We start from the raw sequence: 278,380 nt of genomic DNA, 5'->3' as shown, positions 1-278,380 counted from the left end.
ATGCCAGGGTGCTGCTGACTACCCTAGTGAATCAGACAGGCCCCACCACAAGAATTATCCTGATTAAAATGTCCCTTTTGTCAAGATTGAGAACCCTCTGTAGAACATATCATCAAGGAAAGGAGCTCTCTGGCCAGATGTTATACATCTTTTTTTTTTTTTTTTAAGATTTTATTTATTCATGAGAGACACAGAGAGAGAGGCAGAGACATAGGCAGAGGAAGAAGCAGGCTCCCTGTGGGTAACCTGATGTGGGACTCAATCCTAGGACCCCAGGATCACGACCTGAGCCAAAGACAGACGCTCAACTGCTGAGCCACCCAGGCATCCCCAGCATGACATTATCTTGATGGTTTAACCTCAGTCTGTTTCTCAGGCTGTAGAAGCTAGAAACAAGAGTAGTGAATTCTCTGAGATGATGAAATCCCGAACAAATGATTCACATCAGCACCACCTCCCCAGGGCTGCTGAGGTGGCACCCAGGGACAGGACAGACACCAGAAGCAGTCCTTCTAGAAAGATCCAGACCTGGAGATAGTCCAAGAGCCACATGGACAAAGCCAAAGGGAAAGAGCCCAGGAAGGAGGCCAAATACCATCATTTGAGACCACTGAATTCTCCAAAGCTGTGCTCATTAATTTACCACAGGGAAACCCAGGAGTCATAGACTAGAATTTTCTCATCGGCATAGAAATGAATTCTCTCCCCAGAAGCAAACCCTTGGAAAACCAACTGCTTATTCAATTTGGTAGGATCCCCACAGAGGAATAGACACATAATAGGTTCTTCAGTCTTTAAAAGTATATATCCCTCAGTCCCAGGACTGATCAAGCCAGGTCCTTCCAGAAAGATTCTAGTACTGAATATATGCTACCATCAAGCTCCACTTTGCAGTCCCACAGAGACCTGGATTCCACACTGCCGACCCTCCCTCCTCCTGTTGGCACATTGACCTTCCTGCAGCCTGAGGCCAATAGGTCTCTTGATTTGACCTGGGACGTGTTGATTTTCTGGCTTAGCCTCAGAAGACCCTCTGGTTTACTGTGTTGACCAGTGCCAGTTCATGGGGGCACCTCCCTCCTGGGCTCTGGCCCTGTGCCAGCTCACCTGTCACTTTCTACACTGTAGCAGTTCCCTGAGTGTGTATCTCCATACACACTCCACCACTAAGTCTAGAGTTGGCACCAAGGCACATCTCACAGCACAAACTCTCAATTTGGGCAAAGTCAAGGTGATGTCCCAACTGTACCATACACTGGCTGTGTGACCCTGGGCAGATTTAACCTCACCCAGCCTCAGTCCTCTCACCAGTAATCAGGGCTCCTCACCACCATCTTATTGTGGGTGTGAGGATTAAATGAGTTAATGCATATCGGGTGCCTAGCACAGTACCTGGCTAATGGTGAGTGCTCAGTACATGTTAGCTTCCACCACTGCCGTCACCTCGAACGGGCCTAGCAAGGGTAGTTGGTACCTACACGGCACTTCCCACAGCGTATATGCCCAGCACCCAGGGAATCAGCATGGAGCCCCTTGTCCAAAACTTGCTTCATGCACGCGTGCTTGTCTGGCCAGTGTAGACCCGAGATAGGAGGGCAGAGAGCAAAGTGGTGAGGCACAGTCTGAGGCCTGGGCATCCATCCTGCCCCTGCCGCCTCCCAGAGGTGTGACCCCGCCAGGCCACTTAACACCCACCTTTCAGATTCTTCCTCTGAAAAGTCAGGAGGTGAGACAGAAAAGTGATTAGGTGATCCTAATATCTTTTATTTAACCCAAGATATCCCAAAGCTTATCACTGCAATAGGTAATCAATTCAAAAAAAATTAAGGGGATATCTTATATTCTTTTCTTGTAATACTAAATCTTGGAAATCCCGCTCAGATTTTATATGTACAGCACATCTCAATTCAGACGAGCCAGATTTCAGGTGCTCAGTAGGTACGTGTGGGGAGTAGCTGCCACTCTGGACCGTGTAGTTGTAAAAATTAAGTGAGTTAATGGAGATAAATTTGTTGGTTCCAAGTAAGTGAATGGTAAATGTTGGTGTTAGCACTTTACTTTAAATGGACAGCACATGGGTGGTGTTCGAGTAATTGTGTCTAAGTATTTTCTTAATCTTCCTTTTTTGACATTATGGGCCTAATATGCAGTGTAGTACAGAGGCTAACACACAGCCCATAGGTCAAACTGCCCGGGCTGGATCTTACGTGAGCCACTTACTAGTTGTGTAGCTGTGGGCAAATTACTTAATTTGACTGTGCCTCAGTTTACTTCTCTGTAAAGGGGGTTAGAATAGTACTTTCAACATAGGGCAGTTGCTGGGATGAGATGAGGTCACTGAAGAGCTTAGAACCCTGTCTGCCAGCAAATGCCACACATCTGTTGAAGAAAATCTGAGGATACAGAAGCTGGAGGAAAAATTAATCAGTTAACACCAGAGAGCCTTTTCCATCCAAAAAACCACAGTTAACATTTTTCTTCAGTGGTTTCTTGATAAAACAGGGGGCCCCACTAGTTCCTCTCTTGGTGAGCTATAAAGTGACCCTCCCAACCTACCCTTACTCCCCACTTCACACTCCTTTTCTGCCCTTGAAATCGCTGACCCCGGGAGCCAAGTGAAGATCAAAGAACATTCCCATGAACATGAGGAAAAAAGCAAAGAAAGAGACTAATGCTTCAGGGCAACACTTCTCCGATCTGTTGTCCAGTGAGTCTTGTGGGTGAGTGGCATGACAGCTTGCTTCCACCAAACGCCAATCGAGATGGGACTGTTGATGTGGTCACAGCACCATATGGTGGCTCTGTGTGTCAGAGATGTGACACCACCACATGTGGTAGGCCCAGGGCCCTCTCTCACCATGCTGGATGGTCCGAGTGCACCTTGGTGATCCGAATATGAACAGAATGTGTGTCCCTGAATTCCAGCCCCTCCTGCTGGGCCCAGGGCTCCCACATGGGCTGGCTCTCCCTTGTAAGGCAGTGGTTCTCACACTTGAGAGTGTATTTATGAGAACCACCAGGTAAAATTACTAAAATGTGGGTTTAACTGTGTTGACTCTGTAAGTCCAATTTAATAGCTCTGGGGAGACCCAGGAATCTGCATTTTTTTACATGTTGTGAGGGATCCCGATGCTGGGGGTCTGCAACACATTCTGAGAAATCCTGTAACATAGGGTGATAATTCTCTTTGCAGCTCACTGGCATCTACAGACACAAAGACCGAGCTAGACAAGTGATAGTGACAGCTACAGTGAGAGAGTGGAAGAGAAAGGGGCGGGGGGGGAAGCCCTGTCCTTCTTCCTGAGTGTGTCACCCACAGTCCCTTCCTTTGAGGCATAATATCTGCCTTCAAGCCCAGCACAGATGGCACCATTCACTGTTTTTAAAATGGTGTGACTTGGGGGCGCCTGAGTGGCTCAGTCGGTTAAACCAACTCTTGGTTTCAGCTCAGGTCATGATCTCAGGATTGCGAGATGGAGCCCCACGTTGAGCTCCGTGCTAGGCATGGAGCCCGCTTAAGATTCTCTTTCTCCATTTCCCACTGCTCTTCCCACCTCTCTCTCTCTCTCCCCTCTCAAAACATAAGATGAAAAAAAATAAAATAAAATGGTATGACTAGCACATTACATTCCAATGATAATGGAAACAAAATATTATATCTGGTGTCAAATCTTGACTTTGCAACTTATTAGCCATGTGACTTCAGGCAAGTGTCTTCCCTCTTTGAGTCTCCATTTACTCATCTATAAAGTAGAGATAACAAAGCCATTATCTCTCAGGATTGCTATGGTATTAAATTTGATAATGTATGTGAGCAAACTTAAAGTAGCACCTCCTACATCGCCGATGCTCCTTTTGTGTGTTCAACAAGTACTTATTGGGTATCAATATGTACCAGACTCTGTGCCAGCTCTGGGGGTATAAAGATGGACCACAGGAGACACCTTTCTGCAAGGTGTCCTCCAAGTGCTGAAGGAGGCAGGCCATGGCTTGACTATGAGATAGAAGAAAAACCAAAGGTAATTTGCTGTGCATCCTGGGGAGTGGCCCATTGAGACCCAATTGCCCCCTCTCTGGGGTTGGCCACAGAAGAGACATGGTCATAACCTTCAGCCCCTGTGGCAACTAAAGCTAGTCTTCAGCAAAATTCAAATCTGCTGAGTGAGCCAGGGGAAGAGAGGCTGTCCAGGGCACAAAACTCTTGCCTTAAGGCACATCAAAGATCTTTAATATCTATATGTGCTAATCATTCCAGTTCTTGAAATTTCATTAAAGGAAATTATCTTAAAAGGAGGAAAACTTTACAAATGAAAATGATACATCAAAATATATTTAAAAAAAAAAATCCATGACCCTTAACCCAGGAATTTCACTTCTGGAAATCTATCCTCAAAAAACAGAGAGCCCCACAAAGGCTTGGTGTATAAGAATGCTCATTACAGTGTTTCAAGCAAGAGTTTCTACTCTAATGTCAAATAAGAGAGGAACTGGCAAGGTAGACTATGGTATTTGCAGAAGTAATATTCAAACACTGGACAACCAGTGCAAATGAGGGCTCTGAAGGGTGTGCTGTGCTGGGGCTTCACCTTGCAGTTGCCAGACTCTGAAAAGGCTGGGGAGGGGTGTCCCGGGTGGCCTGGAGAGGAGCAGAGACTGAGCAGATAGTTCACTTATCTACGGATCTCAAAATTCACATAGGACTCAGAGGAGAAACATGCAGTCATGAAGAGTGATCATGACACATGTATATACGTTTGTCAACATTCACCCAATTATACACAGAAGACCTGTGGATTTTACTATATGCGGTTTTATCATTATTTTTTAAAGTATCATGGTATGGTGTCATGGTTAAAAGCCTGCATTCCAACCTCAAATGGAGCTGGGTTAAGAATGCAGCACCGATTCCCAGATAAGTTATTTAACCTTTCTAAGCCTCAGCTTCCTGCCTGTAAAGCGAGGATAATGATAGTTTTCACATGATAGTATTGCTGTGAAATTAAGCAGGATAATTAACGAGAAAAACACAAAATGCTCAACATTTAGTATTAGCTATTAATGTTAGCTATCATTTGATAATATGGAAAAATACATATTATATCATATCACATACGATATGCATATGTATCATACATGTGTATAATCATGTATAATGTATTATATGCTTCTCATATGTGCATCATGTATAATCATATACAAACACGTATCATTTGTGCGTGTATATACAGATATATACACACATAGGATGTAATATAAACTATAAAAGCCAAATACAAATTATATCTATGGTACAATTAAAATCTAGTGTATTTTTTAAATGTTTAATCTATTCATAAAAGAGGTAGGGATAGGGGCTCCTGGATGGCTCAGTGGTTGAGCATCTGCTTTCGGCTCAGGGCGTGATCCCGGGGTCCTGGGATTCAGTCCTGCAACAGGCTCCCTGCAGGGAGCCTGCCTCTCCCTCTGCCTCTCTCATGAATAAATAAATAAAATCTTTAAAAAAAGAAAAAAGAGTTAGGGATGGAATAACCCCACAAAGATGACAATATAAGTTGTTTCGACTTGGCTCCCCCTTACAAGTGGAACAACTGGTAACTATCTATAGACTAGACACCACGGTCTAGAGAATCCTAGAACATGGTCTTGAGGCTGAAGCACCCCCCAGCAGAGACAAGACAGACTGGATTGGAAGGGTAAGACAAGCTGCTATGCTCCGACCTCACCGCCCCTCCCGCAAGCCAGTGAGAGCCCCCAACCCCACCAAGGCTACAGTTCCTCCAGAAGGATAAGAGACCCTGGAGTGGACACCCAACTAGCCCCCAGCATTGGGGGTCCCTTGGTGGGAGTGCCACTCTGCTCTTACCTTAGGGAGATCACAAGGGAATCGGTGGAGCTGGACCACTGGGAATGGGATTGTAATGCAGAAGATGGGGAGGGGCTTGCAGCAACCAGGGCTCGGATTTGGGCAGACCGAACTCCTACAGCAGGGCCCAAGGAGTACTCCCCACCAGCAGCCTCCCTCACCTGCAGAGCCGAGACAGGGGTGCAGTCTGACCAGGACACTGGGCAGAGCACAGGTCTGCCTGATTTGGAACCTCGAAGAGCCTGGTTGGCCCTGGAAGCTGCTCTGCCCCTACACCTGGGCAGGGGAGCCGCCTCACGGTTCTGCCCACTACTGAATACAGCCTGAGACCCTGCTAGGCAGGAAGCCCAACCAGAGCTCCTGGGAATCTCTGTAGTCTGCCCTGCAGCCCCCATGACAGCCGCTCTGGAGTGGAGAGCAGGCCAGTGGCTGTCTCTGTCTGCAGAGCAAAACCAGTGGCCCCATCTGGCCAGGGAACTCAGTGCACGATCTTACTTATTTGGATTTTTTTTTTTTAAGATTTTATTTAGGTATTAGAGACACACGGAGAGATGCAGAGACATAGGTAGAGGGAGAAGCAGGTGCCCTGCAGGGAGACTGATACAGGACTCAATCCCAAGGCCCCGGGGTCACAACCTGAGTCAAAGGCAGATGCTCAACCACTGAGCCACTCAGGTGTCCTGGCTTGGATTCTTAAGCAACAAGCCGTACATTCTGCTGTGAGGCCAGGACAGAGCAGCTCATTCACAGCCCCACCTGCTGCTGAGGAGAGAGCCCAGTACCACCTGGCTAGGAAGCCTGACCAGAGGACCCACACAACCATGGAACCCATCCTACAGCCTCGCATGGGCAGTAGCCCTACCTGTCTGTTCTCAGCCAGGAACACCCCCCTCCATTGGAATTTGTTTGATGTTTTCCTCATGGCTATGCTAGGATTATAGGGTTTTGGGGGGAAGACCACAGAGTTTAAGTGCTATTCCCCTCACATTGTGTCAAGGGTAGGTGTTACCAATACGACTTAACCACGGTTGATATTAACCTTGATCACCTGGCTGAGATAGTGTTCATCAGGTTTCTCCTCTGCAAAGGTACTCCCTCTCCCCTTTTCCATACTGTCTCTTCTGGAAGGAAGTCATTATGTGCAGCCCACACTTAAGTGGGGAGTGATGCTCGCCCTTCAGCGAGGGTGAAGTGTTTCATAAGTGATTTGGAGTTCTTCTCCATGGGAAACTCATTTCTTCTTCTGGTTGGGATTTCTCACAGTTTATCCAGTGTCTAATCATTGTTAGACATTTGCTATCCCACCATGACCTGAAATGGATCTTTCCACATCTAACATTTGTTGGACACTTACTATGTACCCTGCACTATGCTGGACATCTTTTGTGTATCCTGTGTCACTTAATCCCTGCCATAACCTTATGCAATCAATACTATTAGACCCACTTCACAGATAAATAAACTGAGACTCAGAGACTTTCTCTACTTGGGAACCCTGTTGTATTCGTATGTATGCTTTGCACACCATACTGTAAAAATTGGAGCAAACTTCCATACATTCTTTGCCTACCCAAGTTCTGGGCTGCTAGGTGAGCCCTGGTCTGAATCCTCCACTTCACAAATCGCCTAGCCTCTCTCTGAGGTTACCTATCCTCTCTTCCCTGCTGGTAGTAACTGGACGCTCATGTCAGCTTGCCCCACAGCCCACCCCAGAATCCAGTCCCATGGTTTCCCCATGGTTGCCTGAGCTCTGGAGCACAGCTGGCAAGACCTTGACCATTATAGCTCAGCTCCAGAGCATGAACGGTCACAATCCAACACTGCTGCTCACATGGAAAGTTCTCTCCCTGCCGGAGGACAAAAACAACACCTCACGCCCATGAAGACCTGAGAGATCTAGAAGCCTGTTTCACACTCTGAACAAAATCCCCCACCCAGATGCTAAAAGGCGAGAGAACACGGAGGGAGTTGAACATATAAAAGCCACTACGGTTGGAAAAGAAACCAAAGATAACTTCTAGGCGGTTAACCCACCTGCCCCCGTGACAGCCCCTGGAGGAGGTATCACTCAATGGCAGGCTCCGTCAGCTTGGGAGAGTTCAACCACTCAGTGTCCTCCTTACCTCCACCCTTAGGTCTCAAATTGGACACCATGATGGAGTCAAAAGAGGACTTGGGGGCAGAATGTCTCTCTTTTTTAAAAAAAAATTATTTATTTGAGAAAGAGAGAACACGCTACGGGGGCAGAGGGAGAAGCAGACTCCCCGCAGAGCAGGGAGCCCCACACGGGGCTCGATCCCAGGACCCTGGGATCATGATCTGAGCCAAAGGCAGATGCTTAACCAACTGAGCCACTAAGGTGCCCTGGGACTGAGGGGCAGAATCTAATCCAATTTTTCCAGAAGCCCTAGAAGGATGGCAAGACAGGCATTTATAGCCTCACTTTACTGTAGGAATTGAGATTTAGGGATGTAAAGTGATTTGCCAAACACAGTACAGTGAGTTAGCAAGTTGACCCTGCCTCGGGCTCTTCCCACAATTGGTTTGATGGAAGAGACCAGGCCCACTGCCATTACCAAAACTCCAATAGAGGCAGCTGGTAATCGTGGCTGGTAAAGATGTGGGTGAAAATTGTTGGTTAAAACAGTATGCAAAGTTGGGGATCATTCAGGAAGACTAGAATGCCTAGTGTTCATCAGGGAAGGTTCTCCATCGACAGTGTTGGTTATTCTGCAGGCGGGAAGGGGAGGCAGATGGGAGGCCAAATGGGTCCACACTCCTAGGACATGCATCTCCTCTAACTGCCATCGCCTGGAGCTCTGTGCCTGGTGTGGGGTCCCGTGTAAGAAGCCCTTGGTGGCATGTGCCTTGAGAACCCACCTGAATCAAGCACTACAGACAGCACAACTCAAGCTGGAGTCCCAGGAGAAGAAACCAGAGGCCTCAGTGTTCTGTTGCTAGGCAGACAGGTGTTTGAGGGTTGCCAGCACTTGGCCTACTGCCTAGCACAAAGTGGAACCACATTAAGTATTTCTTGACTTGAGTGAAGTGCTCCTGAAAGGGACAGAGGCACAGAGAGGTGTCATTCTCCCATGATCACACAGCCTATAAGTGGGAGAAGTGAAATTCAACCCAGGTCAACACAATATTCAGCACTTACGCCCTACAATGCTTGCCTCTCTACCCTATAGTCTCTTGCCTCCAGGACCAGGATAGTGTCATTTTCTCATCCTGTAACCCATAACTTCTGGCACAATGTCTGCCACACAGTGGGCTTGACCAAAGCTTAGAGGTCTGCCGCAATACGGAGCTGGGGGGGTGGGTTCCTTGCTAAAGCACATGCCACACTGGGCAGGAAATGGAAGGATGGGGCCTGAGAAGGGAGCAGTGACGAAGGGCCCCTGGATCCTGAGCATTGGCCACAGGCTAGGATTAGGGTCAAGGGTGGAAGATGACACATGATATCGGCCCCCACGAATCTCCTAAAATCCAGACCTCTCTCCTCTGGGCTCCACACCAAGCCCGGCACATCCCACCAGTGCTGGTCACACCCAGTTCTGCATCTGTCCCCTTTCCCAGAACACTCTTCCCTCCTCTCTTTACCCCCAACTTGTCGCTCGGATTCCAACTCAAGCAGCACATCTTCATGGAAGTTTTCTTGGGTCTTTCTTACCAGGTCAGGTGCCAGTTACAGACTCTCCTAGCACTTACCACAGTGGCAATTTTGCATCTTATTCAGGTGGTTACTGTACCAACATCCATCTCCCCTTCTAATCCGGAAAATCTAGGAGGGCTCTGCTCGGCTCATAGTACATTCCCTGCATCCTGCAGTGGTATTGAGTAAATACTCAATAATCCTATGTCGAGTAAGGAAATGACTGGATGAGTATAGGAACTGATCACCCTCTGGGGTAGGATGAACAATGGCTCCCCAGAAGATATCCAGTTCCTAATCCCTGGAACCTGTGAATGCTACCTTCAGTGGGAACTGGGTCTTTGCAGATGTGATTGAATAAAGGATCTTGAGACAAGGAGAGTATCCTGGGTTACCGGGGAGAGTCCTAAATGCCACCACATTCAGGTTCATAGGAAATTTTTGTTGTAAAATATAGGCAGAGAGAGATGTGGCCACAAGCCAAGGAATCCAGCCGCCACCGAGAGCTGGAAGAGACAAGGAAGGATTCTCTTCTAGAGCCTCAAGAGGGAATAAAGCCCTGCTGGCACCTTGATTTCAACCTCTGGAAACTGACTTCTGGCCTCTGGAACTGTGAGAGAATAAATTTCTGGTGTCATAAGCCACCAAATTTGATACGGCAGCCCCCAGAAAGTGGTATATGTCCCCAAGCTCTACCTGCCTCCTCATTCTGACCCCCAACCCTCCTCCTTCACCAGTTTTCTCCATGGCCAGCCCCTTGAGGTTTGGGAGAGGGAGAGGTAATAGGAAAGAGGGGAATCAAGAAGATGGAGAGGAGAGGGCAGGACAAAAGGCTGGAGTGTGAGCTGGCAGGGGGAGTGTATTTTACTTAGATGCCAGAGTCAGGGCCACAGCTGCAGAAAGAGGAGCCCCATGTTCATGCTTCCCCTCCCCCACCCCAATAACTATTCTTGAGAGGAAGTGGGAGAGATTGAAATTTCTCAAGTCCTTTCTCTGCCTATTGGCCACTGGCCATGATCCCCAAAGAAGAGCCAGGTGAGCCTTACTCATTGGCCTCCAACCCCCCCACACACACTGGTCTTACCAATCCCAAATGTGCCAGGTACACTCTGACCCCAGGACCTTTGCACTTGCCGTTTCTCTGCCCACAGTGCTCTTTATCCGCACATCTATATGACTCATCTCCCACCTCCTTCGGGTCCTTGTTCAAATGTCACCCACTGGGTGAGGCCTTCCTTGACCACCCCACTTAAAGTGAAACACATCACCCCATTCCCTCTACCCCTCCCTTACTTGTTTCCTGTAGCACTTACCACCATCTGACAGACTATGTATGTATCTAACTTATTAATTATTCACATGTCTCCTCCCAGCAGCATGGACACTCTATGTGGCAGGAGTTTGGGCTACCTTGCCTAAAATGAAGCCTGGTACATGGTAGGCAGTCAATAACTATTTGCTGAATGAAGAAACATTCTCAGAGGGCTTTCCTCTGCATGAAATGGAGAGGCATCAGGTAGGAACAGCTGGGAGCCAGATGAGAAAGCCTTTGCTTTGGAAGCCTTCAGCCCAGCCCCCTCCTCCATAGGTCTCAGGGCCAAACACAAACCCCATCGAGGCCTTTCTTACTATTCCTACTCATTTTCATACCCAGGGGACCAAGAGGCACCACAGAATCACCACGGATCCTGCCCTGGCTGCTTCTGGTTCTGAGTCTCCCACAGGGGCCACAGCAGCACCCGGACTCCAGCCAGCAGGCCCTACCCTAACTCTTTGCTTGGCAGCCCTCCAACTAGTTTATGTAGCTGGAATTGTCACGCTGCTTCTTTTTTGTCTGTGGCTGGCAGGGGGAGGTCAGGAGGGGAGGAGAAACATGGTGTAGTAGAGTGAGACAGACCCAGGCCACATCGTTTGCTGATAACCTTGGGAAAATCATATAACCTCTCTGAGACTCGGTTTCCTACTCCATCAAATGAGAAAGACCACCCCATCTAGGATCAGATGAAGTAATAGCAGCGTATTACCCAACACAATAATGAATGCCAGATTTCCTTTCCTTCCCCCTTTCCAGCTAAACATCTTTCAAGCCAAACACGGTGTCTTTCCCCATCTTTGTACTCTAGTGCATAGCACAGTGGCTGACACATGGCAAGTACTCGATGAATGTTAGCAGATTTGAGCTACTGACCCAAGGGAGAGAAGGGCTGTGAGGAAGATGTGGCAATTATGGACTCTGTTTTATTCAAGTGGGACATCAGCAGAGCTGAGTTACTGACTTAAGCAGTGACCAGAGTTGGCACAGGAAGGAGAAGGGGAAAGAATGAAGTCCTAAGCTCAAGGACATGGTGTAATAGAAAGAGGCTATTGGATTGAGAGCCAGAAGAAGTATCTCTTTTTTTTTTTTTTTAAGATTTTGTTTACTTATTCATGAGAGACACAGAGAGAGAGACAGAGACACAGGCAGAGGGAGAAGCAGGATCCATGCAGGGAGCCCAACATGGGATGGACCACGGGATCACGCCCTCAGCCAAAGGCAGACGCTCAACCGCTGAGCCACCCAGGTGTCCCCAGAAGAAGTATCTCATTATGTGGTTAGACAGGGAGCATCTCCCAGGACTAGTGGGTAGGCAAGCGTCCAGTACTCATATGGAAACCCTTCTGTTCATTTAGAAATCTAGACACAAGTAGTGACCACTGATAAGACCTTCATGAACCTCAGAGCATTTGTTTGTTCCAGTTTCCTAAAATTAGGCTTAAAATTTCTACAAATTTGCAGTGTTAAACATGAGTCACCTATTTGGAACTTCATACTGTGTATCAAAGCGTCTATTAAAATGGTATGTATTCCTGAACATCTGTTATTTAATCAAAATATTTTTATGTGTTAAAAATTGATTTACCGGACACCTGGTAGCTCAGTTGGTGAAGCGTCTGTCTTCGGCTCAGGTCATGATCCTGAGATCCTGGGATGGAGCTCCGCATGGCATCGGGCTCCCTGTTCAGCTTGGGGGTCTACTTCTCCCTCTGGCCCTCCCCCACCTCACTCTTGCTCCTTCCTTTTTCTCTCTCTCTCTCACGAAAAATGAATAAATAAAATCTTTAAAAATAAAAAAGAATGGATTTACCAAACCAAAGTTATACGAAGTATAAAAAAATAATGGCACCATACGCAAGACCTCTTTAAAAAAAAAAAGCTGCAGAAGAAATGCCAATTTTGCCCCTCCTGGGTCCTGAGAATTTTCCAGGTAGGTTCCTTTGGCATCCTGAGAGGGGGTCGGAGAGGAAAGGGTCTGCTAGGGAAGGCATGGAGGACATTGGCTGCTGGCCACCAGAGAAACCAGCAGGATCTCCTTGCATCAGTCCCCCACTGTTGGCTAATGAAAAATAGTATGGAAGAAGGTGTAAAGAGCATGAGCTCGTTTGTTCTTATGTCCTCAAAGGTCAGATGGCCACAGAATGAATCTGAGGGTGAGGTGTGAATCTGCCACTCTCAAAAAGAGCTCTTCTTCTCTGACTTTCATTTTCTTATAAATTATAAGAACGTCAGCTCCAGCCTAGGAATGTAGCTTCCCTCTTCTGTGACCCCTTCCCACACACTCCACTGGGCATACATGCACACTCAGCACTTAACATCCCCAGCTGACCTCCAGTTACTGTTTCTTGTACTTGCTGTTAATTCTGTGAAAGATGAGAGGCCTTATTTCCAACATGACCTGGGACAGAAGCAGGGGGACAGATGAACTGACCTCCACACAAGAAGTCCAGGATTCCATGGGGGCGTCAGAATCTCAAGCTGTGGAGGACAGATGGCAACAGGTTTGGGGTTGGGAGCTGGTCAAGGTATGCTTGGCTTGGCAGTGAACAAAAAGAAGACCCCATCCAAAAAATAAATAACAAGGGTACCAATACCCTGCATGTGTTTCACACCTTGAAGTTGACAAACCACTTTCTATCCGAGCTGATCCTTCTGATAGTATATCAGGGTTATTTATTACAGGTTTAAATTCCCTGAAAGTCCATGTACCCAATAAGGATAGTGACTAATTTTTGTACCCCACAGTGCCTAGTTAAGAGTACCTAAAAAAACGACTGCCTACATCATTCCTGTCGGCAACTCGATGAAAAAGCATCGTCCTCATTTCACAGGTAGGCAATCTGAGCCCTGAGACCCAGTCACAGGTGACAACTGACAGCTGGTACTTTGAACCCCTACCGCAGGTCTTCCTAGCCAGCACTTGCTGCCAGTAGAGCTACAGTGGAACATAAACCTTTAAATACTTGAAACTACAAACTGAGGTTTGCTGGGTGGCTGGCAGGGGGCTGGGTTACGGAGGACATTTGTTGTGAGGAGCACAGGGGTGTAAGGAAATGATGAATCCCTAAATTCTATCCCTGAAACCAATACTACATACACCGTATGGTAACCAACTGGGACTTGAATAAAAATTTGGCAAAGAAAAGTAAAATAAATACCTAAAACTACCTGTAATGCAAGGGATGACAAGCAATTTCTTTCTTTCTTTCTTTCTTTCTTTCTTTCTTTCTTTCTTTCTTTCTTTCTTTCTTTTATTGACAAGCAGTTTCTATGACACAAAGTAGTAATTAAGATTTGTCATTAGATGGGAGCCTCCCTCTTCCTGGGTGAACCTCGTTAGTCACGTCAAGTTCATGTCCCTCAACTTGGGCAAAGCCCTGGATGTCCGTGCTAGGTCCAAAGCGGATGTCTTACATGAAACATTCGAGGTTTTGTTCGGCAACGTCCACTGAATGGAACCATAGACCCGAGAAGGTAGGGAAATGGTTCTCCCCAAGTCTGACTTTAGGCTGTGCCATCCAATACCTGGAAAATCATCCTCCTTTGTCCTGGGGTTGCTCAAAGAAGACCAGGAGCCCAGACATGGGCTGGAGGAGCAGAGAGACCTGGTCTTGCACCCCCGCCACCATGCCCCCCCCCCGCCGCCATGGAGGAATGACCATGGCAAGGCCCTGGATTGGGCCTGACATGCCACCACCTGGGCCATGCAGCTGCTGTCCCAGCTGTACTGTTATTTAAGACCAACACAAATGTGAGAGAACATGCCAGCAACCAGCGCTCTGTGGGTCATGGGAGCTCTGACTATATATTGGGGGGGGGGGGCTAGGAATTTCTCCTGAATATACTGATGTTTGATGCTCCTGCTGTGACTCCCCTTACAGCAAAACAAAACTAAACTAAAAAAGTGGATCCTGAGCAGGGGAAGGAAGGCGCCCTCCTCTCTGGGGGCAACCAAGGTGTTCAGAGAAGCCTGGAGACTTCCAAAGGTGGCAGTTAGTTGGTCTCTCCCTACTGCAATAATGCTAGAAGCTCAAGGAAGTTTTCAGTAGGGGCTGAACCTGTGGGGGCTCTAAGTGGCTACTGCTCAAAGTAACGGCTAACTAGTTCTCTGGTATTTTTGTTATTCGTAAGCACTCAAATTGCATTTAAATTTAAATTTAAAAATGCTATGGTCACCGTGTCCACACCTGAAGGCCACCACCATGAGCTGGGAGGCCACTGGATGGCTCTGGGCACAGGAGGCTTCCCTGGAGAACTCCATGAATGAGAACCCAAGAGCAGACAGACTTCCTGCAATCGTGGGATGGGGGCTCAGACTGCTATTAATTTTAGAACTAAGTGGAAATGACATCCCTATAAATGCGGACCACACAGGTGCCTCCCGAAATGACATGGGATATTTTCAGCAATGTTCTGTTCTCAACCTGCTGTACCCCAAGTTGACAGAGCAATGACAATGGATTAGGTCTTCACCATTCCTGACCAGGGGATCTCCTTAAAAATCACTTTCCTGGGAGAGGTCCCAGTCACCGGGGTGGAGTGGAGCTCCCCACCAGCTGGAGGGTGGAGAGACGTCAAGTGCACACAGACACAGGAAAAGGGCTGGCTCCCTCTGACCAGCATGAGGCCTTTCTGCTGACTTTTTCTATTAACCACATACCTCCTGTCATCTGGCAAGCCTTTGACAGTTGTCAGAGCACTTTGTATCTGGCCTTACAATAGCCCAGGAAAGTTCCAAGGAATCCAATCCTGTCAGTGGCTAATAGAGGTAAAAGCACTGGTCCAAGGGCACACAGCTGGCAGTGGCCATCCTGGGGCTAGAACTAGGTCTCCCACCTCTGAGGTCCACAGGCTTCTCCCAGTAGCCTTGTGAACCTCAGGTGCTGAACCCAGAACACTCACCCGGGCAGATGATGGGTGTGACAAAGCTCTTTGCTCCAACTCGGCCGATTCAAGGGAATTAGCAGGGAAGTTCCTCACCTGGGAGCTTAATATTTCTTCCTCTTTCCTCTAGGCTGATGGGCAAGACACCCTCCCATCGTCTTCATGGTTCTATAAGCTTAGCTGCTGTGAAATGTCAGTCAAAGAGAGTTGAACTTCAATCTAGAGACTGGGGTTTGGATTCTGCAATTAACTAGCAAATCCCTCCTCAGCTAGTCACCTCCATGCCTCAGAGTTTCCCCTTCTATTTGAAATGCAAACCTGCCATGTCCCTCTCTTGTCCCAAAACCTCCAGGGATGCCTATCACCCTTCCAGCTAAAATTCAAACTCCCTATTCCAATCTGAGTCACTATCTAATCCTATGAGAGAGGGGCATTCAGAGAAGAGGCTTCTGTCCCTTCTGAGCTCTTCTATGTTCAGCCATGAAGGAGTCAGGCAGACAATGAAGGGAGGTGGACATTAGTTATGTTCCATAGACAACAGCCAGAAGCTCCTTCTGGAGCCAGGGCTGCCCTTTGGTGGCTCCCTCAGCTTACATCTACAGTTCTCCTTGGCCCATTGACTTGACTACAAAGTGTCCCCAGGCGGTTTCCTCCCCCCCAACCCCCCCTCCCGTCCCCCTCGGGTCGGTTCCATCTAGGGCTCTCTCCCTGTTATGTATAGCTCTGACACAGTGATCACAAGGCCTGGAACTTCCCCAATCACCAGTTCAGGCACAGAAACTGCGAGTATGCCTGTTACCACAACTGAGCATGGACTTCCTACACTCCCAGATGTCCACTGTACCCCCCAGCAATGCCTATTTAGAAACATCATCCGGAAGACCATGATGAAGTAAAGTGAAAATGAGACCATGGAACCATCCAGAGCTCAAAATTTGCCCTAAAAATTTCCCAGTGTAGCCATGTGGACAAAGATGTCTGCCCAGAGCCACCCACAGTTTCCCTGGGGTTCACAACATTCCCCCCCACCCACAACACTCAGCCTGAGCTGTTGCTGCTGCCCCCCCCTCTGAATTCACTATACTTTGTCTTTTCCAAGAGATCTTCTAAGATGAGAAAGGGCATTATTTATACAGTAGTGAAAGCACGAGTTTCTCTGAAGTCAGAGACCCAGGTTGTAATCTTAGCTCTGCCACTCACTGGCTGAGTGATGCAGACAAGTGACTTAGCTCTGACCTCACTACTCCATCTGTAAGACACTGGTAATGAAGCCAATCTCATGGGGTGGTCATAAGGATTAAATGAGACAATGCACCTCAGTCAGGATACTAACACTAAGCTGGTATAACAAAACTTCCCAAATCTCAGTAACTAGATACAACAAGAATTCACTCCTTACTCAAGTCACAGATTGGGTGTCTTTCCTGAATAGCTCCCCTCTCTAATAGGTGACTCCGGGACCCAGGCTCCTTCCATCCCCTTGCAGTCCTCCACTGGACCCCCTCCACCTAGCTCACAGAATAACAAGGACACATTTCCAGGCCAGGCCAGGAAGTAGCACCCACCAACTCAACTTTACATTGGTTAAACCCAGTCACATATTCCACCCACCTGCAAGGGAAGCAGGATACACAGTTGTTGTGAATACCGGAAATTACAGACGCTTACAGTGGACTTTTTAGAACGCCTAGAATACATTACTGAATGCAAACATATCAATTTCTTTTTTACAAAAGGTATGGTAATCACATGCTGGACATAATTCCTGTTTTGAGTGCTTTCTATGAAGCAGCAGGATACATTAGGACAGCCTACAATCAAATCTGGGCTCTGTCTGAAAAAAACATTAACCTATGTCAGCCATCGTGATTTTCTCATCTTAAAACAGGAAAGCTAATTTGTACAATTTATAAGGTTCTTCAAAAGCGCCATGTTCCCCCATCTCTAAGTTTATACTTCTGTCTGGAACACTCTCCCTATCTGCTCTTCACTCAGCTACCTCCTACTCATCCCTCATGAATCAGCTTAGATGTTACCTCCTCCAGGAAGACTTCTCTATCCTCTACCCCATTGGGGTTGAGTGCCTGTTTCCTGTCCCCCCATTAGCTTGTACCTCCCTTCCCAGCACATTTCTCACAGTATATTAAAGTCTCTGTTTAGGGACGCCTGAGTGGCTCAGCAGTTGAGTGTCTGCTTTTTGTTCAGAGCCTGATCCTAGGATCTGGGATCGAGTCCCACATTGGGCTCCCTGTGAGGAGCCTGTTTCTTCCTCTGCTGTGTCTGTGTGTGTGTGTGTGTGTGTGTGTGTGTCTTATGATTAAATAAATACATCTTTTTAAAAAATAAAGTCTCGGGGATCTCTGGGTGGCTCAGTGGTTTAGCGCCTGCCTTTGGCCCAGGGCGCGATCCTGGAGTCCCGGGATCGAGTCCCCACGTCGGGCTCCCGGCATGGAGCCTGCTTCTCCCTCTGCCTGTGTCTCTGCCTCTCTCTCTCTCTCTCTATGTCTATCATGAATAAATAAATAAAATCTTTAAAAAAAATAAAGTCTCTACCTTCTGTCTCTAGATAAATTGTAAATGTCTTGGGAGAAGGGACCTTGTTCTGGTCACCATTTTATCCTCAGCTTTAATACTGTATGTGGCCCAAACTGAGTATACAGATAATGTTTGTCATAGGAGTGAATTAAGAAATCTGATGCTGCGTCAAAATGGCAATGGGGTAAGACTTTTAGACTCTTATTAACTCAACAACAAAAAGAAAGTAAAGAGTAAAGGCAAGTTCAACAAGTAACTGCACAATGTCCTCCTCCTTTGAAAGGTCAGTGGGAACTGAAAAGTCATTTCAAAAGGCAGCCACACCCCTGGGGTCATGCCTGGATACTTCTGAGCAACTGGCCACACTCTTCATCTTTCACTTGAGCAACAGAGAGTGCAGAAAACATTCAAACACTAAAAACCCTGGAACTCTTTCCCATAGCCAATCTGAGAGTGTGGCAACAAGAGCTGTCACCTTAGGGTGGCTCCAGAGACTGGGTCCTGTGTCTTGTTGGCCTGCATATACCACTCTCCACTATCCACAGAGCTGGAGCATCCCTGACCTTCACTAATCATTTCAAGAAGTGAGGTCTTCCTAGTTCTTAAGTAGACCCTCGGACCCCGATGGGGCCCCCTCCTCAATACTTGCACATATTTTGAAGCAGGTGTCACAACGCAACGAAAGTGCGGCGGACAAAGTTTGTCTCCTCTCACACCTTCTCCCCTCACACCTTCCGCGCACCTGGAGTGAAATCTCAGATGAGTCAAGTAATAGCGAAGCATGAGTAACCCACGGTGTGCAACCCAGGTCTCTAAGAATGCTAGCACCCCGCAGGGGACCGGGGGGGGGGGGGGGAGCTCTAAACGTGAGAGTTCAGGCAGGCGAGGGGAAAGCAAAAGGAGCTAAGGGAGGTTCTGGGCACCCCTCCAAAACCACGAAGTCGGGCAGGGGGCTGCCTGTTTTACCGCTGGTTCGGCTCAGAGCTCCGCATCAAGGCACCACCGGTCAGGCAGGCAGGTGCCCCCGCCACGCTCCCTGAGCGCCTGGGACCATCGCCTTCCCCATCCCCGGGGCAAGAGGCGGGCCCCGGCCACCGCTCCCAGCCCGACCCTATTCGGCCGGCGCGATCAGCTCTGACACCCTCACCCCCCCTTCCGCACCACCGCCCCCACCCGCCCCATCCAGGCTGCGCGATCCAGGGGGGGCCCCTGGAGGCCTGGAGGGGAAGTTGGCCCGAGCCCCGCCCCCGCCCCGGGACAGCCCGGCGCCCGCGCAACCCCCGCCGCCTCCTCCCCTCCCGCGGGGGCGGACCCCACACCCGCAACCTGACGCGCGGCCTCGGGGGCGGGGCTTCCCGGGGCCCCGCCCCTTCCCTCTGACGTCAGCCCTCGGGGCGCGGGCGGCACCGCCGGCGGGTCCCGGCTCGCAGAGGCAGAGCCGCGGGGCGGCGTCTGGAGGCGCGCGGACCGGCTCTCGCTCCGGCTCCGGCTCCGGCCCCCGAAGGATGCGGCGCGCCCAGGATGCTGCCGCGCCTGCTCGTGTCGCTGGCGGCGCTCCTCTGCCTGTGCCCGGGCCCGGGGGCGCACGGTAAGGATCGCGGACCCCCCCGCGGACCCCCCCGCGGACCCCGCTCCCTCCGCGCCCCCCCGCGCCCCCCGCGGACCCCCCCGCTCCCTCCGCGCCCCCCGCGCCCCCCGCGCCCCCCGCGCCCCCCGCGCCCGCCCGGCGGGGCTGCGTCCGCACCCGCCGGCCACCCCCCAGCCCCTCCGTTCAAGTTCTGCGTTCCTGGAGGCCCGTCCGGGTGTCCCCCCGGGGGGACGGGGCGGGGCGGGGCGGGGGGTTCGTCGTCTCCGCTCTCTCGGGAGCTCCGAGGTTCCCGCAAGCCCGGCTCTCAGCTCCCCACTGCGGGTGTGGGAGAGCACGAAGTTGACGGGGCGGGGTGGTGGTGGACGGAGAAGTTAAAGGACACCCACTCCCCAGTCTGTCTTCCATACACTTTCGGGCGATTCAGAAACTAGGAGTCCTGGCCTTTTTTGCTGTTGCTCTAGTTCAACTGGTACGAATGCTTTCCCCTCCGGGGAATAAGGCCTTGCTTGATCCCTCACCTGGCTCCACCTTCCCTTAGCCCTCCACTTAATGCTTCCCCCTGCCATCCTCCCCCTCCCGCTCCCCCCCACCCCTCATCCCAGGTCTTGCCCCCTACTATCACCTGTCGCTCCATCTGATCATCCCTGCTCCTTCTTTAGCTCCTAATGTACTCCCACTGCCACCTGTCTCGCTCTCCCTCCTACCCCACAGCTCAGCCTTCTAACCCAGCCAGCCACCCTGGGAAGCTGCTGCAAGGTAGAGGAGTAAAGCCTGGAGAGAGAATGAAAGGGCAGGGAGGTGGAGGCCGGAGTGTGGAGCCAGGGAGAGCACGGACTGAAACGGCAGTCTCCGCCAAAATACAAAGTCTGCCGTTCACATGATCGAGAGCCAAGTCGGGGACATGCAGCCCCAATACCACAAAGACCCGCTGCATTTCTCACTTTCCATCTAACATTTTGAAATCGAAACACAGCCCTGGGGATCAAAGATATCGTAAGAAAGAAAGCAAGGGACAGCGGAGATATACTTTCTAAGTGCAAACGACAATTCTAGAGGAAGCATTACTAGAGAGATGGTGAGAAGTTACAGAACAAAGGAAGCCCCTTCGAGTGCCTGGCAGATGGAGAGACATTAAGGGATGGAGGAGGAGAAAAGAGGAACCAACTGGCTATTGACCTTGACCTACCTCATTGCACTTGATTGGCAAGACTCTTAGAGTGGGCATACTTATTACATTCTAACGAATGAGAGGTTCAGTGAGGTTCAGTCGTTTGCCCGTCACACTGGCAAAGTGTTAGTTTGAGGCTCTAGAAGTTGGAGTGTCCCATGGTGAATGGCGTGGGGGGGCCAGAGATGGAGTTGGGCAGTGGTATTTAATATCTCACCGTGGAGCTAAGTGGGCTGGCTCTGTGTGGAGATGCTGTCAGTACAGTCTAGAACCAGACCTGCTTCATTCTGTCTGTCCTCACCCAGCCTAAAGTCATTCTAGACTTGGGGGAAATGGACAAGCACTGGGCTTGGGGTTGCCCAGGAGACCTGTGAAGGGAAACAGGCAGCTGCCAGCAAGCAGGCTCCCTGTATACCCCCCAAGAATTCCAGGCCTTGGACTGGAACCAGGGCTGGGGCTGGGGGCAGGCCTTGGGCTAAGGCTGGAACAGGGACAGGGATTGGGGAGAGCCAGGGACTCGATCACCTGAGATGAGAGCTCATTGCAGACAGATATACCGTAGCCCTCAGCCTGTGCCTTCTCTCTGGAGATACATCAGACTCAGCTTGGCTCTTCTCGGCCACCACTTCTGCTTCTGATCACAGACAGCACAGGATAGCGCTAAGGGTACCACACTAGTTCTGGAATCAGACGTGTGAATTCACCTGCCCCTTCCTAGCTCCATTGGCCTTGGGCAAGTCACTCAACCTTTTGGAGCCTCCGTTTCTTCTCTAGTAAAATTGGGGTGGCAAATGCCTACCCTGTAGAGCTGGTTGAGAGAATTAAGTGAAACAACATATGTAAAGTACTTGGCAGAGGGCCCAGAGTAAATTTCTTAATAAATGGAAGCTGCTAGGATGATTGCCACCCTTGCCATGGTCATTGTCATCCCTGGGGATGGGCTCTGCGAGCTTTGATATTGACACTCTTCTCCCCAGGGACAGAACTGCCCAGCCCTTCATCTGTGTGGTTCGAAGCAGAATTTTTCTCCCACATCCTCCACTGGACTCCCATCCCGAAACCATCCAACAGCACCTACTATGAAGTAGAGCTTCTGAGGTATGGAAAAGGGAGGATGGAGAAAGGGGGATGGTAGGTGTGGGAGGGGCAGACCCATCCCCTTCCTTGGCACGGGAGGACATATCTGTCTTGTTATTGGAGTACCCCGGGAAGACCGTGGCATATATCCATCGGTTGACAAGTACAGATTGAGTCCCTTATGTGTTGAGCAGTGTGCAGGGAGTTCTGTGATGAGAAAGCCAAGGTATTGCCTTTACCCTCAAGGCTTTTCCATCTTACTGGAAAAACAGGAAATGTGTCCATAATATAATTGGAAAACAAGGAAGCCGTAACGGAGTGCAAATGTGATTGGAGAAAAAAGTCAGGCTGTATTGCAGTAGGTAGCAAGTCTTCTTGGAGGAGTTGGAGATCTGTTAGATATTGCAATTTAAGAGAAATTGGTACATGGTCCCAGAACCAAAAGAGATCCTCTTGCAGTTAGATGCCCAGGACCAGAGAAGATACCTACAGGCTGTGGTGTCATGGGTGCCCTCTCCATCAGCCCCTTGCTTTCCTCTTAATGGAGGTAAGTTTGAACACAAGTTCCTCTACCGATGCCTATCCTGATATCTCCCCAGGTATGGGTTAGAACCCTGGAAGCGCATCCCCAGCTGTAACCAGACTCAGGTGCTGTTCTGTGATCTCACTATGGTGACCCTGGACCTGTACCACAATAATGGCTACCGAGCCAAAGTCCGCGCAGTAGATGGAAACCAGTCCTCCAACTGGACATTCACCAACACCCGCTTCTCCATGGATGAAGGTGCTTTCTTGCCCTGGGCCTACAAGATGGTTTTGGGGGGTCCCTTCCTGCCAGGAACTCTAGTCTAGAATGTGACTCTGTGTCCGTAGCTCGCCATCCAGCTGGGCTTCCTGGCCGAGGAGCTAGTTGTCCAAACAACTACTAAGGACTTTTGAGAAGAGTTAGATGAAAATAGCCAAATTATTCAAGATTTAAAAGGGAACTGGAGTTGTTTATCCTATAGAAGAGGAGTCTTGGGGTGAGTCAGAGCAGCTGGATGAGAAGGGCCAGACCTGTGTACTTGTAGGCTTCTAGAAGAGGAAGTGAATCCATAAGCACTCAGCATAGGGCTGCAAACAGTAGGCAGAACTGGATCCAGTCCTCGGCCCCCAAGGGCCAAACTCCCAGTGATGAGGGTGTGAGGCTTTGAAGTGAGGCAATGCTGCTGAAGAAAGGTTGGGGGTCTGTCTTGGCAGAGGGAAGTGAAAGGGGTAAACTCCAAACCTGATGGGATTTTTCTATTCCACAAATTGGAATTGACCATGCTCGACATGTAATGAGCCTGCTCTGCAAAGTTCAGAGTCAGAACCAATGGTCTTTGAAGTCATTGGTTCCCAAATGCCTGTCCACAGGCCAGGGCTCAGCTGGTTACAGAAACATTACCTGGGGACTGTGTTTAAAATAAGTGTATCCAGGCACCAGCTTTAAAAATTCAGATTCACTGCGTCTTGAGTGGACCTGGGGTATGTGTATTTGTCAGGTACTCCCCGGGAAGTCCTTATGTGTGGCTAGGTTGGAAACAGGTGGCCCAGGTTTTAGGGTGGGTAAGCTTGACTCTACAGAGGCTGGACATGGGTGGGGCACCCAGGCTTTCCCCAGCCTGCAGGCCTCATGATTTTGCCTCCCTACTCAGTGAATCTGACGGTTGGCAGCGTGAAGCTGGAGGTGGAGAACGGCATCATCCTCGGGAAGATCCAGCCCCCCAGGCCCAGGATAGCCCCTACAGGAGACACTTACGAAAGCATCTTCCAGCACTTCCGCGAGTATAAGATTGAGATTCGCAAGGTGCCAGGGAACTACACGGTATGTGCTTCCCCAGGGCCACAGGACAAGTGTATTAGTAAGGAATGCAGCGGGCTCCGTGGGCCTCCCTGTCGCTTGGGCACCTTTTGTGCATCCCCTGGAGAACTTGGCTGGCTGAATGGGGGGGAAGGCATGGGGCAGGGGAGGAAATTGAGATGACCTCCACCTTCAAAGCAATGCTCCTGCCAGGTGACAGGAAGACACTGCCTACTAGTGTCAGGCACCATACAAGATACTTCATAGCTATTATTCTGGATCCCCTTGCAGGTAGATATTTTATTCCATTTTATCAATGGGGAAATGAGGCTCCAAGAGGCCACGTAGTTGCCCACGGACATTCCCATAAGTGGGAGATCTAGAATCTGCCAGACCCATCCTCTTCCCACCATTTGATTCCAGCCCCTTCTAGAAAGGTCCTCACATCTATAGAAATGTTCCTTTCCTCTTTTAGTATGAAATAAGTCATGTTAATCACAGAGAGATCTTGATCTGTATTGATAATACCGGGTTTGTTATGTTAGAGAAACATCTCCGATGGCTCCCCCGCTCTCAGCTTCCATGGTCCGTGAATCAAGGGCATTTTGTTTATTGCTCTGTTGTTTTTGTTGTTTCAGTTTACAAAAACAGTAAAACATGAAAACTTTAGCCTCTCACCCCCTGGAAAACTGGGAAATTTCTGTGTCAAGGTGAAGCCATCTGTGAGCTCTCGAATGAACAATGGGATATGGTCGAAGGAGGAGTGCATCATGCTCACTTATCAGTGTGAGTCTGCGGTCAGGGCTGCTGCCTGGGGGGTGAGGGTCTCACACAATCTGCAAAGCATTGGTTGAGGGCTGCCAATGCCCTGGGCACTCCCCCGCACAGCCATATGAGAAAGCTCCCATTGTCTCCATTTTAGAGACACGGGAACTGAGGCTCTGTGGGTATAAACAGCTTTCTAGGGCATGGTGGCAGAGCCAGGTCCCTTGATCCTACCGGTGTTCCACTTGAACACAGCTGTGAGAACAAGAACCCACCCCCCATCCCAGCCCCACGCTGTCAGCTGTGGTAGTTCCTGTTTGTTAAATTCCTCCTTGTTCTTTCTTAAAGCTGGACATGGAGGGTCTTCTCCTTATCCTGCCTCCCTATCAGAACCCAGCTGACCCTGTCACAGCTGCTAAGGCCAGGCTCTCCACAGGTGCCAGGGAGGGGAGGGAAGAGAGAGGACCTGGGATGTGAAGGCCATGGTCCTGTCCACGAGGATCTCCCAGTCTGGCTGGGGAGATAGGGGGTGCTCAGAGGAAGCTGTAAACAGCAGTTCCAGGCATGACTTGTCCAGCGCCCAACTGGTCATGCCAGTCCAGTGTGGGCAAGGTCCAGCAAAGACCACAGTGACTCCCTACATTTCTACGGTCCATCTCAGTTCATGAAGGGCACTCTGAAGCTCATGGTCATTTAGCCTCACTCTCATTTAAGCACAGGTAAAGCACCCCCCCCCCCCCCCCGTGTCAGGCGGCCTTAAGGGCTTTTTCAGCATTCACTCACTGGTAGAAGAAATAGTTTTGTGTGCAGGTCTGGCATCAGATCTCAGCTTTACCACTTACTCTCTGGGCCCCAGGATCCTAATCCGTAGAAGGATGATAATAGCATCCACCTCCTGAGGTTATAAGGAGCAGATAACATAAGGACCTGCTACATGATCAGTGCTGTGTACTTCGCAATCACGTGGGAGGCACTATTATTTTTCCCATTTTATAGCTGGGGAAACTGAGGCTCAGAGAGGTTGAGTAATTCATCCACACCCTCACATCTAGTACTCGGTGGAGCTGGGATTTAAGCCCAGGTCTGGCTGCCCCCACAGCCTCCAGTCTTACCTGCTGTATCATCCTGCCCTACTGTTCCTCAGGCTGTGGTGCGAATTGTGTGCAGAGCTGGAAGCAGAGTCCCTGTGTCTAGTGAGGGGATCCCTGCAGGACAGGGGTTGGAAGGTCAGGCCGGGATTTCTAAGGACCACTGGGCCTTATGGCCCAGAGGAAGCCTGGCGGGTCCCATGGGCCACTGACTCTGGCTGCCAGGAGCCGCCCCTCCACCTCCCCCAGGTGCCACGCCACAAACACATCTCTCTTGGCCTACAGATTTCACCGTGACCAACCTCAGCATCTTCTTCACCTTCGTCCTGCTGCTGTGTGGAGCCCTGGCCTACTGCCTGGCCCTCCATCTGTACGTGTGGCACCGGAGGAAGCTGCCCCCTGTCCTGGTAAGTCTCATGGGGAGGCTACCGCCCCACCCTTCCCAGCCGTACCAGGATGCCAGGACACAGGGGGCTCCCTCCCAGGCAGTCCCTTCCCTCAGCCCTGACATTATGAGGTACTTTCACCAAGGACCATGAGGACAGAGGGGGAGCTTAGATGCAAAGCCAAGTGCTGAGAACATTCCCTTCCTGGGGCCCTGATAAGACACATACTGAGTAGTCTTAATTCTCCATGTGTCATTTTGTCCCTATTTACTAATAAAAGACCCTGGGCCAGCCCCTCTGCATTAGTACCTCTGGGTGGGGGGCTGCTTATTATCCTCAGTTTACAAGGTGCTTATTATCCTCCATGAGGCATGGGGCGATTGTTACATGCACCAGCCCGAGAGCCAGGAAGTCAGGACAAGCCCAGCCCTTCCCACCCCTACCAGCTGGTGATGACCAGTGCTCCGTGCTCCGGAAGAGGAAGAATAGAAAGCTGGAAGCCCCAGCCTAGGGCTGCTGCCAAGCTGGCATTACTGCGGGGAGGATGGAGGACGGGTGGTGGAGGTGGCCAGGGTCTCTGCCCCCCTCCCAGAGTATTTCCTCTTGCTGCAGGGAGCCTTGTGCTAGCTAAGCCAGCCCCCAGCATTCCCAAACTTCCGCCTGTCCCGCCAGGGCTTCAGGCCGCTCCACAGGTTGCAGCCACATCCCCACAGCTGCCATCACTGCGATGGGAAGCACAGGCTCCATCAGGGAAGCAGGGGCCCCAGGAAAGGCCCCAGTATTTCTAGGAAAAATAAGGAGACAGACAAAGACCTCCTGGATGTATTTTGAGTTAGCACTCTAGGAAGAGGGGAGGTGGGGAGAGAAGGGACTGCCTGGCCTAATTAAGGTCTTGGTCCAGGCACCAAAGGACTGTGTTCCTAGCTCCGGGGCCCTGGGTAGAGCGGTATGACGAGGAGACTGGGGACTGCCAGCCCCTACAGCCTTATGGGATTAAAAAGTTCTTCCTTATGTCTAACTGAAGTACGTAACTCATCATCCCTTCTCTGCACTCTGGGGAGAGTCAGTTCCACAAATATGTATATGTCAGCCCGTTTAACAAGTGCTTTGAGCCGATTCTACATGCAGGGCGTGGAGCCGGGATGGGGTGGCTGAGAGATGAGTGCGCATGGGCGCTGCCCTCAGGGATGGATAACTAGAGAGCAGAGAGGTCTGGGAGGGGTGGTCCTGGTAACTGGAGCAGGGATTCCTAGTTGGGCATCAGGAAGAGCGTCTAGGAAGAGATCAATGAAGTGGCAGTCGGGCTACAGTTATTAAGCATATGCCAAATGTCGTCTGGGAAGAAGCGGATCCTTGTGACCCCTGGTCCGGAGGGGCTTGATACAGCCTGGTGGGGTGGCCAGCGTGTAGAATCTGTTCATTCTAATGCAAACCAGGGAAATGGGTCCAGGTACAAAATGCCAAAGGAGAGGAGCAGCCTCTGGGGTTTTGTTCCTTTGTGCCATTTGGATCCCCAAAGAGAGCTCTCCTTGAGAACATTTTCCTCAAGACAAATGCAGCCCAGTCGCCTTCCTCTAATGACAGTGCCTGTTACTAACTTTACGGGTAACTTAGAGCACATGGAGCACTTTCACATTCATTTGCCTACTCCCTCTCGTGAGTTGTTTTGATCTGATCTTTGGACAAATGGGGATATCAAGTCAGGACAGTGGAGTACAAATCCCAGGTTTGTTCTTCGCTGCTGTGACTTGGTGCAAGCCATTTTACTTCTCCGAGGTTCAGTTTTCTCCTTAGAGATTGGAAAGTAAAATTCAATGTGCCAAATATTTACCAAGTGCTTTCTGTGTACCAGGTGCTGTTCTAAGCACTTGCTGTGCATTAACTATAACATGAGAAGCAGATACTGTCATTATTTCTATTTTATCGGTGAGGAACTAAAGCACCGAGAGGGCAAATAATTCAGCTAAGGGGACATAGCTGATAAAAGGCAGAGGTGGGATTTGAACCATTGGAGTCTGGCTCTTAGAAGCAGGTATCCTTAATCACCTACCTGTGTGATGTTAGTAGGAACTCAGCCCATAAAAATTGCATTAGAGTCAAAACTTACAAAGGAAATGAAGGCAGAAGTGCAACAGTGAGTCAGTAAGTCAGTCAACAAACCTTATGAGTGTCTCACATGTGCCAGCTCAGTTTAAGCTCCAGGAACTGAGTGGCAAACAAAACTAGACAGTTACTGTCCTCAAGGAGCTTATATTCTGCTGGGTGTGGGGAGTAAGTGAGGCTATATAGCAGGTCGTGGTGGGAGGCAGAAAATAAATTTAAAGAGAATTTCAGGAACCAAGTGCTAGGAGGAAGTAAACAGGGTAATGCAGTGAGTGTCAGAGCAGTGCTTTAACCAGGATGATCGGGAAGTCCTCTCTGGGGAGTAACATCTGAGCTGAGGCCTGAATGATAAGGACGACACAGCCATATAAAGCACTGAGCCAAGAGTGTTTCCACCACAGGGCATAGCATGTGCAAAGGCCCTGAGAGCACTGAGCTGATGCATTCCAGAGCACAAAGAACCCCAGGGTGGCTGAGACAGAACAGCAAGGAGGAAAGGGATTAGGTCACCGTCCCTGGGACTCCCGGCAGCTCATGGGGAGCAGGTCCTCCCTGGCTGCTAGGTCTGTGCTTGTACCCCTGCCCCCCATGGCAGCTGCTCAGGGAGTAGAGAACTTAATTTGGTGTCTCCCATCCAGCATTTTCAAAAAATGAAATGGACAAGCCAGGATAATGGCTGGGCTGGGATGGGACAGGGTGGGATAGACTAGAACAGGAGTAGAACAGAATAGAGTCGTGGTATAGATCACGGTACACGAGTAGTAATGATTAGTATTTTGTAAAACTGCTTTCGGTTTACTGGCTATTTATATAGATTGCCATGTAACACAGTTCTTATTCTGGATCACAGTCCAAAAAAGTTTGAAACACACTTGTAGCTCTATCTAGGTAAGTCTGGCTGACTCTCAGGTGTGGAAAGCCCTGCTGATGGAGCTGAGAACATTCTCCGTTCCCCGCAGGCTCCCGTTCTGTCTGCCATTCCATCTGGGCTGTGAGCATGCAGGCCTGAGCCAAACTGAGAATTGCCTTAAGAGGAAAGGTTGATTCTGAAATGAAACAAAAAGCCCCTCAGTTAGAGCAGAGCTTCCTTGAGCTCGCCTCTACCATCAGAGGGGGTTCCTGCATGTATCCCTCACTCTGCTCTCTCCTCTCCAGATCTTCAAGAAGCCCCAGCCCTTCAGCTTCATCAGCCAGCTTCCCTGCCCTGAGCCCCAGGACACTATCCACCCCCTGGACGAAGAGGCCTTCCCCAAAGTGTCCTCAGAGCTGAAGAACTTGGAGCTGCATGGCAGCACGGACAGTGGCTTCGGCAGTGCCAAGCCATCACTGCAGAATGAAGAGCCCCAGTTCCTCCTCCCTGCCTCCCACCCCCAGGCTGAGGGGACCATGGGAAAGGAGCCATCCCTGGAGCCAGGGAGCAGCTGCAGTAGTGGCAGCAGCAACAGCACGGACAGCGGGATCTGCTTGCAGGAGCCCAGCCTGAGTCCCAGCACTGGACCAAGCTGGGAGCAGGGTGGGGAACAGCCAGGGGACCAGGATGACAGTGGTATTGGCCTAGTCCCAAACTCCGAGGGGCAGCCTGGGCATGAGCGGAGTGGCTCTGCCTTGGGCCACATTGATCCCCCCGGGCCTGAGGCACCTGGGGAAGAAGACCTCACCTTCCGGGGCTACCTGAAGCAGACCAGAGGCACAGAGGAGAAAGCAGCCAAGACAGACTGCCTGGAGGAAGAGTCCTTCTCTCCAGATAGCCTTAGCCCCAAGTTCAGGACCTGCCTGGAGGCAGGCTGGCCTCCACCGGCCCTGGCCAAGGGCTATTTGAAACAGGACCCAGGAATGACTGTCACTCCCTCAGGGACCTCAACTGGACAGTGGAACCAGCCAACGGAGGAATGGTCACTCCTGGGCTTGACCAGCTGTGGTGACCTCAGAGCATCTGACTGGAGCTTGGCGCATGATCTTGCCCCTCTGGACTGGGTGGCAGGCCCCAGGGGTCTCCTGGGCAAATTTGACTCAAACCTGGCCACCCTGCCACTGATCTCCAGCCTCCACTCAAGCGAGTGACTCAAGCTGAGGGGCTGATTTGATTTCAGCCACGAGGGGCCCCAGGGGTCAGAAGTGATGCATGAGGCCAGTGTGGGCACTCTTCTGCAAGCCCAGTGGAGCCTGCCCAAGCCAGGCCCAGCAGGGCCAGCCAAGGTACCCAGGGCAGAAAGAGACAATCTTTCTAAACTGTCACAGGGTGTATGAGTGGCATTGGCTGGTTGTGCCAAGAGGGCTCCAAGGTCTCTGGCAGAGCCAGGAAGGGCAGGGTGGGGCTCTTCCTGTACTCTGATGGATTATCTGCTCAGGGGAATCACAAGGTTTTCTGGAATTGTGCTGAGGCCCCAGCTGAAGTCAGTTCAGACCCAGGCCTCCCCCTTCGACCAGGCAAGTGCCAGGGCCTCCAGCAGGATAGAGGGCTGGGAGGGTTGGGGCTTGAGGGTTTCCCTGCAGGGGTCACTCCTAGGAGGACAAAGGAGAAAACAGAGACCACATTTGATCTCTGGGATGGTGTGAACTGGTCAGCCTGGGATGGTCACCTGGAGAAGCTTCCCAGCTGGCAGTCCTCCCAGGCAGGGAGCTTGTCATGGAAGATCTTAAGATGCATCTCCCCTGGTCGGCCAGTCTGCCAACCACTGTTATAGAGCCAGAGGGGGATGTAGCCCCTGTGGCTGAGCCACTCACTACCTCCACCCTGTTGCCCCCACCATCTTGCTGACAGCACCAGAGAAAACATGGTTCTCTGTATTGGTCAAAAGTCTACCCTTCAGGTGGTCTCTGAGCTTGGGCACCAGCTCACCCGCCCCAGTGTAGGTTTTGGGACCTATACTTGTGTTTACTGCTAAAAATCCCACTGAAGACCACCAGGACATGGCACTGGGCTCAGATCCCTGCTATCTAGGAGTCAGCTATGTGAGCGTGGGCCAGCCACTTCTCAGGGGGCTTGTTATCCTCTGATAACACGGGTGGAATAATGACTTAATCTTCAGTGGCCTCCATGCCGGATGTTAACCCAGCTGGCATCAGGGGTGACGTCTGCAGCCCAGTTTGACCCTGGCTGTGGGGGAAGTGGACTGCGGAGCTCCTATCTGCACAAAGCCAGCTTCGTTCTCATGCTGAGGATGAGCAGATTTAACAGAACTCCGTGGTGTCAAGCTAAGACAACTCCCAGACTCTGGACCCGGAAAGGGGACAGGTGTGGGTCCTGCCTCCCCACTTAGTTTGGATTCTATCTTGAAAGCCAGTTTACAGTCCATAGCAAGGAAGCTGGGAATGACAGGCCTGGGGTCTGCCCCCCCAACACACACCTAAGGGTCACCTATCGGCCCTGCATTTTTCTGGGCATTCTGAGAAGAGACACTCTAGCTCAGGGAAACCGCCCCCTACTCTCTCACCACACTCTCCCAAGAGGCTCCTACGTGTTAGTCTAATAATTGAACTCCCTCTGGAAACAGGCTCATGGGAAGATTTCTCAAGGTTCCCCAGGAAGGTTTATTTATTTATTTTGTTCACTTATTTATTGAAGCAGTGGCATAGTACAGTGCAAGAATTCTGGGTATTTCAAGAACCTGGAGGTTCTAGTTCTGACCCCTCTGTTTCTGGCGTTTCCTCATCTGTAAACTGAAGCGGCTCGGCTTCTTGATCTGTAGAAAAGCATACCTGACATGTGCAGTTCCCAGGGATGCGAGGCCCTGCCGAGGCAGTGGATCCCCGTGTGCCTTGAATACAAAGCTCTTTGTAAGTCAGTGACGTATGTCTTTTTATCTTCAATAAATTGTCAGGACTTCAGGAGTCATGTGAAACCAGATTTCTGACAATGCGGTGGCTGGTGGAGGACTCAAGTTGTTGATCGTTGAGGTTGATAATAAGCTGTGTGATGTCACTTTAGCAGTAACGAAGACCAGGGCTGGCATCGCCGACAGGCTCGCGTATGGGTGCTCGCGCTAACGTGGAATATGTGATGGGGCTGGACTGCAGCGAGAGGCGCTCTCCAAAGGCTGGGAAGGAGAGGTGTGACACAGGGTTTTGAGTGCAGAGTCTGACCAGCTGGAAAAGAGACCAGACCTGCCTGAGCCCCGCCACCTGCTCCCCTTGACGTGGAGCTGCGTCCCAGGGGCGCTTCTCATAAGTGCGGAAGCCATCTGCATGCGATTCTGAGAGCAGCCTGCTCTTTCCACGAAAAGCCACACTGTGGGTTTGAGTCTCTCCCCGAAGCTCAGCCCTGCAGATGGAGACTCAAGGCCCCTGGGGCCAGAGTCTCCAGCGCTTGGCCCTCTGTCCCATCCTGGATCCTCGAGGAGGTGAGTGGGACACCTCATCCCCTTTCCTCTGTGTCATCTCCAATGATGCTTTCCCCATTTCACTGAAGAAATAACCAGTTCTGGGGAACCGCCGATCCTATCGTCTTCAGAGAATTTGACTAATACCCCACCATTTGGAACTGCTCAGACTTTTGCCCTGGAGGCGTCCCCGCCCTGGTGGCAAGAGATGTGGGGTCGGTCACTTTCTCCTGGAAGTGGGTGTTGGAGATGGCCTCTGCCCCCAGGAAGAGGCCCTTGAGGGGGAGAAAGAGTAAGAAGAGGCATCCACAACCCGCCAGTTGGGCTGGAAGAGACAAAAGCAGAGCAGCTGGAAGAAGGTGGTCCAAGGGCGTGGGCCCCGCTGCAGGCCTGGCTGGTGTCCCTTGGGAAGCACCAACGGGCGTTTGCACAGGTCTCTTCATTTCTGAGCACAGCAGGGCTTGTGGGGGAAACTGAGTCCTTCATACACCTGCTGCTCAGACACTCCCAGGCTTCTCGGAAATTGGATTCAGGTCCCTCGCTGAAGGCCCCATTGGTTCTTAAACGGAGTAATCTCCCTCGGGGGCTTTTCCAGGCTGAGGAATGTGTGATTCTGGGTTTCTATGAGCTAATGGAACTTCCTCTTGGTAAGGAGAGGGGAAGTGGACCAACACTGACCCAAGAGGAAATTTCTGTTGAACTGTGTTTTCCCAGCTTTCTGAATAGCTGTATCAAAGTCTTCCTTGTCATCCCCGAGAAAGATCTCGACCCGCCTCCCCACCCCACCTGCGAGGCACACGCAATCCCAGAGGACACACGGTGGCAGAGGGCGGTCACGGCCCCAGAGCGCACAGTGCCCTGCTGGGGGGAAGCTCTCGGGGCCCTGCGTGGGGACGGCGGCGGGGGGGGTCTCCAGGCCACGCTCCCACAGGACAGCGCACTGGTGACCATGAGAGGCAGGTTCAGAAGCGAGGGCTTGACTTTCTGGAGCCCAGCCTAGAGGACACCAGGTAGTGGGAGGCGTGACTCATCCATTTCCTGTAGTGCTCGTGGGTTTCAAGGTTACTTTTGAAGCACATCCACAATTTGAAATTAAATGCATTTTTATTAATGATTCATAGCACCTTTCCTCACTATCAGCTGGATCTTCAGTTCACTTAGCTCCCGTAAACATTCGAGAGGCGGGGCTGGGGGGCAGGGGTGGGCCCAATAAACACTCCAACAAGGAAGGCTTGGGTGGGGTGAAATTAGTGTTAAAAAGATAACCCTGACCAAACATAAGGCATGAGTCAGAAGGGACAGGGCAGGATATAGGGAGACCCATTTCATTTCTTCAAGAGACATTTTTAAGCGCCTGCTGTATGCCGGACGCGGTGCTCAGCCCAGGGTCCAGAGCAAAAAAAAGAGGTGCCGCTTCCTGGAGGGAGCCATCTGGCTATGAAGATAAGCATCAAGCTAACAGACTAGCAGATCTATCTCTACAATCAGTGATACGTGCCGTGAAAGGAACTAAGACGGGAAAGCAAGGCATGGAGACGAGAGGCAGGCTGAAGTGGAGGCTTAGTTTGCTCGGGCTGCAAACATACTACCATAGACAAGAAACATCCCTCACAGTTCTGGAGACTGGAAGTCCAAGATCAAGGTGCTGGCCAGTTTGGTTCTTGGTGAGGGCTCTCTTCCTGGCTTGGAGAAGGTCCCCTTCTCCTTTGTCCTCATGGGAGGAAGAGGGGAGGGAGGGGAGAGGGAGAAAAGAGGAGAAAGAATAAAGAGAGAGCAAGCTCTGGCTAGGCTGGCACCCTGGTCTCTTTGCCTTTTTTTTTTTTTTTTAAGATTTTTTTTATTTGAGGGATGCCTGGATGGCTCAGCAGTTAAACTCTGCTTTCGGCTCAGGGCATGATCCTGGAGTTCAGGGATTGAGTCCCACATCGGGCTCCCTAAGGGGAGCCTGCTTCTCCCTCTGCCTATGTCTCTCTCTCTCTCTCTCTCTCTCTCTGTCTCTGTCTCTCATGAATAAATAAATAAAATCTTTTTTTTAAAGATTTTATTTATTTGAGAGAGCGAGCAAGCAAGCATCACACATCCTTGAGCAGGGGGAAGGGGCAGATGGAGAGGGAGAGAGAATCCCCAAGCAGACTCCTCACCAAGCAAGGAACCGCAATGCAAGGCTCAATTCCAGGACCCCAAGATCATGACCTGAGCTGAAACCAAGAGCTGGCCACCCAACCAACTGAGCCACTCAGGCACCCCTGTCTTCTTCTTCCTATAGGGACCCCACCCTCATGACCTCATCTAACGCATAATAGCCTCCCAAAGGCCTGATAAATGATCACATTAGGAGTTTGGGCTTCGACATATGAATTTGGAAGGGACACAAACATTCAGTCCACAACAGGCTTAAATGGAAATCCGAACCAATGACAATACTGAGCAGGACAGCGGGAATGGAGAGCAGGTGACATTCAAAAGGCATTCTGCAGAGAGCGCTGGCAAGACTCAATGGCAGGCTGAGTGATGAGGAAAGTGAAATATGTACAAGGAAGGGAGACATGGCACCAGGGAGAGGGGAGGTGGCGAGTCCTGGCTCCCTGTGATAAGTCACCCCAGGAAAAAACCCTCTGGCAATTGGCGACACAGGCCTGGCAAGAAGGGAGGGCTCAGAGCTGGGGGTTCAGATGTGCTCACGGCTGACCCACCAGATGGGGGCACACACCTGGGCGTGGAGATGAGGACACTGATCTAGAGAAGGCCACATCCCCCACAACCCACCTGCAGGAAGAATACTCACCTGTTGACCTCCTGCCTCAAGGATAAGCAGGCTACCACCCCTGTGCTTGATTTCACACACACACACACAGACACACACACACACACGCATGCACAATTTTCCCTGTCTTCCCCTTCTAATGATGATGCCATCATTCACCTAGTTGTACAGGACAAAACCAGGAGTCATCCCTTCACATTCTACATCTAATCCATCAGGAAGGTCCAATCAATTCTACCTTCCAAATATATGGTGAATGCAATCACTGGTCACCACTCCCATACTATCATCCAGGTCAAATCCGTTACTAGGTCTCACCTGGACCACTATTCAACCCTTTATTGTCCCTCTGCCTCCACGCCTGCTGCCTTAGTCTACTAAGGTGTGATTCATACAGCATTGCTTAGTCTAGTACAGCAGCCAGCGTGATCTTTATAAAATATAATTCAGGTCATGTGATTCCCTGGCTGAAAGCCCTCTCCTTTGCTTCTGGTCCAAATGAGAGACTAAACTCCAATGAGTGAGTATCTGCCGATTCCCCCCACAGCACCTCCTGCACTCTCGCCCTTGCCCACCCCACTTCAAGCTCATTTCCACCTCAGATCATTTGTTCAAGTATCTTCTTAAACACAGCCTCCCTGGGGAGGTCTTTGCTGACCACCCTATCCAAATATCCTCCCTGTCTCCATGACATCCCTCCCTAGCCCCAGCTTTTTTCCTTCAGCACACTTATTTTTTAAGTGATATGAACTATTTGTTTATTAGCGCATAGTCTCTCTCTCCCAGTAAAGTAGATCTATGAAGGCAGAGACTTACTCTCTTTTGCTCACTCCTGCAGGCCCACAGCCAAGAGCACATAGGTTTGTATGTGCTGAATGAATGAGAAAGTAAATAAATAAAGATAAACTTATAATGCAAGGCGTAGCCTAGATCTTCCCTGCCAAGAAGAACCTGATTCAAGGAGTTGTGGGTAGGTGGTTTATTTGGAAGATGATCACTGGGAACAAGGGTGTGAGATACCAGGAGAAGAAAAAGCCCAAATAAGGATGCATTATCAAGCGGGTAATGCTGGGAGCAACTGGGTCTTGATCCCACTGGAATGTTCCCTGGAACATGTAGAGACCTCTTCCAGTTGTCCCCTGAGCATTGACAGGAGAGGCCCTGATCCATCTGCTTCTGGACTGGCTGAGGCTTCCCCCAGATGTGTTACTCTCTCAAACTGCTGGTGCACGGGGCTGCATGGGCTCCCCCGGAACAGGAGGAGCCAGGGCAGACAGCAAGTGATGTACAGTGGGCACTGGAGTCCAGATTTGTGAACACAAAGCTGGAGCCCCTTCAGAAATGTCTGGAATGAGGGGTGGAGCCGAGGATGTGAGGCGGAACATTGAAGCACCTGCTATTCGTGCTGTGAGGGAGATGTCCACAGGGGTCATGGAGTGTGTGACCCACCTAGGGTGTTCAGTGCACATATTTTGGACTGAACTCACAAGAGTGAAGTGAAATTTATTAAATTATGCTAAGATTGGGAGACTCTCCCAAAACTTGAGAGATTATAAAATCTGAGCCCACAATTCAAATTCAGGGCGAAGAGATGACACATGTAGTCCAGCAGGCACTGCGTGGCATGATGTGTTTTGGAAGGAAATAGGACCCTCATGTGACAGGAGTGTCCAGGAGTCACTCAGGCTAATGAGCAAGTCCATAGACAGGCTTTCACGGCCAGGCTGCTTGTCCGGAGATGCCCCATGGGCAAAGACGCAGCCCCACGGAGTGGAAAGAGGGCTGGGCTGGCCTGGAACTCAAGAGAAGTGGGTTCTGGGCTCATCCAGCTCTCAATCATGTCATGTCAGCTCTGGGCCTCAGTCTTCCTGGCCAAATGCAGAGTACGCTTCAATCCGATTTCTCCCCGCACTGCCCAGGCCATCCCTCTGCCACTGAAAATACCATGGAATGTACACTTATTCCACTGTGAGCTCTAGAGAACAGAAACTTCCCTGACTCATTTCTGTATCCTTCACGTCCAACCCATGCCTAACCTAGAGGTGCTCAGTGAGCTTGATGAATAACGCAGGCACAGCAAATGGATTCTCTCACAAGGAAAAGCATATGGAAGGAGTGGAAGAAGTAGGATAGCCAAACATGACATGGCAATGCAGGCAACGGTAGCTTGAGGCTGGCTGGGTCCCTGGGAGACATTAGACTGAGCCCAAAAGAAAGCAGGCTGTACATAAAACTGACTTAAATTTTATTTTCAGGCCTGTCGTCGTCTCAGCTTAGTCATATTATACCATAATTATTCCTTTCCCTGCAATTTTTGCCCTACAGCTCTTAGGTATTGTAGGGACTCGGGGCTACAGACCAAACAGGAAGCCTAGAGCAAGGGGATGTGGTCAGGAGGCCAGGCAAAGGACCGTGAAAATATTCAGCACGCAGTCATTCACTCCTTTAGCAAACATTCATTGAGCATCGGCCTAGGCAGGCCCTCTGGGAATACAGATCCTTCTCCTCCTTGGGTTAGCTCTGCAGCACGTCCACACACATGCACACGCACACACATGCACACAGGTGTCTCTGCTACCTCCTCCCCTGCCCCCTCCCCCAGCCCTGTGGAACTGAAGTCACCCACGTTCTGCAACAGCCTCACAGCTGGAAGGGACCTCAATGTCCTTGAGTCAGATGGCAGCCTTACACAAACAAGGCACCGGGGCCCACCGGCTACTGGGGCGACACCGGAAACATGAGGCTTCTTCCATTTTCCACCCATCTCCTTCCCAATGGCTCCCTGCTTTTATATATGGAAAACCTTAACTTAAGGCTTTGGGGAGGGCAAGACAACCCCCACACCCCTACAGGTAAAAATCCAGGAGACAGGGACCCCAGCAAAGCCTTAGCCTCCAGCACCGCCCCACCTGTTGTTTTGTTGGCCTGTTGCTACTCTGGGCACACAGAACATTTTCACTTCTGGTCCCCAAATGTGAGAATTCACCAGGCCACTGGCTTCCTGTTTTGTACCAGATCTGCTTGAATCTCACTGCTTCTAGACAGTTTTTGATCACTAAGCAGTTTTTTAAATTTAGTAATGATACACCTATGTGCTCCCACTCGGAGGTTCTCAGAGCCCTGGGGCACAGAGAGGGCACAGGAGATGCTGGCCCCTGCATGGCCACCCCAGGGGAGCACAGCCCCCTCCTCGCCTGCCCAGTCTCTTCCTGGGTTTGATCATTCCTTAAGGTAGTCCTTACACAGAAAACATCACTCTCTGGGTCTGCTGTGTCTAGATCTGTATCTGGTGATGACCACAGGGTCGCACATGACTGAGCATGGGCAGAGAAAATCAAAAGCCTTGGTTTTCAGAGCACTCAAGATTGGACCAACAATAAAGCAAAGCCCAAGATTCCCTGACAAGACTGAGAAACTGTCAACATACATTCCTGAGACATTCCTGGCTACGGCCAGAGCCATAGAAGCTACTGGAGAGAATTCAGGGAGGGTAGAAGCTGAATTTTGCCTGCAGAAAGCACCCATCCAGAGAGGGAGCACAGTCAATCTCAAGAGAGACTGGATACCCCCACAGGGTCTAGCAGTTCCAGGCATATTCTAGAAGCTGCTTGAATGAATGAATACAAGGGAAAAGTCAGGAATTCAGTTATGGGAGCCAGAGAGTATTTGTAATTAAAAGTGAGAAGACAGGGCACCTGGGTGGCTCAGTCAGTTAAGCCTCTGCCTCTGGCTCAGGTCATGATCCCAGGATCCTGGGATCGAGCCCCACACCTGGCTCCCTGCTCAGTGGGGAGTCTGCTTCTCCCTCTCCCTCTGCTGCTCCCCCTGCTTGTGCGTGCTCTCTCTCTCTCTCTCTCTCTCTCTCTCAAATAAATAAATAAAATCTTAAAAAAAAAAAAGTGAGAAGACAACAAGATCTACCAATCTTAAGGAAGTCTCCTTGGGGAAGTGAAAATTGAGTTGGCGTAAATAAGGGGCAAAATTTGATGATCCGGAGGTGAAGGGGTGTAAAAAAAAAATTAAGGGAAGACTGAAAAATGGGTCAGTAGAAGCTCAGAGCTGAGGACAGGGGCTACTCTCACCGCCCCAGGGGAACCAGAAGAGAGATCAGAGGCCAGTGGGAGGGGCCTGTGCCTCGGGGCCCAAGGAGCTCAGGGAAGCTAGGAGCTTGGGCAGAGCCTTTAAGTGGCTGACCAACCATTATTAAAAAAAACACATTCTGGCCTGGCCTTCAGCAAATCATTTCTCCGGGCCCTGATCCCCCTGTTCCCTCACCCTTGAGGGTGAAGGGAGACTGCATACGGAGCCCCTGCCCTGAGCTCGAATGCATGCTTAGCAAACGTCAGTTCACTGGTAAAGAAGGATTTGGTTGTGAATGACCCAGTCTTAGGTGCTGCTCAGATTTATCCAAAGTCAAAGAAAGGCTGAGGAGTATTTCGGATCCTTAACTATTAGGACCTAAAGGAACCGCAGTGGTCACCTGTCACCTCCTAGGTCAGAAAGCACTATACTTTGTACTTGTATCTTTTGTTTAGTGAACACCTACTATGTGCTGGGCCCTATGCTAGACACCAAGAAAAGAGATATTTTTAAAAAGAGGAGCCTGGATGGTTCAGGCGGTTAAGCATCTGTCTTTGGCTCAGGTCATGATCCCAGGGTCCTGGGATGGAGCCCTGCATTGGGCTCCCTGCTCAGTGGGGTGTCTGCTTCTCGTTCTCCCTCTGCCCCTCCCCTTCAATTGTGCACATGTGCGCATGCACTCTCTCTCTCTCTCTCCCAGGTAAAGAAATAAGACCCTTAAAAAAAAAAACCCACATGAACAGATAAAATCCCTTTCTCCTTCAGGTAAAAGAGAGGAGCCTTGGAGAAGTGGTCTGATCCCTTAATGTCTAGATGCTAAAATATATGCCCATGGTGGTGAGTGACTGGCCCATGGCCACACAGCATGGCAGGGTGGGTCAAGACCAGACCTTCTTCTCCAGTGTTCAATCCTCATCCCTCTAAGCCTGGGGCCAAGCTGCATCTACGAGGTCTCCACCTCTACGCAGACTCCTGTACAGCTCGTGGCTGTGCAGCCTTAGGCAAAGCATGCTACCTGCCTGAGCGTCAGTCTTGCCATATGCAATACGCAACCAGGAATGATGCCCCACGTCACACGGTTGCCACAAGGCTAAAGCCACAGTAACATGCACAAAAATAATTTGTTCTCTGGAGACTGTGTGTTGTGCAAGCAGTTCCTGCTCCTTCTCAGGTCACCAGTTCTTTCTCTAGGACAAGGCAGCTTTCCGTAACCACATTGGGTGTTTCTTCTTCACTCAGCAGGCATTTATTGGGTACCTCCTACATGCTCCACTTTTAGTGGCTACTGAAGATCTCTGGGACGTAACCCTGACAGCCAAGGGCTCACCCTGGTGAGGGAACAGGACAAATGGAGGAAAGGTGAACATTTGCCACCAGGATCAAGTGGGTGGCAGCCAGTCTGCAGTCCTGAGGGAAGCCACAGGGAAGATGACACTTGAGTCAACCATGGAGACTAGTTGTGCCGAGGAGGGGTTGGCAGGGAGGGCGAAGGCATCCCCAGAAGGCTTCCTGGCAAAGACACCAAAGAGGAACAGGGTGGCAGAGGGACTGGGGGGTGGCCAGCCCATAGAAGTGCTGGCTCTCCTGCCTGCCTCCTGGCTCTTGGGGCCAGTGGAAAGAACAGTTAGGAGGAGAGGAAGGTTCTAGGGGAGGTGCCCCCCAGCCCCACTGGACCTGGAGCCAGACTTCTAGGTACTGGTTCCCTAATCATTTCTGAACAAGCTGGAAGCTGCCATTTTAGGGCTCTCCACCAAAACATGTTGCATCCTCGGGTGAGGCCTGGGGTGAAGGGCAGTGCTGCGTTACGTTAGCCAGCGGGACTGCGGAAGTCAGGAAAACAAGAAGGAGGCAGAGGGGACCAGGAACACGTCAGAGGACCCCAAAAGAGGAAGTAGCCCAGTCTCGGTTCCGCTCCCGAGGATGGGAAATACCCTCTGTTCTCCCAGCCCTCGGCAGCTGTCCCCATGCCCTTACCTGAAGCCACCAAACCTGGGGCAGGACCACATGGGCCCTGGGTCTCGTCCTTCCACGGTTCCCCAAAGTCACTGAGTCCTGAGTGTATTCAGGGACCTGGGGCAGCCCCGGACGGGGCATCATGACGCCTGTGGGTTAAGGAATGGGGCCCAGCGAAATCCGAAATCTGAGGAAGGATGTCAATCCCCCTCCTCCCTGCTCTCCCAATAAAGACTTCAGGAAAAGGAGGGACCAAAAGCCAGGAGGGGCTCAGCCCCACCGCCATCAACTCATGGATAGAAATTCTGGAGCCCAGATGAAGACCTCCAAATTCAGAAATCCGGTTTATTAAGTCATTGCTGGGCTAGGCTAGGAGAGTGGCCCCCCAGTCCTGGTAGGAAGTGAGGGGTAGGGACTGGTAAGGCTCCTCTCCCCTCCCCTCCTCTCTCCCCCCCTCCTCCCCTCACCTCTCCTCTTTCCCTCTCCTCTTTCCCCTCCTCTCCCCTCCTCTCCCCTCCCCTCTCCTCCTCTCCTCCCCCCCTTTCTCTCCCCTCCCCTCCTCTCCTGTCTCCTCTCCTCCCCTCCTCCCTCCTCCACAATCGGCTAGGGACGCCTGGGTGGCTCAGCAGTTGAGCCCCTGCCTTTGGCTCAGGGCGTGATCCTGGAGTCCCAGGATTGAGTCCCACATTGGGCTCCCTGCATGGAGCCTGCTTCTCCCTCTGCCTGTGTCTCTGCCTCTCTCTCTCTCTCTCTCTCTCTCTCTCTCTCTCTGTGTGTGTGTGTGTGTGTGTGTGTGTGTGTCTCATGAATAAATAAATAAAATCTTTAAAAAAAAAATAGAATCCAAAGCAAGAAAGAAACCAGGCCCCCAGGAAGTGAGGATAGAAAGACAAATAATATGACTTCTCTCCTCCTTGTTTCTCACTGTCCTGGGCTCCCCAGGACATGTCTTGTTGGCCTGGGTGTAGTTCTGCCTGCAGTTTCAGCAGCAGCTGGGCTCCTGTCTGGCCTTGCTCCATCCACAGCTGCCCCCGGGAGCACAGCCTCTCTGGATAGAAGGACTCTGCATTAAGGGCCTCCTGAGACAACATCCAGGTGTGGACGCCACCTTGGGTCCAGTAGGGCAAACCAGAGGAAAAAATGGTGATTCACAAGGCAAACAGTGTTGGTGTCCACCAATCTACACTTGGTTTGTGATTTCCCTTGTGCATTAGCTGGGTTGGTTGTTGTTTTTTTTTTTTTTAAGATTTTATTTATTCATTCATGAAAAATACACACACACAGAGAGAGTGAGATTGAGAGAGAGAGAGAAGCAGAGACACAGGTAGAGGGAGAAGCAGGCTCCATGCAGGGAGCCTGACGTGGGACTCGATCCAGGGTCTCCAGGATCACGCCCTGGGCTGAAGGCAGACGCTCAACTGCTGAGCCACCAGGGCTGCCCTTGGTTGGGGTTTTTTGTTGTTGTTGTTTTTAGCCTGGCCTGGGTTCCTCCCCGACTCCCACTGTTTCTGGTCCACCCTTCCTGTCACAGGGCAAGCCTGGCACAGGAAACACACGACACAGGGAGATCGAGATCTCCACCCCCAACCCATGCCCACCCATTGCGGGAGCCCAGAAAATAAGATCATGCTTCTAGACTGTTTTAAGAACTGCTCTCCAAATGGTTTGGGCAGCACTGAGCCTCAGCAGCAGAACCAGGTGGTAGACAGGAATGTGGGAAGGTTGAAAGTACCAGAATGAAGCACGGAGTGCAACAGGGAAGAGCAAACACCAAGAGCAGCCTTCAGCTCTTGGGGAAAGTTGGCTTCTGGTAGGAAGGTTAAAAACAGCATCTGGAATCACTCCCACTCCCACATGACTTTGCCTATTGAAGATATGACTGGTTTTCCAGCCTCTGGAGTCTGTCCTTTGAGGGGAAGTGTCTAGGGGATGCCTCGTGGAGAGCTCCCCTCTGGGTCTGCAGGCCTTGCCCACACCGGGCTGAGCCAGGATGGCTTGGCTCTCCAGGACACCTGGAACCCTTCCCCAGGCCCAGGGGTCCCCTGGGAACCAGTCTCTACTCCTGAGCAATGGCTACTTTCTTTGTTTGGAGGAGAAAGCCATTTCCACTCTACCGGACTCTGTCCAGAGTCCAGACCCTTCCTGGGGGTCCTCCCACTGCAGGCCTGCAGTGCACCCAGAGTGACTCCTCACTGTCCACAACAAGGGACCAGGCCAGGCCTTGAAGGCCCTGGGGGATAAAGGCAGCCCGGGAGCCTGGGAGGGGCAGGTGCCTGTACCAGGAGCTGCCTCCTGCAGAAAAAGCAAAGGGAGGGCAACAAAGAGATGAGGCCTGGAAAGGATTCCTCTAAACCACTGCCTCCGGTAAGGCTTCTTCCAGGCCAGAGGATCAGCTCAGAGAGAAACTGGGGGTACATGAGGGATGGCTGGAGGGAGAAAATGGATGGAGGGGAGATGAGCTTGAAGGCAAGTGGAGGGAAGGTGTGAGCCAAGGGTCAGGTGGCCATGAAGCAGGGATCACTCCTGGGCTTTCAGTTCAGAAGTGACACCCTGGAGTGATCCTTCTTGGGCAGAGTAGCCATCTAGAACCTTCAACTCAGAGCAAAAGGTTGAGACAGAAAGCTCAACTCTAGAAGCTGCCATCTGATTAGAAATAGAACATCCCCAGGAAAGAAAGGCAGGATGTGGATTGGGTACACAGGCGAAAAGGAACAGTCTGCTACCAGCAGGTGGTGGGGACAGCATGACCCTGAGCCTTGGTACCTGAGATTACCTCCCACAGATCCACCCCCTAGAAGTGGTGGAGGATGAACTGAATGATCTCTTGGGTTCCACACAGTCCTCAATGCTAGACTTGGGTGTCTGCACTATCTGAGGACCTTATTAGAACATTAGATTTACTCAGGAGCTCACCAACCTTCCACTCACCTCTCTGGGGCTCCAGACGCTGACACTCCCCCATCAGACTAGCCTGTCAGAGAACTTCATGTAGCCACCATCTGAACTGCCGATGTGGCCACTGATGGTGAAGGGTGGACCCACCTCCAGCTCCTTCAGATTCCTGAAAAAAATGATCCAATCAGGTTTGGAGGCTGAGAACCTGACCTCTCCTTGGGACCCCATCTCCCTAGACCAGAGCATGGGAAGAACTTCCTGGCTGTGACTCCTTGACTGACTCATCTTCCAAGAACAGGAACTGGCCCATGTCTCAGGGCCAGACCAAGAGCAGGCCTGCTCTGTGGCAGAGATTTGACAAGATGGCTTACCACAGGGGGACTTTTTCACCCCCCTACTCCCTAAATCCCTGGTGGTCTCCATTTGCTCCTCTCTTTTGACACCACATTGTGTCTGAGATTATATTATTTGTAGTCAGGCCTGTGTCCACCACAGGCAGCGAAATGCCTAAAGATAGAGACTATGCTCATTGTACCCCCTAGAAACTAATATCACTACATCTGCAACAATTGATCCTTCCTGAATAAATGATGAGTAGATGATGAAGGAATGAATGAGTGGATGAATGAATGGATTTACCCCCCCTACCTGGGGGTAAATGTTAAGAGGTTCACCATCAGTAGGGTCTTACATAATCCTGTCCACATTCAAGTTTTTATTCATGGTTCTTTCTACGTAGACCCTGGCTCCTTCCTTTTCTCTTGTTTGCTCAAGGGGATGGGGAGGAACCAGAGCCAAGGAAGAGAAAGAGTGTATCTTGGCTCCAAACCTAACCCCACTCAGATCTGCCCTGAATCCACTCACCGGATCTGGTACAAGTTGAAGACAAAATTAGGCCCTAGAAAGACAATCAGAAAAGAGAGGATTAGTACCTCCAGGGAGGGAGACCTGCTCCTCACCCTTCTGGGAACATCTGGTGCTCCCTTACCCCATCTGGGAGGAGTTGGGTGGCTGGGCTGGACCTCAGGATGCTGTGGGAGGGTCCCATGTCCCTTCACTATCTGCCACCTGCCCGTACCCGGGTGTACCTCATCTTCCCAGACAGAACCACCAGCTTTTGAGAGGCAGATCCTATGCCTAGGCATCCTCCCATTAAGGGTACCAATGACCCTGGGAAAGAGGCAGTCCTAGCTTAGAGCCCAAAAGAAGCAGACCTGGGCTTGAACCCAGATTGTGCCACTCTCTAACCCTGCGTCTTCAGCCTTCCAGCTTCATCTATAACAAACAGAGACTAAGAATTCCAACCTTAAGTGGAATTTTAAAGAAAATAGTGTTAGGCTAAAGTACATTGGCACACAGTAGGTGCTCAAGAAACATTCATGGAGGAGGTTAACTGCAGGTCTGAGAAATGATCTCTACCTCCGGGGACCCCAGCATGTGCCGTCATCTCTCCGAGGGCCTATGGGAAGCACAGATATGGCTCAGAACTGGGAGCACCCCAGCAAATTCTGGGAGATTCCCAGGGAAGCTGAAGCTAGCTTGAGAGAGGACCCCAAGATCACAGTCAGGGGAAGAGATGCCCAAGGAGCCAGAGTGGGGGACACCTGCCTAGCCCACCACCCCTGGCTTCGAAGCCCACACACACCTTGGGGATGGACTCTTGTGGGCTCTGAGGGAAGAGAAAGAAACTTCAGGCCAGGAGGAGGAGCCCCCACTCCCTTGGTGAAGGCCTAGTACCCCAGCCCCACCCACTCAAGTGCTCCGTCACCCTCACTCAAGTCTTCAACAATGTCAGCCGCCACAGGAAATATTTTTGCATGATGCCATGCTGCAGAGTTTGCAGCCCCACCCGGCCTTGCCAACTGCTACAGGAGGGGGCAGGTGCACACTCACCCTCCCAGCAGTACCCACGCTGGTACCACTTGGCCAGGCTGTAGCCCAGGACCGACACGAGCAGCAGCGACAGCCCCACGCCGAGGATCAGGCCCAGGGTGCTGATGGAGTCCTCACCTGCAGAGACACACGGCCCCCTCAGTGGGTCGGTCACCCATGGTCCTCCCCCTGGCTCCGAGTCTCCCCCCATCCACTGCCATCAGAATGATGGCTCCCCTAGGAATCGCCATCTGAGTAGCTGCTTGAGCTAAGTCACACCAGGATAGCAAAACCCTGCATTTTTAAAGTCAGCTTGTTTCTCCAAAGTAACATTTTTTTTTTTACTTTCCTCATTTTTTTTATTGGAGTTCAATTTGCCAACACTTAGCATAACACTCAGTGCTCATCCTGTCATGTGCCCCCCCAGTGCCTGTCACCCAGTCACCCCCACCCCCAGCCCACCTCCCTTTTTACCACCCCTTGTTCGTTTCCCAGAGTTAGGAGTCTCTCGTGTTCTGTCTCCCTCACTGATATTTCCCACTCATTTTCTCTCCTTTCCCCTTTATTCCCTTTCACTATTTTTTATATTCCCCAAATGAATGAGACCATATAATGTTTGTCCTTCTCCGACTGACTTGCTTCACTCAGCATAATACCCTCCAGTTCCAGGCACATAGAAGCAAATGGTGGGTATTTGTCCTTTCTAATGGCTGAGGAATATTCCATTGTATACACAGACCACAGCTTCTTTATCCAGTCATCTGTCGATGGACACGGAGGCTCCTTCCACAGTTTGGCTATTGTGGACTTTGCTGCTATAACACTGGGGTGCAGGTGTCCTGCCGTTTCATTGCATCTGTATCTTTGGGGTAAATCTCCAGTAGTGCAATTGCTACAGGCCTTCTGCTTATTGGAAAAGGCACTTCTGTTTTTGGGAGGGAGCCCAGAAGGTCTGTCCTCAGCCTCACCTGTGGCCCCCAGAGCGGAGACCAGAAGATCCTCAGTACCCTTCCCGCAAAGCCCATGGATGGCGTGGCAGGGTGTTTACTTTTAAACTCCATTTGCTGCTTATACTTATCGCTTCTTCCTTTTTTGTGGTATGAGCTCTTAGCTAAATTTATATTTTATTTGTAAAGCCAAACTGAGGGAGAAAGGGAAGAAGGAGGGACGGGGTGGGCCAGAGATAGGAAGGAAAGGAGGGAAGTGGGAGAGAGGGGAGAGGGGAGGGGGAAGGAGGAAGGAGAGATGGGGGAGGGAAGGAGGGAGAGGAGGGGTTGGAGATTGGACTCCTCCAAGAAGATGAGATGGGCCTCAAGCACAAGCAGAGAGGGAAGCCAGCTTTGCAGAACGAGGCTACCAATGGGAGCAGCGTGGAGAGACCCACCTGGCAGGCCAGGGAAAGAAGAGGAGGGCCAGCCCCGCTCCTGCTGAATGAGCACCAGGAGTGTGAAAGAATCACCTGATCCTGGTCTTGGTGGCCTAGGGTCCTGAAGAGGCGGGGCTGTCTCAGGGGGCCAGGAGGCACAGTGGTTAAGCACAGCCTTTGGCACAGCAGGCTTGCTTCCAAAGCCCAGGCCCATCATTTGCAAAATGTGGGACCTGAGCAAATCCCTTCCCCTCGCTGGACTTCAGTTTGCTTTTATGGAAAATGAGCATGATAATAAAATACACGTAGAGTTGCCGGGATGACTGATGGAGGTGCGGCATAGACAGCACCCAGCAGACCGGGCATACACTAAGTTCACAAACATTAATTACAACATTGTTGTTGTCATTCTTATCATTACATGGCCTGGCTGCATTTTAAAAATATTTCACAATCTCCCCTGCCCAAGCCTTTCCTTCCCCCATGCCCCTTGGCCCTTCTTCCCATGGAAGCCTCCCAGCAAAGAAAAGGGGAAGGCTTTATCTTAGACCTCAAAAACCCAGGCCATCAGAAAAATTGAAAGGATTCACAACTTAGACAAAGAGATGAGCCAAAGCAAGATTGCCCTCCTCATCGTGCTAGAGGAGAATCCTCCAGCCTGGGGGACAGGAAGGGAAAAGGCGAAATTAAGAGAAGTGGGGGAGGGTGGTGGTGGAAAGCACTGGAAAACACTGAAAAGATATCAGTGGGTCCCAGAGAGAAAGTCCTTGTTCCATGATCCAAAACTGAGCCCTGGGGAGACAACAGAACCTGAAGGTAGAGTTGTGGGATCCGAGGATGAGCCCCAGGAAGACAAGAGCCACCCTGGCAGATGGACCCTTGGACAGTCTGGGAGAGTTGCTGTGCCCTCTCACGACACGGGAGCAGCCAAATGATTTCCATGTCCCCAGGAGAAGCAGGGAAGTCACCGAGAAAACTTCTAGACCAGAAGGTGCCATGCGGCTGGGATCTCAGGGACACCTCTGCAGCCCCCTGCAAGCTGATGCTTCAGAGTCCAGTCCACATGACAGCCACTGCCATGGGTGCCCATGTGAGCACATGGCATCAGGGACTATGCACGCTTCCCCCACTCCTTACATCTCCAAGAAATGGTGGTAATCCACTAATTACCCAGAGCCACTAATGGCATCTTCTCTGGGCCAGGCACTTGTTCTAGACACTTGTATCTCAGCAATAAATAAAACCTACATGTCCCTGTTCTCATGGAAATTATATTCCAGTGGAGGGAGACAGACAATAAAGTAAAGAAATAAATTACACAGTATCCTGGAAGGTGATGCATGGTGAGGGGAAAGAAAGAAAGCAGAGGAAGAGATGGAAAGCTCTGTGGGGATGAGGGTACAGTTTTAAATAAAGGAGGTGGGAATGGGCTCATGAAGAAGGTGACAGTTGAGGAGAAAGCCCCGCAGGAGCTGAAGGAAAGAACACGGCACGCAGACAGCTCCAGCAGAAACGTGCGGGGCAGAGGGGGCAGTGGGTCCAACGGAGGCAGGAGCGTGTGGGGCAGGTTCCAGGAATGTCAAGGAGGAGCCCCGAGTGATGGGCAGGGGATGAGCGGCAGGAGGTGGGTAACAGGAGCCGGACAGTATAGTGCCTCAGAGGCAATAAGGGGAGTTTGGGTTTTCCTGTGAGCAAGGTGGGGAATCACGAGAGGATTTTGAGCAGAGAAGTGATGTGATGCCTTGTATTAAAAGGGCACCCCACTGGCTACTGTGTTAAGAAGAGACATGGCAGGGGGGTGATGATGATGAAGGGCAGCCAGTCAGAAGGCTGTGGTGAAGCTCCAAGCAAGAGATGGTCACTGTGGAGAGCGGTGCAAGAAACTGGGAGGCCAAAGTCCAGGAGACCATCTGTGTGGGCCACAGAGTGCATGACAAGAACCCAAGAGCTTGAGACTTCACAAACAAGGGGGAGGGTCCCAGGAGTGGTGGATGACTCAGCAAGGCATGGTAGGAGTGTTTGTGGAAGCTGAGGTCTTAAAGGGTTTCATCAAAGAAAAGAACCACAAGGAAAGCACCAGCAGGGAAATCACACGCCTTCCGGAGACCCAGCTGGTGAGGGAAGGAGATGCACAGGCTCCATTGGCTACTATTTTGTCCCCGCCCCTGACGGTGCCTTCTGGCTGAGACAGCTCCCAGATACACGAATTACTCTATTTCACCTCTTTATCTTCATAGGACACTCTTTAATATTTTTTTAAAGATTTTATTTACTTTTTTAAAGATTTTATTTATTCACTTGAGAAAGAAGAGTGTGTAGGAGCAGAGGGAGAGGAAGGGAGGAAAGGGAGAGGGAGAGGAACAAGCAGACTCTCCTCTGAGCAGGGAGCCTGACAGGGGGCTCAATCCAGGACCCAAAGATGATGACTGTAGCTGAAAGCAGATGCTTGACCGTCTCAGCCACCCAGGTGCCCCAAGATTTTATTTATTTGAGAGGGAGAGAGCAGGGGAAGTAGCAGAGGGAGAGGGAGAGAATCTCAAGCAGACTCAGCACTGAGCACGGAGCCCAACACAGGGCTCAATCCCATGACCCCAAGATCACAACCTGAGCCAAAACCAAGAGTTGATGCTCGACCACTCAACTGACTGAGCCACCCAGTGCCCCATCTTTAACTAATATTCTTTACTTATTCTCCCTTTTGCATACCATTCCATTTTCCTTATAAAATATTTTATGCACACAGAAAGTACACAGAATAACATGATAAACATCCATGTGCCTACCACTAAGCTTCAAAGAGTTCAAAAATTCCACCATTACTGCTCGTTAACTTCAGCGTAGCCTTCTCCTACCTCTCCAAGTAACTGTTCTCTCAAAGTTGACGTTTAGCTTCCTTAGGCAGGTTTCTTTATACTATCTCATTTTTTCCCCATTATGTGTGTGTTTATATAATTGTCTTGCTTGTTTCCAAACTTCATGAAAATGAAGGTAGGATTACTTCTGCTACTGGCCAAGACAGAATAATGGGAGAACAGAATTACTCTCCCACCTTAAATAACTAGAAAACCAGACAAAAATAGGTAAAATAATGGAGAAAGGTCATGCAAGACGAGGATTCCCGAAAGGCGAGAATGAAACAAGGGGCGTTCTGCGACTGCCCAGCTTACTGCCTGGGGTGGGTTCCCAACTCCAAGTACAGGGACGTGAGACCCAAAGAGAGTCCCACAGTCCAGGTTGAGGAGAAAGATTCGGGCTCTGGGGGGCCAGGATAAGAACACCAGGAAGGAAGGCTGCACAAAGAGATTTCTAGAGATTTACAAAGGGATCCCCTGATGTCTCTGGCTGTGGTTTATCCTTTAAATTTGCTTACTTACAGCATCTTTTTGGGGCAGGATTTAAGTGTGTATTTTAAATTCATCCATAGTTGTCATCTTAAAACTCTTATTTAAGAAATCCATCCTGGGGCATCTGGGTGGCTCAGTCAGGTAAGTGTCCAACTCTTGTTTTCAGTTCAGGTTCATGAGATTGAGCCTATGTTGGGCTCTGTGCTGGGCATGGAGCCTGAGTGGGATTCTCCTTCTCCCTCTGCCCCCTTCCCCTCTCTCTGCCTAAAAAATGAGATAAAATAAAAATTAAATCATATATATATATGATTCATATATATAAATCATATATATACATAAAAATTAAATCATATATAATTAAATCATATATATATATATATATCCATACCTACTCCAAGATATACCCCTTAGTTTTCTTCTAAAAGATTTAAAGTTCTGGTTTTTGCACTTAGAACACTAATCTACCTAGTCTTCATTTTTTGGATGTGTTCTAAGGTAAGGATCTAATTTTTTTAAGATTTTATTTATTTTTTAAGATTTTATTTATTTATTTATTCATTCATTCATTCATTCATTCATTCATGAGAGACATAGAAAGGCATAGGCAGAGGGAGAAGCAGTCTCCCTGCGGGAGCCCAATGGGACCACAGGATCATGACCTGAGCCAAATGCAGACACTCAACCACTGAGCCACCCAGGTATCCTAAGGATCTAATTTTTATATGGAAAATTACTTCTCCATACTTTGCCCTAATGATCTTCATTGTTTTCACTTTCACATAACATTTTTTCCATGTATGTTTGTTTCTTTTCCTGGACTCTCTTGTCTTCTATTAGTCTGAATATCTATCACTATAACCCTCCTACATCATCTTAATTACTATGGCTTCATAATAAAAATGGAATCTTGATGACTGGTAAAATAAATAGTCTTCCTAATTCTCCCTCAAAAAAAGATATGTTATGATGGATACTTTGTCTTTCTCTGTGAATCTTAGAATCAGCTTTTCAAGATTGCTGAAAACATCTATTAGAACTTTGATTGGGACTGCCATGGATTTATAGTTTCATTTGGATGAAACTGATATGGAGTCTTCAAATTCATAAATATGGTGTATGTTTTCATGTATCTGTATCATCTTTTATAAGTTATCATATGTTTTACAATTTCACCTTTAAAGGGTTTCCATACCTCTTGCTAGATTTATTCTTAGGACCCAAATCTTACCTCCAGAAATGAAAACCACAGTGTCTGGGAGAAAAGTACATTGGATGGGGTTAATGGCCAATTAGATATTATGGAAGAATCAAAGCTGTCTGCTTGAAGACTTAGCAATAGAAACTTACCCAAAATGAGATACAGAGGAATAAAGAACACATGAATGGAAAGAGCACCAGTGAAATATGGGATGACTCCAAGCAAACTAGTACATGTATAATTGGGGCCCTCAAAGGAAAAAAGGATAGGAGAACTAGTTGAAGGGATTTGGTCAAACATTTTCTAAACTTAAAGAATCCATCAACTATCTACTCAAACTTTTCCTTCCCTATGAGGAATTCTGGCATCCATGGTTAGGATAGAAAAACCTATTTTCCATTTCATTACATCAAAAAAACTCTGAACTACCTAGGGAAGTCAAGGGTTACATTTCCTTTTTACCAAACCTCTGTAAGAATCACTATTTTCAACTAGAGCGTATCTGTAAGGTGGAAAGTGTACATGGTCTCTGATAAGACCTTGATTGGAGGGTGAATTTTCTGTATTATTTATATAGGGCAAAACCAAATATTTAGAATGAAGCAAAGCAGATGAATACATTGGAGTGTATTTTCTCAGTAGAAATAAAGAAGCTTGACCCGTCTTCTCTCCTGTGTAATGCCTGTGCTGAGAAGGAATGATCTTTAAGCACAGACAGAGATTTCCTCAGAAATTATTTAGGATAGCTCTATTACTGGAATAATTCAAGATGAACAGAGAAAACCCTAGGATCTTGTATAACAAAATAATATTTCTTTGAACTCTGATACATTGCACTGAAATGCAGGTTTCATGTAAGCCTCAGTAACTGTGACATTATGTTAAACTAATACACCGAATAAAAACTATTTCTTCTCCACAAACTCCAAGTTTCATGAAGGGTCAATAAAACAATGTTGGTCCCAAAGATGGTACTATACATGATAATTCTCTCTGATTTTTCAAATAGGCTATCAGCTATGCAAATCCAAAAAAAAATCTACCATCACTTTTTTGTTTTTGCTTTTTTAGGCTGCAATATCATTGCCATTTTATATTTTAAGGAAACTGTAAATAAGGGCTTATAGAAGCTTACTAGTTACCCAAATCTGAGGAGCTCTATACAGCAGAGCCACAGCAAGAACCCAGTTATTTCTGGCTCCAAATTCCATATCCCTTTTATTATCCTTTATTGCTTAAAATGACTTGCTCTGTAAGGCTATTAGAAATTTTAAAAAATTTCAGATGACATCTCTACAACTATGATAACACTTTTTTTGAATAGTTTATATGAAGCTTCCTTAGGTCAGTAGTTAGGTAACAGTATTAACTCATTACTGAGGCTATCCCTAATTTAATATACCCACCACCATCAGCTTAGAAAAGGACTGATCCTTTCATTATCTACAGCAGGGAGGCATATATCCACAGGACCCAGAAATAGCTTCAAATCCCTAAGATGTTTGTTTAAAATGATGTTACTTAAAATGGGAGTCTTGGGCACCTGGGTGGCTCAGTAAGTCAAACATCTGACTCTTGATTTTGGCTCAGGTCATGATCTCAAGGTCCTGGGACTGAGCCCCCTATCGGGACCCATGCTCAGCGGGGAGTCTGCTTGAGGCTTCTCTCCTTCCCTCTGCCCCTGTTCTCACTCTCTCTTTCTCTCTCAAATAAATAAATAATCCTTAAAATAATTGGGAATTGGGTGGCCCAGGTGGCTTAGTGGTTTAGCATCGCCTTCAGCCCAGGGCCTGATCCTGGAGACCTGGGATCGAGTCCCACATCAGGCTCCCTGCATGGAGCCTGCTTCTCCCTCTGCCTGTGTCTCTGCCTCTCTCTCTCTTTCTCTGTCTCTCGTGAATGAATGAATGAATGAATGAATAAAATCTAAAAAAAAAAAAAGAATTGGGAATCTTATTTTGTACCACTAATGGCTTTATTTGATGGTGGGAGGGGGGGTTGCGGCATTTCTCTCCACCCTCCACTATTATCTTTAAGATGAAGATTTGTGTGTGGCTCAGTAACCATGTGATTAATAAGGAGTAATATTACTGTGATCTTTTATTAGTCCTGATCCCATAAAGGACCATGGGGCTCTCAGGGAAGAGATATTTTCAAGACTTCCCTCTACATCTCCTTTCCCAATCTGCTCTACTACTCCCCTGCATCATGCTGATTGGCCCAAATTTACTAGTGGGCTGGGTCAGTGAGTGTCAAAAGGTCATGGTCATGGCTATTCTATTTCACTTCCCCCTTCCATGTGCCTGGAACAGTAAGCAATCAGTCTAGCCATCATAACCCCTCATTTATGCTCAGGCACTCTCCCTATGACAGTTCCCTGTCCTTGCAGACCAGAGCATAGTAAGAGTCAGGATTTGGATTTGGGTGAGGAAGATGGAAAAAATGCTCCAAGCATCTTCATCTATGGTCACTGTTCCAGCCAAGTTTACAAGACAGATCAGTGGGGACTTGAGGCACAAAACCTCTGGTACAGTGTTACTTTATCTCGAATATTTGTCTCCTGTTTCTTTATATACATATATCCCAGAGATTTTTCTGTAGTCTATGGCACATAGACTTTATTTGGTACTTAAACTTTAAGTTTAGAAAATGTTTTATATTCCTGGATATGGCCCAAAAATCAACTCCATTAAAATCCCTTTTAAAAAGACTATGCTTGTCCTTATATAAAATATTGATCTAGGAAACCCAGGTTTTTAGGAAATAAGAAAATTAGCATAAAGTATACTTGGAAAGATGAAGAAGAAAGAGGAAAAAGTGGAATAGGAAAAGAAGAATCTGAGAACAAAGGAGGGTGAGAAGTATTTAGGAGGCGAAGAAGGAGAGGAAAGAATTGAGAGAAGAAGAAATGAGTGAATATGTGGTTTGAGGTGAAATCGTAATCTCCCTTTTTGAAAATAGAATCAAGATGCAGGAGAATATAGTTGGTTGTCATTATGTCAGACAAACAGCAGGTCTGGCCTTAGCCACCCAAATAAATGGCATAGCAACTACACATGCAAAGTGTAGCATAAGTATATAAATAAAGCCAAATGCGAAGAAGGACCAAGACCCCAACAAAGAACAGACCATTACTCAAAAAAAAGGAGTAAACTCCTCAAAATCACTTCACTCATTAGAAGCACTTACTAAAAACATACATTAAAATAAAGGAAGGTTACAGGGGACGAAAGATTAAAGAAACAAATTAAGGACCACATAATATCATTATGGAGACATCACATTCAATAAAAACAGTAAAGAATAGAATAGGTATCATTAAAAACTAAATTACTAACATAGAGACAAAGCTGAAGAAAAGCATGGATGGTGGGGAAGAAAAACTCAGAAATTAAAGCAATTAGAGAAAAAGCTAATAGTTATGGATGACAAAGATAATCCAACTGAAGGAAAATTGATAACTCTGAGGTTGAGAACACAATAAATTAAATAGAAAATATTTTCAAAAAATATTTTCCCAAATAATAGGCACAAAAAATCCTAAAAATAGGACACAAGTGGGGCACCTGGGTGGCACAATCAGTTAAGCATCCAACTCTTGGTTTTGGCTCAGATCATTATCTCAGGGTCATGAGATCAATCCCTGCATCAGGCTCTGCACTCAGTGCAAAATCTGCTTGAGATTCTCTCTCCCTCTCCTTTTACCCCTCCCACTCATGCTCTAATAAATAAAATCTTTAAAAAAAATAGGACAAGGATGCCTGGGTGGTTCAATGGTTGAGCATCTACCTTCAGCTCAGGTCGTGATCCCAGGGTCCTGGGATCGAGTCCTGCATCAGCTCCCCACTGGGAGCCTGCTTCTCCCTCTGCCTATGTCTCTGTCTCTGTCTCTCTCTCTCTCTCGTGAATAAATAAATAAAATCTTTTTTAAAAATAGGACACAAGAGAATCTCCTTGAAAAGCCTGGGCAGCATCTGCAGATTAAGAGTATACTAGGTTCTGGGAAAAAAAAATTTGATTTGGAACACTTAAGATCAATGTATATTCTAATTAATTAAAGTGTTGTTCCAGTTAGTAAGATATTGTTTCTCAAGTTCAAGGCCAGCCTCTATTTTCAGCCTTGTGATTCTGCAGCTGGGACTCTGCAAACCACATTTCTCCTTTGCCAGCCAAGGGAGATTCTGCCAATAGGGAATGCTGGAGGAAGACTGAAAGACTAGGGGGCAAAGGAGGACTTGCATCTGCTTCCCACTGTCTTCCCATAGAGCTCTTACTACTGTCAGCACCACCCATTGCTGCCTTCTCCCAGAAGTTTCTTCTACAAACCATTGAGTCTCGTGCTCACTTTGGCAGCGCATATACTAAAATTGTAATGATACAAACCATTGGGTCTGGTTTGCAGTTTTTTTTCAAATTCATAAGACTAATCTCATTTCCTCCTACCCCCTACTCCAGAGACATGAGCACCAGACTGCCAAAGCCCACCACCCCAAAGGGGTAGCTTTGTCCTCTTGATCTCAGGGTTGTGAGTTCAAGCTCCATCTTGGGTATAGAACTTACATTAAAAAAAAAAAACCCAGAGGGTAGAGGTTCTCCAAGCTCTTTCCTTTGCTTTCCCTGCCCTAAGGGTAGTGGCTGCCTCTTGCAATTGCTACCTTCATGACACCTTAGTGTTCTCCACCTTCATTTTCAGTTACTATTTAACAATTTTCTATGATAAATTCTGTCTCTTAAAATACTTGGTATGGGATGTCTGGGTGACTCAGCGGTTAAGCATCTGCTTTCAGCTCAGGTCCTGGGATCAAGTCCCACATTGGGCTCCCTGCATGGAGCCTGCTTCTCCCTCTGCCTGTGTCTCTGCCTCTCTCCTGAATAAATAAAATCTTTTAAAAATAAAATAAAATAAAAATAATAAAATACTTGGTATGGGGGGGTGCCTGGGTGGCTTAATGTTTGAGCGTCTGCCTCAGGTCGTGATCCCAGGATCCTGGAATCGAGTTCCACAGTGGGCTCCCCGCAGGGATCCTGCTTCTCCCTCTGCCCATGTCTCTGCCTCTCTCTGTGTCTCTCATTAAAAAATAAAATAAAATCTTAAAAAATACTTATTATGGTTTCTGTGTCCTTATTGAACCCCAACTGTCCAGGCAGAAATATAAAATCTCTTGGGGGAATGGCAGGAGGATGCAACATTATTTAATCTGACCTCAGACTTCTCACAGAAACTTAATGCCAGGAGACAATGGAGCAATGTCTACAAAGTTTTAAGGGGGAAAAAATGAAATCCCCAAAAATATTTTATGCAGCCAAGATGTTGTCCAAATATAAAGACAAGAAGCAGACACTCTCAAATATGAAAGAACTTAAGAAATGAAATAACCACATGCTTTTTTTTTTTTTTTTTTTGGTCCCAACTGAGTTGGTGGGAGGAGTGGCACCATGGTGGCCCTGAGCAAGGTGAAGAGGGTGTCTATAGAGGAGAACTACTCAATGCAAGGTGTCTGATTCCAGGTAGAGTAAGGATGGTATCCATGAAGAGGGGGTGCCTGGTGTGAGGAGTCAGGGATAAGTGGAGAGAGGAGGGAAACCATATGGAAGATTAGGGCAGTCGGACATTGGCCATAAGAGCCCAAGCAGGGTAAGGAGGGTATTCCTGAAGGAAGAATGGCACGTAGAATCAGAGCCTGAGTGAGATGAGAAAGGCATCCATGATGGGGTTGAAGGCGATGGGACAGCAAAGGGAGTCAAGCCCAAGCAGGGTGCAGAGGACATCCCCTGGAAGAGTGGTGGCACAGCGTCAGGGCCTATGCAGGGTGAGTTGAAAAGCCATGTCGGGGTAGGGTAGCCCAAGATGAAGTGTCAGATCCCAAGTAGGGTGATAAAAGCAAGGGTGGCAGGGGGTGGGCAGCAGGGAAAGGAAGTGAAAACATACAGGGGATTAATCAAATAAATAAATATATAAATAATAATAACCAAGTTTCTCACTCTCGGCTGAAGGAATTACAAACACAAAAAGGGGAAAATGTGGAATAGACCCTCTGGTGTTACACTGCAGCTGTTGATGTGAATTCAGATTTTCTACATATGACAAGATACAGAAATAAAAGGAGATGTGTATGTATGTAGCTTTGTCCTCTTGATCTCAGGGTTGTGAGTTCAAGCTCCATCTTGGGTATAGAGCTTACATTAAAAAAAAAAAAAAAGACATATATGTCAGCTTCTGTTGGCCAAACCATGATAGTCTGAATATCAAAATAAATAATAGCAGTAACAATCCACTGAATAACATAGAAACCTAAATCCCTACAGACATTAACTAATGAAAAGTTCAGTGCATAATGGGGTATTTATGTGGTTTCAAATTCCTCCTCACAAAGTACTTATTAATTAAAAAGAAAGTAAGGAGTGACTTTGCAGAGGGGAAGCCTGGTAAACACCCCTCTAATCAAGTAATAAAGTGAACATCCACAGAAATGACACACACACAAAGGGTGTGTGTGCCTCCTGACAGGATGCCAGGGAGAAGAACACAGAATCATTCTCTGCTAAAGATGCAGAACCTGAGGGAGACATACACAAACCCAAATGGAAGACATTTTACCAAATAGCTGGCCTGCAGTCTTCAAAGGGTAAAGGTTACGAAAAGCAAGAGAATATTGAAGACATGTTCCAGACCAAAGCATATTAAAAAGAGATGACAACTAACTAGGACCTGTGATTCTGAACTGGGTCCTTCTGCTTTAAAAGCCATAGTTGAACAATTGACAGAACCTGAATAATCTGACGGAGTAACATATTGATATTAATTTTCTGATTTTGATCATTGTATCCTGGTTATGCAGGGAAGTATCTTTGTAAGGAAACACTCTAGAGTATTTGGTTGTGAGGGGCCATCAGGTCAGTAACTTACTCTGAAATCATTCAGGGAAAATTTATTTACTTTTTTTATATATAGCTTCAACTTTTCTATAAGCTCGTAATCTTTTAAGATTTATTTATTCGTGAGAGACACAGAGAGAGAGGCAAAGACATAGGCAGAGGGAGAGGGAGAAGCAGGTTCCCTGCGGGGAGCCAGATGCAGGACTCGATCCCAGGACCCTGGGATCATGAACTGAGGCAAAGGCAGACACTCAACCACTGAGCCATCCAGGCACCCCAAGCTTGTAATCATTTCAAAATAAAATTTAATAATTTCTAAAAAGTAGTTGGTCTCTATTTAATGGTCTCCAAGGCATTTTATAAATGAAAAATCAAAGTTTAAAAGAATATGTTATGTACGGTGTATATATTTATATATTTTATACATATATTTGTACAAATATACTTATATATTTTATGTATATTTTTCAAAAGAATATTTTGTTACATGCATATACTTTGTATATGGATTTGTACAAATACATTTACATATTTTATGTCTATTTTTCAAAAGAACATATATTTGTTACATGTGCATACATAATTTACCGGACAGATACAGAAGAAAAATACTGTGGTGAACTGTCAGAGGCAGAGCTTGGTGGTGGCAGAAAGGTACTTTTATTTTTTATATCTTCCCTCATGGTTTAAATTTTATTACCAGGTACATATATTAGTCTAACTAAAAATAAATAAATAAAAGTTTTCTGGAAAGTGAGATTCTGTACCATTTTTGTTTTTCTTATTTTTTTAAATATTATTTATTTATTCATGAGAGACACACAGAGAGAGAGAGAGAGAGAGGCAGAGACACAGGCAGAGACAGAAGCAGGCTCCTCCCTGCAGGGAGCCCAATGTGTGACTTGATCCTGAGACTCCAGGATCACACCCTGGGACGAAGGCGGTGCTAAACCACTGAGCCATCCAGGATCCCCTGTTTTTCTTATTTTTATGCATTCAAATAAACTAATATGTTAAGCATTTGCATGTATACATATCTAAAAATGTCTATAATTACAGTAAAATTTTACAAGGGTCAGGCATCTTCAATTAAGTCAAGGTTCGTATAGTTTTGGAAGCAGGAAGTCTTTATCTGATGTTTTATTTAATTTTGGATTTTTAATTTAAAGACCTCAGGGATTCTCTTGGTGACCAATTAGCAAGTATTCTAGAACATGTAGTCTTCAAGGCAGTTATCTCAGGATCATATTGCTGAGAAAAGAAGCCTCTCGTTTATTAACATAGATCTGTGCTTTCACTGCTTCTCTCAACAAAACCTCATCCTGTAGATATGTTTTCAAATCTACCCTCCTGTTTGGTTCTAAGACCTTTAACAAGCATTTTCCAGACTTAAGAGATTTTAGAGATAATAAGGTTAAATAGGGTTTAGATTATTAAGCCCCTGTGTATTCTCTTCCATATTTGTTTACGTGCTGCCTTATTAGTACAGTCAAGGGACTTTTCCTGTTGTTATTGTTGCATTTGGCTTCCTGATAATGTCCTTGTAAAATCAAGAAAGTCTACAGCAAGAAAGTCTACTCAAACATAGAATGCTTAGAACAGATTTTAGTTTTCAGTGATCTCTTGATAAGAGATGAAAGAGAAGCCTGCCTCTCTCGAGGCAATTACAGGCATAAGTTTCAAAAACCACTTCAGATGAAAGTTTACATGAAGTTTCAGAAGACCATCAGACAGCAAGAAATCACTTAACAGAATTCTAGAATCCCTTGGCAATACAGAACAGTTTTAAGAATCTGAGTGCTGGTGCCAAACAGACATGAATTTGAATTTCAACTTTACTTATAATGTGTCTTCGAGCAAGATACTTAATCTCTCCCAAACTCAGCTTATTTATCTATCTAACAAAAATAAAAGTACCTACCACTTGAAATTAACTGCTACCTTTACTATTTATTAAGTGCTTTTTGTGGTAGAAATATATTATTTCAAATAGTAATTGTTGTTGTTATTGATTGCTTTTTTAAAAAATCATCACTGTCTTTATGCCAACCTCGCAATTCCAAATATGGGTTAAAACAGGCTCAGGGACCACAGAGTTAAGAGCAGGAGTAAGAAGGAAATGACTATTTCCTATATGCACCAAGATATTTTTCACAAATTGGAATATGTGTCCATTAGGCTGCCATGCTAGTTGGTAAGACCAGGTTGTAGCTATGAATATAAGTGGTGAGGATTTTTCTTCTGAACTTTTCATCTGGCTCCCTACCAGCTCTAAGCAGAGCCCCAGGACCAGCCTCCTGTTCTCGGCATTCTATGCTCCATGTAGCATTCATTTCTACACTCAACAGTGTTTATGGAGTCCCTACTCTGCTAGGTCTGCACTAGACACTCGGCATAGAGTGGTCAAGGCAGACAGGATCCCTGCTCTCATGAGCTCATGCTCTACGGGGAAGAGGTATGTTAAATAATCATCCTAGTAATCAGTTGGTCAAAAAAACACATTCTAGGAAGAATGGTGTGTCAGCATGCCTTTAGAACAGGAGAACCTGAGTTATTCTGGGAGGTTAAGAAGCCTCCTCAGAGGAGGTAATATTTAAGCAAGACCTGAATCAGTAGAGCAGCATTTAAGGCAAACAGAACCATGTATGCAAAGGGCCTGAAATAGGACAGAGCATGGGACATGCACAGTAAAACACTGCAAAGACTAGTGTGAGACCAGAGTATGTGCTGCTGTGGGATGAGGAGAGAGAAGGAGCAGGAAGTGGGGTACAGGAGGAGGTGGAAGAGATAAATGGGGCCTCACAGTACATGTTAAGGATTTTGAACTTTATTGTAAGAACAATGGGAAATCAATCAAGCATTTAAGTAGTATAGTGTTGTGACCAAATGTGTTCTTTCTAAAGACCACTCTGATGTGTGTAGAATAAATTAGGCAAGAGCCTATAGAGAGACAGGGAGACCACTTGGGAAGCAAGAGAGAGTGACTTGAACTTGGGTAATTATCATCTCAGCTATGGAGTATGTGGAGTCAGCAATCCAAAAATCCAGCAGCTGAACAGGTAGCTTTGGTGAAAGAGATAGAGTATTAAGGCTTATATTTAGTTAATTAGGAAACTAGCTCAGGCCAAAACAGGATTTTACTGCATTGGTCGACGAGGTCTGTAACAGCCTAAGGTTGTTCAAGAATAAAGGAGTCAGAGAGATAAAATGTCAGCATTAGAAGATCCACTGTCCCTTCTCCAGTGAAACTGGTAAAAAATTAAAACAACAACAAACATTTAAAGCTCTGGAAATGGTTCTAAGGGCTCCCTCTTCCTCCCAGCCCCCTTTCATTTAATTGAGGCACTACCTTGGGCATGGCATGCTGAGAATATTGGGTCCCTAATTACCTTTGCCATGGCTTACGAAAGTGAGTTTTCACACCAGGAAAGGCAAACCAAGAGGACCTTGGGCTTCTGTCTCCTACCCACTGAGTGCTCACGTCCTAGAGGAGAGGTAGCTCTCAGAGAGGGATCTGCCACTGCCCCCAGCTCCATGGCCCTGGCTCAGATAGTTCCTGGGGTGAAACCAGGCTGTAAAACATCTCATAATATTTTCCCATAGGAACTGACTACCTTTGCAACAGAACATCGTGAAGTTTAAACCTAAGATTTGCTCTCAATACAGTGGAGGTTGTAAAGAAGAGCAAATTAAGGGCGATTCAGGGATTTAATGAAGACATAGCTCAATTGTAAGGCTAGCGAGTTTGTAGGAGAAAACCAGGAAATAAGACAGCTGGGAGAAATCTTTGTGGTGCCAAGACACATATCAGAGACCTCAGAAACTATTCCTTCAGAGAAGCCACAATTTGTTTGGATTCATTTGTAGAGCAAATTATACCCCAGAGCTTATTGAAAACAATAGAGCAATAACCAGCAATTATAGTGGAGTTTAGCAGCAGGATGTGGTCAAGAAAAGCAAGGAAGAGAGGACTACAAATACCACTGTCATCCCAGGGTAACTGTTGGCATATTCAAAGCTCCATCTCCCTCAGGAACAAACAGCATCAGAGGCTGGACACTAGTGGGGAAAAACAGACTTCACTAAAATAATCCAGCCAACCACTAAAAAATAAACAAGAAATAATAAGAAGCTGGGGCGGAGGGAACCAGGACCCAGAATTGCTACGATATATCACTTAAAATGTCCAGTTTCCAACAAAAATAAATACATGACATATACAAAGAAATTTAAGCTATAAAACATACTCCAGAAAGAAAAGCAAGTAACATAAATTGCCTGGGAGAGGAATAAGAGGTTGGATTTAGCAGAGAAAAACTTCAAAATACCTGTTAAAAGGCCCATTCAGAGACCTAAAGGAAAGTGTGGTTCAATAAGCAAAGGAAGGTATGATAACAATGTCACCTAATAAAGAGAATATCAGTAAGGCAAAAGAAATTATTAAAAATAGTCAAATTGAGATTCTGGACTTAAGAAGTACAATAATTGAAATAAAAAATTCATTAGAAGGGTTCAACAGTAGATTTAAACCAGCAGAAGAAAGAATAAAAGAACCTGAATCCTAGATTGGTAGAGATTGTACAAGCTGAAAAACAGAAAAAAAAAAAAAAAAAAAAAGAATGAAGTCAACTAAACCCAGAGAAATGTAAGACACCAAAAAGTGTGCCAACATATATGTAATGGGAGTACCAGAATGCAAGGAGAGAAAAAAGCAGAGAAAATATTTTTTTTAAATAATGGCAGAAAACTTCCCAAATTTATTGAAAAATAACCTATCCATCCAGGAAACTCAATAAATCCCAATATGACAAACACAGAGAGTCACAAACAAACATGCCACGGTAAAAAAGGCCACAGGTCAAAGACAAAGAGAAAATCTTGAAAGCATCAAGAGAAAAAGGACTTGTCACTTAACAAAGATTAACAGCTAGGTTCCCAGCAGACACAATGAAATCCAGAAGCAGTGGAATAACAAAATTCAAACCGTTCAAAGCTTAAAAAAAAAAAAATCAACCAAGAATCCTCTATTCAGCAGATCTATCTTTCAAAAATGAAGGTGAAATAAAGATTTTCCCAGATAAAAACTAGGACAATTTGTTGCTAGCAAACCCACTTTACAAGAACTACTAAAGGTTGTTCTTCAGCCTGCAAGAAAATGATCCTAGATGATTATTTGAATCCATACAAAGAAAACAAAGGTAATATGTACCAATACAGGTAATTATATAATTATTTTTAAAGTATAAGCGCATATTTATCTACTTCTTATAACTAAAAAGCAATTGTATAAATAATATGTATATAATCTAATGTTGGACCTTAACATATAAAAATGTAATACTGGTTAAAAACAATACAAAGGAGGTGGATGGGAGCAAAGCTATATTGGGCTAAGGAAATGACTGCCGTTAGTAGAATAACATAATGGATAGTTGGATTTGTAACATTAATAGATGTGATATGTATAACAATAATATACAAAAGTGAGGAAAATGAAATAGAGCTATCTAGAAATAATGTTTCTAATATCACTAAAATTAAGCTAGTATAAATCTGAAGCTGATTCTGGTAAGCTAAAATGTATATGGTAAACCATAGAGCAACCACTTTAAAAATAGTGAAAAAATATTAAAGAAACTAAAATGCTGTGTTAGAAAAATATCCACTTGATACAAAAGAAACAGTAAAGAAGAACTAGATAAACAAAACAAAAAGACACAAGCCATACAGAAAACAGAAAGTAAAATGGCAGATGTAAATCCAACTATGTCAATAATAGAATTAAATATGAATGGATTAAACAGGCAAATAAAAAAGCAGAAATTTTCAGACTGGCTTTAAAAAAAAACCAACATGGTTCTTCAACTATATATTGTCTGCAGGACATATGATTTAAATTCAAAGAAACAAATAGTTAAATATAAAAAGGATAGAAGTACACATATCAGGCAAACAGCCACTAAAACAAAGCTGGAGTAACTTCACTTAAATCAGATAAAATAGATTTTTTTAAAATGTTACTAGGGGGACATCTGGGTGGCTCAGTTGGTTAAGTGTCCAAGTCTTGATTTTGGTTCAGGTCATGATCTCATACTGAGTGTGGAGCCTACTTAAGATTCTCTCTCTCTCTCCCCTGCCTCTTCTCCCCTTTCTCTCTTAAAAAAAATGTTACTAGAGATAAAAAGGGACATTTCATAATGATAAAAGGGTCAATCCATCAGAGAGATATAATAATTATAATACAGCACCAGGATACATAAAGTAAAAACTGGCAGAAATGAAGAGAGAAACAGACAATTCAGTAATAGTTGAAAATTTCAATGTCCTACTTCCAAGATTGGATATAACAATTAAAAGATTAAGAAGGAAACAGAAGACTTGAACAACACTATAAAGCAACTCAACCTAAAAGACATCTATAGTCAACAACAATAAAATATATATTCTTCTCAAGTCTGCATCTAACATTCTCTAGTCTAGACCCTAGGTGCTAGGCATAAAATGAATTTCAATAAAATTTAAAAGGATAGAAATAACCCACAGTATTTTCTCTGACCACAATGGAATGAAATTAGAAACCAACAGCAGGAAAAAATTTAAGAAACTCACAAATACATGAAAATTAAACAACAAACTCCTAAATAACCACTCATAACCAATGAGTCAAATAAGAAGTCAAAAGAGAAATCAGAAAACACTTTCAGATGCATGAAAATAAAGATACAACATACCAAAACTTATGGGGTACAATTGAACCAGTGATTAGAGGGAATTTTGTGGTTGTAAATGCATACTTGAAGAAAGAAGAAAGATCTCAATAGCTTAACCTTCCACTTTAAGACACTGGAAAATGAAGGACAGCCAAAACTAGGGCAAGCAGAAGTAAGGAAATTAATTAAACAGAAAATAGAAAAATGATAGAGATTATAAAGGAAACCAGAAGTTGATTTTCTGAAAAGTTCAACAAGTGACAAACCTTTAGCTAGATTAACCAAGAAACAAAAAGAGAGAAAACTCAAATTACTAAAATCAGAAATGAACAAAGGGGCATTACTACTGACCTTACAGAAACAAAAAGGATTATAAAGGAATACTATGAACAACTGTACAACAAATTAGATAACATAGATGGAATGGACAAATTCCTAGAAAGATGTAAACTTCTAAAACTGGCTCAAAAAGAAATAGATTTTGTAACTCTGTGGGAGAAAGGGCTGAAGTCAATCGGAGAAGGACAAACAGTGTATGTTCTCATTCATTTGGGGAATATAAATAATAGTGAAAGGTAATATAAAGGAAGGGAAAAGAAATGTTGGGAAATATCAGGAAGGGAGACAGAACATAAAGACTCCTAACTCTGGGAAATGAACTAGGGGTGGTGGAAGGGGAGGAGGGCGGGTGTTGGAGGGGAATGAGTGACGGGCACTGAGGCGGACACTTGACGGGATGAGCACTGGGTGTTTTTCTGTATGTTGGTAAATTGAACACCAATAAAAATTAATTAAAAAAAAAAAGAAATAGACTACCAGAGTAGACACAAGTAAAGAGATTAAATAAGTAATTAAAAACCTACCCACAAAGAAAAGCCCAAGCCCAAATATCTTCACTACTGAGTTAATATCTGAAAAACAGAAGAGGGAATACTCCCAAATCATTTTTTAAAGACCTTATTGCCTTAATACCAAAACCAGACAAAGATAATCATAAAAATTACAGACAAATGGACACAAAAATCCTCAACAAAATACTAAAAAACTGGATCCAGCAATATTATAGGATTTTATTATATAAAAAGGATTATATACAATATCCAAGTGAGATTTATCCCAAGAATGCAAAGTTGGTTCAATATCTGAAAATCAATTAATACATCATACCAATAGAATTTTTAAATTACACAATTAACTAACAGGTTTGACAAAATCCAACACTCGTTCATGATAACACTTGTTTCATGACCCAACAAACTAAGAATCGAAGGGAACTTCACCTTGAGAAAAAGCCTTTATGAGAAATGCATAGCAAGGTTCCGAGATCCAAGATTAATATATAAAACTCTTGTATTTTTGCAATGAATAATCCAAAATGAAATTACAAAATAGTCACTCACAATAGCATCAAAAATAATAACATACTTAGGGATCAACTTAATGAAAGTAATGTAAAACATATACTCTGAATACCACAAATCATTGTTGAAAAAAATAAAGAAGATCTAAACATATGGGAAAACATCTCATGTTCAAGAATCAGAAGACTTAATTAACATTGTTAAGATGGCAATACTCCCCAAACTAATCTATAGATTCAACACAACCCTATCAGAATTCCAGATAGGGACCTCTTTGTAGAGACTGACAAGTAGATTTTAATATTCACATAGGATTGCAAAAGATTCAGAATTGCTAAAACAGTCCTGAAAAAAGAAGAAAAAAATAGGTTTCATACTTTCCAATTTCAAAACTTAACTACAAAGCAATGGTAATTGAGATTGTGGTCTTACACAAGGATAAACATATAGATCAATGGAAGAAAACAGAGGATCCAGAAATAAATCCATTCAACTATAATCAACTGATTTTTTTTTTTAACAGAGATGTCAAGACTCTTTAATGGGAAAAGAACTGTCTTCAAGAAATTGTTTTGGGACATAATCAAAAGAATGCAGTTGGACCCTTACCTCACACCATATACAAAAATTAACTCAAAATGAGTCAAAGGCCTAACTGTAAGAACTAAAACTATAAAGCCTTTAGAACAAAATGAAGGGGTAACCTAGATTTGGTTAAAGATTCTTAGATAAGACACCCAAATCATGAGCAATGAAAGAAAAATATTGGACTTCATCAAAATGTAAAACTTTTATGCTTCAAAGGACATCATCAATAAAGTGAGACTCCCCCACAGAATGGGAGAAGTTATTTACAAGTCCTATATCTGATAAGGAACTTGTATGCAAAATATATTTTAAAACTCTTACAATTCAAAACGACCTAAACTTATGGGGTACAATTGAATCAGTGATTAGAGGGAATTTTGTGGTTGTAAATGCATACTTAAAGAAAGAAGAAAGAAGCAAATCTTTTTAATAAAATAAGCAAATGACCTGAATAAATATTTCTATGATGAAGATATATGCATAGCCAATAAGCACATGAAAAGATGCTCTTGACATCATTAGTCATTAGGGAAATGCAAATCAAAACCACAGTGAGATACCACTTCACATCTACTCAGAGAGCTAGAATTAAAAAGTCAGATAATAAGTGTTGGTGAGTGTGCCGAGAAATTAAAAATCTTATACAATGCTGGTGGGAATAAAATGGTGCAGCCACTTTGAAAATAATCTGGCAGTTCCTCAGAGTTACCATATGACCCAGCAATTCCCCTCCTACGTATGCACCCAAAAGAAATGAAAACATGCCCACAGAAAAATATGCATGTGAATGTTTATAGCAGCATTGTTTATAAGAGCTGAAAGACTGAAACAACCCAAATGTCCATCAATAAACAAATGGATTAAAAAAAATATATATGGCAAAAAAAAAAGTGGCATATCCATACAATGGAATACCATTTGGTCATAAAAAGAAATGAAGTACTGATATATACAATTACTTAGATGAAAACATTATGCTAAGGGACGGAAGTTAGTCACAAAAGTCTGCATATTGTATGATTCTATTCAACCAAAAGTCTTGGATAGGGAAATCTTTAGATAGAAAGCAGTTATTGGTTGCTTTGGAGTAGGAGGCGGAAGGGTTGCAAGGTAAGGGGGTTTGTAGATAAAGGGCACAGGATTTGGTGAGTTTTTTTTTTTTTTTGAGGTGATGAATATTCTAAAACTGACTGTGATGATGGTTGCAGATATGTGTGAATACACTAAAAATCATTGAATTATATACTTCAAATGGGTAAATTATGCATTGTGAATTATACCTAAATAAAGCTGTTTAAAAAAGAAATAAAATTCCAGCCTATTTTTATCTCTAATTATACCCACTTGCAGCTGGAAAGAAGAGGTCCCTAAATCCTTAAAGTCAAAGAAATGCACTGAAACATATTTTGTATGATCCAAGTATCATGCAGATATAATGTTTAAAACCCAGGCAAAAAGCTGAGGTACCAAAATCCTTACAATTAGGGTTTCATCTGCTCATATTCCAGAAAAGAAGTCTTAGTCACTGGGAAATCTGCCAGGATTGGGAAACACGTGGATGAGTTGACCTAAAACCAGGAAAGTTTCCAAATGGTGAGCCCACCTACCTGCACCATGCCTTTCCCAAAGATGCCCCTCCGACTCCCATTTACCAGTTTATTTTGACAAAACAAACACCAGTTTGACCCCCTCACTTTGAGGGAACCTCTAACAAGTGGTCGGCTTCAAACTGCCAGGGGGCTTAAAAACAAACAATAAAATTAGCAAATATGTCAAACAAAATCAGAAGAAAGTGTTGAAATTCAAAGTTTCAGTATAATAAACCCTAATGGGAAGCCCTAGGCTCAAATGTTAGGATTAATGGGGAAGGCAGACACGGTGACAATAGGGCGGGGGGGGGGGGGGGGGGGGGGGCGGGGGAATCCCTGGGTGGCTCAGCCTCAGCAGTTTAGCACCGCCTTTGGCCCAGGGCGTGATCCTGGAGCCCCGGAATCGAGTCCCGCGTGGGGCTCCCGGCATGGAGCCTGCTTCTCCCTCCTCCTGTGTCTCTGACTCCCTCTCTCTTTCTATGTCTATCATAAATGGGTAAATAAATCTTAAAAAAAAAAAAAATAGGGCGAGGGTTCAGCTTTGGCAATAGAAAATCAGACGCTTTGACCTCGGTGAACTTCTGGTAGATTTGGTTTCCTTTGCTCCCCAACACTTCAAGTTTTATGGAGCCTACACTTCTCGGCAGCAGGAACCCAGGGTCGTCCCCCCCCCCCACCTTTTTTTTTATTGTTCATCAAATGATGTAATAAAATGACGCAAAATTCACTTCTTTCTCAAACCGTTTAAACTCATTCTGAATTGGGAACCCTAAAATTTACACTTGACTCCTGAACAACCACAGGGTTAGGGGCACCAAATATAATTTTTTACTCCCCCAAACCTTAATAGCCTGTTTACGGGGAAGCCTTACAGATAACATAAACAGTCTATTTACACATATATTGTATGTTGTATGTATTCTATACTGTATTCTGACAATAAAGTCAGCTAGGGAAAAGAAAATGTTATTAAGAAACCCATAGAAAGAGAAAATATATTTGCAGTACTGCGCTGCAAAAAAAAAAAAAAAACCCATACAGAGGGTGCGCCCCTCAAGCCCATCTCTTGCTGCAACAGTGTTGGGAGGAAAGAGACGGAGGGGCGCCCCTTCTTCCAGCCTCTGACCAGCCCCAACCCCCCTGCCCCGGGGACCAGGCCGCAGCAGCTCCCGAGCGTAGCCCCTACTGCCCACCCGCTACCAGCTCCTGGATTGCCGGGATCCTTCCGCCTACGTGGAGGCCGTGGCCCGCCGCCCGGACGCCTGCACCTGCCGGCCTCCTGCCCTCCTCCGCCTGGGCCTCTACTTCCACCGCGACGCTGTGGCTCTGCACGCCGAGGCCACTTCCTCCGCGAGCGGGTCGGGGACCAGCGCCGGGTCGCCGGGAGCCCTCGGGTGCAAAACTGGCCCCGCGGCCGCGCCCTCCCGCAGGACGAGCAGAGGCCTCCTAGAACCAACCCTGCAAACCCCTGAACCCCGGGGAGAACCAGAAGCAGGCCCTCGTGGCTCTGCAAGCCCTGGGCGGTGCCCGCGTAGACTCGGGACCTGCTGGAGAACCTAGAGGAGCAGGTGAGGCTCCTCGGGAAGATGGGGCGCACCTGCCTGAGCTCGGCGGGCTGGGCTTTCCCCTTCCAGGGGCTCCCCCTGCAGCGGACCGGCAGCCTCCGGAGCCTTGGAGGGGCCCCTCTGCCCCCCCTCCCTGTTCTGGGGGCTTCTGCGTGAGCCTCTCCCTGCAGCCCCTAGGCAGCCTTTTAGCCCTCGCCCAAGCTGTGAACCAAGTGAAACAGTACAGCTCTTTGCAGGGAAAAAAAATCTGGGTGTAAGTGGACCCAGACAGTTCAAACCTTTATTGTTCAAGGGCCAACTGTAGTTTTTTTCTTTTTTCTTTTTTTACTACGATTAACTCTTGGGTTATAAGCCAAATTAAAATATAGTCAACTCCATTTTTCAAAGATCAATTCAAGTTGCAAAAGATGCCATATATACACACACACTGGCACGCCCACACACCTACAGAAACCAACTGTTGGTTGGATGTGGGGTAGGAGTAAAGAAAGAATTTCAAGTGTTGCCTTTGAATTAATTGAACCCTATAAAATTGCCATTTTGGGAAGTCAGATCAATATCAGCAATTTCATACCATTTTATTATTTTTTTTGAAACAGTAGTGTTTGTGTAATATAAACGATGGACTTCGTGTGATAATGATGTGTCAGTACAGTTTCATCAGTTGTAAAAAATGTTAGCACTCTGGTGGGGATGTTGATGAGAGAGACTGTGCAGGTGTGATGGCAGGGGTTTATGAGCAATCTGTATCTTCCTCTCAATTTTGCAGTAAACCTAAAACTGCTCTTAATTAAAAAAAAAACAAACTAGACACATTGATTTGCTTACTGCCCCTCAAATTTTAACCTTTATCCATTCTTTCCACCCGGTGTCAAGAACCAGCGGAGAGCAGACGTCAGGCAGGTCTTCCTAACTCTTGGCCGCCGGAATACTTGCTTTTGTGGCAGGACATCATGGAATGAGAGTTAGAGGCAGGTGAAATATTGTTACTTTGAACAAGATCAAATGTCAATCCTTGCCTATATCAAAGTGGAGATAAAATTATGAATTTCACATGGTTATTGTGGAGATTGAGAGGTTTGTGGGGAAAAGGAAAGTAGTATGATACATGCCATGTACTGATACACAGTCGGTATTCACTCAAGCTACTTTCCTTCACCAAAGGTGAAACCTTCTAGAACAGCCTTAGAGTGCTGGCAGCTTTGCATTGATATATAAGCAAACTTTGACCCCCAGTGCAGAAATCCACTAGGCACCAAGCATCATGGGTTCATACAGTGATCACCATCTACCCACATTGTTCACAAGTCTGCCTTTGATCCTAATGTAAGAATGAGGGTGGGCAGAAATGGTGTCCAGATAGAGCACGATCTCCCACGACATAAAACAAGGCTGGGGGATGCCTGGGTAGCTCAGTGGTCTCAGGTTGTGGTCCTGGAGTCCTGGGATTGAGTCCCACATCAGGCTTTTTGCAGGGAGCTGCTTCTCCCTCTCCCTATCTCTCTGTGTGTCTCTCATGAATAAGTGAATAATATCTGAAAAAAAAATAAAACAAGGCAGGGTGTTGGGCCCCTTGCTCTTTAAGTGATGCCACATGATCTGATGCACTTTTAGATTAGATGGATATAGTCTCTTTGCACAGGAAGTTAAGCATTACCCTTCATGCTCATGGTAGGGTTTATGGAGTAGGAGACCTCAAGTCCTGGCAACCAATTGCTCAAGCAGAAATGCAATCTTAACATCAGCTGGTTCCCTGTCTACTCATCCCTGTGCCTCAACACACCTCTATGTATCACAGGCCCCAGCTTGTATCTTGAGTCAAGCTTTCCCTGCAATTTAGGCAAGTTGGGACAGTTGTAGAGCAGGGGGTCCCAAAGACTTCAGAGTCCCCTAAGGATCTTTCCAAGAAGGGAGCTATCTGGAACCCATTCCAGAACTGTCTCCTCCAACTCTGCAGAGTGGGAGCTCAGGAATCTGTAATTTTCAATAAGCCCCTAAGGAGACTCTCTTACAGACTGCCACCATTTGGGTGGCACGTCCACCAAAGCCTATTCTATGAGAGTCAGTATGGGGAGTTTCCCAAAGAAATAGTTCCAGTTATCTTGCACTGAAGAGGAAGATGGTAAGAGTCATAGTGAATATACCTAAGGTTAGACACAATGATGCTTAGGTTTGGAAATGTATTGTTTTGAGTAAGACTTGAAGATAAATAAACATTTTAGATTTCTTGGTAGATGCTAGTCCCAAGAATACATGGTTTTAATACCCCTCTGAGCAAGATAAGGTCAATGAGAAAATTTGAAGCAAACCTCATTTCTAATAAGTGAGGATTAGGAGTAAATTGACCGCTGAGTGTTAGCAACCCCTCCTCACCGCCCCACCTGGTGATCTTGAGAGAAGTGATCCAATCAACAGGTGTCTGACAACAGAGACAGAGAAAACATACAAAGACTGGCCCTGAATCAGGGCTAGCATTCTAGGGCCTTCCTGACAGATAATACCCAGAAGCTCTAATTCCCTGAATAGAGTCTTGGTGATGTTCCAGTCTACTGAGCCAACACATCATCCAGGGGGAGGCACACATGGTGGGACATCCACAGCCAGTCCCAGCCATCTCAGAAATCCCCCTGCCACCCTGCACCTTAGACTGTCCTACCCAAAGACCAGGGTTTGGGAGAGACGGGGAAGATGCCACCTCTGCCCATCCCCCATGAACAGAGGAAGCAAATAAAAACACTTCAGCTGCCACCAGTTTGGAGCATGAGCTGTGGTCACTCACCTTGGGGTAGTTAAGCCAAGTTTCCTTTACATCGGCTTAAGCAAATGGCTGCTGTGAGCTGGGGACCACTGTAACCCACCGCCCCCACCCCAGGGCACCAGTCTTAGTGCCCAAGCCTTGCTGGACAGGCTCTGCGTCTTGGGAAATGTGGAACGGAGAAGGCATCCCTGAGGGTTTTGAGTCCTGTCCACGGTCTTTTAGGTGGTGGCCTTTGGGCTCAGATGGAACCTGGCCAAGGACTCTGTTCTCCAGAGTGTGGGTGTACCTGCTGGTAATCTGGAGGTCATTATAGTGCTTACCTGAAGCCAGGTTTCTGTTCAATAGTCATGCGTTCATTTTAATGCATTTAAGAAGAATGATGAACACATCGCGTCTGGGTTCTGTGGACTTTGTTACTTAGGACAAGTTTAAAGAAACGAGATTTAATTTCAAGAAGTGACTCAGGTTTGAGAAAAATATTAAATAGTAGTACAAGTAGTTTGGGAGTGGGGCACAGGTCATAAAGCGGTCAGGAAAACACAGCGTATGAGTAACAGCTAAACACAAGGCCACCCCAGAGGAGATAGAGATGCCTTCTGGAAAGGAAAATGTCCTCAAGAAACAAAATGCCACAGGCTCTGGGCAAGGGGGAGCAGGAGGGGTTAGGAGAAGTCACCCCTCATATTTCCTTCCGCCCACAACCTCATGCCTACCGCCAAGCCGAAGAGCTACAAAAAAGAAAAACCACAGTAGCTTTGTCAATAATCCTAACACACTACTTTTGTAAGAAATGTAAAAAAAAAAAAAAAAAAAAAAAAAAAAGTGTTATTTCACTAAACTTTCCATGGGACACGGTAAGCACGAGCTGTTGCAGCTACAGCAACAGGAAACAATGGCCCCTTGGCACTGACATGAGAGGTCTGCAGGCATGAGGGAGGCCCTCCCCCTAAGTGTGGCAGCCCTGACACTAGTGGCAACAGGTGACAATGCCTTGGTGAGCCAGAGAAGGGAGACGGCCCTGCCAAGGGGTGACCAAGAGGGCAGGTCCAAAGACGCCATCTGGGAGTGTTTCAAAAGAAGCTGTGTTCCTATATTCTTGTATGTTGAATTCCATCCTTCTCACCTTTAATTGATGTGTGTTTCCCTGATGGTCCTATATACTAGAGCACAATCCATATATAACTTATAAATACACAGATATCAGAGTGTACACTCAAAATCACTTACAGATAGGAGGCAGGGTCAAAGAGTTTGGCAGCTACAGGTCTGTGTTAGTCACTAACTACACCTGCCCGGATGGCTGTCAACACTTCCTCTGGTAAACTGTACCGCCCCCGCTAGTGCTGAGGGAGGAGGGTTCAAGGAGTTGTGCCACTGAGTTCATACCACCCTGAACTGCAGCAGGGTCTCTAGGGGCTGGAGGGCCCAGGCTTCTTGGGAGGAGAAGGTATAGGGAGGCTTTGTAGAGTCTATTCAGAGTCCTGGAAGGAGCACGGGGCTTGCCTTCGGAAGGACATGCGCTAGAGCCCAGCCCTCGCATACACCAGCTGTGCAATCTTGGGTGAGCCATTCTGAACTTCAAGCTCATCTTCTGTCAAGCGAAGAGAGCTAATGAATGCTGCATACCACATGGCACTGTTGCAAAACTCAGTCCAGGTTAAGACAAAAGGACTATGGGGAATCACAGAACATCTTCCTTCTCCCAGGTAATGTCCCAAGTGTGAGGTGGCCCCAGAAGCTCCAAAGCCTGCAAGGAACAGGTGCCACAGGGCCAGCCAGGGGTATATGTGCTAAGGCCCCTGCCCAGACAAAACCAGGCCTCTGCTCAAGTGGACCAGAAGTCATCACAGCCCAGGCGAGCTGGAACAGCCACTCACACCAACCATCCACCACTCCCCCCACACACCCCACCCTGCTGTCTCCAGGCTCCTGCAGCTGCTGGGGAAGTTCAGGAGCAAGGAGATGCTCACTCTTCGACTTTAGGGGGAGGAAGGGAGGCGGGGAGACAGTGTGCACATTCACATGCACACAGTGGCAGGTACTTGTTCTGAGCACCACCCCGGGTCCCTCCCACCTCACGGCATCCTTTTCACCCAAGTCTCTGTTTCCTGGCCACAGCCCAGGCTGATTCGTGCATGTTGTAGAAAACATGATAAACTGGGGCCACTTTGTACAGTTGCATTTTGAGAGGCTTTGGGGTTTTCTGGATCTGGCCTTGATGCACCTAGAAACACCTGAATCCTTGGGTGATTCCCTCCCTTTTCTCTCCCTTGTCACACTAGTCACCCTGATGTATACTGAGCCCCAGACCAGAGGCTCCCAAACCTTTGTGTACCCTTTGGAGGAAATGTCTCCTCTGACCTCCCCGGATCCATTTCCATCCCGTGTATTTCCTCTAAGTCCCTGCAAAAGAACTTTCCAGGAGCAGAAATATGCTTTGACTCAGCGTTCTCCCTCATGTCCGATTTCTTGCCACTAGGGGAAGCAGGAGAGAAAGAGAGAGAGAGGGAGGAAGTTCAACTATACACTTCTGTGACGATGGTAGGAGGCTCATCTTTGCCTGTGTCCAGGGCCAAGAAACAATCAAGGGAGGTCACTAAAGCTGGTGGCACGAGAAGCAGAGAAACTGTCCTTCCCAATGTTGTACAGACTATCTTATGCCTTTTCCTGTTCTCCACTGACCTCCTGAAACAGACTCTAAGCTTCTCGGGCACAGGCACACAGGTGCTCATCCATCTCCACTGCTCCCTGCCCAGCTCCGTGCCTGACACAGGTAGATGCTGTCCACGAGGACAGGGGCCTGGCTGATTCGGCTCTATCCTCACGGGGACTGGGCTGGCACAGTGTCTAGCACAGCGGATGCTCGGCACTGCTTAGTTGATTAAAGCTGCAGGAATTAGCAGCCACCCCTTCCCATCCCCCTGTCCTGGCTGAGATGTCCAAGTTAAAGACAGGCTTTGGACAACCTAGAGGACCTTGCAAATCAGTGCCGATCCTCAGAGATCCCTTGCACAGGTGATAGCCTGAGATGGAGATTTTATCCAAGTGTGAGCTCTCTCGTCAGCCCAGGAAGAGGGTAGAGGTGAGAACTCTCACCACCGTGCAGACACAGACAAGGTCAGAAAGTCCATGAGCTCCATCCTACCTATATGCGCCTTTGCCATCAAAACACACAGCAGGACGGGGGGGATACCAAAGCCAGCCACATCATCCATGGTTTCACTTCTAAGGTGAATCATGGTCCCGTACAGGTGCCCATGTAAACCCATCTCGGGTTTACATCTTGTCGAGCCGATGGTGAACAAGAGGCAGCAGGGAAGCTGGGGGAGCACGAGCTGTGAAGTCCGGCTGCCTGGGTCAGGCGCCAGGTGCCTGGAGGCCCATCACGAACCTTCTGGGGAGAGGGAACAGTTTACCTGCCTCACTGGGATGTGGTGAGGTGTGAAAAGTGCTTGACAAACAGAAAAACCTCTGCACCTGTGAATTATCTCAAGCACTAACAGCAGTGGCTGGACAGACTCACAGGCACCCGGTGGAAAACCTGCAGGCCACTATTTGCATAGATTCAGTGTGAAAAGTCCTCCCCACCCACCTCCCAGCCCCCACCCCCAGCAGAGCAGTGCTGCCTCCTGGCCTCTAGAAGAGACTCGGGGTCCCTGAATCCTGCCTCATACCACTGCCTGAGGCTCCAGGGCACCCTGGGAAGGGAGGGGGAAAGCAGAAGCTCTTTGCTGCCTGTGGCAAGCTAGCTGCTGAGGGCCTGCGGGAAATCTAAAAGGAGGAAAGATGTGAAAGATGCACCTCCCACGCACCAGGGTGGTGTGGAGGGGGTGGTTTCCAGGCAGCTAATAAGCTGAAGCTTCGGGTCTCCCACTTACATGGGTCCTTCGAAGCCCCTCTACCTAGTTTTCTATTCTTGTTCTAAGAAGCCTCCAAAACCTTAGAAGCTTCTGGCCTCATAAAACCTGGACTTGCCCTGACTCCTCTCTCCTCATCTTTCCTCCCAGTCCGATAGCCAACACCCTCTGCCAGCCGGTCTCCTCCCACCGGACATTCACCTGTCTAGCCAGCCTGTCCAGGCCAGTGGGCTCCTGCTTCCAGACCTGGGCTCCTGACATTCCCCTACTGGGACTGCATCTTCTCTAACTTTTTGACCTGTTGGACTCCTACTCACTCTGCAAGGCCCACAGCAAATACTCCCGACAGTAGGAAGTCTTCACCTAAGGCCCAAGCAGAATCATCACTCCCTCAGGGGTGCCTCTCATAGCACAAATATGTCACCTGGAAACTTCCGTTTTGAGGCTCAGCCTCCCTGCCAGGCTGTGTCTTCCCCTCAACATCCAGGTGGGCCTGATTCCCTATCCCCAGAGCCTGCGAGCTCAGGGCCGGCCCCTCCCAGGTGCTGGGCAAATTCTAAAATTTTGTAAATTAAAAAATTGACCAGGGGCGCCTGGGTGGCTCAGTGGGTTAAGTGTCCGACTCTTGATCTCAGCTCAGGTGTTGATCTCAGGATCATGAGTTCAAGCCCCGTGTCGGGGTCCACACTGGGGGTGGAGCCTATGTAAAAATAAATAAATGAATGGCCTTGGTGTTGGGGACAATGACAGAGTGATTTTGATAGGTCAGGGCGCAGTCCTGGTGTCCTGCCTGCAGCCAGGGCTGTCGTGCTCCTCAGAGCCACCCCTCCTGGACACAGCTTCCGCTGAGAAGCCCAGGGGAACCATTCCTGGAGTCCGTGCGCCCTCATGTGGCTGCAGTGGCCACCAGCACCTTCCCCCAGAACCAGAGGCGACAGTCCCAGGACGTCCTGGACGGATGTTTAATGCCCAGCACCCCCACCCCAGAGCAATGTGTTTAACCAGGGTCTTATTCACGTGGAGGCCAAAGTCTGTAATTCCTTGGAAAGGACTATGAGGACTCCTCTCCCCTGTGGTTTCAAACACCCCACTCCAGACCCGGTTCCCCAGACAGGGAGGGTAGTCTCCACATCTGTTAAGGAGATCTCAGAGAAAAGGGAAGGTTGTTCCCGGCTTCCTTTGTCTCTGGTCTGACATTCCCAGCTGTGGCCTCCAACGCTGGCCTGGCACCCTGTGAGTGAGTCCCTGAAATCCTAGGGCCTCCGAGACACCCAGGATTGGTGCCAGGGCCAGGATGAGCTACGGGGACTCTCAGCATAGCAAAGTCACACCCTACCTCTGGGTTTCTAAAGGAACCTCCCAGCTACTCTACTCCAACTGCCTCCCTCACCCTGGACCCTTCCAGTTCATAATGCCACTGCCACCCCCCGTCCTGCCACCTGGAATCAGGGACAGCAAACCATAGTGCTCTGTTCAGTGATGCTGAACAGCACAGTGCTCTGTCACTGAGGCATGCCTTCTGCTGGTATCCCCTGCCCTCCACTAAATACAAGTCATTTCTTTCCCCCCTCCCCCTGAATAAATCTGACTCAAAGACCACCCCCACTCGAACCATTCATTCATATCCTCCTTTTCACACTATTTCATGGCTGCCTACAAAATATCACTTAATAATTGCCTCTCCTAGGAAGTCCTCCTAATTGTTTATTCAATAATCACGTGGCATGGTTCTGATGAACAGGCCATGCATACAAGCCCAAGACCTCTGGTGGGAGAGACAGAGGAGCTGAGATATTCTTACAGTGGTTTTATAGGGCGACACATGCTTTAAGAGATGAGCATCGGGGCTCTGAGAGCGCTGGGGGATGTACAGACCCGAGATCTGCCAGTGGTGTCACAGAAGTGATCCTGGATGAGGGTGATGTGTGCACTGAGTTGCAAGAAATGACTACGTAGTCAGCTGCCACGCAGAGGAGGTGCCCAAGGAAGAAGGTGCCCTGGGCTGAAGGCAAGGAGAGGCCAGAGAGGCACCGAAGGTTCTGTGTGGTCAGAGGCTTTGAGTGTCAAGTGGTGGCCAAGGGTAGGTCACTGGAGACCTTGCTGCTTATCAGGGAGACCATGGTCACAGGGGCTGCTTAGAAGGGTCACTGCAGCCATAGTGTGGGGACACACTGGTAAAGAGCAAGGCCAGCTACGAAGACCCTTGGGAGCCCTAAGTGTCATCCTAAAGACAGATGCTGAGCCCGGCGAGGGGCAGGGGCGCTAGGAACACAGCACCATCTGGTGATCGGCTACATGCACCGAGTCTAGAAGGGGGTGGGGACCCTGGATGACTCCTGGGATGCTGACACGGGCCACAGGGTGGACAGCAGTGCCACTGAGCTAGAGGTCACAGGAGAAGGCAATTTTGTTTTGCCCCGTTGGATCTGAGGTACCTTTGGACCCTCAAAAGGAGATATCTCCCGGGCAATGGAAATATGGCTTTATTGCTTAGGAGAGGTCTCTGGACTGGACAACTTCATATAGGAGAGTGCAGCACCCAGGCGACAGGGCAACGATGGAAGTGGCACAAGTGGATGAAGTCCCCGGGGAAAGAGTTTATGCAAGAAAAAGAGAGGGTCACAGGGGGAGCCCCGAGGAGAGCCGGCCATGAGGTGGAGGGAACAGAGAAGATCCAGACAGGAGGCGCCACCATCACGGTGGCAGGAAGGCTCCAGGGACACAGGCCAACTCTGCAGAGATGTCCCTGGAGGCCCTCGTGCCCTGGGCGGTGGGTCCCAGCACCAAGGACACCCGGCCTCAGGAGGGAGGAGCGGGGCCAGACCACGTGGGTGGCGGGGGATGCAGGGGGCAGGGGTGCTGAGAGTGGGGCACAATAGGTCACGGGGGTCCCCCTCTGACTCCTGGGCTGAGCAGCAAGGGGAAGGGAAACCATTTGGCAGAAGTTAGAGCCAGATGTAGAGTCAAGGGCGTGAGAGGAGGCGGCAGCGGCTTGGACACAGCTACAAGTGTAGAGGAGGTGAAGTCCCAGAAGGCTGCTAACTGGGGCTCAGAGACTGGGGTTCAGGAGGCTTGGAGGGGGTGGACCTCTCGTTGCAACGGAAGGGAAGTGATGGAGGGGTTTGGATTCAGACCTGTCTGTGGCCGTGGGGGGTGGAGGAGGGTAAGGGGAGGCCAGGACCCGTATTTCCATATCTGAGGGTTTCTACCTTCCTCCATGTCATTGAGGTGCACATGTTTGTGAGAGGATTGGGGGCTGGGGGCAGCATGACAGGGAGCTTGAGAGCCCTGAAAATTTGGTAGAACCGCCATGGGGAGAGCACCAAGGGTGGATACGTAGAGGGAGCATGGGGCAGGGTGGGGACAGGTCAGCGGGGGGTCGGAGACAATGCTGCTGCTGTGCTCAGAGCCACAACACCGGAGGCATCCTCCAGCATCCCAGGTGCAGGCGTGAGTAGGCGGAGGGTTGGCATTCGGCTGGCAGGTGCAGCAGAAGAACAAAGACGAGGGTGTTGGCAGCTGAGAGGTGTGCTGAGGACAGCGGGCCTTGGGGCTGGGTGGGAGGGGATGGAGGCCAAAGCCGAGGAGGGGATTGAGAGAAACCAGACAGTCCAGGAGCTGGATCTTTAGGACACTAAGGAGGCAGGTGTGGTGAAGGCAAGGGAAGGGGAAGGGGGGGACAGGAGAGCATGGCTGCAGGAAAAACAGCTAGAGCCTGAGTTTTATAAGGCCAAGAGGACACCAAGCCATGGGCAATGGGGTGGGTGGGTGGGCTGGGGCCTAGGAGAAGGTTGTTCAAGAAATAGGAAGGTAGAGCACGTGGGTGGCTCAGTGGTTGAGCATCTGCCTTTGGTTCAGGGTGTGATCCTGGGGTCCTGGGATCGAGTCCCACATTGGGCTCCCCACAGGGAGCCAGCTTCTTCCTCTACCTATGTCTCTGCCTCTCTCTGTGTGTCACTCATGAATAAAAAATATCTTGAAAGAAAGAAAAGGGAAGGGAAAGGAAGGGAAGGAAGGGAGGAAGGGAGGAAGGAGGAGAGAGAGAGAGAGGTGGGAAGGTAAGATGTTGGTCAAGGAAGCACCTGGTACCATCACCCGGAGAGTGGGCTGGACTTACAGGGGATGCCAGGCTCTGCCTTGAAAGCATGATGCGGTCAGCAGTGAGAAATCCAACAGGAGGGGTCCCAGATGGTAGCACCCAAAGGCTTGAGTCCCAGAGGTAGGAGGGTTTTATTTCACGTGCATTTGGAGGTGGGGCAGTGACGATGGGGAGCTGCAATAATACTTCCCCCTTGCTCTTCCCTCCTACCTCCCCACACACGGGGCGTGGAAGACTAACCAGCTTCTGGCTGAGGATGGAAAGAAGCCAGGGTCCTCGGGTTGGGGTTTAGGAAAGGAAAGAGGCCCTTCAGAGAAATGTTGAGATCATGGAGGTGTCTTTCTCCCAGAATGGGAGCCCTGGGGAAGAGGGATGAGCAGCTCGGTGCAGAACGGAGAGCAGGCTGCTGGAGTCTGCCTGCATCTGGCCCTTCAACATGGGTGGGGCCGGTGGAGGGGACAGGAGGCCGGGGGGCGAACTACCCACAACTCTAACTTCAGAACAGTCTGAGGGCCCTGGGGATAGAGGCCTGGGAATGCCGGCCATACAGCACACCCTTCCCCCTGGGTTTCTAAACTGAACGTGGGCGAGATATTACAGCACTCACTTCCCCCAAGAAATCCCAGTCCTGGGTCACGGGACCAGCCAGGTTGCAGGCCCCCCATGCCTAGAGCCACAAAAGAGCAGCAGACCAAGAGCCTGGGGCGGCCCGGGCCTCTCCAGGAGGAGCAGCTGTTGCCCAGCTGGTTTGTCCATCCAAGGGAACAGACTCCCACTTACTCCCCAGCAGCCTCCACATTGCCTGGAATTTTGACTCTCTCCCCACCCAACCTTATGCACACACACACACACACACACACACACTCTACAATCTGCTTGGCACCAGCCTCTACCCACCTCCTTCCCTCCCAGCAGTCTGAGGGGATGCTATCACTAGAATGATTAACGATAACGAGAGGAAAGTGTGATGACCACGGCCACGCCTGGGGCTAGGCCTCCTGCCTGACTTAAATTGCCCCAAGCATAGAGACCCTGCATGGTTAGGTCTTAAAGCCAAGACCTACACATGCAGAAATCCGTCGGTGTGGAAGCCACATGCATCAGTACCAATGCACCACTGGCAGGGGCCCACCTGGTGGATGGGAGTGAAATGTGAATGAGGCCCATAGTCACTCCAATTTCCCTTTTCCCAGCCCCCACCCCCACCCATAAGGTCTGCTTCAGGGCGCAAGGTTTGGGAATTAAACAAGAACGGCTTACAAATAAATAATGACGATTGCATCTTCAGTTGACCCAAGCCTGTAACAACACGATAGCTGGCTGCAAGAGTGGAGTCATCACAGGCGGGGGATTCAGCGCTAGTGACCCTAAGACCAGGCTGGGAGCTGATCCTCCCTAATCAGAGCTTTAGTAATTGTTTTTAACAATGTGTCAGGCACCCATACCCTGGGGCTGGCATCTCCGCTGGGGACTTCCATGCAGCCTTCAGGGTGGTCCCTTGTCCCCCTTTCCTGGGTCTGTCCGTGTCCTTTCACTCAGCTCTCTCTCCTCCTCTCCCAGTCTGGGTCTTAGTGCTCACCCCGGGGCTAGAGCTGGAAAGAGCCCCAGGGAGCAGCTGTGGACAGAGGGCCGGCAGGCAGCCACGGTGCGGGCACAAGGACAAATGTGGGCCTCAGGATGGGGTGCCCAACAGATGCGTGAGAGGCGAGTGTCAGGGATTGGGGTGGCATGAGTGCATGATCCCAGAAGCAGGGCTTGGAGTGGGGATCAAACCAGAGACTCACCTGCAAGAACATGAGAAAACTCAAACCTTGAGGAAACTCAGGTGTAGGTGTGTCTACTTAAAGCCATTTGGGTGGGCAGCCCCAGTGGCTCAGGGGTTAAGTGCCACCTTCAGCCCAGGGCCTGTTCCTGGAGACCTGGGATCGAGACCCATGTCAGGCTCCCTGCATGGAGCCTGCTTGTCCCTCCGCCTCTCTCTCTAATAAATAAAATCTTTAAAAAATAATAATAAATGAAGCCATTTGGGGGAGCCGAGCACCAACAGGGCTGGATCCGCCTCAGACTCAAGGGCATGGGTCCACCTCCAGGTGAGATGGCCCTGGGGATCTGACCAAGGGCCCTGCCTTGGGGACTTGGGGCAGAAATGAGGTGGGAGGCGCCCTTTTGAAGAGGGGGTGGGCAGTGGCTGCAGAGTATCTCCCCCACTTCCCTGTCCTTAGAGCAGAGCACTGTGCTTCGGAGGGTTTGCTGCTAACTCTGGGGACGTAGGAGAGGTCCAAATAGGGCAAGTTACAAATTGAACAGACATGTCACCAGAGCCCCTGGCACAGCTGGGCTGAGGCTGCTCTCAGGCCCCGGGCTGCCACCAGGTTCCTCTCACCAGGCCCAGCTCTTATCAGCACAGGCAGGGCCCTCCCAGCGTGGGGCCCTCAGGCCTGCCTGGGTCCTGGCTCTGGCACTGAGGGGTCACCTCCCCCATTTGGGGCAATGAGCAGCCTGATATGACCTACCTCATGGATTACTTTAAAGATTAAAGTAGAAAACCCGTGGGAGAATTTCACCCACTGCAAAGCACTGCATCAATGTTTGCCACCATGATAAAAATACAAAAAATAAGTCACAGGAGCTCCATTGCCAAGACAAGCAAGATGACAGGCCTTTGGATGCACCCAGGCCTATCAGGATCCCCCTTCTCAACGGGCCTTCTAGATGTAGCTCTATCTCCATGCCTTTGCTGCTTTGCCTAGAAAAACAGTCTGGATTCCTTCACCTGGGCCCAGATGAAACCTTGAAGTGCCCCCCAGATTTGGGAGCACAGGGTGAGATGCTCCACCCCTGCTAGATAAGAGGATCAATGACACCCCCCATCCCCTCCCTGTATGGCAGGGAATCATGGAAGGAGAATACTTGGCTGTGTGAAGCAAGCTAAAAACCTGCAGGCCTAGAAGGTTGAGAATTTAATTAGCATTTTATCTCGGTGCCCAGAGCCTGGGAGCCGTTTGGGAGGGGTGGAGGCTGCCCCGCCCTGACAGACACACCTGTACACCCACCTGTGTGGGACAAGGCGGAGGGGCAGCTGGGGCCCTCGCAGGCAGCCAGGACCGCCTCCATTCGAGGGCCTCTCCCCGGGGAGCCCACCTGGAATCCCCACTGGGAGCCCAGACAGCACTCATCCCACAGCCGCCCTGGTGAGCAGGGGTGTGGAGCACAGCCGAGGGGTTCCTCCAGCAGCAGGAGTTCCAGCCCCTGTCCATGCTCGGAGTGTGAACACCCTTTCCCACCTCACCCACAGCCCTCTTGCAACGAGCTCTGGGTGCCTATGGCAGCCCTGGGAATTACTAAAGTAAGATCTGTTGGCTCTGGAAGGCATGAGTCAGGGTTCTGCTGCAGCCAATGCCATCTCCAATGTCCTTTCCCTGGTGGCCAGTGGAGGCTGACCAGGGGAGAAGGCAGCCCCGGGGAAGGATTCGTGGTAGAAACCCAGGGGTGGTGCCTCACTTTTCATCCAAGCTTAGGATTCTGTGTGCCCCTGTGTCCCAGTGTCTTGTCATCACAGTGGTCCTGGCTGCAGGTTTGGGGGGACTCCCATGGGGAGGCCTCCAGGCCAACAGAGCCTCACGCAGATGTCACTCCTGCTGAGTCACTGGTTCTAGCATCTGGCCCCAGCCCTGAGTGTCCAGAGATGAGACTCTTCACACCACCTTCTCAGTGGCAGACACACGCTGCCCACACTCGGTGGGGATGACTCAGGCTGTACTGGGCCTGGGCTCTGAGCCTAGCATCACCCCCACCCCCTGCAATTCCAAGAAGAGAAAGGTGAAGCGACCAGGCTTTTGGCCTGCAAGAGCTTGCTGCAAACCTCAGATCTGGGCCTATCTTCCCATCTACAAAGCAGAGGAAAGAATGCCCACTGCACAAGATCGGTAGCAGCATCGGATGACACATTCACGTAAAGCATTTAGCAGAGTCTGGTAAGTGCTTGCTCTGTAAGTGGCATTTCTTGCTACTATTTTGCCAACATATTGATTTTTTTAATAGTAAATTATTACAGGGACCAGTGTGGTGAGTGCCCACCTCAAGTTGTCTCCTTCCTGACATCAATGTCCCACGGAAGCCAAATCAGTGACCAGGTACCAAATGAACACGCAATCTGATCAAGGAAAGTGGGAAGGTGTGAGAGAAAATTTCACCTACACTCTGAAAAAGCTCCAGAAACTCCACGAGGGTGCCTCTCCACAAGGAACCTGCTAGTATCCCTCTGTCCTCTGACCTGGGCTTGTTTGGACCTATGCAGCTTGTTTCCTCTACACCCGAGATCCCCCTTTTGATGACGTTTTCTTTGCCTAGATGTGTGAGTGTTACTAAGCCAGACTCAGGCCTCTGTTCCCTGGGCCCTCGAGATAGCATTTCCCTTCCTATTATGAGTTAACTTTAGAAAACCAACCCTCACTACTCAGAGGTTTCCCGCTTTTGCAGCCCACAACCTAGCTGTTGGTGTGCAAGCATGCCACTCGCCATGTGCAGGGTGTGACCGTTACAAAGCACTTCCACCCAACGCACTGCCTCGGTCCTGGCTTATGATGACCTGGTCTCTCCCCCTGAACTGTGAGGTCAGTGACAGTCTGTGACCTGGTCTGTGACCACCCATCACCTGGGCTTACAATTCTGTTCCATTGCAATGAAAAGCAAGTCAAGAGAAGCAGCCAGAGTTACTACATCACGGCAGGGACCCCTTCCCTTCAGAGGGGCCAGGACCTCAGGTCACCCTGGCTCCTCTCCAGACCCTGCTGGAGGACTCTTTGCCCCCAACAGAAGCAAAGGGGACTCCACCTCTGACCTCTTCCTGCCTGCAAGTGCATGTCAGGACCCGAGGCAGGCAGTTCTGGGCAGCTCTGTCCCCTTTGACTTTGCAATTGAGAAAACAGGCAGGTGGGTGGGGCAAGAAGGAAGGTGGGGCAGGTGTTCCATCCAAGCAGGTCTCACACCCCTGAACCCCCTGAGCCCTGTTTCTTTCACGTCTCTGGGTTCCTGCCTCCTCATACCTTCTGTCTTATTTTCTTGTTGCCTGTCTCAAATTCCACTCTTCTGTTTCTTCCAGCAGGTAATTCTCTAGACACCTTTCTCCTCTCCTGTTTTCCGTCTCTCTGCTCTCTCATCATCATTTTCCTGTCTTTATTTCTAAATCGACTCCATCCTCTCAGGTACTTTTTTCCCCTGTGGTCCATGTCTTCTTTTCCCTTCCAAAGAAAAATACTAAGACGGGAGAAGACAGCCCTCAGCCTCCCATCAATGTCACACACCCTGCCCCACGCACTCGCACACACAGAGCCCAGGATCCTGCCAGAGGGCCATGCTGGTGGTGCTGGGGGCCATCTTCCAAGGCATCACTGATAAAACTGCTTCTTCTCCCTGTCAAGCCCCAGGTGGACTCTCAGACAAGCATATCTTGAACTGGGGCATATCCTGAACTAGGGCAGCATGGAAATTTCAACTCAGAAATGGCCAGACTGGGACAGAATGAAACATTTCTGTGCCAGAGCATAGCCCCCAGTGGAGCTTTAGTGAGCCAACACCTGTCCCCGCCTTGGCATCCGTGCAGCACCTGTACCCCATCCTGCCCCACCCCAGCTCCTCCCCACTTTGCTTATCTGAACACCAGAAGATGAAGCAAGGACACACCCGCCTCATCAGGCTTTCCCAATTACTCTGGCCTGAAGTACCATGAGTAAGAAGCCTGATCACAACCCAAGATGGCTCAGAGGAGGAAAAAAAAACAATGAATCCCCACACTCTGGGGGCTTCCCAGAAGTGCAATATGGGGAGTCGTCAGAGTCTGATCCCTGGGAAGGCCACAAGACTGAACCGAAGATGCCACTGCTGCCTTGTTAACTCGTTTCATTTCCTTCAAGCTCTCACTCACTCTGGCCCTGCCTGGGGAAGGGGTACCTGCAGCCCAAGACCCCCAGAAGCCTGACCAAGCAGGACAGCTCCACCCAAGGCTCTCCCTGGCATCTCTGACTCAACCTGCTCAAATGCAGACTCACACCTCCCTCCCCAAGCCCACCCCTCACTTCCACCCGCCGCCACCACCGTGGTAAGTGGTACCACTGCCTGCCCAGTCACTCGGAGACTTACCCTGGGTCCTCCCCCACCGCCCACCTTGTTTTCCAAACTTATTAATCGCCAAGTCTGATCCATGTGTAAAATTTCTCTCTCCTCTCCTGTCCCCCTAACCTGGGGTCAGGACCTCATCCTCAGCCGCCTGGACTTCTGCAAAAGCCTGTATTCATCTCAATAGCCTAGTGTCTCATTCCATGACTGCCAGGGAGGGGCTTCGGAAATTATCAAGTCATCCTCCTGCTTAAACAGCTTCTACATATTGCCTAGAGCTAGGATGTCCAAGCCTCTTTGATCCCTGTCCATAACCGAACAAATGTTGGTACCCATCCCTACTAACACACGTATTTTTATTTATGTGTATATTGCGTTTCCATGTACCACCATCATTAGCCAATACCTAAAAGACAATGAGCCTTTAGAGAAGGAATATCATTGACATCAAGAGATTTGAATCTATGTTGCAAAATTACTTTGAATATTTCTCATCAGCTTCCACTGATTACAATTAGATTGTTACCATCTTTTCCTCAAGATGGAAAGATAACAAGGAGCCCTTTAAGAGTGGGGGAGCGACCACCTTGCCATGTTCTTGCTGTATGCTTGTGCCTGCATTATCCACCTTCTCTCCTGCCGCCAGGCATCTTTCCACTTGCTGAGCCCTTGTCCATTGTGTGAGGGTCAATCTAGTTGAAGCCAGATCAGATCATCCATAAATCCACTGCAGGAGCAGGTATAAATATATCGCAATATGCTAAAACTGAATGAGGATACAAGGAGCCCCTGCCAGTTTCATGGAACCCCTCACCCCGCTTCCCTCAGACCTTCTCTGATGTAGGCAACATGTGGCACATCAGAGCTAAGTGCAGGCCCCAGGGTCAACCCATACAGTAAATATTAAAGAAGCTCAAATATTTTGCTTTTAGTTAAAAAACATACACAGAAATAGAGGTTTCGCTATTTTCTTCTCCTACCCCAAAGGGTCATCTTGCATAATCCCAGGCTCAAGAACCCTAGGCTTGGGAACTTCTGGTGTGTACATAAGGTCTCTGTCCTAAGTCCTTATTTTGTGTGCAGGTCCCACAAAAGAAGACATCTTGTGAAGCTCTCCTATTTGAGGCCATGTATTATTTATGTTCCCAAGCCCAGCACAAGGCTGGCATGGAGCAGGTGCTCAGTAAATATTTGTGGAATTAACAGCTGGCTCCCCAAACACACTCAGCCTCACACACTCTGTGCTGTGAAATGTTCTTTTCCCCTTAGGGCCCCTACTTCTCCATCTGAGCAAGTCCTGTTCGTCCTCATAAGCTCAGTTCAAATGTTACTTCCTCTGGAGAGGCTGCCCTGACCTCTGGCTGTTTGCTCTTTCAGTGCAACGTCTACCAGGAGATCAGAGTGTAATGTCTGGACCAGGTCACTCCCACCCACCCCACCACCCCCCACCAAAGAGCTGTGGAGACAAGGAAGACACTTCATTCATCTGTGTGTCCCCAGCATGCTGTAAGTGCTCAGCAAATGTCTGATGAATCAGAGATTCAGATCCAGGAATGAGGTCAAGAGATGGTCTGGGCCAGAGACTTTCAGGCTCGAGAACTTTGGTTCAGGGTAACCGGCAGGGAGAGGCCAAGGGAGATGGTGTGAGGGGCATCCAGGACCATGTCTACATGCTGAAATCCACAAAGTGCTGCTCACTGATGGCCCTTCAGGCCAGACATGAAGTCTGCTTGGAGGAGAAGCAAGGCCCCAGGGGAGGGGGTGAGCTCCCAGCACACAACAGTGCTGTGTCGGCATCCTGGCAACCCCACGGAGGCCGAGTAGCCTCAAGGTGCCAAGCAGCCTCTCCCCGAGCATCACTCCGTGGCCAAAAGCACTCAATCAAGAGAGAGGCACCAGCATTATCAATAAATGATCATCCATGGGATTTGGCAAGGCCTGGACACAGACAATCTAAAAGCATTCCCTCTTCCAACGGGGTCAATCCAATGAACTCATTCGTTAATTGTGCACCACCAACACCACCACCCACAGAGAAGCCTCAGCCACCCCCAATCCCTCCCTCAGTGGATCCTTCTGGTTCTCAAACTCCAGCTGCCCAGCGTCCTGCACAAGCCTGTGTTCCAGATCAGCCTGCCCAGTACAGGCTGCAGGCTCTTGGGCCAGTTACCTCTGTCCCCACAGCCATCATGGGAACAATAAGACTGAGTCTATAAGGCTATCAGGACACAAGTAGTTATGGTACACACGGCAGGCAGCACCTGGCAAAACAGTGGAAAGTCAGAGAGAATGTCTCTTCCCTTTCTTCATCCTTCCCAGCCTGGTGGACCCCACATTAAGGCTTTCTCCATCTTTCACCTGAACTACTGCAAATGCCTCTTCCCTATCTCTATCTTCTCCCCTGCACGGCTGCCAGAAGCTCTTCCTTTGTGGCAGGAGTTGTGTTTTAAGCTACCTTTACCCAAGCAAAGTTTAAGCATCTTTTGTGCGGCAGGTACTGCACTGGGGCTGCAGATCTAAAGAAAAATGTGGTTCCTCTTAGGAAGCCCAGCACAGGGTCGGTAAGTACCTCAGACTGTTTTAGCTAAAAAGTCACTTAGCTAGAAGGGACTCAACTGAACTGTTGATCTTTCCAGTTCAACACCCCATCTCTATCACCCCCTCCCTCCCTCCCAGCCCACCTTCTGCACAAAGACTCATAGCTGGAAGTCCCGGCATAAAGACCATCCAGGGGCAGTGATAGAAACCGTGAGCAGGCCAATGTTAGGATTCAAACATCTTCAAGCATCTGGCTCATGGCTATGGTGGAGGAAGTGCCTTTGGGATGTGGGTGGGGAATGGGTCACTTCCCTGCTCAATATTTCTTTGTAGGTGGCAGCCTGAGCAAGATCAGATCCTCTGCACACAAAAGCAGAAAACCCAGCATGTCCGCCCCGCAAGACACAAGCCCAAGGCCCCAGGCTTACATCCAACCTCCCTGGGCAGTGCTGGTCCAGCCCGAACTTGAAGGCCAAGAGCAAGAGCCAGCATGACCCCAGCCATCCCAGGCTGCAAGAAAAAAGCCCCCTCCCAACACACAATGACCACCACTGCCTCCCACCTCCTCTTCCAGACACCATTGCACCACGATGCAGAGCAGGGCACACCTGGTGTCGCTGAGGTAGTAGAAATTACACAGAAAAAGAGCCAGAGCCAAACACGAGTAGACAAAGGAATTGCCACAATAAATGGAATCTAGGTCAAGGATCAAAACTCCCATCTCCATAGGGCACGAGCCGCCAGGATTTAGCTACTGTGTGTGTGTAACAGTCAGGGAGGAAGAAGGACAGGGCACCCCCAGAGGAAAGAGCAAAACCAGAAAGAATAGTAAGACAGGACCTGGGTAACGGCCACTACATTGGCTTCCTGGAGTGACAGTGACAAAGGCCCACAAACTAGTGGCTTAGACAGCAGAGACCTATTGTCCCACAGTGCCAGAGGCCAGATGTCTGAAATCAAGATGCTGGCAGGGCCAAGCTCACTCCAAAGCCTCCAGGGGAGGATCCTGCCTTGCCCCATCCAGCTTCTGGTCACCCCAGGGGTTCCTTGGCTTGTGGCTGCACCACGCCATCTCTGCCCCTGTCTTCCCGTGCTCCCTCTGGGTCTCCACAGCCTTTCTCCTCTGTGCGTCTGTGCCTCTGTCTCCTCCCCAGTCCTGTTGGATGAAGGGCCCATCCTGCTCAAACGTGACCTAATCTTAACTACTTCTACGCTGACCCTGCTTCCAAGTAAGGTCACGCTCTGAGGATTCAGGTGAACAGGAATTCTTGGAGGATTCTCTCCAACCCAGTATAGACATCTACCACCCAGCAGAAAGCTATCCTGCCCAGGGGTCAACAGAAGGTAGAAGAAAGTACCATGTGAATGGGTTTGGGACTGGTACTGGGTCAGTTCTAGTTCAGTGTTATCCCAGACAAGTCACTCAGCTTCTCTGAGCCTTGGTGCTTGGGTCAACTGCATTTTGAAGGTCATTTTGAAGGTCAAAGAAAGAGTGCTTTGTTACTATAAAGCTTTGCATGTAAACATACGTGATGTTTCCTCACTCATCCATGCATGTTCTCTCCCAACGATGCCAGATAAGACACTGATGCTCTCACTGCCTCCTTCCTGGATCCATGGTTCCTGCTATCATGCCCTCTGCACCTGTGAGGCCTATCACACCAGTCACCTGTCAGCTCCCTGGGTGCACCCAGAGCTGCCCTGATCACATCAGCAAGCATTCACCAACATACCTCTGCAGAAAGTCAAAGCTGGATCATATTTGTGATTTAGCACCTCTAGACGGCACCCTTAGGTAGCTGGGCCAGAGGGCACCAGGGGTGTTGTCCTGTCAAGCCTCTGACTGGCTCACCTTCTCTGGTTCGGGCCCCTGCTTACCTCTGGCACTTTGGTTTTTTGTCTCTCTTCAGGGATCAGCCTGTAATTCCATCCCTGGAGAGGGACAAGAGTAGAATGCCAGAAATGAGATGTGGGGGCTGGACCTCTTCTGCAACCGTAGTGAGACGCAGAACGAGCCAACAGAATGAGCCAAGCACATGACGGGCAAAACTCAGTGCAGCTCTAAGAACCTGGAAGGAGCAGATGCAGGACAATCCAGCCCTTCCCAGAGCAGGTGGAGGGATGACATATGAGCCCTCGAAATTCTCACAAGTCCCGATACAAGTAGCTGGCCCCTTACCTTGACAGCACTCTGGAGGTGCGCGGGACCTCCCCTGTGGGCCTCCCCATGCTCCCAGCTGCCTCATGGGGCAGACTGTGCAGGTCTTTTTACCCTGCTGGTAACTGAGACCCTAAAGGGTAAAGATCCTGCCCTCACCCACCCTACTGGCAAAAGAGAGGGCTGGAACCAGAATGACAAACATGCAGTGCTGACGAAGCATTAAAGAATGAGTGATATGCGCAGTATATGTGGCACACAGTAATCCAAAAACACATTCTGAAGGTAATGATTCATTTTACCTGTGACTAAAATAATCCTCATTTTCACCTTACTGGCAGTATTTCCGTGGCACTTACTGTGTGCCACATACCAGTAAACTAATGCTAAGCCACTTGATCCTCACAACAACCCTAGAAGGTGGGTCTTTTTATTGTCACCCATTTTACAGATGAAAGAAGTGAGGCAGAGAGAGGTTAATTAACGTGCCCAAGGTGACACAGCCAGTAAGCCACAGAGCCTTTCTGGTCCAAATTTAAGGCCATGCATGGTGATTATGCCTTGTACAAGCTATTGATCCTGAGAATCTAAATGTAATTAAATGTTCATCTATACAATTTAATTTCTAGCCAGGTTCTTTAAAAAAAAAAAAATCATCAAAATCCTAGATACTCACGGTCTCAGATCTACAGCACAGTTAGGATGAAAGGCAATGTCTCCCAGCCCCAGTGCCCTCCCTATTTCTTTCCACCACCAGCTGCTCCAGGGTGGAATGAGAGCATCTTCTAGAGACAGATGGAAGGAAAGGCGGGACTCAGCAATAATCTAAAATTCATTCTTTGCCTAATTTGTGGGGAGAAGGCTGAATGACAAGGTATTTTTCTGAGACCAATGTCAAATGACATGGGCAATGTGGAAATTGCCCCCGGGGGTCAGGCAGGCCCACATGGAGCTCTGAATGGCTCTGTGAGGTCTCCAGAGGACTGCAGAGGCCACTGCAGACCCTCTCCACGCATGATGTGCCCACATCCCATGAAGTGGAAAAGCCTCAGATGTCCTAGGTTTCATGAACCTGGGGCCTGGCACTCTCTGAGCTTCAGCTTCCCCCTTTGTAAACGGAGGTAACAGAAGCAGCCACATGCTTGGGTGGCCTCAAGATGGGAGGTCATGCCATTTCTCTGCACAGATGTAACAGCCTGCCACACAGGAACCCAGGCGATGTGTTAGCAAGGTTTTACTTCTGTGGCTTATTGACGCAAACGTGACCCATCCTTCTGTCAGATACACCTGTCTCTCCTCACCCCCCTATCCTCTCCCAGCCTCAGCGGAATTCACCCCAGCAAGGGGTGCAAAAGGAAGGTCAGCTCCCACCCAACAGAGATCCACCAGGATTAGGGATTCTCAACGTCCCCAGTTCCCCTTTGGTGCAGATGGGTGAGGCTTCACTCCATGACTTTGAGACCTAAACCATGTCTTGGGAGAAGGGCTGGTTAGCAGTGAAAATCCTCCAGAAGGTTAGCAAATCAGCAGAGGGCTACACTTGCACACCTCACAGTGAGCCAAGGCACCCCTTCTGTCCCCACAGACACACACTGCATTCCCCGAGCACACCAGCTTGCAGCTCAGAGCCACTTGGCTTGGGCCGTAGGGGCTGTTGCCAGTAAGTGCCCACCGTCTGCGTCTCGGAACTTCCCAGAAGAGGCCCCAACGGAAGGGTCTGTCGCTGAAACTGAGCTCAAATTACTTGGGCTCCAAGGAAAGAACCATAGACTCTGCTGGCTGGATGGAACCCCAAAGGTTCATCTGTGGCAAGCTCCAGTCTCTCTAAATTCAGCTCACTCCAGAAATAACAGCCTCTACCCACTCCTGAGCGTGGGAAGAGATGTAGAACAGCATTTCTGAAACTTTAAGGTACATACGAATCACCCAGGGATCTTGTAACACAGAGTCTGATTCAGTAGGTCTGTCGGGGCAAAGGTGGCTGAGATTTTGCATTTCTAACAAGCTCCCAGGTGAGGCATGGATGTTGGTGGCTCTACAGACACACCTTGAGCAGGAAGGATCTAGAAGGTTTCCTGCCCTCAGAAGCTCCTGCGTTTAGAGAAGAAATACAGTACGTGGGTAGATTGGGCTAAGACACAAGCTATTTATTTTTTCCAACCACAAACCACAGTGTCTTTATTTATTTATTTATTTATTTATTTATTTATTTATTTATTTATTTATTGTAAAGAGTTTATTTATTTAAGAGAGAGAACAAGAGGAAAAGAGCATGAACGGGCAGAGGTGGACAGGACTGAGAGAGAAGCAGACACGGGACTCGATCATAGGACTCGATCTCAGGACCTGGAGATCATGACCCGAGCTGAAGGCAGACTGAGCCTGAGCCCCCAGGCACCACACCACAGTGCCTTTAACACCATAGAAAATTAACTGTTGGGTGGAGGAGCAGATGGTTCTGATATGAAGATCAAGTGTACAATCAGAACAACTGGCAATTACTACACTGTCCTAAAAATGACATAGCTAAGTAAAAATGTCCTGGGGGGCGGGGAATGAAGGAAGGAGGAAGGAAAGAAGGAAATTAAGGGGAGGGCAGTACATGATGAAAAATGATCTCTGAACCTCCAAAGAGTCTTCTTCCAAAAAAAAAAAAAAACAAAAAAAAAACAAAGAGTCTTCTTCCCGCCACCCCTGCCCCGGCTAGGACACCCCACTGTGGAACTCAGTATGACTGACGGATGCATTGTATCCCCTCCCAGAGTGTGTTCCTGGCCCGTGTCTCTCATCTCTGAATCCCTGGCTCCTAGCACGAGACCTGGCTCTCACAGGAGCTCCATAAATACATGTTTTGTGAAACAAATAGGGATAATTGCTAATCATGAAGGTTTTTGATTTTAGGGGTCAGGTGGAGATTATCTCATTTAAATCTCATAACAACCTTGTGAGGTCTGTAATATTATCATCTGCTTTTCACAGAAGAGGAACACAGAACTCAGGAGGATTGAATAAAATGGCCAGTTGTGTGCGATCAGGGGTTGGGATGAGGACGCAGGACGCTAGGCTCCCAGAGCCCATGCCCTTGACTGAGAGAGGGCCAGGTTTTGTGAGGCCTGAAGCTTTCTGAGGGGCCCTTTTTTCAGAAAAAAAAACAGATCAAAAAACTGCTGCACAATTTCCAATAACATGTCCATGTGGACAAATCTCTGGGACCTTTCCTGGCCTTGGAGCGGCCAACACAAGGGAAGCAGTGGGGGGGTGGGGAGGTGACATCTACAGCTCAGGCTGCGTTAGCTTCACGGCAAAACTGCCTCTGATCTTGACCCACATGCTGGAAATGAGAGGGGAAGGAATAGGAAGAGAGAGGGAGAGATCAGAGGAGAGCAGAAGGAAGGGAAGAGAGGGGGAAGAAATCCAGGAAGGGACTCTAAAGAGATAAGTGGAAGAGAGAGTGGTCAGAGGGGGGACAGGAGGCAGTTAGTGGGGAACTAAGGCTGCCCCTGGATGAATTGGTGGGGAGGGTCCCGCAGAAGTTCCCATCTGGCTCCTGGGAGGTACGGGGCCCTCTGCACCTCCACCTGCAGATTCTGCAGCCTTTTCCCAGACACCACAGCAGCCCCACCTTTCCTTAGGCCCCCAGACCCACCTGGGAGCTGGGCCCAGAGCTAAGCCAGAAGGGTCGAGGAAGCACCCCTCCAACATGCCACCCCAGCAGTGCTCTAGTGTAGGCAGCTACCTCTCTTTCCTGGTTCATCACCTGAGCACCCAGAGAGGAGATTCAAATGTGGGCCACACAAGGAACCAGGGCTGGGGAGAGCTGGGTGCAGGCTGGCCCACTGTCCTTGCACTGTCAGACTGCGGGAGTCCTCCTTAAAAGGGAGGCACCCACATAGGTCTTTGCAGCCTGTCCCCCCAAAGCACCTGTTCTGACATGAGAGGCACTTCACTCTGCTCCAGACTTCCAGTTCCAAAGCCCCCTGCCCTAGAGGGGGGAAGGGCTGGTGCCATGTTGGCTCAAGAGACCCTCAAATCAGCCCCGGGTTTGTGCTGCTCAGAGATAAGTCCAAAGTCACCCCACACTGAGTAGCTGAGAGGGGGCCAACCAGCAGTTAGATCTACCCCCCTCCTGCTCAGACATCACTACCATGTTCCATGAACCGTGTTTCCCAGACCTTAGGCCTAGAGCTTCAGACACTCGCACTGCTTTCAGCCTGTTCACGTGGAGAACACCAGATTCACGTCCCGGCTCTGCCAAAAACTTGGTGCAATTTGGGGGCCAGCCACTTCCTGTCCATGAGCTCTGATCACTTCAATGATCCAATGGGAACAAAACGTTTCCTCACATGGTTGCATGGGCCCCAGGCATGGAGGGGCCAGGGCACATGTCTACCCTGGGCTGGTCTCCAGGAGGGTCAAAGCCAAGGAACCGAAGACCTGGATTTGTTCGGAATCGGATGCTAATTTACTGTGTGGTCTTGGGTATGTGGCCTTGCCTCTCTGATTCATGGTTTCACCTCGTCTAACCCCTGCCCAGGGAGGTATGTGTGAGGCGGGGGTGGGGGGGGGTGGGGGGGTTTGGCAACTCAGCCCAAGATATTCAAATATGTAATTACCAGTAAGGACGGGCAAGGGACACGTGGAAGGGGTGCCGGCAGGTGCACTGGGTAGGAGCCCCGCAGGGACCAGCTCCGCACCTGGGGGCCAGGGCAGGGGGCATAGCACATCTTCTCCAGGGCAGAAGGCGCTCTGTGAGCCTTCCCATCCTGTTGCTCCACACATGGCAACAATCCAGTCCTCCTGAGCACCCCAAAGTCCTCCGCCTTTCCACAACCCCCATCAAAAGCACCCACACATGGAGAAATGGTGGGGCTAGGAGAGAGGGAGCGCCCTCCGACATCCCCACCAGCAACACCCCGTGGGGGGGGGGGGAGTCATTCAGGCAGGAAGGCTTTTGCAACATCCTAGGCGTGTCCCCTATACGGAGGCCAAAGGGCCGTGAATGACTCCAGGTGTGTTCCAGCCCCTAGGATGGTGTCAGGTTACAAGATGCATTAATCATTCCAGTTTAGCAACTTCGCCTGTGAGGTTGTTTTAATCAACTGGCCCCACGGTCCCCAATCACTCCTGGAACAGGGCAGTGGAGGCGGCCAGGGTGCTACGGGGAGAGGGATGCGGCACATGCGGCCCCGAGGCGTGCCCTGCACTTAGGCCTCTTCCAGCCGCCGCTGCCCAGGCCTCCGAGCTGGTGCCAGCCAGGGCCCATCCAGGAGGACCTCCTGACGGCCACCCCTCAGCTCCAGCCGCAGAGAAACCTGGCAGATCGCAGAGCCGGCATGGTGAGTGCGGGCGCCCTCTGCTCTGAATTCTGGGGGAGGGCAGGTCTCCCCATAAAGGGCCCTTCTGACAGCCTGTGGATTTTGTAACAGCTTCCCAGTGAGAAAAGAGGTCACACCGAGTCACCCCCACATTCAGGCCCTTAGAAGCCTCAGTACCCCCCTGCCCTCCTCTCCCCTTCTTTACCAAAGGGCGCTGCACAGCACCCATGAAGCTGGACACATGGGCCACTATTCCCTCCTAAATCCTGCCCGCTCTTCGTGCAAGGTCTCCGGGCCTGTTGGCTAAGGTTGGCACTGTTGTTCCAAGGGCAAGGGGCTGTTGTGACGGCCCCGTCACCTCCCTGGGGAAATGGACTCCTTTTCTTCTTCAATCAAACAATGGACAGCTGCCCCAAAACAACCCAACGTGTGTGGGGATCTACTTGGTCTCTTTCTGGGCCCTGTCCCCTCTCTTCCTCCCCCTCTGAGCACCTAGAGAGCTTCTTCACTGTCTTGGGACAAAGAGAATCAATCCCATCTTTCCAGGACAACTGAGGACAGGGAGGGAAGACATAATATCTGGATCTGAGTGGGGGATCTCAGGGAATCTTCCTTCTCTGCTTCCTGGAGAACAGCTTTTGCAGTTGCCAGAAAATCAACACAAAAATGAAAGGGGAGGGAAAAAGAAGGAAGGGGAAGCTTTCTGTCCAAGGGGAACAGAGGTGACTGGCTGGGGCCTCGCCAGTGGCGGTCCCCTGACCCCCAGCCTGAGCACTTCCCATGACATTCCTCTGGAAAGTCTGGCAAAACTCTAGCCCCAGTGCTGGGGTAGCAGAGGGTCAGGAAGGGGAAGGGCTTGCCTGCTTTGTCTGCAATTCAGCCGGCTTACCCTGTCCCCATCCAAGGAAGCACTTAGAAGCCGATCCCCCATGGTCCTGCTGGGCTCTCTGGAGAGAAGAGGAAGTAGCTCCTGCCTGCCTGGCTGCGAGCTGCTTATTGGGGGCACTGGGGAGGCCTGGGTGTCTCCCGAGAGAGTAGAGACATAGGAAGGAGGTAGATTCTAAGACAGTTAACTGGAACACAAACTATAGGACCAGAGAGTCAAATGGCAGCTCCCTTATTAGCGTATTATTCCGGACACTTTGATCTTCTGAGACTCATCATCTTCCTCTGTAAAATGGAAACATTTTCCATGCCACCCCCTATGCACACACACAGTGGGTGGAAAGATTGAATGGGCCAGTGATGTGAATAGCTACGTAAACCTCAAAGCCCTGTACAAATGTAAGGACCCAGAGGAATCCACAACAGCAAATGACAGGTGGGCAGCATGGCCAACACTGAGCTTCACCAGCCGGAGAGGGAGCTGGACATTGCCATATGAGGGAGGCAGGGCAGGTGGGCACACAGCAGCGCAGGCCAGGTCTGAGGCCCCAACGGCAAGGTAGCAGCGGGGCCAGGATCCTGGGCAGGGCCAGGGAGCTTCTGGCCCAAGCTAACCACTAAACCACCTGTGCCTAATAACCCAGTGATTCCCTCTAATGAGGCCCGGACAACCATAGCTCCCAGCCCTGGGGAGCAATGGAACAGCTCACACCCAGGCCCAGCCCTCCCTTTCCCCTGCTCCTCCCTGCCTCCCTCTCACCCCTGCTGGCCCGCCCTGGACAGAGTCCTGTCTGGTTGCTACCTCACCACAATGGTTCTCCCTTGAGAGCTGGGTATGACTGGGAGGGCCCAGGGAGAGCAGGAGCTGTGGAAGGCCCCAGGCAGAGGCCTGAGCCCAATCTCTGACCCCAAGGGAAATGTGGCCCTGTGATCTCAGCTGCAGTTGAGCCCCAGAGGGAAACCTAGGACCCTGGCAAGAGCCATCCTGGTCTCGGCTCCTTACTGCCCACAAGGCCCCAAATATACCATGAGCTACCAGAGCAGAGTGTTAGACACCTGAGGTCAGTCCTGGCCTGGCTGCTCCAGAGGAAGCAGGTTCTCCTCAAGGGTTTGCTGGGCTTGGCTGGACCGAGGAGGTCAGCAGGCCTGCCGTGGCAGTGGGGGTCTGGGAGCATGGGCGGGCCCACCGCAGACGGGCTGAGTCGGCTGCCCTCTCAGCCCTGGTGGTGCCATTCTGGGCTCTGCAAAGACCCTGGAGGGCAAGGTCGGCAAGGAAAGGCTGGGTCCCTGCCTGCCCCCCGGGTCCCCTCACTACCTGGGCAAGGGGCTTGATGCTGCTGTGACCCCAAAAATAGTTCCATCCACCTAACCATTTAACCAGCCCCTGTAAGTGGCCAGCCTCCAGACGGCAGGAAGGGAGGCAAAAGGGTACAGTGACCACATTCTGCCCCATAGCCTCCCAAAGTCGATAGCTCCTTACGCAAAGGATCATAAGAGAATGTGCCAAGTCCAATACCAGGGGGGACTACAAGGCACCCCTAGGGCAGAGAAGGCAGGGAATTAATTCTCTCTAGGGTGGTCAGGAAGCTGTTCCAGAAGAAACAGTATTTGCGCCAGGCTCTCTCCAGGCAGAGACGGTGGAAAGCGTGTTCCAGGCAGAAGGAACTACATGGGAACAGTGAGAGTGACAGATGGGGGCACTGGGGAGGCTGGAGCGGCGGGCACAGGCTGCAGAGAGGGACACAGCTGGGGGCCGAAACCCCACGGTGGCCCCGCAGGTCCCTACTTGGCGCTTGGGTTCAGAGTCCCCACGGAGCCCTGGAGCCCAGTGGGGCCAGACCAGCTGCCGGAGGCTCACACTCTGGGCCGAGCCACGTCCAGAATGGGGTCGAGGCCACCCTTGCCCACCAGGCAGTGCAGCGGGCACCCAGCTCCATTCCTGTATTCTACACGACGTGAGATTCCTCTGTGCTGGCACTAGCCTTGCTGGCAAGAGAAAGCAGACACGGGTCCTGCCCTCAGGGAGCCCCGAGTCCAGAGGAGGTGGAGGGCGGGAAGGGACAGATGGTTCTCAATCACATCAATCAAGGTTAACTAACAAGTGACAATGGTGAGGCGCAGAAATGCACAGGGGCTGTGAGAGCTCAGGCCGGGATGTGGCCTCATCTGGGGGTCAGGGGAGCCTGGGCTGCACAGGAGCCAGGAGGGTGGGGAGGAGGTGCGGTTCCAGGCAGAGGGAACAGAGGATGCGAATGTGGAAGCACATCCCCCAGATCCCCTTCCACCTCCCAGGGCTCTTCCCATGCAGCCTTTGGGTAGAACTCTGGCCTGGCTCCTGACAGGGACAAGTGTCTAGGCCTCAGGTCTCCTCATGCCCCTGGCCTCTCTCCCCCCATCCTTCCTTGTGCCCGGCTGCAGAGGCCAGCAGTCACAGGCAGCAACCACCCTGTACTCCTCTAGGCGGCTTCTTTGACAAAGCCTAAGAGGATCAGAGGAGCTGATTTGGGGAGGGGGGATGTAACAAGAGAGAAGATGGGGAACAACAGGCCTCAGGAACTCTGAACAGACTTTCCACCTTGGGAAGTCAGGAGACAGAGGCTCTCAGGCCTGAGAATCTGCATTTCAGATTTCCCAGCAGCTCCCCGCAGCCTTCCCTCTTGTTCAGATGAAAACATCTCCTCAGTAAAACCCTTCAAATTCCCAAGCAACGATTCCCCCAAGGCAACAAATCCCTCACAACCTAAAATGCGCTCATTTGCCACAGTTTTATTTAAACCTGTTGTCACCAGGCTGTGAGCTTCTTGAGGACCGGGTCTTTGCCACCTGTTGCCCCTAAACCTAGCACAGGGCCCAGCACACAACAGGCACATGATAAATGTGTGTGAGTGAATGACAAGTAAATGACAAAAGACTGAATTCCCATAACCAGCTGATTTATCTGACACTGATAACAAAGTGAGCCAAGTCCAACTGGAAAAGATGCCAGATTCTATCAGAGGTGTTGCCAAGGTGTTTTAAGTCAGGGCTGGGGTGAGGGAGGGACAGGCCCGAGCCTTCCTGGAAACCCCAGGGACTGGAGAGAGAGAGAGTCTGAGCAGAGCCCAAGTGGCAATCCCCCTGCGACGCGCTTAGCTCCACCCCAGAGCCTGCTGCTCTATCACAACTGCAGCACAGAAATTCGTAAACAAGGCTCAAAACCACAACACCCCCATCCCCCTCCCTCCCAAAGCAGCTCCCAGTTCCCTGGCATAATCTACATGCAACCAGAAACTCTCATAGGGTAGTGGGTGAACGGGATGCTTGAGGGAGAGGGCGAGATACTCAGGTGGTACCTGTCCACGGTGGTAACAGTCTCCTGTCACGACCTGTCCTGCACGTTGGGCTGGCTGGGCTCAGCCACATTCACAGGCCGAGCCCACCATGGCTTTAGGCATTTCCTGTGATCGCAGTTTCTTCCTTTATAATATGCATTCACTCCTTCATGCAGCATGTGTTCCTTAAGCATAAACTATGTGCTAGGCATTGACAAGGACCTGAAGATTCAGAGAATATGTAGAATCAGAGCTCTCAGTTTTATATCCTCCACAGATGGAACAGAGGTAGGGTGAAGAGCTCCCCCCACCCCGGGCAGAGCAGGCCACCTATTCACCCACAGATGTTGACACCAAGAGGGTAACACGGCTGAGGTCACTCCTCCTCGCCTCCATCCCATTCCCACCCTGACACGGGGCCTTCATTCATGATCACATCTCTGATCCCCAGAGAGGACGGTACTGCAGGGCCATTGGGAGCATCTCTCCCGAGTCACGGGTGGTCTAAAGAGAATGCCAACAGCAACATCTCGTCCCTACCTGAATGCAGCAAGCACAGCATCTTGCAGCCTGAGAAGCACCTTCACATCCAGAATCTCCCTGAATCTGACACCAGCTCTCTGAGACATCATGATCCTCGTTCTACAAATAAAGGAATCCCAAGGCTCAAGAGGTTGATGACCTGAAAGGGTCACTCGGCCAAGAAGAGTCAGGGCAAGATCCCTAAGCTCTAGGACTTCAATATCAAGTGCCCAGATTTTTCCTTATGCCCTCCTTCTCCTCCAAGATGTGAACCCATAGACATGAACCTGAGACTAGACCTTGAACTTGCACTACAAAGTGCAGAACCAGGGAGCCCCACCTCGCTACCTAGAAGCTGATCAACTCTATAATCTAAAGCACGCATTGAGTGAAAACTGTGTTGACTAGCATGAGCAAGTGGAGCTTATCCTTTCTGCCAGAAGACTTCAGCCCTCACTACCCGAGCAAAGGCCACAAGGAGGATGTGAGCACACAGACAAAGGAAACCAGTGGGCAGAATTAACTTAGATTTTTCTCAAGACAACTGAGAAATTTCCCAATGCAGCCTGGGAAAACCATCAAGTTGCCATGAGATCGTGAAGGATAGAAATCTGACTTAGAGGAAATTTTAACCAAATCAGGGCTAAGACTGGTCTCCATGGAAGAGGGCAACAGAAGCACCAGGCTAACAACAAGCAAGCTCTTCCAAGTCACAGGCCCTCAGGAAAGGTCCTTAGACGTCTTCTCAGATCAGAGGCCAGTGTTTTCCCAAAATTGTTTTAGCCTCGGAGCCCACTGCCCACTGAGATCTAACATAGAACCCCCAAGTGGAAAACAGCCTGGGACCCCCATGCACTCCTGCCCTGCCTCCCTTGTCTTGCAGCAATCCCAGGAGTCCCCCCCAGGTCCTCTAGGGTGCCAGAGAGCCCTTCTCTGGCCTTGCCCTGGTCTACTGTGGACATCTACACCATCTAGCTTCTACTCACACACATTGTTACTTAGATGATCTCCCCTGCAGTGAGAGAGAAAGAGACTTTCTGTAATGTCCCCCATTCATCCTGAGCATCCCCTTTGCTGCTTCCTTGAGATGTCCCTACCCACTTTAAAAGACCAGGTCTGTGCTACCCAATATCTTTGTTTCTCTGGCCTGTAGCCTCCTCCCTTTGTTCCTAAAGAGGTCACATGACATCATCCTAGGACCCCTAAGTGCCGCTGTCCCTACCCCAATGCGTGCTCCAGGGTGCAGATTCCCTCCTGAGGGAGGGCGCCCGGGCCCCATAAAATCACAAAAATGACCATTTGTGCAGGGCCTGGTCCACACATGCAAGGCCCTCTGCCAGGCTCCTTCCACAGATGACAGTTTTTGAGTGTGTGCAAGGCCAAGTACTTACTAGGTTCCATAGTAGTAGTCATTAATTACTAATAAGAAATAGTAGGATATATGCCTCGTGGGCACAAGGACTTTGTCTTTTGTATTCGCTGCTATATGACCAGCCCCCAGAACAGTGCTTCACTAAACGGATAAAATAGGCTTATTCTTGTTGTGTTTATTATTAGGGGCATTTAGTGCATTCTTACTCTATACCAGGCAATGGGCTAGAGGCTGTGTATATTCTGGTCTCATTAAGAAGACTTAGAACCTCTCTCTCTCTCTCTCACTCACACACACACACACACACACACACACACACACACAGGAAATTGAGGCTCTGGGGGTTGAAGACCTCGCCCGAGGCCTGTGCCCTGTCCACAGCCCATGGCCTTCCCCAGCCGACGGCAGCCCAGGGAGGACAGCCTCACGTAGGCGCAGAGTTCCTGAGTGGGCAGGGAAGTGGTAAAAGGGAGCTTCAGTTATGTAACTGCCAAGCTCTAGCTGCAGAGAAGCCACAGGGCACGGCTGCAGCAGTACTTACAGGATCACGAGTGCGGAGTTCATGGGAGACACCGAGAGTCACTGCGGACATTTGCCAGGAGATGGAGGCTCTTGGCCCCAGCAGCCAAACCAGCTCCCCAGAGGCTGCTTCCCCGGGAGCATCCGGACCAAGCGAGAACACTCAGTCCTGCCCTTGAACATGCACTGCCATGCACACCCTCCTTGAACGCTGAGTGCAGCCCTGCTCCTTGAGCCTCCGGGATAACTGGAGCTGAGGGCACGGATGTCCAAGTCCCACACTCCTCTAGCACCGAGCCAGGGGCGCCTCCTGCATCATGTAGTTCATCCGCACCCCCAAACCCAGGAGGCAGATCACACACTTCCCATTTTACACATGAGGAAACTCAATCACTTGCCCAGGAGCACAGGGCTCATAAGGGGGCGGAACTGGATCCAGGCCAGAGCTCCTGACACAGAACTCAGAAGGAACAGGGACAGGGGCAACTGTCATCTGGCCAGAGCAACTGAGACCCCTCGAACCACAAAGACCCACCAAGGGGGATCATGAACAAACCCGTAAAAGCAGGAGAGGACCAGACAGGGTTCCTGGGGCCTTGGAAAGGTGCATCGTCACTGGCAGGCGGAGCCCCGCCCGGAGCCTTTCTCACTGGCTCTATCACCGATTTGCCACCCCTGCTTCCAAAGGCACAAACTGGGGCCCAGAGATGTTAAGTGATTTGCCCAAGGTTGCTCAGCAGGTAAACTGTAGAGCTCGACTTTAGAACACCAGGGCCCCTCTTCCCTCACACCACCTCGCTCCTCAAAGTTTAAAGGACAATTCCGAACAAGAAAGAGAGGGCGTGATGTTTCGAAGGCAGTACAAACTCTGCGGGATGCTCTTATAAACATCAGACCACACCTGGGGTGGCAGCTCTTTAGCTCAGATAAATTGCAGTGTTTAGAGCACGCTCCCCTACTCCCCAAGCTTTAAGACCCATCAGCCCCTCCTAAAGGCACACCCCAACATTCCCTTAGGCAAACCCCTAAGGGTCACCAGCAGTCCAGGTGGTCTGACTCCTGAGGCCTCTCTCGTGGCCCCTTCAGCCACTGCCCACACATCACCTGCAGGTGCGCGGAGGTGGAGCTGCTTCCTTTCCAACAGACCCTGGAGGGGGGGGGGGCTGCATCGACCCCCCCCCCCGAGGGGGGGGCAGAAAGAAAGTTGAGCCAAGTAGAATTGTGGAGAACTAAGACTACAGAGAATGGGCCGCTTCCCCCAGACACCAAGAATAGGCCACCGGAGGGGTTTGTAGGAATCACCGAGCTACTGTTAACGGTAGCGTCACCAGGGGCAAGTTCAACCCAACCCAACAGGCATGTACTAATACCTCACTTCTGCTCTTCACGTTGTCTTGCCATGTGACCTGGGAGAGACCGCATGGTGACTGTGCCTCGGTTTCCCTACTTGTGAAACAGAAATAGTTACCCCTGCACCCTCTGCCCTGGCCCTCCCTGGAGTCAAGAGCTGTGCCTGGACAAAAGGTTCCTGGTGGCAGGACCGTGGCAGGCCACCTGACACCTCCCAGCCCCCCTAGGCCCTGCCCTGGAGCCACTGTGCCCTGCAATGGGGGTTGGGGTGCTCAACTCAAATTGCTGACAGGTCAGCACCTACATGGCTCAGAACAAGACCCAGTGGCTTCTAATGTAGCAGGCGAGGCTGAGGTCAGCCCTGAAGGAAAATGCGATGCTGTACGGATGCCTCGCACGAGGCAGAGCAAGTGCAAACATTCGCTGGGACCCCAGCATGTGAGAGCTAGGGCACCCAGCCGTGCATGGCCCCGGCAGGGGGTCCTGTCTGGAGAGGATCCTTGAGAGCCAGCTTGATTTGCCATCTCCGAGAACATTCCATGTGTCAGGGCTGCTGCATCACAGCCAGGCCCATCTCGGGAAACCCGTACCCTCCCTCTGCTGACCCACAACCTCCCGGCCCCCATGGCCCCTCTCCTCATCTTACCTGTCATGGCTGAAGCACCCAAGAGAGGAAGTACTTGCCCGGTCTGGTAAAGGCATCAAACTGCCCTATGCCTGCTGCAGGTGGAGAGCACACAGCCGCCTGCTTTTGGGTCAGGGGGTGGGGGGAGTGCAGGTTCAGGGTCAGAGAGCAGAGGAAGGCACCTGCAGAGCAGCTCCTGAGCCAGCCAAGGGCCAAGCCCTGCTCTGTGAGCTGTGAGCAGCCTCTGGGACTCCTGGCTCGCTAGAGAACCTCCCCACCCACTCCCCTGGGCTCTCCCCTGCCATGTCCCTGGCCTGGGCAACCTAGCTCCCACCTGCCAGAGCCACAAAGGACCTATTTATCCCCTCACCTAGCAACAGCAGCATCTCTGCCTCTAGGTGTTCCCGGAGAGACCATGGGAAGCCAGGGCTGGAGCCCCCACAGGAGCCTGAAACTGCCACACCACGGAGCAGAGCCAGAAAGCCCCTTACTGGGAGCCCCTGCCTTTCCCCCTTCCCCTGTACCCCAATCATCCGAGCTCTGCCCCTATTGACTTCTTTCCAGAGCAAGAAAGCTCAGAGTCAGCACTGCAGAGAGGAAGAGAAAAATAAGGCCCAGAGGCAGGCTGCTTGGCAAGGAAAGCAGACAAAAGAGCTGGCCAGGCTTTCTGCTGCTCCTTTGGCCTCTGAGCTGCCACCTCTCAGTATTGGCTGGCGGGGCACCTGCCTGTTTCAATGTGTAGTAATAACCCTCTTATCTGCTTTCCATCTTTGAGAGTCTCCATGTACCCAAGGGACTTTTAAATTCAGAGAGATTAAGGTGTGGGCCCAGAGCTACACAGCAAGTCAAAAGACAAGGCAATATGAGACCTTCTAATCCCCGGGCTGGCGGGCTCTTGGTGTCTTCTCTGCAGCACACTTAAGCCTCATCCTCAGTTAAAAATAAGAACTGCCAAGTGCCTGGGTTCATCAGCTCTGAGCTAGAAAGTTAAAGCTGCACTATGCCCAACCAGGTCCTAAGGGTAAATAAAGGAAGGAGGAGGAAGAGATGAGAAACATGCACACCACAAGGGAGAGAGATGAAGAAGGGATGCTAATAACCGCAAAGCCCCTGCTAGGTGGGAAGCAGTAGGCCCTTCTGCAGACAGACCTCTCACTCTTGCTGATGGAAGACTTGGAGAGCCAGGAACCAAGCAGACATGGGTTTGCCTGGGGAGCTGGGGAGCTGCTGGGGGTAATCTCTGCCCACCAATGCATGCTAACTACGCAACTAGACTTCACGCCAGGGAGTAGACAATCAAAAGGACACAGTCCCAGCTAATGGTACTTCCCAAAGTAGGTTCCTACAAGGGGGCGTGGCAAGGGGATGAAAACAACAGTCCACTGAGTCCAAAACCCTGGCCCCCAAGGGCTGGATCTGTTCCTGATTTGTTCTGAGGCCACAGGAGCCACTTAATCTACAGGAGGCTTAGTCTTCTCTCCTGGAAAACTGGGATAATTTCTCAGGGTGGTTCTGAAGATTAAATGGGACAGCAGGGATCCCTGGGTAGCTCAGTGGTTTAGTGCCTGCCTTTGGCTCAGAGCGTGATCCTGGGGTCCTGGGATTGAGTCCTGCATTGGGCTCCCTGCATGGAGCCTGCTTCTCTCTCTGCCTGTGTCTCTCATGAATAAATAAATAAATTTTTAAAATCCATTTGTTAAAAAAATAAAAAGTAAAATAAACGGGACAGCAATTATGCAAGACATTGTAAGCTCTGTACTGATCCCCCAATGTTAATTGCTCTGCCTCTATATTTGGGTCGCAAAATAATGTCTTTCTGTGACCAGCAATGGACCAAAAAGCAGGGAAAGATAATTCTCTGAATTAGGCAATCAATAGGTGATTTTCATCAGCCTTCTAACACCCACCTTCTCCTTCTTCCCCACCCCTAGCCCCTCCTGGCTCCAGGGGCCCAGGCATTGTAACCCAGACAGCAGGAGCTTCCTTCCGAGATAAACCCCTAAGTCAGACACCAGTTGGGCTGGGCCTGTGAGTCAGGGCCCCACAGTGGACTGAATCAACACAGCAGACAGGCCTGACCCAGCCAGCAACCCAACAACACAGGAAAGGCTGGTGCCTTTGCTAAGCCTGGGCTGGGCCTGGGCTGTGGCAGTTGTGACCAGGGGATGAGTTCAAGTTGAGGATAAACTGTGACATCTCCAGCAAAGCAGAAGGCAGCACAGTTGATGTATCACGGCCTCTCAAGCTCCTTCCCTTTACCAACTCCTGGGCTAGACATTTCCCCAGTTTAGGAAACCAGAAGCCTGGGGTGGTCCCCAGAGGACCCTTTCAGCTTTGCATCCTATGATCATGGCCCAGACTCACCCAGTGATAGGGGATGGCCAGGTTCCTAAGTCTTACCTGGTAAGTTTTTTTTTTTTTTTTAGATTTTATTTATTTATTCATAAGAGACACAGAGAGAGAAGCAGAGACACAGGCAGAGGGAGAAGCAGGCTCCATGCAGGGAGCCCGATATGGGGCTCGATCCTGGGTTTCCAGGATTATGCCCTGGGCTGAATGCGGCACTAAACTGCTGAGCCACCCAGTCTGCCCTTGATTCTTACCTCATCTCTCGGCCCCATTTCTCTTTTCCCCCCCCAACTTGGGATGGATTCTGGGCTGAAAGGCAACAAGGCTCCTGCGCACTCCCATCCTCATCCTGCTCAGGAAGGCAATTCACATTGATATTGCCAGTGGCCGCTCATAAACCTTAATGTGCCCACCTCCCTGTCCATTACCCTAGATGTTTATGACCTTCAGCAGCTCCTCTTCCGGGAAGTCTGGCAATCCATCCTCCCTGATCTCACCATGTTGGAGAAGAGGCTTCAAGAAAGCCAAAGAGCAGGCCACTCAATGGAAGAACTCAGGTGGTATGAGAGTCAGAGTACAGCCCGGGAGGATGGGAGGATGGGAGTTGGACTCCTTGAACCCCCTCAGCATAGCCGACTGCTTCTTTATTTTCTCTTTGAATCTGAGGTGCACACCACTGAATGAATCAATTCTTGATTAATGACATTTCCCACTGTTGGCTTCCGCAGCATCCCCTTTGTAACTCCCCAACTAGTTGAATGGCTTTAATAATGATGTAAACCTCCATAAACCCACCACCCCTAACAAACACTGCATCTAACCATCTGCCCTCACACACACATCCCCTCCCCCTGCCCAGGTGGGTGGGCAAGTCTCTTATGTTTAAGTAATCCAGTGAATATTGATTCTACATCTTTGCCAGGCCAGCAAAGGTGCTAGAAGCCCTCTGGAACATAAGTATCATTTTATCATTTCCTTGATTCCTTATGAAAAAGAGTCTGGGTTATGTGTAATCTTTTGAGGATTTACTTTCTCCTCTAATGTTAAATTACTGATACCATCCATTTATTTTGCAGTGCCATAGTTCATTTGTTTTGACTGTAGCATAATATTCCAATGTGTGTGTGTGTGCCAGAGTCAGCTCATTCAAGGTGGGCCTGGTACTGAGCCCTGAAACCAAGATATTTTCCTTAATTCTTTCACTTAAGTATTAAATACCCACCCTAGGGGCACCTGGGTAGCTCAGTCAAGCATCTGCCTTTAGCTCAGGTCATGATCTCAGGGTCCTGGGATCAAATCCCATGACAGCCTCCCTGCTCAGTGGGGAGCCTGCTTCTCCCTCTCCCTCTGCCCCCCGCCCCCCACTGATGCTCATGCTCTCTCCCTCTCTCAAATAAATAAATAAAATCTTAAAAAAAAATAAATACCCACTCTATGCCAGGCATTGTAGGAGACACCAGGGATGCCCTAATTACCAGTTAGTCATAGTCTCTGTCATTCTAGCTTGTAGTTTTGACTTAGTTTATTTTGTTTTCAAAAAAGGTGTGGAATGTTTTCTGTAGCACTATTCAGTAGATTGCAATCGAAAACATATTAGCTAAAGGGGTACTGAGGTCACTTCTGTTCACAGATGAGGAATCAAGAAAGTGCAGACTGTGAACCTCTTTTGTTCCGTGTCTCGGCTTCAGCACAATTCCGGTCCCATCAAAGGCATACAGTCAATATTTGTTGAATTAATAATAAACACAAGACTTGCCCTACCTACCTCAACTAATGTAGGCATGTGAGCACAGGCAGACTCAGGGAGAAAGAATGAATTGACTGAGAAAGGCCAGTAAGTGGATGTTCCTGATGTCCCTCTAACCTGCCCCTCCCACAGCCTTTGCATCTCGGTAAATACCCTCCTACGTGCTCCCTGAAGACCCCAGAGCATCCAACCCACTGGCAAGGCCTGCTGCTTTGACCTCCCAAGCACGCAGTGACTTTCCCCACCACCAGCGTCTTTCTCCTTCCTCTTGTTCTTGCAGATCTTTGTTCTGACCTTCTGCCTCCTCTCTGGCATTCAGATCTCATCCCAGGGGCTCTCTCCAACCACCCTGGCCCCTTCCCTAGGTCTCTGGCTCTAAGTATCCACCAGGCACTGTCTCCCATCACCTGTTTTACTCTGCATGGCACTACTGGTTCCAGCTTCCTCTGGTCATACCTGTCCTCCCCCTGCTTTCCCCTATTCCCCACCCACCAGAGGTGAGGGCAGGGCCTGGCCTGGCCTGTCTGGGCACCTCTCCCATCCTGCTGCACTTATTTCTTATTTGTCTTTGAATCCACAGCTCCTAGAGCAGAGCTTTGTGAAATATTTCATTGAATACTCAGTGACTTAATGCTACCCGTACTGGTTATCAGACAATTGAGATCCTTTTCAGCCTTGAGCTTGACTGAGTCAGACAAAAGAATTTTGTAAACTCTTATACACAGACTGTATGTAGATTAAGTACTGTTGATACCACTATTACCCAACTCTACAGCCATGGCAACGCAGCGTTGCAGGACTTTTCTCATCTTTACCCTAGAAATAGTACTCCCTCCAGGTGTTGGAGGTAGTGGAGGACAGGTAGCTGGGAATGATCTATAGGGCAGAGCCTAGAGTCCAGTTCCATCTAACAGCATCTGTCCCATCTTTCCAGTGCAAAATTCTGAGGGTGCAATGGCCTTAAGAAGCAGGGACTGATTGCCCAATGGGAAAGCTTTGCAGCAAATGCTGGGGGGCCCAGGAGGGAAGAGACCCTGCCAGTGTGAGCCAGGCCCTCCAACTACGTAGTTCACTTAAACCTCACAGTGGCGCTTTGAAGTAGGTGCCATTTTCTCCACTTTACGAAGGGGGAATGGAGAACCGGGGAACCTGAAGCTCAGAGAGGTTAACTATCTCACACCCAAGACTCACAATTAATAAGATGCAGAACCTGTATTCCAACTCAGCCCTGCAGACTCCAGAGCCTGCTGTCTCTGCTACATCCCCCAATTGCCTAAGCCCTCATGCCACCCAAGGGCAAAGCCAGGCATGCCCCTCCAGCAGATTACAGAGTTTGGGAGGAAAGGAAGAAGCTCCTTCTCCCAATGACTATGTCTGCCATGCTCAGTCATGGGAGCAAACACCACCTAGGGATTCCCCGCTCCCCACTGCCATTGCCAACCAGACCTAATCTGGGACACCCACCCAAGGCTTAGAAGAAGCCCTGTCACCCCCAAATGGGACTAGAAAAATTCTCAGATGAAAACATTCAAAGTCCTGCAGCTCCTCCACCTACCAGTGGAACCATTGTGACCTCAGCACCATGAGCAGACAAGTCCCAGGACGGAGACCCAGACCCCAGACAGGCCTGCCGCTCACCCAGCCCAGGGACTCCAGCCCCTATAGCAACTGGAAAGGGAGCAAAGAGAAGAGAGCTTTCTAGGAGGCACAAGAGTGAGGCATGCGCCTTGGCAGTCCTGTCTCCCTTACCCTTTGCTTTGCGGGAAAGGGGGTATATGGACTTCGTATGTGAGCCTTATGTGCATGGTTCCTGTGTGTGACCTTGTGTGGCTGTGTGTGTGCTGAGTGCACACATGAAGTGATGTATCTGGAAGAACAGAGGCTTGTATTTGTGTATGTGTGTCCATGGTGACCTAAGAGTATACTTGCAGAAGTACCATAGTGCTCTGATATTGTTTTATCTTTGTCTATTTGCTCTATTCAGTATAAAATACATTCAGTAAAGTACTCAAATTTAAAGTGTACCCCCTAGTGAATAATAAACATATATACACCCATGTAACCAACACTTAGATCAAGATCTGTAAGTTTTCCAACATTTCAGAAGTTTCCATCGTGCTATTTTCAAAAACTGCCCCGCTTCCCCAGTCAGTAATGTTCACTATTCTGACTTGTATCACCATAGATTAACTTTACCTTTTAAATTTTGTATGTATGAAATCATACAGAGTTTGCTCTTTTGTATCTAGTTTCTTTCCTTCATTATTATATCCATGAGATTCATCCATAGGTCATTGCACTTAGCACTAGGTAATGTTTGTCTACTGTTGAAATATATTCCATCATATGAATATACCACAATTTATTTATTTACTCCACCAGTGATTGACCTTTGGGTTGTTTCAATTTTTAGCTATTACGAATGCAGTTACTACGAACATTCGGGTACAGGTATTTTGCTAGACACACGAACTTATTTCTCCTGGCTTATTCTTGGGTCATAGAATCCTAAAATATTCACATAGTTAGCTGATTCAGCCAGATTATTTCCCAAATTACCTGTACTAACTTATATTCCTGACAACAGAGTGTAAGAGTTCCAATATTCCCCATCCTCAGCAATACTTATCATTGTCCATCTTTTTCATTTTAGCTATTCTGGTGTCTATGTAGAGATATTGTGGTATGAATTTGCACTTGCCTGATGAGCATATTTTGGCACTGATTGGCCATTGAAGTATCCCTTTCTGTGAAGGGTCTGAGTTTTGTTTTGTTTTTTTTTTTAAATTTTATTCATTCATGAGAGATGTTCAGTGAGAGACAGAGACACAGGCAGAGGAGACACAGGCTCCTTGCAGGGAGCCTGATGTGAGACTCGATCCCAGGACTCCAGGATCACGCTCTGAGCCTGAGCCACCCAGGCATCCCAGCGTCTGAGTTTTTACAGAATTATAGCACCTATTGAAGTAGACATAAATGGTTGCAAAACAGACAGCAGAGCAGAATCATCCTGAGAAACTTAGCAATATAACAACCAAGCAGCCTGGCATTCCCACAATTGCTAACTAGTACACCTAGTTAGCTAGTTGTACCAGTTAATATAAATGTAAAACTGAACTTTCCATGTTGAACCAGTTAGACATCGCTGAGCCACCCAACTTAGAATCAGCAGGAAGAAGGAGACAGAGATGAGAACCAAGAGCCTCCCCTGGGCTCTCAGCCTCAGGCTGAGGGCTTCCCTCACTCATCTTACTATTTTTCCTTTAATTACAGGATCCGGACAGTGATCAACCCCTGAACAGCCTTGGTAAGTTAAAATCCGGCTTCCCCTCATCCACCTCAGCCTCCAAGTTTCCACCAGTCACCAAATAGATACTAAACCCCCCTTGCTTGGCCCTCACCACTGCCACCAAGGGCTAAATGCTGTGGAAGATCTCCATCCACCCACCCATTCATCATTCAGCAAAAATGTATTAAGCAACTGTAAGGTCCAGGATAATTCTAGAAGCAGGATGCCTGGTCTCCAGGGAAATAGGACCAACAAACCTAAAGCCACAGGAGCAGTGATTCTCCAACTCATTCATTCAGTCACTCACTTTCTTATTCATTCAACCACTCTGTGGATGCCTGCCACATGCCAGGCTCTGGGCTAGACACTAGACTAAAGCAGGAAATAAGACAGCCAAAGTCCCTGCCCTCATGAAGTTGTTTTGACCATGCTGCCACAGAATAAGCTAGACACAGGCATTTTCCCTGGTAGACTAGAAAATGATAGTGTTTGCCTGATTTACAGGAGAAGAATAGTTTAAGAGGTAAAGTATTCCCAAATTTAATGGAACACTCTTTTTTTTTCCCCTCCCATTCCATTCTGCTAAACCACTGATAACAATTCCTGGTAGCCTGCTGGATTAACAAAATGAGTGAGCAAAGCACAAATTAATAGGACAAATCAACAAGGAAATAACCGATCCCCCTTACTTCAACAATTTTAGGACCTCAATAACGATCATAAGCAATGTCATCTTCCCAAGTAAGATGGCACCTAGTTTATCCTTTGGAATTCGATAGACCATCATGTCCCCAGAGAACACCAGACATCCAAGGGCTTTACCACCTGAGTAAGCCTGAGAACTACCCAACCAGAAAACAAGTTAGATTTGCCACCAATGCCCGTGTGAAGGGAGCTCAAGAAGGAGAGAGCGGTGCCAAGCCATCAGAGATAATAGTATCATGGGTGAGGCAAGCATTGACAAAGCCCCCACGGGAATAGACTATCACAAAACAGAAGGATGTGATGAGGGTTTCAGTGGTGAAAGGGAAGAGCAGGAGTAAAGATTCAGAGGTAGGAATGAAGGCAGGTGTGCAAGGACCAGGGGGGAGTTGCCCATGTGGCCCTGGGAGCTGGCGAGGATTAGCAGCGGGAAGTCCATGTGGCAAGGAGACAGGGGCCAAATCACACTGGCTTTGACAGTCTGAAGAAGAGCATGGTCTAGATAGGGAAGTCGCGGAGGGTTCTCGAGCAGGGATATGACAGCAACATGCTGGGAGGCTCTGTCCCACAGCGGTGGGCAGGATAGCCTGGAGGGAGGAACGGTGGCAGGCAGGGAGGCTCCTCATAGCTCATGGTGGCTTTGTTAACTTTAAGTATGAAACATAAGCCAAGAAAACTCTGCAGTTCCTGATCATGTTCTTCCTGAGAGCATCAGGGAGGCAGAGACATCAGGACCTGGACAGGGGAACTCATGAAGGGACTCCCTTATAGACGGTCCACCTCTGAGAAAATAGCCCACCTTGCATCCCCAGTGGGAGGTGCTCAACAAAAAAAAAAATCACTCATGGAGGAAGAATGAACGAAATGTCACCATGCCCACGGCCTCGGGAAAGAGGACAGTTCTGCACACTGCTAGAACTTTAAAATGATACCTGCTTAGATTGATCAGCTCCTTGGTGCCAGCCCACATCCCCAGGGCCTCAGCTCTGCATCCAAGGCTTCAACTCCCCTGAGGAAACGCTTTCAACAGATTCAATGATACCAGCATTTACTGAGCACCAGGCTCTGGCTGGATGCCATTCTCTGCTTTTAAAGTGCTGGGGAAAGAGATCGAGACAGACATATAACTAGCCACCATTCCAGCCAGAAAACAAGACCTAGAAGATGGAAAGGATGTGTGCTTAAGAGATCAAGCAAAGAACGATTCACGTATTCATTTGGCAAATATCTGCTGAGACACCAGCAACTCAGCAATGAACAAAAAAGAAAGAAGAAAAAAACTCCTTATCTTCATAGAGTCTTCATTTCAGGCAGGGATGGGAGGGGACAGAGAGTATATATAATCTGTAAAATACAGGGTATGTTAAGAGCTGATAAGTGGTATTTTTTTTTAAATGGGGAAGGATGACAGGAAATGATTACCTTTTTATTTAATTTTATTTAAATTCAATTAATTAACATAGTTTTTATTAGTTTCAGAGGTAGAGTTCAGTGATTCATTAGTTGGTATAACATCCAGGGTTCATTCCATCTTGTGACCTCCTTAATGTCCATCACCCTGTCACCCCATCCCTCCACCTCCCTCCCCTCCAGCGACCCTCAGTTTGTTTCCTAGAGTTAAGTCTCTTATGCTTTGCCTCCCTCTCTGATTTCGTCTTATTTTTCCCTTATTTCCCCTATGATCCTCTCTTTTGTTTCTTTAATTCCACATATGAGTGAAATCATTCCTCTGTTTTAAGGCATCTCCAGGCTCCTACCTGGTCTCCCTAACCCCAAACCCTTGTTCCCATCCACCTCCTTCCCTATGAAAGATTCATCTTTCTAAATATGAAAAGATATGAATGTGATCATGTCCCTCTGCTCCTCAAAGCTCTCCATGGCTCCCCACTGCCTTCATGGTCAAATCCAAATTCCTAGCATGGTATTCAAGACTCTCCACAGACTGACATTGCCAGTCCTGCCTCCACAACATGCACTGGCCCATGTTACACCTCAGGAGCTCACAGTCACCCACCCCTAGGCCTTTGCCCAGCTGGTCCACCCTAACCTCCCCGCCCCCACCTCACCTACAGAGGCCCATTTAAGTGAGTGCTTTGATGGCGTCTGGCGGTACTGGAGACTGTGTCCTTGTTCACATCTTCCCCCAAACTGCTATCTCCTTAAAAACAAGGACCATTCTAGGGACTCCCTCTCTGTTGAGTTGGAGATGGAGGCCATTAGGATGCATTTATTAGGACTCTATAAGCATGTAATATGTTGGAGGTCCCTGCCCTCCTCAAGCTTACAATTTAATCAAAAGATAAGTCAGAAAAGAGGATAAATGATAGTAAAGCAAATGAGTACTTGCCTCTCCAGGGGCAGTTCCAAGGCAGACTGGCCAGGGTGAAACATCCCAGAATAGGCTAAGACAAGGAGAAGACGCCATGGTCTGGAGGCTCATTAGAGGGGCACAGGTGAGAGATGGATAAGCCTGGGTAAGCAAAGGAGATGGGATGACCGGGTGCTGCTGAAGCTAAGCCCAGTCTGCAGGAATAAAACCCCAGTGCTAAGCAAAACTGTCCCCAAGAGACATTCTGCAGCTCAGCACTGGGGTCAGAGGGCAGGGAGGCTGTGGGCCTCGGCAGGGATGGTCTCCAAGTGCTGACCTCAGGCTCTCTCCCTCTGCCTCACAGATGTCACCCCACTGCGCAAACCCCGCACTCCCCTGGAGACATTCAAAAAGGTGGGGATCCCCATCATCGCAGCCTTGCTGAGTGTAGCGATCATCATCATCGTGGCTGTCCTCAGTAAGTGGCGGCCCTCACCCCCTCATGACTGCCCCCACCTCTGTCCTCACCCCCACAGTAAACAGCAGCTCCTGCCCGTGCCTCTGAGCACAACCCTACCCTCCACACTTCCACCCAGCAGTCCTGGGCAGGTGATCTGCAGAAAGCTTTGTGTGACATGTTTCTACTCCCGGCTTTGAAGGGAGCCTTCCAAAAAAAAAAAAAAAATGAAGGGAGCCTTCCCCAGGAGTGAAAGAGGGTGGTGAATGCAGCCCCCACCTACCCCGATAATCTCTGCCACAGGGAAAGCACAGCTGTACATGGTACAAATCCATGCAGGCAGGCAACTGGCCCCCAGGAGGCCAGGAGGCCCCTGCCTCCTTCATCAGGAGTCTGTAGACACCTGAGCACGCCTACTGGCTAGAAGAGAGGCAGGGACACCGACAGGAGGCACCAGGGAAGCCCACCCAGGCAGACAGCACCCCCGCATCCCAATTTCAGCTCTGTCTTCTCAGCCAGTGCCTGAGACCCAGTGTGATGTAAAGCAGGCCACTCGAGGACAAAGAGTGAACTGAATGACCCGCAATGTCCACATCCACAGTCTCAGTTGTGACTGTCCTTGCTTCTCCTCCCCCATAGTCACAGCAGGCTACTGACTGTGCTTTCAGGGTGGGAAGTCATCTTTTGACCTCTACCAACTGCACTCTCCTCTCATCGGTAGAACATCCCATCTCTCCCAGAAGGATATTGGAGATAATGTGGGTCAACTACCTGGATGAAAATCAGGTTGTTCAAAAGTATGGGTCATCATATAGGGTGCAGAGATGTGACCAAGGCCATAAACATGTGTTTGCTAACCCAGCTGGGACAGGCCCCTCAGGAGCCCGCACCTGGAACCATGGTGGCATTTCCACCAGCAGCAGCCACTGCCACTCAGAGATCACCAAGCCCAAACCCTCCTCCTCCATTTGAACACCTAGGCTGAGAGAGGGGGTGCGGCAGTGAGAGACAGCTGGGACAGGGCCCTGGGGACCCAGCCTGAACAAGTGCCTTTCTGTCTGAGGCAATGGAAGTGCGGATCCACAACACTACCACCACCAGATCCCTTAGAGCCCTGCTGAGCCGTGAGATGCGAATTTCTTCTTGACCTTGGCTGGCCCTTGGCCGTGGTTTGCAGCAGCATAAGCAGAGCTGCCATCCTAAGCCTGTTCTATTTAGACCAACGTGAAGGAGAAGGTGCTTTCTCTGAGCACATGCCCTGCCACACTGGAGAGGGAAGGGGCCCGATTCATCCAGGGTGTGCCGGGCAGGCAGTGGTGCATGAGTTAGAATTGGGGTCTCTCCATCCCACAAGGCTCCCCTGTGGAATCTGAACCTCCATCCCAGGCAAAGCTCCCTCAACTTTTTGGCTTCTGGGGTCTCAACTGGTCACACTGTCCTGGCTTTGTCCCAGGAGGCTAGAGTGACCCTGCCTTACCCTGGCTCCTGACCATGAACTAAACTCTGAAGGTCTAGGAAAGACGCAGCCTGCTCCTTCTCCAGTGCTCCCTCACACCAGGGGCACCAGGGCCAGCAGAACCCCCTCAGGGAAAGCATGGAGAAGCAGCAAAGAGCTTAAGAGTTAGACCCTGATTAGAATCCTGCGGCCTTGGGAAATAAACACCAACTCTAAGCCTTGGTGTCCCCCCTTATGATGTGAGTTAATCATGACACCTGCCTCCTCAAGCTGTTGTCAGGACTGTACAAAGCAGCTAGGCAGGAGGGCCTCAGCCTATCAGGAGACTTTACAAACACTAGACTCATTCCCATCAGCCTGAGACAGCAAAGGAGCAACAGAATTTGAAAGCAGCAGGCAGAAGACAAAATACAACAAAACACCGACCCCTCCATGGATCTTTCAGTCCCAGATAAAAACACCTAGTTCTAGAACTGCCCTTGGTGGTTGCAAGACACTCAAGGCCACCAGCTCACCAAATGTTCCCAACAACCTCACCCCACTGTACAGATGAGAAAATGGAGGCCTTAGGAGGGAAAGGACCAGCACTCTCATCTTTGGGCTCCAGGCCCAGTGTCGTCTATCCATTACCAGAGGCACATGCCAGCCCCGGAGAGTAGGAGGCCAGTGGTGGCTGTTCCTAAATTTCTCCCACACATTCTCTCACTTGGCTCCTCAGCCATCTGGTAGGTATGGGACTTTACAGATAAGAAAACTGAGGCTCAGGACCAAGTAAACAGGCTACCAAGGGGCATCACAGGGTCTGGAACCCTCATCTGCCTGCCTTGAAGCCAGCGTACTCACAGGCAAACACAGCCTAGCCCACCCCCCGGGGCTGCCTGCTTGACTGTCAGCCCTCTCTGCCCTCTCCCTGCCTCTGCCTTCCAGTCAAGGTGATTCTGGACAAATACTACTTCCTCTGCGGGCAGCCTCTCCACTTCATCCCGAGGAGGCAGGTGTGTGATGGCCAGCAGGACTGTGCCTCAGGGGAGGACGAGCAGCACTGTGTCAAGAACTTCCCCGATGAGTCCCCAGTGGCAGGTGAGTCCAGGGGCTGGAGGGACGAGGGGGGCAGGCACAGCAGGAAAGCAGCCCAGGTCCCTCTTGGTCCACTACTTAGCATCTGCCTACTGGCTTGTCAGTTTCCATCCCCACTGGAAGGTTTTTAAGAACAAGAATAGGACCAGGTCCTGCCGACTAGATCTCCAATATCCGATGAACAAATGCAGACCAGAGAGACAGGAAATTGTGACATAGCCTGCCCCGTTCTGCTACACCTGGGTAGAACTGAGGTAGGTGGCTAGATTGGATAACCCTGGGACAGTTGCCTCCTTTCTATGAAATCTGTTACTTCCAAGGGACAAGAAAAGTGAGTGTAAGGCCATTAACTAGCTATTGATCCTCCTACTCTTTAGGTGTTTATTGTAACATGCTATGTAACAAAACTGAGCTAGGTCCTTCAAAGCAATAGGAGATGTTTCCACCAAAAACTCATGCTCAGGAGATGAGTGTTGGGGGCTTTTAAGGGTCAGGACTAAGTCCCTTCTTGGGTATATCCTCTTTTTTTAATCATAAGGCAAATGCCTATGAGCTCCTGTCCTCCTACTGCCAACAGTACTTCCTTCTCAACCTCCTCCTCCTCACCGCATGTGGAGAAGGAGCTAGGTTCCTCAGTGAGAAGTACCCCAGGCTAGGCAAGCTATTGGGACCATGAGTAGAGTCACCATATATCACCAAAACTGATATCTAAAAGAATGAGAGGGAGAGCTATTGGTAATTGTGCCAGGACAACAGGTCAACCTGGAGGTTGTTCCCCGAACATCTGGTCACCCTAGCTACCATCAAAATGAGGCTCAATCCAGCAAAGCCAAATGGAAGAACTTTGCTTGAGATTGAAAGGGTTGGTGTTCTATGATGCTCTAGGGTCTGGGTGTAGGCAGGTTGTGCTGGTCCCATGATGAATTCTGAGGGAGATGGGCCAGACAGGCCCCTGTCTTGCAACTGACTTGGGTTCTTCCTCTTCAGTCCGCCTCTCCAGGGACCGATCCACCCTGCAGGTGCTGGATCCAGCTACAGGGAGCTGGGCCTCTGCCTGCTTTGACAACTTCACAGAAGCTCTGGCCAAGACAGCCTGTGGGCAGATGGGCTATGACAGGTACCCAGCTCAAGCCTCCAGAGGCTGGTTCCTAACCCCCATTACCTCTTCCGTCCCTCCCCCGTTCCTTCCTCCCTTCCTCTTTCTTTCCTAAAAATATAGATACTGGAGTCAGAATTGCTCTTGAACCTGAACACTTTCACATATAAGCAACATGAAGTTCAATCTCCTAAGCCCCAGTTTCCTCAATGGTTAATTGGAGAAAGTATTGGCAACATCATAGGATAATGATCAGGTGCAGCGAGAAAATGTAAGCCTCACCACTCACCCTAACACACACTTCTGGCTCCTCAAGACCCTCACTCCTTGGCTCTGCAAGAAGCCACCCTGTCCCAGAATATATTTACTTATTCAATGTCCCATTGGTTAAAATTCAGTGTAAACAAACCTGATTACATTGGAGCCCCATCAGCAAATTTGTAGAGTAGTTCCTAATCTTCAGCAGATGAAGAGTTATATAATCATAAGGGTGATTTGCATGTTGGGTTTATATTCATTTGATCTTGGCAAAAACCAGAAAAGGTATTAATTACTGTATCTATTTTAGAAATAGGTTCTGGGAAGATAAGTAACTTGCCTGGGTAGGAGCTGGGAGAGAGAGGCCTGGCATTTGTGCCCAAGACCCCTTAATTCCTGGGCTTGGGTAATTCTCTCTCCTCCCAGGGCTTTCCCTGCAAAGGGAGAAATGAGGCCACCGATCACTCAGAGAACCTAACTAGAGAGGAGGAAAAAGGACCCATGTATTCAGCTGCAGAGTGGGGGAACCTCTCCCTGGCAGGCCCCCAAGGACTCTAAGAAACTAGACCCAGAGTCTAGGCAGAAATGAGAAATGCTAGGCAGACACCGTCAATCACAGAACTCTCTCCCATCCACTCCCCCGCCCCTAAGGCAGCCTCAAGGTCCTTTTTCCATACGTGCTCCTCCGGGTGGCGTGACTGATCCATCACACCTTTCGGCTCCCTCTGCTCTCTGGCTAGCAGGTCTTTGCTGCTCACTGTGGGGCACAACCCCGGACAGGACAACTCTGCCTGCTTTATTTTTGAAGAGAGCTGGGGAGGCACCCCTGGCCCTGCCCTACCCCTCCCCCCAGCGGGCCCAGCCCAGCCTCCCCTGCAGCCAGCCCCTCCTCCCCACTGCAGTCCAGCGTCTGACTGCATCGTCAGCAGTGCCCGCACAGGCTGCGGCTGCCTTATGCAACCAAGGTGTCTCTGGGGCTTCTTAAGGTAACAGGTTCCTGGAATCTCTGCCCTTCCAGAGAGACTGACGTGCCAAACCAGCTGGCTCCTTGAGTTCTACAAAATCAAAGCTGGTTAGAATTATTCATTAGGGTGTGCTTGGTGAACAGAGGTTAACTTTCTGGGGACTGTCCATTTCCAGCGCTGTCCCTCCTGCCGGGTCTTGGATTTCTCTCTCCTTCCTCTACCTAGGTCAGCAGTCCTTCTTGTCCCAGGACCATAATACCCGAGATGATTCAAGGTGGGAAGGGCTCTGGAGATCACTGTGTCCACCTCTATCATTTTATAGAAGGAGAAATTGAGGCTTACGGAAACCCGGGGAAGGGTGTGACCTGTCAAGGTTACACATCGAGCTAGTGTCAGAGGCAGGATGAGAACCTCCATCTCCAGGGCTCTAAAACCCAGCACTGCCACACTCACGTCCCTCCAGGCATACCTGGGCCCGTGAGGTGTACAGGATTCCTGGCCCCGAATGTGAGAGCATCAGTGGCTGGCCGGCCGGCGTCTCAGTCAATGTGACCCCTACACACAGAGCCAGTACTAGCATGGCTGGATGGGGAAGGATGGGACAATCAGAACAACGGGATGAATCAGGGGAGCCTTCCTGGAGGAACAAAGACTTAAACCCAAGGGTTGAAAGAAGAAAAACATGGATTAGGGGTGAGAAAGGGTGAGGGTGGTCTGACTGAAAGACTCTTCTGGACTCATGTGAAGACTGATCTCATCCTGTCCTATCTCCAAGGGAGCCATAAATGTACCGCCACTACCAAATTCAGCCCAGACGCCTTGTTCAGAAAACCAAATATCACATTCCAGTTCTCTGGCTGTGAGTGAGAGAAAAAAAAAATGCTAGGACATTTGAAATAGGGCTATAACTGGGAGTTAGGAAAGCATGTCCCTAACATTTGTCCAGAGCTCTGGGGAAGCAAGAACACATCAGCATCGTGCCTAAAGCCAAGTCCTGGGAGAGGAGGCTACTTTTCCCATCTTCTTCTAATCTCCTGCCCTAGCTCACATCTCTCTCCCTCCCAACATGAGCAGCAAACCCACCTTCAGAGCTGTGGAGATCAGCCCAGACCAAGATCTGGATGTTGTTGGAATCACAGAGAACGGCCAGGAGCTTCAGGTGCAAAACCTAAGTGGGTAAGTGGGAGGATGCCTTCCGGCCCATAAGAGGCTCACATATGGAGGCTGCCATCAGGGGTGCAGGCAGGCTACACTGAGCAGGTGCAGCAAGGGGAATGTAAGCCAGACAACAGGAAGAACTCCAGGCCATGCAGACTGTTAGATACCACGAGCTAGAGAACCAGATTTCTGAGAGGTTTTCTAGGTTGACTCCCTTTTTTATATATGATAGACAGCTGGACAAAGTGTGCTGTCCACATGTTAGTGGTCTTTTCATCCGAGTAAAATCAAAAATTTTCCTACTGCTCTGTGTTCCTGATTAAACCCAATAGGCAAGATTCCAAAGGCCACCGTGTCCTTCCCAGCCACTCACCCGGGCCAGAGTAAGACCTCTCCACGTTCCCAGACCTCCAGAGAAAAGGCCACATGGCTTTTGGCAGTGGCCTATTCCTCTGCCTCACCACCCTGTATGAGAGGTCAGCATCTAGATAAAAATGGCCACGTTGCTGCAGAGAACCCCAGAGAGGATGCTGCTGACGGCTGCTTATTCATCAAAGAGTAAATCTGAAAAAGGACCAAGATGGTAGCAGAATGATGTTTGCCTGTAATTCCATTGAAATCCCACTTCTTGTCCATTTGAAAGCCCACAGTGTAACAGACAGTGTTCCAGGCTCTGGTCTCCTCCACTCCAGGAATGCCAAGGGCTCGGGTTGGGCTCTGACACAGGCAAGGCCCAGCACACAGTGGGTGCTTAGCAGCAGGGGTTTTTGAATCCAAACGAATCAAATTGAACTGAACTGAGCGGCCATGTACTTTCCATTTAGTCCCCTAGCACGTGGGTTCCAGACTTCCAGGTATTGGGACAGGGGCTGGGGCCAACACTACCAGAGGACGGGAGTCCTCGCCTCCCACAGAAATCACAAGGCTCTGTGTCTCCCTTCCAGACCCTGTCTCTCAGGCTCCCTGGTCTCCCTGCACTGCCTCGGTGAGTACAACCCCTCCCTGAGCGTTTGGGCCCTGGGCCAGCAATGAGCAGAGAGAAAGCCCTTCATCCTCATTCTTAAATTTCTCAGATCCTAAGTTTCTGTTTTGTCCCAAACTTACTTCTTTGAGTTTTGGGTTTGTAGGTCAGTGCTCCTTCAAGTGGGTGATGCTGAGAATTCTTTGGGACCATGCACTCACAAGCCCGCAAGCTAAGCAGAAAGCTAGCAGGGAACAAAAAGCTGGAAAGGACACATTGGGACTCCATCCCCTCCTCCCTGGTCAGGTCCATAAGGCCTCCTCAGGCACGGTGTGCTCAGCCATCCAAGATCAGATCATTCAGTTTAGCAAAAATACACTGAACAGTTAGACCACGTCTAGCACTGTCAGGTGCACTAGTTCAAAGTAGAAAATACCAGACAAGTAACAGAATTAGCCACTCTCCTTAGGAGCTTACGGCAGAGAGAGAGAGAGAGAGAGAGAGAGAGATGCAAGGCCACGGGTGGGAGGTGCCAAGACCAAGCAGTACTCACAGCCAACTTGCCACAGGGAGACCCAGGCACCAACGAGTCCCACTGGCTTCCAGTGTGACCTTGAGTCATTTGCCTGACCTTTCTGAGGTTCCTCTTCCCAAGAAGACCTTGCATCCAACTGCCCAAGGGAATCCTGGGAGAACCCCAGCTCTTACGGAGTAGATCAGAAGAGGAAACAAGCTGTGACCCAGCTTGTCCTCCAGGCTTGTGGAGGAACCGACCAGAGGCTGCCCCGTTGGCCAGAAACTGGACAGGCTGAGTGGAACCAGGTCATCATCCCCACCTCTGCCGTTGGGCGGTAGATGTGCTCTCCTGTTGGATGTTAAGAATTGTTGTCACTATAACGTGACACCCACAATCCCTGGTGCATGGGGACTGATACACAGTGGGTAGCCAGTGAATGACTGAATGGCTGGCGCTGAATGGCACAGGTGTCACAGAGAGGTTTAAGTCACAGACCCTCCTTTGAGGAGCCATCGATCTCACTGGGAAGAGCTAAGCACAACAGAAACAAAAGGCAGGCCAACGGCAGGGGCAGGCTATGGAAATTCCAGGACAAGAAAGTCCCCAGGGGTTGGGCAGCCCCAGGGAGGTGGTGCCCAGGCTAAACACTGAGAGGTAGGCTCCCAGAAGGGAGGGGCCACGTCTGTCTGTCCATCTTTCCGTCTGTCCTCCACTCTCTTCCCAGCCTCCCTGAACACAGCGGGCACATGATACAAATTTGCTGAGCGAATCAATGGTTCAGATAAACAGCAAAGAGGAGAGCTAGCATCTCAGGGATGGGGGTTTCCTTGAGCAAAAACAGAAGGACTTTTAGGGAGCTACAGGCAGATCGATTCGGCTAGACAGAAACCTTATATAAGGACAACAGGCTGCTGCCAGGAGGAGGACTTTAAACTCTACCCTAGAGAGAGATGCCTTGGGACTGTGAGGGGACACAGAGAAAGCAGAGTTTGGACGATGAGGTGTCTGAAAAGCCCCTGGCCAGCATCGGCCCGGAAAGGATGGCAGCCTTTTCCTCTGAGCACCACGGCTGTGGCAGTGACGGCCAGGACTGGAGAGGCTGAGGGCAGGGCGGGGAGGTGGGAACGGAGGCTTTTACATGAGCTTGAGGGTCATGATGGAAAAGCCTAGGACGGTGACATATGAAAGACAGCACAGGGTGTCGACCTGGGACACTCACTCATGGGGGTGGGAGGACTTGGAGAAAGGGGAGTTTAGGATGGGAAGATTCTGTTTCTGGAACTTTCTTCCTACTTCCGGGACCCAGAGCAGTCTGTGGGTGTCTGTTTGCCGATACCTCAGCAGGAGTGGCTGGGGACACTCCACCTGGGCAGGACTTTCGTAATTCCGCATCACTTGTTTGGTTTGAAGGCCATGAATTCCCGGCACCACGGACACACCCGCGTCCACAATATAAACACATCTAAAGCCACACAAAGGAGGGGAAGGCTGAGGGGGAGGCTGAGGAGAAGGCCTATGGTCTGGGGTACTCTCTCCCTATGAATAACTCAAAATGGGCCTGGTTCTCCCCACCCTTCCAGGTCCCGGTCATAAGGGCCCGGCTCTAAGGCAACAGAGCCAGGCCTCCAAGGGGGAGGCAGGCCCATCCCTCAAGAGCCTGACCCTTGATTTCTCCCTCTTTCCTACTGACGCCAGCCTGTGGGGAGAGCCTGAAGGCCCCTCGGGTGGTGGGCGGGGAGAAGGCCTCTGTGGATTCTTGGCCCTGGCAGGTCAGCATCCAGTACAACAAACAACATATCTGTGGAGGGAGCATCCTGGACCCCCACTGGATCCTCACAGCAGCCCACTGCTTCAGGTAAGGTCCACCACACCAGGAAGCCTCGAGGGATCAAAGCCTTGGAGGGCCAGTGTCTGGGTCCCCCATCTCCCAACTTGTGCTCCAATGTCCTCACCCCTCTTTGCCCTCCTTCTGCAGACCATGTCCGTGGGTGTGGCCACCCCAATGAGTCACCAGGTATGATGTCCTTTGTTAGGCATCCGGGGTGAGCAGAGGGCGCTGGTTACCAGGCTCGATCACCAAGTTTAACCTCTTCCAATTGGGAAGCAATCTGATACCCAGCATCCTCAGTCCGGCCTCTTATCTTTTCTTAAAGATTTTTTATTTTAGTTTATTTTTTATTCATGAGAGACACAGAGAGAAAGGCAGAGACATAGGCAGAGGGAGAAGCAGGCTCCCTGCAGGGACCCCAATGTGGGACTCAATCCCCAGACCCTGAGATCATGCCCTGAGCCAAAGTCAGACACTCAACCACTGAACCACCCAGGCATCCCTGGTCCCTTATCTCTCACTCCACAGCAGCTCTTCCCATCGAGCTCTCTGGAGTCCTGAGAATGCTCTCCCTCTGCCAGTCTTCCATGGAGAGGTTCCAGGGTCTAGAGTCACTGCCACTTCCCCCATTATAGCCAAAAACTTAAAAAAATAAAATAAAAAAACATAGATTCCCTTATAGGCCAAGCCCATACCTCTGGGGAAGGACTGTTCCCAGGCCACCTTCACTTTCCTTCTTTTATTTATTCATTCAACATCTAAGAAGTGCTATATTATGTGCCCATCCGTCAGTGCCTTGGAGGAACTCACAGTGTAGGCAAGGGATTCTTAACCTTTTTTGAGATCTGACAAAGCTCTAAGTCCTTTCCTGGAAAACCACCCCTGCACACTAAGTAGGCAAGAGTATCTGGAGTCACCAGGAAGTCAGACAAGTACACAACATAACTGACAATGTGAGTACCACATGAGTAACACAGAGTAAAAAGCACTGGGGACAACGTAGAGAGTGCCAGGACCCCAGAGCTCAGGCACTGGGAACAGCCCCCTTCTGCAACCCTCCAGTTAGAAGGTTCCTTGGGCAGGTTTCACCGGGTGAAAAGATCAAACCCCCTTTTAGAATTTAGCATTTTGTAGGTGATTCCTCACACCTGCTCCTTTTCTCCACCGCCCCTGGCCTCACTATCATTATCTCCTAAAGTAGGGACACCTGGTACCCCAATCCCCAGGGCCCTGGGGACCAAGCTTTTCACAAACCACGCACGTGCTTGGCTCAGGCCTGAACCCTGCTCTCTGCCCCCTAGGAAGCATCACGATGTGTCCAACTGGAAGGTGAGGGCTGGCTCTGACAAATTGGGCTCCTTCCCATCCTTGCCTGTGGCCAACATCTTCGTCTTTGAGCTCAACACCACGTACCCTAAAGAGAAGGACATTGCGCTTGTGAAGCTGCAGTTCCCACTCACATTCTCCGGTGAGAGGTGACATCTAGGCCCAGACCCCATTAGGTCAGGTTATACTCCCACCCTGCCTCTAGCTCACTAAGTGACCTTGGACACATCACTTCTCCTCTCAAGCCCTCAGCTGTGCATTTGTTTCCAGTGAATATACAAGCCTAACATCAGGGAGGGGCATGAGGCCCCTTTGAGCGTTTAGCTGACAGCCCACCCCACTCCCTGCCGGATTCTTTTAGGTCTGTTTTCTCCCTGTGGAGCACCTCAAGTGAGAATTATAGATTCATCTGATCTTGGGGTTGTAAGGGACCTAAAAGGTCATCTAGTCCCTCCTCCACCCTCAACCAATGCCAAGAGCCTGTACAATATCTCTGCCGAGGGGTTATTGTGCCCATCTGGTCTCCTCCAGGGGCAGGGAGCTCACTACCTTTAAGGCAGCCCCTGGAACCTTTGAACAGCTCTGTTAGATGACTCATGCTTGGATAGTATTTGTGTCAGCATTTCCAACTGTCAGTTCCACAGGACACACTGATCCCTTAGGAGAAAAATAAAATGCTTCTATTCTCAAATAAGTTGGGGAAATATTTTTATAGTAGAGCTCTCTTCTTGGGGCACATTTGTATATTAAAGATACGAGGTTTTTTTAATTTGTTATATTTAAACCATATCTCCTCAACTTATTTGAGCACAAAACTTTCTCATGCCACTTTTGTTAACATCCCATGGAACACTAGTCATGGAAACCCTGATGTCAACCTTTTCAGAGGGCTTAGCCACCAGTCTCTCCCCCTACTCTCTGCTCGTGGCAGGCACAGTCAGGCCCATCTGCCTGCCTTTTTTTGATGAGGAGCTCATTCCAGCCACCCCTCTCTGGGTCATCGGATGGGGCTTTACGGAGCCGGATGGAGGTAAGTCCTGGGTTTAGGACCACAGGGCTGAAGGAACAGCTCTTGGAGGTGATGGGAAGGAGGACCATCCTTGAGAAAAACCCATCCTGGAAGCCCAAGCACCAAGGTGCCAGGCAACCCAGAGAATTTTCCTGGGCTGGGGGTAGGAAACAAGAAGGGGAATATGAGCATGTTTTCAACCTCCCAGGAAAGATGTCCGACACCCTGCTACAGGCATCTGTCCAGGTCATTAACCACACTCGGTGCAATGCAGAGGACGCATACCAGGGGGAAGTCACCGAAATGATGCTGTGCGCAGGCATCCTGGAGGGCGGCGTGGACACCTGCCAGGTGGGATCATAAGGGAATTCCTTGGAAAGGGATGTGAGTCCTAGAGAGACAAGTCCAGAAGCCGACTGCCTCACATGAAGTCTTGCATATGGTGGGCACTCAATGTTGCGATGAAGGGAAGAGGGAGGGGAAGAAAGACTATAAGATAAGGATGGAATGATGGAAGGAAGGATGGACAGAGACCAGTGGAAAGATTTCAAATGTGTATTTCACATACAAAGATGATGTTACCCACCCCACCTGCTCTTACTTCCCATCACTCACAGGAGTAGGGGTCACTTGAGGGCAGGAATGCCAGGTCTATTCTTTCTAGAACTGCAAAGATGCTGAACTACCCTAGGGAAAATCCATCTGCTGCTGGATGAGCCCTGGTGCAGTGCCTCCCTGCCAACGCTACTGACCAGTCTCCGCATACATTCTCACTCCCTCTACCCCCAAACAATCTTCCAAGCTATAGTCCCTATCTCTACTCCTGCCCCCATTCTCAGCCATTAAATTCCTTCACTCAAGAGGTAGCTCTTAGCCATCTCTTGAATGTCAGGTAAATAAATACTGGGTTTTAGGGACAGTGTCTTCTTCCCTTGGAAAGCTCACAGTGGCGGGGGGGGGGGCAGGGAGGAGGAAGTTAGGCTACCTTGTTGGGTTCTGAGGAAGGAAGTCTCAGGGACTACAAGGAGCTAAGTGCACTTCTCACTACCTGACAAGTTCTGGTCTGTTCTGTTGTTTGCTTGTTTACGATCTTTCTCTTCTCCATTTAACTCTAAGCTCCCCGGGGGCAGGGATCTTTGTTCTTTTCATTGATCAAATCCTAATTGTCTAAAACAGTACCTAAAACAGCAATAGGCATCTCCTGAGCAGCTAAATAATCTGGGAAATACTCAGTTATAAAAAAGAAATGTTTGGGCTTCTCACTGCAGAACCTTCTAGAGCCTTTGGTTTGCTCTAGTGTGTATTGTGAATCTCTGCAAGAAGGCACACCAACTACTTTCTTGACCACAAACAGAACCCTCTCACCCCAAATGGAAAGGCTTTCCAGGCTGCAGGAAGAGCTTCAGCAGAAGCAGTGAGGGCAGAACAGCACACAGCACTGGGGAGCAGTGGGGAGCACAGGGGAAGGATGGGCCAATGCAGGAAAGGGACGAAAGAGAAGCCCACTCTTCCATGCCAGCCCTGCCTGCCCTCCCCAGCAGCCCCTGTTCTGGTGTCTCACAGGGTGACAGCGGTGGGCCCTTGATGTATCACTCTGACCAGTGGCAGGTGGTGGGCATCGTGAGCTGGGGCCATGGCTGTGGGGGTCCCAGTACCCCGGGAGTGTACACCAAGGTCACAGCCTATCTCAACTGGATCTACAATGTCCGAAAGGTGAGCCCCATCTATTGTACCTTCCCTACCTTCCTCTCTACCCTAAAGGTACCAAACTGTCCTTAGTTTTGATTTAAATGGTCTGAGATGACCCCTTACATCCTAAATAATTTGCCCCATCTGTGACAACCTGAGATTCCACCATGAAGAGCTGGAATTCCTTAGACCTGAGATTCCAAATAAATACAAATGCTTTAGCATATAGAACATACCCAGCTTTATCATTCTCTATTCTCTGGCAAAGAATTTCCAGAGAACAGACCCCATTGGGGTGAAAAGGGTGGAAAGGTTCAAGAGAGAGGAGCAAAGAGCTTCAGAAAAAGCAGTCTAACTTTGCACATATCACCACCTTGTCCAGTTTCAAGTCATCTGACTCTTGGTCTCTTGTCATAGTCTACACCATGAGGCTGCGGCCCCTTCATATTGCTGGAAGCTGCCTCCCCCTGTCCTGCCCACTGGGGATCCCCCTAGAAGTCAGACAGAGCAAGAGCCCCTGTGGGCACACCTCTCTGCCAATCGCCTCAACATTTCTTGGTGCAGCAAAGGGCTTCCATTCCTGTAAAAGACATCACAGCCCACAGGCACCCAGAGGAAATCAACACCACCAGCTCCGCCACCCCCAGGGCTCCCGGCATCCCAAGGAGAAAGATACAGCCTACTGAAGAGGCCAGCCTTTTGGCCAAGATCTCTGAAGGCATTGCTAAGCCAGGAAGGAACTTTCCTATTCTACTAAATGGAAGTAGACTCTTCAGTGAGAGCTCAGATCACCAAGTAGACTCTCCAGTAAGAGCTCAGATCACCCAATGAAGGGAGGAAAGGCTCTGAGCCAGCCCTCTCCCACCACCCATCCTCAAGCCCATCCAGGAAGAAACCAGTTGTAATGTAAAATGCACAGTCCTGCTATTGGCTCAATACTATTACTTAATGTTATGACAGTTCTATGGATGCTGCTACTAAACAGGTGTGTGAAGTCTGACACTGGTGGACTGGGCTGCATGCTAAGAACTGAGCTGAGACTATTGCATCATTCCTGCACCTGAGTAGGAAAAGGTCCTAGGGAGACCACTGATACCCAAAGAAGGAAAAAGGAGACCCAAAGATGGGAGATAACACCTATGACTTGGGAGAGAGAGGATCTGCATGCTTAAGGCTGATGGTAAACCATGGCTCCCCCAGTGCCTGGAAAGAGATACTGCACCTGAGTCCTCACTTCTACCTAGAGAGCCCTGGGCATGGTTGCTTTCATTCTTTAAAAAAAAAAAAAATGTACACATACACACATATACATATATATGCAAAGTCTGAAGTGGGACCTAAGTAGGGTTCTGGGTACATAAGTATGAATAAGTCTTGCACTCAAATTGTCAGAGAATTAAGCCCCATGGACTTCTCTGGTCACTGTATGGGGGCCCAGGTATTCTGAGGGCCCTCCTGGTCAGATCTTAGGTGAATATGCTTTACTAGGTTCTCAAGAAATAGAAATCTTCAAAGACCAAATAAAACATGAATAAACACATATAAATAAAACAAAATTATCAGAATCGTGAGCTGAAATGAAGGTAGAGATCTGAGAGCAACAGCTAACTAAAATCTTGGGTTGTCCAAGGGACCAAGACCTATATGAAAGTTGAGATCAGAACTAAACCTAGACCCAGCGCTCACCATCAAAAATCAGCCAAGGTTTTTTAAAAAGAAAATCCCAGGAGTGGGAATCATCAAAAATAGTCAAGGACCTTATGTTAGAATTACCAGGTTATAAGAAAAACTGATACTATAGAATATGTCTATGTACCAGACATTATTCTAAGTGTTTCACTGTGTATTAAGTCATTTAAGACTCATACAAACCTATGAGATAGGTGCCGTTCGTATCCCATCCCCATTTCCATCCCCATTTTATGGGTAAGAAAACTGAGGCTCAATGAAGCTAAGTACCTTGCCTGAGGTTACATATAGGTAAGCTGAATATGAGTATTCTGATTCCAGTGTTCATGTTATAAACTATCACATTACGCCAATATCATAATTTATGAATCTTTAAATAAATTTTAAATGAGGGACACCTGGGTGGCTCAGTCAGTTAAGCATCTACCTTCAACTCAGGTCATGATCCTGGGGTCCTGTGTTCAAGCCCTGCATCAGGCTCCCTGCTCAGCAGGGAGTCTGCTCCTCCCTCTGCCCCTCCCTCCACTCATGCAGACTCTCCCGTGCTCTCTCTCAAATAAATAAAATCTTAAAAATAAATGCTTAAAATGGGTACTTTTTCCTCGTAAAGATATTTTTAAATATTTGTAATTTAAAATCCACAAAAATTTACTATCTTAACCATTTGTAAGTATACAGTTCAATGGTATTAGGTATATTCACACTGTTGTGCAACTACCACCACCGCCCATCTCCAAAACTCTTTTTCCCTTCCAGAATTCTGTACCATTAAACAATAGCTCCCCGATTTCTTCCTCCCCCATGATACTGGAAGCCACCTGTCTACCTTCTGTCTCTATGAAAATGACTACTTTAGGTGCCTCATGTAAGTGGAATCACATAGCATTTGCCTTTCTGTGCCCGGCTTACTTCACCTAGCAGAGTGTCTTCAAGGTTTATCCATGGTTGTAGCCTGTGTCAGATTTTTCTTCCTTTTTAAGGTTGAATAATATTCCATTATTTATACTACATTTATTCATTCATCCATCAATGGACATCTTGTTTCTACCTCCTGGCTATAATGAATAATGCTGCTGTGAGCAGGGTGTACAAATCTCTCTTCAAGATTCAGTTTTCAATTCTTTGGGGTATATACCCAGAAATAGAATTGCTGGATCATATGGTATCTGTTTTCAACTTTTTATTGTTTTCCTTTTTTAATTGTTATACTTGAGAGACAGAAAGAAAGCACAAGCGGGAAGAGAGAGAGAGAGAGAGAAGCAGATGCCCCACTGAGCAGGGAAGCCAACACAAGCTCAATCCCAGGACCCTGGAATCACAACCCAAGCCAAAGGCAGACACTGAACTGACCGAGCCATCAAGTGTCCCAATTTTTTATTGTTTTGCATGAGGATTGCACCATTTTACATACAGTGACAAGGGTTCCAATTTCTCCACAACCTTGCCAATATCTATTTTCTCTTTAAAAAAAAAATAGGTATTTTGGGGGCACCTTGATGGCTCAGTTAAGCATCTGATTCTGAATTTTGGCTCAAGTCACAATCTCAGGGTCATCAGATCGAGCCTGTTGGGCTCTACACTAGGCAGGTAGCCTGCTTCAGATTTTCTCTCTCCCTCTGCCCCTCCCCACATCCACTCATGCATGCACACAATTCTGTCTCTCTAAAAACAGCCAAAAAATAGGTATTTTAATAAAGCAACTGTGACAAGTAGATTTGAAGAAGAAGCAAATAGAGCTCTTAGAATAAGAGCTATAGGGCACCTGGGTAGGACTCAGTCGGTTAACTGTCTGCTTTCAGCTCAGGTCATAGTCCCAGGGTCCTGGGATCAAGTTCCACATCAGGGTCCCCACTCCATGAGGAGCCTGTGTCTCCCTCTGACTCTGTCCTTCTCTCTCTCATGAATAAATAAATAAAACCTCAAAAAACCTACCTTTTTATTAAAATTAAAAGCTGAATGTTTGGGGTAAATAGCACTTAAGACAGATTGAGAAGATAAATGAACCAGAAGTTAGATTGAAGAGGTTACTAAGTTTGCTATAGAAAGAAATAAGGAGATAAATATATATATACACACAAAACAAGGCTGTGGACAATGGAGACTAGAATAAGAAAGTCTAACAAATCCAGCTGAAGAATCAGAGGGAGAGAACAGAAATATGAAGGGGAAACAACATCTAAAGAGATAACAGCTGAGAATGTTCAGAATTCATTAAAGGCATGAATCCACACATACAGTATTTGCCCCAATAGTGCATACACACATATGACCAAGGCAGAAATATTCAAATAAATCCTCACCTAGACACATGATAGTGAAGTTTCAGAACACCAAAAATGAACAAACTCTTTAAAGCAACCAGAGAGACAACCCAGGCTTCCTACAACACCATAAAGATACCACAGTGAGGGACGCCTGGGTGGCTTAGTTGGTTGAGCATCCGACTCTTGGTTTTGGCTCCAGTCATGGTCTCGGGGTCCTAGGATCAAGCCCTATATCAGGTTCCTCACCGAACATGGACCCTGCTTGGGATTCTCTCTCTCTTCTCCCTCTGTCCCTCCACTTGTGCTCTTTCTCACTTGCTTGTTCTCTCTCAATTAAATTAAATTAAATTAAATTAAATACCAGAATTAGACTTCCAGCAGACTTCCCCATAGCAGTAAAGGAACCAGTAAACTCTATCTTCAGTGTGCTGAGACAATAGAGAATTGTGAATCCTACAAAACTACCTTTTAAGAATTAAGGCATTTTCAAGGAAACGACTGAGAGTTTACTACCAACAGGTCTCCTCTAAAGAAATATCTCAAGTATGTATTTTTTAAGTTTTTATTTCAATTCTAGTTAACATACAATGTGATATTAGTTTCAGTTGTACAATATAGTGATTCAACAATTCCATACATCACCCTGTGCTCATCACAAATGCACACCTTAACCCCCATCACCAATTTCACCCATCCTCCCACTTAGCTCCCCTCTGGTAACCATCAATCTGTTCCCCATAGTTAAGAGTCTGGTGCTTGGTTTGCCCTCTTTTTTTCCCTGTTTGTTCATTTGTTTTGTTTCTTAAACTCCATGTGTGAGTGAAATCAAATGGTATTTGTTTTTTCTGACTGACTTATTCCACTTAGCATTATACTCTCTAGCTCCATCCATCTTACAAATGACAGGATTTCATGCTTTTTCATGGCTGAGTAATATTCCATTGTGTATACATACCACATCTTCTTTATCAAGGGACACTTGGGCTATTTCCATAAGTTGGCCATTGTCGATAATGCTGCTGTAACAGTCAGAGTGCATGTATCCCTTCGAATTAGTATGTTTGTATCCTTTGGGTAAATTCAAGTATGTACTTTAGAAAAAAGAAAAATGATCCTCGTAGGAAGAGCAGAGATGCTAGAAGACATAGTGAAGCAACTGGCAAAAATGTACATAAATCTAATGTACTTTGTCTACATAAAATATCATCTATCTTGTGGGTTAATTTTTTTTAAACCTAAGTAAGATACAGGATAACAATGCCATGTAAGTCAGGAGGGGACAGTTGGAGTTAAAATATTCCAAAGTTCTGAAATCATTCAAGAAGGAAGTTTAGGGACACCTGGGTGGCTCAGCGGTTGAGCATCTGCCTTTGGCTCACAGCATGATCCCGGGGTTCTGGGATCAAGTCCCGCATCAGGCTTCCTTTTTTTTTTTTTTTTTTTTTTTGTAGAATAAACATTTAAGTATCTTATGGAGACATATCAAGACACAGAAGACATAGAATCTAGGATGCTTTCCTTCTCTACATTACAACTCTCCTCACAATCCGGCCAAGGGAAGGCTGAGGGGTGGAGAGGCCTTGTTTTGCAGAACCTTCACTGGCCTTGTTGCAGCTCTTCCTCATCACCTTCTTAGGAAGAAGTGTCCATGGTGGAAGCATTCTCAACAATTTCATGATCTGTATGTTCTGATTAGATGGTTACTTATGGATTTAGCAGCACTGAGCCATTTGGATGGTATAGTAAGCACTGGCATAAAGTCCAGAAGATGTCAGCTCCTGGAGTTTGCAGTAAGGGCCTCTATAATTTCCCTGGAGGCCTGCCAAAGGCAACTCCAAGTCTTGAAGATGTAGCTTCCATGTGGTGGTCCTTTCGCAGCTTTCAGTGGCATGGCCATCTGTGACTTTGCCTTGTGGCCTCTTCCTCCTCCTTCAAAGCACATCACTCCAAACTCTGCTTCCCTCACCATCTCACCTTCCACTCCAACAGCAGGCATGGAGCCTGCTTCTCCCTCTGCCTGTGTCTCTGTCTCTCTCTCTCTCTCTCTCTCTCTCTCTCTGTGACTATCATTTAAAAAAAAAAAAAAGAAAGCAGGAAAAATGAAACAAAAAGTACAAAGTAAGGGGATCCCTGGATGGCTCAGCGGTTTGGCACCTGCCTTTGGCCCAGGGCGTGGTCCTGGAGCCCCGGAATCGAGTCCCACGTCGGGCTCCTGGCATAGAGCCTGCTTTTCCCTCTGCCTGTGTTTCTGCCTCTCTCTGTCTATCATGAATAAATAAAAAATTTTTTTAAAAAAGTACAAAGAGGGATCCCTGGGTGGCGCAGCGGCTTAGCACCTGCCTTTGGCTCAGGGCGCGATCCTGGAGACCCGGGATCGAATCCCACGTCAGACTCCCGGTGCATGGAGCCTGCTTCTCCCTCTGCCTGTGTCTCTGCCTCTCTCTCTCTCTCTCTCTCTCTCTCTCTCTCTCTCTGACTATCATAAATAAATAAAAAATTTTTAAAAAAGTACAAAGAGGGTAAAAATAAGAGTTATCAATAATCACACTAAATGTTAAACTTACCAACTAATAGAGTTAATTAAGTTGAATAAAAATGTAAAATCGAGCTATGTGTTATTTATAAGAGATACATCCAAAACATTAGGTTATGGAACTATTAAAAATAAAAAGATTGAAAAATATCTAGAACACAAGCACTTTACCAAATTTAAGCTGGAAAAGCTATATAACATTTTTTTAAAGTAGGGATTTAGGACAAAAAACAAAACTGACTTTGGGATAAAGAGGGTCACTGCATAGTCATAAAAGGATCAATTCACCAGGAAGACAGAGCAAGTTAAAACCTATAAACAAAAAGAAAAAACCACAATCCCTTTGTCACCACTGGAGTTGACTGTCATACCAAGTCCTTACTCTGAAATAGTAACGGGGGGTGGGGAGGCGAGGAAGCAAGCATCTTTCTGCTTCACCATAGAAATCTACCTCCAGGTAACAAGGTGCTCGAGGTAGTGAAGGGAGGCTCTTCTTTACACACACCAAAAAATGTAGCTAATCAAATCAGTGAGTGATAAAAAAATCTACAACCTCTAATGAAATAATGGATTCAGGCAAGAATTGTCAGTGGAGGTGAAAAGCATTAAGGGAAAGGTTTATGGAGAACTGGATAGTTGTTAAATGCCCAAGTATCATCCCACAGGTTCCTTGCTAATCTCAACAGGAAAATCTAACTCTAAAATCAAAGAATTAGGGGCACCTGCGTGGCTTAGTTGGTTAAGCATCTGGCCTTCGGTTTAGGTCATGATCCCAGGGTCCTGGGATTGAGCCCCACAATGAGTGCTCCCTCTACCTGCCATTCTGCCTACTTGTGAGCACGCTTCGTTTTCTCTCTCTCTCTCTCTCTCTCTCTCTCTCTCTGTCAAATAAATACAATCTTTAAAAAAAAATACCTTATAAAAATAAAAAATAAAAATAAAATCAAGGAATCAGGCTGATATTACCCTGCCCACTAACAGTGGAATAGAGATATTATGTGTCTCCTCTTGTGAATATGAAGTATGCCTCATGTTGCGTCACCTCAAGGCACCTTATCAAAAATGCTTAATCTACACCTTTACATCTAATTTCCAGCTAAACATATAAGTTAGAAAAAGGAGTTAAATGACACTACTTGGAAGCTAACAGATAAATCCAGACGGTGGGACATTCTACACACAGGTGACCCAACCTCTTCCATAAGTCAATGTCGTGAAAGGATCTTAAGAGGCATAACAACCAAATAGGAGCTCCCTGACTGGGTCTTGAACAAATTAGCAGCAAAAGACATTTGGGTAAAGAGGTAACTGGGGAGTTGTGAATATGATCTGGAGATTAAATGGTCATAAGGAACAGTTCCTTACGTGTGACCATGATATTATACTTTACAAAAATATCCTTAGACATGCATGCAGAAAAATTGGGGATAAAATGACTTGAAGTTGTAATTGACTTCAGGAAAAACACAACAGTTGAAGCAGATACAGCAAAATGTCATCAAGTGTGAAATCAAAATGATGTTTACTATTCTTTCTACTTGTCTGTATATTTAAAATATATTTCAAAAACATTTCTCAGTAAATATGTTTTTCTTATTTGTATAAACAGAATATAAAATAGCCCTAAACGAACTAATGGAGGCATCTGGATGGCTCAAGTGGTTAAGCGTCTGCCTTCGGCTCAGGTCATGATCCTAGGGTCCTGGGATTGAGTCCTGCATCGGGTTCCCTGCTCCACGGGCTAGAGTCTGCTTCTCCCTCACCCCCTGCCCCTCCTCCCAGCTTGCATTTTCTCTCTCTCTCTCTCTCTCTCCCCCCCCCACACACACACCCAATAAATAAAATCTAAAAAAGAAAAGAAAAAATAGAACTACAGGAGAAATTGATAAATCCACCATCACAGAAGAAGACTACAGCATTCTTCTCCCACTTATTGATTTAGGTCAAACAGATAAAATACTAGTAGAGAAGATTAAGTAATATGATTAGCATGCCTAATAGGTGTAGAATCTTGCACTCAAAACTTAGAAAATAAATATCCTTCTCAAGCACATTTGTAATAAGTCAAATATATACTAGGCCATAGAGTCTTGACACATTTCAAAAGTAGTATGGGCACCCACCAGACCCAGTTTCGTGCTCCCATCAATCCCCACTCAGCCTTGCCTACATCCCCATCCTCCCACCTCTCAGCCCAGATTCCTGCCTTGCATGGACCCAGCTCTGGCCGCTTTCATGTCCATGGTTCTAAAGCTCTGGTAACCCATCATTTCTAACACCACACCAATCTCCCTGCACAAACTGGGGCCAGGGCTGGGCTTTGGCTTGGGTGGTCTTCATCGCTCCCACCATTATGGGAGCCAGAGTTGCTCTAGCACTCAGAGCTTCCCCAGAGCTGCCTGGAAAGGCTGAGCAACATAACATAGAAATTACTATCTATAGGACAAATGTTGAATAATGGAAAACAGGAGACAGGATGGAGCCAGCAGATAAATTACTCATCGTTCTTCCCAGTATGGAACTATTCAGAGAAGCCCTAGTTCCCCAGGGACTGTCCTGTGATTCAGCTTATAGAGCAGTGGTCAGCTCAGGAACTCCTCACCTTGTGATGGCTTTCTCCTTCTCCCTGCTTCACAGCCCTTTCCCTCTGACTCCTACTTTCCTGGGATGGAACCCCATGATAAAGCATTAAGTTGTACCTTTAATTTAGATAAGTTTTCTTTCTTTTCTTTTTTTTTAGATAAGTTTTCTAAGAAACCTAGGCTAAGATAAAGCTCTCTGACTATAATGCTATTAAATCAAAGGCAATAGCTAACAATAGTTTTTAAAATATAAAATAGGGGTGCCTAGGTGGCTCGGTCAGTTAAGTGTCTGACTTCAGCTCAGGTCAGGATCTCAGGGTCCTGGGATCAAGCCCCACATTGTGCTCCCTGCTCAGGAGGGAGTCTGCTTCTCCCTCTTGTCTCCTCCTCCTGCTAATGTGCATGCATTCTCTCTCAAATAAATAAATAAAATCTTTTTTAAAATATGAAATACGCACGTGATGTTAAAAAGACCTCTAAATAATTCATAGGTCATTCATAGTCAAAAATTATAAAAGTTACTCAGAATAAAAAATATATAATCTATTATATACATATACAGACAGATATAGCTATCCATGTGTATATATTCATGGAATGTTCTAGGGTGACACTTAGCAGCTAACCTTGAAATGCCTGTGCTCTTTCCCAACCTGGGCATGTGCAGAGATGGGCCTACTTTTGCCTTCTACAGTCAGAGCATAAGTGATTCCACCAGAGAGGCCAAGAGGGAGCCAGGAATTATACTATGACTAACACAGAGGTCCTCACAGCAGAGCCTCCTCATCTCTGGAGGAGAGGTGTGGAGAGAGGTTGGTGGGTAGAGAAGATTCTTCCCTTTTCCACAAGGATGGAAAGGAGCTGAATCCCAGAGACTGGACCTGGCTCTCTCAGCTCCGGTCCAGAGCTAGCTCCGCGAGAGAGTCTTCGTGGAACCAAACCATCTCAGGGAGCATGATAGAGCCCTGAGTGTGAACCCCGGCCAGATACCAGGAAAGGGGTGAGGAAAGAAAGGGAGGTGCAGCCCAGTCCATCCATGCTGTGGGGGAGCTAAAAGGGAGAATTCCAACATGAGATAATCCAGCTGTGTGTAAATGCCACAGAAAAGTGGCATTTGAAATAGAAGTAGCGGGACACCTGGGTGGCTCAGGAGTTGAGCATCTGCCGTTGGCTCAGGGCGTGATCCCAGAATCCCAGGATCACGTCCCACATCAGGCTTCCTGCATGGAGCCTGCTTCTCTCTCCGCCTAGGTCTCTGCCTCTCTCTCTGTCTCAATAAATAAATAAAATCTTAAAAAAAAAAAACTGAGCCAACTGAAATGTTCTGTTTCTGAGCTTTGGACCAACTTCAAAAAAAATGAAATAGAAGTAGAAATAAGGGAAGAGGGGGAAAGTGAGTGGGGAACAATTAAGAGAGGAAGACAAACCATGAGAGAGACTTCTGACTCTGGGAAACAAAGGGGTGCAGAAGAGGAGGGGAGTAGGGGCCCGGGGTAACTGGGTGATGAGCATTACGGAGGACACGTGATATGATGAGCACTGGGTATGATACTGGCTGTTGGCAAATTGAATTTAAATAAAATTTAAAAAAGAAATAGAACTAGCGGCCAATGATTTGAATCCAGCTGGGCTTTGGGGTGAGAGGGAAGAGCAGGAATAAAGGCTGGGCAGGGAGGAGCTGGGTGCTCCCAGGAGGGGACAGAACAGGAAGTCAAAAGGAGCTGTAAGATGGCTTTGCAGTGAAAAGAATCTGGGCTTCAGGGCCAGGCACACCTGGACTGGGTGGGGACGCCTGGGTGGCTCAGTGGTTGAGCCTTTGGCTCAGGTCATGATCCTGGGGTCCTGGGATTGAATCCCACATCAGGCTCCCCGCAGGGAGCCTGCTTCTCCTTCTGCCTATGTCTCTGCCTCTCTCTCTCTATCCCTCATGAATAAATCTTTAAAAGAAGGGAAAAGAAAAAAGAAGAAAACTGTGTGCTCACTGTGAATGGATTACCCAGTTCTAAACAATGCTGAAGCCTTAAAGAGTCAAACTTCCCTTCAACCCCTCGCCTCCCTCCTCAGAGACAACCACTGATCTCAGCCGGATCTATACTGTATCTTTCAGACTCTACAGACACTGAACATCTCTGGGCCTCCATTTCCTCATCTGTGAAATGGGACTAGCAACAATGGCTCTTCCCTCCCAGGGACAAGTGCCCTGAGGGCAAAATGACTGAATATACGTGTCAAGTACTCAGAGAAGGACCAGGTCCCACAAGCACTCAGCCTATGGCAGTGACTAGCACGTTAGTATTTGCAAACATCCATAAACAGGTTGTCTACTTGTTTTACAAAATGCATGGGTTTTTTTTTATTTTTTTTATTTATTTATGATAGTCACACAGAGAGAGAGAGAGAGAGAGGCAGAGACACAGGCAGAGGGAGAAGCAGGTTCCATGCACCGGGAGCCCGACGTGGGACTCGATCCCGGGTCTCCAGGATCGCGCCCTGGGCCAACGGCAGGCGCTAAACCGCTGCGTCACCCAGGGATCCCTGCATGGGGTTTAAATTCTAACTCTGCTACCTAAGAGTTACATCTTTTGGATTTTTTTTTTTTTAATTTCTCAGCGCTTTGTTCTTATCACGGGTAAAATGGGGATAATTATACTCGCCTTCCAGGAATATCATGAGACTTTGATATGTTGCAGGAAAGTGACTTGGGACCCTAGGGATTCGATTCGTGTTTGCCTTCGTCATGACTTTATGAGGTTGAGGTTACTCTTGCCCACTCCCAGAGGCCTCCACTTCCTGGTTAGGGCCAAAGATGAGGGAAAACAATGGGTAGGACAAAGCCCTGCTTTTCTAAGCCTCCTGCAGGGAGTACCAGGGTGAGTACTAGGTTCGGGCCAGGGACCCAAACCTGAAGTCTGAGACTAGTACTTGTCGAATGTACCCACAAATCAGCTGGGAAACCTGCTACAGAGCAAATTCTACTTCAGTAGATTTGACCAGGGGGTGGGAGGTGGGGAGCAGGGAGAAGACCTGAAATCCTCTCTAACAAGCTGACTGGTGATGCTCATGCTGACTACATTTTTCAGAAGCCAGGGCGCCCAGGACTCCTACCCCTCCCATAGCCCACCTGAAAGCTGTCTACAGATGCTCGCCCTTGTCAAGGCCTCAGACAACTGACCTCGCAGTCCACTCTGGCCTCCCTCTGGGCAGGACTGGCACAGCCCTAGAGACCCCAGGCCTCCACAGATCCCATCCCTTCAAGGAAAGGGGGGCAGGGGGAGATATATATACAATATCTCTCTCTCTTCTCCTGGGAAATATATATATATATATTTCCTATATATATATATATGTAGGTGTCCAAAGATTCTGAGACAAAAAGAGGCTGATATGTGAGGCACAGCAAGGGAAACAAGGAGGCTAGGAGTCCACAGAGGGAGAATGTGAGAAAAAGATGACATCAAAGAGGCAACAGGGGGGCACCTGGGTGGCTCAGTCAAGTGTCTGCCTTTAGCTCAGGTCATGATCCCAGGGTCCTAGGATCGAGCCCCATGTCGGGCTCCCTGCTCAGCAGGGAGTTGCTTCTCCCTCTGCCTCTCCCCCTGCTCACAGTCTCTCTCTCTCTCTCTCTCTCTCTCTCAAATAAATAAACAAAATCTTAAAAAAGAGAGAGAGAGAGAGAGGCAACAGGGGCAGAACAATAGAGCCTTTGGGGCAATTATCAGGAATGAGTATGATAAACTGGAAGGTTCTGAACAAAAAGAGTAATATCTAATTTTTTGTAATTTTTAAGACGTACTTTACATAAATAAAACTCATCATTTTTAGTATAGAGCTCTGCCAATTTTGACAACCGTGTACAAGCAAGCAACCCACAACTCCATCACCTGCCAAAAGCCTCACTGGCCCTTGAGCGCCTTCCCCACACCCACCTGCAGCCCCCCGCAACCGCTCATCGGTTTCCATCACTACCATGTTGCATTTCCCAGGAAGGCACAGAAATGGGACAATAAGGTAGGTACTTGCTCAACCCTGAACTCTTTCCCTTAGCATAATGCTAACGTTAGAGGTTCATCCACACTGGCACACACAGCTCTTTATCACAGAAGGTTAGGTCGCATTATGGCTGGACGACAGCTTGTCCATCCATCCATTCACAAGCTCAAGGACTTTTAGATTGGTTTTTTTGTTTGGCAATGACAAAGCTTCTATAAACACGCGTGTACAGTTTTCTCTGTGACTGCAAGTTTTCATGAATTTCTTCTGACAAAGAATGAGAGCAAATTCACCCTCCCATCTGAAACAACTCAAAAACTGAGGCCGCCGTGTGCGGAATGGATTTCAGACACAGGACAGGAGGCAGCACAGGACCAAGATCTCCGAGAGCAAAAAAGCAAAGCAAGTGCGCCCTACATCTGCTCAGGTACAGGAAGAGGGAGCCAGCCAGAGCCTGGCAACCTGCCGGAGCCCCAGAGATGGGGGGACAGCGCCGGTGGGGCTCACCTTGCAAAGTCCTGGAGCAGAGCGAGCTTCACGGGGAGAACTCTGGAGACCTGCAAAGGGGCCCCTGGCGTCTGTGGAGACCAACAGAGAGGCCTGGAGGTGGGGGAATTACTTGCTACGCAGAAGAGCCTCAGCAGAGGTGCAGCCAGAACTGGAGCTCACACCGGGTGGAATAAGAACGTTGCCACTGACTTTGTAATTCGTGGGAGGTAGGAAGGGTGCTCAAAGGGTGCTGCCTCCGGAGGGGGTGGGATCAGCCCCAGATGAAAGGCTGCCCTGTCAGCCCCAGGACTTCCACCCTCCACCCTTTCCCGTGCCTTTGCTGGGGCCTCCCATGGTCTCCTCCCACACCCCACCATCAGTGTCAGCTGAAGACTCGCCAGGACTCTGGGCAGGTGTCTGGGCCTGTGAGTTCTAATTGCCATCACCTTCCAGTTTCTCATCAACTTAGAGCTGCAGGGCTTAGCCGGGGTCCCCTCCCCGCACTGTGGTCAGGAAACCCTCTCCATGCTGTAAGCTCAGCCAACAGTAAGATAACCTTGCTTGTCTAGCCTTCTTTGGAATCACCGTCCCCCAATCCCTTTGCTCCTACATCTGAAAACCACCATGTCATCTATTCTTAGGTGTTTGAGGTTCAAAGATACATGGTCCCCAAGTCTCTGCTTAGTCTGGAAGCACAGATGACATCATCTCATTTTGTTTTGAAAGGACCACTCAAGAGACCAGACCGAGGTCGGGCACGGGCAGAGGTAGGAAGAGCAGTGAGGAAGGTACTGTGGGAATCCGAGCGAGAGCCCATGGCGGCCTGCTCCAGGATTGCACAGGTGATTGAGTTCAGGGTGCATTTTGAACACAGAGCCGATGAGATTTGCTGATCAAAGGGTTTCAGGTGTGAGAAAAAATAGGCAGGCGTAGTAGACTCTACACTTGCTGGCCAGAACTCATTCATACATATCCTCAATTCCTTACCAGCCTGGCCTTATGCCCGACAGCCAGGAACGCTTCTGAAGCCAGGAGTGCTTGGGTAATCCATGTTCAGATCATTTAAGATCACCAATAAGAAATGTGCATGGATTGGGTCATTCCTGAGATATAAGCCAAAGCTCCTCTCCTCTCCTACCACCAGATAGCTTTTGCCCTGGAACAGCCAGCAGGAAGGACCAGCCAAGCAAAGCCCATTGTGCTCATATACACCAGGCAGTATTTGTCTTGTGCTTTTCCTCTTCAAAGTCACCCTTGTTTCTTTGAAGCAGATTTCACCTGTCGCCAAATGTTAACCTGGGGCAGGGGGCCCCGGAGGAAGGGGAATGTGAGGACATGTAGTGTGGTACCAGGATCATTACCAAGGTCAGCAGTATAGGCAGGGCCCTGGCAATGACTCCAGTACTAAAGGGCCAGCTTTCCAACTTCTCCAGAGAAGGAATCAGCACTAGTATAACTTTAATTCCCTGGGAATGTGCCACACATTCTTCGACATTTTCCACGTGTGATCTTACCGAGGCAGGTAACATTTTAGACAAGGAGACTGGGGAGACTGGGGCTCAGGGAAGCAAAGGAATTTGTCCCAGTTACAGCTGACAAGTAATAAAACTGGAACCCAACTCCCAGTGAGCCTAAAAATGGAAACCCCAAGCCGTTTCTATTAAACATAATTTTTTATTTCATCCAAGGCAAAGCTAAATAAAATTCTACAATGCCAAACATGTTATAAAGGCAAGATAGTTGATCACATCCATTCTGTGCTTGAACACAAGTCATTGCTGGGTGTGTGCATATGTGTGCCTCCCAGAGGCACCCATGGACCAGAGGCCTCCCAGACCTATTGCTGCACTGATTTGATCTATAGTTATATAAAACGATTGACTATGGGTATTGTCATCCAAGCCAGAGGAATAAACCATGCATAAGATAGTCATAAGCTCTGAATATCAGGTGGGAGGTGGGAGGGGCGGGACTCCAACCTGGGACAGAGTAAAGTGAAGCAAGCTGTAGGGTTTCTTGAGAAGTTCCCCTCCTTGCCCCCCCTCTCCCAGCACTCATGGCAGCTGTCCCTAACAGGGAGGGAGTCATGGAGTTATGGAACCTAAGAGCATGGCTGGTCTTCCTCTCAGTCTCCTATCCTTTCTCAGGCTCCTGGTGTCCCAACAGGTATAGCTCCGGCCAGGGAAGATGGCTCCCCACGTGTGCAGAGTCTCCCCCATCTCAGACACACACACCTCCATACATCTGCTCTTCCATGCACAGCCCCCAGTCCACAGGTGTGTGTCTCCACTCGCACACCCTCTCCTGCCACCATCTCAAGGGCACGCTGTCACACCCCTCGCTTCACCTCCAGCTCTGGTCAGCCAGCCAGGTGGGAAAGGTCTGAGCTCCATCGGCCCCTCTCCCAGGCCACCCTCACCTTACAGGTTCATTCTGATGGCTTTTTGCTCAATTCCTACCCAGGGAGAACCCCAAGGCCTGGAATGCTGAGGTCTCGTTTTGAAGTCAAGGATGGGGAGCTAGGAAAGACTGTCTTTGGTCTTAGTGACTTTACTATCAGCACAGCTGATGCCTGCAGGGCTTCCAAGATCAATCCTACAAATGGCTCTCTCTAGCCCATCAGCCCTGGAAACACCCTCACCAGCCCCTGGAGACCGCCCTCTGAGATCTGCACACACTGAGGCTCTGCTTGGGAAGATGGTTCTGCCCATATACACTCCATTGCAATCCATCCAGTGCTCCTCCATGGGTCTCACCCCAGCACTGGAGCAGAACACTGCTCTGCTGTGAGGATGAGGCTGAGCATTCTTAGTACTTGCTCACTAAATGTCCACGGTGCCCCCAGGCATTGGGGCCACCAAAAATGTCCCCTACAGTCCCTATTCTATCACCTGAATTGAAAACTCCCAAACAAAAGCCATGGATAAGTACCTTTAAGCATCAGTGCCAAGGTTTCTAATATTACAAAGACTAAAATAATCCCAAGGGGGAGGAGTGGGAAGAGAGAGAGAGAACAAGAGTGAGTGAGAGAGATAGAGAAAGTGCATGCGTGCGTGTGCATGTGTGTATGTCTGTGCGTGTGTGTCTCCTAGGGAGGGGACACAGAGGTGAGGACAGGATGGACTTGGAAAAATCCCTCCACTTATAATGCCTGGCCTCCAAGATCCCTTTCCAAGCCAAAACGATTTTTTTTAGACAAAAACTCGCCGAGCCTCACAACAATCCTGGGAGGTAGGTAAATATGATTACACCCACTTTATGGATGGGGAAAGCTGAGCCCAGAGAAGATGCATGACCCACCTATCAGTCAGCAAGAGACAGACCCAGGAGTGGAGAGGGTGACACTCCTCCCCCACCGCCCCCCTCCTCTGAAGAGAGTAAGAGGAGCCCAGGCGACTCAGCTTGTTCAAATGTTGGAACTGGGAAGAGGGAAGAAAACCGTTCTCCTGAAGGTAGCCACAAGAAGTTTTCCAAATGCCTGGTAGTTCTGGTCTGTCTGCTCTCAAGCCAGGAAAATCTGAACCTGAACCTAGGGTTCTTGGGGGGACAAGGATGGGAGCCCCGGAGGCAGGTCAGAGTGGGACCCTGCAAACCCATCAGATGCAGTGAGGGCCGTGGGCCCCAGCAAGGAGCTGCTGCTCCTGGGCCTCCCCTGCCTCCGCCCTGGGGGAAGCCTGCAGCTGCCTTTTGACAGGGAGGATCCTGAGGCAGCCCCCATAACCTCTACTGCCCCTTTCCCTCTCAGGCCTAGAGGACACAGTGTCAGAGAGGGCTGCCCTCCCTGTCGGGGACCCCGACAGCTTCAAGATCCCATCACGTCCAGGGGGCCACTGCTGGCACCACCCCAGCTCCCTGGTCCCTGGCGTGGCCTTGGGCATTGGCAGGTTGGGGACCCCTCGCATAGTGCCACACCAGAGCTGGCTGTCCCATTCAGGCTGGAGAAGGGACGGAGGGGGTGAGCCAGGACACAAGGAGCTAAGGCACAGTCCAGCCCCCCACACAGGGGTGTGCAAACCAGTTCTCGGAAAAGCAAAGGAAGACTGTGAGCACTCTCTTCCTGCTCCTCCCCAACCCCAGGGAGGGAGAGGCAGCGGCACAGCTGAACAGGAAGCAGCCAGAAAACCCAAGGGCCCCCTCTTCCAAAGCAAGAGGATCCCTGAGGTGAAAGCAAGCCCTTGACCCCGGGTTGGAGGTGAACAACCCTGAGCCAGGGGAGAGGGTTGAGATGGCTGGGCATGGGCACAGGAGGAGTGAACCCACTGGAGGGGAGGGTCTGAGGGTACAACATCTCAAGCAAGATGATGCCACCTGCTGCATCGGGGAAAGAGGAGCAGGGGTGGAGGAGCCAAGCCTGGGAGTTCCCAGGGGCGGCAATGGTCCCGCCATGCCAAGGAGAAGGGGCAGCCAGCACTGGTCGGGCTGGGGTGGGCACCCCAGTAGCCAAGAGGCCCTGGACACCAGCTCGCCAACCTCTGCAGTCCTGGTTCCCCAAGGAGAAATGCTAGGAAAGGCATAGGTAGTGCCCCAGTGCTCCGTGAAGGCTGGAGGGCCCCCCTCACAAGCCCCTCACGAACTCAGAGATCAGAGGAACAAGCCAGGGGAGACCCCTGGCGGCAGATCTTGGGACCCCCCCCCAAGACCAAGGTGGCCAGCCCTAGTGGGGAGTGTTCACAGACTCCAAGCAGCAGTGGGGGGCGGAGGGGACAGCGGGCCACCCCATGGTGGGAAGGAAGGGAAGCGCCTCCCTAGAGGGACCTGGGGGATCACGCATCCATCAAAGCCTCTCACTAGAGGCCCCCCTTCAGCAGGCTGCCACCCCCAGATCCTGCACCCAGTCCCCTAGGCCACTTCCACCACCAAAAGGGTTAGATCTCCACACTATTCACTGGGGTCCAGCTACTGGGGCAGGCCTTGCTGATCCCCACAAGCCTCTCTTAACGAGAAATCTGGAGGAAAACCAAGGTATTGCTCATACAGGGTGGGGAGACTGAAGAAGACCCCATGTATCCCAGGTGTCGGCGGGGTGGGAGGGGGCCCCCCACCTTCCTCACCAGCCAGCTCTCCTTTCCTGAGCTTTCCACAGGCCCCCTCCTCTGGCCAGCCCTCATCCATGGGGAGCCCTGGCTGGGAGGAGGCAGGCAGGCTGGGCTGGACCCCAAAGTCTCCCCAGAAAGACTACAGTTGGAGCCAAGCAGCAGGTGTCTCAGGCACGTGGGTTCACGGACATGGCTCAAGCATCCGTTCATCATCGGCAAGTGAGGCCCGGGCGGCTGCTTGGCCCCCAGCGGGGCCTCACACTTTGGTTGGTGGTTTCTCTTCTGCCTTAGAGCCAGGCAAGCCATTCTCTGTGTTATCATTCCCTGAGGAACTCACGAGGCACTCCTTCCTGGAGAGGGAGAGAGGAGGAGAGAGGCCAGAGTCAGGGGCCAGCTGTGGAGTGGAGCTGTGGGCCCCGTGACCAGCCTCGCACCCTCCCCCTGGCCTTCTGTAGGGCAAAGGTGGCAAGGCAAGGGGTCAAGTCACCCAACATCTCTAGGCCTCAGTTTTCTTATCTATAAAATGGACATGACGATGACACCTTCCTTGTGGGGGTGCCATGAAGCATCAGTAAGCACCTAGAACAGTGCCTGGCAGGCAGACAGGACCCATTAAGGCCCACCATCACCTAGTCCTGCCAGCGTGGCAGGAGGCAAGGGTACGAGGCACCGTTCCCAGGGATCAGTGCTCACAGGAAGCCAAACCAAGCTAATTCCCAGACTGTGCCAGCAGGCAGCATGGCAAGGGCACAGAGCTCCTCCCCCCGGGCCCCTGGCAGGCCCTTCCTCCCTAAGCTGGCTGTGACCAGAGGTAGAAGAATGCTCGTGGAAGGGGCAGAGGTCCCGGCATCAAGGATGGCAGGTGTGGGCAGAGGGTGGTGGGACGGGGGAGAAGGCCACAGGAAGGAGAGATGGTCACATGGGAAGACATACCCTGGAAGGCTCACCCCCCTGACTGCCCGGACCTGGACATGCTCCAGAGTTAGCACGTCCCACCCCAACTCTCCAGAGCACACCTGACTCCTACCTCACCCCGAGCTTTCTGCTCGTGAAAATCTCCAGCCCTTTCCATGGCTGCTGTGGCTAAACTAGCTTAGCCTCACCTTGGGCTTGTGTTGCTGGCTTTGAGGACTTCAGGAAGGGCTTACTACTTTGTCCTCATCAATTTTGTCTTGCAAAATTTAGTCCATATTTCCAGCCTATGGAGCTCCTTCTTCCTCAATCCCAATTTTGTTCTCCAACATAGTCACTAGGTTCCTGGAAATTTGGCATCATTCCTGGTACAATTTAAATCTTAATAACAATGAATAGGCAGAGCCCTGAAGACCTCTATTCAGATGGATCAATCTATCAATCATCTATCTAGCTACTTATCTCTACACCTAAGGTATAGTCAACCCAGACAATTCCTATCCACCTTACTGTACTCCTAAGCACTCCATATTTCCTTACTGAGAATCTGTGGGTACCAAGCACTGTGTCAGACTAGAAGGGTGCCTGCTTTCAGAAAAGTTGCAGTCTTCCAGAGAATGTGGCATTATTACATAAGTAACCGTAATACAACGTGATAAAGATAGGATGAAGGGTTTACCAAGGAGGGATCCCCCTAGGAAGCCCCCTTCCAGGGATCAGGGAGGGCTCTTCAGACATGTCACAGAAGTAGAGACCCACAAAGATGAGCAGGAAAGGAGGGAGGAGACATTTGAGACAAAGGGAACTGCCCCCATGAGTGGAAGTCCAGAACGGATCCTGAGATGCTGTCCAACACCTCCCCTCTTCTTGAGAAGCCACCCCATCCCTGCTCTTCATGCAGGCTTTTCTCATGCTCAGAGGACCGCTCTCAGGCTTCCCTGTGGACTGTCTCCCACCTCCAGCCTCCCCCTGCCCAGTCCCACCAAAGCCAGACCCTTTCTTCCAATGCCCTCAGACCATGGCAGGCCCTGAAAGCCCTCACCAGCTCCACTGCAGCCAGGAAAGCCAATCTCAACCTGGACTCCTGGGTCCCCAGGGGTCTCCCTGCAACACCCTCTGCAGGCTTGTTCTCTCCTTCCCCCCTAACACACTCCACCCTCTCAACCAACAAAACACCTTGTTCTCCAGACACATACCTCTTCCCAGACTCTCTGCCTCTTCTCTCAGCAATTCTGGAACACCCTTCTCCTCACCCTCCCCAAGGCTTAAATTATATCCATTGTGCGAGGCCTACCACAATCACCCTTCAGCCAAAAATCCTTCACTAGAATTCCACCCTCTTCTGAACCCCTGGAGCATTCCAAAGCACCTACCTTCTCTACCTTGTTTTACATTTATTTGCATATACGTCCTGTCTTCTTTACTTAAGGGCGGAATGTCATTCCTTCCAGAATTTCCTACAGTACCTGGCACAGTGCCTTGTACACACTACTTCAAAAATAGCCATCAGATGAAAGAATGAATGAATGAACTCTGGATATACTCCCTCAAACAGCAGGGTATGGTGAAAGTGGTTAAAGCTTGGAAGCCAGGCAAGTCAGGGTGCAAATCTCAGGTCTATGACTTTCTGGCTGTGTGGCCTGGGCAAGTCATGTAACCACTCTGAGCCCCACCTTGCTCAACTGTAAAATAAAAATTATGGCTATTATATAAATAGCTGCCAGAGTACCTAACACATGGTAGGCATTCGATGAATGACAAGAAGTGTTATTATCCACAGCCATCTCCTGATCCACCAGTGCCCCAGCAAGAAAAGGTGTGGTCGACCTTGTTCTTGATGAACCCATGGTGGCTCCCAGTGCTCCCTGTTTTCTTTTCCAGGTGCTTTTAAACCACACGTTGAATAATCTGCTCTCCAATTTTGCTAACCATCAATAGCAAAACTGGTTATTAGGAAGAGAATTTGTCTAACTCCATGCTCCTGGCCCCTCTCAAAATCTCTAAAACCCTCGCCACGATGCAGGGAGGCCATCCAAGAATTCTTCATCTCAGCCAGCGCTGGAGGAGAAACCCAGGGCCTCCTGCTCCCCACCCCCAGTGCCATCCCCTTAACATCCCCTCTGCCTGCAGCCTCCCCCCCACCCACCAGCAGGATTTCTGCCCTTTCCATCCTAACTCCGTCTACTCAAGAAAGAATGATGTGAATAGAACCAGAGCAGCTCCCCCTTCCCCCTTGCATCTCCTTGCTACTATCACCCTCTCTGTACCTCGCTTCTACCACTTTCTCTGCTCCAACTCCCTGAAGTTGTCCTCTCATCTTTCTTGCTGATAACACAGCTTCAAAATGCTTTTTTACATTCACTCCTGCTGCTCCAGAGCCTGCCACAGCTCTGGCAAGTCTGGATCTGGGGCTTGTACCCTCTCCACCTCCCCGTCTTCCCTCTCCTTCCCCTTAGAGGTGTGAGTGTCTATCTTTTTTTAAGATTTTATTTATTTATTCATGAAAGACACAGAGAGAGAGAGGCAGAGACACAGGCAGAGGGAGAAGCAGGCTCCATGCGGGGAGCCTGACATGGGACTCGAACCTGGGTCTCCAGGATCAGGCCCTGGGCTGAAGGCAGGCACTAAACCACTGAGCCACCCGGGCTGCCCTGTGAGTGTCTATCTTAAACCTGAGCTCACCCTGGGGCTTCTGGGGAGGCCATATAAGCTTTTTTAGATTTTTTTTTTCAGTCTCCCACATGTGAACTTGAAGAATTTCGCAGGGACGCCTGGGTGGCTCAGTGGTTGAGCATCTGCCTCTGGCTCAGGGTGTAATCCCGGAGTCCCAGGATTGAGTCCCACAGGAAACCTGCTTCTTCCCTCTGCCTGTGTCTCTGCCTCTCTCTCCGTGTATCTCTCATGAATAAATAAATAAAATCTTAAAAAAAAAATTTCGCAGTGAGACTCCCATCTGCCTAGAAGGGTTTTCCCATTTTAGAGTTTCTGTGCATGGAATCTCGTATTTTCTCTGATTCAAAAAAACAAGGCAACCTAAATCCTTTGGTAGGATTTAGGTTGGGAAGGTACAAACGGAAAGAGAGAAGCTAATGGGATGGACAGGAAGGCAGCAGGATGAGGAAGAGCAAGTTCATGTACTCAGGGAACTCGGTGTGCTCAATAAATATGTATTAGGAGGGAGAGGAAGAGGGGCCGGGAGACAGGAAAGAATGGCAGGAGTGGGAAGAGAGGATGGGATGAGGGGACAGATGGAAAGATGAAGGCGGATGGGGGCAGATGACAGTGGAATGGAACAATGCTGGGAACACCCACAGCACAAGACGGGAGTGGATAGTGCGCGGGGGGAGGACCAGAGGGTGCAATGGAGTCAACTCACTTCTTCTCCTGAGTCTTCTTGATGATGAAGGCGATGAACTTCTTGACCAGCAGGATGAAGATGAGGAGCCCGATGACCCCACCCACGACGCCCAGGATGATGAGGGTCACCGTGTTGTCCACTTCTTCCACTATATGGCCAGAGCAGGGGGAGAAGAGGCTGGGCGAGGGGAGGAGTCACCTGGAGCCCAGCACGATGGCAGCCCGAAGGGTACAGCCCTCCAACCCTGGCATCTGGGACATGCCCACCCGCACGCAGCCCCCAACCCTCCGGAGGCCTTCCGGCAGGAAGCAAAAGCTGGAAGATGGCGTCCATCAGGTGAAGGCACAACACAAAGAGGTTCCTCCTCCACCCCCTCCACCCACATCCCCTCCCACAGACACACACAGTTCTGGAATAATCCAGACCCAGGGCCCAGAGCGGTTTTGACTTGACCCCCAAACTGCCACATGAGAATTTCATTGCCTCTTTATGGGCCCCCTTTGCACATGTGGGAAAAATCAAGAATCTCCCTATAACAACTTCTATGTGGCAGGAAGACTTTGGGGTCAGGTTATCTGGATTGTAACTATCGGATCTCAGTAGTCACTAATGAACTAGTAACCTTCTACCTCAGCTTCCCGCTCTGAAAACTAAACGCCTGACTTCCAGAACCTGCTCCACTCACCATCTCCCCACCTCTGCTGAGAAAACTCCATCCTTCCAGTTGTTCTGACCAAAATCCTTAGAGTCATCCTTGGCCCCTCCCTTCTCCAAACCCCACAGCCAATTCACCTAAGAATCCTAATGGCCCTAAATTAAAAATTCCAGAATCTGACTGCTCAGTACCTCACTGGCCCAAGATATTCTGGCCTGGAGTCCTCCTAACTGGACTCCTTACTCCATTGTCTATTCTTCATGCTACAGAGTTTATTCTGGGTTAACTCTTCTGCTCAGAGCTCTTCAGTGGCTCCCATTTCACTTACAAGGTCCCACACAGTATGGCTTAACCTGACTTATTTCTTGCCATTTGCCCTGTTCCAGACACTCTGACCTCTTTGATGTTCAAGTATCTGCCTCGGGGCCTTTGCACTTGCCGTTCCCACTGCCTGGACTATCTTCACAAAGATATCCTCATGGTTTCTTCAAATATGCTTATTCTCTGTCACCTCTCTGGTGAGGCCTTCCCTAGTGACACTGCTGGCACCCCCTCTTTCCTTCCCCATTTTGCTTTTTCTCTACAACACTAGCTATGTTCTCTTATACAACATCATTTCCTTTTTTAAGATTTTTTTTTATTTGAGAGAGAGAGAAAGAGAGCACAAGCAAGGGGAGGGAGAGAGAAAAGCCCCCAACATGGGGCTCAGTCTCAGGGACCCCGGAATCATGACCTGAACTGAAGGCACACGCAAAACCAAGTGAGCCACAACAGGTGCCCCAACATCATTTCCTTCTTTATTTTACTACATATCTCCCCTGACTGGAAGGAAATCTCCGTAAGGGCAGGAATTTGTCTACTTTGTTCATGCTATATCCTCGGTGCCTAGAACAATGTCTGTCACATAAGTAGGTGCTCAATAAATATTTGTTGGCTAGATGAGTAAAGGAATCTGGAAAAATGGAGAAAAGATCCCCTCAACGGGATGTGTGAGGGACAAAGGTGCAAAGGCAAGGGACAGCACCTACCTCAGTGCCCAGCCCCCTGAAATGCTCCTTAAACATTGTTGCCCCTTCCCTCCTCTTCACTCTTACAAAGACTGAGCACAAAGTGGGACAACATCCCAACATAGAGGAAGGTGCCATACACAGCCTAGACTCAGAAGGTTCCAGGCTCAGAGCAAGCTGCCTAGATGGCCTCTGGCTCTACTCTGGGCACAGCCAACAGGTGAACTCACTGGCATCTCTCTCTCCAGGCGCACCCCCCCCACCACCCATCATCCAGGAGAGCAGGGAGCCCCCAGGCACACAAGAAATGTGCTACAAGCAGGATCCTAGAGCAGTCTCTACCTCTGTGCCTCCCTAGCCTTCCAGGCTCCCTGCCCAGGAAGCCCAGCGTTACACCTCCAGCCCTTTCTCTAACCACATCTAGTGTCTGGGGTCATGTGACCACCTGGCTCCTCCCCACAGGCTTCTTCACTGCCCCATTGTTCCAACTGTGTCAGACTGTGATCCCCAACTGGGGTTTAAGCTCCAGATGGGGTGGCCATTCTTATCAATCTCAGTTTCCTGTGCCTCTATGAGCTCTTCCCCTATGTCAGTCCTGTCTACCAGTCTCCTGTCCTACCCACACTCTAAGTTCCTCAAGCAAGAACACCGGGGATCATTCATAGCACTTTTGGTGTGATACCTGGCATTCGATCAACAGCTGCCAGGGGAATATACAAGAATGGTAATAATCAGCACACGCAGAGGACTTTCCCACCACAAGCCCTACTTCTTGTGGTGATTACATCGCACATCGCATCCCTACTTCTCACGGGCACCGTAGGGTGATATCGATTTTACAGATGAGGAAAACCAGGTTCAGAGGGGCTAAGTGTGTATCATAAGCTGTTCAGTGACAGAGAAAGTATTGGAGCTAAGTTATTTGAGCTTCCAGATGTGACTCCATTAACTTCTGAAAGCATAAAGCAAAAAGAAAACACCAAAGTGGTCCATTTTGCCATCCGACTGAAATGAAGTGCTTCCCACTCTGCTGCCCTGGCCCCAGCCTCCCACTGCTTACATTTATCAACAACTTGGAGGAAGATGGTGGCCTGGTGTCGAAAATTATTCTCTTTGGGGTTCTGCACGTGACAGGTGTATTTGCCCGTGTCGCTGAATTCCAGGTTCCTCAGCAGAATGGAAATATTGTTCATCTTTTCTTTAGTGGAACCCTCCAGAGTGATGCGATCATCATCTTTGAACTTCACCTTGGGGTCAGACTTCTCGTTCTTCACCGTCCCGTCTATGAGCTGTGAGGGGGAGGGGATGGGGAAGAGGTGGCCAGGAAAGAAGCAGGGTCAAGAGTCAGAGAGCATCACTCGAGCCCACTCCTTGGACCTGTCCAGGTCCAGAAAGAGCCTATAGAGGTGCTCCCCGGACTTGGTTTCCTTCCAATATCGATAGCTCCGCTTGTCTAACCTGAATTTCACTTGCTTCAAGAAAAAAACCATTTTCTGTCATTAAGATCTCCCTGGAATGAAGCATGCTTTTATTGCTTTCTTCATAAAAGTCTTTTAGGTAATGGCTCTGGCAAATACCACTCTCATTCCCCTCTGTCACCACCGCCACTGCCACCACCTCAGCCTTTGCTGACAACTTGTCCCCGTCCCCCTGATTCTGGCCCTCCATCAAGACCTGGATCAATCCTAAGGCAATGTCCATCAACAGCCTCTGAACCCAGTGTTTAATTACAACCAGAGTTGGTCTCTTGTGGCTTCCTTATGTACACTTCGGGTCCCCTATGAGACTGCACAGCGAGTACTCACTAAACACCTGTCGCCTGATCCATCCCCACCCCCAGCCCACAGCCCTGCCGATGCTCCTGCAGGAGAGCTTTCTCTTCCCTAGCTTCCTCTCCCTTCTTTCTAGGTCCAGTTCCCTAGCCGTTCTCCCAGTTGGATGCTTCTCATTTCTTCCCTCCAAGCCTTCCACAGGTCTTTGTCTCTTCTGTTTTTTTTTATTATTATTATTAAATTATTTTTACACAAGCAATCCAAGTTTCAGGCACTTCTTCAGACCAGACAAAGGACTCTAGCCAAGAATTCCAACAAACCCCAAATTCTGGCAGCACCATCTAAGCATCCCTCCCACTTCCATCCTTCTGGACAAGCTCTGGAAAGAATGCTAGGAGAAAGGATGACAAAAGGTGGATTCTGGGGACTGTCACAGGGAGGTCAGTCCAGAAAGGACCAGAGCAGGGAATAGGGAGGCACCGGTGAGGGGAAAGGGAAGGAGGTCTGTCCTTTCCCCAGTACTTACTGTCCTGAATGTATCACTGGTGTTGTAGGACCACCAGAAGTGGAGGTCCTGGAAGCCAAAGCAGCTGGAGAAGGTGCAGGGCAGCAGTATCTCCGTGCCATTGACAGCGTAGATCGTGGTGGCCTTCCCCACTGACACCTCCAGGGACAGGGATGCGGGGAGCAGGAAGAGACCTGTGTGACAGTCACCACCTCCCTTAATAAACCCCTGTGGGGATCTCCAGCCTGAGCTCTGGAAGAGGACGCTGGGAGGGAGGAGAGGCTTGGCCAGGCAAGGAGGTCGCTGTCACCCTCTGTATCAACTTCGGGGGGGGGGGGGGACGGTTCTCTTTATGTCAATTAACATTGTCTGAGCCACTCCCACCCCCACCCCACCCCACCCCCTTCGCACCCCTACTGGGCGCTTGGCCTAGACCAGCGAGCCGCCTGTGTGGCACTCCGAATGACCAGCAGAGGTCACCCCAACCCAGGAAAACGAGGCCCTCACGCGCGGCCGCACCCCCCACCCTGCGGGCGCAGTGCCCGCAGGTGCCATCCCCGCAGGTGCCATCCCCGCAGGTGCCATCCCACCACCACCCCAAGTGCCCGACCCGCTCCGCCTATTTGCCGAGGGAATTTCCCCTGGGACGGGGTGCCGCCCCCCAATTAAGTGTCTGGGTCTGGGGGCTGGAGAGGCGGGGTCCAGGGGGGTCCAGGGCGGGGTGGAGGCTGGAGCCCAGTCACTTGCGGTGAAGAAGAGAAAATGGGCAAGCGGAGCCCACGGTACTGCTCAGAGGCCTCTCGACCCCGAGCCCCAGACGCTCCCACCGGCCCCACGGCCCCAGGGGTGGAGAGGCCAAGGGCCACCTCCCGCCCAACCCTGGGGACCGAGGGGAGCTGGCCCAGGCCAGGACGACAAGCGGCAGCACTGGGGGCCGGCGGCGGGGAAAGGGGTCGCAGGACACAAAGTGAGAAAGAGGGTGGGAGACACGCGTGGGGCAGATTCCACGCCACAGGGACCCGCGAGAGCGGGGCGTCAGCGTGGAGAGCGCACTGGACCGCTGAGCCCTCCAGACCTGCAGCCTGTGGGACCCTCCTCTGGGAAGGTCCTTCGAGCACCGGCCGCCTCCTCCCCAGCTCTTCCTGTCCCCACACCCACTCCCCAGGACACCAATACTACCCCTGCCGCTTAGGCGAGTGGAAACCATCAGAGTCCACTCCTGGCCTCTAAGACCAGCCTCCGGAGTCCTTGAAAGGGGCCCTGGCCCTCCTCCTCTCCTACAGAGTCCTGGAGGAGATCCCACTGTAACTCAAGGTCCTTGGAGAAGGGGCATCAGAATAAGGTGCCTAGGCAATGTCCTTGCCCCCAGGCAAAAGGGGCATCTGGGGTCTCCCTGAGTGAGGTCTCCAAGAGAGTCCTACTCAGGTTCCCAGTGATCCCTCTTCTGGCCCAGAGCCTTGCTATGGGCTGCAAATGGGCAACCCCATTCATTCCCACACACACACACAGCTGTAAGATGGGTATTAGCAATCCTACATTTTACACATGGGAAAGTGAGGCTCAGAAGAGCAAAGTGCAGGGCAGCCCAGGTGGCTCAGCGGTTTAGCACCACCTTCAGCCCAGGGTGTGATCCTGGAGACCCAGGATCGAGTCCCATGTTGGGCACCCTGAGTGGAGCCTGCTTCTCCCTCTGCCTGTGTCTCTCATGAATGAATAAAATCTTTTTAAAAAAGAGAAGAGCAAAGTGCCTTCCCCAAAGTTGATCATCTTCTAGGGGGACTTGAAATCTGAACCCAGGTCTGACTAGAGAGCTTAATGGGCAGTTGAGAGCAGCCATGTGACTGTATTAATTCCTGCCCCAAAGTTTCCCAGTTCTTCCCAGACTGCAACACCTCTCAGTGACTTGCACCTCCAGCCTGGTGTTTCCAGAATGCCAGAGCTATAAGCTCCAAGCTGACCAACTATTCTTTACTGTGCATTTTAGAGACAGGACAAGAAGGCCCCATGTGGAAAGAAACTTGGTTGTGCTGACTGGGCGTCCTGGCTGGGCCCCAGGAAACCCCCTCTCAGCCCAGGTCCACTCTCAAATCTACAGGCAGTCCCCAGAACTGGTGTTGTTCCCAAAACAGCCAGGATCAGTCTTCATTTTAAAGGTCAATAATCTTGCTCTTTCTCCCATCCTCACTATCAAGGAAGGACCTCTTTTGTCTACCTAAATTCCTTATGGCACCTAACCATTCCTCTTGCTTTGCTCACCTGAGACAATGATGCCTGGTGGCATCTAAGTGATGTGTGTTTTTTTTTTTTAACACCTTATTTATTTAGTCATGAGAGACACAGAGAGAGAGGCAGAAACATAGGCAGAGGGAGAAGCAGGCTCCATGCAAGGAGCCCGATGCGGTACTCGATCCCAGGACCCCGGGATCATGCCCGGAGCTGAAAGCAGATGTTTAACCACTAAGCCATCCAGTTGTCCCACCTAAGTGATGCTTTTTTAAATGACAGAAAGGTCTCCGAGGAGAGGTGGCAGCCCTGCTTCTTGCCCTCAAGGCTCCACTCAGCTTCTTCACATTGCCCTTGCTTCTGAAGGCAAAGTGGAGTGCTCTCACCCCAAAGGTCAGAAGGAACATCCAGTGGTCCGGTAACCCATCATCACCCCTGCCACTGTGGATAATAGCTGACATTTATTGAGCAAGTAGTATGTGCCGGGCCCATTTGATCCTCACACCCACCCTGTGAGTGACATACTATTGAAGAGCCCTATTATAGATGAGACAACTAAGCACAGAGAGGCTAAGTGACTTGCCTAGGGTCAACAAGAACCATTTCTAGCATTCTAAAGCCCCAAAGCAAAAGAATCCTTTCTTTCATCCTAAGAGGGCAGGACTTGCCCACCAACGTTCCAGTCAGTGCTGAAAAGTTAGCACTGATCCTTTGATTGGTGCTTATATGCCAGGAATTGTTCTAGAGCAGTGGCTTTCCAACTTGAGAAAACATCAGAACATCCTAGAGGACAACAGACAGCTTGGCCCTACCTCTGGAGTTTCTGATTCAGAAGGTCTACAGCCTGAGAACTTGCATTTCTGAACGTTCCCAGGGAATGCTATGGTCACGGACTGCACTTCGAGAACCGTCGTGCTAGAGGATTTATACATATTAACGCCAACTTTTTTTTAAGATTTATTTATTTATTTATGATAGACAGACAGAGAGAGACAGAGAGAGAGAGAGAGAGAGGCAGAGACACAGGAGGAGGGAGAAGCAGGCTCCATGCCAGGAGCCTGACGTGGGACTCAATCCCGGGTCTCCAGGATCACACCCTGGGCCAAAGGCAGGCGCTAAACCACTGAGCCACCCAGGGATCCCCTTAACGCCAACTTTTATTAGAACACCAAAAGGTAGCTATAATTTTCCTCATTTTACAGATGATGAAACTGAAGCTCAGAGAGGTTAAGCAACTTGCCCAGGGCCACAGAGTAAATGGGGAATCTGGAACTAGCACTTTCTATAAGAGAGGAGAGGCATTTTATACACATTGTCTCATGTAATCCTCAAACTAATCCTGGGAGGTGGTTATTATTTTTATCCTTGATACACAAAATGAAGAAACAGGCACACAGAAATTAACTTGCTCAGGGCCACACACTCAGTGAGGGGAAAAAGCAGTACTCACACTGTCAAGGCTAGCTCTGCTTAGCGCTCCTGGCTTTCTTTTTACCTCTGCTCCTGCCCTGCAGCACACCTCCCCCAGAGGTCTAGGGAAAGGAGCTAGACAGGCCACCCCAGCTCTGCTTCTGATCCCCATTGTTCCTCCAAATCAAGGAACAGAGTACAGAACTATGACAGGAAATCCCTCAGGAGAAGCTTCTTGATGACCACAGGCCTCCCTTGGGACCCAAGCTCCAAGAAGAACCATAGCTCCAGCCTCCAGCTCTCATTGGCTCCCTTGTCCAGGAACCTGGGTCCTCAGGAAGATGGGGGGAACTCAAGTTAGGGGTCAAATCACCTCCACGACCCCAGCCAGAACAGGGTCTCTAAGAGCACCAAAAATACACATCACAAGTAAAAATCTAACTGCTTTAAACAGGTAGAAGCAAAAATGAGCAAAAGAACAATCCAGAACAGAGGACAGACTATTTCTTTAAGGTCTAGCTCATGACAGTGCACATTTCTGCCTGATTAGTGTGTGCCTGCGTGGATGACTTAACTAATACTCTCAGGACTCCCACAGTGAAACACTGCCATTCTCACCATAGCCTGGAGGGAACAAAGGAAAGGCACAGCGGCTTCCACGGAAAAGTCCAGAGCCCTGCCCAAGTTAAGGCAACACTGAAGGTAGGCAAGGCTGGCCTCTGCACCGCACATCCTCCCGCCCATCTGGAAGCCCTGCCCACTGTGTCTGAGAGGCTGGTACATAGGAAAGCCCTGGGGGGCCTGTCTCCCATGCTCCCTCACCTGTGATGCTGTGCTGGGAGGATGGGAGGGAGCAAAGGCAGGTGTCAATCCACTAGAGGCCCCCAGAAGGGTGCTTCAGTAGGGTGGCCAGGCCAGGAGCAGGAGCGGACTGGTCAGCAGGTGCAAGGCAGGCCCCGCTCTGCTGGCTGACCTTGAGAAAGTCAGGGATGCCATGTCCCACGTGCACACCCCCAAGCCAGGATAGCGATCTTTCCTCCCTCCTGAACTTCCGTGTAAAGCTGAAACACGAGCTTACAAAACACAAGCAGGGCTTCCCATGAGTCCATCCCTCTGACCTAGGCACCCTGCAAGTAGAAGAGGATGGTGTTTGAAAGGAGGGAGGGGGACAGGTCTGGCCTTCATCACAGGTCTGGAAGGAACCAGGGCACCCCTAGCTTAATGACCAGTGTCAGCCAGTGTCAGTCCACAGGCCATCCACACATTTTCTACTCACACCCTGTAGCACCTCAGAGAGGTAATTCTTGCCATGTGGCCATTTCCCTGGAGTAAAGAAGCTGCTTAGAATTTCTTCTGCTCACAACTTTAGCGCATGCACATGTGTGTTTAGGATTAGAGGCCTCTTTCTGGCACCATGGGATCGATGAACAAGTCCTCATGATCCTGTGGAATTCCACCCTGAGCCCCAAAGCTTTGCCTTCGCTCACTGAAAAGCCCTAACCCACTAGCTAGCGATTCTCTGAAGCCTTCGGCCCCTCCCATCCTCACCTGGGTGCTGCTGGGATTGGGGGGAGTCTGAGGATTGACTCAAGGCTCCCAAGTTTTACCAAAGTAAAAAAAAAAAGTACTCAGCGCGTGCAAATCTTATTATTAAATACTCACACCAGCAGGAATCTTCTGGCCACCATCAGATGTTCCAAGGTAAATGCCAAGGCAGGAAATGGTCTGCCACTTTTTTCCACATCCAAGGATCAGTCACACACACACACACACACACACACACACACACACACACAGGGAAGGGCCGCTGAAAGAGGGCAAGGTGGCAGGGACTCTAAGTTTAGCTCCAAGGGCTTGCCTGCAACGCAGACGGAAACCGGCTGACTGTAAGGGGAAGCTGATACTCTCTGGCCCTGGGGGAGTCAGACAGGCTCAAAGTGAGAGCTGAGAGGCAGAAAGTGGGCCGAGGCAGGACAAGACCCCTCCTGGGGTGCAGGCCCTTGGGGCTTCGGGAGGCAGGGTTGGGCCAGCCAAGGCACCTGGGCCCAGAGACAGGAAAGATTTCAACTCCCTCTCCCTAGGCAACCTGCCTACTTCCTGCCCACCCCCAGGAGCTTTGTTGAGACACAAGCATGCCCCTGAGAGATGACTGGATGCTCAACAAAACCAGCTTTGCCAACAAGTCCAATCAGTGTGCCTGGCCCTTCTCTTGCAGGCCAGAGGATGGGTGCACTGGCACGGCCAACCCATGACTTAACGTGAGGATCCCCACACTCTCGGCAAGAGGGCAAAGTGGGAGAATCTGTGCCCTGATCCACCTTTCACATGGGTCTCAGCAGGGGACGGCCAGTCAGAAGGGCTTTGGGGTACCCTACAGGCCAGTATCTCCAGAAAAAGACCAATCACCAGGTCCAGATTCAAACCTGGAGCATCCCCCTACTTCTCCCCTTTCCTGCCCGCCCCACTTCTGCATGAACTCTTTACCTCCCCCTTTCCTTTCTTTTTCTTCCAGCAGGAGGTCTGAGAGCCCTCTCCTTAATTGCATTCTCATTAAACAAACCCTTAATAAATACATACAGAGAGAGAGGGTTGCACAACATAGCACCCTCACAAGTGATAATTAAACACAGATCACAGCAATTAAGCAAATCAAGGAACAAGGAAGGGGTGGGCAGGACAGATAGATTACCAGTTACAGGCTCAGGAAAGGACTGACATCCACAGAAACCTCAACTGCAACAATGAACTTTTCTCCACTTAAGAGAGGGATGTCTTGCGAGGTTATGGGGAATCTGTAGGATGGGTGTGAGACTGATATGAGGCCAGGAGGCTGGAAGGTAGGGAACTCCCAGGAGCCTACTGCTCCATCCCCAGTCTCTGTAGTTGTCTGGGGGCCCCCAAGCCTGGATCCCTGCATGCCTCACCCCTTCCCTCGGCTCAGCTGCACAATCCTGCTGACCAAACTTTAGGGAGGTAAGCTGGTCTGACAAAGCCCAAGAGACCTGGATTCCATCACACTTGACCATCAATTGGTCATGTGGGACGAGTCACCTTCCCTCTCTGGACCCTGGCTTCCTCATCCTAGGGGAGCTCTGTGATACGGTTCCCAAACTTCCTGCCAGCTCTGATGCTGCCAGGGAGCTTCTCCAGTTGGCCTCCGCATCACCCCTACTGGACTGAGAGCAAGCTTAGCATCTGTGTCCCAAGCTCAAAGCCATGCCCTCTGTGAGGGCTCAGCAGCGGCTGCCTGGGCAAGGTCCAAAGGGGGACCCTGTTGGTATTCCCTTGGTAAACCAGGGGGGCGGGAAGTGGTATAGACAGGACCAGTTCTGGGCCTGGAAGTCTCCTACCTAGAAATCACTCTGCTTTCTCCTGGGCTCCCAAAGGGTAGCTCAGGGAGTCATCCAAACCCGTTCCACTGGGCTTCTGCTCCTACCTAGTCTACTCAGCTGAATAGTCCCGGGAGGAGCTGGGGGCTTCCACCCGGAGAAAAGCACCATGACTCTGCCCACATTCCTCCCCCAGTGTATAATGTGGTTTCCCCAGAGGACTGGTTCTATGATTATTCTAATGGCTGGCCTCCCACCACCCAGCTGGGCAGTAGGCGGAAGGGAAACCAGAGGTGTTGATAAGTGGGCTGGATTAATGGCTGTATGAGTTTGAATTCCCCAGTGACCCCTTACCCCAGCCACAGTCACAGTGGGAACCTGAGCTGACCAGATGGGATGGGGGGTCCTGGTGCCCAGCGGCACTATGCCTACCCCACAAAGAGGCACCTCAGGCCTCATTAGGGTCGCTGTGAAACAAGCACACATCTGTGCCAAAGGGACAAGAGAAAGCACCAGTGTCCTTTCTCTAGCTGTAGGGATGTCATTAAATCAGTGGCTCCTGAGTGAAAGAAATACTCAGTCCCCCGTCCACTACCATGTGCTTAGTGTGGCAGGTCAGCATACAGTTTATTTGCATTTGCAGAAACAGCAGCGACTGCCCTTAAAAGCCCGGTCTCCCTGTTTTCAGCACAAATGTCTATATCATGTACCTAGCCCGATGAGGGGAGCTGCCAAAAGCCAAATCTGATAAATATAAACAGGAAGAGGTACAGGTGCCAGAGGCAGAATCAGCTTACATTGAAATCCAGCTCTGATTTACGAGGAGATGATATTCTGGACTCCTATCATTCTCTCATCTCTTGGAGTTTGCCACTCAAAATGATCATGTACATATTAATAGATATTAATACCCTGTTCCTTCTGTGTCCTCTGGATATGTCTCCCCAGTCTTCATATTCATCTCAAAAATGAAGAGCTGAGAGCAGGTTAAACAGATCCTCCCTGTGGAATCTCTTTATAAGAAGAGAGACAAGATTCTCCCTAAAAGGGGGCTTGAAGGATCCTCCAAGTCCCTCCAAGCCTCCAACCCTCTCCAGTCCTTGGTATGGCGCCCCAGGGAAGACAGTGGGCACTGGAAAAGATAGAGGGCAGAGGAGACAAATAGAAAAAGCTCCAGGAGGAAGGGGAGACCCCCCTCTCCGCCCCGGGCACCGTCTTCCATCCCCTCCAATTGGTGCATGCCCGCCCCCAACGCCTGGGCAACAAGCATCCAAGTTGCAAACAGCTCCGGGCAGGGGTAGGAAGCACCATCCCAACAATCACACGTGCGCCCCCCTGGCACCCCCTACACCCAGGGCACAGACACCCTCCCCGCCGCGTGCCTAAACCTCGGAACTCGGGAGACCCGGGCGCAGCCCCCACGACGCGGCTCCAGCAGCCGGGAGCCGAAGGCACCACAGACAGCAAAGAACTAATGACGGGGCTGGCCGCCGTTGGGCAGGGGACGCGCACGGTCCCCGGGGAGCATGGCCTTAGCCGTGCGGCCGGCAAGAAACTCGTGGCATCGGTGCTCCTTCCGCGCCGCACTCCAGAGCCCACCGGGTCCAAGGCATTTCTCTTCCAAGTGTCCCCTCCCCGGGGGCAAGGAGGGTGGAGAAAGGGAGAAAGGATGAAGCCGGGGCTGCCTTACCCAAAAGCCCAGAGCCCAGCCATCTCGCCCGGGCTGCGCCTCGGTCCCCGGCCCCGGGCATCGTTCTGTGGTCTCCGGAGCGCCCGGGGGCGCGGGGATGGGACGGCGCAGCCGCTCGCAGCGCGGTCTGCAGTGGGCCGCGGGGCCGCCCGGAGCTCTGCGCCGCCGCTCGGGGCTCGGGAAAGTTAGCGGGGAGCGCGCCAGGGCGGGGGGGGGGAGGAGGAGCCGGCTGCCGGGGCGGCTGCTGAGGGCACCGGGAGGAGGAGGAGCAAGAGGAGGGGACGGCGACTAGCGGAGGACCGCTGAGCGGGCGCCGAGCAGAGCGGCGCTGCGCCTCTGCCCTGGAAGCGCTCCAGCCGCAGGAGGGGCGGTGGCCGCCGCGGAGCCCGGGGCGCCCCCGCCCGCTGCGCACCCTGCCCGGGAGCCCCGGGAGCCCGCCGGGCACCCCACTCCCTCGCCAGCTCGGGCCCGGCGGCTGCGGCTGGGCACTGCAGGGCCGCCCGCATCATCCCAGGCGCTGAGCTGCCAGTTTGGAGGATAGGGGTTTTTTGGGGGGGGGGGATGACTAGGGGGGAGTAGATGTGGAGCCCTTCGGGTGTTAGGACTCTGTGTTGTTCTGTTGGGGCACATGAGTCAGGTAGCGGCTCCGTCTCCCCGGGCCGCAGAGGGACCGCTCGAAAAACGCCGGCAGCTGGCCCCGCCGCAGCCGGTGAGCGGGTGCAGGTGCAGCTTGCCCACCAGGACCCCGGCGCCCGCAGCCTGCAGCCCGCCGCCTCCGCCCCCACGGCTCAGGGCTCGGAGAACAGCGCTTCCAACTGCAACATGCCCCCGCCCACCGCCCACCAACCTCCCCCATTTCTCCGTGGACTCGTTGGAAATCGTGATGCTCCCAGCTAGGGAATCAGGCAAGACACTCCCTATCTGCCGCACCCCTACTTATCATTATTCCCACCTAGGCTGCCCCCCCCTCAAGACTCTGCTTTCACCCTCCTCCAAGAGATTCCCTGGGCCTCCCTTTGGGGGCAGGGGTGAAGGAGCCCAGAGCAGGCCATCCTGCTTGCTGTTGCAGCCAGGTCAGAGGGTGGAGGTGAGACTGCTAACCAGCAAATCTTTCCGAACCTGGAGGGGAAAGTGAGAACTGCTTTTCCCTGGCGGTGGTAGCCAACCACCCAGACCCCCCTCCCTCCCCTGCAGATCCTGTCTACATTCCTGGTCCTTCACTCCTTGTAGGTCTGGAGGCTGGTTCCAACTGGGAAACCTGCTCCCACACATCGCTCAACCCCTGCTACAGCCCCACCAGTGCCTCTCCAACACCCCCACCTTCCTAACCTGCCCCCCCATGTGCTACCCAGAGATTAAGGACCCCTTGAGGTTGGCTGGAAAAAGCTGAATGTCTCTTTTTCCAGAAGAGAGACCCCACTGCCTTTCCCCAGTGTAGCTGTGACAGTGCTACTGTCACCCTGGAGTTAAGCACTGGGGAGTCGAATCCCAGCTCCAGCATGTATTGCTGTACGACCTTGAGCAAGTTATGCAATCTTCTGCAGAAGCCTCATCTGTACTCCGGTGAAAGGAATGATATTTACCTCGTGAGATTGTCAAGAACAATGCCACACTTAGACTCAACAACAGGGAGGGGACCTCAGGGGCCCTGGGCTCCTGAGCTTTCCGGAGCCTCACTCTGGCCCTCCTCTGGCCATAGTCTCCTCCCTGGCAAAGGGGTCCCACGGGCCAGAAAGGAAGGGTGGTCCATGCACCTCCACTTCTAGACGATGCTCTGGGGATCCAGAACCCTGGAATTCCCTGCAAGGAAGACTCTTCCCCAGGCTCCACCTCCCAGGAGCCCACCTGAGCCAGATGTGCAACCACAGGCCCAGATAGTGGCCCAGATAGCTGTTCGCAGGGGCTGCTGAGGGGCTAAAAGTTGACATGCAGGCTGAACGTTCTCAGACATGCATGAGTGTGAACCAGAGAAAGCTTTCCGGTCCTGGTCTTCCAATTAAGGCCAGGGAAAAGTAATCAAGTCAGAGGATAACATAAACTTTAACACTTGTTATCTTGATTTATAACTTATATTTAAGCATATATGTAATTTCCATGTGTACACTTGCTCCAGGCCTTATGAACATCGGAAGGGGACCTGGCTGTGAAGAACAGAATGATACATGATTGAGTGTAAAAGTGCTTAGCAGAGTGCTGGACAAGGTAATAAGCACACAGTCCCTTTTAGTTCTTGGTATTTTCCAAGAGGTCTGTTGCCCAAAAACACTCAGTCTCTTCCCATCTGCAGGCTCACCCTCTCCTTCCCCCCCCCCCCACGGAGGTCCTGGACACTAGATCAACAGAGCCAGGCATCCATGCCCGCCCACTTTATTTTTACAGCAGGGGTCATGTTTCTCAGAAGAGGAGGCTGAGGTGAGAGAGGAGGTGAGCCAAAGGGAAGGAAAATGACCCTTGCCTAGAGAAGGGGGAGGGAAGGGGACAGAGCTCTGGATATCTTTAGATCTTGGTGATAGGAAAAGGGGCCAGTGTCCCCAGTGCCCTCCACTTTCCCCACTGCCTAACTGCTCACCTTGCTGAGAGTCGGAAGGATCCTTAGGAGACACAGGCATTTCACAGATGAAGAAATGGGTCCAGAGAGGTAGAATGTGTAGCCCAAGGTCACAGAGAAATTGTGTCTTAAAGCCAGGATTAGAACCTCCCCCACTATGTGATTCCCTCCCTCCACCCTCAGCTTTTCTCTAAAGAACATCAGGAGGGTTCCACACCCTGGGCAGGAAAAAAGTGCTTGAGAAATGCATTAGTGGCTAGAAGATTTCTACATTTATAGAGCACTTTCCTCAAAATTTTTCAAAATCCTGGACCATTGATCCAGCTTGGAGGATCTTCCTGAGGGTGCTCAGGGAGAGGGTGAGAGAAGGTCAGGCTCATTCTCTCCTACCTTTGAGAACCATCTCTTTGAGGAACCCTCCCTATTTGGCCCCCTCCACCCAACTCCAGAGCCCCCAGTCTCTGGATGGGGGTGCAAAGCAATGTCACAGCACCTCGGTTCTTTGGTTCTCTTCCCTCTTTTGGCTGGAAGTCCCTTGAGGGTGGGGATGGTGGCTTGGACACAGCTTCCAGTGCACCTGAGAGGCTTGATCCTCGATGATGGGTAATACACACTCAGGTCTTGGGAGAGCCAGTTTTCAGGGATGCAGTGAGGGAGCAGGCCACATGCCAAGGAGCTGCCAGGGAGCTGTCATTTGGGGGAGGGGATGTGGCAGCGGAAGGATGAGGAGACTGGGCCCAGATTTAAAGAGAAGGAGGTTGTCTCCTGGGAAAGGGAGTCATGTAGATTCTTTGAAACAGTCAATCCAATAGTCCTCTCCAAGAGCAGATGACCTGTCAGTTCCTGTCCTCCAGGGAGCTGGAGGGAGAGCTGTAGAGGGTCAGTGTGTGGCTAGGGAGAAAGGCAGCCCCCAGCAGTTCTGCGGAGGAGCTCCAGGTCCCAGTAATTGGGAAATGCTCTCCCATGGGAAGTCATTCATGCAGGGGTGGCTGTGGGGTGGGGGAAGGGTCCCACCTTCTACCAGGGCAGGTAGATAGAAGGTTCCCCGTCTCCTGCCAGTTCTCAGAAAGGCTGTCTAGACCCTGACAGGGGAGGGAGGGAAAGGGAATGCTCCTAAGAGGTCTTTTTTAAGAGGAGTTTCTCCTAAGTAACAGGAGCCTGGCAGGAAGCCTCCCACCCTTGGCTCCCCCAGGCCCTTGCTGCCCCTCTCCTTTCCACCCCCACAAGCCCCTGCGCAAGGCTCCTGTCTCTGTCCCTGTCGGAGCCTTGCAGGTAACGGAGCTCACTAACAGTGGCGCAGACTCTGCTCCGAGAGGCAGAGAACATGGGGCTCTGTGGGGAGTCCCTACACCCCCACCTCACAGCTCCTCTCCCACCAGCCTCTGATCTACACCAGGATCTGCTTCCACCACTTCCCTGAGCTGTCCTCCCTCTGCTTATGCACAGAGTCCCGACCTCAGGACAGTGGAAATGCTGGTGACATTCTCGCCTGCATGCCTGCATTAATTTAAAGTTAAATGCCCTCAAACCCTTCTGCCTCTCGGGTTGGGGTTGGGTGGATCCCACCTGCACAAAGTTTTGGACGCCTCCTCCCTCGTGCACCTACATCTGTTCCCTGCGCACCCCTCCTCTCCACTCCTTCCCTCCAGCTCAGAGTGCCTGCTTGCCCACCCCCAGCCACAGTGTCGGCATCCACTGAAGTTTAGCAGGTGTCGAGGGGGTTAACAGGAGAGCATGCACCAAACCAGCCCGCAGGCACGTGGTCTAGCAGTCCGACTGGGACCCAATACTGGCCACTGCCGCTGCTCCCCAGCCCGCCTTGCCTGGTGGAGTTGGAGTAGAGATAAGCTCTTCCTGAACCCTCCACTTTCTAAGGGCTCTGGGCACAGGCAGGTAGGCAGGCACCTCCTACATCCCACCCACCCCCGTCTTCTGTTTTCTTCCAGGTTCTTTCCAAACATCCTTTCGGGCAAAGGGGTTGGGGAGCCCCAGACAGATGAGCTCATTGGGAGGAGGAGGGCTGAGGGAGGAGGGAGCTGAAGCATCCTGACCAGAAAGGTGCTCACCGGACAGTCCCAAGCTGGGGAGGGGCGTGTGCCCATTTCCAGGAGCAGGCGTCTGCTTCCCCGCTGCAGCTCAGAGATGGGGTGAGTCCTGGACATCTCTTTATTCTGGGCCACATCGGGGTGGGGTGTGAAGTCCCAGGCCGGGGTCTCAGCTGCCCCAGCCAACACCCCAGAGCTGTGTTACTCCCTGCTTCGTGGGTTGCCATGACCCCTGCCCTCCCATCAAGTGAGCTTGGGGGCTCAGGAGGGCTGGGGGCTAGAGGCATTGGGAAATCGGTGGCAGCCCGGCTGCCCCATGGGACTGCCTCGTCAGCTGGATGGCCAGATGTCCTGGCCCCTGGACCTGGTTCTGCCCTGAAGACTGGTGCTGAGACGCATCGACCAAAACGGAAGTGTAAAATGGTGTGGAGTGCCAGGCAAGACTCGCTGAATGTCCTGATCCTGTCCGCTTTGAGCTTTGAGCACTGTAGTGCGGGAGCCCAGATCTGGCAAAGGGAGGAGAGGGGAGGGGAGGGGAGGGGAGGGGAGGGGAGGGGAGGATGTGGGTAGGAGGGAGACATGGCAGGGGAAGAAGGTGGGGGAGATGGAGAGGTGGCTCCCTGGAGTGAAGGGTAACTTGGAGAAGTCAGAGTGTGACACAGGCCCAGGAGGAGGGGTAGGGCCGGGAGACAACTCCTTCCCTGGGCGAGTGAAGAAGAGGTTTTGGAGGTTTTTATAAACCAGGAGAGGAGAAGGCGGCCACCAGAGACCAGAGCTGTAGTAGCCACAGAGCTGTGGAGTCAAGGGCTGGGCAGTGGAGGGCAGTGGGGTGTTAGGGGCCCACTGAGAAGGCTTCGCCTCTGCTTCCAAACACTTTTGCCCTTCTCTGGTCCATGGTCATCTGGTCGGTTGGCGCTGAGCCACCCTTCCCCCACTCTCACTCCTAGGGCTTTGGGCCGAGAGAGAACCAGTCCTCAGCCCCCTTCTGTCTGCATGACATGGTGCCTCTGGCATCACTCTGCCCTGGGTTTGAGTCCTCTGCCCTGCTCTAGCCTTGGACTTAATAGAGCAGAGCCTTGGCTTCCCCATCTGTAAAAGTCAGGAAAGTGCCTGTTTGGGGAGTTGCCCTGAAGATTCTGTCAGCTGACATCCATGGAATACTCAGCTCGGGGCCAGCGGCAGGTCCATACTCAGGAAACCAGGAGAGTGGTGGCCATCCTTACCTGCCCAGCCAGCTCTTACTCATCGGCCCCCCACTACACCCCCCAGCTCTCTGGGCTGGACTCAAACCCAACCCCACAGCCCTTCCCAGCAGCAGAGTATCCCCGTGGTGTGAGCAGGACACAGGGCAGGGAGGGGAAGCTGGAGACTTTGATGAAGCCAAATGCCCTCCACAGAAGAGAAGGCTGTGAAGACTGTTCTCTACAGTCTTGGCTGGAAGGACAGAGAAAGCTTCACCCTGGCCAAAGGGCCAAGGACGCAATTTCTGCATGGCCTCATCTTTGGAAATAGGTTCCCGAGGATGCGTGGCCCCAAATTTCTGCCCTCTTCCAGCCTGTTTCTCACTGTGAATAGGTGCTTACCACCTCCCCTCCCCCCACCCATCAGATAAAGAGGAACAGGGTAAGGGGGCACAAGGGCACAGAAGCAGGCTGGAGTAGAGTGTGACAGAGTTAGAAGGCAGAGGGACAGGAGCTTGACCCTACATGTGTCATATTTCTCTTCAGGCAAGCAAGAGTTAATCCCCCTTCTATCACTTGAATCCTAAACTGAGAGCTGCAGAGGGATAATCGTCAGTGAACTTAGAAGTCATCTAAAAGTATGCCCTGATATATGAATCTTCTCAACAACACCCTCAAGCTATACTTGAATACCTTCCAGGATGGGGATCTCATTACCTCAGAGAAACTCAACCCTCTGCACAGCCCTGACTTACATTGGATCAATATCTGTCTCTGCCCGCCTGCCCTAGTGTTTTTGCCTTGGGGCAGAATGGGACAAGTCTCATCCCTATCCCGGTGGCCATAGACCCAGCCACCGTATTAGCCAACAGCTGGAATGCACACTCTCCCCCACCCACAGGCAGAGAACAAACACTCTCCATCTGCGCATTTGCCCACAAGAGGGGCTCTCAGTCTATTGAAGCAAACAGTTTCTACTCCCTGTGTCACCTGTTTACGGGGCAGTTGTCATTGTTGAGAAGCAGAAGCAGCTGTGGCTGAGATCAAGGTGACTTTGCCAGGGCTGCAAGGGAAGCCCCTCCCGTGGAATCCCAAGTAGCCAAGCTGAGTGCCCAGTGCTCACTTGCCCCCTTCCCTGGCACTTCCTGGGCTCTCAAGATCATTATTGCCAGAGAAAAGGAAAAGCTACTTCATCAGTCTTTCTCTTGGTTCTAGCCAGAGGCCTCCTCAGCCCTGCAGGGCAAGGGGCTCCTAGGCTAGGCCAGTCTATCTTAGGATCAAACCTATGTCAAGATGCCATGATAGAGTTCTCAGATGGGCTGCCCTCCCCAAGGCCCCCTGGAGCTCTCATCCACTGGACAGGTGGAGCTTGTCTGGAAGGATGGCTGGTGCCCTGAACATTAGCATGGCAGTGTGCAGCCAGGGAGGACTAGAACCTGGTGGGCTTCAGGGTGAGAGGTCTGTGGGGGGCAATGCTCCCAGGGCCATATGAGAAGAGTTCCTGCAGATCCTTGCCAGTGTGGACCTTCTGAGACCTCAAAATGCCGTGCAGGAGGGCCAGAGACCTAGTGGGGGCTCATGCTTCTGTCCATCAAGCTGCCCAGCCCACCTCCCCTCACCTGAAGGTTTTCAGGTACTACCCCCAGCCCTGCAAAATGAGAAGGAGACACATAGTCTAAGAGGGGGCTCATATAAAAGCATGAAGCAAGCCATACTCGGCGTGTGGGAATGGGACTCTGGGGATTGGAGCCGGGAGACATGCGTCTCTTGTCTATTGATGGGCATCAGGTCAACCTGGGGAAGGCCTTACCTAGGGAAGAGAGACTTGGTTGCCAGCCCAGGCTCTTCATTAGCCAACTGCGTGACTTTGGGAGAAACGCTTTCGCTCTCTGAATCTCAGCTTTATAAACAGCCTTTGGGGAAGCTCCACCCAGCCCCAGCTGGGGAGGGGCAGACAGGGTCCCGGGCTGTGTGTGCAGCTGTGCCCAGCTGTGCCTAGCTGTGCCCAGACTGTGGACTGTGGGAAGAACCACCGACCTAGAGCCTGATAGGAGATCCTGTCCTGTCCTTGACGCATCGTGTGGCCTTAAGCCAGTCACTTCCCTGTTGTGATCCTCAACTTTCCCTTCAGGATACTCCGGAGGCTTGGCCAATGGTCCCCAAGACCCCTCCTTGTCTCTGATGTTGTAGAGATCTCCTCTCCCATCCCACTCCCTTTGGCCTTTGGGACCTGTCCTAGGAACTCTGAAATCACCCTCTCCCCGTGCCCATATGGACTCCTATTCCAGGTGGCAGGCAGTGGGCGGGTGGATGGGGTGCCCAAGCCCTGCAGGGGGCTCCGGCAGGAAGGAAGTGAAGGAGCCGCGGGAATGGAGAGGCTCTATCTCAAATGGGAGTACAGAAAGCCGGTGATCGATTCCGAACCCCAGAATGGCAGCTAGCTCTTCCCCCACAAGGCACCTCATTCTGCAATCAGAACTATCCCCACCCAGGCCCCAAGCAGGCTGGGCTAGAGAACATCAATTTAAGGAGATTGCCAGAGCCAAATCCAACTCTCCCAGAAGCCAGGCCCAGATCCAAAGTGTTCTGGGAGAAAAGCCCTAGAATGAGGAAGATGCTGGCCCTACCCCAGAGAGAACCAGCCAGAATTCCTAGTGTCTTCTGCTGCCGAGTCCACAGGCTTTGCCTCAGTTTCCCTAGTTGTCAGGTAGAGAAGCACCGCCTGACATACCACCCTTGGAAGGACTCAGGGGCTCTGGAGGACAGACACCCTTTTAAGCCAAGGTATCTGTGGTTCAGTTGACTACCAGCCCCCTCTGTTTGATGCTGCCGCTCCTTCTGGCTTCGCTCCCAGGTAGCAGCAGCAACCCCCGCAGGTGCTACAACTACAGGGTCAGGGTCCTCTGGAAGTATTCTAAAGTGCATCTGGCCACTGAACACTGGCAAAGGTCTCTGGGTCACCAGGGAGGAGACAGGAATGACCAAGAAACCAGAACAAAAGTAGTAACCAACCACTTCCACTTGCCATTCAGAAAGTTGAAACATTTCTTACTTTTCGTGTGTGCGCATAGGAGAAAAACGCAGAGATGGAGAACAGGTAGCAAAAGAGAAAAAGGCTGGGTGTGTCCGGACTAGTGGAGCCCCTCCACCAGGGGGTCCTCTTTGGCCCTGAGCTTCCGAAGATCCAGGTGCATGTAAATAAGATCCAGCAGGACTCAGGTGGGACCTGAACATCCTGACTCTTCCCCCCAGACACCCTCAACCTTGAAGGTGCACGAGGGCAGACTCAGAGCCACTGTCAACTATTTCTTTCCCCCGAGTCCAGAGCAGACAAAGGAAGCGTCTGTCTGGTCAGACGCAGCTCAGACACAGGCAGGCAGGATGGGTCACCCATCCATGGAAAAAATAGGCAGCACCCACAATATCAAAGGTTGTTGTCATCCCAGAAGTAATCAAGAGGCCCCCCAAATGTGGGAGTGTTCAGACACCCGTCTTCAGGGTGCTTCCAAGGTGGATAGAGTCCTCCAGGATTCTGAGAGAAGGCAAAGAGGGAAAGAGATGAGGCATTCGTTTACATGAGCAGAACAGAAGGACCGTGTCCTTGCTGCGGGCCCGGCAATGGCAGTGGGATTCCCATGAGAGGAGCAGGAGGGGTCCCTGGCAGGATCCTGGCAAAGCCTCCACTTGCCCCGCTCTGGAGCCCTGAAAAAAGCCACACTTAAGGGATGTTCAGGGGAGATGATCTGTTTATTGTAGCCAATAGATCCAAGCAATACAACAAACTGCAAAGAAAACACAGCCTGCTCCCCAAAGCAGACACATCACAGCAGCTGGGTCACAGAGGACCATCAAAGTTGTTCTCCCCACCACCCCCTCCAACCACCCTGCAGCACAGAAAACCCAGAAAGTGCATAAGTAGCTGAGTTTTCTCCTCCAAGTGCACAAAAAGCAGTAAGAACATTCCATAATTTGCCTTTGGTGAATCAACTCAAAACACTGAGAAATGATGGTTTTTCCCTCAACACCCAGTGTAACTTTTGGAGTGGATGTAGTGAGATGTTTTATATTTGTATATATAATATATCTATACCTATATATAGACTATGTACAAATGCATCAGCAAGCTTCAATAAAGGAAGACATTAGCACGAGGCACAGCAAGAGACACAGGCTGTCTATCCTTAAGATGAGTTGCAAGGAAAATTTCTTGATTCATCACTCATTCCACCTGCATCACGCCATTCCTATGGCCTGGGACTGTCTTTTGGGACCTGGCCAGTATTTTCCATCGTCCATCTGCTTTAACCTGACCTTGTAAATACCAGCCCAACTTCCCCAAGGGGACCTCCAGGGAGAAATATGGAATCAGTTGGCTTTTCCTTTTTATAGATTGGGAATAACTGTGATTAGTCCATCGCTAAGGGGCAGACAGCCATTTTCAAAGCCAGTTTCAAGGCACCTCAAGGCATTTCAGTCCTGAAAAATTGTACTCTGCTCTTATAAGCTCAATCGCATGGATTGGCCAGCCCATCTCCTTACAGTGGCCCTTAAATTAGGAGGAAGAGACAGACAGGGAGTTCTAAGACAACAGGAGAGGCAGGGGCTGTTGGGAAAACCAGCAGACTGGACCCAGGAGAGCGCAGTGATGGGAACATGCAGCCGCAAGTGGGACAAGTGGGACGTGAACCCACAGTGCAGGGAGAGGAGCGGCTTGCTGGTATAAACTAGAAAGCAGGGTAGAGAAACGGCTGCTGTGGAAACATGTCACGGGTTTCCCACCTCTATGCACAGAAGCCCCATCTTGTTCCCAACCTCATGGCCCTGGGGGAGGCAGCTCTAGGAGACCTCCTCCCGAAGAGATTCAAAGAGGCTGCAGGAGAAAGTGCACAAGAGAGTGGGGCAGCTCAGGATGGGGGGGGGGGGGCCACCCTGGGCCAGGGCGTTGGAAGGAAGGAGCCCAGAAGTCTGGAGCTTCTTGATGGGGAGTTGGGATTTCTTAGAATAAACCTAGGGAATCGCGCAAAAAGTTCCCTAAATGTGAGGCGTGCCCCGCATCAGCACAGATCCTCACTCATCCTGGGAGAAGAGAATACTTGAGAGGTGGCCGCAAGGAGAAAAATCTGCGGGCTGCTTCTGCGTATCGCAACCGCCCTTGGTCTCAGCTGCCCATCGCTCCCCTCATGGCTGGTTGGCTCTCCAAGGATGGCTGTGTCCTCCTGCCCCAGGCATCCTGGTGGCTTAGCCCACCCCCATTGGCAGTGTGTTGATTGGCAGTTAAGTACTGAGCTGGACTCCCCCCACCCCGGAGCTGTCACCCAGGCTGTCCATCCCCCACTCTGTGCCCACTCTGCCTGGCCTGTCACCCTGTTCCCTGTTGAATCTCCCACCACCACCACCACTACCCGCCTTCTTGCCTTTCTTCCCTTCCCAGGGCCCAGATTTGGGACTGTCTTCCTTCTCCAACTCCAGCCCTGGAAGCAGTGGCTGCAGAGGTGGAATTAGATGCACCAAAAAAATTAATCTTGGTCCCCACAGTGCTGACCTGGCAGCTTCCAACTGTGTTATGGCTTTGTGTGCATCCCTGGCACCTGGCACAGTGCCTGGCACACAGGAGATGCTCAATAAATGGATGTCGAATTGAAGTGAATTAAACTGAACCTCATGGATGCTACTGTTCTCTCCCCAAACTGGCCATCTGATGGGCAGAGGCAGAGAATGGTCCCTGAGACTGTCCCTGAGACTGTCACAGTCCTGTCTCCACTCACTTTCCCCAGACCGGTTCCTGCCCAGGGCGCTGACTCCCAGAACCTGGGTGGGGTCTGAGCTCCTGGAAAGGCCAGGAAAGGGCTGAAGGTCAGTCAGTGTGGCGCAGGGGCAGGGCCTTGCCAGCAGCTCTGCCCTCCTGCTCCATCCCTCCATTCCCACCGGCCTGGGAGAGGAGCAGCCCTCCCTCCAGTCTCCTCCCCTCCCTATGGAGAGGAAAACTATGGCTCTGTTGATTCAAACTGGAGACTGAGGAGCCAGAGGAGGGGATGGCAGGACCCTTGGTCTCTGTCATTTTGAACCCGTTTCCCCATCTGTAGTGGGACTTGCCTGGTTGATCCCTGAGGATCTTCCAAGGTAGTGTTCACGTCAGCAGTTTCTCTCTGGTTCTCTCCCTCTCTTGAGGCTTAAATGATTCCCTCTTAATGTGAGTAAAATGGCAGTGAAAGTTGGCTCTCCATAAATGCTACCTTCCTCCCCACAGAGGGAGTCCCTGGGGCAGGGAGGGTATAACATGCCCATAGTGTCTCAGAAGCTCCAAGGCCCCACTCTCCCCTCGGGGTGCTCCCTTCCCAGTCTCTACCCAAAAGCCAACTAAAAGCCCTGCTGATGGTACCTGGGAAAGTTCAAACACAAAACACAAGGGCCCAGAGGAAAGCCCCGACTCCCCACACCCACTGCTCCGCATGGCTTCCACGCCTCCCCAGCCCCACACTCAGCTGACAGGGAGGTCACCAGGGTGGAGAAGCCAGTCTGCAACCAACTCCATGTTACAGTGGCACCCCCACCCCTTCAGATCTTAGCTGACTTTGAATTTTGTCTCCTGTTCTTTATGGCTATGGTGAAAAATGATAAAACCTCCCCACCGCCCAGCTTGGCAACTCTTCAGCACAATGCTCCCCCCTCCAAATCCCAAGAGATTAGCAGCCCACAGAAACCCCCCAAGGCTTCTGTGGTAGCAGCTACTGATGGAGAGGGGGTAAGAGCATGGGTCCCCAGGCTTAGGCTCCTCTCCACCTGCCCTCCGGCCCCAGCTTCCCTGCAATGTCCAGGAAACACAGTCGTCCCTCTGACACGCCCGCCACCCAAGTTATAGGAACCCACCAGCACCCCCAGCCTGACAGGGCCGCCAGGCCTGGAGCGGCTCCAGGAGGCAGCGCAGGAGAGCCCCTCCGCCGCCAGCAGGTGCTCCCTGAGGCCCACCAGACCAGTGCACAGACAGGGCGGGCTGGGCTCCCAGTCTCTTCCTGGGACCCTCTCCCAGGCCTCCTGCCTCCACTCAGGGGCCGGCAGTCAGAGCCCACTTGTCCCTCCCCTGGGGGCCCACACATCCCACGCGCCATGGCAGGTTTCCCAAATGAAAGAGAGGTGGGTCACTCTTGGTGCAGGGTGGGGGACACGACGTGAGGGGTTCGGGAGGCCCCAGGTGGGCACTGGGACCCCGGTTCAGGAGAAGCACACCAAGAGAGGGCAGGCAGGGGCACAGTGTGCGGGGCGGAGGGTGGGAGGGCAACAGGACGCGAGGGGGGCTGCGGGGCCTGTTACTTGGGGCCGTCGTCCGCGTTTCCCTCTCCATCAGTCTTGCCCTCCTCGTCCGTCTTCAGGTCGTCGGCGCTCAGTTTCTGCTCTTTTTTCCTCCTCACACACTTTACTACCATCAGCACCAGGATGACCACCGCCAGGAAGCCGCCCACGGAGGCGCCCACGATCACGGCCACTGTGGAGTCCCGCTCAGGGGGCTCTGGAGAAGGAAAAGAAACAGACCCACTGAGGACGGGCCCCGAAAAGGAGCCTCCCCCAAGCACCCCCTCCCTGCATTGTGTGCCCCCCCCCCCCATGGTCCTCACCGGATGCTCTTGGTGGAAAGGTCCTAACTGTACTATTCACTCACCGTGTGACCTTGGGTGATGACCTCTCTCTAGCAAGTGCCCAATGAATGAGAGCTGCTGCTATGATTCTTTGAATCATGACCCTGACTGGGGTCGTTATAAGGATAAAACCTTGTCTTAATCCTTAACTTAATCCTTACTTAATCCCTGGTAAATAGGGTGCCCAGCACACGCTGGAGATTCAGTTCTCTCCACCCCAGCCCTGCTCTACCCCAAGAGCACAGCCCCTCCCAAGGAGCCAGGGGGCTCCTCCTGCTGGAGGGTGGTGGGTGGGACAGGGGCTCCCAGGGCAGCAGGTTCCCCACCCTGCCCGCCCCGCCCGCCCCTCACCTTCCATGAGGACCTGCAGTTGGATCCTGCCATGGCCGCGGTGGCGGTCGGGCGGGTTCATGATGTAGCAGTTGTAGGTGCCCATATCTTCGAGCTGTACGTTTCTCAGCGTCACGGACACATCATACTTGCTGGGGTTCCCCGAGAACTCCACGCGGTCTCGGAACCGCTCCAGCTTCAGGTTGATGATCTTCATGCGGAACTGGAGGAACTGGGGATGGAAGCTGGCTGAGCAAGGAGCCACCGGGAGAGGGGGTGCCCTTCCCCACCCCACTGGAAGAAAGGCGGTTACCTCCAGGGCCCTACCCTCCCAGGGCCACCCAGGCGTGACAGTACACCTTCTACCAAAGTCCCCTGGAGCAGACTAGCCCACCAGGATCTCCAGGGTGCTGGTCGAGTGTGTGGGCAGGTGGTGAGAAATGGGGGCTTCATACCCAGGGGCTCCCACCCCCTCCCTCACCTCCACCTCCATCCCGGACTCACCATCTCCTCTGAGCAGTTACTACACTCCTGGTAAGTCCAGTTTAGGGAGAACTGTTTGTGGTTCACTGTGTAGCAGGAGTTGAAGGTACAGGGCAGACGGGCATTAGAGCCATTGAGGACGTTGAGGGTGGTAGGTACTGTGACCTCCATGCTCCGCCCTGGTGGCACTGTGGATAAAGCCACAAACTGGTGAGAATTCTGGTTGCGGGGAGGGGGGGGGTGGCGGTTAGGGAGGGGGGCAAGCCTTCTGCACCTGCTGCCAATGGGGCAGAGCTATGGCAGTGGATTGGGTCCCTTACGTCTGAAATTAGTCAGAGAGTGGAGTGCAGTGGGCAAAGCTCCTAAGGGGTACCTGATGTGGGCCTTGGGGTAGAGCAAGGCTGGGGTGGAGAGAACTGAATCGCCTACCAAGCCAGGGGCAGACAAATGGCCCCAAGACTTACCTAGGACCATGGTTGTGCAGCCGCTCCTCTGGCTGGCCTGCCCCAGCTTTACCACTGCCACCTGCTAACTGAGACCTCGGACTCTACTGTACTGGCCTCAGGTTCCCCTTCTTCCCCACCACTTCCAACCATCTCTGGTGATCCAAAGCTCCTCCAGCTAAAGCTGCAGTGTCTCCCATGTGGCAGAAAGCCTTCAGACAGATGGAGATTCAGAAGGCCTTGCTCTCTATACACCAAGACCAGAGTGAAGCAGCGTGCCCAGCCCAGCCCAGCCCCCTCATCTCCCCCCAGCTTCTAGCAAGCAGGAAAGAAGGCAGACGAGCAGTGGGAGGGAAGATGCGTCCCAGAATAAGCACAATTCCAAAGGACTGACGGATGGTTCTATGAGGACAGGAGTCCCTTCTGCAGATGTCAGGGCTGAAAGCACCACAGCAAGGAGCTGATCCAGGCTGAAGGGGTGGCAGGGTGGGAATGGCAGTTTTCTGTCAAATCCTGTAAGGAGCACCAGCCCTGGGCCAGAAGAGCTGGGTGCTGGGGCTGCCTGGCCCGCTCTGACATTCGAAGCAGAGCAAGGTCTAGGGTGAGGTAGGTGAGCCCAAGCCTTTCCAGTTGAAGCTGCAGTGATCGCCATGGGGCAGAAGGCCTTGAACACAGAGTCGAAGGGAGGACCCATCCTCAGTGTCAGGCAAATACCTCCTTAAACTGTACACCATAGGCACCTCACTGGCCTCACCCAAGTCCTGAACTTAACACTAAGATTTTCTGCCAAAATCATCAAAACATCATCCCAAATGGTTCATTTTCTTTACAGGGGATAAACAGTAATGGTCAGTATGAGCCATGCATTTGCTCATTTACCCCCTATTTATAAGCCTCTCCCTATGCCTCACGCACTTAGCCTAGGCCTTGGGGGTTATTGCTGTGAACAAGCGAGGCCCGAGTGGCCACAACACAAAGCTTGTGTTCTAGGGAAGGGAATCGACGTTAACAAGAAAAAAAATAATAATGTGACTTTACGTCGTGATGCATGGTGGCCATCGTTAAGGGGTGCTGTTTCCTGTTGGTAGTCAGGGAGGACTGCTCAGAGGGGCTGACAGGTAGGCAGCCCCTGGCAAAGTATGGGAGTGAGCCATTTAAAATTCTGAAAGAATCAAGTTCCAAGCAGCAGAATATTAAGAGCAAGGTCCCAGTGGCTGCAACAAGCTTTGCGTGTCTGAAGCACAAGGAGTGGTGATTCAAAGGGCAAGTGGTGAGACCGGAGGTCCCAGAGTTAGGCAGGGGCGAGGCCCTGGGGGCCTTGGGGGCTAGAACTGGCAGTTAGGATTTTCATCTCCGAGTGAGATAGGAAGCTAGCAGGGGACTCAGTGGGGTTGAGGAGGCAGGGAGTCAGAGAGCTGACTAGGAGGCTGTGGATGCAGGATTAGTGTAGACAAGGAGATCCCATGAGATTCGGGTCCCATTCCAGCTCTGCCTTCAATCGGCTGGGAGAATGTGCACAAGCTCCTTCACCTTCCAAGCCTCAGTCCCCTGCTCTGTAAAACTTGGCTAATGACACCCACCTCCAGGGATTGCCATGACCATTTTAAAAAGATAAAATATGTAAAGCATGAAGCATGGTGGACAGTCGCAGCTCCTGTTACCCTATGTTCTCCTTAAGTTCTCTAAACAGGAAGGCCTTCTGGGACAGTCTCCTCCTGGCAGAGGGCAGCCCCTTGGAATCCTCCCAGCTCTGGCACAAGGCCCAGCCCCTCCCCCAAACCCCTGCAGTGACAGTCCAGCAGCATCCCCTACAGGGCTCTGGTTTCCCAAACAACTGTGTAGGGCACTGCTGATGGGTGCCAAGCCGGAAGGACGCAGCCTCACAGCAGCCTGCAAGTAGGACTGTCAATCTGCTCAGCCCGTCCCTCAGGATGAGTGGCCAGGGCTAGCGAACAGGACTTAAGGACAGGAGATGCTTCAAAATGCTGGCCCTAGAAGTCCCAGCAGAGCCTCAGGTGGAGGGATTAGGCATGCACACCCACCTGCAGGGCCCTGGGTTCGGGTTCATGTGTGGGCTGAGTACTCACTAGGGGAGCATGAACTGGGGAGGCTGAGTGGGCCTGCCAAGAAGAACAAAGCCCAGTTCCCACAGCCCCGCTTTCATCACCATTATGAAAGCACCTAGCTCGGCGCCAGGCAAGGAGGAGGTGTGCAGCAAATGCCACTGCCGCCCCTGCTCTGCAGAGGCAGAGAATCTGCAGGGAAGGAACCCGGCAGGGCCTTGTCCTGAGTTCACCTCTTACCCGGGGAAGGCCCTGCTTCTCTAACCCCTTCTAAGCTTGAGCTCCGCGACCTTCCCAGGGCCCCCTACCAAAAGGGGTCTCCAAGTGACCCCAGAAAGCAGAGGCTTTGAATCGGGCTGACCTATCTGCAACCCCTTTCCCAGCCTGGCCCACACTGCTTAGGCTAGAACTTGAACCCCCAGGGCAGCCCCCTCCACTCTGAAGGAGCCAGCATCCTCCCGCGTGGAAGGGCAGAGCTATGGGGAGGTCCTTCCAGGTTGGCGGGGGAGGGAGAGCACAGGTGCAATGCAGGGTCCCTTTCCCGCAACCCTGCAGCATGGCCCTTGCTGGAGGCTCCAGAAGGAACCGTGCACCCTCTAGTGGTCAGAGAAGTCCAGCCAGTCCCAACTGCAGATCGGGGCGCAGGATCACCAGATCAGAGGCAGCCAGGCAGGGGCACCTCCAGAATTGTGAATCTAGACCCACCGCCTCACCAGCGAGGCAGGTGAGGCCCAAGGGAGACACACAGAGGACAGGGATGAGCCCAGGCCAGAGCCCAGGCCAGACCGTACTTCCTGGCTCCTACTCCAACGCTCCCACGTCAGCCTGAGTCCCCACCGGGGCTTTCGGTCTCTCACCAATCCAGGCCCCCATTAAAGAAACCACCATGCAGCAGGGTCAGAGCTGTGAGCAAAATCCCAATAAACTCTGCGGCTTCAGGAAAGTAGCCGAGTCTCTAGCAAGGGTCCCAGAAAGGACTTCACAATAACAACTAAGTGCTTGCTGTGTGCCAGAGGCTGTCTTACCCATTCCAAGAATATGACCTCATTTGATACTTACAACAGCCCTATTACCACCCCACTTTCCAGACAACGCAATTGGGCACAAAGAAGTTACACGAACAGCCCAAGGTCACAGCTAGTAAGTGAGAAAGCTTGATTTTAGCCCAGGCTGCTGGGCTCCAGACAGGGGTGAGGGGCTGAGACTGGGTGACATTCCAAGGCTTGCGAGGAACCGCCAGGCTTCCCACTGTCTCCATAGCAGAGCAGCTCCCAGCTCAGGGCAGGCTGGCCAGAGGGGAATGGTCCTGTTTAAAGGAACCTCCATACAAGGAAGCTCAGGCCTCCTGCTTGCCCCATTTGGGACCAGGTCGGTCTCCTGATTTCCAACTCATAGAAAGAAAATGAGAATTATTTAGGAGCACAGTGAGGATGTGGCTTCTGGTCTTAGTTCCAAGGCATCACTGGCACCCAGGCCCCCACTCTTTCTCTGGGGGCACATCTGGGCATCCCAGGCCCCATGTTATCCACTATTCTAACTGGCCCATCTTTCAGAGATCACAAAAATTTGCTCACTTCCGGTGAAGCACTACCTCCTGGAAGGTAAAAGTGAATTTTCTTCACTCCTCTTTCCAACCCTACAGCAACCGATGAGGTAGGTTTATTTTCTTCTTGTTTAAAAGAGAGAGTGTCAAAAAAAATAAAAATAAAAAATAAAAGAGAGAGCATCCGAGCAGAGAAATGGTCCCCCCAAGCTTCTGGACCACATTGTCTCCTGGAGCAGCCCCAGCATCCAGGGGAGTGTGACACCCAGACCTCGCCTACTGCTTTCGGACCCTCCCCCACACCAGGATGGAAGCCCAGTCTACCCCCACGCAGCATGTCCTCATCACCCTTCCACTGGCTCCCTGTGCTTTCAGGTTCGAGTCCAGGCTCCTGGGCACGGCTTCCAACCCTCTGCCATCTGGGACCAATCTAGGTCCTGGCCTCCTCTCCTGCCAGCTCCCAACCCTCCATGCTTCCTCCACTCCAGTGATCCCCGACTTTTTACTTTTTCTGTTAATCCCACTTTCTTTCACACCGCCATGCCTCTGCACGCATGCTTGCTTCAAGTCGGGAAGCTCGTTCACCCTTCTCCACCTGGGGCCCTCTTACCTGTCCTGCGGTTCCCAGCTAACCAGGCATGCCCAAATGACAGCATCCCCAGCGCCTGGGCCCTCTCCCCAGCCCTGTTCTCGCTTCTATATGACCAGAAGGCAGAACGGCAATGTGGCCAAGCGGCCTGATCTTTGGCAAGATAGTGAACCTTCCGACCTCAGTTTCCTCATCTGTAAAATGGGGGATGATAATAGAACCTGACTTCTAGGGCGCTTGTGAAGATTACATGACTTGCTAATGTAGGAAGCTCACAGCAATGCCTGGTGCATAGTAAGCCCTTGACGGAGGCTAGCCGCTGTCATTGTCATCATCATTATGATTATCATTGTAGCAGCACCTATGATGCTGTGCTCTCATTATCTGTTCATGTGCCTGTGCCCCCCAGGAGGCTCTGGGGAGCTGATTTTTGCTCATCTTGGTATCTCTGGATCCAGAACAGTATGTGATGCGCAGATGGGCACTCAATAAACGTCTATAAAAGGAAGGAAAGGCCTTTTCCCTGCATGTCTGGATCCCTGCCCCCAGCAGCAGACATGTGCAGTGGGCTTCAGTGAGGACCAGACTCCACTTTCTAGGCTTCATCTAACATAACCCACATTTGGATAACTAGATTGGTGCCCGCAGAGCCAGTGGTCTTAAGAAAAACTCTGGGAAGTCCAGGCATTTGGATTGCTTCTAGATAAAAACTAGTCTCACATGCTTTTGCTGTGTATAAGGCAGGTTGCCCAGCTGGTCCCCTTCCCCCTTTATCAGCTCTATGGTTATTCTCACAAACCCTGCCCCTAAGGCGGCCCCTCCTTCATAATTTGTCCCTCCATCTTGGGGACTGATACCACTACAACCACCAAAGTTCCATTGTGCCTCTGAGCCCTTAGCCTTGGAGTGCCAGGGCAAGCCTCATCATAGCATCGATCAAGCTCCCCGTTCCTGCATCCTCTACCACCCAGGTTTGCAGAGGCCCTAGCTTCTTCCCACCACTGCCTCACAACCCCCACTCCTTGGCCTCTTCACTCCAGACCCCATCCTCCCACTAAGATACACCCTGGTCACGGTCATGGAGCCCCCTTCCCTCCTTCACTTAGATCAGGCTCTCACAAGACTGTCCCTCTCCCACAGAAAGCTCTCCCTAACTCCCAAAGGAGTCACCTGTCCTCCATCCCTGGCTCCTTACACACAGGTCATCCACCCAACTCCCCATCTTTTTGCCTGCTCTTGAAATTCTTTGATCACTGTTGATATAGCAGTACCATTTCTTGAACATTGGGGGCAGTAGAGTCCAACAGGTAAGTACCCGAAGTCAGACAAATGAGTTCAAAACTCAGTTCACCTTAAACTAGTCATGTGACTTTAAGTCACTTAATTTAAATAAGTTAGTTACTTCATTTCTCTGTGCTTGTTTCCTCATCCGTTACAGAAGGATATAGCAGTATCTATCTCATTTGATTACTGATTACCGTGAGGACTAAAATTCTACAGCATCTGAATGCATGACAAGCATCCACAAAGTTCAGCTCTTATTGAGCACCTGCTGTATGCCAGCTTCCCCCCCCCAAAAACGCAGGCATTCTCCAGTTTACCCACAAAGGAACCAAATCTCAGAAGGGTCAAGTAACTTGCCTATGGTCATGGGGTAAATGGCAAAGATGGCTTTAAACCCAGAGCCGATTCCAAAGCTCACCCTCTTGATACTGCCCCGCACCAGCTTCCATCACATTCCTGCTCTGTTGTTAACATGTCCAGTAACTCAGCAAAGCTAATGGGCCTTATGATGCTGTCAGGGGCTGTATGTTGTCTCTGTCTAGGACTCCTGCTTAATATCCAACACAGCACATCAGAGAAAGAGGAGACAGAGAGAGGAAGTGGGATTCCATGATGGGGAGTATCCCACTGACAGTCCTTGGACCTGACCAATGAGTACACCACTGATGAGTAAGTGTAGGAGCAAGAATGAAACTACCCATAAAGCAGGCTTGCAAATAACTCTCTAGCCCACCTACTCACCAGGAAGTCATGAGTGGTCAAATATGAAATTAACATGTGGATCACTTGACAAGGCAGTCAGCGAGGCTGGGCTGCTCTTAAAGGGCCACAGCTACACCCAGCCCGGAGTTCCCTTTTTTTTTTTTTTTTTTTTCTTTTCCTTTTTCTTTTTTTTTTCCTGGTCCCTTCACCTGGCCGCTTCCTCCACTCCATCGGGCCCAAGTCAGAGGCCTCCATCAGCGCTTGCTTCAGCAAATCTCTTCCCAGTGCCAAGCTCATACCTCAAGCCTGCTTCCCACCTGCTCCCCAACACATTTCAAAAAAATCAATGGTATAGATTTCCAGGAAGCAAGACCCAGACTCAACTTCCCACTTCCCACTCCCCCAAACATTCTTTCTTCATATCCTGAATCCACCAGATCCCAAAGATCAAGGTCTGCAAGAGAAGCCCCTTAAGGGAGCAAGAAGACCCAGGACCCCATATTTGTAGCAGCTTAAAAAAAAAATCCACGAAGAGATTTTGCAGATTGACCTACCCTCTGCCCCCACCCCCACACAAGTCCATTTCAGGGAAATCCAAAGAAAAATCACCTCCCGTGATAACCCTCACCCCCACACACACACACAGGCACACTCAGATCCCACGACCCAACATTTCCATGACCAAGTAGTCTCAGCGTTATGCAGTCCCCAGTAATGTCTTCCCCAGTCCCCGTTCATTAGCTCCCTTCCCAAGGACATGAAGGGAAGCTCAACCAATATCTTCTTTCCTGCCCCCGGCCCCCATCCTCTTCCAGCTGTGGCTACACTTCTGGACCATCAGGAGCATGCAGATGTGCAGTCTAACTTACCCAAAGAGAAAAAGAGACTGAGCCCCGTGAGACTGAAGGCAGGGCGAGGTAGCCAGGCATCTCTGTGCATTTTCAGGGACTGAGATGTTAGTCGGGTGGGATGGGGGAGAGGGTGATTTGAGGGGCCGAGGGCTACAAGGGAGGAATGGTTAGATGCTAAAAAAAAAAATGCACAGATGTACTTCAAAGACACATACAACATTAAGGAAGCTTTATTTCCATCTCTCTAATATGGCCGGCTTGTATGTTGCTGCTAAAAAGAGAGAGGGAGTGTGTAAGGGAGAGAGAAAAGGGGGGATGGAGTAAATTTTGTGGTTGGTGGATTTTGAAAAGCAGGTGGGAGGGCAGGAAAAAAGTCTTTTTGAAAAGAACAAAGTTCCCCAGCAATTCTCTCCCAATTAAACAAGAACTAAAGCAAATCCTGCCTCTCTTCTTCTTCTTCTTCTTCTTCTTCTTCTTCTTCTTCTTCTTCTTCTTCTTCTGTGCTGCTGCTGCTCTTAGATGATTGTTGGGATTTGAAAGTTGTAAAGGAGCTCATTCATTTCAAAACTGCTGTAAAGGGGGGGGAACTATTTTGTCATTTAAAAACACCCAAAAAAGGAGATGCTTGTTTTGTGTTATTTGGAAAGGGTTCAGGGAAGTGAGTTAGGGAAACTTTCTGGAAGTAAAGACTTCCTCGTTTTTCTACCACTTCCACTGAAACCAGAACATGTCCAAGTAGACCAGTGTAAAAACACCTAAGAGATCTTGCAATTGAATGTAATAGGAACCTTTGGGGACTCCTGATACCCAATCAAATCAATAGTAAAAAGACATTTTTTGAGACAATTGGGAAAAAAATAAATGTGGGCTGAGTATTAAATTATATTAATGAATAATTCTTAATTTTGTTGAGTGTTATAAAAATATTGCGATTCTGTTCTTGAACGTCCTTATCTGTATTTTTTTATTTAATATCAATTTAGTTAACATATACTGTATTATTAGTTTCAGAGATAGAATTTAGTGATTCATCGGTCTTCTATAACACCCAGTGCTCATTACATCACGTGTCCTCCTTAATGCCCATCACCCGGTTACCCCGTCCCACCACCTGCCTCCCTTCCAGCGACCCTTAGGTTTGTTTCCCAGAGTCAAGAGTGTCTCATGGTTTATCTCCCTCTCTGATTTCATCTTATTTATTTTTCCTTCCCTCTCCCTATGTTCATCTATTTTGTTTCTTAAATGCACATATGGGTGAAATCATATGGTATTTGTCTTTCTCTAACTGACTTATTTCACTTAGCATAATACCCTCTAGTTCCATCCACGCTGTTGTAAATAGCAAGATTTCATTCTCATGGCTAATATCCCATTGTATTCCATACCACATCTTTATCCATTCATCTGTCAATGGACATCTGGGCTCTTTCCATAGTTTGGCTAATCTTCTATAAACATTGGGGTGCATGTGCCCCTTCAAATCACTATGTTTGTATCCTTTGGATAAATAGCTAGTACTGCAATTGCTGGGTCTTAGGGTAGTTCTATTTTAAACTTTTTGAGGAACCCCCATACTGTCTTCCAAAGTAGCTGCACCAGTCTGCATTCCCACCAACAGTTCAAGAGGATTCCCTGTTCTCTGCATCCTTACTAACACCTGTTGTTTCCCGAGTTGTTAATTTTAGCCATTTTGACCAGTGTGAGATGGTATCTCATTTTGATTTGAACATCTTTATCTGTTATATACCCTGGAGGGTTTATAGGTAAGATGACAGGGTGAATTGAATTTGCTTTAAGATATTCCAGGAAAAAAATAAAAAAAAGAACTGGGGAAGGTAGGTGACACAAGCACAGATGTGACTGTTCAATGAAGTTGGTGGCAGGTGCAAAGGACTCATTATACAATTCTCTCCTGGGTTGTATATGCTTGAAAACTTTCCTTTTGAAAAAGGAAGAGAAATATAGGCAAATAGCACAAGTAGGAGGACTTGTGGTGGAGTAGCAAAGTGGCCCTGGGCACAGAAGGTGGCCCCCACGCTTCTGGGGAGACATTGAAGTAGAACGCAGGTTCCTGTGCAACAATTCTTCACACTTGCAATGGGCTATTGAGGCACCAAAAAGGGAGCAATGAATATTTTTGAGCTATAACTCCACCTGCGATACCCCAACTGGACTGTCACCCTGGGATAGGCAATTTCTTATTATCTCTCTCTCTTTTTTTTTAACTTGCAAATGGAGAAACTGAGGATAACCGAACTTACCCCAACCAAAATGACTTATGGTAGTCAAGGGCAGAGTCAGAGCAGTATTCAAACTGAGGTCTGTGTGAAACAAGGGGTACTTCTAAGTATTCCACATTACCTATCTCCCAGGGTTGGAGACCCCAGACCTTGCACCAGGATGTTTAGAGACACGGGGAAGAGAAGACTGGAATGGACAAAGCAAGAAACCTTTGCATAGGATATAAAAAGGTGCTAAATTGCAGGGTGTAGAGGAACAGAACCGGGAGCCCAGTGCAGAGTCTGGCTCAGAGCAAACACTCGAGAAACAGGTGATACATCACTGCACAAGAGCATGCCTGAATGAAGGAACCAAAGAATGAATGAATGAATGAATGAGTGAACGAGCGAATGAATGAATTTGATGAGGAAACAGGGGAACACAGACAGCATCGTGAAGGCAGGTTTTCCTAGCCACCAAGGCGGCCAAAGCTGTGCTAGGCTGGGAGGAGTGATGTGGGCCAGGTTTTGTGGCAGTTGCTGAAGGCAGAAGGGTGGGTGGAGAGGTGCCTGTCCCTGCCGGATCTTCAGCCTCTGTCACTTGACTAGCATCTGGCTGTGGCTGGTTCAGCAGGTTCCTCCAGCAGGCAGGTTCCTCCACCCGATGCACAGCCCATAGGAAGGGAGCAACGGAGCAAAGGCGTGGAGGGGGCAGCCTAGGGAAGGTGTCCTCCAGGGTGTCCACGGCCCATCTCCCTCCCCACTGCCCTCGGGCCGCAGTCCTCCTCCACCGCGCAGCGGCCAGGCTGCAGGTGTGCCCAGGGGAGAGGCTGGCACCAGCCCGGCCACAGCCCTGCCTGTCCGGGTCTGCGGCTCAGCCACCCATGCTGCCGCAGGCACATGTCAGCCAGAGAGTTTTGGTTTGACGTAGCCGGCCTCCTCCTTTTCCTTAATGCAGCTGAGGGTGACTCTGTGGGGCTCAGAGAAGCTGCTTCCTCAGCTCATTTGGTCTCACGCAGGGTCCAGAAACTTCTGGGGACATCTGAGATAAGAAATTCTTATCTGCTTCTCTGCTTCTATCCAAAGTTTGACTAAGAGAAACCAAGTGTCCCATTTATAACAGAATAGCCTTTGTGCAATTCTGTCCCCCAGGACTAAGGGTCAAAAGATCCGGGGGCGGGGGGGGGGGGGGGGGGGGGGGGTGTTGAAGTGTGCTGGCAGGGTGAGGCAGGAGGAGGGCTACCCTAGAACCTCCCATGGCTCACTTGGACCTCCAAACGCCCACGTGCTTCAAAAGAGAAGCTTTCCCTAGGAGCCAGTAAAGCCGAGGAGGCTGAAATTCAGAAGTATTTTGCAGAATGAAGACACCAATATCAAAGATGAGCTATCTGGGGAGTAAAGCCCTATTTTTGGCATTTCTACCCGGTACCATTTACCACTGAATATTTTATGAGACAACATTCAATCACCTACCCTGCTGGGAGAAGCAGTGTTCTCAATAATCCAAAGGAAGGTCGTTTCCTTTTGCCTTTGGAATGCCCAATCCCAATTCTACAGAGAGTCTCCCTAGTGAATTTGCCTTAAAGCCTTGCTTCTCAAAGTGTGGTCCCTGGAGCAGCATCGGCAGCATCATGTGGGAGCTCCTTGGACACGCAGAGCCACAGGCCCCACCACGGACCCATGAAACCACAGCCTGCATTTTCAACAAGATCTCCAGGTGCTTCTTGAGCACATCCAAGTCTTGACTTCAACTGATAGTAAAAGGTTTGCATCCTGTGAGCAAAGGGTGATGAGTACCCAGGGCTGGGGGCTGGGGAGAAGGGATTGGTAAGCAGGAGCAAGTGTAGGATGAAAAGCTGGTCCCACGCTCTGCAGAGCACCAGCCACCCACTGAGGAATAACAAAGGCGTAGACTCATTTTACTCACCTCTCTTCTCTGCCCCATGCCCTTCTCCAGCCATTGCACACCGGGTGGTTCCCCTCATCCAGCACAGCGCTTCACAACTGGGTGTCCTTCCTTTGCAGTCTCTTAGTCTGGGAATGCCCTTCCTGTCTTGTCTGGTCAGCAGCCTCCTAGCCTTTCTTCAAAAAATCTGCCACCAACTCATCTACTCCTTGTCTCCTATGTACCTCTTCTTCCCGTGGGCCCATGACACTGAGTACGTTCAACTCGTTTGTTGACCAACTCCCTCATTCAACAAACTCAAATATCTACTTAATATCCCCCATGTCCAGACACTGGGCTAGAAGCTAGAGACTCTGACATGAATGAGATACAGCTCACCCTCTGAGAGCTCGCGTTCTAGATAAGGAGACAAAGGTATAAATGACCCTTGACAAGGGTACAGAAACAAAGGTATACTGGGTATTGCTTGGGTGTCAGAAAGTATTGTCATATTTTGTTTAATATATCTTATCTCCCCAACTAAACTATAGCTCTTGAAGGACAGGTGTTGGGTCTTATTCCAGATTTGAGTAGAGCTTCTCCTTGTCCCTGAGCACATGAGAATGAATGAATGCCTACTTTACATCTGGGGAAAGGGCAGAAACTCCATCAGCCTGAGTTTGTGCGGCCAACGTGTGGTAGAGCCCCAACTGGGAGACGGATCCAGCAGCTCCCTGTACATGCTGGCCTATGCCGCTTCTAGGAATCCCATTCAACAAGGGACTGACCCACATGGGGTCAGATGCTACAAAGCACACAGAAAAAGACCTAAAAATAGGATCTCTAAGAGCTTAAGATCTCTTGGAGAAAATAAAGCCCCATACCCATGAGACCATTAGAGAACATTAGGAGATAAAATCTGGTAAATGCAGAGACAGCTAGGAAGATGTGAGAAACAGTCCACCCAGGCAGGACTGAAGCAGGACTTTGAAAGAATGTTGATTTGGGCAGGAAAGAAGGGACAGAGAATTCCAGGCAGGGAAATACCAAGAACAAAGGCTCAGAAGCAAGAAAGACACAGGTATATGGAGCATAAGTTTCCATGAAAGAGAGAGAGTGAGAGAGAGAGAGAGAGAGAAATGGATGGGTAGACAACATAGCACTCAGTCTCAGAACATAGGATGTGGGGTCCAGACAGATGCTTTGAAAGTTCTGGGACAGGCCACTCACTGTTGTTCTCATCAACCATAAAATAAGGTTTTAGCTTTCTGAGAAAACTCTGAGTTCCCTTATTTTTTTTCTAAAAAAGATGTTTTGAGAGCTGAGTTTTACAGAAGTGGTTATGGATTGCCTGATTTCCCTTGAGGAAGGCCAGACCACATTTGCAAACCAGCAGGCCTGGGCAGAGGTCAGTAGTCCTTAGGAACTTTGTTTTTTTCTTAATAAGGGGATAACTGGTCTGTGTTGAGGCAAAATTTGTAACCTAAGGTTCTCTGGCCCTGAGTAACTAAGCTAATTCAGTGGTAGCGTGACCCTTTCCAAACCACCTCCCCTCGCCCACACACACGTGCGCACAGTTAGTGATTCGTAAAATAAACTGCCAGTGTAGACATAGAAGCATACTAAGCAGCCAAAAGGAGACAAAGTGGGGTGGGAATCAGGGACAAAGAGTAAAGGGCTGGTGGAAGGCTGCAGCCTTTGCCAGGAGGCACATCTACAGGTCCCCACGGGACAGGCTGAAGTGTTTTCAATTCCAGTGCCAAGCTCTGAGGCTGCTAGCTTCTGCATTACTCATGGGTGACCCCACCCTCTCCACCCTTTCAAGGCCCAATTTCTGTTGCCAAAAGCCTGCATACTTCTGGAAACCTCTGAATATGGGAGCATCTGGTGCTCTAGGGACTTAAACTAGTGCAAATTCAAGCAGCAAAAGTGCTGGCAAAAGGACCTACCACAAGGAGCTCCAGCCTGCTGTCTCCAGCAGCTCTCCCAGCCCTAGGAGCCATGTAAAACCCTTCCGGAAGCTCAGCTTCCTAGCTCTCTCTTCCTTGGAGTGGGAAGAGGGATTTAGGTGTGTTGGGGTAAAGGGTTTCCTCCCCATAGAAATAAAAATTAATGAGAAATGGAGACTGAGTCCCCGGAAGACAAATCCAGTGGGGGAAGAACATATTGGAAGGGGCTGGAGGGCCTGCACCAGGCACTGGCACCTAAGGGACCCCACAAAAAAAAACCTGTGAGCAAAAAAAAACCTGTGAGTCTAGCCCTCACAAAAAAAACCCTGTGAGTCTCCATTTTATATTTAGGGGCAGTAGTCTCAAAGAAGTGTTGCAATATTGAAGAGAGAGCAAAAGGGAGAGCCAGGGTTTGAACCAGGTCTGTTTGAGCGTAAGGCACATCCCCTATGCCATATGTCTTCATACTCCTGGATTTAACAAACACCCCCTAGGAGAAGGGCATGACAAGCAAGCAGGTCTCATGGCCCCGCAGGGCTGTTGGGGTGTGAGGCAAAATTAGTATTTGACATCTGTGCATTTTCTGTCTCCACCTCGACTTGAGGCCTGTGTATAAAAGACAGGTTTGTGCGGAGGTAGGGTAGGGAGAGAGAAGTAGGCTTCTCTTCCTCCTCAGTTACAATTGCTCCACCCAGAATGGAAGCGACACTTGGAATGAATCAAGTTCAAATCTGGACTTACCCACCTCCGGAGGGGTGTGCCCACGCTGCCCCCCATCCAAGTGCCCTCTGCAGGAGCTTGTGGGTAACTGCACAGCCCACCCTCCAACACTTACCCCCATTCATTCTCCTTGACCCAGAACAGCAGAGTTAAAATCACCATCCATCCACCTAACTCGTATCCTCAAGGTCCTCATCCTCTGCAAATAATACTTGAGGAAGTAGAAAAAGACCCCCTAAGCCAGGAGAGAGTGTTAGAGCCCAGAAATGAAATCACTTCCTCTCCATAAATTTTTAGGATATGAAAGAGTCTTTCTCCCCGCTCTACTTATCATGGCAACATGTGTCACTTCTCTGGTATGTCTTGGACAGGATGCATGTATTGCAAATTATTGACATACTCTTTATTTAGAGCTAACAGGTGAGAAGGGAACATTTAATGACTCTTAGCCTTGGCTGACCAAGAACAATAAGAGACTACAGGACTCCAAGTAGACACTGAAGAACAGTTGGTAAAAGAGATAAAAATGGATGTGTTATAAGAGGGTCCTGATGTTTGGAGAGTTAGGAGAATTCTTTTTTTTTTTTTTAAGATTTTATTTATTTATTCAGAGAGAGAGAGAGAGGCAGAAACACAGGCAGAGGGAGAAGCGGGCTCCACGCAGCGAGCCTGACATGGGACCTGATCCCGGGTCCCCAGGATCACACCCCAGGCCGCAGGCAGCGCCAAACCACTGTGCCACCAGGGATGCCCTAGTTAGGAGAATTCTTTAAAAATGTAGTTCCAGGGGCACTGGGGTGGCTCGCTCGGTTAAGCATCCGACTCTTGATTTTGGCTCAGCTCCTGATCTCAGGGTTGTAAGATTGAGCCCTGCATCAGGCTCTGAGAGGAGTCTGCTTGAGATTCTCTCTCTCCCTCTTCTGTCTGCCCCTCCTCCTCCCTCCAAAACAAAACAAAACAAAAATGTAGCTCCACTTGAGGTTGGATCAGAAACCCATGCCCTGAATGGCTAAGTGGGAAGGATGGGGTGCAGGGAATGAGGAAGGGCCTCAGTGGTTGAAGAGAGGAGGCCTGAGCAGAGCCCAGGTTAGAAACGGGAGCTCAGAACCAAAGGGTTTTTAAAACAAACCTCATTATATCTTACAGTGGTAACCAAAAAGTACAGGAACCTCACTTTTCAGACCAAGAGTTAAATCGGTGGCTGTCCACTTTGGCAACCCATGAGCAGCCATTATTGAAAAGGACAGCAACGGCCCAGCAAAGAGCCTCCAGCCATTCTTACAGCCAGCCAGGCTAACAAAGTGCTGGGTTAAATCCTCAAGCTGTATTCATACCCCACTCCAACCCACTCACCCCCACACCGTCCCAGGGCCAACACTGGTCTCCTGTGTGTTGAGCCAAGAATGACTCTCCTCCAATCACTTCAGTTGTTTGAGGCATTCCTGACCATAAATTCCTTACCAAGTCTCCACTTGCCCCTCAGCCAGGGTACACAAACAAGATGATTTCCACAAGCCATGTTTATTTAGGGGTAAACTGCCAAAAGAATCATTTGGGTTGGTGTTTATTTCTGCAGTTCTTCCCAGGAACCCATCCACGAAGAACACCGTCGAAGCAGAGGATCTAATGGAATGCTTGAGGCCGCCATAGCAGCTCCGCCACGGTCCCCAGGGCCAGTGTCCCAGTCCAGAAGGACTGCATGCAGGCTTCCCTCCATCGGGCCTGTTCCTCCCAAGCTGTCCTGTCTTTCTGCCAGGTTCTGAACCCTCCTTCTTCAGCCCTTTGACCAATGAGGCAAGAGAACAACACAGGGAGCAAGGAGTCCCAGAATGACCAGCATAGTAACTCAGGACACACAGAGGAGAGAGCCGCTGCCACTGCTAAAGACAAAAGGAACTCTCCCTTCTTCTCAAAAGTCTTGCTCTGGTTTTAGAATTCCCCCAGCTGACTTTTTTCAAGTGGATTATTTGGTGCTGATTTCACAGAAGGCCAAACTGGGTGCTGCAGGGGTGGGGGGGGGAGAAACAAAGCACATGCATAAGTATTTCGATCATAATAGTTACCATTTATTGAGCTCTTTCCATCTATCTGGCCCAATTCTGAATTTCACTAGCACTAATGAGTTAGAGCCTCCACCTGGGAGGTGGGTACTATTATTCCCATTTTAAGGATGAGGAAACTGAGTGTCATAGAGGCTAAGTTACCTGCCCAGGGCCATCTAGCTTCTAAGTCACAGAGCCAGGATTTGGGCCCGGTCTGCCCAACTTCAAAGCTTGTGGTGTTAACCATTGTGCTGTCCAGCCTTAGAAAGGGGACACAGTGTGGTGCCCCATTCATTGAAGTAAATGTAATCAATTCAACAACAACAATAACAAAAAAACAAAGATCTGTTGTTATCTCTGCTCTTTAATTAAGTAACTCTACACCTCTACACCTGAGGTCTCAAACAGGTGGCCTGCAGGCCAGAATTCACCCTGAGGCTTCCTGAATTTGGCACACAGTCTTTAAAATAACTTGACCAGTTTCCACAGGTCTCCAAGTTTTGCGGCTTTGGCCTCTCATCATACTTGCTTTACTGGATCTGTTTCAAAAGGACAGAAGTGCTGTTTCCCATAGCGTTTCAATCCAAGAACCTCTGCCGATCATGGGGAGGATAGACCTCCCAGGTTTTCTGCAAACAGCGTCACCCAGGTGGTGCCACACTCAGCAGTAGCCACCGTTAGCTGTCATCAGCAGGTCTCTAAGAGGCCAAACAAGGCCTGGCAGTGCCCGAAGCATCACATGGCAATAACGGGAGAGGGACGGAGGGGGAAATATGACTGCACACAACTTCAGAGTGGAGCTACTGTTTGATTTGCTGGAACCCGGCCAGGTCCCTGACCTCACACTTCCTTGGCAGGATCTTTCTCTGCGGCAATCATCTGGGAATCATGTGTCCTCAGTGCTGGCGTGATGGGAACAAACAGAAGCCACCATCCCCCAAAAAGAGGAGGTCAGCCTTCCCAAGCCCAGAGGAACACTGCTGCCTTCATGGCCTGGGTGCCTATAATTAGCCTACAAATAGTATCGTGCCCACTGCCAGCTCACTCCTTCTGTCTTTACTCCTACTCACTACACGCCAGGTGCCTCTTGTAGGTGTTGTGCCTCCCTGAGGAGTGGAGGAAAGAGAAAAAAGGAATCCGACTCCATATTATTATATGGAATGCAGCATGCAGCCTTCCTGGCAATCATATTATGTCAAAACATCATAAGCCACAGAATTTTTAAATGTTAGAATTGGAAAGGGTTCTTGAATAGGATGGAAAATTGCGACACAACGTTTGTCCAAGGACCCAAGGTACCCTACTAGGTTGTGCTTAACCTCGAATGAGCCATTTTATTTATCCTTGATAAAAGTGCTCTTTTCACCCCCCAAATCGATCATCTTTAGCCCTAATGACCTTTAATACTGGAGACCAGGTATGAAGGCAAGTTTGGTATTACTCTTCTATCCAGCAGAGCATCAGCTTCTCAGACTTCCCTATGACTTAGAAAAATCTCTGCCCTCAGCAGTCACCTCCCCAGGTGACCTAGCTATGCCCACCATGCACGGGCTTGCCACATCCTTGCCAGCTCCTTGTCCACCCTCCAGACACCTGGCTCGGCTGGGCCCAGAAGCACTCTCACCATGGTCATGTAGGTGGCCTCTGCTTTTCCATTTGATTCTTCGTCCTCAATCAGCATCCGTGTGGCTACTGAAGAATAAACGTGTTTCTAGAGGGACAGGAGTGGTGGGAACATTAACCAAAGATCAGCAAATGTTAGATGTCAGGGGAAAAAACCATCTACTACTATTCACAGGGCATCAACACCAAAAGGTAATTGAGAGTTAGAAAATTATCGTGGATAATGATAATTTAGTTCCCAGTCTTCCTGGCAATTAAGAAAGTTGGCTCGTCAGCAAAGATTACTCTCTTGAGAACCAAATTCTTTGCTTCAAAAGACAAAGCTCCTTGTTTGGACAGGCACTTAGGCAGCAGCAGGGAATTCTTACCTTGCCGGATTATTTGTACTCCGTGCTTATTTCCTTCTGACTGGAGCCATGGCAGGATGGCATTGATTGGCCACTAACTGTGGTCATCTCTGAGAGGGTTTATATGGCAGGGACAGCCCTCACTGAACCTCACATCTGTGAGGTGGGTGGTACTTTGTGATTCACGTTCCTGTCACTATTTAGGGAGGTGATGTCATCCAGTGACAAACTCTTGGGCTTCTGGAGGCCCCTGCACTAGGTTGTGACAAAATCCTACACTTAGGTCATAAACAGGGCAAAAGGTGGAAAAAGTAAATATTCCAAGAGGAGTTTTTAAAAGAAGGGAGGGAGGGAGGAAGGGAGGGAGGAAAGGTAGTTTAAGGGAATGAATTCATTTCTCAGACCCTAATAGCAATTATTTATAGCCCCATTACGAAGTAATATGGAAGAAAAAGCTCTTCTTGATCCTCTTTCTTAAGGTCCCTGAATATTTTTTAAGATTTTATTTATTTGAGAGAGAGTGCATAAAGATGAGCAGGGAGCCCCATGCAAGACTCAATCCCAGGACCCTGAGACCATGACCTGAGCCGAAGGCAGATGCTTAACCAACTGAGCCACCCAGCCACCTAGAGTCCCTGAATATTTGATCTGAACTGTTAACTCCTTCACTTAATTCCTGAATGTACCGCAATTCTCCCTTATGGTTCCACAGTGCCCACAGATGATGAAGCACTTACAGATCATCCGGTTATTTGAACCTTACCACAGGGCAAATATGCTTGTCCTCATCCTCATTTTACTGGTGAGACAAGTGTGGCTCTGGGAGGTGGCTGAGGTGGGCTTGAATGGAGATTCTCTGACACTGAGCCCAGGGCTCTTTCCTGTGACCCTACCCTGAGTCCTCAGAGCCCTGTCCGCTCCCTCCTGGGGTGGGGTGGGGGGCTCTCAGTCTGGTGATGAAGATTTCCTGAGCCCCTGTGCTGTGCCCAGCACTGACCACCACACTGAGATACAATACTGAGTAAGACAGTCCACAGAGAATGCCAATGACACCCTGGATGTTGGAGCCATATCTACCCTGCCCTCACTGGACACAGCTGCAAAACGGAGTTTTGAGTTCTTGCCTTACCTCTGGATCAGCCTTCTTTATGTTCTCCAGGCTTTTTACCAGGGTTGTGGATGTCACTGAGCTGCAAGGCAGGAAAAGCATGTGGAATTAACTGGCTGGCACTGTAAATTCCAGGGTGCCCACATGAGACCCCACAGAGTCTTGTGATGAGGGGGACCCCAGAGGGGAAACCATTGTCTCTAGACTCCCACCGCCAAAGCCACCCAGCTCACTGTGAAATCTGAGCAGTGCATCTCTCTGATGGAGAGAATGAAGCATTCCGGAGGTAGTCTGGGCTGAACGGCTCTGACTTCCCTATTACCTACTTAACATCTTTCTGTGTCCACACTGTTTTAAGTGAATTAATAGGGAGGGCCATCATGGGATTGGATTTTTATCATTAACCCGGGAGTAGGGAGATGTAGCCATGCCAGCAGGGGGCAATAGAAGCTCAGCTGAGACACACAGTTCAAAGGCTCCTCCCCTGGGGAAGAGGCTGAGCAGAAATAGCGCCACAAACTCCCTAAGCTGCCAACCCTGGCCCCTTCCCAGCCCTTGGCCTTTGATCTCTTGACCATCTGCCCTCTGCATCTGCCACTTAATATAGTTCCTTTTTTTTTTTTTTCTATTTTGGTCTAAGGTAGAACTTAAAAAAAAAAATCAGGGTTGAAGCTAGAAGTCATATATATTTTGTCTCAAAGTGGAGGAAATAGTTTTCTCATACATTCTGATTATAAAGTTGTATCTTCTCACTGTAAAATAATTCAAATAATAAAGAAACACAGAGAGTTAAGTTTGAAGTTCCAGTAAACCTCCTGCCCCTGTGGGATCCACCTTCTCTTTTCACCCAAACAGCACTACTAATACTTTGGAATTATTCTTTCCAACCTTTCTCAATGCAGGCCTTACTGCACTCACACAAAATGTATTTATTGCACCCAAACAGCACTACTAATACTTTGGAATTATTCTTTCCAACCTTTCTCAATGCAGGCCTTACTGCACTCACACAAAATGTATTTATTGCATCTGCTGCCAAAGTGAGTATTATCTAATTTTCTTTTTTATAAAAATGAGATCCTGCTATATATTCTGTAATGTGATTCCTGGGGCATCTTCCCATGCCGTTACATTTGGGATTGTGTAGTATTTCACTGAGTGGAATACTGATTTAGTGAATCATCACCTTCCTGACAGTTACTAAGGATGATTTCAATGTTGAATTATCATCAGGGCTACAGCAACCATGTTCATAAATCTCAGTATACAAGTCTGATTATTTCTTTATTTCCTAAATCTTTAGGATTTCCATGTCTTTGGTACTGACATGGAAATACTGATTTCATTTTGAGGGACACTGAGGCCCAGAGTGGGGAGGTGAGTTGATATGGTCGTCTAACTTGGGCTGGGGGCCATCTGCATGCCCAGAGCAAAGACCCTCAGAGAGGCCAGCCAAGTTCAAACCAAGTCAGAGAGGCCCTGGGGAATGAAGTGAAGCCCAGCAGGCAAAGCACTTTCTAGAGTCTATGTTTTATGGGGAGACTCAGAGTCAGCATTCTAATGGAGGCCTTTGCCCATTGACATTTCAACAAGAGAGCCAATCTGCCCCAGCAATGTATCTCATCATCAACAGTTGAATAAATGGATGCACACGGCCCTGCCAACAGCCAAACACTGCTGGCATATTGGAGCATCTGGGCATTTCCAAGATGCTGGGAGAAGGGGTATTAAAGCCTTCAACAATACATTTCAACAATAAATAACTTAGGACCTAAGGACATCCATTCAGAAATAGCCTCTCAGAATTAGAATGTGGTCCTTTTAAAAAAAATTATTTATTTATTAGCAGAGGGAAGAGCGAGATCTTGGGGAGGAGCAGAGGGAAAGGGACAAACACTGAGCAGAGAGCCCAAAATGGGGTTTGATCCAATGACCCTGAGGTCATGACCTGGGCCGAAATCAAGAGTCAGACACTTAACCGACTAAGCCACTCAGGTGTCCTAGAGTGTGGTCCTTTAAATAAAGCCACTGATAACCCTCAAGATCTGATCTTCCTTATGAAATGTGTATTGTACATAATTCAAAAACCCATTTCCCTCAGGCATTGAATGGCACCATTATAGCTCTTGCATAAGATTTATACTTAATTATGTTCCTCTTAAACCACCATTTACAAAAGAGCTGAAAAATCTTTGTAAAATACCAAAATGAATGAAGAGGGTATAGGGATGTACAAGGCCTTTCTGCAACACAGTGAGTGGAGGGTTGGGGTCACTAGAGAGATGACATCTAATCTGACAACCACAGACAATTCTATTTTAAAGTATCCCCTTCTGGGAAAGTGGCACAGTTAGGGCCCTATCACTCTTCCACTTCAGGTTGAGGAACCGCCAGCCTCCCAACCCCGCCCTGTACCTCTTACTTCTGTGGGTCCTCTTCACAATCAAAATCAGAACAGGAAGCAGCAGGATAGTGACACAGACAATCCCCACAATGATCACCAGCTGATTACCACCCAGGATCTCAGGTCTGAGGGCTACTGGGGTCACCATTGCTTAGGAAAGGAAAAAAGCAACAAGACAGTCTCAATATTCCAGTATAGAGCTGGAAATCCCACCAGATCTATACTAACTCGGGAAGTTGGGAGAGAAGGCCAGACTCCACCCCATATTGAAATACTGGCATTCCACTTGTCCCCATTAGATGGAGAACCAAGTCTGGCCTCCTTGCTTACCCCTACAGTGTAGATTAAGGTGGGTGGGAGAAGATAATAGCACCTTACCTACAGCAGATTTTCCTTTTACATTAACGGTTCTATCTTAAAACAACAAAACAGATTTTTTTTAGGGGCTTCAGATCTTTCAATGAGAAAGTGGTTGGTTTCAAAAGGATATATGGTACAACCCTCAGACCCATAGTCATGATACCAAGTAGAGCGCTTCCACCCATATGGTACCCTTCATCCATTTCCTCTACATCCATTTCCTTTCACTCTACGTATATACATAAACACCTCCTGGGTGCCAGATATCACTAGGCAAAGAAGCTACAAAGACAGTTAGTGCATGGTCCTTGCCTTCAAGGAGAGGGATGAACATGTCAATGGAAAATCACAGTCTGCTATAGGGACCAGGATGGAAGTCCATATGGGGTACAGGGGGCACAGAGAAAAGGGTACCTAATTCTATGGGGAGCAGATGAGAAGTCCTCAACAGTTTTAAAGTTTAAATGTCTTAAGGAAACATAAAGTTTGTTGGGCAGACAATATGGGAAAGGATGGAGGTGGTGCGTTACACACAAGGTCTGGAGGCCCAAGAGGATGGGACTTTCAGAAACTAAAATAGTTCCATGGGTCCGGGTCTAGGTTGCAGTTGGGGGCATAGTGGGGAAGTAGACAACAGAGTCTCAATCATGAAGGGTCTTGATCTCAGCCAGGAGTCTGGCTTTCTTTCAGTAAGTGATGGAAAAACCAAACACTGAAAGACTCTAAGCACCGGGACAGAATGTTGCGACTTGTGGTTTAAAATGGTGGCACTGAGGGCTGCAGGAAGAATGAGAGCAGGGGCTGAGAAGGAGAGCAGACCCTGGTTAGAGGGCTACAGGCCAATACACAAAGGAAGACAGCTAGAGCGTGGTGAAGGACTGGGAGGAAGGCAGACTCAAAGTCAGTAGTAGAAATAACAGGACTTGTTGGCCTGTTAGTCTGGGGGTCACAGGAAAGGGAAGAATCAGTACAACTCTCAGGCATCCAGCTAGGTAACCATGTAGATGGTGACAGAGATGAACTAGGGGAGAGGTGTGCAGGGGCAGGTTTCGATATGTTGCATTTGAATTTTTGCAGAATGTTTAGCTAGGATTTAGATGGAGACATAGATTAGACAGGAAGGAGGGAAGGAAGGAAGGAAGGAAGGAAGGAAGGAAGGAAGGAAGGAAGGGAGGGAGGGAGGGAGGAAGGGAGGAAGAGAGGAAGGAAAGGAAGAGCAGGAGGGAGTGAAGGAAGGAGGGGGGGAGAGAGGGAGGGAGGGAGGGAGGAAGGGAGGGAGGGAGGGAAGGGGGGAGGGAGAATCCAACATAGGATATATTGATTATATGGAGAATACTGTGTCCAATATTACTTGGGTAAAGAAGGCTGAGGTGGGCAATTAGAGTAGCATTGGTGACCTAAGCTAGAGCAGAGGCAGAAGCAGAAGCCAGGATGTGGTGCACTAAGAGATTAAGGGAGGAGAGACAAGAGACACCACAGATTGCCTCTTAGCTACTTAGCTAGGTCAAGAAAGAAATATAGAATTGAGGGGATCCCTGGGTGGCTCAGCGGTTTGGCGCCTGCCTTTGGCCCAGGGCGTGATCCTATAGTCCTGGGATCGAGTCCCGTGTCGGGCTCCTGGCATGGAGCCTGTTTCTCTCTCCTCCTGTGCCTGTGCCTCTCTCTTTCTCTCTACATCTATCATGAATAAATAAATAAATCTTAAAAAAAAAAAAGATTTAGAATTGATTGCGGTGGAGGTTGCACAACTCTGAATATACTAAAAATCGCTGAGTTATAGGCTTTAAGTGGGTGACTGTATAGTATGTGAGTTGTTTCTGTTTTAAAGAGAAGAAAGACACACAGGATGAGAGCTAAAGTAGCCCAGGACAGAAGGTGAGAGGAAGAGGTGAGCATATCTACAGTCTGGGTGGCAGGAGCCAGTAGACAGTGTGACGTGCCTGAGACAGGGAGAAAGTGCCACCTGAGCACAGAGGTTTGGATAAGCTCAGGGCAGCAGGGCCCCGGGGATGGCGAGACAGAGAGGTGAGGATGTGGGCGATGGAGATAGGCCTGGGGGGTGGGTGCTTGGTGGTTGAGTGGGCTCCCACTATGGAGTGTATTTTCTCTGTGAAATGGAAATAGGGCTTCTGAGAGGGAAGAAATCCCTCTGTCCCGCTCCCCCCTTTGCCATGTTTTACAAGAAGGGGCCTCCACAGACTCAAGTCCTTGGTCAAAGATACTGAGGTGAGTTCCATCCTTGCCCACATCCCCACCCCCAAAAAAACCACAGCCAACCCCCAGCAAAGGTCTGTAGCAAAATGCAAAGTCCACAGCCACATCCTGACTGTTAACTGTGTTATGGTTTAACTTTAACCCCTCACTTACCGACTTCTCTCAGATCTTTATTCCCCTACACACCACTGGTTTTAATGTACAGGGTTTGCCAGAATAGAGAACCTTTCATCAGAGAACATTTCTATTTTGGGTTCTGGTCTCTTCCTGTTTTCTCTCTCTTCTGTGCCATCTCTCACCAGCCCAGGGTCATTTACCCTTCTGCCGCAGAGCATACAGCATCCAAGTAAAAAAGAACTTTGGACATCAGCTCCAACCCATCTCTGAGCTCCTGTATCTTTAGATCAGGATATTACACGGGCAGTGAGTGAGTTCTGGCGGAAGGTTGGGTTCACCAAATAGTGTGGAAAGCGAGGTGCCTAGGACTCTAAAGTTAAGGAGGTATCACCGTGAAGATCATGTAAGTCCAGGGTACAAGGACTTGTATCAGGGTCGTGTGAGTACAGCACCTGAGAGTGATGCCTCCTTCAGCATGGCACCCTACATGCCTCTCTGGCCTTGCCCTAGTCCTGGCCATGCCTACCAACTACAAGGACCCTCATGCCTCCCCAGCCGAAGATCAGATACTTTGGGGCTCTTTCACGATCACATGCAGCGTGGTGGTTTTCTTGAAGCTCAGGTTCCCCAGGTGGATACTGCAGGTGTATCTTCCTCTGTCAGATTCCTTCACTCCTTGGAGCATGATAGACGCATCATTGCGGGAGGTGTCACCCACCAAGGCTACACGGTTCTGGAAGCGGCCCCAGTTCTGGGAGTACCCCACAGGTACACTGAGTTTAGGGTAATAACTTAACACAACCTCCTCCTAGAACAGAAAGGCAACATATGAGTTTGCAAGGACCGAGGAAGAAGGGGCATGGGGAAGGTTGAGTGGGGGTGCTCTCAGGACTTACCGGGTCCTGGATATGTGGGCAGTGAGGTGTGATGAGAAAGTATGTGATATCATAAGTCATGCACACACATGTGTCCACAGCCTGTGTGGCTGTGAAGGACGCCACCAAACCATGAACAACTGTCCCATTGGCAGAAAAGGATGAGGAAGGACAGGAGGAAGAGGGGCTTTCCCTTTTTGTAATTCTCCAGTAAAAGGAAGAAAAATACACCTTCACTTTCTATAGCATTTCCAGTTGGATTTCCAATAGGCACTTGAAACATGTCTAAAACTAAAACTCCAAATTATTGCCCCAAGCCAGCTCCTTCTAGTCCATTTCTTTTCGGTAAATGGCAAAGCCTTCTTCCAGATGATCAGGCTAAAATTCATGGAGTCATTCTTAATTCCTCTCTTTCCTAAACACACAGTGAAAGTCCCTCAGCAAATCCTGTCACCTCTACCTTCAAGATATATCCTAAATCTAGCCATCTCTCACCTCCTCCACGATTACCATTCTGGTCCAAGCCACCCCTTCTCTCACCTAAATTCCTGCAAGGAGCTTTCTGACTTGTCTCCCTGCTTACTCCCAACTACAATCTATTCTCCACAGGTGAGCCTTTAGAAATATAAGTTAAATCATGTTACTCATCTACTCCAAACCCTCCAATAGCCCCCCATTTCTACTAAAAGTACAAGGCCCTCTATGATGTGCCCCACTCCATTTTCCTCTCTGATTTCATCTTCTACTTTTTCTTTCCTCACCTACCTGGGTCAATTCGCTCCATCCACGCTGGCCTCTTTGCTCTCCTTGACTACTGGCCACAGGGCCTTTGCACTTGCTGCTCCCTAAGCCTGGGACATGCTTCCCCCCAAGAAATACATATGGTTCATTCTCTCATTTCCAGCAGGTTTCTGCTCAAATGTCATCTTTTCAGTGAGGTCTCTCTGCCCATCTATATAAAACATGAACCACAAATGCCTGCTTTCAGGGTACCTGTGTGGCTCAGTAGTTGAGTATCTGCCTTTGGCTCAAGTCATGATCCCAGAGTCCTGGGATCAAGCCTCGCATCAAGCTCTCCTCAGGGAGCCTGCTTCTCCCTCTGCCTATGTCTCTGCCTCTCTGTGTCTCTCATGAATAAATAAATAAATAAAATATTTTTTTAAATGCCTGCTTTCTTGTTCTCCATGGCTCTTACTATTACCTGACATATTATGTATTTATTTCCTCATTATTTTACCATGTACCTCCCTTGATCTTGATCATAAATCAGGAGTTCTGCGTGTCTGCCACATAGGCACTTAAAATACCTGGTAAATGAGTACATGTTGGAGCTTTTTATGAAGGGAAGTAAATATTACTATTTTTAAAAGCGTTTAAGAAAAGGAAATGGGTATACAGACATAAATATGAATGAAAACACCTGGTTCCTAATATCTTATCTATTGTGTTTTGAATTCATAGTTCAAAATGTCCATTCTCAACCTATTTTCTGCTGTGACTCACTTAGTGATTGACATTTAAATGCATGACAAGCTCCCAGAGGTGGACCTGGGACTACATGTAATTCCCTATCCTCTACCATGATGCCACCCTTTGGGGCATACAGGAATCAAGTGAGTACAAATGACTTTTTTCTAGGAATGACTCTTAATTTAGTTAAATCTTTTATAAACTTTGTGCCTTAATTTTTATTAATAAGTGACCTGAGATAGCCCCCACAACATACCCTGACCCACATGTACATCACCATGCACGGATGACATCTACCAGTCTAGTGAACTAACTTGCCACTTGCTGCTTCAGAGTTCCCATGAACTTAGAGACAAGGCCACAGAAGTCATCCCCCTCATCCTCCCATGGACTCTACAAAGAGGAGAACGGAAAAGAAGAAGGAAACTAAAACACAGTCAAAGCACATACAAATGCTTTACATGGACGATCTAAAATACGTGTCCTGACAACCCTACAAGTTGAGCAGCAGCAGCAGCAGCAGGAATATTATCCTCTTATTTGTCATCTTCATGAGAGTCATTCTTCCCATCACAAAGCTGAAGTTGCCCAGCCAAGTGGCTGAGCTGGAGGCCCAGTTCTGACAAGCTCCAAAGCTCAAGCCCCTTGCAACACCATCACATGGCACCTGGTGCCTAAATTCTCCCTCTACCCACACTGCCCTGACAGCAGCAGCTAGGGGCTTCTGCTACACAGTGATGGCTCCTTACCTTGGCATTCTCTCCCGATGAGAACATCCAGTCTACCTTGGTCATGTGTTTGTCTTCTGCTGTGCTCTGGAAAACACACCCCAGCTGAGTCGAGTCCCCTACATGGACTGTGAGCTCTGGGGATAAAAATGGTAACTCAAGTCAAACCCAAGGTATCATCTATAGAGGTCCAAGAACTTCTAGAAGAAATCATGTTTAGCCAAAGATCCTCAGCCATAAAATCAATGTCACCACCAAATACTGTACACATTCACTCTTGCAGATGAGCCAGATGATCTTGTGTGGACAAAGTACCCAGAGGCCTCTCACTTACATGACACCCCGTGGGTAAGGGAGTAGCCACAGCCACCTACACACATCAACTCTGGGGGATCTTCATACTACAATAAACACTTTGTGATTCCCTTTAGCTCCCTGCTCCTTCCCCTTTTCTAGAATTTCTCCTGAGTCCCAGCTCCACATCAACCTGTACTAAAGAAAGTACAGAAAATCTCAAAGCCCCCTCTTTCTGTTCACCAACTTAGATACCCACATCTGTTGAACATAAACAGGAAGTAGAAAGTTACATAATTTTCATGCTTATATATAACCCACTGGCTCTTCTAGCTGAAAAACTGATTCACAGGCGATTTTCTTCAATTTCTTTTATTCTTTTTACAAGTTGTCTTAGGACTTGCTTAGGATAGTTCTGGCTACAGTACAGGTCACAGGACTGCTTGCTAATTAGGCCAAGACAACAGACAGCTTTCCTCTTGGATTTTTTTTTTTCTGTTTCAATCCCTGCCCCACTCCCCCCAGAAGATCCTGCTTCCCTTCTTCCTTCTGCTTATTTGTGTGAGCAGCTGACCCCATCATATGCTTATTGCATAAGTAATTTTGAGGGGTTCCTGAAAAAAAAAATTAGCAAGATGTTTCTGATTTTTCAATAATGTACTACACAAATCAACCACAAAGTCAGTTGAGAAATGAAAGGCAAGATGGTATTTAGGGAGACACAAGCCTGGGTCTTAGCTGGGCCGAATTCCTTCAAAAGAGCATCAGGCAAAGCTCATGAAGGAACAAACACAGTGCATAAGCTGGCCTTTCATCCAAATTGTTTCTCTGGGAGAACATGAACTTCCTGCCCAGTGGGAGAGATGCACAATAGGAGGAAAGCAAAGCAAAAGAAAATATTATGAACTTGAAACTCCATGGAGGGAATAATTTTGAAAGTAATAAAAATTCACTCCAAAGAATAGTAGGGAGGGGAAGTCCCTCTAAACCTGACAGTACACTAAGAACTGAACTCTACATTTACAATGCAGTGATGGGCTGACTGCGTGGCTCAGATAGTTAAGCGTCTGACTCTTGTCTCAGCTCAGGTCTTAACCTTAGAGTCATGAGTTCAAGCCCCACATTGGGCTCCACGCTGGGCATGAAGCCTACTAAAATAAATGCAATAATAATAACTGAGCCATTCTGCAGCTTTTATCGTACCAGGCATGGGCCAGACACCTTGTATGTAGCATGTCAGCTCGTCATTATGGTATTTTGAGATATGCACTGTTATCCTCCCATTTTCAGAAGAAGGTGAAAGAATCCAAAGGCACATAGCCCATAAAAGGCAGAGACAGCAGGCAAACTCAGGCTGGAGGGAAGAAAAGCCCAAGCTCTCATTCACTATACCACCTCACATTAAGTGGAAGGAGAGCTGATTCTGAGCAAAGGCACAGGAAGTTAATATTATTTTTATTTGCAAGAATGTTGCCTATGGTATTTAAAGTAAGAACTATGAGAAAAGGGAATTGAAGTTGGAGAGTCGCAGAAAAATTATAAAGTGAGGAGTAAACTTTGTAGAGAAAAGTACAGATGGCTTCACATGGGGGAAGCCAACCTCCATCAAGCAAGCTGAATAACCTTCCAGTGGCTTCCAGGCACATTTGGAGGAGGTGCCTCTACTCCCTTTCTGGCTTGAAGAGAAAAATACAGGTTGCTCCACTGGCTACCAGGGAAGTGTGTGACTAGCCCTAACATTGTTCTAGCCTGTTTCTATGGATTCTCCAATTCTGAAATTGGCTCTTTTTGGCTCGTGCCCTCTCTGTCTCTTCAAAGAGAGAAAAGGCACCTATTCTGTAGACCATGCTTGTATGGACAAGTGTCTGGGCATGGCATCAGAAGATAAAGCAGAAAGGAGTAGCCCAAAAATAATCCTTGGGGAAGCAGCCAATTCATCTCCTCTTTTTGGAGAACTCAAGCTTTGAAGTCAAAACAAAGGGACACCCGGGGGGCTGAGTCAGTTAATCATCTGCCTTTGGCTCAGGTCATGATCTCAGAGTCCTGGGATCCAGCCCCATATCGGGCTCCCTGCTCAGTGAGGAGTCTGATTCTCCCTCTCCCTCAGCTGCTTGCCCTGCTTGTGCGCGCCGCCCCCCCCCCCTCAAATGAATAAATAAAATATTTTTAAAAAGAAATTTTAAAATGTCAATTGAAAAAAAAAAAAAAGGAAAAATGAGGAGAAGGGGCCAGAGGCCACCTTCTACAATTCCTTCTACAACTCCATTTTTTCAAAACTGGATTCAAGTGAGAGATGCTAATTCAAGAATCTCATTCATTTAGAGCAGCCCTGGTGGTGCAGCGGTTTAGCACGGCCTGCAGCCCAGGGCGTGATCCTGGAGACCCTGGATTGAGTCCCACGTCGGGCTCCCTGCATGGAGCCTGCTTCTCCCTCTGCCTGTGTGTCTCTGCCTCTCTCTGTCTCTATGAATAAATAAATAAAATCTTTAAAAAAAAAGAATCTCATTCATTTAGCAAATGTTTATTAATTGTTTACTCTGTGTTAGGCATGGTGTCCCGGGCTAGTCAGAGGATAAAGAATACAGACCCACGCAGACAGGGAAGATACAACTGGACAGGTATGATAAGTATCACCAAAGAGGCGCACAGGATGCTCCAAAGGAGTTCACGAACAGAGGGGACCTGAACAGCTGGGAGAGGGGAGGAGGTCCAGATTCTAGCTCCCTAACTAGACTGCAAGCTTTCCTAAGACCACACACTATTCTTTCAATGCATACTTTTAAAGAACGTGTCTAATTCTGTGGTTTTCAAACTTTCTTAAGGCAGCAGATTCTTTTTTTTTTTTTTTTTTTTTTTTATTCATGAGAGACACACACACAGAGAGAGGCAGAGACAAAGGCAGAGGGAGAAGCAGGCTCCATGCAGGGATCCTGACATGGGACTCGATCCTGGGTCTCCAGGATCACGTCCTGGGCTGAAGATGGCGCTAAACCACTGAGCCAAAGGGGCTGCCCAGCAGATTTCTTTTTTTAAATATCCACCATTTGTTTTGATGTGGAAGAAACTGGAGGGTATTATGCTGAGTGAAATAAGTCAATCAGAGGACAAACATTATATGGTCTCATTCATTTGGGGAATATAAAAAATAGTGAAAGGGAATAAAGGGAAAAGGAGTGAAAATATCAGTGAGGGTGACAAAACATGAGAGACACCTAACTCTGGGAAACGAACAAGGGGTAGTGGAAAGGGAGGTGGGCGGGAGGTTGGGGTGACTGGGTGATGGGCACTGAGGGGGGCACGTGGTGGGATGAGCACTGGGTGTTATGCTATATGTTGGCAAATCAAACTCCAATAAAATAAATAAATAAAAATAAAAATAAATAAATAAATATATATATATATATATATATATATATTATATATATATATAATCTTACATGGCAGCCCAACAAATAAAACAGGAAAAAGATAAAGGACTTGGGTCCCAGTGGAGGTTGGAGCCTGAGGTCCTACCTGACTCGGTCCTCTATTGACCCCCTACCCTGTTCTCACCCTTTGTGCAGTCTACCAGGTTTTGAACCTTCAGGCTTCTACAGAGCATGGTATAAAACCACCCACCTATTGAAGCCACTCCCTCCATTGACAAATGGGAAAATGAACTCCAAAGAAATTAGAGAGATGTCTTCTCTTTTCTATCCCCCAGAACACTTACCACAGGAACCTATGACATATGGACATGGCATCAGTGTGGATAACCAACAGGAAGTACCCGGGTAGAATAAAAGGAATAGGGACTTTGTTGTCAGAGGTGCCAGGTTTTAAGTACCAGACATCCCATTTAATAAATATGTGTCCTTAGGCAAGTCACATCTAAGCCTCAATTACCTCATCTGTAAAATGAAAAGATCAATACTTCCAATTAGCAATAATCATGCCTTGGATAAACCTCATTGGCTACAATATTGCCACTGCGCAAAGCTAGACCAATACATCCTACATGGCATTTTCATGAGGATGGAACACATGTAAGGTAATAATAAAATAATCATTCCCGGAACACCTGGGTGGCTAGCCAGGTAAGCAACTAACTTACTCTTGATTTTGGCTCTCAGGATCGTGAGATCAAGCCCCACAAGGGGCTCCTCACTCAGCCCAGAGTCTGCCTGTCACTATCCCTCTGTTCCTCTCCGCACTCCACCCTCTTAAATAAATGAATAAAATCTTTTTAAAATAATAAAACAAAATAATTATTCTCATTATTTTTATTTAAAGAGCACTGATTATTGTGGATTAACTCTGTGGTAAGTATCTAGACCAAAGGCTGGCATTTGTTCATTAAAATCTGTTCCTTCCTTCTTTGCACACCAAATCTCTTGCCCCTTCACCCTTCTCTGAGTAAGCATTCCCATACCTTTGGGTTCCTCTGGTAGTACATGCAGCAGCACTGCTTTTTTGAACACCAGGCTTTCCTTTTCAAGCCGGATTTCACAGGTATAGGTTCCCTGGTCAGCTTCTTCCACGTCTTGGAGCAGGAGAGAACCATCATTGTGTAAGATGTCCCCCACCAAGTGCACACGATTCTGGAAGCGCCCCACAGGCACGCTGAGGTTGGCGTAATAGTATAGCACATATTCATCCTGGAGGGCAACACAACATTGGGGAAATTCTAGAGTCACTGGAACCAGACCCAGGAGTCCAGATCCAAAAGACCCTGTTCTGTGGAAGTGGCAGCATCACCACTACCACCATCATCACCACCACCATCATCACACATCATCATCACCACCACCACCATCATCATCATCACCACCACCACCACCACCACCATCATCACCACCATCATCACCACCATCATCACCACCATCATCACCATCATCATCACCATCATCACCATCATCACCATCATAATCACCATCATCACCACCATCATCATCATCAGAAAGCACTTGATACCCAGTGAATAATAATAATAATAATAATAATAATAATAATAATGTGCTGGGCAACATTCTAACTTGAACAAAGCCCTGTGCCTTAGTGAAGTAAGGTCCACACATTCATTTCCTACAGTTTAAGGTAAAATGTAACACCCACTCTGAAGATCCCTCTCTGGGGATTCAGACCCAGAACTTTTGAAACCCTTGTTTCATGTTCACCCTGTTTTCTGTCATGGCCCCTGGACTGGATGGCACTCAAAGGCATGATGCAATCCTCCAGACTGAGAGTTGTGATAATTCCTGGCTGGCATGTCAGCTGTCGCTCATCCCCTTTCTGCCCTCCCCCAGGCAGTGTATATCATACAGTTTGAGAAGGAATCATCATCAGTGAATGGCTTACAGGCTGGGACAGGGAGAAATAAGGATTTCTACTTAAGCCACGGACTTGTCCTTCTTATAATAAAAAATCTAATAAAATTTTGAGTGAGAGTAGCATTATAAGAATAATGTGCTATGAGCTACAGAAAGAGTATTTCATTGGCAAGCTTCAGGACTTTATTATGAGTAACACATTACTTAGTATGGATTTTATAAACAATCCAGAGATACAAGTATCCCCTCTGATGAGGTTTATACACTGTATCCCACCCTGAGGAGCTCCCATTAAACACCTTCCCTCAGCCTTGTTATATCAGCGATCCCATCACTTGAAAACTTGAAGCAGCCATGAAGGAGAAAGAGGTGACTCCCCAGCACATAAACGGCGCACAGAATGGTAAAAGAATCTGGCCCTCTCACCTCTTCTGGAGAAGCTTAACAACTGGGGTGTATTGCTGTCCCAGAGATACCCATTTGGAGCTACTGGCTGCCGGTTGGTCACGGCAGCTGCCAAAAGATTATGGAAGGACGGAGGCCAGTATGGCTTAGTGGCTGCCATGCTATGATTATGGAAGCTTATCCAAAATAATAGATAAAGAAGAGGAGACCTGGAGTTTCTGTGCAACACTTGCACTAGGCAATGCCATTCTAATGCATTACTAAATGACATCCATAGTTCCTAGCTCCTCGTAGGAAAACACAATTTGTGGCCTTCTGTTAAATACTTTGCAATTAAGCCTTGCTAGTGTTCTGAGCTTTCCAGTAATCATGGCTTATGGAGTTTTCTTAGTCACCACAATCACACAGTGATAACATTTAAGTAATTGTTTTTGGTCTTTCTTTTCGTTAAATACTAAGAGTCGTTGCAGTTTGGGGAAAAGGTTAGCTGAGGTTGGAATCATCTTTGTAACATTTGCAAATTATACTCTTTCCTATTTGTGACCTAAAGATAAGTATTTTCTATAAAATATAAACCAATATACCTAAAGAAACTTAATTATGGGAAGATAATTCAGAGTTTAAATGTCACTGAAAGCTTACAGTAAGTGTTTAGATATATAAGTATCCTGTTAATCTTAATAATGTGAGAAAGTATCAAAGGAAAAAAAAGAATCTGGCCCTCTCCTCCGCAGAAAAGATTCTTATGACATCATTCTCACACCTCTTCTGTCTGGACCAGGGCTCTTACCCTTCTCAGCCCTCCCACCCACCTGTACAATTCTACAAAGGGCAGACATTGAGAAAAGAAACAAAAAAAAACTTTATGTGCATGTCTTCCATTACTTCTCAATGACCCAAAAGTTAAGCATTACCATTATGATAATGACCTTCATCTTCACCGATGAGGAAGCTGAAGTTCAGCAAGGTTGAGTAATTTGCCCAGCTGATCACAAAGCCAAGGGGTCAATCTAGGAAGAGGCCCAGTTCTGACAAGCTTCAGAGCCCAAACTCTTGCAACACTACCTCATAGCACCTAATGACCTGTTTTTTCCTCTGCCCACACTGTCCCGACACCATTGGCCAGGGACTTCTACAGTAATATTTCCTCCTTGTTACCTTGGCACGATCTCCTGATGAGAACATCCAGTCTACCTTGATCACACGCTTTTCTTCTGTAGTCTGGAAAACACATCCCATCAGGGCTGAATCCCCCACACGGACTGTTAGCTCAAGGGAGGAAACAATCAAGTCATTCAGGCCCAAGGAATAATCTATAGAAGTCAAAGGCAAGAGGAGACATCATTTAGACAAATACAAAAATCAGTGTTAATCACTAAGTAACTCTACATCTTCCCTCCCCAGATGACGTAACACAAAGTACTCAGAGGCCCCTCACTCAAGCCAGCATGGCATTCCCAAAGGAAGAGAAAGACCCTCTAGGTACACACATTCCTCCCAAGTCAGAGGAGTACTGCAATATTAATACTGGAAAAAGGTTATCTGCTCCCAGTCTCCTAACTGGGCCCCTCTCCATTCCCCAGAATTCCTTTCTCCAGGCTCCTTTCTAAAGAAAGAAGAGAAACCTTGACATCCTCCTTTCGGGTCATTAATTTAGACTTCCATAAACAGGAAATAAGATGTCTCTGGATCCTAGTTTCCCATGGGTTCCCTATTTTAAAAAGCCCCTTAACAGGTATTTTTGTATCTTTCTTCTTTAGTTCCTTGACAAAAGCTTATCTCTGACTTTGCTGGCTAATTCTGGCTGTCATGCAGGTCTTTGTAATTAGGCCAATCCAGGGGTGCCTGGGTTGCACAGTGGGCTAAGTGTCCAGCTCTTGGTTTTGATTCAGGTCATGGTCTCAGGGTCCTGGGATGGATCCCCATGTCTTCTCAGGCTCTGGACTCAGGCTCTGGACTCAGGCTCTGTCTGCTTGTCCCTCTACCCCTGCCCCCACTCATGCTTGTACTCTCTCTTTCTCTCTCTCCCTCTCAAATAAATTATTTCTAAAATAGAGGAAAAAAACATTCTAAAAAAAAATAGGGATGCTTGGGTAGTTCAGTCATTGAGCATCTGCCTTTGGCTCATGGCATGACCCCAGGATCCAGGATCAAGTCCCACATTCAGCTCCCCGCAGAGAGCCTGTTTCTCCCGTGCCTGTGTCTCTGCCTTTCTCTCTGTGTCTCTCATGGATAAATAAATAAAATCTTAAAAAAAAAATGGGGGGGGGACACCTGGGTGGCTCAGTGGTTGAGCATCTGCCTTCGACTCAAGTCAGGATCCCAGGGTCCTAGGATTAAATCCCGCATCAGACTCCCCACAGGCAGCCTGCTTCTCCCTCTGCCTGTGTCTCTACCTCTTTCTCTGTGTCTCTCATGCATAAATAAATAAAATATTTTTTTAAAAAGGCCAATACAAAAGCATGGCTTTCCATTGAATTTCCTTTGTGTTTGTCCTCTCCCCACCTTCCCACTCCAGTTTTATCATCAGCCCTGTCTCTTCAGCCTCTGGGTGTTTTGCACACATGACCCCATTCCGTTATCTGAGTGCTGCTCGAGTCATTTCTCTTTTCACTAAAAGACAAAACCGGTACACAGATATTTCTGTTTTCACAAGATGTGCACTGTGCAAAGAGACAACAACATCAAGAAAGACGCGTTTAGATGCTGGCCAGTTTATATGGAGGAAGAGCCAAATGAACGCATGTGGGAATAAACAGAAAATGTGCCAGTCTTTCCATGCAAGCTGTCGCCCTGAGAGAAGAGAGTTAACTTCCTGCCCAACAGCAGGCACACACAGTAGGGAAGACGGAAAAGAAAACATGAACTCTAAACCCTTTGGAGGGACTTGTTTTGAAAGAAATCAAAATTAGCTCCAAAACTGATTTGGAATTTTCCTGTAAGAAAGAACTGAGCAACTTTACATGTGGTGAAAGGTATAAGAAGCAAATTTCATTTAATACGAAGAGTGCTATATGTAGAATTAAGTGAAGGGTAGCTAGAAAGCAAAGAGCAGCCACCAGAGTGAAGAGAAACTTACACCTTTGCAGAGAGATGGCTGAAGAAAATGAGATTTTCTTTTTTAAGATTTGATTGATTGATTGATTGATCAGAGAGAGTGAGCATAAGCAGGGGCAGCAGGCAGAGGGAGAAGCAAGCTCCCCACTGAGCAGGGAGCCTGATGTAGAACGTGATCCCAGGACCCTTGTCCACGACTTGAGCCGAAGGCAGATGCTCAACTGACTAAACCACTCAGGCACCCCCAAAATGAGACTTTCTACAGAGGAAGACAAACCTCTCCACAGAGAAATACAACCACCACCGCCACCACCACCACCCCTCATGCCAAGTGGCTACCTACAGGACTGGCTTGTTAACTCTGGCTGGAAGGGCAGAAACTTGCAGGCTGCTTCCTGCACCTCTGGGGAAATGTCTAAAGACCCCCAGAGCATTACAACCCTGCTTCTATGAAAACAAATTCTCTTAAAAACATACTATTTTCTGGGGGAGGGGAGTGTCTGTGTGCCTGTCTGGTTGCCTCTTTGTGCACGCTCTTGGTTTGCCTGGAATTAGAGCAAAGGCAGTTCTTTTTGTACTTTGCTGAGCAGGTGTTTAGGTCACTATGCACAGTTTTTTAAAAAGATATAGTAATAAAGAGAAAACTAAAAGACGATGAGAGCAAAGCACCTCCTGAGTCATTTATTCTTCTTATGGAGCGCTATCCATGGATAAAGAAAAAAGGTGGGGAGAGAGGATGAACAGTTTAGAAAGAAGAGATGAGCCCCAAGCAGCTCCAAGCACAGAGGTTTCATGAATAGGAGACTCCAACTAAGTCTGTGGCCCGCAGGGGCAGCTAGAGGAGGTTTTTTAGAAGGAAGTGGGGTTTAAGGAGAAACCTGAAAGATAAGGAAGCCCTAGGCAGGCTTGCTAGGGTAAGTTGAGGAAAGAAAGCTCTTGGCAAAAGGGACTCCCCCAGATTGTGAAAGAGCTCAGCACTTTTGCAGAACCAAGAGAAGGCTGGAATGACAAAAAGCATGAATGCCATTGAGTTCTGGGGCTCTCTCCGGTGATTTCATTTCCTGATCCAAGACTAGCTGTGGCTTTAAAGTTACAATCTAAAATGTAGGAATTCCAGAGAGACTTTCTCTGCAGCACATTAGAACACCCAGCTCAGAACCCGAAGGCCTTCCGTGTGTAATAGAAACAGAGGAAGATTCAGCTTTCCAAGAAAGAGTTTGCTCCCTGGCTTCAAAAACAGCTGTTTCAGCAAAACTCCAAAGTTCCAGGTTAGTATTTCCGTTTTCAACAAACCAAGGGGAAATGAAAATATATAAAATTGGCTTTTGAAAATGCACGAGACTTATGAGAAATCAAGTACCCTCCTTGGTCCCTTGGTTTCTACTTACCCAGTAACACTGGCATCAGGATGAGTTTCAGTAGGCAAAACATGCTGCTCACCAATTTTTCAGTCTTAAGATAAAAGAAAACAAAACAAAAAAGAAACAAAACAAAACAAACAAAACAAAAAAGAAAACAGCGTCAAGAGAAGTTTGTCACTTTAACAAACCCATAACCAGTGCCTCTGTGGGCCAGCCTCTGTCGGAGACACTGGGATGCAGCCCCAAACAAGAAGGGCAGGGTCCCCGCTCACGTGCAGTTTGCAAGTTGGGGGGGGGGGTGGAAGGGGAAAAAAAGAGGCAAATGAATGAACAAGAAAGTAGCAGATGCTGGAATCTGCTATGAAGAAACAAAACAGAGCGGTGTTTGGAGAGTCACTTGGGGGCCGCTTTATATTGGCTGTAAGGGAAAATTAGATGAAAGTGGCTTTTCGAGAGGAAAAAAGTGAATAATTTCAGGATATCTTTGAGGTGACAACCCTAGCCATTCTACAATCTTAGAGTTTCACATAAACAGGAGATTACCAGAGACTCAGAGTGCAAGTTTTGCCTATCTCTCCAACTAAATTAAAATTACTACTTTTAAACATATAGAAAATGTTCAGGGCATGTGAGAAGGAGATAATTTTCAACCCAGTTAAGGCATTCAGCAAACTCTGTGGCAGACAAGCTGCATGAAATGTCCATGGAGAGGTTGGTTTGTTTGGTTTTTTTTGCCCTTTTATCCCCACTTTTTTTTAGAGAGGGGAGGGGCAGAGGGAGAGAGAATCTCAAGCAGGCTTCATGCCCAGCACAGAGCCTGATGGGAGGGCTCCATCCCAGGACCCTGAGATCATTTACCCAGGCCAAAACAGTCAGACACTTAACTGATTGAGCCACCCAGGCACCCTTACCCCACATTTTTCTTAATGAAACAGAAGAACACCAACCCCAAGGAGTTATAATCCAACCAGCCTTGGGTTCCTACCAACTACTCTGGTCTCAGCCACGATCCCTGCATCCTGAACAGCCTGCCAATGAAGGGACTCTACCTCAAATCTGCTAGGAGGAAAGTTATCTTTTGGGAAATCCCATCACAGCACCATGCCCAGTTCTGCTGGGAAGTCCAGCACATGTGGTGGCATTTTAACTTATAAAAAAATATTAACTAAGAGATTCCTTACCTGCATTCTAATCAACAAAATCCTCCATCTGGAAAATCAGGGTCAAACTATTCAAGAAGGTCCTACCCTAGGCCCCCCTTATGCAGAGAAGTCAGAGGACCTTGCTCAACCTGTTCCCTTGCCTATGACATGGGAGTAATAATGCAAGGATCACGTATGATCATGTAGATAACAGTGCTTTGAATTACCACATAAGATCCTATTTTTCATAACCTAAAAATGAGATAGAAAACCTAAAAATGAGGAACTCCTGGGTGGCTCAGGGGTTGAGTATCTGCCTTTGGCTCAGGTCGTGATTCCGGGTTCTGGAATCGAGTCCCACATGGGGCTCCCGGCAGGGAGTCCGCTTCTCCCTCTGCCTATGTCTCTGCCTCTCTCTCTCTGTCTCTCCTGAATAAATAAAATCTTTAAAACAAAGAAAACTAACTAAAAATGAGATAGGAAAACTGTAGTGTTAATAGAGTTTGGGGTTCTGAGCATCTACCTTTAGATAGAATGGCAAATGATGATTCAGAATGAACTGGAAACTTTTAAGTTTCAATTTTTGAATCCCATCACAATGTAGATAATAATTGAACTGACTCAGATATACCAAAAGTCACACTATGCTTCCCCAAACATAAGTACATCTGATGAAAACACAGATCTCTCTCAAGATAGCCATAGTCTTCTTCTGGCTCTAACACCCATCACATCCCACCCTACATGAGTGAGCATGATAAAGGACTTCCTTTACAGTATGTTATGATGTTAATTCATCATATCTGGGACAGCTGAGACCACTTCCCATTCTGGATGCATTCTTCTGCAGAGAGTTATTTATGCTCCCCGCTCTTTGTCCACCAAACAGTTCTCATACATTCTCCAGAGCAGTGCACCACCTGCTTGGATTTACAGGTCTAACACCAAACTCCAATAAGCCTAGAGTCTCAAGGAGGACCATACATTCTTTTTTCAAGTATCCCAGGCCTGTGCCACAGCACTAGTAAAGTGTCTGGCAAATACTGGGTACTTGCTGATAGCTGCCAATATGACCATCACATTGACATCAACTTAGATCTCCTACAACGAGACCATTCTATTCTAAGAGGACACTGGCAGTCCTAAAGGAACTCTGAACCTAGTCACCACACTCAAGTCCTCAGAGCCACACTCAAACATTTTCAAACAAATTTTGAGAAATGTGCAATCTAATGACTAGAAGATACCATTTTTGGTTCAAAGTACTCATGCACCATTAGAATTCTATGTGAATGAAGAGAGAGGCAATAAATTCATGGAAAAAGCACTGATTTGAATTTCTTTCTTCTTCTTTTTTTTTTTAATTTGAATTTCTAAAAAAGTTCTCTTCCTGGGTCAGACCTTTCATTAACTAATTCTTTGATCTTTGGGAAATGGCTCAATCTCCCTAGGCCTCTCCCAGCCTAGTTAATATAGTAGCATACTAGAAACCAGTTGTTGATAGGCAATAAATCAGAGAGGGTTAGGGACGCCTGGGTGGCTCAGTGGTTGACGGGCTGCCTTTGGCTCAGGGCGCGATCCCAGATCCCGAGATAGAGTCCCCACATCAGGCTCTCAGCGGGGGACCTGCTTCTCCCTCTGCTGTATCTCTGACTCTGTCTCTGTGTCTCTCATGAATAAATAAATAAATCTTTTTTAAAAATCAGAGAGGGTTTTATGCCAGGTACTACCTGAGTGCTTTATACACATTGACCCACTTGATCTTCACAACCACCTTATGAGGTCTTACTGAAGGGGAAACTAAGGTACCGACTGGTGAAGTGACTTGCCTAATAACACATAGTAAGTGGTAGGGCCAGGATTTAAACTCAGGCATTCTGGATCAGAACCCATTCCCTCTCTGTAGTGATACTGCTCCTCATGTTAGTGAAAGTATTCCATGTTTTAGAGCAAAACTTCTCTGAACTTCATTTATCAAAACAGGGTGAATCTGCTCCCTGGCTGTTCTTCCCACCCACTTCACCTAGTGAACTCCTCCTGTTCAGCTCTTAGATCGAAAATTAATGTGATTTCTTTTTTTTTTTTTAATGTGATTTCTTTAGGAAAATCTCTCCTGAGCCATGCTTACCAAGTCAGATTCCTAGCCATAACTTTTAATAGTACTATTTATCTTTCCTTTAGGGCATTTGTCACAGTTTCTAGTTATCTATTTTTTGTATGCCTGTTTAACTAAAGTCTTGCTCTCCACCTTCACCTCCCAAGACTATAAAGCTCCACAAAGCCAAGAGTTGCGTCTGTGTGCCACTGGAACTCCAGTGCCAGCATCAAGTGAGGCCCAGGGTAGGATCCAGGAACCACTTTTCAAAGGACAGAAAAATACCCAACAAGACCAAAGATACTTTAGCCCAGTTTTCATTTCCTTGTTAGTTGGCAAATACTCAGAAATTCCTATCATATATATATACAAATAAATATTTGGTATATACCAAATATATATGTCCTGAATATATATATAGCTGAATAATGAAATTCAGAATTTTACATATACAAACATATAATATCTATATAAATGAATCTCGGTATTTAGAAATCCAACCAAAGCATCAGATGCTCCTTTAAGCACCTTCTAAATAATAGTCCATTTAAATTCTCAGCTTCTATCCTGCTCCTTCAGATCTTGACATCTCCTCAGCAGATGTTCTTGAGATAATTCTGCACAGTAAGGCAGTTCATATGTTGGCCAAACATTTTGACCCGAGCTCACAGTGCTTTCATAATAGAACTCCTAATGCATGTCTTCTATCTCCCTCGGAGAGTTGTAACTATAAGGATCCCCTTTCCCGTTATTAACAGTGCGGAGGAATTGTTACCCTTGGCACAATGATGACAGAAAAACATCTTCAGAAAAGAGACTCGTGACAATGAGACTACCACACAGGATGCGAAAACAACCCCCATATATTACAATATTACAAGACAAAATAAGGGAGAGGCGCTGTTTCTGAATGCAAGTGTTTGCCGCTCGTAAGGACAACCAACCACTAAGCAACAGACAACTGTCCAGGCTTCTCTTACGTGGCCCATCCCCCTTTGCCTAGCCCACCCCTCACCCCCCCTAAGTGCTCTCCATTTACCCTTTGCTGCACACCTCAAGGCTCTCATTGTTTTAGGTGTATGAATCCATGTAACCACTCCAAGGCATTAACTTCTTGAAATGCATCCTTATTTTTCCTTCTAAGACCACTTCTACATTGGGCTGGGAGGTTACATGGCTCCTTACAAGGCAGTCTCGATTACATTGGTCAACCCTCTAACCTGAAGGGGACTTTGGAAGTCATTACTGCCACTCCCTCCTTAGACTGGGTTACATCTAAACCACCCTACAGCAGCTCAGGTCACCCTACACCCTTCATGAGATCAGAGCTTTACAAGGGGCATGACAAGAAAGAATAATAGCTTAGCTCTCTTGGGAGGTTTAAGTTCCTTACTTTTTAACATTAAATATTGACCTATCTAGGGGCACCTGAGTGGCACAATCAGTTGAGCCTCTGACTCTTGGTTTTGCATCAGGTCATAATATCAGGATCATGAGATCAAGCCCTATGTCCAGGTCTACATTCAGTGTGGAGTTTGCTTGAGATTCTCTCTCCCTCTCCCTCTGCCTCTCCCATTCATGCATGCTCCCTCTCTAGTAAATAAATTAATCTTTAAAAAAAAACACACACACACACACGCAAACACAGTGTCCTATCTAGGATTGGGAGAAGGGAAACAATGAGGGACAAGTTCTGCCATGAGTTGAAGGACAACTAGTCAGGAGAACAACTAGTCACTGCTCTACCTGAAAACACAGGCAACTTAGAAACTCAAGTCCTACCACCACCATCATCACCATCACTCTTTCATTAACAGCAAACCTCTTACCCCCTCTTTTCTCTGGGGATCTTAAAAGAAGCGACTCTCCAGAAAGGAAAACTGCGCCCACCAGCCTACCTTATACCAGTAGTCTCTTCCTGCAGAGGTTGAGAGCAGGGTAAACGTGGCCATCAAATTAAAACCTTCAGAACCAGCCTTCTTCTGAGAGAGAAAAATTTGAATCACTCCTTAAGAAATTCAAAGCAACTGCTTACCCACAATGAGGCGCACCCAGGGGAAGCAATGCACTGAATTCTGCTTCAAGTGCAGTACCCAAGACCGACTCAAGAGACTTCTGCCTGCACAGAGGGTCAGGCTCAGAACAAACCAACTGCATGCATTCTGAAGCAGCTACAGATGCAAACAGGAACCTCTAAATCAAGGTTCTCGTTGCAGTCATCTGGCCCATGATCCAATTTTTATTTATACTGTGTTCTAAAAAGAGATAATAAATTCAACTTACTGAGGAGTGCCTCATATTCCAGACCTGTGCAGGTGCCATCTCCCCTTCTAGATTATTAACTCTTTCAGAGGCCCTCTGAGGGCAGAGTCTCCAATGGCATCAGGCAAACATTCCCTGAGAAAGAAATCAGCTGTGTGTGACTGGGGTTCTTAAAAATAAATTTAAGACTAACACAAAACATTTTTCTCTGTTTAAAAACCTCTCTTATTTTTTTCTCTCATCACAGTGGTACAGTATAGCCAGGCGATCACTCAGTCCCTGTCTACAAAGACATGCCTGCTCAGTCCTTCAATTTACCATGTTGATTTCCTCTGACCATGAGATAGCATTCACAGAAGGCAGGTAGTGTTTTCTCCCCCCAGAGAACCCATAGGGCGATTTTAACATCCTAGATAAGAACTAGTTACTTCAAGGTATCTTTTGCTTGTTAGTTGCCACTTCAGAATAAATGTTCTCAGTGTATACACCTTCAACTTTGGCTTGACCTATGCATGGCCATATGTTTTCTTGGAACTTGTCCTGTATCATTTGAAAAGTTGTTAAAGGGGTGCCTGGGTAGCTCAGTCAGTTAGGCATCTGCTTTCAGCTCAAGTCATGATCTCAGGGTCAGAGGATCAAGCCCCTTGGTGGCCTCCCTGCTCAGCGGGGAGTCTGTTTCTCCCTCTTCCTCTGTGGCATCCATCCCCACCCCTGCTCCTGTTCTCACTCTACCTCTCAAATAAATAAATAAAATCTTTTTAAAAAAATAAATAAAAAGTTGTTGAATACGTCCTCTTCTCAAGGACTATGCTATATGGTTCTTGAGAAGCAGTGTACACTGGTAAGCTAGCAATTTACATAAATATTCCCACCATGGCCTATTTCAAACTACTGATAAGTTTAACAATGGGCTTGCAAAATTCCTAAAAACTTAACAATCAGCTCTTGCTATGTGAGCTGGCTCCACCACCACACCACCAAGTCTATGCAGGTTCTTGCAGGGGTAGAGCTTAGAGACAAATGGCTGCTTGATGCTGGAAATCACAATCTTTCTCTTTCATATGACAGCTCTCATTTTATATTTAGACACATACCAAAAAGTAGCCAGAAAGTGCAAAGCAGTTTATTAATTGTGATGTAGTAAAGATCTCAAGAGTTATGACATCTGTGCACATGGCCCAACAGTGCACATGCTCCTACAAAAAAACGAAAACAAAAAAACACAGTGAAATGCAGCTGTAAACAGTCCAACAGTCCAACAAAGGAGCCAAAGGAATGGAACTGCCTCTTCCGGCAGCAAAGTTTCCAGTTGAGCAGTTAAATGACAGCCTTGGTCCACTCCCTATGGGTCTTCTTATGGCTCTCTTTTGGAACTATAACAGAGTGACACGACAGAACATTCAGATTCAAGGATTTGGCGTCCAACATTTGTTTTACACAGCAGCATACAACATTCCCTCTTGAAGCACCAGTTCACGGTTTGGGAGCTGCAGAAAACTAAGATATTCTCCAAGAAGCCTGGGGTAACTGGCCACATGGGAAACACAAAGCATTTTACAAATTCACATTCGGTGACAGAATTAAGAGCTCAATGCGCAAAATTCATAAGGTAATGTAACCACGAGGATAGTCTTCAGCAGCCAAAGAAAAATTCTGAAAGGCTTCTTGCCCCTTCTGAAGTTTTCAGAATTAAATTTCCTTTCTAGACCAGACTGGTCTTCATACAGTGTGTTCTGCATAGAAAGCAGCAAAAAGAAAAAGAGAGAGAATAGCACTTGAGGAAATATTAAAAGAGTAAGTTTTTTAAAAAATCTCTTCCTTCCATCCTTAAAGAAGGCAGGTATCCAAACACTGATTTTTGCTCCTTTGGGGAGATGGGAGGGGAGAAAGAGAAAGAGAAGAAAAAAAAGAAAAAGAAAAAGGAAAAGGAAAGAAAGAAAGAAAGAAGAGAGAAGAAGAGAGAAAGAGGAAGAGAGAGAAAGAAGGAGAGAAAGAGAAAGAAAAAAAGAAAGAAAGAGGAAGAGAGAGACGAGAGAGAGAGAGAGAGAGAGAGAAAGGAAGCAAGCTGTAATCCAGACTCAGTATGAGAGCTGGCCAAGGTCACTGACAGCAGCCTTATGACTGATGTGACCATAAACCAATGGAGCAGACTAAACAATCAGCTTACTCTTATCATGAAGGACGCTACTATTCAGTCACTTAAGAAAGGCACTTGTTTGAATCATGATCAAACATACAAATAACATGACCGAGTATCCACACAGCACCATCCACCTACAGTGACAAACACACTACACTGGATTGATCCTCATAGCATGCCTGAAAGGAAATTACAAGAAAACCCAGATAAAAAAACAGTTCCTCAATTCATGAAATGTGGTTTTAGCTGGGTTCCTGTAGCATCATCTCTTTCTCAGAGAAATGAGGACCTATGAGGAGTCTGTCTCACAATTAGATCTCTATCTTTAAATCTTCTAGAGCCCAAAGTATTGACTCACGTTGCTCAAACATGTTTTCCCCTCTCTGCTGAGGTGTCAGACGGTCTCACTAGACTGGCTCCAGACAAGCCCATGTAGCTCAAGACTCTGAGGGTTAACCACTGGAAATAAACAGTCAATGTGTCTTTTCCTCTTCTACTTCCTTACGTGACCAAAGAAAAGGTATAATGTCTCTTAATGAAACAGATTTTTCTCTAATGTATGGACTATATTAACAAAAGAAGTCAGGCCAAACCTATACTGTATTTCTTAAAGTCTTTACTGATGACTTCCAGAACTCATAACCCAAATTTTAAAAAATAAATCTCGGCAAAGTGATTTTTTTTTGTATAACGTATACAGTGTATTATGCTTTGGTATGGAAACCTTCTGAGCCACCTAATGGAGAATCTCAGACTATCCTGTTGAAAAAACAAAGATGGGAGAAGAGAGTAATTTTTGTCTCTCGTAATTGAGAAGTAAACTCTATCACTCTTTTACAGAGGACTACACTGTCAATCTTTCTGGGCATGCCACACATATTTCTTAATGGCTTATAGAAAATCCTGTGTAAATTAAAATTTGGAATAGGTTGCTGTGGGAAAATGGAGGAAGTTAATATAAGGTATCGGAGGAGAGAAATGAGAAGTAGAGGTTATGTACCACCTCACTTCCTTATGTCAAATATTATGCAAAAAACGTTTGTAAATACTTAGTTCACTCATATTTGGCACCTTTTAGAACACAAAGAAGTTCTGAAGAATGAGACAGGTCAAAAAGATTATTTCCTATAAATAGAAGCTTCATTAAAGTCAATCCAACATTTGAACTCAAGTGGCATTTGTTAAAAAAAAAAAAAAAAGTATTTCCTTGCAAAGAACTGAAAATACTCTCTACCTTCGCCAATAAGTCTTTCAAAGAGTTTTTCTTGCCTCTGATCTGGGATGTCAAGAAGGAAATCACTAATCAGTCAGCTATAAGGAAGTAAAGTAACAAACCTAGATCCTCACAAGACAAAAGAAAGGAATCCCTCTAGGTCACCATTCCTTTCCTTAATTATAAATTGATGACACTTTAATACTTTAAAAACCCAGTCAAGGCAAACCATGGACTCCTGACCCTACCAACTCTACAGAAATTAGAGTTCCAAGTTACATTGTGTCACAAAACCAGTGAGAATTTGCTCTTTGCTGATTCACAGCTGAAAACCTTCACGGAGCAAATATCAAAAGATATTTATCCCAAACAAACATTTCATCGGTAGCACGTCAGGAACATACGAGCTCCATTTCATATTTTCAAAATATTCTGGCATCAGCAGTGTGGCCAACATTTCAGATTCTCCCCCAAATAACTAGAAGAAAACGTAATACATTCAAGAGCAAAGGGGAGTCCAAAAGTATCTTTCTATTCAGGAAAAGAACTCCTTCATTCAACTAGCACATAAGTTATTAAAAGGGATAGTTTTGAGTTTCTTCTGAGGGTTCTTGAATAGTTTATAAATATAAAAAGAACATTTCTTCAATAAATAAATAGTTCCTGAAGTCTCTACTGATGACTTCCAGAATCCTCCAGCACTGCCATCCAAGCCAGCTCCTACTTCTCGCAGGTGCTTTAGCTGCCAGTGGGATGGGACATTGTCTGCTAGCAGGTGACTCTTCTTATATTGTGAAGACTTCATCAATATGTCTCTTCATAGTCTGAATCCTGGAGGGAAAGAACAGCAGTTGTGGTGGTTTATATGAAGTAGAATGCCACTGTCAGACTTTAGACGAAGACTTCGTGCTATGACCCCTCAGGTGGAACTCAGCACAAGGGGACAGTCCCAGGGAAATGGCACTGACTCAGCACACCTGTGTTCCCATGAAGCATCACAGGACCTCCATACACTGGTTGTCTTTTGGACTGATTTCTGCTTTGAAACCCTAACAGTTCCCTTTTCCATGACGGATATTTTTTAAAAACCTCAACACACATGAAAAGGCATCTGTCTGCAGCAGAACATGCAGGACCATACCTCGGAGTCTGGGTTTCTCAGTTTCTCTGAGTTCTAATGCCAACTCCACCCCCTGCTGGCTGCACGACCTTGAGTAAAGTTATTAAACGTCTCTCAGCCTCAGTTTCCTTATCTGTAAAATGGAGGGTAATAAAAATACAGACACCTCACAGAAAGTCTACAAGAACTAAATGGGATGATGTATGGAAATCACTTCCCATTGTGCCCAGCACTTTGCAAACACTCATTCAAGATTAGCTACTGTTGGGACGCCTGGGTGGCTCAGCGGTTTAGCACCACCTTTGGCCCAGGGCATGATCCTGGAGACCCAGGATCGAGTCCCACATCAGTCTCCCTGCATGGAGCCTGCTTCTCCCTCTGCCTGTCTCTGCCTCTCCGTGTGTCTCCCATGAATAAACAAATAAAATCTTAAAAAAAAAAAAAAAAGATTAGCTACTATTACCATGATTCTTATTTTTATCATTTAAACTTGGATTCATTACTCCTCCCTGCAAGTGGCCCATTAGTACTACCTGGCACGCCACATTTCTCTGGCCCATTCATTCTTCTATTCTCCTGGATGACTGTTCCCAACCTTCCTCTCTCTTCTCAAACCCCCAGCACCTCTTCCTCACTTCCTTCTTAGCTAATCACTTTGCTGTCTCCCACGCTCGGGATAGAGTAGCCAGCAAGGAAACTCTGAGCTCCTGTCGCCATACTTACATGCATCTGGGCTCATCTGCGTGGCCTTCCCTACTCGTCTTATGGATACCCTCTCCCTGCCTTTCTCCAAGATCAACATTCCTGTTGTGCATCACATCCTGGAGCTATGTCAGCAACTTCCCCTTCTCCCTCCTGCAGCATCATTTTTCCCTTTTCTACTGAATCATGCCCATCGGCCTATAAATGTGTTATAATCTCTCTCATCTTAAACAGAAAGTAACTCTTGACACACATCCCCCACCTACCTATTGCTCTATTTCTCTGCATCTCTTCACAGCAAAACTCCTGGCGAGAGCTGTTTACACCCACTGTCACCCATGTCTCTCTTCTCGTTCTTTCTCGACCTTACTCCCATCTTCCCCACTATTCTCCCGAAGCTGCTTGTGCTAAGGTCACCAATGACCTCCACGTCACCAGATCAGCCAATCATCAACCCTCCGCTCTCATTTTACTTGACCTGACTCAGCAGCAACTGACACGGTTAATCACTTTCTTTTCCTTGAAACACGTTCTTCACTTGGCTCCCAGGATGGCAAACCCCCTTGGCTTTCTCCTACCTCACTGGATGTTCCTTCTCAGCCTCCTTTCCCAATTCCCCCTTCCTCTTCCAAACTGCCAACCTTTCAGAGCTCTGGGGCTCTAGTCTATATCTCTTCCACCTATGCTATCAATTCCACCAGTTGCTCAAATCAAGAATCATGAATTATCCCTGACTCCTCTCATTCTTTCACAGATACGTGAAACCCATCCGTAAATCCTTCAGGCTTTACCTTCCAATTAGAATCAGAATACGACCACTCCTTACCACCCTGGCTCAAACTAGTACCACCTTCTCTCACCTGCATTATTGCTAAGGTCTCCTAATTGGGTTTTCTGACTCTCATGATCCCTTGACCGTGATATCACCTATTCTCAACACAGAAGCCAGAGGCCTTTGGAAATAAGTAGCACTTCTCTTCTTAAAAACCTCCAGCATGTTCCATTTCTTTAAGAATAAAAGCCCAGATTATTCCAATCACTTATAATGTTTCTAAGATGTGACATTGCCTCTCTGATATCAACAAATGCTATTCTTCACCTTGCTCACTTCATTCCTGCCACACTGGTCTCCTTGCTGTCCCTAGAACTTGCTGTCCCTGAAATGCGTTTCCCTCCACAAGGTCTTTCCACCTACCATTTCCTCTATCTGGAATGTTCCTGCACAACAGCTATATGGCTGCTTATCTACTTTTTTTAGGTGTTTGCTCAAATATTGTTTCAGTGAGGGTGTCCCCACTCACCCTCTATCCAACCATCCCATCTCCCTTGCCTATCTTATTTTTCCTACTGCGTCAAGTACCACCTGGTATATTCTATGTTTTGCTTATTTTTTTAAAGATTTAGTTAGTTATTATTTGTACCCACAATTTAAGGGAAGGTGACGTTTCAGTTGTGTCTTGAAGAATGAGAGTTTTCTACACATGGAAAAGAATGTGAGTTATTTGAGGGCAGAGATTTTTGTCACTATTGTTCACTCCAGTTTCCTAAGTACCCAAAATCATATCTGATATATAACAGATACTCAGTAAATAACTACTGAATGAATTAATATCTGAAATGTGGGGGCACCTTGGTGGTCCGTTAAGCTTCGAGTCCCACGTCAGGCTCCCTGCTCATGGGGAACCTGCTTCACTCTCTCCCTCTGCCCTCTGCTCTCTCTCACTACCTCTCTCTCAAATAAATAAATGCAATCTTTTTTTTAAAGATTTTATTTATTTATTCATGAGAGACACACAGAGAGAGAGAGAGAGAGGCAGAGACACAGGCAGAGGGAGAAGCAGGCTCCATGTAGGGAGCCCAACGTGGGACTCGATCCCGGAACCCCGGGATCACCTCCTAGGCCAAAGGCAGCACTAAACTGCTGAGCCACCCAGGCTGCCCAAGCAATCTTTTTCTAAAAAATATCTGAAATGTGTATAATAATCATGGATACTAACTTATTTTGTATTACTAGAGTATTCAAACCCTTAAGAGTTATTGCTAGATCCCCTTCAACTTTCCCCTCATCTTACATATTATATTCAAGTTTGAAAGAAAAAGAAACAAAGAACACTGCAGTGAATAGTTGGGCTATGGTCATCTGGCTAAGTACTGAGCTTGGCCGTAAGTACAAAGAGAACTCAAGTTTAAACCCTGCAATGACAGGTATGTTTCATATTAGATCATAAGTTGCTTTTGACCTGTTTCCAACTTTACCACATCAGAGGTTCTTTCCTCCCAGGACGCTGGGACAACCACGCAAGCCTACCAATCACAGCAAGAGCTTTAAAAAAAAAATGGAGGGATGACAGCTTTGAAAATTTAAATCAACACTCAGGCCTTCAAACATGGGTATTTCTTTTTATTTTATTTTATTTTATTTTTTAAGTAGGCTCCATGCCCAGCATGGAGGCCAACACATGGCTTGAACTCAAAACCCTGAGATCAAGATCTGAGCTAAGATCAAGAGTCAGACACTTGGGAGCCACCCAAGCAATCCTCCAACATGGGTATTTTTTATTGATAAAGCCACAAGTCACCTAAAAGGTTGTATCACTCCAATTCCCTGGGAAAAACAGAAAAACTGAAGCAGAGCAGGAAAGTTCAGTTCAGGATTCTGAGTCCAGGCACCCAAAGTCTCCTAGTGTGACATTAGTAGCATGGGCCACTCCTCTCTCAAGGTGCTTTCTGTCAGTAGGCAGAGACGTGGTCCCCTTCCCTAACCTAAGGATACCACTCTATGCTCATGAGATGAAACCAAAATAATGGTTAGAATTGGTAGGGGCTCCTTGAGACCAAAATACTTTGGGGAAAGACCTTGGTTCATACCCTACTTTGGACCTTAACTGCATATCCTCTGCTGCCTCTGAGGGCAAAGGATCCCCTTAAGTAAGCAGGAAAATGGAACATAAGTAGTAAACAAAGAAATGGCATGGGCTTACCAGGCACTCAGCACAACGGACGCAGAGCCTTGCCATGCAATCATCCCCCTCCTCTTGGTCAGTGCTGGAGAAAAAGAAGAAAACCAAATCTGAAAAATTACTGTCCTCGGTACAGTAGAGCACTTAAGGGCATAGCTGTTGAAGTCAGACAGGTCTCATTTTAAATTCCAGTTCTACCACTTACAAGAAGTGTGAGTAGGCAGGTTACCTACACTCTGGGATAAAAAATAACCGCATGTAAAACACGTACCACAGGGCCTGACACATAGGAAGTGCCCAATAATAGAAGCTGGTCCCAATCATTCATTTAGAAATGTACTGAGCACCAACCATGCCTGAGCCATCCTCCTGGGCTGGGGATCAAGACACAAATAAAACACTGCTCCTTTGAAGAGTTCACAACCTCCAGGGTGTGAGAAACCTGTTGAAACCTAACAAGTACGTTATGATACAACATAATAAAATGTTTTAATAAGCTTAAGGTCAAACTGCTGTGGCAGCAAAGACGGGGGAGAGACCTGTTCTCCTAGGTGGATTCCAGGGAGATTCCAGAGAAGGAGATATTTCAACTGGGTCAGGGAGGATCAGGAAGTGTTTTCTAGGCAAACAGGGAGGGAAGGAGAGGATTCCAAGTCAGAGAAAAGCATGCAGAAGAAAGACCTGAGTGAATGCAGCTTATTTAGAGAAGAAAATAAGCTGTGTAAGCTGGCATTTGGAGTGAACCAGGTGAAATGTCAGGAAACAATGGGCCTGAAGTTTAGATCATAAGGAATCTTGTTAGAGCATGCTAAGAAATAGACACCTCAGGGCACCTGGGTGGCTCAGTTGGTTAAGTGCCTTCAGCTCAGGTCATGATTTTGGGGTCCTGGGATCTACTCCCACGTCAGGCTCCCTGCTCAGCAGAAAGCCTGCTTCTCCTTCTGCCTCTGCCCTTCCCCCTGCTCGTGCCCTCTCTTCCTCTCTCTCTGTCTCAGGCAGTCACTCTCTTAAATAAATAAATAAATAAATAAATAAATAAATAAATAAATAAATAAAATCTTTTAAAAAAAGAAGAAGAAATAGACTTCTTAGTATTTCTACCAAGAGCTCTTTACCTTTTTCAGGGGACCAAAGATCCCCACAAAGGGCACTCTCTCTCCAATCAAATAAACACATGTACACATGAGCATGTGCATGCACACACACATCACACATGCACATGTGCACACATGCACAGACAAATAAAATTTTAGACCTCCCCAAGGAAGACTTCCTTAAGTCTTAAGGTTCCTTAAGGAAGTCTTAAGGTTAAGAACCTCCGATATAGACAATGGAGAATCAAAAGAGGTTTTAGGCAAACTTTAGTCACCTGTTTTTTGTGGAGTTTTTTTTTGAAGATTTGTGTTTTTGTGTTTTTTTTTTCATGAGAGACACACAGAGAGAGGCAGAGACACAGGCAGAGGGAGAAGCAGCCTCCCCGCAAGGAGCCCGATGCAGAACTCGATCCCAGAACCCGAGATCATGCCCTGAGCCAAAGGCAGACACTCAACTGCTGAGCCACCCAGGTGTCCGGGTCACCTGTTTTTAGTAGATTTATTCCTAGGGAAAATACTGGATCATGCCTGCTCACTGGCAACATGATGTTTCATAAATGCCTTCGATAATCACAGTCCAATTAGCCTCTCAGAGCACCTGCTGACCAAGAACAGATCTTTCTTATTTAAAATGGTTTTGCGGGATCCTTGGGTGGCGCAGCGGTTTGGCACCTGCCTTTGGCCCAGGGTGCAATCCTGGAGACCCGGGATCGAATCCCATATCGGGCTCCCGGTGCATGGAGCCTGCTTCTCCCTCTGCCTGTGTCTCTGCCTCTCTCTCTCTCTCTCTCTCTGTGACTATCATAAATAAAAATAAATAAAAAATAAAATGGTTTTGCTGTCCAAGGCTATCCTTAAAGCCTTCCTATTGCTTAGGCATTTTCTGTTGGGACACACCAGCTTGGTGCCAAAATGAGAAGGGAAAAATAACTGACTTGTTGGAATTTCCTGTTAATTTTTAAGGATTGTGATATTCATTCCAGAATTTATTTATTTACTTACTTACTTATTAGAGAGGGGGAGAAAATGAGCAAGAGAGGAGAGGCAGAGGGAGAGGGAAAGAAAGAATCTTAAGCAGGCTCCAAGCCCAGCACAACACCTGATGCAGGGTTTGATCTCATGACCCTGAGATCATGATCTGAGCCGAAGTCAAGAGTCAGATGCTTAACCAACAGAGCCACACAGGCACCCCCACCACTTCAGAATTTATATGTAGAACCATAGCATAGTACAATCTGATTTCCAAAGCAGAGACTAGGACCCCATATTCACTGCTCCATCTCTCTCTCCAAATTAATATCCACTAGCTTCACTTCCAACCTTCCTTCTAATACTCCTTGGCAGAACTAAACTTGGCCTGGGAAAAAGGAAAGGGGTGGACTCAGGGGCTCTGGGGACTATCCACAGATAGTCTCTCTGCAGAGAAAAGGAGTTAACTGCTCAGGGCTCCAGCTGGACTTACTCATCTGAAACTTCAATGGATGACTTCTTATAGCCAGACTTGCTCCTCTTCTTCAGCCCTGCCGACTTCCTCGCCATCCTCACCAGCAGCAGAACAACCACCACAGCTGAGGGGAGGAAGACAAGGATGGAGAGGAGGGCCACAGAGGAGAGCATGGTGCCAAAACCTAGAGGAAGAAAAAAGGAAGGTGAGAGAGACGGACAAGGTGCAAAAGGGCCTCCTTTGACATAACTAGATTTTACTTTTGCCTTTGTATCTCTTCTGATAACAACAAGCATTAATTCATTGTAGAAGAGGTGGAAAGTACATGAAATTACAAGGAAGAGCAAAAATGTAGCCATAATGCCACTACATAGGATTGACACGCTGGTATCTACCCATTCAGCGTTCCTTCTAGGAGTATGTGGGTATGGGTCTGCAGATAGGAGAGTGCCTATTTTTAGAAGTATGAATCATATTTTACAGACTACTTCTAAACTCCTTTTTTAAAATGTAATATATGATAAATTTTTCCCATGTCATTAAAAATTCCAGTGTTACTTTCTCATGGCTGCACAGTATTCTACTACACTGAACAATTTACTGAACCAATGCTGGGCATTCAAGCTGTTCCCAATTCCTTTCTACAAGCTACATTATGATGATCATCTTTGTACATAAATCCTAATATTTACCTCTATTTCTTTAAGATAAGATTTAAAATGGGATTCCTGGGTTGAAAGGCATACACTTTTAAGGCTTCAGATTCATACTACCGAACTATCTTCCAAAAAACAATACTATTTTCTACGCAGCCTGCAGCATGAACATGCCTATATCTTTGAAATCTTGAGTTACCGTCCCAAAAAAAGAAAGAAAGGGGGAAGAGGAAGGGAGGCAGAAAGAAACAGGGAAAAAAAGACAGACAGGTAAATTTGAGAAAGACCTGGGAGATAAAGCATCTATAACAAACCATAATGCAGCTCTGTATCTCTACATCTTTGGTTCAAATCCAACAGAGGATTAGAATGACCACTCAGTATTCACCCGGGAATAATGTAGAAAAAAAGGTGTGTCCTTAACCTACTTTCCTGCGCTTTCACACTAAAAGGAAAATGCTGCCCTTTGTAACAGAAATGTGCTGCCTCCCATCATTAGAGGGGGCACTCTTTCAACACACAGGCAAGATCACGGCCTCATAACTGAGGATATGAACAGATTAGAGGAATCAAATGGCTTCTATTTCATACTGATAACAAGCCTCCATTGACTCGGGTTTGCCATGCATTGCACAAGACCTCTGGTCACCTGAGGTTAAAATAAAAAATACATAATGGGGAAACTATAACAGCATTTGAAAAACAGCTTCAGGGATCCCTGGGTGGCGCAGCGGTTTGGCGCCTGCCTTTGGCCCAGGGCGCGATCCTGGAGACCCGGGATCGAATCCCTCGTCGGGTTCCCGGTGCATGGAGCCTGCTTCTCCCTCTGCCTGTGTCTCTGCCTCTCTCCCTCTCTCTGTGTGACTATCATAAGTAAAGAAAAATTTAAAAAAATTTAAAAAAAAAAAAGAAAAAGAAAAACAGCTTCAGTTTGCAAAATAAAGATTAAGAAATTCATCCTAGGATGCCTGGGTGGCTCAGTCTGTTGGGTGGCTGCCTTCAGCTCAGGTCATGATCCCAGGGTCCTGGGATGGAGCTCTGCATCAGGATCCCTGCTCAGTGGGGAATCTGTTTCTTCCCCTCCCACTCTCCCTGCTTGTGCTCACATGTGCTCTCTCTCTGTCAAATTAATAAATAAAGTCTTAAAAAAAAAAAAAAGAAAAGAAAGAAAAGAAATTCATCCTAATAGACAATTCAGGATGGCAGACTGTTCCACTGACTGACTGGCTTATAAAGACAGTAGGTGGTTTTGCTTGTCCCTAACTTCTACAGTAAGCACCATGGAAGTCACAGAGCCTGGCAGAAGAAGGCTGGTGGCAGTTGGCTTACCCCTTTCTGTCACTGTTAGCTCTGTCACGGGAATATTATGGTGCACATCTGGGGGATTCTTCACAGCACAGCTGAATGTCCCATTGTCCTTTACGGTAGGGTTGCTTATGCTTATAGATGCATCCCCTTTGTATACATCTCCAACCCAGGAAATTCGATCCCGAAATGTGCCTGCTGTGGTTGGGTACTGGAAGGACTGATAATGGAAAATCTAAGAAAGCAACACCATAACAACAACAACAACAAAAAGTTAATTTGCAAAATGCAATGAAAATGTAAAGCTAAGTAGGTCCAAAATCAAGTACAAAGGTATAATGGATTTTCTCAGTTGGACATTTTCTTTGTAATATTTGGTTCATCTCCATCCTATGGGTTAAAAGACAAGTTAATACACTTATCAGGAAAAGGCCTGACAAAAGAGTCCTAGGATCCTAACTCTCAGATCTTCTAAATTCTCCCTGAATTCCTAAAGCAGTAGTTGTCACCTGGGGGCCAATGTGGGTCTCCAGGAAACATCTGGCAATTTCTGGAGACAGTTGTGGTTGTCGCGGTTGGGGAGAGTGCTACTGGCATCTTGTGGGTAGAGGTCACAGATGCTGATAAAAATCCTACATTGCATGGGATAGCTTCCCACAACAAAGAATTATCCAGCTCAAAACGTCAATAATGCCAAAGCTGAGAACCCCTATTCTAAAGTAGCATCTGTTGTTTGTGTGGTACTTTCTGGTTTGCAAATGATTCCCACAGATTTACGCACTTGAGCCACATAACAACACTGAACTATATACACGGGGCAGATATGATTATTCCAAATTTACAGAAAGGGAAACAAAGCCAAAAACTAAGTGAGTTACTCAAAGGCACACAGCTAATAAGTAGGCAGGGGAAGTTTTTGCTTATTCCTCAAACAGAAGTAGGTATAATATAATCAAGCCTCTCTCAAGTTATCTATCTTGGCGATTAATAAAACCCCAAGCCAAATGCATGATCAGGACTCAATGAATGTCTGTTGAATTAAAACAGCGCTGCTTCAGATTGATGGTCAGACACTTTGTCACCAAAAGCACCTCATTATGTCTGGTAGAGGGCAGACAGGTACTACAACACAATATGGTCTTTCTTATGCAAGATTCAAGGCTTTCCTCTTTTTTTGTTTACATGGTACTTCCTCATTTACAACCACCAAATTGCCCAATTTTGAAGAGCAACTTCCCAGAGAAGATGCTGAATCACTTAACACTTCATGCATTCATCCAATGAATCCTTATAGCACACTTACTATATTTTGGGCATTATGTTAAGCAAAAAAATTCAGTGAGAGCCAACCAGGCATAGTCCCTGATCTCATGGATTTTTACAGTGTAATGGGAAATACAGATATTAATAAATAGTAACATGTGTGATGAATGTTCCAAAGAAAGAGATAAGGGGCACCTGCCTGACTCAGTTGGTGGAACAGCAACTCTTGATTTCATGCTACTACCAACTAATGAGGTGCATTATGTACAAATAAAATCTGAAGCAGCCTGTGTTTTCCGACTCATGATCTGTTACAGTGTATGGCTTGGTTTATACGCAAAACTTAGGGGTTGATTTTTTACTCTATTGAGGATAAGCAAACTTCCTAGCCTACTTAAGTGTGTGCCTTTGTATCACTTAGATTTTGGCGTTATGGCCCTTTCTGTAAAGTTGGAGTAATCAATTCAGGGTGCTTGATTTCAAGGCTCTGATTGGGTATGTGGTTATTTAAAATAAAATCTTAGGGATGCCTGGGTGGCTCAGTCAGTTAAGTGTCTGCCTTGGGTTTAGGTCATGATCCCAGGGTCCTGGGATCAAGTCCCACATTGGGCTTCCTGCTTAGCAGGGAATCTGCTTATCCCTCTCCTTCTACCCCTCTCCTGGCTTGTGCCCTCTCCTCTCTCACTCTCTCTTGCTCAAATAAACAAATAAAATCTTAAAAATAAAATAAAATCTTAAAAAAAAACAAAGAGGGAGGTAAAGAACGCCTATAATAATAATCAGTGGAGGGGATCCCTGGGTGGCTGAGCAGTTTGGTGCCTGCCTTTGGCCCAGGGCGCGATCCTGGAGTCCCGGGATCGAGTCCCGCGTCGGGCTTCTGGCATGGAGCCTGCTTCTCCCTCTTCCTGTGTCTCTGCCTCTCTCTCTCTCTCTCTGTGGTCTATCATAAATAAATAAAATATTTTAAAAAGTTTTAAAATAATAATCAGTGGATTATTAGCATCTATATAAAAGGGTTTGTAACTCCTTACTGACAAATCAAGGCATGCATGTGTATCTTCAAGATTAATCCAACCTGTAAATTCCAAGTTAAACTGGTGATACTCATATCCTTGCTACCCAATTAGTGTCACAGGATCCTGACTGACTTGACCTGGACTATGACATCATGTCACATGACTTTAAAGGTCCACTGATCCCAACTTGTGTGAGCTTGCTGAGTTTCTGACCAGCCTCATAGAAAACAGCACCATACAAGAACTGATGCTTGCAGTTAAGGTTTCTGACCCAAGAAGATCCCCCACTGCTTGCTCTGTTCTACTTTTGGCCAATGAGGCAGAGTCGAAAAAGGCCAGCTGTAGTTTTCTGACCACTCAAAATAAAGTAAACTATTTTAAGTCTAAAGCAAAAGGGAGGGGCACCTGGGTGGCTCAGTGGTTGAGGGCCTGCGTTCAGCTCAGGCTGTGATCCCAGGGTCCTGGGATCAAGTCCCACATCAGGCTTCCTACGGGGAGTGTACTTCTCCCTCTGCCTATGTCTCTGCCTCTCTCTCTCTGTGTTTTCCATGAATAAATACATAAAATCTTTAAAAGAGAGAGAAAGAAAAAGGGACCACGAATATAGCCTAGCTTCCTTCACTGGAATCCCTTCCCCAACTCCTAGCTATGTGGCATTCGATAATGGGTCCTAAAACAAAACTCAAAGCTTATATATTAAAATCAGAGAGAAGGGTCTCCAATGAAGGAAACAAGATAAAAGAATTAAGGATGCTTTCAAAAATACAATTTTAACATACAGCTACAACATTCACATTATTGATAGCATCTATGCTGAACTGAGGATACTGCTGGAAGCATAAAGAGAAAGGGTTTTTTATAGCATTGCAATCTTCAATTAGACATCCACAATGAGATCCAAACCATAAATGTGTTTTATATGTGTACATAAAGTATATTGCTTCTAATACCGCAAGACCATCTGTCACTAACAGCATCTGTCATCCACACAAGGTGCCACCATCTCCTTCAAAGGGAACTATATAAATCAATGCAGATGTTTATATACTAGGAGACGATGCCAAGATAAATCTACAGAGTATAGTTAAACCAATAGATATACCCACTGAGACAACCTCATACCACAGGAAATGAGCAGCTTTATGAGAAAAGACATCTATGACTGGGACCTATAGAATTTTTCTATCCAGCGGTCCTGGAGGTACTCTTTTTAGTATCTTGAATCTGAAAACAAGCTTCGAAAACATGCAAGAGGAAACAACAAAGAGGAAACAAAAGTAAGCCACGTTTCCTTTGAATTTCTGACAATGTTTTTCCTCATAGCTTATGTACAACATCTCACACTGAAGAATGAGAAGCCCTACATGACCAAATGAACGCCACATAGGGTAGCAGCTCATCTTCTTTTCATATAGAAGCTCATGTTCAATTCTAAGATGAGAAGACCTGAGGTACACCTGGGACCTGGAATAGAAGGATTCCAGAGCTGTTGATTACTGAAGACTCAAAGAAATCTCCTTAATAGGAAAACACTCACTGATTCTGTACGACTGCTGCCAGGGGTTCGGTATGTCCAGTCGATGGTAAGTTTGTCAGTGACAGATGAAGTTGACTTAAAGGTGCATTTCAACTTGATCTTCTCTCCCACATAACCTCGGACATGGCCATCCACTTTAATCTCCAAGGAAAGGACAACGTGAACACCTAAAGCAAGCCCAACATGTAAAAGGGATGCATCTGGGTGAGACACAGACTTGAGTGAGCAACACAGAGACACTATAGTTTTTTAGGGCTCTTGTAGTAACAGATAAATATCTTCTCAGGCAGGCCCACAAGAACAAGGAGCAGCTATCTGCATTAACCAAGGGGTAGTCTTTTTTTTTTTTTTTTTTTGTCATTTTACAATATTAAATCACAGAATAAATGCTTGGGTAAAAAACTCTAAAACCTGATCACACCAGCATTTTTCCAAATACGGACTTGTGGTTAAATGCAGTACAAACAAGTGGGTCCGCCTACGGCAGCTGAAACACAATGCCATGTACTCCCCCTCCCCCGCCCCCTGACACACTTATACCCCAGGAATTATAGCAGCTGCTGTGGTCTCAGGGACTTACCCCCAAGTACAGCACACTTGTAACCTGAAGCTACCACTTTCTCAACCACCAGCAAAATGAGGACAGAAAATAAGAGGAGGAAATTTTTTCAAAGAATTTTTGAAAACTGCCCCCAAGTTCTATCCAGTTGTGTTTTATTTTTTTCCCCCTCTTAAAGCTGCTTAATGAATCCTACATCCATTAAAAGTAAATCATGGGGAAGGAACACAGAACAATTTAATGCATTTTAAAATGCAAAAATAAGATAATCATTTTTAAACTCCCTAGAGATTTAACTCTTTCCAAAACAGGCTCATATATCCAACTTTGGCATTCCAGCTCCACCCAGAAAGAGGTCCCAATTTCTTCTGACCAATCCCCTTTCAAAAAACAGAGTAGAAATTAATCTTCCACTAGGGAGCCATTTTTTAGGGAAGTCACCAGCACTTTGTTTTTACTGCTTTCTTCTCTACTGCAACAAGCCCCGATTCTTTTGTCAGGCCCAAGTCAAACCGGGCAGCAAGGATTCAGAAGAGAACAAACCCATACACCATCCTGAAAACCCACAGTCCTCCTGGTCGAGGCAGGATGCAAATCCCAACTCTATCGCTTGCTAGCTCTATGGTTTTAGCAAGCTATTTTACACTCCAGCTTCTCACCCTGGTTAGAATGATAATTAACAGCACTTACCTTAGAAAGTCACTGTGTGGAATAAATGAGTTAAAACAGATGTAACACTATAAAGCCTGCCTACCCCCGGAGAGTAAGTGCTCAGTGCAGGTTAGATGGCTTCAACCTTACCGGGGCCTTCAGTTCTGCCTACACTCTCTCAACCTTTCCCATCACAGACACAGTCATGAGTCATCAACACCTTTACCTCTGTCTGCTTTGAATCATTTTTCTTGCTCCTCTCAAGACAATCTAGTTTGTTCACATTCCTCTTAAAAGGAGGACACCAAGACTGAGCTCACAACTCTAATAAGACTCTGACCCGTCCCAAAGATGAGGATTACCTCTCTTTCCTCCACAGCAGCCACTCTTGACGTTGTCATGCTAAACCTGTCATTCCTCTTTTGACTTTGGAAATGCTGTTCCTCTACCTGGAAAGCCTTCATCCCTCAGCCTCTATTCTCTCCCACGACCTCAGGAATGGATGGATAATCCACACTCTCCTCATACTATTCCTTTATCCTAAAATGTAAATATGGTTGAGAGATTTGAAAGCATGGATTTAGAATTAGATAGACCTGGACTTGCATTCTAGCCCAGCTACTTTCTAGCTGTAAGATTTTAATCACAGTTACCTAACCTGTTTAAGCTTCAATTTCCTTAGAAAGGAAAAAATGACAAGACCTACTTCACTGGATCACTGTAATGATTTGATAAGATTAAATAAGACAACACATAAAATGCTTATTAGCACAGCATGTGAAATAGAACCTTTCAATAAATGTTAGCTGTTATTATTAAAATGAACACCACAAACATTCAAAAACCTTCAATAATTCCTTCTTTGGGCTATAGAATAAAACCCACATAGTGACAATCTGGTCCTAAACTTCTGCCTCCACCTATCTACCCATCCCAACCCCTTCACCATGCCCAGAATGTCTGCCATTCCCAAACTTACTCTGTCCTTTCATGCCAATGTGCCTCTTTTTTGAATATGGCTTTGTCTGGAAGGCTGTCCCCATTTCTACCAATCCTGCCTGGTCCTTCCATACCACACACAGCCCAAAGCTCGCACACCTTCAAAACTCTGCTCACATTGCACCTCTGTGATACCTCTCCAAATTCCCCGGTGCAGTTCACTGCTCTTTCTTTACTGTTCTCATAGCATTTAATACATAATGCTCCTCAAGCACACATACTGTTGATTGCCCTCAATTTGTAAAGACTATTTCCCCTGTTACACACAGCACATCAAGGGCAAAAACTCACAGGGAAGGGAGCAGACAGAGATTGAGAGAAGGGAGTGGACAGGTCACCAAAAATTCCAGTATAGGGACAAAGTGTGCTGATCAGATACCCACTCTCTTCCTATCCCCTTTTTGCAATATTTCCCACATTCTGAAGTCCTCTACACTCCTCCCTTTCCATTGTACCCATTCAGGAAAAGCTCAGCCCTAGATGACCACTCCTATACTATGCCTGTCATACACTGAAGGAGAATAATCACACAACTGCACAGATAGATACCATAAGAAAGTCATGGATTCTACCCATAGCTGAGCCCTTAATGAGGCATGATGACCCTTTAACCAGCCTTAGCTCCTCTTCCTGATTCCTCCAACCTCTGACATTCTCACCATCCTCTATGCAACCTCCAAATCCCTCATTCTCAGAAGAAAATTTCTCCTCTTACTTTTTTTCAAGAAATTTAAAGCCATACAAACTGCCCATCCATGCACTCTCCTGCATTTACACCTATCCCCACATCCAATCTGAAAGGGTGTGGTATCTCTTTTCCTATGCAAGGCCAAATCCTTTGGTTCTGCCCTGGATGCCTCCCTTCCAGGTCCTCCTTCAGCAGAAAAACATCTCTACTCTCTTCGAACTCTTCCTTTTCAGAGGGGCTCTCTCCCCCTTCAGACTTTAAATACAAAGAAGTCTCTCCCATCCTTAAAAACAAATAAACAAGTAACAATAAAGCAAAATAATAATGATCTTTTCTTAACCCCAAAATACTACATGTTACCCCAACTACTGTCTTTTTTTTCCTTTCTAAGCCAGGTTTGTGAAAGAGCAGGGTATGCCTGCATTTCCTCCCTCCCTTCCCATCCACTTGTGGACCGCTATTGTACAATACAGAGTCCACTACCATTTCTGGTAAAGGGCATCATGTCTTAAAACTACAAAATCCAAGGGATAAAAACTCCAATAGGTATTTTTCTATTCTTATTTTACTGATCTCTCTGATACAGTGACTCCTTGCTCCTAGACCTTCTCTATCCCAAGGCTTTCATGACAATACTCTTATTCATTCACTCATTCTTCAAACATATAGTTACTAAGGATCTGTTTTGTGCCACCCTCTGAGCCTGGAATTAAATGTGAGCAAAATAAATACACACCCTATTTTGGAGCTTAAAATAAAGCAAAAGTTCACCACATTAATCAAATAATCATAAAGACAAATGTATAATTACAAAATCTGATAAGTACCATGAAGCAGAGACAAAAAGACTGATTATGAGAACTGCACCAGTTATGGTAAAGAAGCAAGGAGTGACTAATGAAAGCTTCACTAAAAAAGTTACTTTTTGAGTTGGGCTCTGAAGAAAAGGTAACAAGGTGAGGAGATGGAGAGCATTCCAGGCAGAGAATACAACATATGCAAAGGTCCTGGGCCAGGAAGGAGCACAGTCAGCTAAGGAACCAAAAGGAAGGCGGAATGGCTCCAACACAAATAGCATAAGAGAAAGGTGTGGCTAGGAGGTAAGCAGGAAGCAGATCATGCAGAGCCTCAGACACTTGGGTCCTTATTCTTAGAGTAATGGAAAGCCATGGAAAATACTTAAACATAAGACTGAGGGAGAAGAGACATGATGGGGTTTTCATTTTTAAAAGGTCACTCGAGGGAAGACATGCAAGAGGAGTCAAGAGTAAAGATAAGATTACTTAGAAGGCTACTAAAATAGTCAAATGAGAAATAAAGAAAGCTTGAACTGAGTTGGTGGTAGTAGACATGGAAAGAACCAGGAAGACAATTCCTACAGATTAAAATCAGCAAGAAATGGTGTTAGCTTAGCTGTGGAATGTTAGGGAAACAGAGATGTCAAGGATGACTCCCAGGTTTCTGACTTGGTGATACCATTCACTGACATAGGAAAGACTAGAAAAGTACCAGGCTTGATAGGAAAGAACATAAGTTTGATTTTGGATATGTTTAATATGCTTTTGAGATAGCTGAGAGATAATATCGATGGTTAGTTGGCATAGGGTAAAGGTCAACAAACTATGGCCCATGGGCCAAATCTAGCCTACAATGTCTCTTTGTAAATGAAGTTTTATTAGAACATAGCCATATTTATATATTTATAAATTGTCTATAGCTGCTTTTGTGATACACAGAACCTTATAAGTAGTTGCAACAGTGACCATATGGTTCACAAAGCCTAAAATATTTATTCTCAGGGTGCCTGGATGGCTCAGTTGGTTAAACATCTGCCTTCAGCTCAGGTCATAATCCCAGGGTCTTGGGATTGACCCTGGCAACGGGTTCCCTGCGCAGGTGGGAGTCTGCTTCTCCCTCTCTCTCTGCCCCTCCCCCACTCCCAATTGTTCTCTCTCTTGCTCTCCTGCTCGTGTTCTATTAAATAAAATACTTAAAAAATAAAAATCAATCGAACATATTTGTGTGGACCTGCTTCTGGGTTCACTATTCTGTTCACCGATTTATGGGTCCAATTCTGTATAAGTACCACAGTTCTTGGACTACTGTAGCTATATAACAAACCTTAATATCAGGTAGAAAAATAAAAATTAAAAAAAATATTTATTCTCTAGCCTCTTACAAAAGTTTGCCAACCCTGGTTTAGAGCAAATAAAAATATATGGGTTACAGTTCTAATCTGTAAATCTCATTAATCTGGAATCTCATTAATGTCTCTCCAGCCAACTCTGCCTACTGATTGTTACATACACACATACAAACTCCACATGTGATTTAACCCACTCAAAGTTTAAGTTTCAGAAAATTTGTTTGGAAAGTTATTTAATGCCTCTATGCTTCGTTCATGTTCCTTTCTACATCTGGAATTTTACTCATTCTCCATCTTCTTTCAAGATTTACCTTTGGTGGCACATCCAGGAAGTCTTCCCTGTACTCTCATGGTAGATTAAGGGCACCTCTTCTGTGCTCCCACATTTTTCTCTTAGTACCAGATCCTAAAATTACCTGATGACTTGTCGGTCTTCTCCAATAGACCCTGAGCTCATCAAAACAGAGCCTAGCAAACTGTGAATGCTCAGTAATATTCAACTGAATGAAACCATCAAACTTTCCTTTTTATGAAACAAAAATTATTGCAAAATAAGCTTAAAAACTACAAGTTCTCAGCAAATTTTGGTTACTGAATTATAGTAAGTACACCATTAATAAATCTACCTACCAACTAACTTCTTGTTAATATATTTGAATTCCATATTCACAAGCATGATTCTCCCATAAAGTTATCAATATGTAAAGTCATTTTGCTGAAATCTAAACACTAGGTAAGTGAGTCTTAAGTGTATAGAGAAAAGTAAGAGCCATGGATGAACTAAACTAATCTATATGTCAGGATGTTGGTTCCCCTTGGGAGAGAAAGGATAATAACTGGAAGAAAATAGAAGGAAGATTTCTGGAGTACCAGTAACATTCTATATCTTGATTTGGGTGCTGGCTACCCAGGTGTGTTGTTTCTAAAAATGCATTAAGCTAATTATGATATGTGCATTTATATACATATATATATAAATATGGAAATTAAAAGTGGTTTACGATCAACAGATGTAAAACAATTTGTCTAATCCACTCAAAAAATAAGAAAAAAATTACTAATCCACTGTTACATTCATTTAGAAATTTTCAACCTAGGGGTGCTTGGGTAGGTTAGTCAGTTTAAGTGGCAGCCTTTGGCTCTGAGTCATGATCTCAAGGGTCCTGGGATTGAGGCCCTCATCAGGCTCTCTGCTCAGTGGGGAGTCTGATTCTCCCTCTCCCTCTGTCCCTCCCCACTACTTGTGTGCTCTCTCTCAAATAAATAAAATAAAATCTTAAAAAAAAGAAAAAAGAAATTTTCATCCTAGGCCTAATGTGCTTAGGGAGATTTATATTTTCTCCTGAGTAAAAAAATCATTCTTACCAGGTCAAAATAGCCTATATATATATATATATATATATATATATATATATATATATATATACACATATACACATATATATATATACACTCATAATAATTAACAATTTTTTAATTTGGGAGGAACCAAGAAAACCACATTTAAACATACATTAATTTTATACACGAAGGAATGAAAAAAAATGTGTCAAAACTCCCAGTTTCGTACAACCAATTTCCCGAAATACAAATCTGTCAATATTTGGTTCATAAAAGTACACACTTAAATGGAGAAAAGTGTAAGAACTCTAAGCTAATTTATTGTTTCCACATGCTATGACAACTAATATAACAGGACCGTGTTTATAACTTGGAGAATTCAAACAAGCTAATCATTTAATGAGCCCTATCTTTGAAGAGGAAAAGCAAATAAACACTGATATGAGACCAAAGTCTATTGGCTAACGGATTTTTTAAAATGTTGAACCTTGAAAACATACAAAGTGAAAGAAACTAACCACAAAGGAATGTATATTATATGATTCCATTTATGTGAAATGTCCAGAACAGGCAAGCCATAGCAATAGAAAGTAGACTGGTGTCTGCCAGAGGCTGAGAGAAGGGAGGAATAGGGAGTGACTGTTGATGTGTATGAAGTTTTTCTTTGGGATGATGAAAATATTTTAAAACTGATTATGGTGGTGATGCATAAGTCTGTGAATATACTAAAAACCACTCAATTGTATCTTTTATTTTTTAAAGATTTATTTATTTGTTTATTCATGAGAGATACAGAGAGAGGAAGAGACACAGGCAGAGGGAGAAGCAAGCTCCCTGCAGGGAGCCCAATGTGGGACTTGATCCAGGAACTCCAGGATCATGCCCTGAGCCCAACTGAAGGCAGAGGCTCAAAGGCTGAGAACCCAGGCGTCCCAATTGTACCTTTCAAATGGATAAATTGTATCGCACGTGAACTGTATCTCAATAAAGCTGTTATTTTTTAAGACAAAATATAAGTCAATTCGAGTTTATATGGACCATAAAACAAACTTTTAAGTTTGAATTATTTGATATGGAGTATTTGATGGATACTTCTCAATGTGAAATGGCATCAAGTTCAAGAAACCACCCATCCGGGGCAACCCAGGTGGCCCAGCAGTTTAGCGCCGCCTTCAGCCCAGGGCGTGATCCTGGAGACCGGGGATGGAGTCCCACGTCCGACTCCCTGCATGGAGCCTGCTTCTCCCTCTGCCTGTGTCTCTGCCTCTCTCTCTCTCTCTCTCTCTGTTTCTCATGAATAAATAAATAAAATCTTAAAAAAAAAAAAAGAAAAAATAAGCCACCCATCGTTTCTAGGGTTTTTCCCTCAATAGGACAATATCTGAATATTTGCGTGGGAGAGAGGGAGAGAGACAAATGAAACTGGGATTATTTAGAGTGATAGTAGGTCAGCCTAAATATTATATTGCAAAAGAATTTAGCTGAAAAACTGGACACTTGTGATGACACAAAGTGCTGGGAGGGATCAGGGAGTGTGCCAGCAACATGAATATTAGTCATCAAATAAATAAAAACTTCCTGGCATTACCTGCTAAGATTTAGAACTGAAGACTTCACGATAAAGGCCCCCTTCAGAAATTCCCACTTACCCACAGGAAACTTTATAAAGTTTCAACAATCCAAGTCCTACTAACATATGATTTCCTGATAACACACACACACACACAAATCCAGGAAATAATTGCACTCCAAAATGAAAGGTAATTAGGTTGGACTTCAATGCAATTTGAAAATTGCATAAAAGCAAAATTTATCCTAATTCTAAGATTATACCATAGCGTGAATACTGTACTTCCGATATTAGTTAATAGATTAAAATTTTTAACATTGATACGCCCTATCTTGTATTATAAAAATGTTATTTAAAAAAATAAATAAAATAAAAATGTTATTAAAACGCTACATTAGGGACACCTAGGTGGCTCAGTGGTTATCCCCCAACCCGGGATGGAGCCCAACACTGAGTTCCACGCAGGGAGCCTGCTTCTCCCTCTGCCTCTCTCTGTGTCTCTCATGAATAAATAAAATCTTTAACAATAAAATAAAATAAAATGCTACACCGGTTGCTTTTCCCCCCAACAAAATGTGCCTCTTGGAACGAAATCACAGCACATCCTTTCTGTGACTAATAAATATTTCACTTTCAAGGCTCTGGCAATCACCTACAAAAAAATAAAAGTACCAATAGTCACGATTTTCTCTCCCAAAATTACTGAGCCGAACTCCTGAACACTACAACTGCCCCTTCCTAATCAGGACACACAGCCCACAAAACCACAGCAGCGTCAAGCGCTGATAACCCATCACAAGATAGCACAGGGTGCCCCCAAAGCCGGAGGCCTCCGTGGTTCCATCGGGTGGAGCCATCGCCAGAATACACGTGAGCCACGCAAGGTGGTCGAGCCCAGGGCTCAGGAAAGCACGGACAAGCTGCCCACTCAGCGGGTGGTGAAGACAAGAGGAGCACACCCCCGCCCACTTCCTGCACTGCGAGGAGCAATGTGGGGGCTTTCCTGAGACCCCCCCACCGGAACCGGAAAACCGACCATCTTCCCTAACCCCCCGGCCGGAAGTGGGGGGCGCCAGCCGGAGCTCTCACCCTGGAAGAACAGGACGCTCAGCAGTGGGAGCAGAGCGCAGCCACGGCCTCCAGCCGCTCCGCTCTGCTGCATCCCGACAGTTCTCTGGATGCTTGCACACCTTGTTTACGGCTCCCGGTAACCACACAGGTGATACCGGAAGTGACGTCAGGGCGGGAGGCCGCGAGAACACTTAAAATGGCGACTCCTAGTTGCCATAGGAACGTGGCATCTTTCCAGAGCCACACCTTGAAAAGTGCTCTGAGTCCCGAGTAAGAGATTATTCTCTTTTGCTTGACAATGAAGTAGGCCACAGACTTTGTGAAAATTACAATTTGTCTGGAATTCCGTGGTACTAAATAGTCTTGATCTTCCTACTCCTCAGAAGTCTTTTTTTTTAACTCCCTACAGATTATTTTATTTGAACTGATTCAAAATAGGTTCCTATAAATTTAGAGCTAGAAAAAACCTAGATCATACAGGATCAGCCAATAGATAAAGATGTATTAGGCCTTCAGCATCCAACTCAGGACCTGCATCAATTGAGTGTTTATTAAACTGCTGCTCACGGTGGCGATGATGAAATGACTACAACACAAAAATAGAGGGAAAAGGAACTGGATTTGGGTATCTTTGGGTGGGAAAAGTGAGCAACTCCTGTTTTCATAGTGCTGGAAGTGACATGAAGAGAGGCTGTCCCATTGTTCTAAAAAAGAGATGGGGTGAAAAAAAAATAAGAGTTGGGGTGGTACCCTGCTCCAATCATTAGTCAACCGATCCTCTTGGAATCTGTGTGTATTTGATGAAAACAAGAGGGGAACAAAAGCAAGCTTCAGCTTTGGGGAAAGTTTAATACGCTTTTATTTTTCAATTCCCGTTCCATTACCAGACTTGAAAACTAGTCATTTTTCTCTATTAAGAAGGTAACAAAAGAGTACCAAACAGAATAGATGATACTCTTCTTTCAAAAGAGTTCCCAAACTAAATAGTTTGTCATACCCAATCCCCAGTTATCCAAGTCAATGTAGAATTCTGTGGAAATCCATACACATTTATTTATCCAGAATAAACGAATTTTATCCACTATTGACTTCCAGGCTCCCTATAAGAAAATTCTCAAGGAAAGGTAAAATATTTGACCATCTGATTTTTGATACTTGCTTTGTATAATCTGTAGATTTGTATATAAGCAAATTATATAACTGATGATTCTTTATTACTAAAGGCTATTTACATATGTATTTAAGGCACAATAAAAAATAAATTACAATACAAAACTTCTTTTTAGGAATAAGATACTGCGGCAGCCCAGGTGGCTCAGCGGTTTAGCGCCGCCTTCAGCCCAGGGCCTGATCCCGGAGACCTGGGATCGAGTCCCACATCGGGCTCCCTGCATGGAGCCTGCTTCTCCCTCTGCGTGTGTCTCTACTTCTCTCTCCCTCGGCCTGTGTCTCTCATGAATAAATAAGTAAAGTCTTTAAAAAAAAAAAAAAAAAAGGAAGAAGACACTGAACAACAAGGTCATATTAACCCCTGAATATTTAACCAAGAAACAAGCTACAAGTTTTGCTGCAAAGACTTTCCATGAGTTTCTAATTACTTAGTCATTACACTATGGAACATCATCCAGGCCATTTGTTTGAAAAAATATTGTTATTTTCAAAAGTTGAATTATGGAGAAAAATAGAAAATGTGAGTTAAAAATAATATAGACCTTAAATCTAATTTTTAGTTTCAAAACTAAGTATTAAAACTACTTTTTATTGTAAGACAAAATGAGACAAGTATGGAATGAATTCAAAATCAAGGTTCATATGTAAATTGTACCCATTATTTTTAAATACTCAAAAATATATCAAGGTTCAGCATCTTTAAATACAGGTGACCTATTTCAAAATTCCAGTTTGTTAAGAGAAAGAGCATCTTTGGCCCAGTCAGTGAAAACTGAAAATATGAGACCATAAAGATGGGTTGAGGAGTGGGCAACTAAACTTTCAGATGTTTTCTATTTTTTAAATAAATGCTACTATACCTTAAGTTTGGAAGGATGCTGGGAGACTAAACACTTTTAAAAAGGACTCTTCTTTCCATAGCCCACTTACAAAGTTTGCTTTCTCTACTAGTATAAGGGAAAAAATGAATAGAGTTGGTTTCATATTGTTAGTTTTGCTATTTCTTTGTCCCATACCAAATCCTCCCTCCTACAAAGTAAGCAAGTAAATAAAAGCAAAAATAAAATAAAGGGAAAAAATAAATAATCTCATCCAGTTTTCAGAGCTTTATATAATACTGTACAAAATTAACATTTAGGGTTGATTTTTTTCACCAGCCCTAAATTTTTATAGTCGTAATATACTATTTCAGAATCCTTACATGTAACTGCTTAATGACTCCAGTCTGCAAGTGAGCAAAGATTTTGCTCTGTTGTTATAGATAGCTGAGTAGTAAGCTAAACAGTATCCACTGTTCATGAAAGACCTGCACCGTCAGTTTTCACAACACAGTGAAAAAGGTAACAAGTGATTCGTCCTAAAGTGGCATTTGTCAACCTATGAGCATTTATGTAAACTTTTCTAACTACTTTAACTACTTTATGATTTAGATTTGAGCTATTGTAAAACTTGGATCAACAATACAAAAAAAAAAAACGTCATCTAGGATACTGAAAGAAATTCAATAAAACAAGATGTGCCCCATACCTAAGGACAGCCATGAAAAATCAAACTGTTCTTTAACAGTTTAAGATTTTCTGTTAATCAATCAAAAACAGCTGAAGTAGTTCACCCTCTAATTGAGAGTGAGAAGGAAAGAGTAAACACATTAACCTTAGCAGGAGTGCTACTCTAAAGAAACTAATATATTAAAGGAAATGTCATGACAGACAAGATGGCTTTCATCTATTTGATACCACTGTATGTGTATACAATTCATAATCCACAAGGAGTGTTTAAGGGCAAAAATGTAACTTCTTAGTATAAAAAGCTAAAAATGAGCATTTAAAAAAATATTTGCACTCTGAAATTAAATAAAACCTTAGTAATGGGCTGTGTGTTTGTTTGTTGGTATCTGCTCAAGAGGGCCCTATGCCAGTTCCAGAGAGATGTTGCTTATCTACATGGTTATGTACTGCAGAGCTGGTTGGAAGACAGGTCACAACTGGAAAAGCCAAAGAAAAGCTTCCATCAACTTCAGCTTATCCTAGGGTTCTTGTTCTTGGGAATCTTCAGCCTCCTGAAATACAAAAGTTTAAATGGATAATGCATTTGGGAAGAGTGCATAGAGGTACCTGGAATTATGAATTACATATATATTATTAGATATGTTCTCCACTATGAAAGAAAATATTTTTAATGTACTTGTTCTCCTCTTCATTCAACTTTTAAAAGATGTTTCCTGATCTTTATTACATAGTTCTCAGTGTCAGTGTCCTTAATCCATAGTCTCTGCCTTGCATGGACACTGGGATGATCCATAGCTCACTCATTCCCATGCATACCTTCTCTTTCTCTGTCTCTCTCTTTCCCTCTCCTTCTATTGTAAACAAAATCAAGCACACAGAAAAATAGAAAAGACAGTGTATAGAAATCACCCATCACCTAATTTTAAAGCATTTTGATATTATTTGCCATATATTTATTTGGTCTTTAATTTGTTATATATAAATAAATACATATACAAATTTATGTGTAATAAATTAATATTATACATAAATGTATATTTAAAATAGGGTCACATTCCTCTGTAACCACAATACCTTTATTATACCTAATAGAAATGAACAGTAATTCCCTAATATTATCCATATTCAAAATTTTCATATTCAAGACTCCCACTTGTTCCCCCTCAAATTTTTTTACAACTTGTTTGTTCAAACTAGTATCCATCCAGTGAGGACATCTAGTCATATTGCACTTGATTGTGTTAACTTCCTAAATTTATTTTCAGTTCCATCTTCATTTTCTATGACCCTAACTTGTTAGAGGATCTGCTTGGTTTCAAAAAGACAATAGCAAAAAAATAAAATAAAATAAAATAAAATAAAATAAAATAAAATAAAATAAAATAAAATAAAATAAAATAAAGACAATAGCCCTTGGTAAAATCTCTCTGATACCAAATTCTTCTGGGTTTACAATATAATCATTTCTCTCCATATTCTGTTTTATAAATTCTTGAGGCCTTTCCCTGAAGCTTTAGCCTCCAAAAATGTGACTCTCTTTGCAAATAATAATACTTCTACTTCAGAGAATAGAAAACATTCTGATGATACAAGAATTAAACCATCCTACCTATTAAGCATAATAAACCTAAAAACTGGAAAAAAAAACTACACACTACTAAAAATAGATCCATGGTTCCAATAACTCAATGAAAGGAGTAGAAATGAATCCCAACTAGTATAAAAGTTCTTTCTTAATGTCAGACATATCTGTTGAGTCATTCTCTTGATGCCATGATTGGTTTAAAACAAAACAAGGGGATCCCTGGGTGGCGCAGCGGTTTGGCGCCTGCCTTTGGCCCAGGGCGCGATCCTGGAGACCCGGGATCGAATCCCACGTCGGGCTCCCGGTGCATGGAGCCTGCTTCTTCCTCTGCCTGTGTCTCTGCCTCTCTCTCTCTCTCACTGTGTGCCTATCATAAATAAATAAAATTTAAAAAAAAAAATAATAAAAATAAAAAAAAATAAAAATAAAAATAAAACAAAACAAGTAGATATTACTTCTTTCGTTTAAAAAAATAAAGATTTATTTACATGCCGAAAGTGAATTTATTATTCTTGGTTATGGTAAGCATAACCACAAGGCCTCAAATAATCTTAGAATTCTCCCATCTTCAATGGCAACAGGGTCTAACTGCCTCATTGTTTGCACAAAACAAAAAAGAGGAACTGTCCATAACACTAATAGAAGACTTTTATCTCCCTGACCCAGCTTCTCTAATTTCGTGTAGAAAACACCAAACAGTCCTAAAATCTGGGAAATCCACATTAGAGATGGACCAGACAAGAAAGCTAAGGAAAGAAATCAACCATCTATGAGCCTCACCATGTAAGAATGTTAGTCTATGTCTTCTAAATAAACAGAGACCTTTTTTTCTGGGTTAAGCCTTTCCTCTTCTTTTCTGTAACAAAGAAGCAAAAACCAACTTCAGGTGAAAATAACAAGAAGCAAGGGAGATAAATCCTAGAAAACTTTGGGCAATGTATCCCCCTACCCCATTTTGAGAAGCATTACATGTATCTGGGAATAGATCCAAGGTCACAGAGATCTAAACCACTAGTGCCATCTATCTAATAATACACATGCCTCCACATGACCCTGGGTATCTGAACTTCTACATTCTTCAGAATACTTTTAGATGGGAATACAATTTGGAAACTTGAAGGATTTAAAGAAGACACCTTAGTTTATCATTAGTATCCAGCCCCTAATTCCATTCCTTATTCAGAAAAGAAAAAAAAAAAGTTTTGTGTTGACCTAAAAGTCATCTTTATTCCTTTGTAGTCAAACTCTAATGTCAGAACTGGGTTCATTCGGCTCCTTAAAATCAAATTGTATTTACTTCAGTAAATATTTCTTGAGGAAAAGAAACAAATGGTGCTGGGACAACTGGAAAAATGCAAAAGAATGAATTTAGACTCCTACTTCACTCCATATACAAAAATTAACTCAAAATGAATCAAAGACCTACCATAAGAGTTAAAACTGTAAAACTCTTAGAAGAAAGCAAGCACAAATCTTCATGGCTTTGGATTAAGCAATGATTTCTTAGATATGACACCAATAGCAGAAGCAACAAAAGAAAAAATAGATGAATTGGACTTCAAAATTAAAAAGTTCTGTGCTTCAAGGAACATGAAGAAAGTGAAAAGACAACCCACAAAAACAAGCCAACTTTTAAATGGGCAAAACATTTGAATAGATAGATCTCCAAATAAGATATGCAAATGGCCAATAAACACATAGAAAGATTTTCAGCATCATTAGTCATTAGGAAAATGCAAATCAAAACCTCAGTGACATATAACCCCACACCCACTAGGTGGCTATAATCAAAAGATCAGACAAGTGTTGTCAAGGATATGGACAAATTGGAAGCTCATACATTGGTGATGGAAGTATAGAATGATGTAGCTGTCTTTTACAACAGTCTGGCAATCCCTCAAAAAGGTAAACAGAGTTACCATGTCTTCCAACAATTCCACTCCTAGGTATATACCAGGAGAATTAAAAACAAATATCTTAGGGGCTCAGTCAGTTGGGCATCTGCCTTCTATTCAGGTCATGATCTCGGGGTCCTGGGTCTGAGCCCCACGTTGAGCTCCCTACTCAGCAGGGAGTCTGCTTCTCCCTCTGTTCTCTCTCTCTCTCAAATAAATAAATAAAATCTTAAAAATATATATATGTCTATACAAAAATTTATAAATAAATGTTCATAGCAGCATTAGTCATACTGGCCATAAAGTAGAGAAAATCTAAGTGTCCGTCAATTGAATGGATAAACAAAATGTGGTATGTATGTGCCATGGAATATTATACCGCCATAAAAAAGAATGCAGTACTACTACCATATGCTGTACATGGATGAACTTTGAAAATATTCTACTAAGTCAAAGAAGTAGACATAAAAGGCCACACTGTATGATTATCCATTTATATGAAATGTCCAGAATAAGTATAGGAATGCTAGCCACACTGGCTGGCCCACCCTCTTCTTGTAGTGTGCTTAATGACCTCTTCAGGGCTACAAGTTTTAGAGTAATGTATAAGATATAATGTAAAAGATGAATGTACAAACTCCACACTCACATTCCAAACACCAGAATGCCCAGGGAGTCTATTCCTGATTTCAGTGGGCCTATTAAGATACTGGTGCAGATATCAGTTTTCTGCAGAGGCACAGATGGTGCCAGAAGGTCTGCTAAACTTTAGCGATCACTCACGTGTATGAGAACACTCCCCACACATCCTGCTCCTTTAAAACCAGCAAACTAAACGTGGGACTTCTGAGAAGACTAGCTGTGTAGACTAGCTGTCCAGGTGGCAATCCTCCTGAGCCTCCCTGTCAGTAAGTCACTCAACATTAAATTCTGTGTATTCCGTATGGAGTTGCCTGCTTTGTTTTTCAGTTTCAAAATGCCTTCTCATTTCGGGGGCACTTAAGTTCTCCTGCCTTTGAACAATAGGAAAATCTATAGAGACAGAACATAGATTAGTAGTTGTCAGGGGCAGGTGGAAAGGGACAATGGTGATGGCTAAGGGTATGGAATTTCTTTTAGGGTGGTGAAAATTCTGGAATTAGTGGGTGATAATTACACAACTTTGTAAATATTAAGAAGGTGAATGTTAGGGACGCCTGGGTGGCTCAGTGGTTGAGCTTCTGCCTTCAGCTCAGGGTATGAACCCAGGGTCCTGGGCTCAAGTCATGCATCAGACTTCTTTCAGGAAGCCTGCTTCTCCCTCTGCCTGTGTCTCGCCTCTCTCTCAGTGTGTCTCTCATGAATAAATAAAATCTTAAAAAAAAAAAAAAAAGGTGAGTGTTTATAGTAGGTAAATTTTATCTCAAAAAAATATTTATTGAGCACCTTCTATCAGCATGGCTGACTTTCCATAGTGCCCATGCTGACTGCCCAGGGGTTCTTACAAATGTACACTTTACATTAGAAGTAAGCAATATATTGGGCAGCCCGGGTGGCTCAGCGGTTTAGTGCCGCCTTCAGCCCGGGGCGTGATCCTGGAGACCCGGGATCGAGTCCCACGTTGGGCTCCCTGCACGGAGCCTGCTTCTCCCTCTGTCTGTGTCTCTGCCTCTCTCTCTCCCTCTCTGTCTTCATGAATAAGTAAAATCTTTAAAAAAAAATAGAAGTAAGCAATATCCTAGAAAAGCTTTACATAATCAGATTCTGATAACATTAAATCCTTCATAATAAGGCTACAATGAAATCTTCTATAAAATTAAGAAAGCTTTTGTAAAGTTACTAAATCACACCCTAATTTATCCATCCTGTGAATTTGAACTCTTTCCCAAGACTTACTCAGAGGGAAGAACATCTGTTCCACAATCTTTTAGCTCAAGTGTAAAATACCAAAAGTCATGATAAAAGAGCATTAAAAGGCTTCTCAGAACTGCCCAGCCTTACGGTCTTATCTCCACCACTTTATGAGCTCTTTCAGCCCATCGCTTCTTCCGAAAATGCTGGACGAGGACCACCACGATTACTATTATGACCATCAGTGCACAGGCAGAGCCAATGGCCAGAGCCAGGAAGTAGATCTCAGAGAAGCGGACTGTAAGGAGAAAAAGGGAATCTCATGTTTCTAAAAAGAGAAGGAACATGATGAAATCTAAAGAGATAAGGATGTATTTTCATCATTAAATGGAATCTTCCTTTCTCCTGCTGTATTACCTTGTGAATTCTAGTAGCAATAAGAAAGCCACGCAGACTACTTTAGTGGTTCTCAAACTGTGATCCCAGAAGTAACAGCATCACTCTTAAAAACTTTGAAATGCAAATTATCAGGCACCTCCTGAATTCCAGGTAGGGCCCAGCAAATCTGTTTTAACAGGTCCTCCAAGTTATTCTGACATAGGCTAAAACTTTGAGAACCTCTGAGCCAGTGGAACCACCTAGGGGCGGAAGTTTATTGCTGACCTAATCAAATCCAGCACCCAAACTGTTTCTCCTGGATTCCCTCTCACCTCTGGCATTCGGTCGGTCATTATCCAACTAATTAAGGGCCTAGTATGTTCAGACATCATGATAATTGCAAAGCCAAAAAAGACATTACCTCCAAGGAACTCATGCCCACTGGGAAGACAGGCAAGGAAATCAGTAACCATAGTCTAGTAGATAAAACGATGCAAGAAGGAGCACAGAGGGAAAGATCCCTGGGTCTCCTGTCTTTTAATTCGATTTCTGATTTAAACATCAGTTAAGCTCAGGGCGCCTGGGCAGCTTAGTCAGTTAAGCATCTGCCTTCAGCTCAGATCATGATCTCGGGGTCCTAGGATTGAGCCCCAAGTCCCTGCTTAGCGGGGACTGAGGGCATCTGCTTCCCCTTTTTCCTCTGTGCTCTCTCCCCTTCTCATGCTCTCCCTCTCTCTCTCTCTCTCTCTCTCTCTCTCAAATAAATAAATAAATTCTTTTAAAAATTAAATAAATAAACTCCAGTAAACCCTCAGAGCCAGAAAAGACATTAGAAAATGTCTAGCCCAGGGGTTCCCAGCCTGGAGTCTGTGAAGAACAACGGGGAGAGAGGGGAGCCACAAGCCCACAAACCCCCATGTCATATTGTGTGTATGTGTTTATTTTTGTGGGAAGCAGAGCCCTGGCTTTCATTAGATTCTCAGAGTAGTGATCACAGTACATCTAAAAACCGTGTGTTCTTGTCTAACCCGTTCATGCAGGTTAGATGCAGATGAATTCAGACACTGAGGTCCAAGGACATTCCATTACTTCCCTCGGTACTCAAATGACTTCTCCAGGGTTACAGAGCCCTCTTGATGGGGCCCCGAAGGATGATACTAGGAATGAAAGGAGGAAATCTATCACTTTATAGCTTATGCATTTTGGGCAGTAATATAATGTGTTGGTTAAGAGCACACTCCAGGGAGAGTTAGGTTAAAATACCAGGTCCTCCATTTACTAGCTGTGTGATTTGGGGTAATTAACTTATTTGAGCCTCAGTTTCCTCAAGTTATTAAATAGGAGTAAAAATATCCATTTCTTAACTTCTCATTAAGAAAACTATTCCTGGGGCACCTAAGTGGCTCAGTGGTTGAGTGTCTGCCTTCAGCTCAGGTCGTGATCCCAGGGCCTGGGATGGAGTCCTGCTCAGGCTCCCTGCGGGAAGCCTTCTTCTCCATCTGCCTATGTCTCTGCCTCTTTCTCTTTGTCTCTCAAGAATAAATAAATAAAAATCTTAAAAAAAAAAGAAGAAAGGAAAAAGAAAGAAAGAAAACTATTCCTGGGGCACCTGGCTGGCTCAATCAGAAGAGCACACAACTCTTGATCTCAGGGTTATGGGTTCAAGCACTACATTGTGTGTAGAGATCACTAAAATAAATAAACTAAAAAAAAAAATTGTGTAAATTGTTCTATGCTGTGCCTACATAAGATAAACACTCAATATATGGTAACTATTATGGGATGCCTGGGTGGCTGAGCAGTTGAGCGTCCGCCTTTGGCCCAGGTCGTGATCCCAGGGTCTGGGGATTGAGTCCTGAGTCAAGCTCCCTGCAAGGAGCCTGCTTCTCCCTCTGCCTATGTCTCTGCTTCCCTGTGTGTCTCTCATGAATAAATAAATAAAAATCTTTCAAATCTTTCAAATATATATAATATATTATATATATATATATATATATATATATTAAGAACATTTTTTTTTCAGTGCAAGTCAGAGTTTGGGGAATTTTTGCATTCATTATCTCATTTTATGCTCACCGTAATCCTCGCTATATTATTCTCACTATAAGGAGAGAAGAAAAAGATTTATTGACAGTTGGTAAACAATAACAGCAACTCAAACCCAGATTTACAACTCTGAAGTTTTATGGCCTTGGCTCTTTGTTACCTGGCACAGTTTCCAGGTTTGCCTCTACAGGACTGCAAACAATACGGTGCACTCATTTAGAGTACAGTTTTGAAGTCAAAATGCTTGGGTTTGGGCAGCCTGGGTGGCTCAGCGGTTTAGTGCCGCCTGTAGCCCAGGGCCTGATCCTGGAAACCTGGGATCGAGTCCCAAGTCAGGCTCCCTGCATGGAGCCTGCCTCTCCCTCTGCCTGTGTCTCTGCCTCTCTCTCTCTCTCTCTCTCTGCGTGTGTCTCATGAATAAATAAATAAAATCTTTAAAAAAAAAAAAAAAAGAAAGAAAGAAAAATGCTTGGGTTTGAGTTCTAAATGATTCCATGTATCAGCTCCATGAATTTGGACAAGTGATTTAATCTCTTTGAGCCTCAGCTTCCTAAGTGCACCATAAACTGATGTGCTGTATAAAGATTAAATAACAAATGCAAAGCCACCAGCATGTAGGAAGTTCTCAATAAATGATAGCTGTCATTATCAGTATCTGTCGCCTAGGGTGGTTGTGTGAATTAAATGAGCTAGTATGGGGGATCCCTGGATGGCTCAGCAGTTTAGCGCCTGCCTTCGGCCCAGGACGTGATACTGGAGTCCCAGGATCAAGTCCCACATCAAGTCCCTGCATGGAGCCTGCTTCTCCCTCTGCCTGTGTCTCTGCCTCTCTCTCTCTCTCTCTCTCTCTCTCTCTCTCTCTCTGTCTCTCGTGAATACATAAAAAAAAAATATTAAAAAAAAAATGAGCTAGTACAGGTCAAGCGCAGGACAGTGCCTGGCACAGAGTAGGTACTCAACAAGTATCTGGTGAATAAATGAGTGAATGAACAGATCTATTGTCAGCCTTTTATCAGAGAACTGCTTCCTCTCCCTTTTACAATCTCAATGCCATTTCTGTAACAGATTCCCTTGGTCTGTTTGCTTAACTCTCTGTTTCTTTCCACAACCAAACAAAGCCTTTCTCTTTTTACCCCACGACTCTTCGGTCTCCCTCTGTAGATTGCGGATCTGAAGGGCCAGCCCTGCTCTCTACCCTTCCAGCCATCACAAAAGATCACCCCATCTGTTTTACAAGCTCTCACGCTTCCCAAAACCATTTTCCCCTGCACGACCTACCAGTGTGCACAACGCTGAGCCGAATCTCCCCTACCAGCCCATCAACGTCAGGTGGATTCTTCACCTGGCAGGTATATGTCCCATTGTCATCAAATTGCAGCTTCCACAACATGATGGAGACATCGTACCGCTCAGGGTTCCCGTCCCAGACCACCCGATCCTTGAAACGCCCACTCATGGGTTTGAAGGGATCCACATGGTAGTAGAACACCTGGAAGGGAGAAGTGGCCAAAGGTCTTCTTCAGTACCTGGGCAAGGTAGAGGGGGCCAGCCTCACTGCCCCACCTGCACTCTCCTCCAAGAACCTCCCGCTTTCCGTTGACCGACCCTCTCCATTCTGTTGGTCTCTGTCCCAAGAATTGTTTCTCTGCTTCACCCTGCACTTGTTGCCAAAAAGAGCACAGGAAGGGCAAGGAGAGGAGGACCTGCTTCCCAACCAAGGGTCCCCTGGCCAATGACGATAATCTACTTACAAACTGTTCGGGCCCCCCATCTCGAGGCCGGAAGTTCCAGGTCACTGTCAGAGCATCACTCACGGGGGCAAAGCTGGAGAAAGTGCATTTTAACCGAACATCTGTCCCGTTGACAGCCTCTAGCACTTGGGAGGTGTAAATTTCCACAGCCGCTATGGGCCAAAGGGCTGTCGCAAAGGAAAAGAAAAGGAAGATGTGTATTAGGAGAATTTCTGCTGACACTGCCGAAATAGATGTCTGAGTGAGGCACGAAACCGAACTGAGATGCCCCAGTTCTCCAACTTACTTCACCCTGAGTCTGCACACTCCCACTTACATGCAACCATGACCTTGCCATGCCTATAACAACAGGGAGCCGTCTTAGTGAGCTCATTGTCTCCACAGCACCATACCCTCGCCTTCATGGTACCCACCCCAAACGGTTCTAACAAACTATAAACGTCGGCAAAGAAAATTCAAAGCAGAAACAAACAACTGAAAAAAAATCAAAAGTAATCCTAACATGAATTAGACATGTTTTCAGATGAAGCATTATGCGTTGTATGTGTGTGTATAATGGTCCCCTAGAAGCTTTCCAGAAAGGGTCCTGGTTAGGTTATGATTTCATACTGTTCCTCGTCTTCTGCAGAAATTGAATTAATCAACCCCAGATAGTTTCTGCTTGCACTCCTGGAACCTGTATACCACGTGGCTTTCTTTTTTTTAACACGATATTTGCATTTAGAGCTTGCGCACATTGGAGCAGTTGCAAAAATTACCGGAGGGTCTTTCTTCTTTCAGCTTTCCCAGGGTTGCTGCGAGTCCCAGAGAAGACCCGCACACAGAAACCCAAGTGCCAAGTCCTGCCTGCATTGGGAAGTTGAGAGTAGACACACACACACACACACACACACACAGTTTGTAACCTGAGATTAGAAAGCCTTCTCTGTGCCGGAATCACTAGCAGCGGAAACACACTTAAACCTGTTTGTCCAAAATCAGTTCTCCAAAACCAACCCACCAACTTCAGTTTCAGTAAAGTCAAAACCTGAGCAAACTGCCACCATGGCTCAGGCTCCCCCCACAAAACTCTCGCAACTTCTGAGATAATTAGCTAACTTTGTGGGGTCAGCAGTGAAGAAGGACACGCGGAGAGACGCCCACCTGTCCTTACCTGTGAGCTGTATGCCAAGGAGAAGCAGCCCAGCGCGCGAAGTGCTCTTGCCATACATGAGGGAACCCAGCCCTGGCCCCAGAGACCAGACCGGGCAGACCGATGGCTCCAGCACCCTGCCAAGGCCACTCCAGTAAGAACAAGCACCGAGTTTTCCCAGAGACCAGAGCCAGTCCCTCACCTATTGGGAAGCTGAGTGCCAGAGCCTGTGACTCATCCCTGCTCTGCCGGTGCACTTCCTGGAATGAAAGGTGGGGCCTCAGCTCCCTACGCCCTCCTTCTTTTCCTCCCTCCCGCCCTCTATTCTACAAGCAGTCTGTCTGCACAAGTTCCAAACTCCGCACTCCGCTCTTTACTTTCCAGTCAATCTGCCTGGGCTCTGGCCTCTGGATGGCCTCAGAAACAGCCAGAGGAGGTGGTGCCAGCCTGAACCGTCCCAGGCTGCTTTGGGTTTGGCCCACACACACTGCTTTTTCTAAGCGGGCTTCTGGCTTGCCTGGGAAATAAATGTTGAAACCGCCTTGCTGTGATTCCACTTCCCAAAGCATCTCCCTGGGGCCACAGGAGCCTAGACTGGATGCATGACTCCAAAGCAATCAGTATTCCTTAAGACTCTCTCTGAACAAAATGTCCTGCCTCTTGTACCCCCAGTCTCAGTCAAATGTTACCACAAGGATCTCTGCATCTTTCCCAGCTTGGAGCTTTCCCTGACATCCACCTAAAATAAACTAACCCAGGGCGCCTGGGTGGCTCAGTGGTGGAGCATCTGCCTTCAGCTCAGGTCATGATCCTGGGGTTCTGGGATGGAGTCCCGCATTGGGCTCCACGCAAGAAGCCTGCTTCTCCCTCTGCTTATGTCTCTGCCTCTCTGTGTCTCTCATGAATAAATAAATAAAATCTATAAATCAATCAGTAAATAAAATAAACTGACCCAAACAAATCTCAATGTGTAATGATCCCTCCACGTCAAAGAACTTAAAGAAGAAGCAGGACATCACCCCTGCTCGTTTAACCTCCTATCTTAATCCAGTTCACCTCTACAATACTCCCATAAAGTGTTCTCATTTTTCCAGAGAGAATACTAAGAGCTCAGAGAAAGTAAGTGATTTGCCCAAGGTGGCACAGCCAAGAGGTAGCAAAACTGGAATTTATCTGACCTTAAGTCCAATGCTCTTGCTGCAAAATTACACCCAGTGTGAACCATTAAACCCAGAAGACACTCAAGGAAACGGTTTTCATAATAACTTTTCTGTGCCTCATTTTTCATCTGCCATTTTTAGGGCAGCCATCTGTCTGAAAAATCTGAAGAACTGAGAAATTTAAATGAGAAAAGGTGCCTCCCTGTCTGGAAAGAAGGTGGCTAATTGTTACAGATTAACGACACAGCACTGCAAAACAGCCGAAGACAAATGAAGATTACACATGAAGTGAAGAAATAGGCTTGAGCAGGAGCCTAACCCTGAACAGAAACAGATTAGCCTAATCTCTGAATCAACAACCTAGAAACTAGTGATTCCTCGTTAAACCCTGGAACGGAGAAGTGGCCAGAAAAGGGAGAGGAAGGAGGCAGGCTGACTGGAAAGGGCAAAACTTCATAAAGAGGGAAGAAAATTCTACTAAGGGACAGGCAGCATACAGAAATGGGAAAGAAAAGCCAGAAAGATAAAGAAAAGCAGCAGGAGAAATGTCATGATTGTGGGGCAAAAAAAGAAAATGAGAAAAAAAAGAAAAAAACGATAAACAACAAACAACAGTTGTTAGAACAGAGAAACCCAAGGGCTACCCCAAATGAAGATCAGCAGGGTCCTAGCATGAATTTTTTATTTAGATGAGTGCTCCTGAAAATAGAGTGGCTCCTTTGTCAGCTTCTAGGTCAGAGATCAACCTAAAATCAGAATGCTGGGGAAAATCTTCAAAATGGTGATGGGATAAAATAGAGAGGCTCTCTGGTATGTAGGTCTGTAGAGTTCAGCTCCAGGAGCCCAAAAGAAAAGCAGTGGAGGAAACTCGATCCTCTTTGTCGGCTTTCAACTTGCAGAGAAATGCAGCTCTAAAGGAGGGGGGCAAAGCCTGAGGTTTTGAAGTCTAGAGCAAATTGCAAACTTTGGTGAGAGGTAGAGTTACCAAAGAGCTCAAGGACACAGAAAAAGCAGCAGGAGAGGAATCAGGGCAGGCAGCCCTGAACAAACTGCCTGTTGTCAGGAGCAGAGGACTCTCTCTGCCCCCAGGTAGCCAGATGCCTTGTGAGCTGGCCGCGAGCCCTGCTCTGAGGGTCCCCAGCTCCTCAGATCAGAAGCAGAGTTCAAGTTCCTGGCTTTTGGCCCAGCAACGCCCAATTTCTTCCTGTTAACAGGAGTGGCTCCAGAGTCATCCCATTCCCTTCCCTGGGAGGGGAGGGAGGAGACCAAGGGCTGGACACCTTTAGTGGAGAAAACAATGAGTAAACAGGACATTTGCCCTTGAGTCCCCAGGGTGCCTGTCACAGGGCTGTGATCAAAACTGGAGGCATAGGGGCACCTGGGTGGCTCAGTGGTTGAGCGTCTGCCTTTGGCTCAAGTCATGAGCCCAGGGTCCTGGGATAGAGTCCTGCATCAGGCTCCCTGCAGGGATCCTCCTCCTCCCTCTGCCTGTGTCTCTGCCTCTCTCTCTGTGTCTCTCATGAATAAATAAATAAAATCTTAAAAAAAAAAAAAACTGGAGGCATCTAGCTAAAGGATGCTTCGTGCCTAGGAAAAGGAGAAACGAAGAAGAGAGAAATGTTAGAAACATCACCTTTTTTTCCCTAAACTTTTCCGGAGAAAAATCCAGATTATCATTAAAATTGATGGAGTACCAAGAGTTGTGAAAGCACCTCGTCTGTCCCAAACCCCTCCATGCTTCCCAAAAATATTTCTAATAGGGTACCTAGAAACCCACTGACGAGGAGGAAACTCATCCCAAGGGACTCAAAAGATAGAAAGGACAACTGGCCAGTATCGATATTTGTAAAAACTGTCATCTTCACATGCAAGACAAAAATGTGTTGTTGGCTTTTTTTCCACCACAAAATAAAATTAGCATTCTACAAAGCAAGGGAAGCAAGTAATGGAGCTCTTAGGATGGTTCAAATAAAGCATTTGTTTACTCAAAAACTTTCTGTCCATATGTTTTCTTCTTAGGAAAGATTATAATTAATTTTTGTTATATGCTAGGCAAGACATATAATATAGAATAAGACATATCTGCCCAGGGAGAAAAATCAGAGTTCAAAGAAGATTTTGGGAGGTGCAATGTGTATGTTAACAAATACTTACCATATTTGTGACTGGGGGGAGGGGCAGAGAGAATTCCAAGCAGACACCACACCCCTGCATAGACCCCACGTGGGGCTCGATCTCACGACTCTGAGATCATGATCTGAGCCATAATCAAGAGTCAAATGCTTAACCAACTGAGCTGTCCAGGTGTCCCTGAAATGTGTCCTTGAAGGACAAACAGGAATTCTGGAGAGAAAAGAGAAACAGAGGCACTCGTGTTGAAACAAATGGGAGGGGAATGGGCAGGAAATGTGGTCTCTGCGGGGGCCTGCAAATGATTTCTCCGTGCTCAGGCAGGAGTGGCAGGCCAGGAGGCTGGAGAGACAGGCCAGGCCAGAGGCTGAGGGGGTCCTCATTCTCCATCCTAGGGAGTACAGACTTGATCCTGACAAATACACCATTTGGAAGTAGCTAATATTTGACCCAAAAAGAGAGGAACTACTCTGGTATTTACCAGACCATTGAAAATAATGAGGAAAAGCCTTGGAATCTCAACTACCACGTACTCTACCAACTTTCTCATAGGCTCACTGGCCTGGGAGCCAGAATGAAAAGTACAAACTTAATACCCACCTTCAGAAGACACAGGGACTCCCAGCCATCCCTACCAACAACAGTGCCAATTTATAGCTCCTTTCTTTCTCTTTCTTTCTTTCATTTTCTTTTCTTTTCTTTTCCTTTTCTCTCCTTCTTTCTTTCTTTTTTTTATTTTATTTATTTATTTATTTTTTTGAAACTTCTGGTGAGCTTCTCAAAGATGAGAGAGGGAAGCTGGGATATAGATGATAGGTGGGCTCTCAGCCCAAAAGAAGCCATGTGTTCCCCTTAGTTCCCCTCCTTGCCTCCTTGCCTTGCATCCTCTAGAGATATGTATTCCAAAGCCAAGTCTGGATCTGAGACTGAGCTCTAATAGCTTAGAAAAACCACGGGAGGGAACAGCTTTCCATCTCCCCACCTCACAGCAGCTTTTATACCTCCCCAGTAAAGCCCCGGGCTCCTTTCTTAATTACAGAGAAGGGGTATTGCGCTCTTATTAACCAGCCCATGGAAGTGACTCTGAAGTTTAACCCTTCCCTTACTCTAGAGAACAGCTAGATGATTTGCACAGGGCGGGAGAGATGGGTGTCTTTGAAGATAACCGAAGGACCTCCCTGTTCACCATAGGTACCACATCGAAGTAATAGGTGAGAATTTACCTTTACATCATGTTTATTGATGAGCATAGTATTTTCTGGTTACCATGACTAATATTCGTTCTTAGGAAATTAATTCATTTCCTGAGAAAAGACACAGCCATTTCCTTTTCTTTTTTTTTTCTACTATACACTGGGAGGCATGAGGCAAGAGTTTGAATCCCACTTGCTTAGACCCAAATGGACACTGGGCCACTGACTAGCTGTGGAGCCTTGGGCAGATATTTTCATTCTCTGTGCCTCGATTATGTCATATGTAAAATGAGAATAGTAATATCTGCTGCATAGGCTTGGTGTAAGAATCAGATGAAATACTATATTTAAATACAGCTCTATGCTCAGTGCCCATAGAAAAACAGGAAATTCGGTTGTTTGTGATTATATTCAGTTAAGATATTGAAAACTGCTCCCATGACCACTTTGGGAGGAGGTCTGAGAGTTTCTTATAAACCCAAGTTTCATATAAAGCTAACCACCTTAGCAATTCCACTCCCAGGTATTTATCCAAGAGAAATGAAGCTATATAACAACAAAAAGAATATTTGTAGAAGTTTGATTCATAATAGTTTCATTTAGCAATAATCATGCCTCAGATAAACCTCATTGGCTACAATACTGCCACTGCACAAAGCTTAATTCATAATAGTTGCAAATTGGAAACAGTCCAAGGCTCCATCAACAGAAAAATGGGTACTTCTGTAGAATACTCATACAATGGGATATTACTCGACAATAAAAAAGAACAAACTTCTGATACATTCAAGCACATGTATGCATATCAAAAATACTATGTTGAACAAAATTAGTCAGATGTAAAGTAGTATGTACTCTCTGGTTTCATTGATATGAAGTTCTAGAACAGGCAAAACTGATCTTTGGTAGAAAAAAATCATAACAGTGTTTGCTCTTAGGAAAGTGGGGACAGGGGTTGACAGGAGGGGCATGAGGGAAATTTCTAGAGTGATATTATTCTGCATCTTGATAGAGGCTTTGGTTACACAGGTTTGTGCATTTGAAAAAACTCTTTAAATGGTGTACATTTAATGTTTTGTGTGTTTCATTGTATGAAAATTTTATTACAATATTTTTATTTTTTAAAGATTTTATTTATTTATTCATCAGAGAGAGAGAGAGAGAGAGAGAGAGTGAGTGAGAGAGAGGCAGAGACACAGGTAGAGGGAGAAACAGGCTCCATGCAGGGAGCCCCATGCGGGACTCGATCCTGGGTCTCCAGGATCACGCCCTGGGCTGAAGGCAGGCGCTAAACCGCTGAGCCACCCAGGCTACCCATTTCAATATTTTTAAAAGGAATTTTAAACAACTATTAGACTCATTAATGCTAAAGTATGTAGAGGGATGTGTTCTGATATCTGCAATTTAATTTTAAAATGCATCAGAAAAATAAGATACATTGATGGATGAGTGGATAAAGGGATGGATGAGGAATGAGCAGATGCATGACAAAACATGTATAATAAAATATTAATTGAAGAACCAAGGTGGGATGTACAGATATTCACTATAAAATTCTTCCCACTTCTCTGCAGTTTTGAAAACTTTCATAAGATGTTGGCAAAATCTATTCCCTCTTTCACCAAGTTTCCTTAGAATTAAGTAAATGTTTTTGTTTTGTTTTGTTTAAAGATTTTACTTATTTGAGAGAGAGAGAGAGAAAGAGAACGAGCAGGGGAAGTGGCAGAGGGAGAAGAAGACTCCCCACTAAGCAGGGAACCTGACATGGGGCTGACATGGGGCTGAATCCCAGGACCCTGGGATCATGACCTGAGCCAAAGGCAGATGCTTAACTGAGCCCCCCAGGCGCCTCCCATTAAGTAAATGTTTATAAAATGTTTAAGATTTATTGTTTTACATTATTCTAGTTTAAACATTATTCCTTAGAATACTGGTAGTTTTTTTTTTTTTTAAGATTTTATTTATTTATTCATGAGAGACACAGAGAGAGAAGCAGAGACACAGGCAGAGGGAGCAGCAGGCCCTCTGTGGGAACCCGATGTGGGACTTGATCCTGGGACTCCAGGACCATGCCCTGGGCCGAAGGCAGATGCTCAACCACTGAGCCACCCAGGCATCCCACTAGTAGTTTTTAACAAATAAAAATTACCATTAATAAAAAAATAATTCCGGGGCACCTCGGTGGCTCAGTTGGACTAGCTGCTCAGCAGTCTGTTTCTCCCCTCCTTCTACCCTTCCCCATGCTAGGGGAGTGTGAGACCCTTGATCTCAGGGTTACAAATTCAGCCCCATGTTGGGTGTAGAGATTACTTAAAAATAATTTTTTTTAAAGTTGTCTAATATTGGGCAGTCCCAGTGGTTCAGTGGTTTAGCACCACCTTCAGCCCAGGGCGTGATCGTGGAGTCCCGAGATCGAGTCCCTTGTCAGGTTCCCTGTGTGGAGCCTGCTTCTCCCTCTGCCTGTGTCTCTGCCTCTCTCTCTGTATCTCTTGTGAATAAATAAATAAAATCTTTTTTTTTAAGTTGTCTAATATGTACCCAGTGCTGTGGTAGGCAAATTATACATATTATTTCTGATCTCCATAATTGCAAGATAAGCAAATGTCTCTACTTCATAGATGAGGAAATTGAGGCTCAGAGAGATTTATTCATTCTAGTACCTATTGAACCCTATTGTAGGTAGAGAGAAAAGACTAAAAAGAATGATTAACCAGGGGTGAGGTTGAAAATCTAATCAGAAGCCAGGCCCTAACGGCTCTTGATAAGGGCTAAGATGTTTGGACTTTATCTTGAAGACAAGTAGAGAGACTTTGAAAACTTTTAACCAAAAAATAACCTGATCAGATTTGTATATTTAAAAAAATCACTCAAGGGGCACCTGAGAGGCTTAGTCAATTAAGCATCTGACTCTTGATTTTGGTTCAATCACAATCTCTCTCCCTCTCCCTCTATCCCTTCCTCTATTCGTGCCCATGCACACACACACACTCTCTCTCTCTTAAATAAATAAATAAAATCTTTTTTTAAAAGAGTGAATGAGAGAGAGCATGAGCCAGAGGAGGGGCAGAGGGACAAGCAGACTCCCCACTGAGCAAGAAGTCTGATGTGGAACTCAATCCCAGGACCCTGGGATCATGGCCTGAGCCCAAGGCAAACATTTAACTGACTGAGCCACCCAGATGCCCCTAAATAAATAAAATATTTTAAAGAAAGATCGCTCAACTGGAGACCTGGCTGGCTCAGTTGGCTCAGTTGGTAGAGCATGTGACTCTTGATTTCAGGGTCATGAGTGCAAGCCCCACATTGGGCATAGAGTTTACTTTTTTAAAAAAATTTTCTTAGGGATCCCTGGGTGGCGCAGCGGTTTGGCGCCTGCCTTTGGCCCAGGGCGCGATCCTGGAGACCCGGGATCGAATCCCACATCAGGCTCCCGGTGCATGGAGCCTGCTTCTCCTTCTGCCTGTGTCTCTGCCTCTCTCTCTCTCTCTCTCTCTCTGTGACTATCATAAATAAATTTTTTTAAAAATGTAAAAAAAAAATTTTTTTAAATGATCACTCAACTAATACATAGAGAAAGCAAATGGAGAGGAATGAGACTGGAAGCAGGAGGCTGTTCTAGGAATAGTAACTCAGGCCAGTGATCTGACCTGAACAGAAACCATGGCAGAGGGAATGGAGAGAAGTTAGGCACTTGGGAGATGTGAAGGAGAGGAGATAGAATGGATAGAGATTGGTACATGATCAGAAGTGGAAGTGAGGGTGAGTCAGTACTGAAGGACAATTCCCAAGTTTTTAGCATAATTGACTTGGTGGACAGTGGCTGCCTTTCTCTGAATTAGAGCAGATGAGGAGTGGTTGAATCTGACATTCTTGTGGTGGGACAGCCAAGCAGAGATGCTCAGCACCCCACCAGATAAACAGACCTGAGCTCCAAAGAGAGCTCTGGGCTAGAGATTCCAGTTTCAGGTCTTTCACCCTTCTAGAAGGCAATTGTGGGAATGAGAATAGATGAGATGTCCCGGTACCACTGTAGAGGGAGAAAGGATGAGGTCCTAGGACAGAATCTACAGGCTGAACAACACCTAAGGAACAAGGAGAGGGAAATGTCTGCAGAGACTGAGGAGGTGTGTCCGGGTGAAAGGGAAGGAGAGAGGAAAGCAACAGGAAAGAGTGGTTGTCACAGAAGCTAAAGGAAAGCAGAGCAAATATACAAAATAGAAAATGCTGCTGAGAGTCAAGTAAAATAAGGACTGAAAAGTATCCACCAGATGCCCCAATTGGTGACCTTGGTGAAAGTGGTTTCACCAGGAAAGTCATGATGTGGAGGCTATTTTGCAGTACTTTGAGGGGTAACTACAAGGTGAGGAAGAAGTTTTCAACAGACAGAGCTTAGGAAGACAAGCAGAAAACAAGATAGCTGGAAGGGAACACGGGTAGAAAGAAGATTTTGAGATTTGGGCTCATATATTGATTTTAAGAAGGGAAAGTTTTAGCAGGTTAAAATGCTTTAGGAATGAGCCAGTAAACAGAAGGAAGTGTACTCCTTTCATTGTTAATAAGAGATTAAGAATGTTCTGGTTGCTCAGGAACATTCTAGTTTATACTTGTTGTCCTGCTGTAATGATTAACAGTACCCCTTCACACCTCAGTGTTACGGTTTGGGAGGTAATTTATATGGTCAGCCTAGATAAGGGGAGCCCCAGGATGGGCATAGACAAGGCTAACTTTGAAGGTAAAAGGGTGGGGGGCAAAAACTGAAGAAGTTTTCCTGTGTGTGTGTGTGTGTGTGTGTGTATGTGTGTGTGTGTGTTTATCAAGTTTTCTCTCCTCTTGAGGGAGTTCTCCCCTAATGACTTCTCCATTATGTGTTTGGTAGGAAAGAAAGGTCACTGCCCCAGAATGAGACAGGAGATGGGGAATCAATTGTGTGAAAGAGAAAGTAGGAGGTCTGCGATAAGCTGATGGCAAGATTGACAGAGGAATTTCACCCAAGTCTGAGACTAAGAGGTCAGTTATGGTATGTACCCAAGGTTACCCACCTACTGACATGACCAGAATCCGGAACCAGGCCTGCTTAACTTCCAGGCCATCTCCAGGGCCAAGTAAGTCTCTCTACAATACTAGTCTCCCTTCCTCATTAGAATTTATCAGACATGTCTGCAGTCAACCTCAGTTGGCCTGCAGGCCACTCTTTGACCCACAGGGCCTTCCTTCCCTTCCCACAACTATCACCTCCATCATTCTGGAAGACTTTTGAAACACACATCAGTGAAGTACACATTAGGCATCCTCTTCTCAGCATCTCTCCTAAAAGAAAAGATTTGATGGGAAAATACTTGGAAATTGTGTCTACCGTGGGTTTGGATTATGCCAAAGTATCATCATTTTATTCTATCTGTATCCTATTACTCATTTGTGTGTGTGTGTGTGTGTGTGTGTGTTTTAACAGTTTCAAAAACTAAATCGTTTTGAGCAACTAGAAGAGTCAGGTGCTGTCTTCTGGAATGCAAAGATTAAAGAAAAGATAAGATCTTAGCCCTCAAGGAGTGATCGGGTTTTTAAGAAGTATCACAATATGAGGTGCTTTGCAATGATAAAGTACATGCCAGGTGCAAGTGATAGCACAAGAATAAGAACAAACTCTGCACTCGAGCACTCGAGAAGCCTGCTCTGAAGAGGTTAAACATACCTGGCATCTACTTGTCAAAAGCTCAGAGTCCTCTGGGCCAAGGTCTTGGCATTAGGGTTAAAACAGTGTGGCCTGTGTAGGAATTTCAAGTAGGATGCTGGAGTGTGGTAATACTAGAACCATCACTTGTTATATAGCTTACTTTTCATATCTTTACATCTCACAACAACCTTAGAAAGTACTTTATTAATATTCCTATTTATTTTTTTATAAGTAGGATCCATGCCCAGCGTGGAGCCTAATGCAGGGCTTAAACTCGTAACCCCAAGATCAAGACCTGAGCTGAGATCAAGAGTCAGACGCTTAACCAACTGAGCCACCCAGCCACCCCTTATATCCCCATTTCACAGCTGAGGAAATGATCCTGGAAGAAACTTGCCAAAGACCACATAGCTGGGAGATAGTGTGGCAGGGTTTTTTTTTTTTTCTTTTAAGATTTATTCATTTATTTGAGAAAGAAAGAGAAAGCAGGAGTGGGCACACCCAAGTGGGGAGAAGGGGCAGAGGGAGAGGGAGAGAGAAAATCATAAGCAACTCCTGCTGAGCACAGAGCCCTGAGATCATGACATGAGCCAAAACCAATAGACACTCAACTGACTGAGCCACCCAGCTGCCCCAGGTGTAGCTGGGTTTTAATTCTAAACCCTGTGGTACTTCTACAAAGCAAGCTTAGAATATAAGAGCAGAATTTCAGGAAAGTAGCTATGGAAGGTAAGATTCTTTTGTCTCCATTGTATGACAAGCATTCTCAGTTAAATTCTGAAAATGTAAGGGATATTTTAATAATTCATGGGCATTTAATTTGATTTTTTTTTAATATTTTATTTTTAAGGACACCTGGGGTGGCTCAGTGGTTGAGCATCTGCCATCAGCTCAGGGCATGATCCCAGGTCCAAGGATTAAGTCCCACATCTGGCTCCCTGTGAGGAGCCTGCTTCTCCCTCTGTCTATGTCTCTGCCTCTTTCTGTGTGTCTCTCATGAATAAACAAATAAAATCTTTAAAAATATATATTTTGTTTTTAAGGGGCACCTGAATAGCTCAGTCTGTTGGGCATCTACCTTTGGTTTAGGTCATGATCCCAGAGTCCCTGGATAAAGTCATATATCAGGCTTCCTGCTCAGTGGGGAGTCTACTCCCTCTCCCTCTCCTACTCCTCTCACTCGTTCTCTCTCTTTTGCTCATTCTCTCTCTCTCTCTCTCAAATAAATAGAACCTTTAAAAAAAATTTTATTTTTAAGTAATCCCTACACCCAACATAGGGCTCGAACTCACTCCTGGAGATCAGGAGTCATGTGCCCTCTGACTGAGCCAACCAGGCACCCCAGTATTGGAAATTTTAAACACAAATAAGATAACGGCAATAAGAATGTCAGTAATGATAAAGAGGCTTCACTTTTCCTGAAGGTAATAGACGTTATTAAAGGGTTTTACACCCACTTAAGGATTTAAGGATAATCAAAAGTGGTGGCAACAAGCACCCACTGAATTATAACAGTAAGAGGATGGAAAATAATCTCTTGGTTAATTAAAAGACGGAGTCTCCACTTGAGCCACACTGTGCCAAGCAAAATAGGAAAAGGCTTCACCTTTTCCAACACCTCCAAATATTTTCCTCCATAAACATCATGAAAACAGCATGCTTTACCTTTGAAAACAGACCTAAGCTTCCCAGAATAAAGCTGAACTTGCAATCACCCTGCTGACAGGATAACAGCAAGTGGAAGCTTCCCGAACAAGTTTGCTGCAAGTCTTTACTTGAAATCCAAATCAGCAATTCTGTTCTCCCCCTGGCCTCAGACTCAGCACTATTCTCTCCTGCGTCCTTTTAATGCCACCTCTCATTCTTTACTATTTTCAACAATCATCTCACAGGGAAAAGGGAATTGGAGACACACTAGGTTTAAGAGGACATCACAGGCCAGAGAAGTATGGCATCTGTAACTCAAGCAATGAAAGGATGGTGTTTGTTCCAGGGAAAAAGGAGATAGGAAAAGAGCATAGGATCAAGGGTCCAAGTCTTAGAACTGCAAGGAATCGTGGAGATGTGTCGCTGCTACTAACATGCCCTAAATGATCATTCAGACAAACACCATTTCTCCAGGTGTTAGTAAGTGTTGAATAAAAAGATGATTCTGTACTCAGGAGAAATGCTAGGTTAAACAAAAACAGATTTTGTTTTTGTTTGTTTTGTTTATAGCTACAGTACTTCTCAGGGGTTTTAATAGGTTAACGTAGAACAAAAAAAAATGTCTGTACACATCACCTGTTAATCTTTCCAGAACTTTCTGTTCACCGAAAAAAATGAGGACAGTGCTTCTCCAAATGGTATCTGCAGACTACCTGGACACTATAGGTCCTTAAGGAGAAAAATGCAAAACTAAGTGTTTAAAGGTATTATAAGTAACTTGACATTGTCGCTGCATCCAAGGCCATGATCAGAGGACTCATCACATAGGGTATAGAACAGCGTGGGTGTCGCAGATGGCACGGCAGGAAGCATATGGTGTGAGCCTTGTACTAAGCACATGCAGTAGAACCACATATTGGTCATACTCCAGTGTTGGCTGAGTGCTGGTTAAGGAAACACTGATGGGCCTAATCTCTATTATACATATGGCAGTGTTCACACCCAGAGAGATAAAGTTATTCAAGCTCATGAAGGTCAGCAGCAAAGGGGTGAGCCTATGGGTTGCCAATGGGGGGAGCCAAGTGGAAGAAAAGCTATCTAAAGAACTAGAAAAATTAAAAAGAGGAGAATGTCACTGAAAATGATTACATGATGGTGTTTCTGATTGTCAATGGCATTCAGCCAGCAAATCATCGTGCAGCCCCTCCCAGCAATGCTACAAAGATGTGAAATGAAAATGAATTCAAAAGAGGCAAAGCTAATGTCAAAATCTGGTAAGAATCTCCATAATGAACTAGAGTGAGGAAATCTAATCTTGAAATAGCACATACCTAAAAAAAAAAAGTGGGAAAACCATTTGTAGCCCTTCTCTCCATCTAGCATGGACCTCGACCTAGGCATAGGCAGGTAACAAATGAGTGAAGCTAGCCAACGATGAGACAATAAGAAGTGAATGGGCACTGTGGCAAACCAGAAAGAACACATCCCCATCCACTGACCCCTGATGCTGTTGACATGAGAAAGGCAGACCTAATACTGTCACGTCGCTTTTTAAAATTAATCTTAATATGTTTCTTAATTAAACTTTTTATGTTGAGATACTTGTAGACTCACATCAGCTGTGAGAAATAACAGAGATGGTATGACTCAGTTTCTTCCAATGGTAACATATTGTGAAACCCTAGCACAATATCACAACCAGGATATTAACAGTCAAAATACAGAATATTCCCATCACCACAAGGATCCTATCACATCCTTTTTTTTTTTTTTAAGATTTATTTATTTATTCGCGAGAGACACCGAGAGAGAGGCAGAGACACAGGCAGAGGGAGAAGCAGGGTCTTCACTGGGAGCCCAATGCGGGACCCAATCCCAGACCAGCCACCCAGGTACCCTTGAATACACGTGTTTTTAAAACCATATGAACATTCTCTATATGATTTAATCTATATTGAGTTCAACAACTGGCAAAACTAATCTATGGTGGTAAAGAGCAGGATGGGGGTTATCCTTGGTGTGAGGACAGTAACCAGCAGGGAGCATGAGTCTGGCTTCTGAGGTTCTTGACCTGCTGTTTTCCTCTCCTGGTGCTCATTCCATGGATATATCCACTCTGTGGAAATTCATCAGGCTGCATGCTTCTGATTGTATGCTTTTCTACAGCTAGGTAAATAAAAACCTGACTTAAAAAGAAAACTCTCTATACCAATGACCTGACATCTTAATCATGGTACAATGGAACACAGGGAATTCTAAAACATAAGACAGATGTGACACTGTGACATTCTTATAAAATATCTGTAATCATTCATTGAAACACACGAAACACACGGTCATTAAAAAGTTTACCAGCTTCTTGAAAAGAAGTGCCCCATCTCACTGATCAGCACAGCACCTTAACACAAAGCAGGTGTTCCCCACACATTGGTGAGTAAACTGATCTTAGCTTAGCAGAAGTGAGTTCTCTTAAGGATAATGGTGAAAGCATAAGTATTGAGTAAAAATTCTTTTTCTTGACAAGACCAAAGTCAGGTTGTTCTTTTCCCAAAAAGCCACTACCATTTTGAGGTTTTTGCCTAGTTTGTTTCTTTGGTATTCTTATATGTAATGACTTGTGGCGATTTGCTTGTAACAGTCAAATTCAACCATAGGACTTGTAATAAGAAACTCCTAATTGGCTTTTAAAAAAATTAAGATTTATTTATCAACCTGAGAGAGAGAGAGAGCATGAGAACATGAGCAGGAGGAGGCACAGAGGGAGAGGGAGAGGAAGAGAATCTCAAGCGGACTCCACGCTGAGCACAGCGCCCTCAGAGCTCTCTGTGGTCTCAACATAGGGCTCCACTTAGAGCTTGAACTCACGACCCTGATAACATGACCTGAGCTGAAGTCATGCTTAACGACTGAGCCACCCAGGAGCCCCAAATTGGCTAAAATCTTAAAATTTATATTTATTATTTTTTTAAGATTTTATTTGAGAGAAACTTAGAACATGAGCAGAGGGAGTGGCAGGGATCCCTGGGTGGCGCAGCGGTTTGGCGCCTGCCTTTGGCCCAGGGCGCGATCCTGGAGACCCAGGATCGAATCCCACGTTGGGCTCCCGGTGCATGGAGCCTGCTTCTCCCTCTGCCTGTGTCTCTGCCTCTCTCTCTCTCTCTGTGACTGTCATAAAAATAAAAAAAAAATTAAAAAAAAAAAAGAGGGAGTGGCAAAGGAAGAAGCAGACTCCTCATGGAGCAGGGCACCCTAGGCAGGGCTGGATCCCAGGATGCTGAGACCATGACCTGAGCTGAAGGCAGGTACTTAACCAACTGAGCCACCCAGGCACCCCTATATTATTATTATCTCTTTTACCCTGAAAAGCAAAAACTCATGAAAGAAAATGTTATTTAGCAACAGAATCACTGAAAAAGAGATCAAGAGATCAGACATACTAAATGCATTCTTACTTTCATCTCTTACCCACTCCTTTTCTTTAAAAGTAAACACTATGCCCAACATGGGACTTGAACTCAGGACCCTGAAATCAAGAGTCACAGGGTCCAACTGAGCAGGCCACATGTACCTCTATCTCTTTTTCATACTGTCTCCTCCTTCTAACTTTCTTCCTCTGCTCCCCACCTACTCACAGCCTTTCTTTTCTTTTAAGTCAGGGCGTGTGGGTGGCCGTATAATTTATCATCCAAACTAGGACACTTCTGAGAGTGAAAGTGGCATTACTGACACTTACATGGGAAAAACAGGCAGACAGCAGGACTGTCACGGGGGCACTACTTTAAATTCTTGAGTTCACAGTTTCCACATTTATAAGACGATGGGAGTGGACAGGGTGACTTCCAAGAACCCTGCCAGCCCTTTCCATTCAAAGAGTCTACTCTTCTGATTTAAAGTGCTTCATCCAGGGCACCTGGGTGGCTCAGGGGTTGAGCGTCTGCCTTTGGCTTGGGTCATGATCCCGAGGTCCTCGGATCGAGTCCCACATCAGGCTCCCACAGGGAGCCTGCTTCTCCCTCTGCCTGTGTCTCTGCCTCTCTGTGTCTCTCATGAATAAATAAATAAAATTCAAAAATATATATAGTGCTTTGTCCTTGAGTTCAGTCGAACTCAGAAAGAAAATTAAAGTCAGGTTATTATTTCACTAATAAGCTGCCTCAGGCCTCAGAACCACTGTTTCTCACCATGGATCTGTTCAATGTGGAGAAGCAGCAAAGGTGCTGAGTTAGCTAAGGCATTTTAGCCTGTCTGCCCTCCTCTCCCCTCCCCACTGAGGCCTGAGGCCTTGAAGGGAAGAGAGCAGGTTGGACCTGTTGGCTCAGGAGTGTTTCTGGGTGGAAAGGGC

General features: G+C 47.7%; 8 protein-coding genes and 2 pseudogenes across 10 annotated transcripts; 2 read left to right on the top strand and 8 right to left on the bottom strand.

Moving 5' to 3' along the window:
- The first annotated feature begins 19,678 nt into the window (after nt 1-19,678).
- On the top strand, nt 19,679-32,077 carry IL10RA (interleukin 10 receptor subunit alpha). The gene is made up of 7 exons (XM_041773147.1): nt 19,679-19,840; nt 21,986-22,106; nt 22,685-22,869; nt 23,762-23,931; nt 24,546-24,693; nt 26,046-26,167; nt 29,405-32,077. The coding sequence occupies exons 1-7, from the start codon at nt 19,774-19,776 to the stop codon at nt 30,308-30,310; spliced, it is 1,719 nt and encodes a 572-aa protein (XP_041629081.1). The 5' UTR covers nt 19,679-19,773; the 3' UTR covers nt 30,311-32,077.
- A 12,212-nt stretch (nt 32,078-44,289) lies between these two features.
- SMIM35 (small integral membrane protein 35) lies at nt 44,290-92,341 on the bottom strand. The gene is made up of 5 exons (XM_041772998.1): nt 92,275-92,341; nt 91,829-91,873; nt 46,154-46,270; nt 45,125-45,158; nt 44,290-44,426 (listed from the first exon to the last, which is right to left on the bottom strand). Exons 1-5 carry the CDS (start codon nt 92,339-92,341, stop codon nt 44,327-44,329), a joined length of 363 nt encoding a protein of 120 aa, XP_041628932.1. The 3' UTR covers nt 44,290-44,326.
- Nucleotides 92,342-97,264: 4,923 nt separating this feature from the next.
- TMPRSS4 (transmembrane serine protease 4) lies at nt 97,265-132,524 on the top strand. The gene is made up of 13 exons (XM_041769798.1): nt 97,265-97,589; nt 113,522-113,555; nt 116,912-117,025; nt 119,388-119,540; nt 120,525-120,654; nt 122,931-123,032; nt 123,959-123,999; nt 126,188-126,347; nt 127,622-127,788; nt 128,578-128,676; nt 128,864-129,006; nt 130,219-130,368; nt 130,762-132,524. The coding sequence occupies exons 1-13, from the start codon at nt 97,587-97,589 to the stop codon at nt 130,771-130,773; spliced, it is 1,308 nt and encodes a 435-aa protein (XP_041625732.1). The 5' UTR covers nt 97,265-97,586; the 3' UTR covers nt 130,774-132,524.
- Nucleotides 132,525-145,545: 13,021 nt separating this feature from the next.
- Nucleotides 145,546-165,988, bottom strand: SCN4B (sodium voltage-gated channel beta subunit 4). 2 transcript variants are annotated; one of them, XM_041772048.1, is made up of 5 exons: nt 165,789-165,979; nt 157,158-157,330; nt 155,920-156,148; nt 153,216-153,345; nt 145,546-149,277 (listed from the first exon to the last, which is right to left on the bottom strand). In XM_041772048.1, the coding sequence occupies exons 1-5, from the start codon at nt 165,847-165,849 to the stop codon at nt 149,184-149,186; spliced, it is 687 nt and encodes a 228-aa protein (XP_041627982.1). In that variant the 5' UTR covers nt 165,850-165,979; the 3' UTR covers nt 145,546-149,183. The 2 variants fall into 2 exon arrangements, with proteins under 2 accessions (XP_041627982.1, XP_041627983.1); XM_041772049.1 differs by lacking the exon at nt 157,158-157,330 and having other exon boundaries at nt 165,789-165,988.
- Nucleotides 165,989-175,290: 9,302 nt separating this feature from the next.
- SCN2B (sodium voltage-gated channel beta subunit 2) lies at nt 175,291-187,904 on the bottom strand. The gene is made up of 4 exons (XM_041773119.1): nt 187,500-187,904; nt 180,028-180,194; nt 179,545-179,755; nt 175,291-179,066 (listed from the first exon to the last, which is right to left on the bottom strand). Exons 1-4 carry the CDS (start codon nt 187,699-187,701, stop codon nt 178,867-178,869), a joined length of 780 nt encoding a protein of 259 aa, XP_041629053.1. The 5' UTR covers nt 187,702-187,904; the 3' UTR covers nt 175,291-178,866.
- A 7,855-nt stretch (nt 187,905-195,759) lies between these two features.
- JAML (junction adhesion molecule like) lies at nt 195,760-224,663 on the bottom strand. The gene is given in 13 exon segments (XM_041772289.1): nt 195,760-196,210; nt 196,213-196,255; nt 197,921-198,007; nt 199,396-199,456; nt 201,790-201,928; nt 205,040-205,277; nt 207,564-207,679; nt 212,248-212,473; nt 214,709-214,863; nt 217,996-218,059; nt 223,104-223,187; nt 223,489-223,602; nt 224,562-224,663. Coding segments are annotated over 12 exon segments (1,299 nt in total). The 5' UTR covers nt 223,528-223,602; nt 224,562-224,663; the 3' UTR covers nt 195,760-196,163.
- LOC121501108 lies at nt 211,653-211,816 on the bottom strand (annotated as a pseudogene).
- On the bottom strand, nt 224,569-249,083 carry MPZL3 (myelin protein zero like 3). Its single transcript, XM_041772290.1, has 6 exons — nt 248,961-249,083; nt 239,918-240,084; nt 236,126-236,336; nt 234,159-234,324; nt 231,624-231,687; nt 224,569-227,651 (listed from the first exon to the last, which is right to left on the bottom strand). The coding sequence occupies exons 1-6, from the start codon at nt 249,031-249,033 to the stop codon at nt 227,625-227,627; spliced, it is 708 nt and encodes a 235-aa protein (XP_041628224.1). The 5' UTR covers nt 249,034-249,083; the 3' UTR covers nt 224,569-227,624.
- Nucleotides 249,084-249,784: 701 nt separating this feature from the next.
- MPZL2 (myelin protein zero like 2) lies at nt 249,785-262,543 on the bottom strand. Of its 2 annotated transcripts, none has more exons than XM_041772859.1 (6): nt 262,259-262,543; nt 261,106-261,272; nt 260,633-260,843; nt 257,081-257,228; nt 254,028-254,061; nt 249,785-252,171 (listed from the first exon to the last, which is right to left on the bottom strand). In XM_041772859.1, the coding sequence occupies exons 1-6, from the start codon at nt 262,314-262,316 to the stop codon at nt 252,139-252,141; spliced, it is 651 nt and encodes a 216-aa protein (XP_041628793.1). In that variant the 5' UTR covers nt 262,317-262,543; the 3' UTR covers nt 249,785-252,138. The 2 variants fall into 2 exon arrangements, with proteins under 2 accessions (XP_041628793.1, XP_041628794.1); XM_041772860.1 differs by having other exon boundaries at nt 253,986-254,061; nt 262,259-262,540.
- A 4,721-nt stretch (nt 262,544-267,264) lies between these two features.
- LOC121501107 lies at nt 267,265-267,380 on the bottom strand (annotated as a pseudogene).
- Nucleotides 267,381-278,380: the final 11,000 nt, after the last annotated feature.

The sequence above is a fragment of the Vulpes lagopus genome, chromosome 10 (assembly GCF_018345385.1).
Source record: "Vulpes lagopus strain Blue_001 chromosome 10, ASM1834538v1, whole genome shotgun sequence".
NCBI lineage: Eukaryota > Metazoa > Chordata > Mammalia > Carnivora > Canidae > Vulpes > Vulpes lagopus.
Note: the sequence above shows the minus strand (reverse complement) of the source record. Positions and strands in the feature narration are given on the sequence as shown.

What these genes read in the sequence shown, in the direction of transcription:
- TMPRSS4 (XM_041769798.1), top strand. An exon ending in CAGGTGCAAAACCTAAGTGG is followed by an intron (nt 123,033 to 123,958) that starts GTAAGTGGGAGG and finishes TCTCCCTTCCAG; the next exon opens with ACCCTGTCTCTCAGGCTCCC. An exon ending in GTTCCCACTCACATTCTCCG is followed by an intron (nt 127,789 to 128,577) that starts GTGAGAGGTGAC and finishes TGCTCGTGGCAG; the next exon opens with GCACAGTCAGGCCCATCTGC.
- SCN4B (XM_041772048.1), bottom strand. Translation starts at nt 165,849, where the DNA reads ATGCCCGGGGCCGGGGACCGAGGCGCAGCCCGGGCGAGATGGCTGGGC. An exon ending in GCTGGGCTCTGGGCTTTTGG is followed by an intron (nt 157,331 to 165,788) that starts GTAAGGCAGCCC and finishes ACTGTCACACAG; the next exon opens with GTCTCTTCCTGCTCCCCGCA. An exon ending in CCAGTGATACATTCAGGACA is followed by an intron (nt 156,149 to 157,157) that starts GTAAGTACTGGG and finishes TCCCCCTCACAG; the next exon opens with CTCATAGACGGGACGGTGAA.
- IL10RA (XM_041773147.1), top strand. Translation starts at nt 19,774, where the DNA reads ATGCTGCCGCGCCTGCTCGTGTCGCTGGCGGCGCTCCTCTGCCTGTGC. An exon ending in CCGCTTCTCCATGGATGAAG is followed by an intron (nt 22,870 to 23,761) that starts GTGCTTTCTTGC and finishes CTCCCTACTCAG; the next exon opens with TGAATCTGACGGTTGGCAGC. An exon ending in GGAAGCTGCCCCCTGTCCTG is followed by an intron (nt 26,168 to 29,404) that starts GTAAGTCTCATG and finishes TCTCCTCTCCAG; the next exon opens with ATCTTCAAGAAGCCCCAGCC.
- MPZL3 (XM_041772290.1), bottom strand. Translation starts at nt 249,033, where the DNA reads ATGCAGCAGAGCGGAGCGGCTGGAGGCCGTGGCTGCGCTCTGCTCCCA. An exon ending in GCAGCAGTCGTACAGAATCA is followed by an intron (nt 236,337 to 239,917) that starts GTGAGTGTTTTC and finishes TTGCTTTCTTAG; the next exon opens with ATTTTCCATTATCAGTCCTT. An exon ending in TCCGTTGTGCTGAGTGCCTG is followed by an intron (nt 227,652 to 231,623) that starts GTAAGCCCATGC and finishes CTTTCCCTCCAG; the next exon opens with GATTCAGACTATGAAGAGAC.
- SCN2B (XM_041773119.1), bottom strand. Translation starts at nt 187,701, where the DNA reads ATGTTGTATGTGTCTTTGAAGTACATCTGTGCATTTTTTTTTTTAGCA. An exon ending in CAGTCTCTTTTTCTCTTTGG is followed by an intron (nt 180,195 to 187,499) that starts GTAAGTTAGACT and finishes CTTTATCCACAG; the next exon opens with TGCCACCAGGGCGGAGCATG. An exon ending in ACTGCAGGTCCTCATGGAAG is followed by an intron (nt 179,067 to 179,544) that starts GTGAGGGGCGGG and finishes TTCCTTCTCCAG; the next exon opens with AGCCCCCTGAGCGGGACTCC.
- SMIM35 (XM_041772998.1), bottom strand. Translation starts at nt 92,341, where the DNA reads ATGAGGCAGCTGGGAGCATGGGGAGGCCCACAGGGGAGGTCCCGCGCA. An exon ending in GCGTGGGTACTGCTGGGAGG is followed by an intron (nt 45,159 to 46,153) that starts GTGAGTGTGCAC and finishes TTGTCTTTCTAG; the next exon opens with GGCCTAATTTTGTCTTCAAC. An exon ending in TTCAACTTGTACCAGATCCG is followed by an intron (nt 44,427 to 45,124) that starts GTGAGTGGATTC and finishes CATTTTTTTCAG; the next exon opens with GAATCTGAAGGAGCTGGAGG.
- MPZL2 (XM_041772859.1), bottom strand. Translation starts at nt 262,316, where the DNA reads ATGTATGGCAAGAGCACTTCGCGCGCTGGGCTGCTTCTCCTTGGCATA. An exon ending in CCTTGGCATACAGCTCACAG is followed by an intron (nt 261,273 to 262,258) that starts GTAAGGACAGGT and finishes CCTTTGCGACAG; the next exon opens with CCCTTTGGCCCATAGCGGCT. An exon ending in GGCTTAACCCAGAAAAAAAG is followed by an intron (nt 252,172 to 254,027) that starts GTCTCTGTTTAT and finishes TTTGTATTTCAG; the next exon opens with GAGGCTGAAGATTCCCAAGA.